Here is a 279,303-nt window from a genome sequence, read left to right on the forward strand (position 1 = left end):
AGATAAACTAACCTTTTCTTGCTGCAGCCAGAATCTCTTCCGTGTGATATTTTTGTGTTGTATTGTACAACTTGCAATACATCCAAACCTTTATATTTTGAAGAAACAATTGATTACAGCAGCCAGGTATATTGTTAAAACTTCAGCAGACAAGTCAGCACTATATGTATATCAGCACTGTAACTATTTGTGCACTTGACCTAGATTATAGAAATCAATTTACCTGTCGACCTTGTAACCATCCGTATTTTGTTGTATCATAAACCTGTCCATTTTTATCCAAACAATTGTGAAATCCCCTTAAAACAGCCATGAATAATGTTTTTATTGTACAATGAATCCACTGAACTTGGAGTAGCAGGGGAGTCAGAAGTGTTCACTTGTACTTAATGCACTTTACGCAGGATATTTTTTTGTGTGTGAAATTACAAATTGTTGACACATTTTAGTGTGACCACTTCAGGCAATTACAAGACCTGCAAATTTAGTTTATCACCAAATTTGTGTTCCTATGCAAAATTCACAGCATTATACTTAGAGTGTGATATCAAGAGCTGTTATATGACACGCCAGATTAGTATTTTGCATAAATTTATGCCTGCAAAATGTAGTTTCTATTTTTGGCTAAAGTACAATATATGTACAGTATATATAGCTGTTAAATAGGAATACAGGGTGTCTCAAAAAAAAACGCAACACTTAAATATGCAGGAACATTAATACAGCTCTAAAGCGCAATAGATAAGCACCTCTGGGAATTGAAAATGGCTCTTAATCCTTCATTTAAAATGCCAAAAGTCGTTTTAGCTGAACTATTGTTCAAACCGGAACAATATTAATATTCTTGCATATTTAAGTGGTTGCGTTTTTTTAGACACCTGTATGATATGTTTATACCCATGAGAAGCATCATGAGAATTTTCCAACCAAAACTTCATTACACCATCCAACTCATTCTCAATTTTTTCTTTGAGCACCTTTAATTTGCAAGTAAGATTACCAGCGTTAGAAATGCCATTACCAGCCATTGAAAGTTTTGAAACCTTCTAAAATATTTCCCTTATTAAATAATTGGTTTTTAAAAAACATGCAATACTTCATGTTGCTCACGGACATAAGTGATATATAAGTCGGTATACAGTGAGGTCACAGTTGTGATTTACTTTTTGAACTTTTGCTGCAGTAATTTGCTTATTTAAATAAATAAAATAGTGTAACTGTGTAAAGGTTAAATACGATTTCAAGTGTCGCGTGTATTTTCACTATTTTGGCGAAATAATGCACGTTCAAATGTATGGCCTTGAAAAGTATTTGGTGCAGCATCAAGCGTTGAGCCTTGAGGGTTTTTTAAAAACATTTTTAGGGCTATGAAATCATTGTTATAAATGCCAATGCATTAATCATTACTGAAAGAAATGCAAAAGTAGCTTTTGCTTTTGCTTGAACACTACAACACGTAGTGAAAGTGACGCAATATAATGTGAACATACTCTGGTGCCCTGATTATCATTATATAAGGAGCGTTTTATCTTTTTTGTTATTTGTAACGTTCCGATGAATTATTTAACACTTCGGTCTCGGGTCCACAAAACATAACGTTTCCTTCGTTCGCAGTAAATAAGTTTTTTATTATATACCACTTGTCAAAGAAAAACCAAACTACAAGGTAAACAACGAAATATCTATTGATAAAAGACAATTTCAAATGGATAAAAGTTGTCATTTCCCATGAGATAACACGTTATCTCAGCAGGGGGTCGGCGCTGCGACTCTGCAGGGGGTCGCGCCGGAGGTCGCGCTGGCGACATCAAAATTCGCTCTCGACCAATGAAACGTTACGAACACCAAACTTTGACAAGTGGTAATTATTAACAAAGCTTTTTATTTGCTAGATATTGGTTTCGTGTTTTCATTTTCATCCTTGTATATATTGTATATAGATTAGCATACAGTTTTATTTACAAGTTACAATTGACTGTCACTAGTCCTACGGCGTTCATATCGGGAGAGGTGTTAGAGACAATCTCAAAACTTTCGTACGGTAAAGAAACGAGAGTCAAGATTACTGACAAAAAGCCAAGATAAATTTTAGTTAAAACAAGCGATTTGGCAAATACCAATGGATTCTCTGACGTTCTGAGCAACTCCAATATTATTCGCGCTCGTTTTTATCGCCTGCGCCTCAACGGCCGTGCTCATGAATTTCCTGGTTATGTTCCTGCTGGTAAATCCGAAATTTGCAGAAAAAAAAATAGAATGTAATCGCGTGATGCTGTTCAGTTTGGCTTTGTGCGATCTCCTCTACGAAGCTACGACAACAACCCTGCTCTTTTGGACCAATTCTTGCAAGGATGCCGGGAACTACCAAACACTATATTTCTTTTATCTCGCCTTAAATCTATGCACCATATTTCACATTTTTGTGGACATAACACAAAAGACCGTACTGGAATTCTATCTTCCATCTCACGACACTTTGTCCTGTTGCGTGTGTTGGAGCGTGGCTTCGTGGCTGGCTGCATTCGGACTTGCCTATGTCGACTTGAAGACAGGGAACGGATTGTTGGATTTGGACGTGAGTTACATGACGCTTTTAGGCCGTTTCAAAGCATTCGGATACATTATCCTGATCGTGATATTCGTCTGTAGTATATTAGTTGTCATACTCACGTTATGCGCTGCGAAACCACCAGCAGTCATGAAAAAGTCGCCGCTTGAGAAGTTTCACTGCCCGGAGATGAACATTCAGGAGTCTTTTGCTGTCTTCGAGTCGCCACAGGGTTGCGACTTGGTTTTCACCTGTATTCTCTTGGCTATTTTTGTCGCTTGGTGTGGATGGGTGATACTTGCGGTGGACAGCAGAGCGTTGAAAACCGTTGAAGTCATGAAGAGTTTCGAATTCATCAGGCTGGCTGCGCGTATCATGAGCCCGATGACGATACTGTACCACATATACCCAGTGAACGTAGTTAGATTGTGATCTGTCGCACAGACTGAGTTTAGTTAAGTTGCGTTTGAAAAACATATTTGAATCAAAGCAGTTTTCGCATGCAACACGTCTGAAACGCCTGGTCAGGCTCTAACAGAAATAGAATGTATAACTGTTGGAGAACAAGGTGGTCCGCTGTTTTTTTAAGATAGCAAAAAGATGAAAACCGAGTGACTCGTTGAAAATAATTCTTTGTTGTAGAATAGAAATGGTTTCAAACTGGAACCAAGGTAATATTCCTCTAAAAAAGGCGCTCTCAAGTGAAAACAATAAACTGCGATAATTATGAAATATAAATTTACTTAAAAACTGTAAAACTCTTTTATATTGTTATACATTTATACATAGTTAGTTCACGTGATGACGTACAATACAATAGTATTTATAGCTTATGATAGTCTGATAATCTTTGCTCTTCTCAGGTTTTCAAGATCCGATAATATTTGATTGCATTCGAGGATTCAAAAGTTGAAGATATTTCGACACTCAAGGTTTCAAAAACTAATGATCTTCGACTCTTCTTATACATCTTCAAAAGCGCTTCTTATATATATATATAGACTCTCTTTTCGAAGCTGTAAACTAAGCGACAAACTTCGTGGTTCCTGGGTAAACTAATTGATATTTTAACTGGAATTTTGCCTTTTAAGGCATTTTTCTCGTGATTTCAATGTTCTAGTAACTCTTCTGAGGACTGAGGCCGTTAGGTCGGGATATCGAGGAAGATTTCGTCTTGCTGTAACTGATATACGAGAGTTGTAAGATTACACTTATAAAAATCTATCGAGAATAAAAGAAATACACAGCAAAATCCAAAAATTCTTATAACAACACAAATCCACTTGTTTCAAGATAGATATATAGTTTGCTTGAAATAGGATATCCATGGAAGAACACAGGCACAGCTTTACTGAAAAGAAGCTCACTTATATTTACGAAGAGCTAGTGTGTTACTGTCTAGCTTGAAGTGCACTACAACAGTTGGGTAGTGAAAGTGATGCAATAATTTTTAATGTAAATATACTCTGCCATGATTATATAAGGAGTAACGTTCCGATGAATTATAGCCGTTTATTTGCCAGACATTAGTCTCTTGTTATCATTTTCATCTTTCAGTATATATTGTATAGATTAGCAGGCAGTTTTATTTACAAGTTTCAATACACTGTCACTGATCGTACGGAAAGATAATCGAGACGGTGTCAAAATTACAAAAGCAAAGATATAATTTTAGTTTAAGACAAGCGATTTCGCAAATGCATGCCAATGGATTTCTCCGACGTTCTGAGCAACTTCCAAGATTATTCGCGCTCGTTTTTTATCGCCTGCGCCTCAACGGCCGTGCTCATGAATTTCCTGGTTATGTTCCTGCTGGTAAATCCGAAATTCTCAAAAAAGATAGAATGTGATAGCGTGATGCTGTTCAGTTTGGCTTTGTGCGATCTCCTCTACGAAGCTACGACAACAACCCTTCTCTTTTGGACCAATTCTTGCAAGAATGCCGGGAACTACCAATTGCTATATTTCTTTTATCTCGCCTTCAATCTATGCACCATATTTCACATTTTCGTGGACATAACACAAAAGACCGTGCTGGAATTCTATCTTCCATCTCAAGACACTTTGTCCTGTTGCGTGTGTTGGAGCGTGGCTTCGTGGCTGGCTGCATTCGGACTTGCCTATGTCGACTTGAAGACAGGGAACGGATTGTTGGATTTGGATGTGAGTTACATGACGCTTTTAGGCCGTTTCAAAGCATTCGGATACATTATCCTGATCGTGATATTCGTCTGTGGTATATTAGTTGTCATACTCACGTTATGCGCTGCGAAACCACCAGCAGTCATGAAGTCGCCGCTTGAGAAGTTTCACTGCTCGGAGGAGATGAACATTCAGGAGTCTTTTGCTGTCTTCGAGTCGCCAGAGGGTTGCGACTTGGTTTTCACCTGTATTCTCTTGGCTATTTTTGTCGCTTGGTGTGGATGGGTGATGCTTGCGGTGGACAGCAGAGCGTTGAAAACCGTTGAAGTCATGAAGAGCTTCGAATTCATCAGGCTGGCTGCGCGCATCATGAGCCCGATGACGATACTGTACCACATATACCCAGTGAACGTACTGAAATTGGGACCAGTCGCACAGACTGAGTTGAATTAATTAAGTTGCGTTTGAAAAACACATTTGAATCAAAACAGTTTTCGCATGCAACGCGTCTGAAACGCCTGGTCAGACGCTAACAGAAATAGAATGTATAACTGTCGGAGAACAAGGTGGTCCACTGTTTTTTAAGATAGCAAAAAGATAAAAACCGAGTGACTCGTTGAAAATAATTCTTTGTTGTAGAATAAAAATGGTTTCAAACTGGAACCAAGGTAATATTCCTCTTAAAAAGGCGCTCTAAGTGAAAACAATAAAGCCGAAATGACGACATGAAATGGTGATATTCGTCTGTGGTATCAACAGGACAAACAAGTATAGCAGTTTTATTCCTGTGAAACTTAATTGTATACATAGTTGTAAATACTGATGTTTTTATCCTGTATAAAGATTTTTAATAATAATAATAATAATAATAATAATAATAATAATAATAATAATAATCCTCTCCATTTAAGCTTGATTGTTAGATCTAAATTTACTTCAAAACTATATGTAAGACTCTTTTATATTGTTATACATTTATATATAGTTGGCTCACATAACGACATACATATACAATAAAAAAATATATAGCTTATGATGGTTGATAATCTTTGCTCTTCTCGGGTTTTCAAGATCCGATAATATTTGATTGCATTCGAGGATTCAAAAGTTGAAGATATTTCGACACTCAAGGTTTCAAAAACTAATGATCTTCGACTCTTCTTATACATCTTCAAAAGCGCTTCTTAGACTCTCTTTTCGAAGCTGTAAACTAAACGACAAACTTCGTGGTTCCTGGGTAAACTAATTGATATTTTAACTGCAATTTTGCCTTTTAAGGCATTTTTCTCGTGATTTCAATGTTCTAGTAACTCTTCTGAGGACTGAGGCCGTTAGGTCGGGATATCGAGGAAGATTTCGTCTTGCTGTAACTGATATACGAGAGTTGTAAGATTACACTTATAAAAATCTATCGAGAATAAAAGAAATACACAGCAAAATCCAAAAATTCTTATAACAACACAAATCCACTTGTTTCAAGATAGATATATAGTTTGCTTGAAATAGGATATCCATGGAAGAACACAGGCACAGCTTTACTGAAAAGAAGCTCACTTATATTTACGAAGAGCTAGTGTGTTTAGTCTAGCTTGAAGTGCACTAACAGTTAGGTAGTGAAAGTGATGCAATATAATGTAAATATACTCTGCCATGATTATATAAGGAGCGTTTTACCTTTTTCGTTATTCGTATAACGTTGCGATAAATTATAGCCCTTTATTTGCCAGACATTAGTCTCGTGTTATCATTTTCATCTTTGTATATATATTGTATAGATTAGCAGACAGTTTTATTTACAAGTTTCAATTGACTGTCACTGATCGTACGGAAAGATAATCGAGAGTGTCAAAATTACAAAAGCAAAGATATAATTTTAGTTTAAGACAAGCGATTTCGCAAATGCCAATGGATTTCTCCGACGTTCTGAGCAACTTCCAATATTATTCGCGCTCGTTTTTTATCGCCTGCGCCTCAACGGCCGTGCTCATGAATTTCCTGGTTATGTTCCTGCTGGTAAATCCGAAATTCTCAAAAAAGATAGAATGTGATAGCGTGATGCTGTTCAGTTTGGCTTTGTGCGATCTCCTCTACGAAGCTACGACAACAACCCTTCTCTTTTGGACCAATTCTTGCAAGGAGGCCGGGAACTACCAAATGCTCCAAATGCTATATTTCTTTTATCTCGCCTTTAATCTATGCACCATATTTCACATTTTCGTGGACATAACACAAAAGACCGTATTGGAATTCTATCTTCCATCTCAAGACACTTTGCCCTGTTGCGTGTGTTGGAGCGTGGCTTCGTGGCTGGCCGCATTCGGACTTGGCTATGTCGATTTGAAGACAGGGAACGGATTGTTGGACTTGGACGTGAGTTACATGACCTTTTTAAGCCGTTTCAAAGCATTCGGATACATTATCCTGATGGTGATATTCGTCTGTGGTATATTAGTTGTCATACTCACGTTATGCGTTGCGAAACCACCAGCAGTCATGAAAAAGTCGCCGCTTGAGAAGTTTCACTGCTCGGAGATGAACATTCAGGAGTCTTTTGCTGTCTTCGGGTCGCCACTGGGTTGCGACTTGGTTTTCACTTGTATCCTCTTGGCTATTTTTGTCGCTTGGTGTGGATGGGTGATGCTTGCGGTGGACAGCAGAGCGTTAAAAACCGTTGAAGTCATGAAGAGTTTCGAATTCATCAGGCTGGCTGCGCGTATTATGAGTCCGATGACGATACTGTACCACATATACCCAGTCAACGTACTTAAATTGGGACCAGTCGCACAGGCTGAGTTTAGTTAAGTTGCGTTTGAAAAACACATTTGAATTAAAACAGTTTTCGCATGCAACACGTTTTAAACGTTTGGTCAGGCCCTAACAGAAATAGAATGTATATATAGCTGTAGGAAGGAGAGCAAGGTGGTCTACCGTTTTTTTTAAGATAGCAAAATGTATGAAAATCGAGCGACTCGTTGAAAAAATTCTTTGTTGTAGAATAGACATGGTTTCACACTGAAACCAAGGTATAATATTCCTCTCAAAAAGTCGAAATGACGATATGAAATACATTTTAAGCTTGATAGCCAAATTTTTACTTTAAAAGTGAAAGACAATTTTATATTGTTCTACATTTATATATAATTGATTCACATGATGACATATAAAATACATTAATATATAGCTGATGATTTTAAGGCTTCAAAAAGCTGATAATCTTCTCAAGTTTTCAAGATGATGCATGATATTAGCTAATTTTGACTCCATTCGAGGGTTCGAAAGTTGAAGATACTTCAAATACTCAAAGCCGGGTTTCAAAAGCTAATGATCTTCGACTCTTCTCAAGCTTCAAAAGCTGATCTTGACTCTTCTTTCGTGACTTAAAACTAATTTACAAACTTCATGGTTCTCGGGTGAACTAATTGATCTTTGAACTAAAATTTTGCGTTGTTTACCACACAGTGTTCTGGGAATTGAACCCAGAGGCCAGTAAATTTCTCAAGTATTAACAACGAAGGTATAATTTACGATCTAATGCCCCTCATCATGATATTTCTTGAGGTATAAATGTAGCTTTTCAGTACTATTTTCCAAGCTTCGTCTATGCATCGAAATAAACCCGTTATTCAACGTTTTCATGAAATCGAAAGAACGCCATGGGACAAGTGAAAACAATTCGGTCATATTGCAATGGTTGCTTTGTCTCATAAATTTGGCCCCATACATGGACACTGTTTTTTTTTAAGGAGGGAAACCGGAGTACCCGGAGAAAAACCCTCCACCGAAATCGAAATGCCGGAGTTCCGAAGCCGAAATAGCCGAAGGGGACCCCCCACAATAAAGCTATATTTACATGTTTTATTACATTATATCTAATTAGATATCTATTTACAAACTACAGCCTGAAAAAAAGAACAACACAATTAATGAACACATATTGAAAAAAAAAGCCGTTGCATTAAAGATTTTAAACGCCATATTTGAAGGTTGAAATGGGAATTAGCGCGCGCAATGTCCGTCGTGTCAGATAAACCCAAATGTGGATTCTCAATCATGCGCTTAACCTAACTTAACCTATGGTGCATCCTATATCGCACCCTGGTGATCCTCCACAAACTGGGTTGCATGCCCTTATATGATTGTACAAGTCAAACTCCCATCCAACCTTCGTAGAACCAACATTTTAAGTGTAAAAATGCTGTTCTTTTATATACAGTGCGTGGCATACTTTCATCGAATTTTCATTCCGACGTTAACACGATCTTATGTTTCCGCAGAATTACGATTCGCTGAAGTATTCAAGTACCAAGTATCAACCGGAACCGCCATTTCATTTTTGCATTTTTGCCGCGAGCGCTGCATTTTAACGGTCTGATCTGGATCATGCACTGATGTCACTGTCGGCCGAAACAGATTACGACTATACGGTCAGTTGTTTTAATCGTCTCGTCAGTAGTTCCTAAGTCAGACCGTGCGAACTCCACTTACTCCGGCGAAGATTTAAAGACATAAAATCTTCGTCCGAAAGTGCGCAGCGTGCAGCTGAAAACACTCCGTTCCATAAAGAAAACATTATAGAACAGGTGCTCCAGCGCGAAGGATCATTTACTGCTTGGTACTTAGCGCCACAACAATTTTTCAAATAGAAAAACGCTGCTAACGACGCATAACGTTTACCCCCGTCAGACAGTTTTCAGTTTAGATGTCTCTAAGTGAAAAATATCTCCGAGCATGAACGTTAACCGAACGCGCGCACTACGATACCGCTTCGGCTGACTGAAGATCAAGAACAACCATGCAAGCTGGATGTTTGCAAACCAGTTTTTAGATGAATTTTGCAGCTGTGCTTGGTCTTCCTCAGACGTTCCTGGTGGTTTAAAAGACTGCGCCGCGCGCTGCTTTTAAAAAGTCGTCGTCGATTACCAACTTGGAATCTGAATCCGCCAACTCTTTTTGCGCGGCCGAAATTAAGAGATTGCATCTCTGCCATTTTGCATACTGTTGTTTTTTTAATTTTGTGAAAAGCGCCATCATTACGACGGCCATATATATTGAATGCATGCGCCTATCTTTTTTCCTTTAAAATCAATATGCCAAACAGTTGAGGTATTATGAACTAAGTTAAAACCTCGCACATGCGACCGAGGAACCATGCACCCTAACCATTAAACCTCAACTCTGTGTTGTGTGAATTTCATTTAAGAGTTTTAACTTGAAAAACCATGCAAAAAGTTTCGAAATTTCACGATAGCCATTATTGGACTATCCCTTAGCAAAGACGTCAAATGCATATACACACGAGTGATAAATTTTCACGAAGGAACAACACACCCACGAGTTACAACTTTCAAACGGCCAGTTCAAACTTCAAAATTTAACATGCAATGCCAAAAGGTAGGGACTAGGGACCGGTCCGACCAAGTGTGGAAAATACATTTGACTAAAACCACCAGGAGACCTCGAACCCAGACTTAGCAAAAGCCTAATTGATTGCAATGTAAAACTTAACTGGAAGGTCTGGATTCGAGATTGAACTACAGGACCTATAGTATATAATTATATAATGTGAACCTGAAAGTAGTCATCATCTTTGTCTGTCATCGCAAGCAACTTTGGCGTCGTCGTATCGGTGGTCATCGTCATCGGTTGTCGTCGTATATTTGTGGTCATCGTCATCGGTTGTCGTCGTATATTTGTGGTCATCGTCATCGGTGGACGGCGATCGGTTGTCGCATTTGTCGTCGGTGGTTGCCGTCGAAGTCGTCGCCGGTCGTCTTCAAAGCATCAATCTTCATTTGTCTCATCTTTACCAATCCAATGAACGTTTGAACTTAAAGCGTGGAAAAATCGTTCACAGTTCGTTATTCTCGTTTCACAACTTGGTTCACTCGCTTGCATGATTCCAGTTCGTGTAGTTCAGACTTCAGTTCGTCTTTTAGAACAGCATGTAGTTTGTAGTATATGATTGATGTAAATAAACGTCAACGGTCTCTTTGGCGTAGGAAGATCAATCAAGTTTGGTGCCGTTTGCTGCTGGATCAGTTATCTTTAAAATGCTCAGTTTTAACCAATGGAAACGTCAAATCAGAAACAGAGTTGATTTCATTTCGTTCAATATCTTGACCTCGGCGCAGTTAATAACACGTTGTTCCATTGGCGCGATGATTTCTTTTACTTTGTATCATTTATAATGACTTGATACTTCATGTTAAGATTGGATGTAAACGCAATCCCAATTCGCACGCATAATTTTTGTCCTACATTTTTGTCGAAAATTCTAACCGAAATATCGTACTAAAATTCAATTCATTTCAACTTATTCAGGATTGTTGAAATAACATTTTTTAGACACAAGTATCCCCGCATATAGTCAGGGAAGCAGATTTTAACGTTTTTAACGTTTTTTAGCATTTTAACGCAAGCTGTTTCATGTACACTTGCGCGTATTTTTTTTTCATTTGAAACCGATGCAGACTAAAGCATTATATACTGTAAACCCCTTGCAAAGATCTTTTGACATGCGGATAGTTTTGCCTATAGCTTCAACACAGAAATACAAATGAGGGGCCCCTTTCACCCGTATTTCACACGTAGAAGCGACCAGTTAAAACTGGTTAGAAGCCTGTACTGAAGTTCGAAAATTGAAACTCAAGGAAGGTAGACAGAATATTACGCAATAGTCTAGCATCACAATGCATGCATCATGAATAGTCGGTTGGTATCAGATGCCAAACAAAAAGTGAAAAATGTTCCCCTTAGAAACGACTCGCGTTTTGAGTTCCAACCTAAGCATATAGCAAGATCTGGAAACAACTGTTTGAAATGACCGCGAGCATATAGCAAGGTCTGGAAACAAGTGTATGAGATGACCGCGAGCATATAGCAAGGTCTGGAAACAAGTGTATAACATGACCGTGAGCATATAGCAAGGTCTGGAAACGAGTGTATGAGATGACCGGGAGCATATAGCAAGGTCTGGAAACAAGTGTATAACACGACCGTGAGCATATAGCAAGGTCTGGAAACAAGTCCATGCGATAAATAAAAGCAAGTCTGTAGCTTGATCATAACCATATAGCTTTGTCTTATAGCGAGTCTAAAACATGACCGTGAGCATATAGCAAGGTCTGAAAACAAGTGTATAACATGACCGTGAGCATATAGCAAGGTCTGAAAACAAGTGTATAACATGACCGTGAGCATATAGCAAAGGTCTGGGAACGAATACAAATGCCACTGGATTAGGACTTCAATTTGGCAAGTTTATGAAAATCATTTCATCGGTGTACACTGAAGACCTTCTGCTCAAATAACAAATACTTTCAAGGTTCCAGATGCGCTCCTGAAGTACGAACCTTCGTAAACACTCCAGTGACTTCGCAGTTCAGTTGCTTGCACCGAAACACGCTCCGGACGCTCGGCTGAGCTGCCGACCCTCCCCAAATTCCAATCGGGCCCGCAGGCCTCCCCCGAGAGATGCGCATATGAAGGGTGGCGCCTCCCCCCACATGCACACAACTGACACCCGGGGAAAATCAACATCACAGTCGGACATTCGAAGCAGGCTCTGGTGCAGGCGACTGAACTGTGAAGTCATTGGAGTGTCCACAAACATTCCTACTTCAAGAGCACAAATGAAACCTCAAACGCATTTAGAATTTGCACAAAAGGTCAACAATGCACACAAGTAAAATAATCCCCATGCCCTTACCCCACTGAAGTCCCACGTGCAATCATGAATTATTTGCCCTTTACGGTTTTAATAAGTGGCATGTACCGGCAAATTTTGAATAGAAAACATTTTCGAATTTGCGCGCACTTAGGAATTGCATTCAGTCACCTTTCTTAGTTGCTTTCAGTATTCTTACATTTCCTTTCCTTTGGCTTTGAATGATTGCGAACGTTTCTTTCTAAAAATTGAAAAAAAGGAGTCTTGATGAGTACGCGGTGAAATTTGAAGAAGCAATAGCTAAAAATCTACACAAACATCGAGTAAGGCCAGCGTGTCGAGACATTTGAAATTTTTTAACTGATATAAACTGCCAAATATTTCGATGACACCCGCCCTCTACATTGGCTTTGTCGAGATACCACGCATAGGTGATATAAGCAAATCAGTAAATTCGTGCGCCTGGCCCTATCGCTTCGTGTCTTTACCAGGTCAACATTTGTCAAAGCGTTAAAATATACGAATTAAAGACAGGATTGTTTCTCTTAAATCGAAATAAATATTTATAAACGATCTCATATCTTGCGCTAATAAGTCTATATATTATGAACATAGCAATGAAAGTTTTAAATAACGCACAAAGAGTTAAGACGATCAATTATAGCCCGAGTTCCGAAACAACTCACATAGTTAAAAAAAATTTTACAAGTTCAAAATGAAAAAAGAAAGTTTTGTAAGTACTCATTACCTATAGTTTCGAATACAAACTGTTATGAAGTAAACTAATTCACGAAGGATTTACATGCCCACGGAGAGCAATAAAAAATCGAGTTTCGCATGAACTAACCTTGCACGAGGTCAAATCTCTTCGAAATTTTGCGTTTTTTTCCCAAGGATTTTCGCTCTAAAATGATAAGGAATGAAAGTATGAGTTAAAGGAGACTTTTGATTGCAAAACTGATCCAATACTGAGAAGATTTGCCGCAAAAATCGAACAAAATTGAGGCACATGGTATAGCAACCGGCAATGCAAATTTGGGCGTTTAAATTCAACCAAATGCGTTGATCCGTAGCGGGAAAGATTTAGATAAATAAATACCTGTAAACACGTAGCCATCAGCAGCGCTAACAAGATAAGACGACTTGTTAGTTGATCATGAAACGTTCGCTTCTTCTTCTCGAGTCAGTGTGGTTTTTACTTTTCTTTTTAGAACTTGAGGCAAAACGTCTAGCCCCGACAAGGAAATGCTCAAGAATGGCCGTGTGAAAGCAGGCTTCTCCATGCATGCTTCAAGAATTCAAATTTTCCTGCTCTCGTCATCAAAATTCCCGGCTCTGATTGGTCAGAGAGAACAAAGGATGCATACTATTGTTTTCAACCGGAAGAAAACCCGAGTGATTTACTACCATTTGCGTTCAAGCTTGCGGCGTGCGATTTTAAAACGTACGTTTCACGTTTCAAAACGTACGTTTAACGTTTCAAAACGTATGTTTTGTCACGCCCCCTTTCATGTTTGGGTTATTTTTAAATACGGTTTTAAAATACTGAATGCAGCTATTTGAAAAAAGAAAATTGCACCTATATAAGTTTACTGTTCTCACAGAGTAAGGTTCCATTTGTAATTCTTATAAAACACTTCCGCAAACGTTACAAATGTAATAAACCTATTTTTGGATATTAGCTAAGTTCGTTTGAACTTCAAAAACATGTCAATTTCATTGTCTAAACATGACAGGGGGCGTAACAAAACGTACGTTTTGAAATGGCAAACGTACGTTTTGAAACGTGAAACGTACGTTTTAAAATCGCACGCCGCAAGCTTGAACGCAAATGGTAGTATTATGTTTGGCAAAATTATTCATATCTCCCTTGGATCGGAACGGACAGGAAAATTTCCTTTGTCGGTGAGTTCCCAGGCGGCGTTTATACAAAGGAAACTTTCCTGTCCTGTCCGATCCAAAGGAGAGTTTTCCTGAGTGGAAATTAGCCTTAAGGCTGAAGAAGTGTCCCAAGAAAGTTAACCGCGGTTAGCAAATAAATGACGTTTCTGCATGTTGGAATTTAAAGGCTAATTTCCACTCCGGAAAACGAGCAGCGGATCGGATCGGAACGAAAGATAATCCGCGCGTGCGCCGTCTGTTGAAATTTTTGGCTTATATTGATCCGAAAGCGTCCGAGAACGGATAAAAAAAAGTTCAAATAATTTTAACTTTTTTTATCCGATCCGAAATCACTTCATGGATCGGACCAGGCTCGGAAAAAAATCCGATCCGATCCGCTGCTCGTTTTCCGAAATGGAAATTAGCCTTTAATGTCTATTTCCTGTCTATTCTGTTTCTGTTTACGCGAGTCAGCCGAGTCTGTAGGCCTAGTTATTCACAAAATCACAGCCACTGACACTGATCAAATTCAAGGCGCTGTTATACACTATATGCAATTTTCATTGCAACTTGCAATGCAATTATAATTGTTAATCTGCGAAGAGTTTTAGAAATGCTAAGACTGAAACATTTTAATAGCAGATCGTAAGAATGTTCGTGTTTGACAACTTTAGATGCCTCAGGAGTAGAAATGCATCGCAAGGAAAGTTGCATAGTGTAAACCGCCTTCACATTCATAGTTTCTACTTCTTTTCTGTTTTCGTCCTAAAATATGTTGTTGTTAAACTTGCTAACAGTTTGCAATAGTGATAAATATATAATATAAAATGTAATTTACAACTAGGTTTACAAAGTTAAAGTCTCAAATAGTTACCGGCAGTCGGATCAAGGATGTGAAATTATACCTGTCCTATTTAACAAAATTTCACCTGCAAGTTGACTTTACTCTTTGTCTTCGAACGGCGCTGTACAAGAAAGCAAAAATAAACAACTTGAAGCTCTTGATAAACATTTCCATGTTGAGGAAAGACAATTTTGTGTTTTAATTTTACTTCGTGTACTTCATAATCAAAATTGGGAAACCTCGACGAGTAAGATTAGCAGTATTATTTTACGAACCAATTAAGAAACACGGTAAGATATACACGAATCATTAATAAAAGTAGACCGGAGATTATAATGGCAGTCAAGTTGACTTTTAGACGATTACATGTTTTTACCGAGTCAGTAAATGATGAACTAAAAAATCTAACATTTGAAATATCTCCCGCGATCCGACAGAAAGTGCATTCATTGTCAAAGAACTAATGTACGGTGTCGTATTAACGTTAGATATAATTATATAGATTAGTCCGAACAAAAAGTGTTTCATGTTTATACTAGGAGCTTTATAATTGTTTTTATTTTGATATGAAAATATATAGTTTTTAGGTAAATAAATAAGCAATTCTATATAATGCAGGTTAATAAAAAATATGATAATTAGAAATTTAACGCGCACACGAGATCTTGAGGCGGTTTAGGCGTTTAGCTTAGGCGTAAAACTTCCCAAAGACGAGGAATCTTTGCTTGCACGGTAGACTCGACCCTGGTCGATTACGCCAGAAAACAGTAAACTCGACCATGCTCGTATTCGCCGCAAAATGGCATATGCGACCATGATCGAGTTCGCCGGAAAACGACTAACTCGACCATGGTCGAGTTCGCCGGAAAACAGTAAACTCGACCATGGTCGAGTTCGCCGGAAAACAGTAAACTCGACCATGGTCGAGTTCGCCGGGAAACAGTAAACTCGACCATGGTCGTATTCGCAAGAAAATGGCAAATACGACCATGCTCGTATTCGCCGCAAAATGGCATATACGACCATGGTCGAGTTCGCCGGAAAACGACTAACTCGACCACAGTCGAGTTCGCCGGAAAACGACTAAATCGACCATGGTCGAGTTCGCCGGAAAACGACTAACTCGACCATGGTCGAGTTCGCCGGAAAACGACTAATTCGACCATGGTCGAGTTCGCCGGAAAACGACTAACTCGACCATGGTCGAGTTCGCCGGAAAACGACTAATTCGACCATGGTCGAGTTCCCCGGAAAACGACTAACTCGACCATGGTCGAGTTCGCCGGCGACAACTCGACCATGGTCGAGTTCGCCGGAAAACGACTAATTCGACCATGGTCGAGTTCGCCAGAAAACGACTAACTCGACAATGGTCGAGTTCGCCGGAAAACGACTAACTCGACCATGGTCGAATTTGCCGGAAAACGGTTAACTCGACCATGGTCGAGTTCGCCGGAAAACGACTAATTCGACCATGGTCGAGTTCGCCGGAAAACGACTAACTCGACCATGGCCGAGTTCGCCGGAAAACGACTAACTCGACCATGGTCGAGTTCGCCGGAAAACGACTAACTCGACCATGGTCGAGTTCGCCGGAAAACGACTAACTCGACCATGGTCGAGTTCGCCGGAAAACGACTAACTCGACCATGGTCGAGTTCGCCGGAAAACGACTAATTCGACCATGGTCGAGTTCCCCGGAAAACGACTAACTCGACCATGGTCGAGTTCGCCGGAAAACGACTAACTCGACCATGGTCGAGTTCGCCGGAAAACGACTAATTCGACCATGGTCGAGTTCGCCAGAAAACGACTAACTCGACGATGGTCGAGTTCGCCGGAAAACGACTAACTCGACCATGGTCGAGTTCGCCGGAAAACGACTAACTCGACCATGGTCGAATTTGCCGGAAAACGGTTAACTCGACCATGGTCGAGTTCGCCGGGAAACGACTAATTCGACCATGGTCGAGTTCGCCGGAAAACGACTAACTCGACCATGGCCGAGTTCGCCGGAAAACGACTAACTCGACCATGGTCGAGTTCGCCGGAAAACGACTAACTCGACCATGGTCGAGTTCACAAAAAAACGACTAACTCGACCATGGTCGAGTTCGCCGGAAAACGACTAACTCGACCATGGTCGAGTTCGCCGGAAAACGACTAACTCGACCATGGTCGAGTTCGCCGGAAAACAACTAACTCGACCATGGTCGAGTTCGCCGGAAAATGACTAACTCGACCATGGTCGAGTTCGCCGGAAAACGACTAACTCGACCATGGTCGAGTTCGCCGGAAAACGACTAACTCGACCATGGTCGAGTTCGCCGGAAAATGACTAACTCGACCATGGTCGAGTTCGCCGGAAAACGACTAACTCGACCATGGTCGAGTTCGCCGGAAAACGACTAACTCGACCATGGTCGAGTTCGCCGGAAAACGACTAACTCGACCATGGTCGAGTTCGCCGGAAAACGACTAACTCGACCATGGTCGAGTTCGCCGGAAAACGACTAACTCGACCATGGTCGAGTTCGCCGGAAAACGACTAACTCGACCATGGTCGAGTTCGCCGGAAAACGACTAACTCGACCATGGTCGAGTTCGCCGGAAAACGACTAACTCGACCATGGTCGAGTTCGCCGGAAAACGACTAACTCGACCATGGTCGAATTCGCCGGAAAACGGTTAACTCGACCATGGTCGAATTTGCCGGAAAACGGTTAACTCGACCATTGTCGAATTTGCCGGAAAACGGTTAACTCGACCATTGTCGAATTCGCCGGAAAACGGTTAACTCGACCATGGTCGAATTCGCCGGAAAACGGTTAACTCGACCATGGTCGAATTCGCCGGAAAACGGTTAACTCGACCATGGTCGAATTTGCCGGAAAACGGTTAACTCGACCATGGTAAAATTTACCGGAAAACAGTATACTCGACCATGGTCGAATCGAACTTCGCATCAATCAACCAAAATGCTGGGTTCGCTCCTGCTGTGAACCCTCACAAGAACCATCAGAACACGAAAAAACCGTGCTGAAGGACTGCATTGCGATTTCGTCACCACAGCCAGAGGCCAGAAGTTTGAAAACGAAAGAAGGAGTTTGAAATTAAAACCGTGTAGAGAGTGACATTTAACAACGAAGAAATCAATGGTGTTGGAAGACCCATGCAAAACTTGCAATATATAATTATTTAACAACATCTGCTATTATTTTTTTCTAGCTGAAATGAAATAAAATAGAATATCATCTGAAAAGAAGAAAAATGTCGGGAAAGCGAGTGAAATTAGATAAAATATTTGCTCGATCCTTCGCAATATCCTGTGTGGTAATTCTTGCTGTGGCCAGTCTTATTATCCTGAGTAACCAACACTTGCCTAGCCAAGTAGTTGCATTCGTACGGTCGCTGGCGTCCGGGGAAGATCGACTTGGCATTAACCAATCAGAAAGCGACATAGACTCCGATCTCGAAGACGACGGTCCTCGACTTCCCACCGACGTCGTACCGAAAGCCTACGACATCAACATAGCGGTGAACTTATCGACGATGACGTTTTCGGGCGAAGTGAAAATTATCGTTTTGTGCAAAGTGCCGACAGACAAAATAGTTCTTCATGCAAAACATATGGCGATCACTAAAACCAATGTCACCAAAGCTAAGTCAGGGAAATTACTGGAGATAAAGAGCAAGTATATGAAACCAAAATACGATCATTATGTTATAGAACTTGAACAGGAGTTACAGAAACACAAAAAATACGTAATCATTATGAAATATTCGGCAAACATATCAAAGTCCTTGGATGGTTTCTATAAAAGTTATTACACGACAGAACTTGGAGAGAGAAGGTAAGTAAGGAAAGCCAAAAGAACTCATCCATTCTGCGGCTAATACAAATGATAAACTTTTCAATAATTCTGCTGTTCTTAGACCGTTGGTTGCGACAAAGTTTGAGGCGAATAACGCACGCAGAGCACTTCCATGTTTCGACGAACCAGCCCTGAAGGCAAAGTTTACGATGCACATCTCCCGTGATCCGACTCACCAATCTTTATCCAACATGCCCAGGAATAGAGAAGAGCGAAAACGCGTCGATCTGGTGATAGACCACTACGACACCAGCCCGCCCATGAGCACCTACACCCTGGCCTTCCTGGTGCATGATTTAAAATACCAAGAGACGACAACTGCATCGGGAGTAAAGGTAATTAAACTGAACATGATTTTCAGTTGCAGTTATAAAATATAATTCAAAACAATAGCAAGCCTTGCAGCCATTTTAATTAATAACATACCATCACATGCGACAATGTCAGGCCTGGTATCCTGAAGAGTTTGTAACAAATGTATCAGGTGAAGATAACTTGTGTTGATATTTATTGGTAGTAACGATACGTCTTTTAATTTCCTTAAAAATTCCCACAGATTCTTCACGACTTACGAACAACGCTTTACTAAGATTATAACGATTATAAACACTACACAGCTTCATTCCACAGTAGTTCATTGGGCTGTACTTGTAAGTCAACCGAAAAAGGAGCAGATAATTTGATGTTTATTACTAACTTTAACCCAAATACCTCTATCCCGTCAGATGCGTGTGTATGCTCCTCCAAAAGACAAAGATAAACTTGGCTTCGCATTGAATATTTCATCCCTGACTTTGACATTTTACGAAAAGTTGCTCGGATCAAAATTTCCGTTGAAGAAACTTGGTGAGTGTTGCCCTTTCATTCATTTATCATACCTTCTACGCATTGTATTTCTTCCCCAAATATCGTTAGCCTGCCGAGACCAGGCTTTCATTTGATTCCCTGTTCAAACTATTTCACTTTCTTTTGAAGACTTGGTAGCGATGCCAGACTTTGCTATGGGAGGAATGGAGAATTGGGGCCTGATCACTTTTCGTCGTGAATTTCTTGTTTACCATGATAACTTCATATCAGTTTTCACTAAGGAGAAAATGATGAATGTGATTTCCCACGAGCTGGCACATATGGTAGGTACCCTTATAGAAAGGTATTAGCCTCAAAGGGTTCTAATTAATGGTAGACTTTTTGAGTGAATGACTTTTTGAGTGCATCCTGAGTGAATACGAATCAAAGTATTTTTATTAATTGCAGTGGTTTGGTAATTTGGTAACGATGAAATGGTGGGATGATTTATGGTTGAACGAAGGATTTGCGACGTTCTTTGCATATTTGGCATGTTATAACATTGACAAGGAGACTGACCAGGTAGCATAATCCGATCATCCTTGGATTTGTGGATTAATGTTGGGAGTGAAGTTAGAATTGGGACTGAGGATTATTATGAGAAGTAAAGTTAGATTAGGAATAAGACTGTGGTAGGGGTCAGGATCATGGTAAAAGTGAAAAATGAGTTTAGGATGAGAGTTAAGTTTGACTGAGATTACAGTCGAGATTAAGATTGGAATTGAGATCAGGAGATTGTTGTGGAGATTCAAGTTGAGATAAGGATAGGAGTTAAGATTAGATGAGATTATCGTTGAGACTAAGAGTAATATTAAAACCTGATCTTCAAACCCATAATGAACAGCAAATATTTGCTTTTATAGTTGGCCTTGTCAACAATGAGATGGGAAAATGCACTGGAGGAGGATGGGAAACAAAGTACAATTCCTCTAGTTCACGCGATATCACAACCAAAATACAGAGAAACCGTTTTTTCTAGTATTTATGGCAAGGTAAAATGACTGGTTGTGTGAAAGTGAATAACTGGTTATTGTGCGTACCAAAAGCGAAAAACAGAAACTTAGTAAAAATTCTTATAAATCCGTTTTAGGCACCAATGATTTTAAAGATGTTGATGAACACGCTTGGTAATTCTGCCTTCTTAGAGGGTTTGAAGGTGAGTTTCCTACGAGAGACTAGTCTTCCTTCCTAGAAAATGAGATGGTCGTCGATGTACGGGAGGTGGGAAGGGCCGAGGGGCGGGGGAGGGCAGAACCATCAGAAGTCGTTCCATATCAATTTCTGAAAAAGAAACAAGTATGCCGCCAGAATGGTGAAATCTAATGTGTGAAAAGACTTTGCTGTTATTTATAGATATATCTTCGTGAAAACAAATATGGAAATGTTGAATCTGCAGATCTATGGACGGCTCTGAGCAAGGTAAGAGTCATTTGAGGCGTATCATTTGATGCGTAAAACTTAGACGTGATTGTCGAGTCTCATTGACTGACTCGGATTTAATTCTCGGTAATGATAAGAGAGGTCTGTCTAGTTCGGATTTAGGTCTTTTAAAGACGTTGATATTTCAGAACGAAATTCAAGTTCATATCGACATCTGGCATAGCACATTTTAAGCTGATATCGACAGAACTTGATTCTGCACCGAATTCATCTAGACTACCCTCACAGCAGCATCAATGAGCCAGTAACCACTAAGTATTTGCAATAATCACCTTAACCTAAATACGTTGAACTGTCTCTGCATGTCGTGAAGGTTGGCAAACGCCTTGATTTATCGCGATTGATGAAATCATGGATGGAAGAGAAAAGTTTTCCTATTGTCACACTGAAGCGTTTAAAAGGACCCGAAAAAGATTTGATATTGGCCAAGCAAGAAAGCTTTCTAGAACACAAACTACGGCCATTATTCAACGATAAGCCAGATAGTAAGACGATTGGAAACAAATCTTCAGAACAAAGCGACTACAAAGAATGGCAAAAAATATCAGGAAGGTATTATACCCGTTATTAATGCGAACACTGATATCATTTAACTGGCAGGTTTTACATACTTCAGACATTTTTAAAATAACTAAAATCCATCTTTTTTGTGAAAAACGTCGAACGAGCAAACGATGATATCAGTTAATCTTTTTGTTTTGAAGTCACTCACGTAGTTATCTCCTTGATCATTTTTTTATGTAAAAATATTTGCGAAATTTCCGAAGACTTCATGCGTACTTTATCCACTTACAATAAACCTAATTGAGTAAATTCACTAATTCCATCCGTTCTTTGGTGACAAGGACAAATTTGAGCATACCTGTGCTGATCGTATTAAACGCTGTAGTAGAGAGAGTAATCTCAGATAAGACTGCACTGACAAAGACACGAACTCAGAAAGGCGCCATCACTATGGGAGAAGTCCCACCCCGGCACCTCCCATTCCTTCCAAGGCGAAATTAAGAAAATGAAAAGTGCTTTGTTTACAAGTGAACTCTCCCGATATTTGCCTTGTTTGAAATATACGCTGAAATTCCCTCCCCTGAGTTTCAACCGGCTCCTACACCCTCAGAATTAGTATCGTCAGAAATTCGTTGGGTCATGAGTAAAGGAATACTGTAAGAAAACTGGATTCGCGTTTGTTGAAGATGGACTCATGATTTTTTTAATTCCAGCTTGTGGCATATTCCCCTGACCTACACTGTGCAATCAACGGCATTTAAAGAATACACTGTTTGGTTGGATAAAAAATGGGGTAAGAATTAGCCTGTGCTGTCGGTTTCCGATTTCATAGTTCGCTGTATATCTTTCAATTTACCGTACTACTTAGTTCTGTCGTTTGCCTAAAGACTTAGGCTACGTTCACACAAGACTGGACGAATTTGGAACACTGCTCGAATTGTCTGTCCATCAGGTAAAAATGGACAAAAATTTGACCGATTCTACGTATTAACACAAAAAAAACGTACCAAATTCGTCGAATCCCGAGTGAACGTACAGTATCTCACACAGTTCAATTGAGGTCTTCCTCCACAACCGTTGAAGAATCAGTGCATGTTTACGTTTCAAATTACTTTCGTATCATCATTATTCCACAGAAATGCATGGCTCCGGAAATGGCTCTTTGTCCTTCAAAAAGTCTTTATATATAATGACACAAAGCATATGCACTTTACTACTGTAAAAAATTAATCTTTTTGTTTACGACGCCTTACTGTGTGACACATATACGTGGGTGTCCTACAGTATGTGTAAGAAGACTAGTTTCGTGTACGGTGTATCCATGCATGACCACAGAATTGCCTAATATGCTTTGTATTTTAGAAAAGCTGAGTGTTTTAGATCCAGTGGGCTGGATCAAGGCAAACGTACGTGCAAATGGATATTACATCGTCAATTACGACAAAGCGAACTGGATAAAACTCATCAAACAATTAAAAAATTACCATGTGGTATGTCCGCATATGAACCTATGATATCTCTCATATCTTTTTTCACTTTGCACGTTACGCTTGAAAACTGTCTGACATGTTCAACTAATCTTTCAAAGGTGTTTTCACCATCAGATAGAGCCGGTCTCATCCACGACGCTTTTGTCTTAGCATGGTAAGTTGATAGTGAACGAGATAATTTGACCAGGTGTGTTTGCGGTTGGAATGCGGACATTAATTCAATTGTTTAAAAAAACTAAATGGCTCCATGATGGACAGACATAAAACAGGAGGTTGCCTTTTCTTTGAAGTTGGGTTCAAAAACTAGCTCCAATACTTTAATTCCTAAGTATTTCTGCCTGCATGACATTATTGGATTTGCATATTGCTCCTATATAAATATTTCTATAATACATTCTAGTGAAGGTATACTGGAGGCAACCATTCCTCTGAAACTTATCATTTACATGCCAAAAGAAGATCATTTTGTTCCGATGAAAATGCTCCGACAAAAATCAAAGTGTTTAGAAAAGCACTTTAAAACTGCTAGTTTAAGAAAACTCTACAAGGAATACATATGGTATTTACAAGAGCATTTATTGGAAAAACTTGGCTTGGAGGACAAAGGAGGAACATTAGACCAGTAAGAAATGGAATACATATACAGTTTCATCTATTCTAAAGAGCTGTTAAGAGTTTCGTTATATCCACTCAGCATCATTTAAAAGCCATAAGGTTAAAAAAACTGATCGGTTCATCTGCATGCTCTGGTTAAAACGTTTAGCTGTTAAAACGGAAACAATTGTGCAACTGTGAAATCCTCTTATCGCGGTCAATTCATTGAACTCCATAAGTGACGACCTGTTATAATTGTTGTACAGGACATGGAAGATTTTTGCACTATTACATATTGTTAAGAAACTTCATGCATGCATTTTGTATGGTAATCAGGCATATAATATGAAACATCAATCTTTTGGTGCATGCCATATTTGCAGGATGAATCGTTACTATGCTATACAACAAGCAATACATCACAGACCTCGCGTCAAGAAGAAGTTCGAGAAAATATTCAGGAATATGAAAAAAAGCAAAGATTTTGGGTAAGAAAATCTCGACGGATTTTAGCGGTGAATTCAAGCTATTCGCCAGCCTCAGTGGATATATGTATATGTGGTTCTTGGATAGGCCTGAATGGTTTATGCTTTTCGCACTTCAGGAAACTATGGATCCTGATTTGTCCACCCATGTGAAGGATTTGTTTAGGATACTGGATTATATCTTTCAGTTGAAATCCTTTTTTATATAGGGCAACACCAAAGAATGCGAGTCCGAATATTCGACGCTTGGCTTTGGAACATGGTTTTAATAAACAGGACCCAGACGACTGGGAGTATTTGTGGAATTTGTACCAGAGATCACCTTGCGATGCAGATAGAAGATTCTTGAGAAGTTCCTTGGTTTCGTTTGACAAACCTGATCTATTTACGAAGTAAGCTGGATAGCGCTGCTGAGAGATGTTCCATGCTTTCGAAAAACAAGTGCAATAAATATCCATCCATTTAATAATTATCGATCAGCATGCACTCAATTAGTCAGACAGACCAAATAATTACTGGTGAATCAAACAAAGGCATATCAGAGCTGATAAAAAACGAGGAATTTTGCATCAAAGATAAACGACTGCATTGCGACACATTCAACAACCTGACCGACCAATTAGCATCATTAGCATCCTAGCTTTCAAAAATTTTGCCATAATTATCAACAAGCTTTCAAGATTACACCAAAATATAAGATTTTTGTTGTTTTGTTGTTATAGGAAGTAGTCTCCTTATTCAAGCCCGAAATTCACAATCCCCCGAATATTTTCCCAACCCATTGAATTCGAATAAGCCAAAAATTACGGCACGCTTTTGAGCGTATAGAACATATGTCGCCATTACTAACCGTGGATCATTAAACTTCCAGGAACTTACACAACACTTTGGAGATGACAAAGATTCGCTCTCAAGACAGTCTTTCTTGGTTAAAGGAGCTTGAGTCTAACTCGACAAAAGACAAAGTTTGGAATTTTGTCAAAAGCAATTGGAAAATCATAAAGGAAAGGTACGTTTAGCGAAGGATAATGCTGCTTTTGTTCATTCTTCATCGAATTCGGCCGGCGTGCGATTCTTCAGAGTAAAACATCAAATCGTGATGGAAAAATTGGACGTTGATCTCGCAAAGTTTGATGTGACATTGTTGAGTTTTAACTTCTAGGTTCGAGAATGCTCCAATGCTGGATGAACTCTTGAAGAGCATTGTAAGAAACTTTCAAACAGATGACAAGCTGACTGAGGTATGAGATTAGATGGATTAATATTATCGACAGGATTAATGATATCCTCTACTATAAAAAAATGCGAGGCTGCGCTATATAAGCGATCGCTTTAAAACCGCATATATACTTAACCTCGAAGGAACGAAAATTCAAAGATCAAATTTCCATCTCATGAGAACATGCACGGTTGATTTCGAATCAGCAGCGAATGCAAACGTCCCACGTTAAACTTTAGTTCCTGAAGACTGGTATATCTGTGAAATTGGTATTTATTTTAATATTAATTTTATTTGTAAATTATTCTGCAGGTTAAAGAACTTATCCGGTCAATCGACGACAAGGATTTGTTGGAAGAAGTACTGAAAGATAGCGGCAACAGAAAAAGTCAAACTAACAATGATCATGACGTGGAAATTAAGAAAACTACAAAACACATTAATACGGAAAAGGCAGCGAAGTGGCTAAAAAGATATATGAAAAAGATAAGAAAACTAAGACATTAACACTAAATATAGTTCAAAAATCTTTTGATATTTTTAGACACTTAATATTCATATAGTATGTTTTATCTGATTAGTTTATAACCCCGTGTTACCCCTAACGAGAAAAAAACTAAAATTTATCACCAAAAATTCTAGAAATATATGATTCATTCTAAGTAAGGGTTCCTGAATTTATCCGTTAATCTTGTTGATTGATCTTTTCATACATCATGATCTTGGAAATCAATGCTATGAGACATGTTCATTCTCGTCACCTCACAGCTCAACAACCGACGATATGTCCCTTGTTTAATCAGACATTCCTCGGTCAAAAAAAACTATATGACATACAAAAGTGGCAATGGAGCCGATAACATGCGTTGCGAAAGCAAATACGATGCATGGAAACCAGAATGTTTTGAACTTCGCAAACAGCAACTATCTTCACATTCTTCGAGTCTACTTGTCCTATCTGCTGGGAACGCATACTCAGTATTTTACGGATGTCTTTCTACAGATGTTGTACTCAAATATCGAAACTGAAAAGATGCTAGCGCTAGTCGCTTTGGCCTAGCATTTCATCGCAAAACTATTTGTAGGATCTGATTTATATTCTGATTGACGTGATGGTTCACTGTATGTATTTCAATCAGCGATTCTTTCATCAACCTACCGGGTGTCCCAAAAAAAACTTTACCTGTTTGTCTTAATATAACTCAAAAACGATAAAAGCTATTGAGTTGAAATAAACTCCACTGTATACAAGCAGGGCTAACTTAGATTTTGATATATAACATTAAATTATTGATGTGATATTTACGGAGATACAAGCATTTGATGTCGCAAGGTACTTTCAAAATCCGTGAAAAATTGACAAAAATCGGCTATTAAATTAATTCGAAAATACTTGCATGCCACTTCCCGTGGTAAGTTTTTAACTTCAGCGATTTTAACTTTAATTGTTCGCTCTTATATAAGAGTAAGTTTGCAATGGAAAAGCGTACATTTAAAGTTAAAATCACTAAAGTTAAAAACGTAAAAGTTAAAGTATTAGTTTCGAATTAATTTAATAGCCGATTTTTGTCAATTTTGCACAGATTTTGAAAGTACCTTGCGACATCAAATGCTTGTATCTCCGTAAATATCGCATCAACAATTTAGTGTTATATATCAAAATCTAAGTTAGCCCTGCTTGCATGCAGTGGAGTTTATTTCAATTTAATGACTTTTATTCGTTTTTGAGTTATATTAAGACAAAGAGGTAAAGTTTTTTTTGGGACACCCGGTATTTTACTGTCATGCGATCTTCGTTTGGAAATACAGAGAGAGACGATTACGACACCGCTAAAAATATGATTTTACATACAACCACGAATGTATGCAATGAAAAATCAATGGTAAATCAAGGCAGTAGGTCTGTTTTAGAATCAAAATGTCGACCAAGCTCGATCCATTGAGACATTGACTCGTTGAGGTTAGTTGGTGCCCCTAAATTTTAGAAGTAAACGCTTGAATCATGAGCGAACCAAACCCTGGCTCTCCCGGCATTATTTAATTAGCTACCACCGACCAAAAGCGGGCTCCTAGAAACTCTAATATTTTTGTTATGTAAAAAAATGTCTAAAAAACTGTTAATGAGATAAGGAAAGGGTTTTACATACACACAATCACGGAAATCATGCGAGGTAAGAGTCGCTCCAGTTTGGCAGAACTGATTACTGCGTATATAACCTTTTCATTTAGGTCAAGATTAGCAACGTTGAGCGTTGAGAGATAGCTAATTTGCCCTTATCTTTCGAAAATTACTTGCCAGAGATTGCCACGACGATAAAGCATTCGTGAAATTCTACTGAGCAGGTATTTTCGGCGCAGAGCAGTCATGTGCCCCGGTGTAGGCGGTGAGTCAATGCCCTGAGTGAGATCGAATGAAATAAACTACGTTTGACTGATTCTATGACAATGAACCTCTTTAGTGAATAAAACTGAGGAAGAATACTGGGAAAAAGTCATTGGAGCTGTCGAGTGTCGATATATCTTTCCCCTCTATTTTGTCTACATGCCGGTGTTTACAGCTAACGTATAGTTCGACCTCAGATTGCACAAGCTTTCGTGTGGCATGAATTAAACAAATCATCTTATATTTTCACAAATCTTATTATGCTTCCAGAGCATGCCATTAACTGAATGACCATCAGATCGTGTTACTAATCTCTATGGATTGTGAATGCATGCATGGGTTCAATTGATGTACGAAAGCGTCTTAAAAAGGTGCCACAGGAGTTCATTCCAAACCGCATACGACGAATGGTACAGATGGTGTACTTTTGTCCTCGCTTTTGAGCTGGGGTTTAAACCCTGCATAGAAAACTGACTATAGTCTATAGTATAGGTTTCAGTCCACACAGAATGAGGACCGTTTAGTCAGAGTTTTCAACCCAATGGCAATAAGGAATACGAAAATTGATATTTTGAAAAAAAAACATTTGACTAAATACTATATGCGGCTAATGAATTGACAAATTTGGGCAAGATAAAATTTGAACATGTATCAATATATATATGCCCAGAATTCAAAAAAGATATACTCTAGAACTTTCCAAGCGCGGCATTCACTCTTGAGAAGCAAATTGAGAAGCTACTTCGCTACTTAAAAAGCTCGTGACCCATAAGCATTTCTAAATCTTTAGTTTGATCTTATAATCCTCGTTTAAAAAGTTTAATGGTTTAATCCTGAACAAGAAATGGGAATTAAAAACGGCAAATTAAGACACACTTTGATACAATAACAAGCTTTAATAATTATAAATAACATCTTTTACCACTATGTACAAATCTTTCCAACAGTTCTATCGTTTAAATAAATCTCAGTTTGCAGTCGTCGAACTGAGTGTATACATGTGTTTTCACCGTCGGCTAGACAGACAAGCAAAAGAATGCTTACAAATCGGCAATAACAGAGTCTGACGTTCGTATACTGTTCTAGATTATTCTAATATCCCAAATACAAATGTAAATTCGCGGGAATAAGGTTTAGTGTCTATACGTATAAAACAGTCTTATCGTTCTCCAACAAGTTCGTCATCAATCAACTCTGCAATTACGGACCCCCACTTGCGATGCACAGTTGTGAACGCGTTAAAAACAACTTTCTAACAGGTCCAATGCTAATCGCATGCCGTCTAGCAAGGCTGTGTGCGAAAGGACAGTTTTGCCAAAACATGGAATGCGCGTGAAAAGCGATTGGTGGTGCATAATTCAATTCGTCAGACACCGTGAAAATCCGCAAATCTTTGCGTGCTATACTATCGTTTTAATCGCAATGAAATCAAGAGTAGATCTCAGCGAAAGATCACAACTTGATTAAAAAGCATAAAACCACGAAGCTTTTAATGGATGAAACGAAATATGGTTCGTTCATGCGCTTAGAAATAGGCCTATTGCACAAAGCTTTTCACAAAGACAAAGCCATGCTATAGACAAGCAGTCTACGATCACAAAATGGTTTATTGTTCAGCTAATTCAGACGCGTATGCGTCTTTTTGTGTCGGTGCAGATAACGCTTTTAAAGAAAAAAAAAGCCATAAAGTGTAGCCAGTTGGCTTGAAAATTGTCTGTTGTAAATACCACCCGAAATCGCAGGAACCACGCAAACGATTTTGGGATTTAAAAAACAAACAAAATTCAGTTAATACAACGCACTGTCCTCGCTTATCAGCCCTGCCAACGTCATGATATAAGTGGTGTTTAAATTAATCTAAATGATTGGTATGTGCGATAACAATTCATACAATTTTCACCTCAATTGCCGAAGACAGAAACAATTTCACCTAAATACGCGTATGGTATCATATGACACAGATGTTGAAAGTGTTGTCTGTCTGCGTTTACGTTAAGTGGGCGAACAAGAAGAATCAAATTTTGCGCAATGGACTAATGACTTCATATCAAGTTAATCCTGTTTCAGAAATCAGCAATGCTGCACACTTTAAAACATTACAAAGACCGAAGCAGTTTTAAAGTGAACCCGAAAGTTTTTCTTCAGATCGAGAGTCAGTCCGGATTTAAGATTTTCCGATAGCGGACTCACCCTCTTTGACCTCATTTTTGGGTTACGTAATGCTGCATCCCGAAAGAGATTGAAAACAATCTTTATATGGTTATTAGTGCAAGATTAATCCTTTAATTCTTCAAGTAAGGCCGGATCATTGCACGATAAATGCATCGAGGATTATATAATCACCTGAACATGAAAAAACAAATAAACAGCTAATAATAAACTCATGCAAATAGGCACGTTGGGTTGAAAAAAATAACAAGACGATAAATAAAATGTTGGTCGAAAAATTAAGATAATTTCACGAATAATTCAAACAATAATTTTAAATAATTCGACGAATCACCCCAAACAGCCAGAACTACTTAATTAAACCGAGTTCATTTTGTTTATGAGAAAAATCGCTACAGAAGGGCCATGAGTGTAGGCCAGCTACTTGAGATGTTTTTGCGTGAAAACAATTTCAAGTTAAAAAAAAGGCCTAAATATAAATGCTAATCCTTCCTTTTTTAAGTGATTATATAATCCAAGATGATTATATAATCCAAGATGATCTAACTAAACAAGATGCCATCTCCATATATACTGGTGGCGCAAATTTAACAGTAATCGCCTCGCTTCGAAACGTAAACAAGCAGATATGGAATTGTATTCATTTTAAAGTTCTAGCGGTAATTATGACGCAATTATCGCATTAGGACTTGTCGGTGGTGAACCGGAGAATTTAGCGCGTGTGACTATGCTGGAGAATTTAGCGCGTATGACTATGCTACCTCTGAGGGTTCGGCCGAAACTCTTCCCAAAGCTTCGACATGCTTGCTCTGACCACCGTGAGCGAAGGACCTCCGTGTATCCTGTTTACGCTGACACCGAATTACCGCCGACGAAATTGCAAAAACTTCGGTCAACAAATCCATCTTTGATGCTGTCAACGGGCGCACCGTTTTTTATCAGGATTTCTGCGCATTCGAAGTTGCCTGCGCAAACGGCTGCCTCGAGTGCGGTGAATCCCTCGGGAGTTGTAATGTTCAAATCCGCACCGTTTTCGACCAAAATCTCTGTGACTTCTTCCATTCCCGAGAACGCAGCGTGATGCAGCGAAAATAGTCCCAGCTGAGCGCCTCGGTTCACGTCAACACCTTCAACCTTGACAAGTTTTAAAATGTCCTCAACGTTGTTATCCAGAACGGCAGAGTGTAGTAAAATCTCGGGCATAAGCGAGACGGCTCGTTTTTCCTGCCTCTGTAAGTTGATGCTCTCGTTCAGAGCGTCTGAAAAGGTCCTGCTCGGCTTTCCACTTGGTGAGCAAGCCGACAATGGAAACGAATAGCGGTTGAAGTCAGAAAGGGTCGGATTAAGCGGCGTCGTATTCTCTTTAAACACCAACGGACGCTTCTTTGTGTTCTTGCTTTGCTCTGACGACACGCCATCAGGAAAATGCCTTGCATGTCTTTTCGAGTTCAAATTTTCTCCTCTCGCGTTGCGACTGACCGGGTCGTGCATGATGTGGTCTATATTCTGTACAATGCTACGACTTCTTCAAAATATTGCTGGAATAAAGGTCGCTTTACTTGTGGTTGAACGTGTTATTCCAACAGATTTAAATTTCGCGTGTCGTCGTTCGCTGTAGGTCTTAAAAGGTTTGCAGTGCCCTTTACGGTTTTTGAACCTGCTGCGTTCGAATTCTGAGCAAATTTAACTCCCAATGAGCGTACACAAAAGCTTTTTTCTTTTTATACAATGCGACGCAATTTGATAGGTCGAATGCTGCATCAGCTGGTGTATGATTGGTTGGGCGTTCGACAAAAACGTTTCTGATTGGGCACGCGTAAACAGCGATGACAGGCAATTGGTCATAACCAAAGACAGGGGGCGGAAGGATCGATCTGGCGAACAAACAATGTCGGAAAACAGTTCAAAGTTGCTTATCAATTTGACAACAACCAAGTCCGGTTTCCGACAGTGTTATACAGCCCTAATTCAATGGGTGGTATTGAAAAGGCCTTCTGCTTAAATCGAATGACTATAAAGGCCAACTCACACAGTTACATTTGCAGTTGTAGAGTCGATAGTGTCGATTTTCCTCTTTTCAGATCATTGATGAAAACTAGCGAGTAGTTATGAAGGCACTGATATATAAATGGTCTTATGTAAGCATCCGTAACTTATCCACCCGTTCACATCTATCAAAAGAAGTGTGTTAAATGTACAATTCAACAAGAATTCACTTTGGACAATCAGTACAAAAAATACAATTGGTCAACTTCATGCATTACAAGTAACATTTTCCGCAAACTACTTTTGTTTGTGTATCAAAATCGTATATTCATGAATTAGGTGCTCGAAATACTTTCCCCTGTAGAGTTGTTAAAGTTGTTTTTGAGTTCGTTCAATCACAGACCTTAAAAGTTACATTTATTTAACTCGTTTAACAATGGCGGCAAGTCTTTGAAGAGGACGTGTTTGTAGACACACTCGGGGGCCTTGATAGTAGGGTGTATCAGGCAGTGCACTGGTGGCGCAGGTTATAGCTTATGCTTATTCGTGGCTTGAGAAAAAGATACCACGCTGTCTGCCCGACGTTGTTTTAGTATGAGCTGTTAGGCATGAACAGTTGCAGACGGGACATTTCATATGGATGAGTGGGCAAAATATCTGATGAATACTACAGATAGGATGAATAAACAAATTTGGACAGTTCAGTCAGTCAGTCATTCAACTAAACAGTCGAAGTGGAGTGTGCATATGTTTCCCCCCCTAACATTGCTGTGTGATTACTCACGTCCATTTCAACATTTGAACATGTGCAGTTCAGTTTGTCGTTTGGCAATGATTCAAAATCGCACGGCTACAAATTTTTATTAAAACCACGACTCGTAATAAACCATGCATATACAATTATTAATTTATCCACATTATCAGGACACTTCAACTTAAACAAACACTGCTGAGTCCTGACATCGTGATAACAGGATGAAATGTGTGTATAATGTATATCACATCAATCTAATGGCATCGGTTCGTATCAAAATGAATAGAAAAACACAAGAATGCAGAAACGACACATTTTATTCATATCTACGGAATTCAAGCGATGCTGGACTTGTGAAGAAGTGCACGAAAGTCATGAACAGGTATGCACGCATTGAGACCATCCTTCGGACTCTTATTATTATTGAAAGTTATTGAAAGTGAAATTAGCATCAGGAAAGCGGTTGTACAAAAATTCGTTCAAGAAAGGTCAATACTTGTAATGTTTAAGTTGGAAAGAGTCTTTTGATTGTCTATTGATAGAGTTTAAAGCGCGCGCAGTATATGCTAAAATCTGCGTGTCCATTCGAGGTGACCTTGCGCTGACGCAGGAACTCACGCCATCGGCAGCGTACAAAAGGGAGCGTCGGCGTCTAGTTCTGGGTGCAGGTGTGAAACAAAGAAACACCGTTTGTCGACGCGAACGATTTGAAAAATCCCATGACTAGGGCGAGGCAACTGTACCACAAACTATCCAGAACATTTTAGAAGGTGTTGCATTCAAATATTCTTGGCAAAAGTTTGCTAAACATTGTTTTTCGCGATAGGATACGATTTTTGCTTATTAAAGCCCGCCGCACACGAGAGCTAACAGCTGAGCTAATGACCTTGCAAGGCAGTTGCCTCTCAAGGCGAATTGCTCACGAAAACTATCCGCACACGAGAGTAACTTGCTGAGCTAACAGCCACGCGTGGTCTTTAGCTCAGTTTGGCTCACGTGTGCGGCGGGCTTAATGCTTGGTTTCCATGCAGTCAAAATTGTCGTGAACACGTCAAGGTGACTGATGTAAAAGAATTCATCTACGTGTGCGTCACTGCATGGTGTGTGCAAGCCAACAATAACCGATTTGAATACAGAAAATAAAGACAAATGTATATCAGGACTATTTCTCATCGGTAAAATGGCTGTTTCACGACAATATGGAAACCAGGTTTAACGCGTTACTGAATGAAAGGTTGGATTTCCTAGATGCATATATGCTATATCATTACGTGTCTCTTATCGTCTTCAGATCAGATTATTGCCGGGTGAATGGGGAGAAAAAACTGATGCCTATATTCATGTGAAAATTTGCCGCTGAAATCTGATAGAAGCTACCTAAAGTGAATCATCAATTAATCTATATCATATATATTGCTAGACATATCGTATATTTTATTCTATTCAAGAATAACATGTATTTCTATATTCTTACTATAAAAAACATTCAAACTGGGGCATTAATTGCATACAAATCCAATAGTTATCATAGTTTTAATCAGTATCTAAGGATTTTAAAAAAGCCTTGTGTTGTGGTTTCCAGTGGCTTCCAAGCATTCATTTTTTATACAGAAAGCATTTTTTATATAGAAAGCATATCGTTTTCAAATGTTATCATATTTAGAAGACAGTTAAAAAAAATCAGTACATATCAACACCGAACTTCTGGTTAATTCCAATTATGATTAAATTTCACCTCAAGGAGCACTGACTATATTGCTCTATTTAGATAAAATTTACGAGTTAATTCCGCATATTGCCAATCTGTAATAGTGTTGCGCACGAATTTGCCAGAATGCATGCATTGAACTATAGGAAGGCTGAAGATGAAACAAAAACATTGCAAATTAGCAATGAGACTAGCGTAACAATGCTATTATTCTTATCTTTATTAGTCGTTTAAACATTATATCAAATAATCACAGAATAGTTTATTGTTAATGTCTACTCACAATAGATTAGAAATATCTCATTCTAAATGTGAATGTCTATATTTAAAGTACATGTAAAACAACTGAAGTTATCAATTAGGAATAGAAATATAAACTTAAATTAGGTTTTGCTGCATGGCTATACAGTGAGCAGCGAAATACATCAATATTTTCCATGTTAAAACATAGTGTAGTCTAAAAAATCGTTTCGTCTCTAAATTAGACCTGCTGGATCAATATACTACAGATTCATGTCAAGTTACAATTTAAGAATACGTGATGTGAAATATGATGATTGATAGTTTGCTACGAGAACTATATTAAGCTGATACAAACAAAGCAAACTTTAGTTGTACCCCATCTGTTCGATACATGCATATCCCTTGATGTCATCCCCGTCACAAATACTGGCAGCTGCCTCAAAGAAATAGCTTACTTTTGCACACACTTCTGCTTGTTGATTCAAAGCTTTCATTGTGTACGTTTTATCTCTGATCTTGAGACGCCAAGCGGTGCAGTAGGTTTGCTGTGATTTGGGATTACTGGATTGCCAATGGGGGGAACTTGAAGGATCGTTCGGTTTCAATATGTTTAAATCGAAGTCGTCCTGTCCTAACACGTTCACGCCAACCACCGCGGAAGTCTTGTCCCAACTTTGCAACGAGGGGTACTCAACCCCCATCTTAGCCCCGGGGTCGACAGGGGGCTTAAGCTCACTCCCTACAATCCACTGTGGGTTTCTTTTAGGCCAAAAGAATGCAAATGAGTAGCATGTATGATCATTCATGACCACTCCCAACCAGTTTCCAACATAGAGTGGCTTGGATGGGGTAAGTGCATCGTTTATGGCCTGTCGGTCGAGCCAGATGTTTCCCTCAGCAAGCTCTGTTTTTACGTTTGCCAATGTAACAGTGCTCCCTTTCTGAATGGCTAAGGATGGCATAGCATACTCATATGAAGATTCATCTTTGCCGTGGAAGGCCCCAGAAGCCATTTCAAACACCAGACCAACATTATCGCAAAGTTTCAGCGACAATTCGACACCTTTGGTTAGGTCAGCCATATCAAGCTGATACGTGGCACCTCGCAAACCCAGCACCCCAGATGTCAGCTTGCAGCTCATCCATTGCCTTCTTCCATAGCCCTTAGTTTTTGGCACAGTCGTTGACCAACTGTTGTCTGTAGGAGACGGGAAATGGCCAGACAATGGATATATCATACTTGTGTGGAATGTACCATCATCACTGCCGATACCATAAAGGATTGAACAAGTGTTTTCCAGACGTACTGTTTGTGCGAAGATTGTAAATTTCTTCGAATCATTCTCGGCTACAGCCCAGCCAGCGTAATACCACCATTCTAACTTAAAATCCCACAGGGCTCCCATTGCACCAGGCAATGAAGGAGTGTATGGTACATAGCCAAAAGGTACTGGGTAGGCTGTTTTACTAGGAGAACTTTGAGTGCACCCCATATTACCTCGCTTGACATATATCTGTTTGTCGTTTGATCTGTGTAAATTGTTTTGTATGATTATAAAAATTCCTTAGAATAAGGCTATGTGGAAGACCAGGACGCAGGGTCGTGAATGCGAGTGCCAATGTAAAACCAAGACCGGAATCAAATTTTATATGCAGGGAAAAGATTGGAAATAGAAGACGATTACATGAAGATATTTCTCTGAAGGTACGATCTGCGCCCTCAACGGGACATTAGATCAGGAAAAATCAGAGAGAATATCAAAGTTGCATGAAGGCCGAGGAAAAACGTTGGGATGTCCGTGAAGGCCATGTTACACGGTGCAATTTTTCTTGCAACTTGCAATGCAATTCTACTTTTTGGACATGTAAATTAGTGAAGAGGCTTCAAAATGTAAGTGTAAGAAACGCCATGGAGTGTAATAAACATAAAGGTTTCGTAGTTGCCAAATTTACATCTCTTAGAAAAGGAATTGCATTGCAAGTTGCAAGTAAAATTGCACTGTGAACAGGGCCTCACTTCCGCGAAACCATACCGAATTATATTCAAAAGGCAAAAAACTACTTCTAATTATATTCTTTGTACGAGCACAGAGCGTATTTCAAATATGTTAGATTTCTTTTGGATTTTGAAACGAAATGAAGTTGTTTCCCACTGATTTAAGAACTTCCGCTTCAACCATTTCATATTATGACCAATTTTTCAATAACCAATTTTTGAGAGATCGTATTTCATCACATTCCACAAATAACCAAATCTTTATGCTTCAAATGACTCTCCCTTTCGCTGCCATCTATAGGTGACTTTAGTCGAGCTAACTTATTCAAACTATTTCAAGTATTTGCTTGGTTGGCTAAAATAATGACATCCCTCAGACCCAGACTTTCATTGTGTACGTTTTGTCTCTGATCTTGAGACGCCAAGCCGAACAATAGGTGTGTTTTGGCCAGTCATTAGTGGATTTCCAATGGGGGGAACTTGGAGGATCGTTTGGTTCCAATATGAGACGGGGGCTATATACGTTTATATGATATTGTGATGTTCGATCATTAAAAAGCAAAGTATGACGAACTTGCATGCATGACTGATGAAAGACGTTTAGATTTCCAGGATGATTTAGCATTAATTTTCGGTTCCTGGTTCCAGGTTCCGGTTTTTCAATATGCTGGAATCATGAATGTAGTCTTTAATCTCTATGAAGTGAGATATCGACTCGTTTTACTTCCGCGAGACCACTCAAAACGCAGGAAGTTACATCGAATTATATTCTTTGTCCGGGCACGTTCAGCGTATTTCAAATATGTTAGATTTCTTTTGGCTCTTGAAACAAGATGAAGATGTTTCACTAATTTAACATCCGCTTCATCCATTTCGTATTATTAATTTCCCATAACCAATTTTTGAGATTACGTTTTATCACATATCCACAAAGAACCAAATCTTTACGCCTTCAAATGATGCATGCTTTACATTCTATAACCCTTTCGCAGACAATGGCTTCTACGTATATATAGTAGAGCTATAACTTATTCAAAACTATTTCAAATATTTGTTTTGTATTGACTAGAATAGTGACATTCCTCACACCCGGATAAAAAAGTCACTGCTAGATTTAAGCACGCTGCAGGTGTGAAATATTCATATGGAAAGGACTGTGAAAAAATTTATCACAAATTAACCGTTCCAGCCATTAAAAGCGTCTGTTGTTTCATAACAAATAAACAATCTCAGACATTTTGTAAGGTATTTTTAAACTTGAGATTGACTCCGATTGTTATTCGATAAGAATTAGGAAGCACTGACACCGAGCTGGTAGCAAATCGCAAAAAAGCCGTCAAAATTATGCTATACCTGTATTAGCATGTGCACAGACCTATAGGTATAGCCTTTATATATAAAGCATATGGTTTTCAAATCTTATCATATTTAGAAGATGTTAAAAAAAATTATATCAGCACAGAACTTCTGTATAATGCTAATCGGATATTCTGATTAAAATTTCACCTCAAAGAGCACTAACTATAGTACTCTATTTAGATCAAATTTACTAGCATGCATTGAGCTATAGGAAGGCTGAAGATGATGCACTGAACAAAATATTGGGAATTAGCAATGAGACTAGATTATCTTTATTAGTCGTTTAAACATTATATCAAACAATAACAGAAATAACAGAATAGTTTATTATTAATGTCTATTCACCATAGTTTAGAATGTTTCTTTCTAAATGTGAGTGTCTATATTTAAAGTACATGTAAAACAAGTTATCAATTAGGAATAGAAATTTAAATTTAAATTAGGTTTTGCTGCATGGCTATACAGTGAGCAGCGAAATACATCAATAGTTTCCATGTTAAAACACAGTGTAGTCTAAAAAATCATTTTGTCTCTAAATTAGACCTGCTCACGGCTGGATTAATATACTACAGATTCGTGTCAAGCTACAATTTAAGAATACGTGATGCGAAATGTGATGACTGATAGTTTGCTACGAGAACTATATTAAGCTGATACAAACAAAGCAAACCTTAGTTGTACCCCATCTGTTCGATAAATGCATATCCCTTGACGTCATCCCCGTCACAAATACTGGCAGCTCCCTCAAAGAAATAGCTTATTTTTGCACACACTTCTGCTTGTTCATTCAAAGCTTTCACTGTGTACGTTTTATCTTTGATCCTGAGACGCCAAGCGGTGCAGTAGGTTTGCTGTGATTCACTGGATTTCCAGTGGGGGGAACTTGAAGGATCGTTCGGTTTCAATATGTTTAAATCGAAGTCGTCCTGCCCTAACACGTTCACGCCAACCACCGGGGAAATCTTGTCCCAACTTTGCAACGAGGGGTACTCAAGCCCCATCTTACCCTGGGGGTCGACAGGGGGCTTAAGTTCACTCCCTACAATCCACTGTGGGGTTTTTTTAGGCCAAAAGAATGAAAATGAGTAGCATGTATGATCATTCATCACCACTGCCAACCAGTTTCCAGTATAGAGTGGCTTCGATGGGGCAGGTGCACTGCTTACGGCCTGTCGGTCGAGCCAGATGCTTCCCTCAGCAAGCTCTGTTTTTACGTCTCCGAATGTAACAGTGCTCCCTTTCTGAATGGCTAAGGATGGCATAGCATACTCATATGAAGAGCTATCTTTGACTTTGTCGTCGAAGAAGGCCCCAGAAGCCATTTCAAACACCAGGCCAACATTATCGCACAGCTTTAGCGACAGTTTGACACCTTTGGTTGGGTCAGCCATATCAAGCTGGTACGTGGCATCGCGCAGACCCAGCACCCCAGATGTCAGCTTGCAGCTCATCCATTGCCTTCCTCCATAGCATTTAGTTTTTGACACAGTCGTTGACCAACACTGGTCTGTAGGAGACGGGAAATGGCCAGGCATTGGAAATATCATACTTGTGTGGAATGTACCATCCTTACTGCCGATACCATAAAGGATTGAACAAGTGTTTTCCAGACGTACTGTTTGTGCGAAGATTGTAAATTTCTTCGAATCATTCTCGGCTACAGCCCAGCCAGCGTAATACCACCATTCTAACTTAAAATCCCACAGGGCTCCCATTGCACCAGGCAATGAAGGGGTGTATGGTACATAGCCAAAAGGTACTGGGTAGGCTGTTTTACTAGGAGAACTTTGACAGCATAGAGAACTTTGACAGCATAGAGAACTTTGACAGCACCCCATATTACCTCGCTTGACATATATCTGTTTGTCGTTTGATCTGTGTAAATTGTTTTGTATGATTATAAGAATTCCTTAGAATAAGGCTATGTGGAAGACCAGGACGCAGGGTCGTGAATGCGAGTGCCAATGTAAAGCCAAGACCGGAATCAAATTTTATATTCAGGGAAAAGATTGGAAATAGAAGACGATTACATGAAGATATTTCTCTGAAGGTACGATCTACGCCTTCAACGGGACATTAGATCAGGAAAAATCAGAGAGAATATCAAAGTTGCATAAAGGCCGAAGAAAAACGTTGAGATGTCTAAGATATATTAGCATCAATTTTTAGCTCCTGTTCCAGGTTCCGGCTTTGGTATACGCTGATCATGAATTCAGTCTCTATAAAGTGAGAAATCGACTCGTTAGGAAGTGGTCCTCGAAACCATACCGAATTATATTCAAAAGGCAGAAAATTACCTCTAATTATATTCTCTGTCCGGGCACGTACAGCGTATTTCAACTATGCTTGATTTCTATTGGCTCTTAAAACACGATGAAGTTGTCTCACACTAATTTAACATCCGCTTCAACCATTTCGTATTATGATCTACTTAATTTCCCATAACCATTTTTTGAGATTACGTTTTATCAGATATCCACAAAGAACCAAATCTTTACGTCTTCAAAAGATGCATGCTTCACATTCTATAACCCTTTCGCAGACAATGGCTTCTACAGTAGAGCTATAACTTATTCAAAACTATTTCAAATATTTGCTTTGTATTGACTAGAATAGTGACATCCCTCAAACTCGGATAAAAAAGTCACTGCTAGATTTAGCACGCTGCAATTGTGAAATATTTACATGGAAAGAACTGTGAAAAAATTTATCACAAATTAACCGTTCTAGCCATTAAAAGCGCCTGTTGTTTCATAACAAATAAACAATCTCAGACATTTTGTAAGGTATTTTTAAACTTGAGATTGACTCCGATTGTTATTCGATAAGAATTAGGAAGCACTGACACCGAGCTGGTAGCAAATTGCAAAAAAAAGCCGCCAAAAATTTGCTATACCTATACTAGGCTGTCCACAGACGTATAATATATACAGGCTATGCCTATATATATATACAAGTTCATTTTTTCGCGGATTTTATTTCAAGGAAGTTTTACATTACATTTTATTTACAATTTGCTGTCGAAATCTTGTTTTTCTTGATTACAAAGTTCAAGTGTTGAAGTGGTCGTCTGGAAACGATGATCCGTCGTCCTGCCCTTGTACGAGCAAAGTCCGAAGAAGCGAAGAATCGCCAGTAGAGGGATCCAAATTAGCGCGAAACAGACAAATATGATGACCATGGCCTCACCCCATGCCGGAAAATCGATCCTCTCCGTTTTACCCTAAAAGATGGGCAAGAACGAGGTTACCGATGAACTGAGAAAACAGCATTCAGTTCAATTAAATGTACTGTGATGACAAATTGGCATGAAAAAGGTTGGAAAATCTCCACTGAATATAATACTTTAGAAATGACTTTGAAAAGCTTTCATCATAATAATCATTATGGTCAGAAAATAACAACGAAAATGGGGCAAAATAGGCGAAAACCTTTTCAACGTATCCGTTAGTAGGATAGTAAAAAAGTGAGTGATAATAATCTATGTTTAATGGCAGTTGTTTATTTTCAAACCATAGTTTGCATAACTAATATATAAAAACCGGTTTCGAAGTCGGCTACCTTATCTTTCAACCAAACGGAGTACCCAATTCCATCTTTACCCATGTCATAAAGGCCAGCAAAGAAGAGAAGAGCGCCAAGTACTGGACCCAGGTACCGCCAAGTGATCAACCAATACAGTCCAGGTCTTGTACCAGTCATAAACTCAATATCACCCATAAACCTAACAAGACATATCGTGAAATCTGATAACATCACCTGTTCAACACTTGCCTATCCAAAATCTTCATTGATAATCCCCCTTTCATAACAACGTATAATATAAGTATAATATAAGTATAATATAAGTATAATATAAGTATAATATAAGCCCTGTCTGATCGGAAAATATTGTCAAAATTGTCAAAATTTGTAATAAAAAAACTTGCATTAGGTCACTGTGCAATGATAATAACACATTGGTAATAATAGCCTAATTATCCCCTAAATGACCCCAAAAGCTCCTCATCTTTCCTAAATGACCCCCCAAAAAAGAGGGATTTCATTGAACATAACATGAATTCACAGTGAAAAAAAAAGTAAAAAAAAGTTTTATATAAATACCTTTCTGTACCGTAAAAAAAGTTCATGCCGATGAGGTGAAAAAAGGCGACCCACAATAGCGCGAGGTTTAAGGAGTAAGAATCGAAAAGTTGCAGCCAATACTCCCCTGAATTCTGGCACAACAGCAGGCCAATTAAAAATAAAACTGCAGACATAATTGCTAAAAATGAGTTGAAAAAAGCGTAAATCATTAGAAACGAACGTTTCACAGGCTGGCATTGCTGCCAATCCACTCAGCTTTAGTAATGGTCTAGTCAGGCCCTTATACTAGTTCTTTCCACGAATCAGGTTTAGTAATAGGTTATACTATGGATCAGGGTTTGGTTTTAATAGGTCGCGTATTCTGTTAGGCCGGTTTTCCATGCAGTAGCGATATTATTCGCGCGATGCGACTTCCTTCTTTTTTATTTGAGTAATTTTGTTCCAGTTGGTTGCAGTTGAGAGATCGGAAACAAATGAAAAACATCGCTTGCCCAAATTATCGCCAGTGGAAAACCGGCCTAAGACCTTTGCGATTATTACATCTTTTATGAACAGCAAACATACCATCCAGTCATTGCAACGAGTTCAGTGGCATACATACCAGTGAGGAATTCCTTTCTGATCTTCAGTAAACCCAAGTCATGGATTGGCGAGACAACACCAGCAATATTACCGAACATGCTGCCCATTCCCAACGTTATTAACATAAGGAAGAACAGCACAGACCAAACTTGTGGGGCTGGCATTTTCGTAATTGCTTCAGTGAATGCGATGAATGACAATCCAGTTCCTTGGGCCACCTGTACAGGATCATTAAACACAGAGGTTTATGATAACCAAGACTTTAAGTATTTGATAAACAACTCTCTGCTTAGATACGTACGTCACTCAAGTACTCGTCAAGGCTTTTACAAGTAGAGTTGGCTGTTAGATTTTTTGCTTTTTCTTCATCCAAACATTCCCCAAGCGCAGTCTTGGCCTGGAAAAAGAAATTACCTTACCTTACCTTAAGAAATTACATTTTAGGAATTACTTTCTTCACAAAGCGTGTACGGGGACCACTCCACTCAACTCCCTCATTTCCAGTGGTGTGCCCTCAGAAAATGGTCTGTCCTGAAATGACCCCCACCCCGCATTAACAAAACTATAGACTGTATGTATAAAACTAAAGCTAATTAAAAGATTCCAATGTTGAGGGTATTCCCTCATTCACCCCCATGCCCACCTCACGCACCCCCCCCCCATGCCCACCTCACGCACCCCCCCTGCCCAACTCACCCCCTCTGTCACTCTCCTCCCCCCCCCGCCAATTCACTTCCCTAGCCACCTCACCCCCCTGCCCACCTTGCTATATTTTACCCCTTACCTTGAATCCAAGAACGCTGAAAACGACGATACTGGCGAACACGGAGGTCCCACAGTTGATGAGCGACACCATGATGGCGTCTTTCTTGCAGTTATTTTTCACTGGATTGAAACTCGCCATCGCGATCAGACCACCAAATGATAAACTTAGAGAGAAGAAAATCTGCGTCGCAGCCTCCAGCCAAACTCTTGCCTTACCCAGTTCCTCGAACTAATGACAAACATATTGATGTTGGAGGAGTGCTTATGATTTTTTAAAAGACAGGGTGGTTCGCGCGCTAAGAGAAAGATTTCGCCCAACCAAAAGTCTCTACTATTTTTCTGAGGAAAAGAGGAGCCGTATCATGCGGTAAAATGAAATATAAAATGTTGTTCAAATTAAAAGATCAAATATATTCGTTGTTAGAAATACATTTTGAATACCTATTATATATACTATAGCCAATTACCATGCAATCAAGCATTTTTGAAGTGCTGAAGATCGTGTCAAGAGGTACATTTATACTTAATAGAATACAATACAATACAAATAAGCTCTAATCAACGACGATGACACAAATTACAAGTGCTTCATCTTATTGGGCCTCTTAAAGAATTGCTCTGGTTGGTATTAGTTGACAACGACTGTTTGGTTACTAGCTGATGACGTAGCTATGCTGACGTTTGCTTCAGATATTTTAAAAACAATTAACGTACGTACATCTGAATGGATGTTGTTGTTGTTGTTGTTGTTGTTGTTGTTGTTGTTGTTGTTGTTGTTGTTGTTGTTAGGGGGTGACGCTCTTTAAAAAAGCCTAAGGCTCCGTCAATTCGCATCAGATCGCAATAAAACTTCGCACAACTATTCTTAGCGATATTCCCCATCGATTGACGGAGTTATAATTTTGATTTTTTTATTTTAAAGAAATTTAGAAGCAACTCAAAATTGTAGCGTAGTAATGCGTATAGATTATATTCAATATTAGTATGCATAACTGAAGCAAGTTCGAATGGCTAAGGCTCCGTCATTTCGCACCAGATCGTGATAAAACTTCACACAACTATCTTAAAGGTTATTCTCTATCGACTTACGGAGTTAAATTGTTTGTGCTTGTATTCTGCAGAAGATTTGCAAGCCATGTCAGATTGTAGCGGGAGGCAAATTTTGATATTATTAATATTCATATCCTATGAGTTCAAGCTAGAAGGTCGTGTATTTTCGTTGTTTTGTACACAATATATATTCATGACTATAGGACCATTGCGTTAAATGCGTTTCTCTCTAGGCCATTTTATTTTTTATTTATTTGTTTAGGGTTTGCCCAGCATACATATACATAAAAAACGACTATAATGACAGTGGCACGGTGCACGCAACGCTAGCTTCTCGCCAGCTACAGCGGCATAGATTAGGACATAGATGTGCAACTCGGCATATTTTAAATGTCTTTGAAAAGGCAGATGAAAACTGTAGAAAAGCGATAATTTTAACATAACCGCAAGATTGCCTAGGTTCATAGATATTTGAAATTTCATCCTGGAGAGAAAGATTGAATCTATACTTCACCAGTTCCTGGTCCAATAGTACGATCGTACTTGTTTATCAGCTAAAGGCGAACGATTAGATCTGGTTTGATCTAATCTGACGCATGCAAGCCAAGGAGACTAGCGAACGTCTGTAGTCGGGCAGCCTCCATGCATAATAAAAAGGATTGAGTCCAAAATGGCCAGCATATACGATGGGATAAAGAACGAGTAGTTCCAGGAATGCCGGGGCCAAAAGACAGCCAATACAATCAATCCAGACAAACACGCTTAGGATGATATGGGACTGTGAATATTACCATGGTAACGGTTATTAAAAGAACTGTACACGTCAGATGACGTTTCCGTGTGAGTCTCTCTGCGCGCCATGACTTGCTAGGCGACATAACTTTTGTCCTGCGGGCTTCACCCCGGAGAAACTTCATGAGCGTAATAGGATAGACAATCAGACTGATGAGACAAAGGCAGAGAATTTCAGCGGCGTATAATTGAAACCACGCGACGCGAAACATGACCTGCCTATAGAGGATTGGATCGAGTGAGATCGACACGCACCAAATCGCGAGATTCGCAAAACACGCGCGACGCTTGGTCACGAGAGATTTGTGGCGAAACGGAAACGCGACGCCTACCAGGCGATCGAGAGTGATACAGGTCACGACCAGAAACGATGACTGTGTCCCGGAAACGAGAGCGCTGCCGAGCACTGCTTCGGCGACGGCCGGAAGCGGGTATGTCACGAGCGGAAGAACTTTGGACAGAAGTAAGGATGTAACGGTCAATGTGTTTGCAAACGTTAAACTTGTTAAAAATATATTAAACGAATCCCGAAATCGTTTGAGCGGATCTTTGTACAAAACAAACAGAAGAGTAGAATTAAACAATAGTGCCAGCGACGCCAAGGTTATTTCACAAATGATGTACACATTAGCAGTCACCTTGCCAAAATCAGTTGGGTAAAAACTTGAATTGAACAAGGAATGGTTAAATTGATCCATCATTATGGTCGCACAATCTTGATTTTCTTACATCAAACGCGACCACTCCACTTTACATTCAAAGCCTCGGCAAAGCTGATTTTAACTCGTTGCAGTCGAAATTTCCTTCTTGGATGATTCCCAAAGCACTCGGTAGTTCTAGTCAATTACATATAGCAATGAATCACAATCTCTTCAGCGCAATCTGGAACGCTAACTTCTTCGTGGTGAGCGCACATTCGGACGTTTCCCTCGTCTTTCTGTTCATGAGCGTGAACCAATATATATGTAGCTACTTGTTTTCGCTCTCAATACGACGTTTGTAAATATTTTCGAGTTTAACGTGGGTAAGTCAACATATGATTGGGACAGATGTTCATCTATTCAGCGAACGGTAATGGAGAATAGCCTTTAAAACTTCCGGACGCGAGAAGGTCGGGCGATCCGGAAAAGGATTTTATTGTATCGATGGTTTTATAGTGCAAATTTTGAAGTAGAAAGAATTGCCCCAAATCCAAATCTCCGCAGATGTCTTTAGTCGCGTTGTTTGTTTTCCAGCTATCGTGAAAACGTTTGTCTGACGAGTTCTGACGTTTTGTTTAATCAATTACAATAGAAGCCTTAAGCAATATTTTGTGAGATGATTTACGAATTAATTCATCATTTTCCAATAACGTTTCTTAAAGTCATTATATACTACCATAGGCAAACGTAAACATCGCAGGATATTAAATAAAAATACGATAGATTTTTTTAACGTTTGCAAGGAAAGATTATCGCGCCTTTCCGTTGATGAATAACTTTGAAAACCTACGCACATTTCGAGACGCTTTCGAGGGCCTGAGCGTTAAAATGAAAAATGGAAACGGTCGGCGATAAAATTTTCATGACAAATGCATGAAAAGTCGAGTACTCTCTCGGGAATCATAGATGCAAAATACATGCTCTTGTGAATTGCTCATTGCTTCACATAGAAATAACAATTTCAGGTGTTTTCCAATGTTTAAAAGGAGATTTATGTACCGAAAATGCATGCACAATTGACCATTCTAAAACTTGAAGGATGAAGGAAGGAGCAGTTAAGATCGGCTATCTTGGTCTGATTTGGTGAAGGAATCAATTGAATATTAAGCACTATATGTTTTTATGTTATCTCCCATTTGTAAACACTCAACGTGCATGCAGGAATCACGTGAATATTTTTACCTTTGGCGTGAACATTCGTTTCAGGCCTTCCCCAGCCCCATCCAGAGTCACAGCGCGGAAGAAAAAAATGATGAGGACAACATAGGGAAAAAGCGCGGTTACGTAGACGGCCTGGAAAAAGAAAATAAACCAAAACGTTTTGAGAATACAAGTGAGCTGTGAGACCTCGTATTTGTTTCCAAAAGCTTCGATTTTCTTCTTTTGATTGATGTGAACGAGTAATTATAGCTACGAAAGCTCTGATGTATGAGTGCTCTTACTTTTGAACAACTCTAAAGGCCCGTTTACACTTGCGATTTTCGCTGCAATTTTACGTGTCATTTTCTCCTTTTAATAGATGTGAACGAGTGAATTAGTTACGAATGCTCTGGGGCCGGTTGTATCAAGCCCGTTTAGCTTAAACGGTGGTTAAGTTCAAAATAGAAAGCAAGTCTGCCGACTGCCGTTTTATTCAACAAGCGAACTAAATGTTTTTGACGTTAATACAAAGATACTGTTTACAACTACATATTCAATGCATAATATTCAAGTTGACTCATTCAAGAGAGATGTAAGAGTGTTATATATAATATATTTTTGACTTATCCACCGTTTAAGCTAAACGGGCCTGCTACAACCGGCCCCTGATGTATAAGAGCTCTTATTTGACATCAATTAATTCACTCCTTCACATCTACCAAAAGAAGAAAATCGCAAACAAATTTGCAGTAAGAATCGCAAGTTTAAACGGGCTCTTTTTTTGCATACGAAAACTGAGTTTACCTTGCCGGTGGATTTAACGCCTTTCATTGTGCACAAGAAAACAATCAGCCAAGCCAGGAGTAAGACCAACGCCAAATGCCATTGAACTTCGCCAGGTTCGGTTATGGAAGGCGAGAGATTCAAGGCTTTCCTGTACCAGTAGTACGAGGTCTCTCCTGCAACGTGGCACTCTGGGTCGGTCGCATTACCCCAGTCATTGGTAGGGCAATCCTGGAACGGCAGGGGATCTTGGAAGGATATGAAGAGATAGTAGAAGCACCAGGCAACGATCATGTTGTAGTAAATGGAGATGAAACAGGACGCGACTAACGACGTCACACCTATTCCACCCAAATATGGACTGACCTCGTTCCAGACCCCGATCGACGCTTGACGTAACCGTTGTCCCATCCCAAGTTCAATGAGAAACAAAGGGATACCCAGGACGATCAGGGATATGAAATATGGAATGAGGAAGGCACCTAAAATACAATGGTCAAGGTTTGGAACAAAATAACAAAATTGATAATCTTAGTAATTTGCATGCTCAATTATGTAAAAAAATTGATCAGAACAGAAGTTAAACATGAATACGACTTTTGAATGCAGGAAACGTGCCCTATTCGTGACAAGTGCGTGGGTTTTGTGTGGGCTACACGCGCTCTGTGTCATGCACAATTATTCAGCAAAGTGGTCAAACAAGTCTAAAATTTCTTTTCTGGTTTCCAATTATTTCGCCCACCTCAATTCGTGAATTAATGACAAATGTCGCCAGAATATCAAATGAACATACTGTACATATAAGGTGAGCAACTTCAGATTTTCTGGGCGGTCAGTGGGCGTCGAAAGCAGACAGGAAAGAAAGCAAACGTGTTTAGTTTAAAGATGAACCAGGAATGTTTGCGATACAAACATAAAATGCTTCATCTTTCTGCTTTGAATTGCATTGTTGTTTAGAGCGACTTGAAGAAAAATGTGCAAACAATTAAAACAGTTCCACATATTTTAGTAATAATGTGGATTAGGTGGATTCTTGGCAACCACCACACACATGCAGTCGAACAAATGTAAAAGAGGCAGAAAAAAAAACGATTCGAGGAACAGAGAACGGACAAGAATGTCTTCCAAAGGTGGATACAACACAACAGAATTTGGCGAATATTACACAATATTTGCCATCACGTTTAGAGATAGAAAATGCCTTCAAACGTGACACATATTCTTGAAATGTCAAGTTATGTGTTGACATGGGACGGTGAATATGATATACGAAACATTGAAGAATGTCATTGTTACGGCTGGTTTTCATTCAATGGCGATTTTCCATGACAACAGCAGTAAACAAAGAAACTGATTGCCTACAAAGTATAATGCTTTTCAGAATTAAAAGCAATCGCAAACATAGTTTCACAGCTGGACATAAACCTAACTCTATAGTCTCTTTTTTTAAAGTCAGCTTGACACACCAGATAACCCCAGAGAATGGGGATTGTGTGTCGCAGGTAAACTAAATTCAGTTGATGTTTTCCTCTTCCGCATTCTTTCTCCCACCTTTGTGGCCTTAGGTCTTGTTTTGTTGATAGAATAACATCAAAACGGAATATGTAAGTTACGAAATATAAACATGTGCTATGCGTTCAACCCCATGATGAAGGTTTATAGAAATATTATCTTATTCCATTGAGGTTGTAATGAAAAGCACACCTGCGCCAGCGTTTTTTTTAGCTCACAGGAGATTTTGTAACCAAAACATTGAGTGCTAATTAGATTAGCTACAATTAAAGGCAATACTCAACCCGAGGTGATGAACGAGAACTCTCTGACTCCGGACATAAGGACGTCCGTCCTTAACTTGATTAACCATCCCTTTCTAAAACTAAATCTAAAACTGAGAGAATTTTTCGACACTGGGGTTCACAGTCAAAAAGAGCACTCCAAAATAAGTAAAATCGGGAAGTTTGATTGAGAAATATTGAAAATGTGGAAAATATAGGTCTTTGAAATCTAGCACTTTTGGTGACGATAGGTTTTCATTCTAAATTTAGTTCATAAAATCAACGCTCGCCGAGGGCATTTATAAAAAGCCTTATTCACAATGGTTTACAGTAGCTATTGATCCGCTAAATACCATGCAAACGAGATGTATAAAAATGAATATTGAAGTCGTGCAAATGATTTTCCTTTACACGAATTGTGCAGCTTCTAAATTTGAATCAACGAAAGCCGGTTTTTGTATGAAAGTTATGTAAATGTCAACTTTTGTATTCACTTTGGTAAAATGATTACAGTTCCCGCCTTGATCTGAAACCATTGTCTTAATTCCTTAAATCATTATCTAACAATATTCAATTTAAGATTGCAATTCTGTGAAGCTGGATTTTGTTTCGAAACATGTCTTCGAGTGATACAATCTTTATTCCACTCATATACATGCAGGATGATCGATTGAAATTGTAAATTAGTAACTAAGTCGATGAGTTCTAGATAGATCCCTCAACAAATCACAAATCAACAAATAGGTCTATACCCACACCAGACGCATAGCAACGAATGCCCCCTCAACACTATATTAGGTGAGAAGTACTTTAAATCTACTATACACGTGCTGGCTTTGCAAGTATTGAAGATAGAAGCGCTCGGAGGAAGCGATACGCAGGAGAGAAGATTGCTGTATTCATTCTATCCAATCCATCAGCTACCCTGATAAAAAGGAAAATTGGTTTGCATTCCTGTATGATTTGTTCTATAAACATTGTCTAAACATTGAAACGCAGGACCCTTAGATGATGACATTTCATTTTCTTTGCATCTTCATACCGTCTTCACCAATAGCCACCAGGCAATGTACTTAAACTTACTCGGGTTACAGAAGGCGAAATTAGGTTTAGAGTTTAGACCAAACTACAAAGATTTGCTTGGTATCACGCCGAACGTTCGCATCGTCAGGGTTATCAGCAACTCATCGAAGAACGATGAAGATGGCTGAATAAACCTACGTAGTAACGCCAACTCGTAATGTAAATATTAGGAGATTACTTTAACGTATGCTCCGGCTTAGCACAAGACCACGCATGTAAACAAAATCGCTGTTGCGTCAACATAAATCAGGATGAAGGTCGTTCACCTTGCAACAACGACTGACCTTTATATATTTGAGAAAAGTAAACTAATTTTTGTTATTACGTTTGGCGGGAAAATTGTAGGGAAGCTCAGCAGGGAGACGGTATTTACTTTATTTGTTTAGTGAAAATGGACGGCCCTAGTGTTAAGTATGGGGCAATGAATGTTATTTCCTACCACTTGTAATCACAACTTATACCGTAGATGTTGCATTTTTACCACCAGCACATTTCAAAGATTTCACACGTTGAAGACATCGTATTTTCTCCTTGGGGAAAGCAACGCTCCTTCCCCTCCCCTCCCTCACACGCTGCCGAAAGAGGTGGGTCTACACCCAAGAACTCCTATCGTCCCACGAAAACATGTTTATCGGGAAACGAAAGCATAGCAAACATCTTTCAAAGTGTATAAAATATGGGAGATTTTGAAATCATACCTGAATCTTTTAAATAATGTTTGTAGCTAATGTTTTACATGTGGTAATGTTTGCATGCAAGCTCTTTATGGCGGGAGGGTTTGTGGGAATATGGACGAACAAAGGAAATTCATCTTAGACAAAAATACATAGTCTTAATCGTATTAACACGTTGCGGATATTTCGCAATGTAAGGTTAAGTGCTCTCATTGTACACATCTATTATTATTATCATTATTATTATTATTATTATTAAGACAGGTAAGCCACAAAAATGTTGACATTCTTAGCAGTCTTGACGTCTTTGATCTTACTCAACACCGTTCATCGACGTCGCTGCCGTTCATTCACTCGCGGTTCGATCCTGGGCAAACAGCGCTAGCCGCCATTACACTTGAAAGCCCGCGCTGTTGTTGAGAATCGAAATTTTCCTGAAAATACGATGATAAAAACAATGAGGCTATCAGATGCGACTCGGAACTTCGCGGTTTATCCTCGTGTCTTGTAAGGGACGATTGCTTGCTTGAAGCTCGTGTCTGCAAACGATTTCTGAAACAGTTTTTTTACGTTTTTACAACGATTGAGGAAGCAAAACTTAAAAGAAGCTCGTGAGAAATCAGACTCATAGGCGTCAGCTCAAAGCGTCAGCTCAAAACATAGGGGTGATAATAGCTTACATAATATCCTGAGGCGATTTTATCAGAACGTCTTACAACAGAAGCATGAATTCATTTGCTAACTGCGAGCAGTTTGACCTGTTATTATTATCAGAAAAGAACGTTTGTATCCTTTTATCAGTGAATATGATCTGTACGAAAACAGTTCGAATATCTGAAATAAAGGACACTTTTCGGAACAGGAACTCGAAGAGACATTGAAAGAGAACGGGACAACAGTCGTTGAAAGAGAACTTCGAAATGTCCCACGCTTGCAAGCACGAAGTCCATCAGGATTTACACATATGATCTCTTTCGAGCGGAGTTTTGGCTCTTGCTGGATGTTAATGAAAAATGTTGGTAGTTAATGATATCGTTCCTGAACATTTGCCACGTAAATTCCAAACATTAACATTCGTCTGGACCCGGTCAACTACCACAGGAACCGGCTGCACAGTTATTGTGTCTAACGTTGCGTTTAAAACAAGCAGAAACTACACATACAACGCCTTCTTTGTTTTGATTCGTATCTTGAAAATAAAGATGACTCTGCTTGGTGGAATTCCCTGCTCTTTAATGAAAAGCAGGATTAATTGTTTTGAAGATTACAGTCTACCATAGAACACCTTTTATGGCAAAAGGGTTTTTTGAAATGTACTCGTGGCATAGCAATGCCACACTAGACCAGTGTAGCTAACTTTAGGTCATTAACAAACGTCGTACGTGTTACGTAGAGAATTCAATCAATGGAGGTAGTTGACTTAGTTTATCGCTTAAAAAGCACATGTGGGCACGCAAGAATTCGCCATTATAGTCTCGTTCAACAACACATCATAGATCTGTTCTTTTTCGTCTTTGAGGTCGCTGGGCAATGCGTCAATCGACAACGAAGGACATCGATTTGAAGAGGTCTCCCAAGGACTCGCGGTATCAGTTACACTGCACTGATATATTCGTGACATTTGTGTTGAAGAGAGAGATATTGCGTAAAGCGCGCGTAGGTCAGAAATTGAATGGCTTAAGCCGTGATTATAACCGTAAAAAAGAACATTCTGAAAACCTAAGCTGTGCACAAATACGAGCCGTAAATGTTTAAACAGTTTGATTTTCTTCAATTAGACTTAAGACTCGCCATGTTGCGTCAGACCAAAATATACAGAGTTTCACGTGAAGCCACGTTCTCTGTGTTTTGATGGGGGTATAAACAGTTTTATTTATTTCATGTTCATTCAATGCACTGAACTTCGATCCATTGAGTCGGCATGCTTGACCCTTTAAGATAACAATGTCGATTCATAACAAACTCTTGTATTTACCATATTACTATATTCGCAGATCCGCTAACACATTCACTAGAATACTATTTATTAAACTACACAGCGCCTTTTTTACTTCTTAATGTGAAAAGCCCGTGGTGGATGTTGTGTACTATATAAAAACATGACAGAATAGCTCTATCAGACGTGTACATACAGACACGCTTAAATATTTTGATCTGCCGGAAAGTATGCGGTAAATATGTTTAATACGCATTACTTGTGCCACAACGTTTTTTTACAAGTCCCATGCACACACCGCCGGCTGTTCTCGTTCGAAACTGATACCAAAAAAATATGCGCTGGGCTTTCACTTAGGAGAAAATTCAATGTCAAAACATTGTTGATGAAAACGTCAAAAGCTTTATAACAGAAAGGTCAGCTTAGCGTAAGGAAACTAAGTGTATACGGACTTTGGATTATCGAGTGCCTCCTTTGAATTGCGAAAGCGGTACTTTCGGTGTGTTTTTTTTTCTGATGTGAATTAATCCTTCTGTCTTCGCCAGACTAATTGTAGTTTCATATTGTGAAATACGTACAACGGCCGCTTATATACTGTAACATACTACGAATACCAACAACACACGATATGAAATAGATTAGAAACATATATAGAGCAATACCTCCTCCGTTTTTCTGACAGAGATACGGGAAGCGCCAAACATTTCCGAGACCGACGGCGAACCCAATGGTCGCTAAAAGAAATTCAAGTTTATTTCCCCAAGATTCACGTTCTTCGGGCTTCTCATTGATCTCCAGCGAGACCGACGTGTTTTCTATTCCTGGCCTTTCGTCTGTTCTCGTGCCGTTTAGGACCGATTCGTTTTTGTCCAGGCCTTCGTTTACGACTCCATTGGCGTGTCTGCTCATCGCTAGGCTTACACACTACCGGCTAAGACTAGGTCGTTTTTTTTCCCTAAATGCGCGAAGGGTTTTGTTACCGCTTAGCGTACGTTTGGTTTACAATGATGACTGCGCACATGCTTCAGCGCGGGTGTATGTTTACATCTGAGTAATACGAGCCACAAGATAGACAGGAATAAAACAGGTTTGTTTAAGCATGAAATACGAAACCTTCAACTGCTTCAAGCAATCGTTGCATAGAAACAAGACAAATACGAGACCGTCGGGACGCAGCATTCTTCCTCACTGCTTTCTATAAACTCCTGATACAAGTCATTTTTGGAGGAAGAAGACACTAGTCTAGAGTGGTAGCACGGCATGAATGAAAAACGATTTTCACCATTCGGTGTTGCACAAAATTAACTAATTTTTTTTATTAGAAAACAATAAAATTATAAAAATAAAATTCGTAAACAAAACCGCCCAGTCCGCCTTAATATCAAAGAAATACTGCGCATACTGGTTGGGTACTCGACTACTCGAAGCATTTTTCTTACCGGGGGAATAATGGGATGCAGCATTGCCCAGTTTTGTACATTTAGACAAATTTAAACATTTATCAAAGTAATCAATGTTCTTAGCCTTCTAGTCTGTGCAGTGCGATGAAGACGTAATGTAAACAAAATGTTTTGCTATATTTCGTCATTATTAATTGCATTTTTTTCCCGCTATACGTCTTAATGACTACGAATATAGAGTTGATTTCAGACATAATTTATGTCACTCACATAATATTGTACAAAGATTCGAAATTTGAGCAATTTTTAAGTCAAGTAACCTCCCATTGTTATGAGCAGAACCAATTCGTTGAATAGGTTACTTCAACGCTGCTACATCGCTCATTTGAGTAACTGATTTGAGATTTAACTCACATAAATTACGACTTCAACTAGTTGGAAAGTTGTAAGATTTAACAACTTATACAACTTATACATTACTGATTGTTATATAGGTTCTGTGTATTTTAAATGTGATTGGTTCATTCGTAGTCACATGACTTTAAATAAATGTACACTACCTCGGGAAATAGTGAGTTTTGTTTTCCCTCGAGTCTCAATGTTTCCCTCGACTTCGTCTCGGGAAACATTCAGACTCTTGGGAAAACAAAACTCACTATTTTCCTCGGGAGCATACATTAAGTGTATATTGTTATCTTCATTTATCAATATCGATATAGTACATTACACATACATATTGATCGACACAAATATCGATCGATATGCGTTGACAAATATCTTCTGTCGATTACTCTCTGCCTTGACCAAAGTCGATCGATTGATCGCTTATCGATTCAAAACGTGTAAAGATGTGTAAATAGATTATGAAAATGCATTTCTCAGTCTACAATAGTTTTAAAAGAATTAAAATCGAGATTAGCTATATAAAACTACTATTCAATAAATTGAAGCTAAATAAACAAGAAGCATCCATAATTTACACACATCTTACTGTTCTTTATTAATAAAATCTCAGTGCAACATGGTTTTACTGCAAACATGCACGGTGACGGTGCAACTGAATACCAAAATAACTAACGAAATATTAAAAAGTATTTCTGAAAATCGATCGGTCCTACCTTGACCTTTACCAGGAAGGAGTTTAGTCTCGAATGATCCCAATCGTCGTGCTTAAACATTTTAGCAAACATTAGGAATAAACCACCGTTCTTTGTCAATATTTTGGTAGACAAGAATTTTTTTCAAATTTTTAAATTTTCCGCCATTGGTGCCACCAGTGTGAATGAACAGCAGCATATGTATACTTTTTGGAGGAACGTCAAGTAGATAATAATGTAACTGAACCACTGAGCGTCAGTAAACCACTGGAGTAACCTTTTCCCTTTTTTTTCAACGGATTTTAAAAAAATAGAACAATACGAAAAGCGTTTTTAGAATGGACTAACCAGGGGCGGATCTAGGATTTTTTTTACGTTAGTCAAAATTTTCGTAGGCAAATTTTCGTCGCCAATCGTCCTCCCCCCACCAGATTTATGAAATTTGTGAGGCTTTCCAAGCTTAATGCCAGGTTATAGTCTGCTAAATTCCTAGGGCACAGCTATTGAATGCCACAAAACATTGTGTAGGCGCTGAAATGGAAGGTTTAAAAAGGGACGTTTTGTGGGTATAAAATGCATGTTTTTATAGCAATAGTCAAATCTCAATAATGGTAGAAATTTACTCCTTCGAACAGACCTCTCAAGAAATTTTCAGCTCAAAATGTTATTGTCTAGTGAAATGTAAGAACACATGCAGGTTTATTACATTATCATTGAATTTGGTCAAAGCGAAATTGCTTTATATTTATATATTATAATGATTTCGGAAATATCCATAGCTTTCTAAATCTTTCGAACTGCAAAGTACAGATTATTACACTAGCTCACAATCTATACAATGCCAGCAAGAAGAATCTGGGTAATGCAAATAATCAATACAACAAATCACAAATGAGAATATGAATAGGCTCGAAATTCTAAATCGATTTGACGGGCGACGGGCGAATGCAAATATATGCTAATAACAGCAGCCTCAAAACCTAGGTAAAATATATAAGCTAACAATAACATAGTTAAATTATCGGACCATTGTTTATATGAGCTTATAGTATTATCAGAGTATAGTTTACATAAACATCAACATTGGATAATTTACCTTATAACAGTGCACTTCTCAATTCGTCGAACACATGCGAGTATATTTAATACGAAAACATCAATCTCTCGACGACATGTTATTTAATAGTGTCATGAATATAGCGCCCGCATAACTGCTCTATACCGGTTTTTCTTTTGAATTCCCTTACAAAGAACGATACATTCGACTGCAAAACACGGGCTCTGATCGGTCGTGATCGGTGATATCACTCACGGTCAAATATAAATGCATAATATAAATACATAAGAGATGCCTGCGGAGGAGGCTAGTCTCTGACTCTGATCGCTTGATCGGTCGTGATCGGTCAGGAATTAAACAGCCAATAAGAAATGAAGATCAGACCAACCTCCAAAACGATCACACTTTGTGTCGCCATGGAAACTATCGATCTGACCAATCAGATTGATGAAAAACGCCCATAACCAACCTCTAAAACGATCACACCACACCTCCAGAACGATCACCATTTTTGTCTCCTTGGAAACCACCGAGTGGGCCAATCAGATTGACCAGAAACGATCAGGCCAAACCTCCAGAACGATCACGATTGTGCAGTTTGAAATTTGAATTCAGAGCGGGGATATCAAGAGAGATCAGTGTTAATTTAATTCATTCGGCCAGAAAATTAATTATGCCGCTGCAAATTTACAACTGGACTGCGTTCGGAAAAATAAATATTATTTCACTTTCATTGAATTAAATTAGTGCGGAATTTTTACGTTAGTCGCGTGATTGGTGTGACTACCCCTAGATCCGCCCCTGGGACTAACCATATTTGACATCGCGGAAAAGGTTAATTCAGTAATTAATCCTCAATGTGCAGTCATATCACATTAAATTGCGCAAGTTACAATTCGTCAATCCACAAATGTTTTTTTTTTAAATCATAAAGTAACTACAGCGGCATGTAATTACCTTTCCTGTCTCAATCCAGCTCAATTTCAAAGTCAGCCGATACAGTGCTGCACATACTCGTGTCTACGGTGTTTTACTGACATTATTATATATAAAAAGAATGAAATTCGATAACCGATACAGTTTAGTTTGCTTGAGTTCACAGGTGACAGGATCAAACAAGTCTTGCTTACAGTTACAGACTTGCTTTAAGGCAGACTTGTAGCAAGTACAGTTTTGGTTACTTAAAAGGAGCTATTTAACAGTTAATACTTCGCTTAAAGCTGGTAAAAACTACTAGGAAAGCATTAGTAATGCATGCATATTTCGGGACAATTTAAATATTAGACACAGATAAAATACAGCCAGATTCATGTCTTCAAAATGCACTGATATTAATAACCAAACGCTGATGTAATAGAGATTTCCATATATTACTTTCTGGCACTAAAGTTTTGATTAAATTTTAAAAAATACCATCTGCCGCGGAAAAGCGCTTCAAACACCTACGTCAGATGGAGACTCGCGTATTTTGTGATGTTTCACATATTGAGAGAAAGTTAAGCCCAGTTACTTAACATTCACTAAACTATGAAATCAAATATTTTGTTTACATCGGATACGTGTCAGTACGGCTGTTTTGAAAGGAAAACTGAAAGATGACTTAACTATGATTATTCTTATTATTTGCACGAGTATAAACAACATTTGGAAGTAGGTCACGTAGCATCTTGACATTGTCTCATCGCCATTGGCTGAGATAAATATATCGTACGTTACGTGTTTATCATAATATAAAAAACATCGTGTATGAAACCTTGAAATCAGTCGTATTCTTTTGAATACAGTCGTACTCTAAGAGCAGTCCATTTAAAATTACATTAATTACGGCCAATGAAAACAATAATGAATATGAATGTTATCCACAGTATCTTGTAACACACATCCCTGCTTCAATATAGCTATATACTAATTCAGCTACGTGTTATTTTATAATGAATCCTATAAATATCCGCGCTTTTGAACAGAACCCGGCTACCATTACTTCTAACATTAATGGTATAAAATATCCGCAAGCAACCAATGTGCTGAGGATTTGTTGAGATTTAGTACTTGTTTTTATTATGAAGTTTTAGTGGGCGATTCCATCTGGCTGTTAATGAGGATATGTTCCAAGGGCCACCTCATTTGCTCGTCCCACTCCTCGCCCGTGATGACCGTTGATAAAATGGCTGTTCACCGCTTTCGCGTAATAGTCATCAATCGGGTTATCGTAACTGATCTGAAACAAAACAAGATCACCGCTGTAGTGAGATGCAGACAAAATACAGCCTCTTGAAACTTTTAAAGCTAGCTTGAAGCAAGTCTAATTGGTTAATCCTGGGTCATATTGTCAATGTAAATGAGTAGATTAAGGTTGAGATCCTTGAATCAACTTACATGTAACATCCATCCCAAGATTCTGAAGTAAATGAAGGCGCAAAAAAGACAAAACGGAATAGCGAGCACAGAGAAACCCACCATAACAGAATAGATAACAGCACGGAACTTTATCTCATCGCACGAAATCGAGGGAATCGCCAAACCAAGAACGATCGAGGAATCCTTGTCATCTGTAAAAGTGAAATATGCAGCTGTTATTATGCTGTATAACGTTGAATTGTTCATGGGTATATGCTATGACGAGACATTCATATGGTGATCTGGATGAACTTGAGCATTAAACAAAATCCTAATTCCCGAAGGCTATGGTTAGATAAGCCAAAAACCAAGTCGTTGTAGTGGAGTATTACCTTGACGACAAACACATCTTTTATCCTCCGTGCTGCACTTCAAATCATTTATTACAGCTGTGTCCTTAAGAGTCCTTCGCCACTGAGGACCTTCCAAAACCACGGCAAACATTGCTAATATCAACGCCATCGATGCTGCCATTAAACCGAAGACTTTCTGTAACAAAAACAGTCGACTTGCAATGATCATGAGAAAGACTTGAATATTTCCAAGCCGAATGCAATATGAGTGATATGAGTATAGCCATTAATGACAAACAACCACTCCATGTCAGCATTGGTTGACGAAAGGATTAAAGGAAATGGTTGAATAAAGGAAAGAAGACAAATCAAAGAAAACAGAGGACAGTTGTCATAGCGTAGAAATATGAACAAATCATGCAGTATCTTACCAGGCAACTAATTTTAGAACATGATGTAGTAGTTACGAAGACTCCCAGCAGAAATAGCTGAAATATGGGGAAATAAATTAGTGTTATAATTATCGGACAATTAAATATAATTAAAAATGACACGTATGGAAAAAGGATTATATCATCAGTTGTATTTATTAGTCATCTGCATGCGTTTGACGTCTTTTTTTTCAGTTTTACTATAAACCGTTATTCCTTCTAACTGGTCTTACGTTGTGCAAATTTCGTGAACGAACCCAGCAGTTTTCAGTCATATATTCATTCGGTGTACAAGCAAGTCAGATATACACTTTGGTATTGTTCTATTTTTATGACAAAAGACTTTGAAGATGATATATATTCCGGTACACTTCCTTAGTAACCAAACATTCATTTTCACTCCCGAATAAAAGAACCTTTGTTAAAAATCAAAACAGCTACTGTTTATTTTGAGGCGCTTCAATGCTACCAAGATATCTTCAGAATATTTCAAATTCTTGACAAGCATAAAAATCAAGCCGAATATAATTGCTTCCGAAAAAGTAAATGTTAAACCTGACTAACAAGTTGTTTCAAGTGTAAAAGTAACTTAAATGGTGGTCACTCAAATATATACTATGAATGAACACAGTAAAGACAGCCGACGAAGTCTCGGTCATTACATTCAATCTATTGTTTTCATTTATGGTTGGAAATTACTCCGCTACCAGCTGTTAATGTTGGTCTGATTTCCGGCACTGATATACGTTGTATTCGGTGTAAAACACTTTATCATGTTAATCATTCGTGCTGTAAATCTGAGGCCAGTTTTTTTCAAACGTTGAAGAAAGATTCATACACTGTCTGAAGAAAGATTCATAGCCTAAAAGTCAATTGAATTCTGTTCATATAGCTCTTTGGCAGGTCAAGGTTGGCAAATATTAGTATCTTAGAGATGTAATAACATGATGTGTATTACCAAATGAAATCAATAATGAAATTTGAAGATATATAAGTCATATAAGTATAATAATCATATTTTGACTTACTGGAATTCCGAGCCAATATTGCGTGTGGGTAAAATAGATTCTAGTGGGTTTCGATAGCTCATCGTAGGGATCCAAGAAATCGTTTAAAAATCCCGTAATCGTAATCCCAGAACCTAAGATCAGCATCGTAATACCACAAAATATAAGACCGCATTTATGTTGTCCAGATGATCGGGCCATTGCGACGATTAATTGTAGATTATCTTGCTAGATTCTCGCCAGTGTATTGTTCTGTTTTCACCAAAGTCTCCCCTTGTTATGTGAAGCCGTCTTTCACGGCCTTTGAGAGCGTATGACGTACAGCCTTTACGAGTTCAATTAAAGAAAAGACTATATATATTTACATCATTAACACTGATAATTGCGAGATATAGCTTCTCCATCAGTACAAAACAATGTAACGCCGGAAAACTCGGGGGTGGCTTGAAATATATTCACATTCCTCAATTAATGCTCATATATGCCAGCATGCGTTGTATGTTTCTGCTGTAACTGCACGAAATAGGACCGGGCTAGCTTGGTATGCTTTATTGAAAAGGTCTTTCATTAGCCGAACTTAAGAAATTGAAAAACTAAAAACATTTTTTAGTTACAGCGTCTCGTTCACGTGCACGGATATATGTTTACGTTTCATTCAGTTGTGTTTACACTCATTGGAAAACTGCTATCTGAGGAAAAGCCATTTGAGAAACGTCAGCAAGACTACCTTGTGTACAGCTTCTTCGACGTCACGATAAAAAGGAAGGGTCGATGACGTAAATTTTCAAACTCAATCCATCAAGCTTCTCGCGCTCGTCGAGGCTTGACGGACCGAGGCGTACCGAGACGAGAGGCCGGAGGCAACGCTCTAATCAAGAGCCCAGTTTAGTATCTTGGTTCGTAAGCCGATTAACCTTTCAGGTTTTATTTACTATTAATCATGATTGAAAACTATGATTGGAAGCTGAGAAAATACAGCATAATCCAGCTGAGAGCATATCGGAATAAAGAATTAAACCTGTTGGTCTTTAATTTTATTTTTATCATTGAAAAACATATAATCGGAAGCTGAAAAATACGATGAAATGAAGCTGAGAAAATATCAATACTGGTTGCCTTTCACCTGAACGTCATCCGCAAAGTTTTAAATGAAATAAAGCCTCTGGGTATAATATATAAAAAACAAAATTAAACTCACCGAATCTAGCTGTAAATTACGCGGCAATTTGCTCAACAGATATTTAGAAATTCTTCTTCGAATTTGTAATCATTTGTAATCGCTCAATTCACCGACATATTCTTTTCAAATATGTACAGACACGCCGCATGTATGCACAAATATGCGTTGAAAGTGGTCAGAGTTGTTATTCATCCGAAATTAAAGGAATTACTTTAAGACCGCATGAAAGCCAATATTTTTACATGGGAATTTTGACACACTCAAGAGTCTTGGAGGCAGACCGCTGCAAAAATATAACAGTATGTTATCAAGTTAACTATAGTGACACTTCCATAAATAAACTAAAGAAATATGCGCTGGAATTTGTTGCTCACTATAATGCAGTAAACATATATTAAGACACGTCGTATTGAGTTTAAGACACTCAATATATGTTTCTTTACACGGTTGGTATATAGCTACAACTCTTACCATGCCAAACGATAAAGTTTATACATAATGAGGTAATGAAGAATAACATTAAATTGTCCAGTTACAATAATTCTGGTCGTGGTTATATTTTGGTACGGTCTCTACAATCATAGAAAGATATTGCAAGCAGGATATTTCAAAGCCTTGTGCATGACGCTAGGGTAGTGCAAATACATTAATAAACGATACATTATATTGGATGCTCATTGAGCAAAACCTGTTGACTTGTGGTCTCGTGAAAAATGTTCTCATCGTCTTTAGCCTGGAATAAACAAAAACTTATCATCTAAAGCAGGGAGGATGGACGGGGGGGATATTTTAAATGAGAGAGGTGTTTAGAGAATGATTGATTGAGACGGTGGGGGCTCTTATTGGAGAGGAGCGTTTATTAGAGACGAACAGATCATAGGGGGGACCATGTCTGTATATGGTGTATTAGAGAGAAAACCCCATTTTTTGATGCAAAATGTGGTGTTATAGTCTTTGGCGAATGCTACTGACTTTTTTAAGTCGGTGCTTGTATTCATACCCAGTAAAAAAGCTGTGTTTTGCGGTAACGCTCTGGTGAACCTACCGTATTCAAAGATCCCCATAATTTAGCAGCATACACAAAGCATGTCGCCTGACATACGAGATAAGCAATGGCTGATAGGATGGCCATTGCGCTCACTATTGCCGGGAAATGCTTTGTTTCTGAACACGACATAAGACTGAGCACTGTGCCATATGGAAAAAAAAGGAAAAATACAAGTCATTACATAACATTACAAGTTAGAAAACATTATAGAGGGAAAGAGGGAGGGACATGTGACCTCAGTGTCTTAATCCTTGCCCCCCCCCCTTTCTGGCTGCAAAAGTTGACATTATCATAATTATATCCAAGGCAAAGCATTCAAAAACTCTTGCTCAGTGGATAGGACAGATAAAAAAATGAATCGAAAGCATGCAGTTTAAATGTAATCTACGTACGTGTTTCGTCATCATCCAGATCGTCAGTATCGCTGTAGTGGAGTTGTCGATAGCAGTTGCAGCGTGGATTGGAACCAACCGCATTGTAAGCGTCCGTACATTGAGCACTGTTCACTATATTAGCGAGATCAAGTGCAATGTACCATACAGAGCTTTGTAAACCAATGGCACATATTGCAGCAACCATAAGAACACCACACAATACCGAACCAATGATGTGCTTAAATAGAAAATGAATCCGTCAAAAAAGGGAAGCATGATTTTCTTCTTTATTTACTGATATGGACAGTCACCTCTATCTCTTACCACATTATAAAGAGTTCTACAATAATATTTTTTACCCTTTTTCTAAATTTTACAACCAAATGAGATCACAATAATATGATAGTCAAACAGTCACTAAACGACACTATATATACAGTACTATTTATAGCACAGGGGCCGGTTGTATCAAGCCCGTTTAGCTTAAACGGTGGTTAAGTTCAAAATAGAAAGCAAGTCTATCGTTTTATTCAACAAGCAAAACTAAATGCTTTTAACCATAATACAAAGATACTGTTTATAACTACATATTTAGTGCATAATATTCAAGTTGACTCATTCAAGAGAGATGAAAGAGTGTTATTTAATTTTGACTTATCCACCGTTTAAGCTAAACGGGCTTGATACAACTGGCCCCAGTACAGTACTATTCGTATAAGAGAGACGGCGTAGAAAAGAGAGAATGGAAGTAGTACTAGTCGGCCCCCCTGTCATTTGAATCCTGATCGAAAATTAAGCAGGCGTTACTAAATAATAATTTATCTGGAAGATATGGTGCTCTACCCCCCCCCCCCTAATCACGCTCGCCCTCCTAAAGGCGGCCACGCCTCTGACACTTACCAGAATGGTTGACGAATAAAAACTGGTCATCAGCACATACAACGCGAGGAGAAAAAGCTAAAAAATAGACAATAAAATTAGCGTGACAAAGATACAAAAATTCCCTAATATACGTTATCATCGTTGCTTTTCCTGATCTTGCCATAAGTGGCAATGCTTTGCAATTACGGTGAATGGCATAAAAACTCAAGGGGTTGGAATCACAAGTGTTCCCCCATGCCCATTGGTATAATCTCACTTTGAAAACAATTTTAATAGGGCTCAATGTTGACAATGCTTCTTATAACATAAGAGCTAGTCTTAAGCCCTCGCTAAAACAATATCCCTTTTAGCCCCCCGTTACGATATTATACCACAAATATTATGGCTAAAAGCTTTGCAATGCGAGCGTATATTTATACAATGATTATACACAGGGGGTATTTCATGGCATTTCATCAATACAAGGCACTTATTCGTTACGCCCTTGCAAGTATTTTCACAAGAACGAAGAACGTTTTGACTAATAAGCATTCCCACACTTCAATGCTGCTGTATTCGAGCTCAGCAATTAAGATTTCCCTCACTAGGAATATGTGTTCAAAATGCTTTCCACAAGTTTGTTGACAGTTCGCAAAGAGGCTGTTGACTCAACAGACCTGCGTGTGGTGAGCACTTAGAAATAATTATCAGATTATGATTGCAACATCTGATAACATGCTACAACATGATGACAGCCGCACGCGAGAATATCCAGATTTATTCACAGACGGGATGGTACAGGTTATCACATGATAGATAAATCAGATCGCAGAGTATTTCATTTTCCCATCTTGAAACTTTCAAGCAGGCATAAAGCTGCTTTCCGCAGCGGGCGTGTAAAATTTCAACAAATATTTACAAGTAGAAATTTACAAGTAGAATTTATGGAACTCTAGCATGTTGCAAATATGCTCGATTAAACATTCTAAATCCCACATGCATTTACAATTACGATGCGATGAAATGTTTTATACTCACCGGCAACCCGAGCCAATATTGAGTGTGTGGGTACATTATATGGTAAATATTCGATGGTCTAGCGTCAGCTATTTTGCTGAAGTCCCCGTGAAATTCCAAAATGAATCCGATGATCATTATTGCGGCAGCAAGAACGATCATTACCGCACCACAGGATTTAAGAGCTTTCTTTTGCAGAGATTTCAATTCCATTTTCTATCCGTCAGAGAATAGACACACTGAAATAAAAAATACAATTTAGTGGGAGCTTGTCGCCCAACTTGTCCAAGTGATGCAAGCGACAAGGTTCCAAGTGATCTTATAGTTAACTGTTTTTACTTTTAGTAAAAATTAGCTTTTTCCTGTATGTCGAGTTTTTAATCTCTCCAAACATTACTTCTATTTGAGCGAAATGCCACCAAATCCAGCTAAAATTTACACCCATGTATTGCTCTGGAACCTCCCAAAAATACCCTCCTCTATGGACTACCATGTAGTATTTAGATAAAATGCGTCAACAGCGTCTGCAACTAATGTTTTCCCTTGAGTGTTTTAGCTGTTAAACATTCATTGATTGTGATAACTGTGAGCAAGCTAAGCTAGCTGTGAGACCAGCGAGTTTTGATTATATTTCTTGCTGTGAAAACTGGCTTGACATATATACATCATATATACAGACCTTCGAGCCTTACCGTTTCAAAACTTTGAGATTGGCTAAGTTTTCTACTACAAATTTCTGCCGAAGGTATACTTGTTGAAACGCAGGAGAAAAATACTTGCGATGTTGAACCTATTCAAAGGTGTTCTTTGGTGATCCGGGGAACGGCACCTGCATGTATTTACGTTTATCCCGTGGAGCAAATGGACCGATGATGTCGAGTAGACAGCGTGAAAAACAGCAGGCCAAATTCCCGTTATTATAGGAGTTGGCAATGCAATGTGAATTTTCAGACAATCCTAGCATGTGTGATCTATAATGTGTCTGACTGCGATTTACATGAGAGATTACAGCATCATTAAAAACATGCATGTATAACAGAATTTTGCCATGCAGTCATAGGACCAGACGAATATGCTTGCCAACCGATCTCTTTTTGAAGCCAAGTTAAGAGTAAAACTGTATGTGAAATGGTACATGCATGGTGTCGTAACTTGCGCTGCCAAATATACCATTCACTGACTGAGCACATGCAAACACTAGACATACTATAGTATATAAAAACGTGACAGCCCCTGGCTCGACTCCAGAAAGAATAATCACAATACGATAAAGTATACTATGATATAACAGCCTATAGTCTACTCCCACACAAGTAAGGCTCTCGCAAATGGTTAGAGGCTGCCCAGAATCGATTCTCATGCCGTGGGTGGACCTGAGTTGCATTTGCGTCAAAGGCGAGCTACGTTTTCCAAGGTTAAAAACAAGGTTTTTCGAATCGTAAACACTTGCAGAAAATGGAGACCTATTTGAAACCCAAAATATTCTACAATTCACGATGAAGTAATCTTAAAAAATACAAAATCTGCACGCAAAGCAAATTGCATGATTCATATATAAGCTTATAAAAGTTACGAACTTACCCAAAAGATCTAGACTTGTTCCTTTGCTTCTTATGAAAAAAGCAAAATAAGACTCACTTTGCGCAATGTATATCTCAAGCAGATTTAGTTTTTGCACTTGTTATGTTATTTAGAAATCAAGCCTGCATGTTATTTATATAACGATAATCTGAGGGAAAAATCTTCTCTGGAATAAAAACAAATTTTTTTGCACGCAAAGGACAAGGTCAGCAAGAACTATTACGTACATATGATGAATATTCAGTGATGATTTCGTGGGACAAATTTAATAAGGATCATGAAAAGTGATCTCACACAAAAAATGCTTTTAAGTACCATTGGCGTGGATTGGTTGGGCAATGTTACATTGAGATTTACTGTAAACAGCCCGTAATAACGACACTATCTTCCAGAAAAATGGTTTAGCCCACAGATTTAAAAACGTTTTCGATAAAATTGATAAAAAATTGATAAAAATGAAATCGCTAGATTTATGCGTATAATTTTCTTATCATGCAGATAAAAATTGGGATATTTTTAGGTAGTTGTAGCGCGCGAAAATAAATCTTTAGAAGAGGCCAGATTTAACCTCCACAATCAAATTCACATTTCCCATGCAGGATTAAAACCCCGATCGCAGATTTTGGAAGATCATGCAACTTAACCATGCAGAAATTTTATACGTGCAATCGCTTGCAATTAAAACTAATTTAAATGCTTGTTAATTATGTTTATACCAGATTCCTACCGACCCTTAAATCTATGTATCTCGCCTGAAATACTAAATGAGATGAAAAGAAGGAAAACATTTTAAAGTGCGCCAAACGTTTCAGCAAAATTAGGCCAGGTTCAATCAGCGTTTGGAGGAAATGCATCATCATTTGCAAAATATATACATTATTAAAGAATTACAGAACATTCTGCCGAGATTTTGTTGCTGATGATTTCACATAATCTTCAGACTGCGTTTCTGCAGAAAATTTCCTAGCTTCAGGGTAAGATTGCAGATAAGAAAAAAAATTATTGTTGGGTTTAATATTTGAAGATTTTGTTCAGTGAATTTACACAGATTTCATTCCTGTCCCTCAAGAGGCCTCCCGTTATAGCAATTTTAAAAAAACGCTCCAAAAATAAAGGTCTCGAAGAAAAAAATCAACAGTGACTACTGTAGTGTATTTATTTACGATTTTATTCCACCGATATATATTATTATTACTTGGGATAGACACGATGGCGTGAGATAGCCAGACTGATATCAATACCGAGCCCCGGGTAAAAGACAATTAAATCAATCCCGTTATCACATGCATATATAATTATTGTGAATCTATCTAACTATTTACATGAAGTATGTATAAGCACCTCCTCAAACAAAATATAAAATTGTGTAAAAATCGTTTGCTGTTTGTAAGCAAAATGAAGATATCATTTCGCTTGTTTTACACCACGAAAGGTATATAGTATTAGGATTTCTCGTCCGACTTTCGCCGTCTATAAAAAAGAAAATTGTGTCAGTTTTGTTGCATGTACAATTCTAGCCTAAAATCATGTAACAACATACACAAGTCTGCTTGCTTTTAGTTAAGGACGAAATTCAAAACCTATTCACGAAGAACTTTTCAGTGAAATGCGAAATCAAGCACTTTAACATGACTAAGTATTATGTTCATTTATTGAACGGATCCCAGCCCCAGGTACCGTTATCAAAAAGCTGGATCTTTGTCAATTTTCAGAGGACTAGTCAGTCGTATCCTGAGACCTCTGGAAAATTGTATTTAAATTTATAAAACTTGTATATCTTTTAATAAACCAGTGGGACTGAGAACCCCCAAAGTCAATTGATTATATCTATGTCACTATAGCTCTAGATGCGAGTTATGTTCAAAGCTTAAAATAGACAAAAAAGCAAATAAAAACTTATAATGAAACTTGCTTTGCACTGTGGTGAATACTTGGATTTGTCTGGCCAGGTCTTCCTTCAATACCAAAAGCGCACTAGAAATTTACCAAAAAAGATCAACTTTAAACTCAATCTTGGCAGGGGGATTGGATTATACTTGTTATGGTCATACACCAATCAATCTATCGTAATTTCTCACCCTTGTCTCAACATCCGTCCAACTAGCCGTGGTGTCGTCTTCCATAGCTTCACCCTTCGCTTCATCAAAATCCTCTTCAGGATAACTTCGTTTTCTTACAGAGAATACAGTAAAAACTCCAAAATGAGAACCAGGTTTTTTAAATAAGACTTAACAGGTTTCTTAGCAATAGTTGTTATATTTTTATTGTTCACGTGCTTTGCAACACTGGTTGCACGTGATCTTTTAAATTTTTACCATTAATATAAAATTTGGTGGCAAGAAAATGGAGAGAATTCTCAGGTAATAATAGTTGAGTATATCTCTTCCTCGAATACCCAACCGGAATTAGATCTCAGTAATCTGACAAGGATTTTTAAAAAATCAAGTTGAAATGAACCTTCTTTTGAATGGATCCAAAATGTTTCCTTAGCTAACAATTCGTCGGAAAAAGACCCAAAACGCCAAACTAAGATTTTCGTTCAAAACCGAACGACGTATTATGCTAACCTTTCTGGACTGCGGGCGACATCGAAGTTCGTTTTCAGTGTTTCAACGTCCGTGAATTGTACGCAACGTCCTCCACCAGTTGTTTTGTAAATATCACCCTGATTGAAGCAAAAAAACAAGTTGTTTGAAAGGTGAATTGATTAAGCACGCGATAAGGCTTCACTTATGTTCTATATGCCGAATACAACTGCTTAAAGTTTGGCTTAAGCTCTTTATGCGAATGGCTGAACGCACTTCTCACCTTAATCAATTTTGTTTCTAACTCTCCCTGAGAGTCGGCCTCCTGGTGTTCGAGTACGTAGTTGGTAGCCTGGAGGAAAGATTGAATATGATACACATCGATGAGGTGATTTTATCAATACAAGGAAGGATAATGAAGTTGCGTAAGCAGAAAAATGGCATTATGCATCACGATACTGCAACAAAACAGAACAACTTGTGAGGGGAGAAGGAAACATCTCCAATCAAAAATACCTGGGATTCTTTGAAGTGCTTCTCTTCTGGAACATTCACAGTCTTCTTGTTTTTCAACACCGGGCGAAGAATCGTTTCTATACACAAATAAACATGGTTAAATATAAATATATATTTCTACTCACGTGGACCTAATCAGAACCGCTCGTGACGAAATAAAGACGCAAATATTCACTCATTCAAAGTGTTTCGAATTGAGGTGTTGGAATAAACAAAAGACACAAACAGTCGTGTATTTTCTACCTGTTTCAAAGTTCTCGGCAGGTTTGTGTTCGAGCCAACAATCAGACGATTTTGAACGACGGTGACGAAGCTTCACGGGCGGCTGAAAAGTATCGATAAAAAAGCGATAATAAGTAACAACTACCAAGGTCGGTGCACTGGAACGGTGAACTTTATGTGAACTGGAACGTTAATTTTCAAAAATGATTGATATGTACCTTTTTAGCGACTGGTGGCGGAGATCGAGATCTGAAAAATCCTTTTCCACGACTTGAAGGACGAACATTTTTCTTTTCACCCTTGGAATAAATAAAACGATTTGGATGAATTGGCGAAATTGAAAGTCTCAAAGTAAACCGGAAGTGTTCGAACCATTTACAAAACGTCGAGCGAAAAATGAAGTAATGGACAGCCCCTAACCTAAGCACATCGTTTAATACATTTAATATAGCTAGACCAACTTCATGATTAAAACATGCATCCAGGAACAGAGGAACGTACTTTATAGACAATTTCCTTGAGCTGGCGTAATTTTTCCTCGCTTTTTATGATCTTGGTCTCCATCTCCAGTTCTTTATCTTTCACACGTTTGTTCTACACAAAGACAAGTAAGTTTCATCTCAACTCTAATTCTCATCTGTTCATTCCATCGTTAAAATCTATCGCAACTTACGCATTCCTTTTGCCATTTATCCCGTTCTTGTGTAACAACGCCCTTCAGAGTCTGGTAAAACAAAAACGGCACAATGAACTTCACTGACATTCCAATTAAAATGTACTGCTCGTCAACGCTTGAGTATATAACTCGATTTCGGTTCCTGGTTTGTACAACTCCTGTCTCAACCACAATAAGTAAAGCATACAGAGATATTAACCTATTTTAACCATTCCAGTTGTACACCTCAGAACCAAACGTTTTTTTTCTAGTCCAGGATTTAGTTTAATAGGAGAATGGTCTATTGCAATGAAAAATTCTTTACCTGTTTTAGTTTTATTCGGTCCTGTTTCTCCTTTGATATCGTCTTGCGTTGTTCATCCAGCTATCAACAAGAGACAATACGCTTGTAAGACTTATAGCCTGAGCACACTCTTCATTGGACCCGGTTTCAACCTTGCACCGATTGATTATTTAAAGAAAACCATTTCCCTTGATCAGTGGACGACTGAGACGAAGGGAAGATCGATAAATACCTCAGTCTGCAATCCCTTTTCGTTCTCTTGATGTTGTTGATTGGTTTTGACCAATGCATCGTTCTGTAAAGGAATTACACGGACATAAAGGGACTACACGGGCATTAAGGGGTCACACAGGGTGTCAGGATTAAGGAATAGCTTGGAAATAAACTGAGAGCGAAATATAAGAGTCGTTTTTAAACCTTTTGCGAGAACATCTTTAACTTTCTTTCCAGTTTCTGAATCTCTCTACGGAGAAAGAGCAGCGAAATTTAGAACAGAATACTACAAGAACCAGATGAACCATTCTCACAGTACTAAAGATTTCTGAGGAGTAAACACTCAGAAACTCTGGAGTTTAACCTACCTCTCCTTTTCGAGATTCGATGCTTGAAGCTCGGTTATTATCTGAAAATAGAAAATTATTGTAGTAAAGACTCTTTTTTAACAACTAGCAAAGGCTAATATATGATTGAATTCCTTGGTATTTTTGGATGTAAATTTGGAGTCAACTTACCTTGTCCTTGTCAGATGTTTGACTGTCAAGCTTTGCGAGTTCTTGTCTAAAGGTCGCTCCTAATTAAAAAACAAGCGGTAGAGATGATGCTTTCGATTGATGTAATGAAGCATGTTCTCTTAAGTTTCACTGCCGAATTCTGGAGTTTCATTAGGGAATGCTCCGCTCTACTTCTCAAAAGTACATCTCCACACGAGGTGAACATAAGGTTTTCATGCAGGTATACTCACGTTTTCTCTGCAAATCTTTCTCAAGCGTGGCCCTTCTCTGCTCACGCTCCTGAAGATATTTCAGCAGGTTCACCAACGTTATGCAATCCTCAGAGTTCGTCATCTTCAACGATAAAACAAACATGCATGACGGCTCACTTTAAAATTCTGAGATTGAAAATGAACATGAAAAAAATTTGAAACATCGGTTACCTCCATCAGTGGGAACGGAGGAAATGTCGTGATGGGTTTCAAAAGCAAAGGATTGTCGATTCCATCTGAAATAATGAAAATACTGAGCAAACTCCACATGGGAAAAACAGAGAACGGCATAAAAAACATACCTGATCCATCCACTTTGATATTTTGTAATGCTTGTTTAAACATTTGGTTTGCTAAAAAGAAGGTGTAACCAAGTTAAACAGTTTCTCTATCGGAATACCATAACACATGTACATGTAAATAGCGCAAAAGAATGCTTTAGTTTATCAACCAACCAACCTTTTCTCCTGCCAGGAGCAAGCCCAGTGTTTGAACTGCAAAAAGAAATGAAAGCCAATTTATAGCGTGGACAAGTTTCGACAACCTCAAAATATTCTCGAGATGCAAGCCCACAACGACATTGTGATCGTGTACGAGTAAGGGGGTTGTTAAGTTGTTCTTAACCATGTGGACATGTCTCTTTCAGAACTGGCTGTAAAGCAGCGAGTATCCTCTGTACTAAATGACATCTCAAATGGATCTCAAACTTACTTGATTCCGGTTGGCCGTGCGACAACAACTTCCTGCGTGATTTCTGCAAATCGCATAACATGCTGTGGAAATACAATGATTGGTAATGAAGAAGATATTTGCGATATTCATTCATCTCAAATACAGCATGGATCTAATCGTGATCGTAACGTGGGGATACTTCGTATAACTTACCACGCTCTCGTCATATTCTTTGGCACTAGGGTTCAAACACACCACCATTCGGACCTTGGAGTTGCAGAAAAAGGGTGAACAAGGAAAAAAAAGAAAAAATAGATTCATGATATAGCAACGCATCGAGTACCTTTCCTTCACCGTCAAAGAAATTCTTGAAAAGATGCGTCAGTCTGCTCTCTCTGTAAGGGACCATCTGAAATGCACGAATATTTTTAGCGAAGGTAAAAAGATAGTACGGGGACGCAAGCTACATATATAATATTCTCACCTTTCCCGTTTGCGAGCCGTCCGCGCTAGCTTGATTTTCGCGTAGGATTTCCAGGCAAGAACGCAAATTCATCAGATCTTTGTTGATATTGCCTGAAACATACGTACGATAGAATATGAATAACTAATAGGATAGAATGAATGAATAGAATCGATAGTTCGACTTGTCCCAAACTCAGATGTCAATCCTAGACACAATGGTACAGTGTACGTACCATTTACCATGGGGTATCGTAAATTCTGATCAGAGAAGCAATGAGCGCAAGGTCAAAGGGTAGAGAGTTGCCACAGATGTCAACTACGTAAGTACCTGCTTCTTTTAACCTGTCACCATCAGCTTTTGTTCTGTTTGTCCTCTCTGATCCAGCAAGATCACACATCGACAACGTGCTGACACGTACTTCCTCCTTGTCCTACCGAAGTAAATCCAAATGATTGTTTATGGGAATATGTGTGATTCACTTCTCTTGATGTGCACCATTGGATTAGTTCTGTGTGTTAAATAAGGGCACTTATGTGCGCACCAGTGCAATGATATTTACTCGCTCATATCTAGAGAACAACATCATACTTACCAAAAGAACGCTTTCTCCATCAGGGTCCAGAGGTGCTTGCACTAGTTTCAATGTAAACACGCTGTGACTACGGCTCGACTGAAGGTTTAATTGAGTGTTCGCAACACGACGTTTCTTTTGACCTTTCCAGAACATGGCATAAGCTTCTTCTGTGCTCTTCACTTCCACTTCAGTAACCCCCTGCACGTACATATTCCTGTTGTTATCCTCTCGAAGCTGCTTGGAGACCGGAGCCCTGAAACACGATGGAATACATTGAGCCATTATCAGAATTTTTCGTGGGTGAGTTAAGCTGGTGGTTCATGTCGATCAAGAGAGAGGGGGGAGCTAGGGCTTGAAGACAGGATGACTCTAGCCTTCACTATTCAGGTAAAGGTTGAGATTTTTCAGAAGGGAGGCGAGGGGGAGGGGAGGTTGCCCTGCACCATTTCACACATTCACAAATTCTATTCCACCATTTCACTATACGGTATGCCTTGGATCACCAAAAGCTTGTTAACTCTGAGGCCTTATTCTGTATCTGAGGTTTTGGTATGGGGTGCTGAAATTTTTAGGGAACTTCTGCTCCTGTGTGCATCACTACAGAATAAGGCATTGAAGGGACTATACTTTTGTAAATTTCCGTTGAACTTAGTTCTGAACTTTTAGTTTCATGGACTTCACTGGATACTGTATGTTCATAGTATACCAATAAGTCCTGAACACACAAATTAATCTAATGTAAGACCTAACCCTAATTTCAAGCATTAAATTTGTGTATTTAGAATTTACAGGACATGTAATCATTGCCCATTCAATGTTTAATTAAGTAAATACAACAACATACTTTGGGCAAATGAGGTCTTGTTTGTTGTCCTCGAGAAGATCATAGATGAAATTATTGTAAATTTCCACGTAAGAAACAAACACAGCATATCCGTTATCTTCGTCAACCTAAAGCGATTATAAATTGCAATTGAATTTTTGAGATGAACATGGACCAAGTTTAATACCCTGTATACTGTGTTGGTAAATACTGTAGCTGAAATATTTCTCGCGTTAAAATTATCACGCAAATTTGGGTTGCCAATGATAATAAAACAATACGTCATGTGTCGTACGTCATGTAACGAACAATATATTTGGTCATCACGAAGAGAGACTTATGTAATAATAAAATATGAGGGGCCTTGTCATGTCAAAAATGCTGGCACATGGGAATACACCAATCTTCCACCGCCAGAGTCATTGTTTGTTAAAAACTGTTCCGACCAACACGTTGAATGCGCTCAACCCCTGGACTTCGAAATAATAAATGGAATAATCTATTTTGAATGTTATCACGGGATTTAGTCACAATAAACGAAAGTAATAATCACGAGACCAAGTGACGACTGTTTAAATATTCATCTTCGCTAAACCAATCACAAAAAATGATCGAAGGACGTCGCCCAAACAGAGAAGAACAACAACTTTCAACGAGTATGGAGCATCAGACTTCGTATGGTTTATCGTATGGTTTAGTGCCTGCGAACACCGCGGATATTTGTATCAGACCTTGCTACTATCTCCTGCAGGCGCTGGGCATGTGGTTACCTCGTGACCGCAGACATCACGACGGCGCTCGACTTGGGAAGACCGTACGCGAAATTTACTACGTTCTTATACATTTGTTATTTGCCGTATCGCTTGCGGCTGTAATGTTATTAGACTTTATACACTACGGTTTCACTTTTAGCCCGAAGGGAGTCCATATTGCCGATCTCATGAACAGCGTTCCAACTTGCCTCAACCTGCTTTGTCCATATGTGTTCACGCGACTGTATTTCAGTCGCGGTCAGTACACGGAGCTCGTCCTCAGCATTCAAAATCAATCCACGCATTACGCGTCGAAATTGCGCGCAAAAGCACGACTGTATACTCTGATTTCCGTCACGGCCTGGTGTCTATCTGCGGCGTTTTTTATATTTCACTGGAAGCCATTCTTCTCGAGGCCTTGGCATTACGTTTTGTACATTGTTGTGATCATATACACGACGGGTTGGTGGGCCGTATGGCTGAGTATTTACGCTTTCGTTTGCTACGCGCATTCCCTGCAGATCCATTCACTCGTCGAGTGCATGCGCTCGGAACAGACCAGCCCCGTGCAGGTGCTGTACATGCATCAGCAATTGAGAAATTCTATCGACAGAACGCAAAGGGACTTCAATTTTATCATATCGTTCGCGATAAGCTACCACGCTTTGGATATTATCATATTTAGCTTCGCCTACTATGACGACGCATTCGGAAGGCACTACGCGCTGTGGCAGTACGCTGGTGGGGTGATATTCGATTTGGGAACGATACTGGTGAAGCTCTTTCCCCCCGCCGTTTTAGCGGCTGCGGTCCACCGTTCGCTCACCGCGGGGGCCAGACGATGTGAAGTCACCCCAGGGTCCGAGAGACTGCCCAAAGAAAATTTGCTTCTATTCCAATACATGGTTAGCTGCGAGCGTGACATGGGTCTGAAAATTCTCGGAATTCGTATCACTGTGGAAATAGTCGGGACCATTCTCATGACGATAGTTACTGCAGCAGTCTCTTTTGTGGCCTTTGTTATTCCTCGGTTAAAATAGACCAACATGTACTGTCTGTATGGTACAATATCTGCTGTCAAGATTCTTGCAGCCTTTATGGTGTGTTTCTTCAATTCCAGATATGTCAATTTATGGAAGTTATGTCTATGCAGCCCCACTGTATTTGTTTAATATTTGTATAATTTATAAGCGAGAAATGTAATGTTTACCCACCATTTTGGATTTTTGGCTGTCAGTGTTGTAGCATTTCTAAAACATGCATATACACTGTAATGTTATATAGCAAACTATGCCAGTGTACTTACATCATCAAATTTGAAGCAATCTGGAACTCTGACCATGTCAGTGATATCATCATCATTACCTCTGAAAGTGATATTAAAAAAGATTAACCAATTGATGGGTCAGGTTAGTCTACAGTGCAGGTGTGCTATAGTTTATCTATATTTGGAATTGTTGAACCAAGGGGAATTAAAATGGCAAACAAGATAAACCAATGGATCAGGTTTGTGTACAGTGCAGGAGGTGTGCTACAAACTCTGATTTTTATTCACAATTGTTGAACCAAAGGGAATTGTAATGGCAAATAAATAGGCACTAAAAATGGTATGTTTCATGATTCATTAAAAGGGATCTGGATGAATGGGTGGTGCAGGTTTGATTTTTGCACTTGGTTTAACACGTAATTTTGTCAGCAAAAAGAAACCTGTGATTGGCTATGAGTGAATCACAAACATGCATATGCAAGGTTACACTCATTTTAGTTTGTGCTGCTGAGCTATTGTGTTAAATATAGTACAATTACTACAGCTTGCATTGACGGACTTCAAAAAATGTGCGAGAAATCACTTTTAACAAGCAGCATACCTGTTCTTGCCCAGAGCCAGAAGAGCCATCTCTTTTTGTTTTCTGTCATGATCAAGTTTTGCATCTGATTCACTTTGAACGTCCATTCCATTGCTTTTGTCAGGAGTAAACACCTGGTAAAATACATTTATAAAGATATGTGTTAAAGATAAATATATATTTGAGACCTTGATGTTTGCTTTTAATGCCACCATGCATTCAGAACTTCAATCCAACTCTCACAAACTTACACAGGGTTTGGTTTGAAAACCTCCAATACTGTTGAAGAGAACATCCAGTCCTCTTGGTAATAAACCTCCATCGCTTTGACTTCCAGTCATTGTGTACGTCTTTCCAGACCCGGTGATACCATAGGCAAAAATAAGACCTGGAAATTGTTTAATAAACAACCATTTAAGGTGGAATAATATTTTTAACAGGACCTTTAACAAGACTTGTCCTTATTTTATCCTAACAAGGTCATGAAATAGTTTCACTGTAAACATGCAGTGATCCCAATTGCCATCTTAGCAAGATATAGCTGGTCATCTCATTGGATTTATACGGGATGTACATGATTGTGCAGAACAGAGTACAATTGTACCATTATTTTACATTTCTACCAAGTAAATTATGTCCAAGAGATTTCAAGATGCACACTCATATTTATTAAAGCATCCTACTGAAGTGTGAGATTTGTGTGACTTAATGGTGTCAGACACCTATAGCACCAGGCTTTTAAAAAAATCCTATGTACACTAAAAACATTCCTATTTGGTATGGGAATTCATTACAAGGTAACTTCATAAGCTCTATGAACTGCTTTAAGTAAAACCCTAAGATTCTAAAATTTAGTCACACTACATAGCACTTGTGCAGTAACTGAAACTTGTCAGGTATTATAATATACAAATTGATTTTGTATGAAATACTGTACAAACCATTTTTTCCGTGAATCAGATCATGGACAATATCAAGGGCAACAGTGTCAAATACATTCTTCTGAATGCTATCCTCATCAAACACTTGTTTAAATGAATGTTGGGTCTAGTTTCAAAATAATAGCAAAATGAAATTGAATAATAGCTCTATTCATATTTAAAAAACAATCATTTGACTTCTCACAAGGGGAGGTAAACAACATTATAGAAGCAGAAATACAAATTAACAATTCCAGAGAAGATGCGCATATGCTAGCCTACACACCTCCCCTGATAATCTGGGATATGAATACATACCGCTGTTACTCTGTGTCCAGATTTGAACCCCTGGGAATTCTAAAGGGATTAATATGATATTGTATAAGTTTCTGAAGTGCAATGATTATTAAATACAAGATCAATTGCCCTTAATTGCTCTGAAGGATTCAGATTACCTGTGGTGGATTAAGTTGAATGGTATTTTTGCTAACAACTTCGACACAGAGTTCCTCTTCGTTGTCGTGGAGAGGTCGTATGCGACAGAATACCTGGGTAATACAGAGTAGTGGTTTTGTGAAAGATGAATGGTCACTGGTCACAATTTGTTGTCAATTTTCATTAAAAATTTCAATGTTTGTTAAAAGACTAACTACCACAAAACTACAAATGCATGTCAATCAGTCAATGATCTACACCATGCAAACCAATTACATCTTCTGCAATAATATATAGTGAAATCCTAATCTATATTATCTTATGGTTTGAATTTGCTTTGGTTGGTAAAGTGGTAGTTGCTCACTGAACTATAGAATTGGACTAAAGAATTGGACAATTTGATAGTGTACAGATGTGTGAACTGGAAAGGCTATTCATCAAAGTCTATATATATTTTAGACCCACCATTGAGTACTGAATGAATGAAAATGTTTTAATTTAGTTGAGTAAAACGTTTTTATTTAGCCAAAAACGTTTTTGATTATTGCTGAATTCGAAAGGGGAAGAGAATTCAGTATTTCAAACTTCAGATAGGAAGGGACGCAAATATAAAAAGAACAATACGATAAGGTGTAAAGTACCCGAACATATGGGCAACTGATTGAATTGGGGTATATCCCACAAGGTTTCTCAAACAGATTAAACCATGTTTGCATGTGTTGGTTAGATTTTTTATATTGGGCATACTTTTATACCTCGACTGGGTCAGTAGGCTTCGATTTTGACGGTTTACGTGGCGTTTTTCTTGGCGTCTTTCGTGGATACGGCGAAGCAGTGCTAAATGGAAACCAATGGTTTTATATTAACGTGTTGAGAAAACAAAATCTACGAAAATATACGCCTTACCTTGAAGGTTTCATCTTAAACACAGAATACTTCGAGAAAATAAAAATAATGGACAAAGCTCTTCAACTTCGAGCTAACCGCGTTCTCTTCGAACTAACCAATCAGAGGCTTTCCCTTCGTGTAGAACCTAGTGCCCGCGCGGTTTGAATAATAGACCCTCTTCTATCCCTCAAGTTTCCCTCAAGTACAGTGGACGAATTTCAAAAGGGGGGAGGGAAGGGGGAGAGAGGGTTAGGGGGGAAATTTGGGTCAGTAGGTAGCTAATTGGAGAGATTACAGTGTGGTTTCCTCAACAAGGAACATTTTTGCGCAACACATTGTTATTTGTTTTGAATAATGTGAAGCTTTATTAAAACAAGTTACAACAGACCTGGCTGTAACTTTACAAGATGAAAAAAATAACTTCACGATATTATTTTCATCGACGTGGGTCAATCCTTCATATCACTTGATAATTCTTCATATCATGTGAAAACCGAATTCAATAATTGTCTTATTATCTATTTAAAAGAATGAACATTACAACTTGAATTGTTCGCTTGAATTTGTGTCGATTACACATTCCCGCTCTTTTGGGACCTTCGGCTTCGCCATTGGTGTGAGTGTGACGTCAAACGTGGGATTCACACGTTAAAAATCGTATCACACGTTATGACGTCACACGTTGGACATGACGATTTCACATATGGCTATTACCGTATTAAATAGATTTAGAGATACATTTATAATATCTAGTGTAATAAAATTATAAGTTGATATTTAAAATTGTATGTATACTAATTGTTACTGAAAAACTTATGGGCTATACCGTTTAATATGTAATCTTGTAAATAGTTGTTAAAACGTTTTTTTGTATACATAATAAATTTATTTATTTAACGCTTCATAAAAACACTCATGTTCGTGTAATTCCTGCAATTAATATGCATAAGAGGTTTACTTTGTTATTAGGCAGGACAAACATCATGTCAAAAAGATATTTCAGCCTTTTTAGGATGTATAAAAAACCGCAAGAAGCTTAATATCTATATATTCAAATATTCATGTTCGTTCGAAAGGCGAAACAATAGCTAACAAACCAAATCAGTTGGGCATATAAAAGAAGAATATATGGCCTTACTTGGCTCAATAGCAATATTATATACTGACTATCTTTCATGAACGTTTATATACATTTCACGTGTAAAAGGTTTCTTTCATATCCTTAACAAACCGGTGTTGCATTGTTGGTATGTTTAAAGGAAATATATTCTTGTGCCCTTTCAGTTTTTAAGTTAGGAAATGGCATCTTTTAAATTGTGGAAGCGAAGATATTTTCTTTTATTGATATCGTTGATTTGTATCGCTTTCACTGTCATGACGTTATGGACACGGTCGTTGCGACAACGAATATCCAGACAGAGTGCACAAATTCCGATAAATAAAATCCCCGACTCAGGGATCGAATCTGACGCAAGGTTTGTACATGTTTCGCATAGGCACTGATTTTCTTTGATTTTAATATCCTATAAGCTAAGGCTATATCCTATATGAACGTTTGTGTGTTTTTAAGTATTGTAATTGAAAACAATTAATTGCAGCAAATGCTTTCAAACAAACTCAAAAAACGTCATATTTCGAACTCTGCATTTGAGCTACTAAACGTTCAAACAAAAGCGGAATAATTCTGGTGATATTTCGGGCCGCAGGCTTTATCTCAGTCAAAATCGCTTTCAAACCAATTTATCACTAGAATCCTGCATTTTGTGTGCTTTATAACTCACATCATGCATGAGTTTGCAAATGATGTTAGGCGGATTTTGTTTCGTTCTATATGTTTCCAGTTCGACACAATGTAAAGAACCCAATTTCTGCAATAATTTACATAAACTACAGGTGGGGCGGGTTGTTCAAAGCTAGATTATCGCTAACCGTGGTTTAAATTTTAATCCACTGTTTTAGTTTATGAACCACTGTTCCTTTTAAAACGTTATAAAATATCACTTCTATTGAACCAGATAATACTAATGGAAAAGATATTCAACTTTTATAAACAAACGATGAAAAAAATTGATGTAAAGATTTGCGTTAACCCTGGGTTAAGTTAAACATCTTTTGAACAACTGGCCCCTGCATGACCTTTCCTCGTTGAAACAAACAGAATTACGGGTAGAAATTGCCCGCAACATCTTTGAAGACTTAGCTATTGTTCCAAAATTAACATATATATTTCTGAATCAAAATCTTAGAACAACGATCGAGAAATTACTTGCAGCAAAATTAAGGGAACTGTCAAAAGATCTACTGGAGACGCAGAGAGCCGTGGTATCGTCTGCCTACAGTTACACAAGGCTCGCAAAGCACCTTGATAAAACCTTTGAAATGTTGAAGGTGCTCGACCAAAATTTCCGTGGCGATAACGTCTCTAACCAGGTCGCCAAAAGCGTTGCCGGGGAGATAGTCGAAGGGGAAGTGTGTCCGGACAAGTTTATGGGAACTAAACTTGATTACGGTCATCCGTTCTTTCGCAAAGGATTCGACCGTGTTCCGTGTAGTAATTTCATTCCAATTGAACGACTGGTGACCGTCTTAATTACCATGCCAGACGAGTTACCGAAGCCAGCACAAACATACCTCGAGGTTATGCAAGGCATCGCCACGTATTTTCCGGGAATTCGCGTTGTTCTTGCAACACAAAGGGAGTTGGCTCCTTCCGTGAAAGATGCTATCTCGAAATTAAATGTTACTTTCGAGAACGACATAATTCACGGTGGTAAACTCGGTGTGATATGGCAAAGGTTGGTCGATAAGGTGTCCACCCGTTATGTTTTGCTGGCTCAGAATCTCACCCATTTTGACGATGATGTTGGTTTGGAGCGAATGGTCAGGGTACTGAGCTACGAGCCATTGGTGGCGTTCGTCGGTGGAGCTCATCGTAATCTGACGGGACATTGGGATAACGGTTGTCAACAGGTGTCGTTTAGGAACATGACGGCCAAGTACATGGGTGGATACTACAGGTCTTTTAACGAATGCTTGATGTGCGACTTCCTCTCGGGACCGATTATGACCAAAACAGAAACGATAAAAAAATTGAAGATTGATACGAGGTAAGACAAAAGACTTTGTGACTGACACGAGCATAGCGTCGTAGCGATGATAATCGAGGTTAAATTGTTCTCATTTTTGCAATGAGAGTTTCTCTGTACTCAAATTTCTATTTTATTTCCATTCCTAAAGGTTAGTTTTAAAATATCGTAATTCATCGGCGACGGCTATTGCCGGTGCAAAAATAAATGCATTGTCTATTGTCATCGATAGAAATTATCGACTTCACTGGTCACCGGCAATGGATCGAATTTTACAATCTAGGAATTGTAAAACAATCATTTGCTAACTTTTATAAAAATTGAACGAGAGACAAGTCAAAAACTCAGTTTTTTGCTTCAATCTTTGGCTTCAACCAATCATCACGCTGAACTGTAGGAGTTAGCGTTCCAGATTTCAGTACAGTCAGTCCACCGCGTTGTCCCCTCATAATTTTTTATTCCCGATGTTTCCAGTATGGGAAAAGGTGTTTTCCGAGATCTTTTTTGGCGCCTGAAAAAGGAAATGCCGGAGAAGGTCACGGCAGCTTGTCCAGACGTTATGTTCAATACAGATCCGGGCGAGGTGGAGGATGTGGAACTCGTCGAATTTGCAGATAAGCACATGATCCATAGGATCGTTGAGTCAAGTGGCCGAGTACGCTGGTATGGATGTCGACACGGTCTACCCTATACGAAGCCAAAGCTGTGCAAGAGGGACAAAGGCCTTGGACTTTCTCCAGCTGATATGGAGAACCTGGCGGATGTGATCAAGTTCTTTCTAGCTGCATGTGAAGACGCTGGTGCGTTCTGTGAACTGTACGCTGGAACATTGATAGGTCAGTTTTGAAGTATCTTTAAAGTTGCTTATTATATATTACACGCGTAAAAATCATCATGCTGATGCAAGTTGTTAAAAACAGGAGTGAACAATGTTGTGCTGCACCTTGTGAACAGTATTGTTAATAATGTTGTTGAAGCTTGTTGAATCATCCATGTTGTTACAACTTGTTACAACAACATTGCATCGTGATTGCAACAACATTGATGATTCAACAAGCTTTAACAACATTGTTAACAATACTGTTCCCAGGGTGCAGCAGAACATTGTTCATCCCTGATGCGACAATCAATTTTTGGCCGTGTAGTTATCTTTGATGTTGCTGTCTTTGATACCAGTTTCATTGTTCGCAGTCAGCGACGCACCCTCGCAAGTTTAAGAAGTGCGGTCAGCGCGTCACTGACCGCAACATGAGACTGGACACACATATTTCATCGGTACCAAGGCACTAATGTTACCATTCCCAACAGGTGCGGTCAAATTTAACGGCATTCTTCCTTGGGACATCGATGGGGACACCGCCTTTGTATCCGCGAACTTCACAGTCATCAAAAATCTTCAGGAAAAAATTAAAAATGCTGGTTACAGTCTTTCGGTTGGTTACGGTACCAAGGTTGAAGATGGACGGATATCAAGAGGTTACTTTGCTCTGGGAACCACAAACTGGAAGGTAGACGTTTGGGGCTACCCGGACCGTTCGAGTCAGATTGATGTTGCAAATGGAAAGGTTCGAACGAAGGTCCTTCTCGCCGGTCAGTGGGTCAACGTTCCACACAATCCCGGAATGGTTGTGAGGAATCGGTACGGAGCCGAACCTTACAAGCATCAAGAACACTGGCGTCGTCATGGACGCGAAACTTCGTGGAAATTTTACGACCCAGGATGGTTCTTGAAATGTCCCGAACCCGAGCATTCTTCTTGTCTTGAGCAATACCCAGCCGACGGTAATATGCAGTTTAGAGACTACTGCCCGAACTGAATTGGACTCCATTGTAGATTCCCTGTTTTTGCGCCGCCTGGACCTTCGGCTTCAACTCGTACGGCGCACGTTTTTGGGACCCTGTAAGACAGTGCCTGCTGGGAAATGTTGCGAGGTTGATGCTATTTTTCGTTACATATTTTTGTAATTAGTTAGTTCTATAGGTTTTTTTATGTGATCACGGGAAGCTCAATGGCATTGATTGGGTAATGAAATGCACTCTGGTAGGATATTTTGGAAGTTAAACTGAGAGACTTTCATGTTAATACAAACTTTATTTGAATCGAGCCTTCGAAAATCACTTCATCGTCGTTTGAAATTTGTACTATATTATTTTCCGCCCTTCTATTGATTTATCTAAAGGCCAGTTTCAGACCACAAACTTTACTTTTTCATGTGCCGAACCGAATGAAAATCAACTAAAAGACTTCAGAACATTATAACTTTATAGCTTCAGCTTTCGGCACATGAAAATTTGACTTTTGAAACGGGCTAATTAGATCTATGGTCTAACAAATCTAGCCTGATTATAAATCAAAGAGCTTTAGTGATTTCATTCTAAACGGCTGTGCAGATTGATTTGTGCAAACATATTTAATATGTATTCGGTCAATCTCAATTTTCCTTTGTCCGGGGATATTAAAATTTGAAATGGCTTTCATCGTTGAATGGATACTCCATCAAAAATACGAAAACATCTGTTCAAAATAAACAGACAATGGTAAATAGTTAATTAAAACTGTAATAACAAGTATTTAAATACCGTGTCGAATACACTGGAACTGATCTTGTGGTCGTTCAGCGAAAAGTATCGAATAGGAAAAATAAGTTTTCACTCTGGTAACATAGTTATGGGGAAAACTGAAATATTTTTGAAATATTTCGCTGTCTTTATTACCTCTTTGACAGTGATTTTAGGGATGCAAGCCCAGCTTTCCCTGTTCTCAAAGAAAGGTATCGATACTGTAGTATATTATTATTATACATCTTTGTCTTTGATATCTGGTGCGTATGATCTCACTGCGTATACGTGATATTATCAAATCATATAGTTCTTATGAACAAGCTAGGGTATATAGTAGGGGATACTCTCCATCTTCTTAAACGGGTTTAAGAGTTCGACGTTAATTCACCAGATTTCGACGTATTTTTTTGAATAATTTTTCAGGTCAAATATATAGTTCACAAACCATGTAAATAATTGTATAGGCTTTCGGCTGGAAGGAAGAACAATCAAGTCGTTTCACGTCTCGTCTTTGACAGAATGTGGTCAATGGTGCTTGAGGGACCCTGGTTGTTTATCGATGAACTATGGGTTAGCGAACAGCGATTCGCAATTGAGCATTTGCGAGCTGAATAACTCTACAAGAGGAGGTCTGAAACACGATACACATTTTGCGTACTACGAGGCTATCGAACGGGTACGAATGTTATGTATTATTTCAGGCAAATATCAGGGAAAACTGTCGCCATCACCTAACGCGCATGGGATGGTGGGAAACCATGCATGCAGTATACTATAAGATTAGCTGGATTCTAGGCAGACATATACCAAATGATCAATAAAAAAACTGTAAAAATGCTCTAGAACTTGACAGATCCACACATCCAAGTAAAAAACTTGCCTTCAACTTTATTTTAGAAACCCAAGGAACCCGTGAAATCAAAAAGTATTTCGAAGAATGCGACAAGCTGCTCCTACTACATGGTCCATGGTGCACCGGGGGTTTACACGATATACAACACCGCAGGAAACAAGACGTACAACGTTCACTGCCATTTCGACCAGAAAAATCAAAAGAGTTGGACGATGGTTACGTCATTCGCGTTTTCAAACAATCAACACTTGTCGAGCAGTCCATTTTGGGTGGACAAACCGTACAACGAGGAGGCACCAAACTTTAAACTCTATCGTATGTCCTTGAAAAGGATGATGAAGGTACGAAAACTAGCTACTGAGTGGAGATCAATTTGCGCATACAACGGAAAGATGTCTGATCGGTTGGACTCAGTCAGAGGAGAGTTTAAAGACCTCGATCCATTGAAGAACGTTAGGATAGGCAGTTGTAAGCGAGTCAAGTACGTTAACATCAGGGGAACTACGTGCATTGATTGTACTGCTAAAGTTTTTCAAACGGAGACACAGTTTTTTCATATTGACAGCGACAAGACATGCACGCTTCCATTTCCTCCTGATGCTTCGACAATCAGCGAGGATAACTTTGGTTACTACCGAAATGTCAACCCAAACTTTACTTGCACCAGTGACGGAGAATCTACGACAAGCTGGTGGTTTGGGAATTAAGTAATACAAGTCTCACGGATAGCATAGCCGTACCTACGGGGAGTGGGAGGGTGTTTTTTATTCATATACTCATGCTCGCACAGAGAACTCTAATATACTTTCTTGTTTTATTTCTGTCTCAAACATGTTAACGTGCATGGGGCTGTTTCCGCTTCCTTATAGTGGTATAGACTCTGTCTTTTTTCATTTTTATTATGATTCGTCTTTTCTAACTCTACATCACAGGTAAAGGCTGGCATTTTATGAAATTAAAATAACTTTAAATAAGTATAATAATAATAAAGTTTATTGGTCAGGGACTCACAGGCTTAGAATGAAACGACAATCAGTCCAAAGGACACCGCGGAAATTGGTAGACTTAGCCGTAATTCTCAATACTTAGACTTTAAATTCGGCAAGCTAAAAGATTTATAAATACTCAACAAAATATCTCTTGCACAAAAGATTTGAAGCTTGCACACGGCAAAAACAAATCATCTGAAAATGTCTCAAAATGGCCATTTTACGGTGGCAGATGCATACGAAGAGCCTTCAAAAGTTTCCAAAACCGATATTGGAAGAAAAATTGAACTTGTTTTCAACTTATTTGATAGTATTTTCTTTGACAGCAGTTTCTGAATACTAGGATTCAAATGTGAGCAACTGATGAGATATTTGACTTCCAACACCAATTTCTGCGGTGTCAGTCCAAAGCAAGTATAAAACATGCAAAAAGTCTCGTCTTATGTAATTGATTACTGTAATTCAATTGTTAGTTATCTAATCTGCTCTGTGTACCTACCACGAAAAGAATTGTTGTTGAATCATCAATGTGGTTATGATTCGTCACCGTTAACTTTGCATTCGTTTCCAAACCGCAGTAATGATATTCATTGAAGTAACCGCGTGTCATTCCGAGGGAAACTAAGCCGTAAACTTGTGCTGCGTGCCGTCAGCCAATAGCAACACGACTGATTTCTGGCTCACCCAGACTAACTTGGTTTGCTTCAGATTCACCGGAGTGATTTTCACCTCACGCGAAACATTCGAGGAACGAGTGCATTTGATTCCGGAGCCCAGGACACCGAACAGCGAGGAACTCGTCTGCGGATGGAAAAACAAAGGAATAGGCTGGATAAAAGGAGTTTGTTTAAATTAACCGAAAGATAGAGAAAGGGGGTGGTGAAAGGGGGGCATAAGGGTAAAGAGGGGCTAAAGAGTAAAAAAGGGCCAAAGGGTCAAAAAGGCGCCAAGGGTTAAAACGGGGCTAAGGGGTGAATGAAAAGAGTGAAGAGGGTGAAAGGGGATGAAGGAGGTGAAGGGGGTAAACGGAGGTAGGGGGTTTAAATTATAAAGCTGAAAATACTCACCTGCCAAAAGTTAATTTTTGCTTCTTCGTAAGAATAGGTGGCGAGTAATTTGCTGTCTTTTGAGAATCTAACGGCGGTGATTGCAGATGAATGTGCTGGAATGATCTGTGAAGGACATAAACGTCTCTATGAGACCTTTTTATCCGGTCGTAACAGATAAACTTAACATGCATGCTAAGTGTATCATGATAAGTTAATTTTTAATTCAGGTACACAGCGTATGCAGTACCTGTTCCTTGGACGAGCGAAGTTCATAAATTGTGAGTTGACCTGATTTCGAACCGACTGCAAGACGACGTGTATTGGGACAATAACTGACCATGTGAAATCTAAAAGTAAATACATCCAGTGAAACGTAAGTCGGTTGCCTTGGACACTTCAACAGACCGTCTTAAACAAACACAACTTCAACACCCGTAAAACAATTAAATTCAGTCAAAATTCTAATCTTGTATCAATTTGATTTAACAGTGAACAAACCATGTACGCACTTGAAAAGGGCAGAGAAAATCTCTTCTAAGCTTCGTTCTTTTAGTTGTTTTGGCTCAATGCAGTGGACAATGATCTGTACTACCTAAAATTATTTAAAAAAGGTCATGCTTCATTCGCTTTACATGGTTTAACAAATATATTAGCTTGTAGGTACACCATGTAAGTACTGCAAAGCTTTCGGTCCGTTAACTCAGGCCTTCATCAGTGCAAATACTTCAAAAACTCGTTTACCGAAAGCTTTGCAGTAATTAAATACTTACGTGGTGTACCTACAAGCTAATTTACTTGGTAAATGGTCTTTATTACACATATCAACAGCAGTTACGCTAAATTATTGATGTGTTCACACTTTTTAAGAATTATGTTTGCATGTCACCATACAAACTTACAAGAATATTCCTCTCGCTTTATGTGGAATATGATATTACCTCTGGTAACAGTTTAATGACTTCTTGCTGTGTTTTGTCAATCATCAATTCAAGAACTCGCAGAATTTCTTTCTTAGAGCGATGCAGGGTGGACGAGTGTTGCACGTCCGCGGACGAGGGCTGATGACGAACATGGCTGTAGACCGCTATGGCTGCTGGGGAGGCTTGATTGAAAGAGAGCGAGGCTTGCGCCGAGGAACTGCGCGCCACCTGAAAATGTAATTGTGGTGTAAGTTTGTCAACCTTGAAAGGTCTCTCATAACTTTTAACAAGTATGGAACAGTTTGAGACAAACTTGTTAAGTCATTCATCTTGTATAGAAAGTTTCAAATAAGTATTTGAGTCGGGAGAAGCGGATTAATCAAGATTTTTTATCAGAAGTATACACGGTGGCAGTATTTGAAAGATGAGTTTTAAGATTCTGCGAGACTTGAGCGAGAAACGTTACTACAAACCTCTTTCGCTAATGTTGTTATGAAGACCAGCGGACGGGCAGTGGAAATCAAGGTGAGTGCATGTCGCGCTGATCTTTGTGAGTCCGCAGCACTGGAGAGAGGCAATCCTTTGGAGAACGAAGCCACGTGACCCCTGTTGTCAGGACAGAGTTCCAGCAGGGCCATAAGTACCGCTGACACGTCCATATAAGGCTCCCACAAGGGGAAACCACGGCCTATCAGGTCGATGGCGGCTCGTCGCATCGATGTATAGGATAACGTACGGGAGGATTGACTTTGGGACTTGAGCAAAATAAACATGAGCGCTCGACTGGTGAGGTACACGACCCGAGAGGGAAGCAACATTTCACCTGAGTTGAAATGAAAACAGAGGCTAATTTTATCTCTTTTTGAATTGGAACTATGCGGGAACTAAAATATGACATATGGTTTGCACTGTCCTGGAAGAAGACAAGTATTGTAAAAAAGTTCGCCAGTACAACATATTACCTTGAAACCCGACTTTCTTCTGCGAATCGTTCGACGATTTCTCTCCCTTGTTATTGGTCCCCGACAGCGCCCCGAGATCTTTCTGGAACTCGGAACCAATCACGGCCAACATTATGATCGAGGTTGCCTGGCGACGGCTGGCGTCATATTGGAAGAGCTTTTTCGCGCCATCGAGAACGTTGAGTACGTCTTCGGAAAAATCATCTTCGCCCACGGACACATCGCTGGAATCTGAGTTTTCTAGGGAAATTGAAAAGTCGTTCTAGCGACAAAGTTGCAAAGCTATTGCCACAGCCTGGTGAAAAGAGTTGGGGTTAACTTAAGGTCCATTTTAAGCTAGAAAGACTTTATTATGAGAGATTGGTTAAAGTGTACAAAAGTTGAACCAAGATACCAATTTTATAGCTGTACTGTTTCAAAAGGCGAAAACAATAACTGAGATGATTCTCATTTCGTTATCTCAACAAACATCAAATTTGCTTCCATCAAGTGTAAGCCATTATGGTTGAAGAACATAATCTATACTTTTTTCTTATTCATAAAATGGGGGAATCTAATATAAGCAAGGAGTCAAGCACGAATCTGGCAACGATAATTTTAGATTCAATTCTTTTCGTCTCCTGTGTTCGCAATGTACTAATATATCGACACACATACCAAAATCGGAATCGCTGGATTCCAGTAGAACGCTAGAGCCTTCAATTTCCTGGGGCAAATATTGTACCCAGGTTTCCACAACTTTAGCTCGGCCTTCCATATTTATTCGCCGCAACTCGGTCACGAGAATAGCTTGGGCTGCTTCACGAATCTTCACATGAAACATAGGATAATTTGAGTATAGAATAATCATTAAACCCACCTCTTGCAACAGAAACTTTCACTACTAAATTTTCAGTGCCTGCAGGGAACTCACCTCCAGACAGCGGTCTTGCCATCTCCTTGCTAATACGTGAAGTAATGGCGGCCTATATTGAGCCATGTCCAATTTATCGGGTAGAAGACAGCAGTACAATGTTGCCAGTCGACTCCAGCCCGCTTTGATGTTTGCGCGGATCATAGAACTGATTGCAAGGTTCGCTTCCTCATCGCGTGACGGCGACTCGACTTCGGGACCCTTCGTGGCGTCCTCGCTCCGCCGAGGAGGAGGAATAGAAGGTTTCTCGTGACGAGGCAGAAAGCTGACTTGAGACATGCTCATGAGGGTGTTTGTAAGAGCAACGATACTTAGCGAATGTTGAGTTGTCAGCGCAGAACAAAATTCCCAACGGGATTCGAAGAACTTCTTGTGACCAGTTTCCTTAGAAGAACCATCGGTCGGATCAGAGTTCGAATACCATCCGGGCACGATCAGGCTAAGCTTCCGGTGGGTTAAAAGACCGAAAGAAATGGGTTTGATGGGTTTGAGAAGCCCGAGTCTGTTCGTACAGGTTTCGTCGATCTCCGGATCCAGTCCCCAAGAGTGTAAACACGAGACGAGCAGCTGAGCACCATCGTGAATCTCCTCCAGGAACTTTAGATTTGGACTGACTTGATTTGCCGAGGTGAACGAAACATGTTTTGAATGGTCTTTGTTTGCTTTTCGTGTGTTCAAGCCAACTAACATGAAAAAAGGTTACGAAGTTTAGCTATTTGGACGGTTTTTCTTGTCAGGAGAAGTCAAAACTTAGTGTTGTGTGTGAAATATTACACTCAGTGTGAGAAAAATCATCGCTTTCTTCTTCACAAGAATCTCTCTCTACATTGTACCAGAGTAGTTGGTGATCATTTAAGGCATGTTTACACTTCTAAATTCAATGTGATTTTGGACGAGATTTTATTCTTTTGACAGATGTGAACGAGATCAAAAGTTACGGGTGTTGAAATAAGGGCACTGATATATCAAAACATTCATAACTAATTGCTCGTTTGCATCTTTCAAAAGAAGAAATAGCAGCAAAACCTGCAAGTGTAAACGGACTTTGAACTGACTATGGTTAAACCTTTCAAGGATACATAAGTTAAGGCATGTTTTGAAGATTAAAGGGCAGAACTCAAGCAGTAATACAACACCTCCGCCACTATAAAACAGTTCAACCAAGCTTGGCTACTCACGTTTTTGCGTTTTCACTTCCTCCACGAGAAGATGGCAGATCAACGCCTCCATATCAAACAGCATGACGTGAATCTCCGGTTCATCCGCCCCCGTCTTCAAAGATGTCACACGTACTGGGACACTTTTACTCATCTCCTAACGTACTACAAGGAAAGTAATGAGCAATTAGTGAAAGGGGGGGGGGTTGGCTCAGTTCTTAGCATAGCTTAGTATAGTCCTTCCCATCGTACCTGGGGATCGCGTAGCGCCGTTCCTTTGCCTGACGACACGCGAGTTCTCTTGACTTTCCTCAACGACATTTTGACGCATTTTAGATTTGTCGCAAATGCGACAATTTTCGTGAAACACTGTCCTCGTCTTAAACTCCCATGCTTAAACTTTCCCGACTCTTCGTCGCAGGCAGGATTTCCACGGCAGCATCGCCAGTAACATACCGGTCTAGGGTTCCTGAAAGATAAAACGAGAGGAAACACATATACCATTATACCATGAATCATGATGTGGCTTGAAATGGGTAGTGTCGCAGCTCGTCGCAAGAATGATTTTCATTGGCTGAACTTTACAATACATTTCTGTTTCAACCAATAGCATAGCTTCGTTCATTAGAAAGCATAGAAAAGCATTATCCAATTGGACGAAAGTTTCCGAGAGCTGCGACATGTTCCCTTGAAATGAGTTGCTGCTTACTCATTTCATCAGTTGTTGAAAATAGTTTAGTACAAGTTCAATATAGTATACATAAGGAATCTCAAGCATTTTGACGAGTTGACAGATCAATAAATATGAAGCATTATTTATTAACTGGACTATAACTGAATGCAATGGAGTAATACAATAACAATTACTAGCCTTAAGGCCGTGCATTTTTTTTGCAACTTGCAATGCAATTCTACTTCTAAGAGATGTAAATGTACATTAGTGAAGAATCTTGCAGAAGAAAAGTGCATGAAGTGTAATAAACACAAAAGTTTCGTTGTTCCCAAATATACATCACTCAAACGTAGAACTGCATTGCAAATTGCAAGAAAAATTGCATCGTGTAACAGGGCGTTAGACTCGGTGATGATGGTGAAATTCGTTTTACAAAATGGAATTTTACAACAGAACAAAAAATGACCAAAAATTCAGAGCTAAAATCATCTCGCAAAAACTAAGCAGTCGCGGTGCAGGTTTCCCACTGTTCAGGAGCCAGGCAAAATGCTCCATAACTTCATAAATTCTACTCTACACAGAATCTTAGCTCACCAGTTTCAATTTGCCATACGTATACGCTTCCATCAGACAGGCCAATAATCAGAAAATCCTCGGCGGGTTTCCATCTCACAGTCTGCACGGGGAACCTGTGGCATGACGCAAGCAAAAGGCATCGATGATCACGCAAGTTTAGCAAAGCCACAGAATGATCTTGGGCTATCGAACACACACAGTGTTGAATGCGGACCTGGAAAAGAGCGAAACATCTCAAGGGCCTTATTCCATGATAGTGGCTCAACATTAAGATCCTACTGGTGGGTAAGCCTGTTCTACACAACTGGGCGAAGACATCGTTGGCATTCGCTTGAGTTCGCTGAACTGTAAATAAACTGGAAGTATAACTAGTGGTTAACATGCCACTACTCGGCTGAGGCCAAAATGGTGTTTGGAGCTGAGATACTTGATCTGAAACTACTTACGCTGCTTTCTGGAGGTGTACACGTCAACCTGAGTATCTCTCCGCCATTGGCTGAAAACGACGCCAGCAGTGCACCGGAAGTAAGGCTCCATAACTTGACCGTGAAATCTGCTGACCCAGACACGAACTGCTCGGGGGCATATCGGTCATACTCTCCGTATGGATACAGAAGGCACGTGACCTTACTTCGATGACCAATCAGCTTCTGATATTTCGGCCATGCTAAATGGAAAATCCATAGAATAGGGCGGGAAAGGACTGGGACTAATTGTTAAATAAAAATCCATTTCTCGGATGAAACAACTTAATATCTCTTGAAATATACTTTATTTCTGTTTCAAATTTACGTCAGGGCTATAGTTCTTATAACGGAACATAATACCCCCCACCCCCCTCTTTGTCAGATGAACATGGGAAACGTCAACCCTGTCACACTCACCAGCTGGATCAGTGTTGTTTTCCATCATGAACTGCGTTTTGGCGGCTTTGGTGGCGGAGATTATGATAATGGACCCATCTTGACGACCGCACGCGATTCTTCCTTGAGCCGCCAAAAACAAGCTTGACGTGATCTTCACGGGTTTTCGTCGGCCGTCCTGTAAACGTAAACAAAATGCTTAAGAATGCAGATAAATTTCTGACAGAATCACCACCAACCCATGCTAGAATTCTCTAAGCTCAAGGCATAGAGAACACTAGAAAATGACTTAAACTACAAACCCTACCGTACCACTATGACCTATGCTAATCACAGTAAAGTTCAATCATGTTACAAAAACACTGTGAGTATATTTTCAAGAACATACCAATGAATCGAGCAAGCCACAAGGCTTGTTTGAGGATAGCCAGACATCGATGAAACTACCCGTTTCACTACAAGGAATTGCTAAAAAATAAAATTTAGGATTTAGTGTTTTTACAGCCGTCATAAACAGCCGCCACTATGAAGTTGTAAAACGAATTTGTTCACATTTCTTTTGTGAAATTTTGACCATTTTGTGAATGATTAAATTTGTGATTAAATATGTTGCAGCGAACTTAATTATTCTACTCCAGGTAAACGGCTCAGTTGTTCTTTGAATGTACAAACTATCGATATATTCAATTGCCACTTTAAGCAGACTTCGGACACAGTCCAGAAGGCCAAATGCGTCTAATACTATATTGCGGCCCGTGATCAAAATAATCTGCAATAACATGCGCGCTGCAGACCGCAATAAGAATCTGGACACAAACACCCGCGGCTGTCACAGAGATACATGAAAAAACTGTTTGTATACGTCATTTTCAGCTGAACACAAAAGCAAAACTTGCTAATTATTGTCTAATTACGACGTACAGCAAATTGGATGATGTAACAAACATCTAATTAATGAAATACAATTAATTAGCAACGTAACAAAGCATGCGCGAGCGAGCCCAGTCATAATTGAATTGCTTTCAGACAGTGCGGAGTTACATTGTTACAGAGAGAATCTAAATTGAGTTTATCGTCGTTTATTAAGGAATTTTGAAAAGCGAAATGAGTGAGGAACGCGAAATATGTTCGCCTAACGATGGCGAAGACGCTCCGAGTAATTCCGAAGATAATTCGGAGATTTATTCCGAAATGAAGGAAATGTTGAAAAGGGATTGTCTCTTTCCGAGACCAAGCGATCATCTTGCGACCGTATTGCGTTCGGGGGCACGTCGTCCTTTGTCGCCGATCGTGAAAGTACACTCGTTAGCATACCTGTTTCCCGCTATCGTCATTATTCGGGAAAAACTTGACGACATGCAAGCGATGAAGAAGACGATCGAGTTCATTGGTTTCATGGCAAAAAAGAAAAAGTTGTTCAGCGATCACCACCACTGGGACATGCGCACGAAGTTCTTGGATGTGCGTTTGAGAGGTATGCAAAAGATCGTCGAAGATCCACGCAGAGCAAGCCGCAAACCGAAGGGAGAGTTTCTTGTGCGAATTCCGATCAAAGCGCTTCAAAAAGACGCGGAAAAAACAAAGAATGGTTGGGACAACGAATACCCGAACGTGTTCATCGGCTCCAGTGGTAAGTACAATCGGCCAATGAATGAACTCGTCAGCGCGGTTCGAAGCGAAGCGAAAATCCAACACTTGAAAGGAAAAGCTAATGGGGATGCGATTGCGCCCGAACGAGGAGACTTTGGATCGGCGAAAAATACAAGAATGACAACCGAAAGAAATCGGGAGGAAACTGACGCCGGGGATTCAAACGAACGGAGCTGCATCGAAGAAGCATCTGCGTGTACAACGGACAGTTTACCTGCGTGTGAAATGGATGGTTTACCTGCGTGTAAAACGGACAGTTCGTCTGCGTGTACAACGGACAGTTCGCCTGCGTGTGAAATGGATGGTTTACCTGCGTGTAAAACGGACAGTTCGTCTGCGTGTACAACGGACAGTTCACCTGCGTGTGAAATGGATGGTTTACCTGCGTGTAAAACGGACAGTTCGTCTGCGTGTAAAACGGACAGTTCAACTGCGTGTGAAATGGACAGTTCACCTGCGTTGAAAACGGACAGCTCGTCTGTAGGTGAAACGGAAAGTTTACCTGCGTGTGAAACGGAGAAAAGATCGGCCATTGAAAATGGCGAAAGACCGAAAGTAACTCTTGAGATGCTACGAGAACAGTATCATCGGAAAAAACAAAGAAACACGGCAAACGTTGAAAGTACCGTGGACGAGAAACGTCGACGAAAGGGCTCTTCGAAAGGGCTCTCCGAAAAAACTCTTGAAGAGTTGCGGAAACAACATCGTCTTCAGAAAGAAAAGGAGGCAAAGAACAGTGAATCGTTAGAACAAACTCTTGAACAGTTGAGAGAACAATATCGTCTTCAGAAAGAAAAAGACGCAAAGAACAGTGGATCGTTGGAACAAACTCTTGAACAGTTGCGACAACAACATCGCCTTCAGAAAGAAAAAGACGCAAAGAACAGTGGATCGTTGGAACAAACTCTTGAACAGTTGCGACAACAACATCGCCTTCAGAAAGAAAAGGAGGCAAAGAACAGTGGATCGTTGGAACAAACTCTTGAACAGTTGCGAGAACAACATCGTCTTCAGAAAGAAAAGGAGGCAAGGAACAGTGGATCGTTGGAACAAACTCTTGAACAGTTGCGAGAAAAACATCGCCATAAGAAAGAAAAGGAGGCAAAGAACAGTGAATCGTTGGAACAAACTCTTGAACAGTTGCGAGAACAACATCATCTTCAGAAAGAAAAGGATGCAAAGAACAATGAATCGTTGGAACAAACTCTTGAACAGTTGCGAGAACAATATTGGCTTCAGAAAGAAAAGGATGCAAGAAATGTACAGAATACCCAGGACGAAAAACTTAAACAAGAGAGTCTTCAAAGAGGATTGGACGGCCATTCATCACGCACGATGGATATGCCTTCGACAAGCACAGATTACGAACATTTTTCTCCGAGCTACGAAAGCTCACAGGATCTTATTGTGAACGGAAAATCGATCCAGCAAAGTTTTGCCGCCGAGTTGGACAGCAGAGCGGAAATGCCGACTTGTAAAGTTCAAGACGAGCTGGTGTTGGAAGACATCAATGATAACGATATCGTTGGGGGTTTGTTGATCGTCCGTACATCCTGCACATTGGAGATCTCTGAGGATGACGAAGATGCGGGCATGCGGGCCACGACGGGTGCAAACCTTCTGAAGAGCGAGGGTCGTGGAAAATTGATTCAACAAAATACGGTCGAGCAAAAAGAAGGACAAGAAAGAACTCTGTCAAGATTGCAGAGATTCCGAAATAGGATGAGTTCTTTGGTGTCCTGTTTCAGACGAAATCGAGTGATGCCCATTAACATTTGATGACTGACGTGGTAACTGGATGGACGTTGATGCGTGCAAATTCATGAAACATTATGGGACTAAAGTTAGGGCAAGAGTTGTGGCAAGATGAAAATTAGAGCGAGAGTTACAACAAAGCTGTAGCGAGGTTTGCGTCCGGAAAATTCGAGTTAGGGTTGTGTTGGACAATGGGATAGGTGTTGGAACTTTGGGCTTCGATTTTGGGGGTATTTGTCTGTTGTTTGCGCATGAGAGTTTATAGATTAATATATATTCATGTAAATATTCAAAGATGATATTTTTGTACAGTATAATACGACTTAATATTAAAATATTGAAAAAATACAACACCGCCTACTCGTTATTTCTGGCTTCGAAATGTAACTTTTATCGATCTGAATAAACGTGAAAATTAGGAAAATATTACTAACCAGAAAACCTATATATTCATTTCAGAATGAAGATGCCGAAAATTATTACAACCTAATCCTCTTGGCGGTGGCGTCTTGCGTCTTAGATTTATCAAGATGTTTATCATCGGATTGAGATGCGATTCACCTCCGCAAATGGATTTGCCAACGATAAGTAATCACATATTTCAAGAGGGTCATGCATTGAAGTAACGATTCAAATATATGTCAATCGATACATGTATCCTTATGTACAGAATTGCACTGTCGAGAAACGCACAAAAGTAGACCTTTGGTACAGTTGAATCTCCTCTACAGACTATACACACCTTCATGAGGTTTCCCAAAATTTTGACCTCCATTGTTCTCAAGTTCTTTAACGATTTGATCGATGCGCCAAATGTTCACTCTTAAAACAAAACGGTTAAATTCGATTTTAGAGGCTTGCCTAGAATTTCTGCGGAACACACGATCGTCACAAAAAGTCTTGACTTGCCTTCCACTTGCATTTCCTTCCACGATTAATTTGTGAAACGGTTCTCGTCGGCCAAAAGAAAACATCATTCTTGAACCGTTAAATGTTTTCTAAAACATATCAAAAACGGGATATTTTTAACGGTTAATTAATTGTTATCTTTGGTCAACAATAGGTAGGTAAAAAAGATATAAAATTATATAATTTTCTATATTAATTTGACTCCAGTTTAAATGAATTACACAACACTTATTTAACAAAACATTTATGTTTTTGCAATTGGGGCATTGTATCACGCACCTTTTGACCTTGATTTTGAAATGTGTAAATCAATTCAGGTTGACCATCTCTGTCTTGTTGTCGGATTGAAACTTGCCCTGCTGAAAAACAAATAAAAATTAGATTTAAACCTTTTAATATGGCTGGAAAGAGCATCTTAAAATGAATAATTGTCAACTGCATTGTAGACAAAAAGTGCCAAGTATCAATTTCACCTGGAATAACTTGTTTTTCTGGGCAACATCTAGTTAAACAAAATGCAAGTGTTCCTTGTTATTATTACTGCATTTTATAAATTATGTATAAAAAATAATTTAAAATGAAATGTGATATGCTTTAACTGTTCATACCTCTGAGGCAGTCTGTACATATAGGCTTTTCCTATCTAAAATGTGTAAGAATATTAATATAGATACCAATTTTGAGTTAACTCAAACTCTGAAATATTTATGTATATAATCATCTCAAAAAAAGGAGAAAGATTAACAATTACCTTTGACCAAACAAGAACACAATTGCTTTGAACAAAGTCAGCTGCAGACCAGGTCTCAGCAGATCCCGCTGACATGGCCGTTAAGAACTGGAAGTTACTGACATCGTACATCTGAGCAAAAATTTAGTGACAATTTTAGTAAAAAAAATCATTTTGCTATCTTCTTGGTGGTGGTTGCATAAATGAAGGTGTACCTGCCATTGTTTTGCTGAGACAATGAGTATAGTTCTCTGTGAGAATGGATTGCAAACAACATGAAGTGCTTTCATTCCAGCCATCTGAGATAAACTTTGATCATACATTGCTTCTATTGCCTAAAATAGTAATATTTTTTCAAAACGTGCAGTGCAGTTATTTGTTCTATATATAAAGCATGTTAGCCCTGACCAACCAAGTGCCAATTAAATAACCACCTTATTTTCTGGATTTCTTTTTAATGGCCATATTTTCACTGTTCCCGAAAGCGTTATTCCAACAAGAACATCCTCTGAAGAAAAAGATTTATGCAATCCAGATTAATGAAACTAGTTGTAGATAAGATTACATATGACATTCATGTGGTGTAAATTCTACTATTAAGGTGATAATAGAGATTGAAAAAAATCTAATCAGAGAAACTCTGTGAGATTGCACTGCACACCTTGACGGCGCGGTGGTCTAACCACACAAGCTGCGGCTAACCAATTTGAGGATGCACTGGATGATAGCGTATACAGCACCTGTAAAAAGATATAACAAGATATATCAAAATATAGAACTTGAGAGAAAAATGTATATTGAAAAGATACCTGAAAGTGTTTGACAGACCAAGTGATTGTAGTGGCTCAGTTTCATACATGAAAGCTGCAAATGTCTGATATTTTACATTTACCTCTAAAGTAAGAACATCCACAACATAGACATCAAGATAATATCCATGGCAAACAACCCTCCACTCCTTATTACCCCCAGTGGAAACATGGAATGGCTGAATTAAACCAAGTGAATATGTTAGACATTGCAGTGTACAATTACTGTATACGCAGAATATATACACTCAAACCCAATTATTACATCAAAGTTCCGCTACCCAGGGAAACTTGGTCAATTTGAACTGATAAAGCTTTTGTACTCACCAATAAACTTGTGTGTGCTCCTGCAATGGTATTTGTTTGTATGCAAAGTCCATCATCCACATCCCAAAGACACAATTCCCTTATGAAAAGAGATAACATTATGAGTTTGGAGAACCAACTGGAATATGTATTAAAGCAAATTTTTATTCTATTTGATCCACAACTGCAATATATAGCATCAAAATGTGAGATATAGAGTTTTTTCTAATCTTATTGAGCTATCAATGATATGGAAGGTATACATATTGCAAGGGGCTCTAAGGGAGGGTGCATACTGTTAGATTGTGAGGTGAAAGTTATAGATCCAGAATGTGGGTGGATCATGAAAAGGAGATGGAAGTCAGTGCATACAGATGGCTATTCTGTGATATTCTCCAGGCAGCTGGCTTGTTCAGATATCAATTTTGCATTTGACTTATCAATGATAAGAAATTACCCATTTTCAGCAGCACTGATTACAGCAGACTGATTTTCCAAGCCAACACAAGCACAGGCTAATGCACTGACCAGATCACTGTGACCAAATATTAAACTCTTTGCAACCACCTACAAAATTAGCCAAAATACATTCAACAGGATAATACTAACTATTTTCTACTATGCTGCAAGATAAATTAGCACCTATCAATGCCCAGACTGGGTGAGAAAGATGCAAGGTGGTACTGGGATACCAGCAAGTGACGGTGGTAGGTGGGGGTAGGCCCGATCGTCTCACCTCAACTTTGCCCCCCTCCAAATGCCTAACATCCCAAACGCCTAACTGGCCTGACTTTGAACCTGTTATGACAGTTTTCTGATCATAAGTCACTAGTATACAGGTCACCACGTGCTTCGGAGGAGTGCTGCCCCAAAATACCAACGGAACAACGGCAGATGTTGACATTATAATGAAACTAAAAGCCTGAAACTTTGAGAACTTCAGGTCACATCCATTGTTGTTCCTTTCGAATTTGTTTTCACTTGGATATCCGCTGAACAAGAAGCGGCGCTTTCCTCTCCATGTATTTTTCCCCGGTAATGACTTTTTTTAGTATCTTTCTAATTCGTTTAACCCCGAAGTTTACAATAGATAATTATATCTTATAGGCAATTTTTTGTGAAAATTACTATAAAGCACGTCAACTATAATAAAATCTGCGAACATATATAACTTATTTTGTGATTTGCATATTCTTCTAGGGTACAATGTCCGGTACTATTTGAATATACGGTAAAAATGCCACTTATTATTAATTATCGCAATTTTTCGAGAAGAGATAGAATTTTCGTTTTGTAAATATGGCTTTTATATTATATTTTATCATCGCGATCGTTCTGGCAATCCAACAGGTGAGTTTGCTGTAAAACGCATCGATATTTATTCACGCATGGCTTTAGATATCATTATATTTATCGCGTGAGTGGTTTATAATACAAGAGACGCTGAAGGCATTTTATTAAAATGCCAAAAAACTAACTTTCACTTTTCATAGGCGAACGGAGAGTATGCCATTTTGCGAGCGAGTTCTGAGTCGGGATCGAAGGATTTTTGTGTGGCATACTGGCCATTGTGGCACGATTTGCCTACGAAATTAAGATATACAGTACGTATCTACCCAGATGTCATTTGTCGACTTTTTAATGTTCTCATTTTTTAATCTACACTTGAAATTTGAAAAGTCATGGATACAATGACTATATTGTTTTCTAACCAATCGCCATCTAATATCTTACTTTGTTACACCTTTACGTATTTCGTTGTCCAATAGTTATAATTGCCTGCATTTGTTATGATTGCTTATGAAAAGCTAGGAGACAAAAAGATCTAAGTGACGCAGTCTGCATCAAGAAAACATGATTCGTCACAGTGAATTATAAATCAACTACTCTGAAAAAACGGAAATTTTTTCTAGCTAGTTTATCTATAATATCAAAATTATATATAATTTTAAAAATTAGTTTAGAAATTCATTGTTTTCACTGTCAATGAACACCAAAATATTAGCATATGTAGCATGACTAATTGTCAGGCTGGCTAGGCCACTGTAGATTTTTAGTTTAGATTTTTAGTCGTATATGTCATGAGTTGCCCATGTGTGCTGTTTTGCAACAAATCCATAACATTATCAAAATCTATAACAGCCAACCACTTAACAGCATATATCGCAGACTTTTTGCTTAATTTAGCACTTGGGTAATATCTTTTTTAGCCAAAATATGAATACCAACTGGTGCATCTTGAAGATCTATGTAACGAAGACAAACAATTCTCTTTTGGGAATAAAGCTGTATTTTCACCAGAGAATAAACATGTGCCTAATTGCACATTCACGAAGCGATATATGAATGCTCAAAGACAAAATGCTACAGAGTTGGTCGTTGTGAGCACAAATGATCAATTGGTATGATCAAGTTCCTATGACAAATAGAATTGCATTGACCAATTTATAGCCTGGTTGTTTCATGAAATGGTTGCCCCCATCAGTGGTTGAAATAAAATTCTTCATATTTTCTATAGTTTTTTGCAGTGGCAAACTCTCATTCAGACTATAATATATCAGAAATCCCTTTGGCCGTTATGAAGAAATCTGATTTCTCCACCATGCAGGTAGATGCATATGGTCAATACAGCACTGACCATATAACAGTAACGGATTGTTACAGTAAATAAAACAAAAATATTAGCACTGGAGACAAAGCTGACTGGCTACTATGTTTCACCTCAATCTTCTTTAGGCACTTGGTGAAAATGCAGTTGTTCAATTATATGTACCACCAATCTCTGCAATTGATACAAATATGATTGTGATATGGTTCCTAGCTGTTGGTACAGTTGTTATTGGTGCTTACTGGAGTGGTGTTGTTGCCACGGAACAAAGGTTGGTTTGGTTTAAGTTTAAAAAATGCATGTGGGTACAAAATTTGGAACTAAAACTTTCCCACAATACCTCTTCCAAGATAGTTTTAAATATCATATCTAACCATCTTTTCCTCCATTTTCTTGTTTATGTATGTAAAGAGAAACGAAAACAGGGAGTAATGAAGCTTCAAGCAGCAGCTCTGATGAAGATGAACAAATGCAGATCACCCCTTTGATGGTTGTCATCTTTGTCATATTCATCTGCCTGTTTCTGCTGTTGGTCTATTATCTCTATAAATATGTGGTTTATGTTATAATTGCTATATTTGCTATCGCCTCGGCATCTGGAACATTCGAGTGCCTTAATGCCTTTGCTCTTAAAATACCACTTTGTAAGTACCGCATTGTTTAAGAAGCTCGGTTCACATTATACACAAACTAGTGTTTTCAGTTGTTAAACATACTTGCCACCCCTAACCAACCATCCACATATACCTGAATGGTGAAGTCTATTGAAACATATTCCTGAATGGTGAAGTCTATTGAAACTTCTCTACAGCAATGTGTTGCCCTGGCTGTAATTTTACCCAGCTTCACAATGAGAATAACTTTAGAACTTGTTATTCAATGGCAGCAGAACTTGTTGTTTAAAGTATGGAGAAAGTCTCTTAGGTCTTTTGAAAGTCTCTTGAGAATCAAGGTTCATGAAAAACTGTGTGCCATCCTATTTGTTTTCCTCACAGGTACATGCAGAATACATGTGCCTTTCACTTCTGGTCCTGAAAAACATGTCCTTGTCAGGACAATGATTGTTTGCGGGATTTCGCTTGGTTTAGCCACCTGGTGGGTTATTGTACGCAACGAAAGGTAATTTGAGAAAATGCCGCTTGTTTCAACGACTAGAGATTTTATTATCCTCGCTCATTCGCAATGCAAATGTGAACACCGCACTTTACGTTTTCCAATAGCTACGGTTGGATCTTACAAGACATTCTTGGCGTGTTATTTTGTATATCGATATTGAAGAATCTACGGTTGCCAAGCATGAAGATTTGTACCTTACTGCTGGTGTTACTTCTGATCTATGACGTTTTCTTCGTCTTCATCACCCCACTTTTTTCTGCTGGTCATAACAGCGTTATGGTCGACGTCGCTACAGGTAGATAAGTAAATGATGTAGCTATAGCAATACGCGTTTTAATTTTAGCAGCGGGGTTATGTCTATGAATTCAACGGTGGAAGTTAAAGTATTAACCTTTAAAATGGCCTTATGAAAAAAGCTGGTCCAAATCAGAAGTTTTTCCAAAAGCTGGTCCAAATCAGAAGTCCAAAAACTCGGTTTTGTGGCAACCATCTATTTGATTGAAAAACTAGTCAATAGTATATCGATTGTTTTTATTGTATGTTCAGGTGAAGGACACAAAGAACAGCTTCCGATGGTTCTCAAAGTTCCACGTATCATCCGCTCTGCTCTGTTGATATGTGAAAGAAGGGATTACTCATTGCTAGGTTTTGGAGATGTTTTAGTGCCTGGTATGTTGGATTCATTCAACACAATAGTTGCGATTACTTTAGCTAGGAACTAGCGCTGGTCTGAAATGGTGGACATTGAAGAAAACAAAATCAGTAAAGCGCAGTAAAGAATAACGAATGCCCCCAATAAAGTCATATTTCTCTGTGTTTATCAAGGTCTTTTCGTTTCATTTTGTCATTCTTTCGACCGAATGGCAAAGACGCCATATCGAATATACTACATTGCCAGTTCGATTGGTAAGTTTTCCGAAAATGCAGCATCTTATTCAATCAACTGAATACTTATGATAATGATGGTATTTTTTACATTTAGCGTATGGCATCGGTCTTCTTATCACATTTGCTGCTTTGTATTTTATGAAAGAAGGTCAGCCTGCTCTGGTCTACCTCGTGCCGTCGACGTTACTAACAGTTATGATTATTAGTTTAATACGAAAAGAGTTTTGGGATCTATGGAATGGATCGTGTGTAAGTGGATAGACCGTCCTCATAGTGGCGTCAAACGCAGGATGAAAGTGTCACACGAAATTTGATTGGCTCCGCAAAACTGACGAGCCAATCAGTAACATTAGGCTTTTTGCGTTTGACGTCATTATGAGAAAGGTCTATTATATACAGTTACATTTTTGTCTGGTGAAATAAGTGATAATGGTAAAGTTCAAAGTTGAGATTTAAGAAAAACACGCCAGCGGCAACTCACGACTTACTTTATCACCTCAGCAATGAAAACCATCTGACATCTTCAGATTTCTTCAATTCATAATGTCCCTTCATTCCATAATGTCCCTTCATTCTATAATGTCCCTTCATTCCATAATGTCCCTTCATTCCATAATGTCCTTCATCCATAATGTCTCTTCATCCATAATGTCCCTTCATTCCATAATGTCCTTCATCTATAATGTCTCATCCATAATGTCCTTCATTCCATAATGTCCTTCATCTAATGTCCTTCATTCCATAATGTCCTTCATCCCATAATGTCTCTTCATCCATAATGTCCCTTCATTCCATAATGTCCCTTCATTCTATAATGTCCCTTCATTCCATAATGTCCCTTCATTCCATAATGTCTCTTCATCCCATAATGTCTCTTCATTCCATAATGTCCCTTCATTCCATAATGTCCCTTCATTCCATAATGTCCCTTCATTCCATAATGTCCCTTCATTCCATAATGTCCCTTCATTCCATAATGTCCCTTCTTTCCATAATGTCCCTTCATTCCATAATGTCTCTTCATCCCATAATGTCCCTTCATCCCATAATGTCCCTTCATTCCATAATGTCCCTTCTTTCCATAATGTCCCTTCATTCCATAATGTCCCTTCTTTCCATAATGTCCCTTCATCCCATAATGTCCCTTCATCCCATAATGTCTCTTCATCCCATAATGTCCCTTCATTCCATAATGTCCCTTCGCACCATCAATGACAATGTCTACCGTGTTCTATTTCAGAAATCCACCAACCCTATCACTCAACCGTTAGTACAAAGCGACAATGAAGACGACTGTGTTTATGACAGAGAAACGGACACACGTCGGTCGAGCACGTCTAGTAACGTAAACAATGAAAGTCAAAATAGTGAAAAACAACATTTAATTAACTAACCAATTTAACTAACCATTAAAGCTATGAAGAAATTCTAGTATATTGTTTAAAATAATTGTGCGCTGAATATGAACTTTATTCAGTAATTTTGGGGGACGTTGTATAAAGAATATTGTAAAATTGTTGACGTTGAGTTACGTTGTATAGTCCTTAATTTTATCACCGAATAATTTCAGCGGTCTGTTGTATAGCGTCTCTGCTATAGCTAGATATGCATCTATTAAAGTGTGGTTTCCATAACTTCTTATTTTTCACAAAGTTTACATCGTATATGAAGTAGAAAAATATTGCTTATATGCAAGAAGTACTTTTCTATACTGATATGAAATACTAATTAAATTTGTAAGAATACGTCTTTCACTGGAGTCAGAATAACAATTTTATATACGTTTATGATCGTGATTTGGCAAGTGTTTTGGTTCATGATAAGATTGTCTCAGTGCTTGGAAAATTGAAGTGCTGCATCATTGAATGGTTTTCCTTGAAACGTCGAAATTTGTAATATAAAATACTGCGAATCTTCCAAGGATGTTACTATGCTGTAGGTAACGTACAAACGGCTTTTTCATGGTAAATTATCGGTTAAAAACTCATGGCATTGGTCTTCTTATCACATTCGCTGCTTTGTATTTTATGAAAGAAGGTCAGCCTGCTCTGGTCTACCTCGTGCCGTCGACGTTACTAACAGTTATGATTATTAGTTTAATACGAAAAGAGTTTTCGGATCTATGGAATGGATCGTATGTAAGTGATAGACCGTCCTCATAGTGGCGTCAAACGCAGGATGCCAGTGTCACACGAAATTTGATTGGCTCGGCAAAACTGATGAGCCAATCAGCAACATTAGGCTTTTTGCGTTTGACGTCATTATGAGAAAGCTCTATTATGTAGTTACATTTTTTTCTGGTGAAATAAGTGATAATGGTAAAGTTCAAAGTTGAGATTTAAGAAAAACACGCCAGCGGCAACTCACCACGTACTTTATCACCTCAGCAATGAAAACCATCTGACATCTTCAGATTTCTTCAATCCAGAATGTCCCTTCATCCCAGAATGTCCCTTCATCCCATAATGTCCCTTCATCCCATAATGTCCCTTCATCCCATAATGTCTCTTCATCCCATAATGTCCCTTCATTCCATAATGTCCCTTCATTCTATAATGTCCCTTCTTTCCATAATGTCCCTTCATTCCATAATGTCCCTTCTTTCCATAATGTCCCTTCATTCCATAATGTCTCTTCATCCCATAATGTCCCTTCATTCCATAATGTCCCTTCATTCTATAATGTCCTTCATTCCATAATGTCCCTTCATTCTATAATGTCCCTTCATTCCATAATGTCCCTTCATTCCATAATATCCCTTCGCACCATCAATCACAATGTCTACCGTGTTCTATTTCAGAAATCCACCAACCCTATCACTCAACCGTTAGTACAAAGCGACAATGAAGACGACTGTGTTTATGACAGAGAAACGGACACACGTCGGTCGAGCACGTCTAGTAACGTAAACAATGAAAGTCAAAATAGTGAAAAACAACATTTAATTAACTAACCAATTTAACTAACCATTAAGGGGGTCCTCTACCAAAAATTTTTTTAACCTTGCTATTCATAGTACCAAACTGATACTTTAGTATGTTGTTAGGCTATGGTCACTGACAAAAAGTACATACAATTGCAAAGTTGTGTTGCCTCGGTTACCAGAAAATGCCACGCTTAATAGCAAAATGGATGCCATTTTGCAAACATGATAACTACACAACCATTAGCCATAAAATGATGAAATAACTTTTATTTACTCAAAAATAACATGGTCTAGGAGTTGAACTAAAACTTTTTAGGTTGGTGGGGTTTTAGCAGTTTTACAGGCAAAACAATTGAAAAGGTTACAATACATTCCATTGAATTAGATACCACTTGATATCAATGCATCAGAATTAAATTTCTTTAGTTCATCTCCTAGAGCTACTCATACTGAGGCTATCCTGAAAATTTCAGCAAGATAGCTCCAAAACTTCTTCAGATATCTTGCATACAATCTCGGAAATTGCTGAATTTCGGCATTTTGAGAAAAATGCATTTAAAGTGTAATATTAAGTTCATAACACAAACAGGTCTAAATAACAAGGCTCTATTGCTATTTTATTGCTACTGTACATTGTTACCACATTAGAAAGCTCCTGCTTCATAAGTGGTGCCCTCTCTTCCTTTATTTTTATCTTCTTTCTTCTTTTTCTGCCAGCGGAGGATTTTTCGTCGTTTCCTAACTTCAGGAGTGTTCCTATGTTCAGCCTTCCTTACTCGCAAACGATCACCTTTTTCTATTCCTTCTTCATAGAAATGTCCTGGAACTAAGTCCATCTCTTCAAAATGTTCAATGCTGCTTTATTGGCAAGATTCAAATGAGCTACAGCATCATATGTTCCAAAATTCAGGACATCCGCTCCAACAAAAATGGTTTTCGGCAACCGGTTCCAAATCATGCCATTTAGTGACTCATTCTGGTTTTGGGTTTTTCCATCTAAGCACTTGCTCAATAGTTCATCATTGCTAAGCCTGGTATAAATAGATTTGAGCAATGCAATAATATCATCAGGAAGACCTTCACCGGGTTTGTACAGCTTTGTATTGTTTGCTTTATCTTGTGCAGAATTACTGGCACTGTAGGCATTTGAATGGAATGGAGGTGGCATGTTCATCAAGCCACAGAAACGTTTCAGTGATGAGTGTCCTTAATGCGTGTATCTAAGGGCCATTCGTTTTTCACTGAAACAAAAATCGAATTGCGATCATAAAACTTCGTTTTTTCTTTTTTATGTTTGAGAAAAACGGAAATTGAATTGAATTCCGTTTTCTTCGTCTGAGAAATGGAACGAAATAAAGATTTTCCTTCGTTACTTTCAAACTATTTTCTGAACATGGGAAAACGGATTTTCAAACTGAATTTCAATTTCCATCAAAGGGCTGATGCGGGCTGATGCTCTTCAATACGCACCCCCCGTCACAAACCAGAAATTTCCAATATGGCGGCTTTAGAAGAACACGAACAATTTATAAGAAGCTTCTTATCTCAAAAAGAAAAAACATTAGAAGATTTGTCGGATGCCCTTATAGCAGCGTATCCGGAACAAAGAGGTTTTTCTGTTCGAAGTATAAAACGCTTTTGCAAGGAAAATGGAATTAGAAAGAGAGGCATTATTTCTGACGAACATCTTGATGATGCTGTAAAAAATGCTGTTTCCGAGGTACTTTTTCATCTATTTGAGAAAGATAGACAGAAAAAAGTGTTGCTCAAGCTAATACATAATACTAATACATGATGTTAAGCATATTCTACAACTTAATAGTCATCCAAAATGTTGGTTTCCTCTCGTTTCATTTTATAGTAGCTTTTATGTATCACACTGTTTAATATTTTTTACAGGTTGGTCCAGTTTATGGGCGGAAGATGATGAAGGGTTATTTGGATAGCAAATGTGGATTTTCACTTGCCTCTGAGCAACGTGTTCGAAATTCCTTGGCCAGGGTTTCACCATTATACCAGCAACAGCGTAACGCACGAACCGAAAGACTTACAAATCCACATCCATACATCGCAGAATATTTTGGCCACAAGTTGCACTTAGACCAGAATGAAAAAATAGCTATGTTTGGTGTCACACATGTTTGTGCAATTGATGGATATTCCAGGTTTATTACTGCATTTTCATGTATGCCAGTAAAAAACAATGTCGTGATTTATGACATGTTCAGGTATTTAATTTTTATTGAATTATGAGTCACATGAAAATCACATTAGAAATGTGAAAATATTGAAATATATCAATGAGCCATAAGCAAGGGTGACTGGGGGTGCAAATTTCGGTATTAATTGAAATTTAAAAAAATTATGCATGGAATTATTGCTAAATTACAAGAATCTGGCTCTAACAATCAAAGTTACACCTCATTGTCTTTCATATTTTTATGAACAAACATACATTCTAATATCCCCATGCTGCTGTTTTCTGGAATATTATAAACCACACTTGATCCATCCCTGGCTATAGGTGATATTTCCTTTTATAATGTTGAATGTCATTCACAGGAATATCATACTAAATGAAGGATTATTTGATCAGATCAGAGTTGATCATGGGATGGAGTTTGTCCTCTTACTGTATGTCCAAGAAATGTTGGCTGAGTTCAGAACAAATCAAGGTAGAGATCCCCATCGTCAAACAGAATCAAAAAAGGTATGCATCATAAAACCAAATAGTAGAAGATAGTTCATACCAATAACTCAGGGGGGTTGGCTATTGCTTCCTAGGTTTTCCGAATAACGAGACAGAAGTACTTACCCTTAATGTCTATCCACTTAAAAATTAAGCTTATGAAAAACTCTGCCTGTGTAGAATTTCAGGACCATACCATTTATTTTTATATTTTATAGAATCTTGTGATTGAAAGATTCTGGGTGGAAGTAAATGCAAGAGTTAATTACCCGATTAAATCAGCTTTGCGTCAAATGGAGGAAAGAAATTTAATTGACATGGAACTTGAGAATGTCAAACATTCTGTTTCATCAGTCAGTTTGAAAGTAGCTTTTGTGGGAATGGAGAAAGCAGTTCGGTCATGGAATCATCATGCTATACCAGGTAATATCCTTCTCTTAATTGGCACAATTTTTTCTCATTTACTTTAATTAATAATCAATTTCAATTATTTAGTTTAATTTATATCTTCGTAATGAAATCCTTCATTGCCAATTTATTTTATGACATCATCAGAGTTTATTTGCACTAGCTTTAATTTTTAACTTTGAGAAAGCTTCTCTTCAATTTTTATTTTCTTTAATTTTCACTTTGTTTTTCTTTTTTCACTTTTTTTTCATATCTCAAACTTTTTTACAATGTTCCTTTTATAATTTCTTATTATCACAGGAGTTGGAAGGCCAATTGATCTCAGAAACAACAACAATAGAGTGGCAAAAGTGCCGTTGAACATGATTCCAACATGCGAGGAGGCGGTTGCAAGGTATGAAAACGATGGTGGAAAGATAACACGTTTTCCTGCATTTGGCCAAGATCCATTATTCACAAATCCACATTTACAAAATGAAAGAGAGGAACAATTTAATCATATTAACTGGGAACTGGTATATGGCAAGCTAGTTAACATGATAATACACATTTTTGCAATGCTATCATGATGCACTTGAACATAACACAACAATTAATGTCTAGATGATATCAATCATTAATCTCAAAAGGCGTTTAACAGTCTTGTGTCCATTGCTATCGCTGTATATACTGTATGATATTCAATGCAACTTTTTGATAAAATCATCAAAACTATTAAGAGAAATTGTGGCAGTGTTGAAGCCATCCTCTCTGCACTTTGGGCATGTTGTTTTTCCAGTGTCTGTCCATGTTTTTACACATTCAAAACAACCAATGACTGACTCACAACAACTGGAAACTATAATAGGTGATGTTGATGTATCTTTACAAATTATGCACTGAAAACAATCTGTTATTTCTTTCAAAAATGAATTTTGCAGTGCTTTCTCAACAAATGCTTTATTGCTCACATGACTTTTCAAAGCTTTTTCAAAATTTTCTTGCAATGATTGCATTGCTTTTGGTAATACTTCATTGACAGCATCCATCACAGCAGATTTTATATTGCTTTTCATATTCTTACTAGTCACCTAGCAAAGGATATAAAAACCATACTTTTTGTTATGAATATACATCTATTATTATAGATAGAATAACATTGCATGGTATCAGGTTGATGCAATATTACCTGATTTTTCACCAAAAGTAATTGTTTCAGGGTCATCATCATCATCAAGATCATCATCTAGACATATGATACCACGCTCATTCTTTACTGTTTGCGGTACCGCAAATGTTTTTCTTGAGTTTGCCTTCCAAAATGCTAATCCTGTCATGACATCATCAAAGACAATTACTTAGTTCAACTTAAAAATGCTTGCTTAAAAGTGTATTTTCGTTGAAATTTTGCGGTTGTCTGAGAGTGAATTATGTACGTTGTTAACATAAAAATTTGTGACCTGGTTTGTTCAATATATGGGAAGTGAGAAATAACATTATTTATTTGATATAATTCACAGACACAGTCATTTATTGGCGAAATAGCCATGTGTAAAATTGTCATAAAATTGTGATGTGGTGTACTAGATGACATACCTTTAGTTGCATCACTATCTTCAATGGGTAAACAATTAGAAGACACGAGAATTAGTGTGTGTTGTTCTGAAACTCTTCCCTGCATTGGGCAGTTATGTACGGGACAGTCGCTGTAACATCATTTATGGTAACATAGGTCTGCCTTGTTTGATTTGTCACTTTATTCCCATTCTTCTTAGCCAGTGTAACTTTCAGACAGTAGCTGTTACTCTTTTTTTTGGAAGGCACAACAGATCTACAGAAGGAAATTGAAGAAAAAGGCCGCTTGACTTCCCAGGTTGAAAAACATGTATCAAATTCTCTACGCGTAGCTGCGAGGAAATAAAATTGAACAGCTGCGAGCTGCGAGTGGACCCATTAAAGTGAGATGCGCGACTTATATTTCCGATAAAAGCTGCAAGTGAGGCTTCGACAAAGTTAGAAAAGACTCAAATATTTTGTTCATACTTTAAACTTTTACTTTACACTTCAATATGCCACTGACACTGCATACTGCTGAAACATTACATTGACTTCGACTAGTCTAATCCGCTTGACTCTATACTTTAACACGATTAGCCGCCCAAGGCTAATATTCGAAATGGATGATGATTGTGAATAAAACATGAAATAACTGAGGAGTCCTCTCTGTCCTAACGTAAATTGAACTGGGTTTTTTACTTACCTGAACATAGGAGAATATCCACTGAAATTAGAACTTGAAGCAAATGAGCTTGAAGGAGACTGCAGCGAGTGCAATCCTCCAAATGAGGTTGACGCACTAGCTCTTCCTTTTCTTTCACCTTCGACTTTTACAAAGGATTCCTTTCGAAAATCACTTAAGTCAAACCGACCTTCCTTGTTTGGCCACTCTGTGTTGCCCGAAAATTCGTCAACAATGTGTATTCCTATTAGTTCCAACTGCAAAGTGCAACGTAACCATTCAGTTTGTAAACTTCGAAAATTTTAGACTAAAAATCACAAACGAAAACAGGTCATTTATCCCATCCACTTACCCCAAACATACAGGCTAACCTTTCTACGTTAACTTGACTCTTTTTTAATTTTCGATCTTTTCTTTCATCTCCTTCACCGAAGGAAAAATTTAAGTTTTCGTCTTCCATATCTCGCGTCGTGTTGATATCCAGTATGTCGTACGGAAAATGCACGAAAATAACAAAAAGGCGCGAAAATCCAGGGGGGGGGGGCGTAGCATGAGAAAACTTCTAATCAGCCCTTTGATGGAAATTGAAATTCAGTTTGAAAATCCGTTTTCCCATGTTCAGAAAATAGTTTGAAAGTAACGAAGGAAAATCTTTATTTCGTTCCATTTCTCAGACGAAGAAAACGGAATTCAATTCAATTTCCGTTTTTCTCAAACATAAAAAAGAAAAAACGAAGTTTTATGATCGCAATTCGATTTTTGTTTCAGTGAAAAACGAATGGCCCTTAGATACACGCATTGTCCTTGTCCCATACTTCGCATAGCATACACAAATCGCTTGTTGATATAAAACGAGTGCTGAACTTTATTTCATGTATAAAAGGTATACACCCAACCACATGTTTGGCAACGAACACGAAGATGAGACGCACTGCCTTTTCGTTCACGTGGGTCTTCTTCCAAAACAAGACAAGACGATGAACCACATTCACTCCAAATCATTTGCTTAAAAACATAGTTCAGGATCTCCATATCAATAAATCGATACCCTGTCACGGTAGCTGAAACTGGGGGAGCATTTCGTGGACATGGATTACCAATCTTACGAGCGGAAGCAGAAATATTTGGAGACGAATTGACTTCGATCATTAGTTGAAGTTGATGGCACAACAGAATCATTCTCAAGACGCGCTTTCCTTAAAGAGTCCGTGAATCTATTGCCATGAAATTTCCATTTCCTTACTCTTGAACCTTTCCTTAGCATCGTGAATATATGAATATATAATATCGGAATATGCAAATAACGCAAATTACGCTTGACGAACGCTTGAGAGTTGAGAACACGAGAACAACACAATGAGTTAATTTAGCTCAAAAGACGCCTTCAGATCGTTAAAAGAGCTTTCAGCGGGTGTGTTAAGAAAGCAGAAGGACTACTTCATATAATATACAGAAAAACGTTCTCATTGGATAAAAAGAAGGGCTTTCAGGCGGGATTTTCAAACAAAAACAGCTGTTGCTAAGGGCGTTGCTAAGGCAGAAAATAGCCAAACGTTCAGGAATTTGCTTTTTTTTAGTGTGTTGTAGTATTCTATGCGCACTGAAAATTTCTGAGGCCATAGAGGAAGGTTGAAAGTACATATAATGACTGTCTTTGAAAATTCAAAAATTTCGAAGTCAAAGTGAAAATTTTAGTAGAGGACCCCCTTAAAGCTATGAAGAAATTCTAGTATATTGTTTAAAATAATTGTGCGCTGAATATGAACTTTATTCAGTAATTTTGGGGGACGTTGTATAAAGAATATTGTAAAATTGTTGACGTTGAGTTACGTTGTATAGTCCTTAATTTTATCACCGAATAATTTCAGCGGTCTGTTCTATAGCGTCTCTACTATAGCTAGACATGCATCTAAAGTGTGGTTTCCATAACTTCTTATTTTTCACAATGTTTACATCGTATATGAAGTAGAAAAATATTGCTTATATGCAAGAAGTACTTTTCTATACTGATATGAAATACTAATTAAATTTGTAAGAATACGTCTTTCACTGGAGTCAGAATAACAATTTTATATACGTTTATGATCGTGATTTGGCAAGTGTTTTGGTTCATGATAAGATTGTCTCAGTGCTTGGAAAATTGAAGTGCTGCATCATTGAATGGTTTTCCTTGAAACGTCGGAATTTGTAATATAAAATACTGCGAATCTTCCAAGGATGTTACTATACTGTAGGTAACGTACAAACGGCTTTTTTATGGTTAATTATCGGTTAAAAACTCCAGGGGCCGGTTGTATCAAGCCCGTTTAGCTTCAACGGTGGATAAGTCAAAATTAAATAACACTCTTACATTTGTCTTGAATGAGTTAACTTGAATATTATGCACTGAATATGTAGTTGTAAACAGTATCTTTGTATTAAGGTTAAAAGCATTTAGTTTGCTTGTTGAGTAAAACGATAGACTTGCTTTTCGGCCCCAGGACGGAATTCACATACATGACTAGAATAGTCCATAGTAATAAAACTGTCGCATGGAAAAAGCGCTGATTATAGACGTTTTCAAAACTGGCAACGTAGGATGAAATTTTAGGGTTTCCTATACCACGTTCACCGTGTACATAATAATTCTTTGTCTTACACAAAGAATGGTTTAACACGCGGCTATTTTAGTCACACACATCATTTGTCCATGTGCACATCAAACATGCATGCATGTCATTGCTTTTGGAAAAGCGCCAGTTTTAAACGGTCGCAACTAAAATGAGACAGTATTGCCTTGGCAAGTATTTTGCTATCTTTCATGCGAAACGCTCCCGTCCTATAATCCTATAATAACCCATGATGAACTTTTTTCGTCTTGTCTCCTCGTAGCTGTTATTAAATATGTTTGTTGTATTTATATTTTCAATATTTCATATTTGCTCTGCCTCTGCCTGTGGTTTTATTTTATATCGTGTTTTATTTAGAAGTTGAGTGCATTTTCCTTGCGTTTCTACCCACCAACTCTGCCACAAAGTCTAGAAATATACTGAAAAGCATCCTTCGTATCAATAATCTTATCAAGAGGTAATTCCTGTCGACCAACCCCCGCCTTGGGGAAGGAAAACACACAATTGTTAATTGCCAATAATGGCGTTCAAAACGGACTGGTTGGTGTTAACGGAGGCGAATTAATTGAGGCTACCATTTCAATTACACAAATCCCACAATCTTTGAAAAAATCAAAAATCTTTGTGCTCATCAATTGCCGAGGTACTCTTCCTGCGAACCCCATTTTTTTTCGTTTAAAGAAACTGTACGCCTCTGCCCAGCTCGTTAGATTTCCCTTTTTCGAGGCTTCCGCAAGTCATCCACATTTATAGCTTAAAGATTTCAGTGAATGGCAAACATTAAAGATTAAAAAAAATTGCCTCACATGACTATCCTACGATATATACAAGGCATTTCTATAGGGTAAACATCTGACACCTCTGTCGGGGGTCAAGAGGTTTTTCGTGCCTTTAAAATAAACTTTGGAGTTTGTACCCAGAAAGTGCATGATCATGACGTAGCGTGAAAATTGAAACGAACAATTTACAGAAAGATCAGTTGAAAGCGCAGAGTAGTTAGTTTCACTTTGCCGATATTTTCACAATATCCGATCATGTCCATGGGCAACAAAAACCTGATTGAAATTTGAAATTATTTAAAGACAATTTATCGGTCATTTTGCAAAAAGATTGTATTGAAAGGGGTGTTGCAACTTAATTAGACTAGCGTTCTTCGTTAACTTTATAATTGGAGCGAATTAATAGCTGTCAGCAAAACGTAAATCGTTGTTCATGACTTTCATCAGTAGTAAAAGCAATCCAATTTCGTCATTCCTGCATTTAAGGGCCGTTCCGGCATAAACTGAGAAGTTTGCCTGCGATTTTCGTCTTCTGATATATGTGAACGAGTGGCTGAGTTACGGATGTGAACATAAGTGCACTTATACATCACAGGATACAGAACTATTCGCTCGTTGGCATCTATCAAAGGAAGAAAATTGCGACGGGAATTGCAAAGAAACTGATAAGCGTATTAAAATCACAGTTATTATTGGCAAAGTAAGCGCTAACATATGATCCTTATTCAGCTTTGTTACATCAAGTATCCCCGAGAACAATAAAATGACGTAATCGCAGGTGAATATTTATCTTTCCATGCGGGAAAGGAAGTAAACAAAGACTCTCATATAAAGAGTGCCACAGAACGCAGCCACAAGAAGGAAGCCGCATATTATAAGTCGGGCACAACTGTTTGCCTGTAGTCGTTGCTTGATCTCACCCTCCTATGGCTTTGGAAAGAGAAGAAAGACGTAGCTTTTTAACAAGAGTGCTAATATGGATGCATTTTCGCGAGGCCCGAACTAGACAGGTAAGGAACATGAAGTGATATTTCGAAACTTCGTTCCATATTCGCATTCGCTTTCATAAAAGAAATATCAATTTTAACCGTCCCAATTATCTTGTACTGGCTAACCGCTGGGAGTTCTAATAAAAGCAGAAATAGTAAACAAGATTTTTCTGACAATCATAGCCGTTTTTATCGTGAAATCATAATATTAGGCGAAGGAAAGGCATAACTTTTTTAAACTTCTGTTCGCTAATAATAATTCAAAATCGTATTTGATATCAATCAAAATGTCTTGTTTGTCGTTCAACCTGTTATCTCGTCTGGCTTATTAGAAAGGTCAAAGTTAAGCGTGTCAAAATGATTTTCGTCCGGCTAACATAAACTTAGTTTTAATAACTCTGAAATTCGCTATTATCTATGTTAAGAGAAAACATGTATTATGCTATATCCACATACGCGAAATATCGGGAAAATATGACAACAATTTATACAATATCTTTACGAATATACTTTCTGGCAATTTAAATCATGGCTGGAATTTCTCACAGAGAATCCACGGGGGTTGTTATGAAAAGAGCAGGGTTCAAGATGCACTTAATAGCATCATTGAATCCGATAACTTTTAAAGTATAAATAGAAATTGTATCGATGTATTCGTACACACCGCCAAATTTTGACCTTATATATAAAACATTCCTGATTCTAGAGGAATATTTCTGTGAGGAATATCTCCTTGTGAAGGCTTTTTTTCTATGATAAAGAAAATGAGTAGGTTTCTGTCACCAGCTGGTGCTCTGCAATGCTTGCAGACACTTCATTGAATGACAATGGAGTATAACTATTGTGTGAATTATCTATGTAAATGACGTGATTGATGCGCTAATGGCATTGAATGTAGACAGCCTATCAGGCAACACACTATTTTGGCAACCCTTTGGTGTTTTAATAGGTCTGTTCATTCCAAAAAGTTGTTCACCAGGATACTGAGCGAAGAACTCAGGGAAAAACTCTGGGAGAAAACTAAAGAGCCAGTTCTTGCTTGGTTTGAAGTGAATCCGAATATGCTGGTACTTTTGCGACCACCATCATATATTTAAAATTACTAAACCTATAATCAGTTCAATGAAGAGTTTTGCTTTGCTATTGAGCAAGTCTTCAATTTTACAAGCTAACCTGTCAAATAGTGCTCCTGCTGTTGCTTGAGGGTTTCACTGCATTTTCAAGAGAACTGGTCTAGGTCAGAATGTTGGCATGGCTACAAGCCTGCTAGACATAAACCCTCACTCAAGACATTTAAATTGGTGTGATATATGGCTCAGGAAGCTCAGATCTTGGAAAATACAACCTCTCAACAATATCAATCTGTGCATTACAATTAAAAAACTCATGCAATTTTCAAAAATGACATTTATCTGATACACCATCAGCAGTTTTGAACATATGCTATTTCCAAATATTTGGGCCAAATTGATCGAAACAATTCTTCGATAATAATATATTTTTGCACCCTCGTGGTTGATTTATAAGACAAAATGATTAATGCAAGGTCAATATATTTACAAGGAGTATAACACACTTTGCCTGTTTGTTACGGTAAAATCGAATTTACTGCGCGAAAAAGTAAAACAAAGCACTTACCAGGAGTAACAAATTACGATTTGGAACGGTTTCGATGTCACAATTTTCATGTTCGATTCTGGATGACCTTCATCTTCGTTCGTTTGCTTCGCCATTCGATAAAATTGTCCCGCAAATTTACCGTTACGTGGCGTAAAATTTGTCGCCGCGCCTCCCATATCGCATTCTTTGCACCACTCCTCTCATAGTCGCAATATTTGACATAGAGAAGAGAAATTTTGGGATGAAATCTTGAGATAATATGCTGTCATAGGGCAACGATTTTCAGCGTTATACAAACAGGGATTACACTTCGATATACCGTTTAAAATTGGCATGGTTATGAGTCCGAGTTGGCTATGTTTCTGCTGTATAACAGAGCAGCCTCCGCCGGTAGGCAATGGCGACCGATATATTCCTGTTCGTGTTGAAATACTCCATAATATCGTTGTTTTGTTCCTCTAGAGACGGCCAAGGATTGACAGAAGTATGATAGGGGAGCCAATGAATTTCCAGGTGTGTTGTGGTGTAGTTTTGACGCCAATTAGACACGCAAGGTCTAATAAACAATCTGAATGTTTAGTGGACATTTAATAATGCAGAATTGGGTTCGTGTGTGCGAACTTTAAAAAATAAATGTCTTGTTTTTCACAGCACACGGGCCATATTGGGTCAGGAGAAGTACAAGTATCGGTCGATGTAAGTAGGACAAGTGTTGATTTTTTGTGATTTAAATTGTATCGGCCGTGCATCAAAGCTATCCATGTCTAGTTGTTTACAACAGAGAAATTAGAAGTGAAGGTTTCTTTAAATGTTTGTTTTCTACACCAAAGTTGCATCGCATTTCCTCGGGGTTCGGGCGAAAGAATAAGTGCGAATATCCGCCTGGCACTCGATTATTTTGTAGCCAGTACGGTTGCCGAGAATTGGACAAAAAATTAAAGAAACAAAACAATTATTCCTGCTCGTTGTTGCGCTGTGTTAGCGGGCTGAGACGAAAACATTGGGCGATCGCAAAGAAACCAGCTCCAAGTGTGGCCAATATTGATTTAGACATTAGCAAAGAAATATATGAATAATTTTAGGGGCCGGTGATGCCTAATCCAAATGACTGTCGATGCAATTGCGAATGTATGTTGAATTCCTGGGGGATTATTTGGCAATTCTCGAGCTCATTATAGATGGCATGTTTAGATTAGCGTCTCATGTCAAACACGTTTTATACCCTGACAAATACTCATTTCCCCTTTTTTTGGAAAGTCGAAGATTCATGTGACACAAACGTGACTCATGGCCATCCAAAATTACTGTTGTGGAGACATTGTTTCCTAGCCATGTTTCCTGAAGGTGGGCAGAGCGAGAAAACACGAGCAACTAATTTGGAGAAATCTTATATGCTTATGAACGTGATGATTCTGCTTCACCGTAAACTGTTTTTGGTTTTACCAACAATATCGTCGAGGGTGGGTGGGAGAATGTTGGTAAACTCAAGTGAATGTCAGAATTTTAAAATATCACAGCAATATAAGACTTTGGCCATCCTTGTTTCACAGCCAAATGCTTGTGTATGCCCCAAGAAAACTGCTTCATAAATTCATAGAATACCTTTCATACGAACTTCCAGATGGCATCAGGGATTAATCCCCCCCACTTGAACTTTGTATGTTCCTATTTATAATCCTTAAATTAGTGTGCTTTTCCCCACAAGAAAATTGAAACTGAAAGCTGAGAATGGGTTCACAAGCAGACTAATAACTTTGTTTTGTTTTTAACTTCCATCCAGCTTGTGCCAGTATATTTATTTATGTTTTGAATTTTCCTATGATTGCTCCTAAAAATAAATTGATATGGTTAGGTGTTTACACTAGGAAATTGTCATATCAGGTATTCAAGAGTTTAAAAATATCAAGCAAATATAACTCATGTGAGCCATAAATTTAAACAATTGTTGTCTTGGACACAAGTCTTTATATCTCTGAGTTATTTTTCTTTAATGAGAAAAAATCTTAACAATGTTCAGACAGCCATGTCTATAGTGTAATGATTAAGTCTGCATGTGTATTCAATTCTGTGCTGTCAAATCCTGTTTGACTGAGAAAGAGTTGATAAGATGTATGGAAATGTGCTTTCTATTTTGTGTTCGAACCTCGCACAGCTTTATTCAGATTTAGTTTTATGATTTGAAATGATTTAATCTGATTATTTAGCTCAATGATGTTACATACAGAATGAAAAGCAAAGGTGGATATCAGGATCATAGTGTAGATAGTAGACTAACACCAAATGGCGTAGAAATTAAAGAAGGCAGCAATGTAGCTCAAGAGTAATAATCAGGTATGTGCAATCAATCCGAAATTTCAACTCAACAATATTTTGGACATGCTCTAAAGTAATTTAGCAAAAGTTGAATAAACTGTGTTGTAAATGCAATTCATTATGTTCTATTCCTTTTGCAGATTTTCTAAACTTTTTTGTAAATACAATGAAGACATATTGTGAATATTTTTGATGTCAAATCAATTGGAACTTATTCTGATGTCAATGTTGACATAACCATGTCCAGGAAACCCAACAAGTTATGCAAATCTTTATATTTCTGGGGATTTTTTGGAGCAAGAGGACAAATCAACTGTCAGACTTTGATACACTATAAACATTGTATGAAATAAATGAAATGTGAGGAAAGACAATCTAAGACATGTATTCATCCAAAATACAAGCTTCTTTAGATGAGTTCATTTTAATGGCTAGAGTAAATTCTAGAATCTCTATGGCATTAAACAATTGCAAGAGTCAATTCTAGAATCTCTATGGAGTGAAACAACTGCATAGTTTGTTTGCATATGAAATCATGATCTAGTGTGGTGACATAAGGCAGTACATTTTTGTTGATTCTATGAAGTAAATCTTGTTTATTTTTGAACTAAATACTATGCCCACCTATTTTTCGACAATTTCAAATAACCAAATTGCATGCTTAGAACAATGGAAATACCATTTGTACATTTGAAAATGAAGAACAACCAAGATGGCTGCCACATCAACCTGCCTAATAAAACTAGTTACAGTCAAAATACAAAAGCCTCTCAATTAGTTGCGGGGTTTTTTACTGTTTTCTGGCAAATAATTCTGCCTAGAATGAGGTGGGAAGGTTTTTGTATTTTGACTAAATAGTCGATCACTGCAAGAACTTGAATTTTTCAGCAATTCTGGTCAACTAAATGTGTTTATAATGTTTATAAGAGAGAACGAATGTGTCGTAATATATATGAACCTTGCAAGACCTAACATTGCAACAAAAATCGCAGGTGACTATAGTGGGAAGGGCTCTAAAGTAAAAATAAATGCATTTGTTTATATTAAAGGTGTTTGTTGGTAAAAAATGTGAACATAGTAAAGTATTTTGTAACATCAAAGGGACACAAAGTTAGCCAGAAGGAATGTATCAATTTTCTGAGAACAATATAAAAATGTGATCAAGACGAGTGTGCGTTTCTTAAGTTTTTATATGTACCCTATTTTCTACTTCTGATGGATGAGAACGAGTGGACAAGATACAGGGCAGGGGTCGCTGTTTAAAAACTGACTGTTCACGAAGTCGAATTTACAAATCACACACGTCATCAAATCCCCGGCTATCTCGCCCACATTTGGATCTTTCAAAACACATATGACGATGCCCCGATATTTCCTGATAGTACTTGCAAAGAGATGCATAACTCCATAGAGACGTTTTGTCCCTAATGCCCATCAACGGAAGCTAGTGTAAGGGAATTAAAAGTGATACCGCAATTCATTTAGCAGCTAAAAATTTCTCACATATATTGACATCACCTCTTGAAAACAATACCGCATGCTACTAATTTGTTGAGCTTCGAGAGGGAAAATTATGCATGCATGACACTGTTGCACCTCTAGATTAGATTGAAAACGATCACATCTTTTCCAATAGAAAGGCTACATAAAAACGCGTTGGAGCAAACGTATGTACTTCTTTATTTTATTCAGATATATTATCTTAGGTGAGTTTTAAGTACAAAAGAGTCCAGGAAACGTGCATGCAGAAAATATCTTAACGTTTTGAATTTTGACTTCGATGTTCCGTATAGCTTCTTCGAAGTCTTTGATGGTTACTCTGCAGCAACACAACACCTGCAGCTGTTCGCCTTCTTTAAAGTTAAATTGGACTTTTTTCCCCAGTTTTCTCTCTAGCAAAATGGCTCATGAAGGCATTGTCCTCATTATATCCATCATCTCTGCGACCGCGTTTTTGGGCAACACTTTCGTCATATATGTTCTCATTCGCCGTCGAAGGACGTTTCTCACAAAACCTTACAGTATCTTCATTTTGAACTTGGCTATCGTCGACTGCCTCACCGCAATATTTTTAGTCTTCAGGTAAACATTTTTCACAGGTAAATATATACTAATCGCCGGTCAATTCCAATGGCAATACAATCTTCTATTTCAATTTCAACTGATATTAAATTCATTGTCATTTTTGATTTGATGAATACCTTTCCTTTCCTCCAAAGGTATTCGGATTCTTTTTGTTTATTTTATGTTTTTTGGTGCTGAAATTCTTCTTAAGGTGTCGACTCACACTTGTCACCTCAAAAACCAAATTTTTCTTTCAAACTTTCAGTCGTTTTGCGTACCTTCCTCCAATGCCTGTAACCAGCAAAGTTGCCTCGGAATTATATTGCAAAATAATCTGGCCTCCCATGATGCCCTTCACCCTCGGCTACATTTCAGTCTACACGTGCCTTTTCCTATCTTTTGAACGATGGTTGGCAGTCGTGAAACCGCAAGTGTACCGTTCCTTGAATCGCCGCCACGCGATCCCCGCCGTTATTCTCGTTTGGCTCTGGGGAGTGGCAATGAGCAGCTCAACGGTGTCCCGACTAAAGTTCGATGCGGAAACAAAGAAATGCAAATGGTCTCGTCTTCCTACAGGTCACGTCGAACTGATTTGGATAGATTTCACTACCCAGACACTCCTACCAATGTCCACAATGGTGGCGCTCTACTCTCATATGTACCACACCTTGAAGAAGCTCCCAAATCACACTTGTGAACGTGGGTACAGATTGAGAAGAGTGACCTTCGTTGCTCTGGCGGCCTGCACTGCCCTTATTGCGGGCTGGTTACCGAGACGTATCACGTTCATGATGTCAAAGTACGAATTAATCTCAGCGCACAGCCCCCTTATCCTCACATGCGCGACAATCGCTTTTCTAAACAGCTGTGTCAACCCCTTTCTTTACGGCATATACAGCTCAAAGTTCAGACAAGAATACAAAATGGCTTTCGGAAGGTTGGCTTGTGGTTCGCTTCCACCGCGTCGGCGCATTTTTGTGGTAGCGAATGCGACCAACGAGACTGCATAAAGGATGCAGTTTCAATTCGTGGGATTATGGGGAGGACGCGAAGGATGCCTAAACTGATTTATGTAAAAGTTTGTAGAGTGCCTAAATAGATTATAGTTACTTCTATTTGTGTCCTTTGTGACAAAACTTCTAGTCTAGCGTTTGAGAAAAACACTTGTTTTTGTACCTGTCTGGCAGTAAACTTATCAAGAAGCAAAAGCGGACTTTAAAACCGTCCCATATGTGTCAGGTTTTTGTGTTAACGGGTACGAAGTTGTGTTATTGGTGCCAACCACGTGTATATAAGACGGCAATTGATATGTTCATTAATTATATTGGGTGCTGAAGTAACCAAGTCATTTTTCATCTTAATTAGTTTATAAGTAAAAAAAACGAATTGTAATTATGTAAGATTGAGTTAGAGGACGAAGCCCAGCAGCAGGAAATTATTTCCAAAATGGCAAATGCATACGTTGAATTTTGTGAGAACGAGTCCGGCCCAATTACTCAGATATAAACAAAAAATACATTCTCATGTAGAAATGTTTTCTGCACCTCAGTCTACATAAGTTTTATTTCCTAAGTTTTCCAAGTTTCGATCAGTTGATTGTATGGGGAAAAATGGGCACATTTGGCTACATCTAACTTTCAATTCTTTTTGTTTAAAGTTCTTGTTACAATTCACAAATAATATCTTTTTAAAGAGCGCCGCCCCCGATTGAGCGCCGACCTCGATTAAGCGTCGCATCTGAAGTTCTAAAAATCTAAAAAGCGCAGTGGCGCTCAAACGAGTAAATACGACATGCAGAAGTGATTATCCTGTTCCATGAATGACGCTAAACTTCGAGTCACCTTTTTGATATTCGGAAATAAAAAAAATTACCAAAGACAATTATCGTCACTACCGTACGTCATTGCCGCAACAATCTAGCGCCCACGTCACCAAAACATGCGCGAAGTTAAGCGTAATTGCAAAAGCATACCGGCGGCGGCGTGAAAAAGTGCTAAGTTGATTTTAAATGGAACATAAGTATTTTTTAAGCATGCTACTAATTTGTTGAGCTTCAAGAGGGAAAATTATGTATGCATGACATTATAGCACCTCTAGACTAGATTGAAACGATCACATCTTTTCCAATAGAAAGCCTACATAAAGACACGTTGGAGCAAACGTAAGTATCTCTTTATTCTATTAGATATATTAGCTTAGGTAAGTTTTATGTACAAAATAGTCCAGGTAACGTACACTGAGAAAATATCTTAACGTTTTGAATTTTGACTTCGATGTTCCGTATAGCTTGTTCGAAGTCTTTGATGGTTACTATGCAGCAACACAACACCTGCAGCTGTTCGCCTTCTTTAAAGTTAAATTGGACTTTTTTCCCCAGTTTGAAGTCTCTCTAGCAAAATGGCTCATGAAGGCATTGTCCTCATTATATCCATCATCTCTGCGACCGCGTTTTTGGGCAACACTTTCGTCATATATGTTCTCATTCGCCGTCGAAGGACGTTTCTCACAAAACCTTACAGTATCTTCATTTTGAACTTGGCTATCGTTGACTGCCTCACCGCGATATTTCTAGTCTTCAGGTAAACATTTTTCATAATAGCTAAATAGATACTAATCGTCGGTCAGGGCCAAAATTCATTGTCATTTTAGATTTTATGAATACCTTTCCTCGAAAGGTATTCGGAATCTTTTTGTTTATTTTATGTTTTTGTGGTGCTGAAATTCTTCTTAAGGTGTCGACTCAAAACTTGTTCACCTTCCAAACCAAAACTTTTCTTTCAAACTTTCAGTCGTTTTGTGTACCTTCCTCCAATGCCCGTAACCAGCCAAGTTGCCTCGGAATTATATTGCAAAATAATCTGGCCTCCCTCGATGCCCTTCGCGCTCGGCTTCATTTCAGTCTACACGTGCCTTTTCCTATCTTTTGAACGATGGTTGGCAGTCGTGAAACCGCAAGTGTACCGTTCCTTGAATCGCCGCCACGCGATCCTCGCCGTTATCCTCGTTTGGCTCTGGGGAGCGGCATTGAGCAGCTCGACGGTGTCCCGAGTGAAGTTCGATGAGGAAACAAAGAAATGCAAATGGTCTCGTCTTCCTATAGGTCATGCCGAAATGACTTGGATAGATTTCACTACCCAGACACTCCTACCAATGTCCACAATAGTGGCGCTCTACTCTCATATGTACTACACCTTGAAGAAGCTCCCAAATCACACTTGTGAACGTGAGAGCAGATTGAGAAGGGTGACCTTCGTTGCTCTGGCGGCCTGCACTGCCCTCATTGCGGGCTGGCTCCCCTCACGTATCACGTTCATGATGTCAAAGTACGATGTAATCTCAGCGCACAGCCCCATTACCCTCACATGTGCGACATTCGCTTTTCTAAACAGCTGTGTCAACCCCTTTCTTTACGGCATATACAGCTCAAAGTTCAGACAAGAATACAAAATGGCTTTCGGAAGGTTGGCTTGTGGTTCGCTTCCACCGCCTCGGCGCATTTTAGTAGTAGGGAATGCGACCAACGAGATTTCATGAAGGATGTAGTTTCAATTCGTTTGATCATTGCACGATAAGCAAGCGATGGTATTACTAAGCCAACCTCAAACCCAAGGTATATATAGGCACACTACAAGTTCTACATAGATCAGTGGCTAAGCTGAGCGAGCGCGCATGGGATTATGGGGAGGACACGAAGGAGGCCTAAACTGATCTATGTAGAAGTTTTTAGTGTGCCCATATATATTATACTTACTTCAATTTGTGTCCTCTAAATTTTGAAGGATTGATAAAACTGCTAGTCTAGCGTTTGAGAAAAACACTTGTTTTTGTACCTGTCTTGAAACTTATCAAGAAGCAAAAACTTTAAACTTTAACGGACTTTAAAACCGTCCCATATATGTGTCAGGAACTTTGTGTTAAGGGGTACGAAGCACGGGTGGATCCAGCAGTAGTGCACTCCTGGTACGAAGTTGTATTATTGTTACCAACCACGTGTATATAAGACGTCAATTGATATGTTCATTAATTATATTGGGTGCTAAAGTGACCAAATCATTTTTCATCTTAATTAGTTTATAAGTAAAACAACGAATTGTAATCATGTAAGATTGAGTAAGAGGACGAAGCCCAGCAGCAGGATATTATTTCCAAAATGGCAAATGCATACGTTGGATTTTTTGAGAACGAGTTACCCCAATTACTCAGATATAAACAAAAAATACATTCTCATCTAGAAATGTTTTCTGCACCTAGCTAGCCTACATAAGTTTTATTTCCTAAGTTTTCCAAGTTTCAATCAGTTAATTGTAGCCTTTGTCATTCAGTATTGTACACGATGGAAAGAAGCATTAAAAGAACAGCACTGAACATCAAAGCGAGATGGGTACTATTCCTGCTTCGAAAAACTAAAGCCAAATGGTACCGCAAGGTTTTTTAAAAGATAACGAAGCGAAGACTCTCTGTTCGGAACTGTTTCTATTTACGAGAAGTTTCAAAACACCAAAAAGCAAATCTCGCTAGATTCAAGATTCGGGTTCGTTAGGTTCAACGAGAAGGGAGGTGCCACTCAAACTTTCAAATACCAAATATTAAATCCTAGCAGTGCCCGCCTTATAACTACCAGACTACCCTACTAAAAAAATCAACAGCAATGGCACGAACCATCCTCGATTACCAGAAATTTATTGTCTAAATAACATATTTACAAAATACGCATTATATACAAACACAACAGCGCAATAAAACATAAGCGATAGCGACGTACTATCAGAGTCAAGGCCCGTTAACACTCGCAATTTAAGTTGCGATTTTCTGTGCGACTTCCTTCTTTTGGTAGATGTGAACGAACGTAGTTATGAATGATCATCAGTATAAGAGCTCTTATTTGAACATCCATAACTAATCACTCGTTCACATCTATCAAAAGAAGAAACTCGCACATAAATCGCCAGTGTAAGCCAATGTAGGCCCCATATAGTAAAGCATTATAGGTTTCTATCTGTTTAATCATTGAGTTTAATCATCATCACCTCATACCACCAAACTGAAAGTGAAACTGTGTTAACGGAATTACGATGAAAGAAAGCCTTTGTATTTTACAAGATATTTCCTGGAATAAATTTGCAAACAGATTTGTTATTTTGAGAAAAAGCCAGGAGAAAAGACAGCCAATTACGGAATCTATCGCAAACTTTTGAACAATCTCTAGAAGTTAGAAGTCTTTAGACCTCAAAGGTATAGAAAGCCTGCAAAATATCGGTAAAATATCAACTCTTTGGTCAAATGAAATCACCGTAGGCATACATAATTACGGACATTGCAAAGATAGATATTATCCAGGATATTGTGCGGAGCTTACAATGTCTGTTAATGTTGAAAATATTCAGTAAAACTTCCGGAGAATACTTTGTGACGCGATTTTTCTTTTAACGTTCATATCGACAATGACAATGTTTTACGATAATGAAAATAATGAAGTACTTATTTTGCGCATAATATCAACACGAAATAAAAATTGCTGATACTTAATTATCACAAAAGCCCACGCAATTGATAGAATTTAAGGCAAAAACAACGCGTTGTTTTCTGAAGATTTAAAGCTCGTAGCGTCACAGCATCTCGGATTTTGTGAGAAATTTACTCGTCAGTTTCAAGACAAAAATAGCTATACATTCTCGTACAGGCAAAAATAATCGGACAGTACAGTTTTAATAGAATATTCAGTTCAGTGGCATCGGTCACGTTTCGTTCTTGTTTTCAGAGAATTTATCTTCACGGGATTACAAATAAACCCGCCAAAGATTTCTAAAACCAACTATTAATTCGTGTAGACTTCGTGCAATTAGTGGATTGATAACAAGAAACAAGGTTTATCTTTCTTCTCCCTTTGTGTATATTTTAAGCTGGAGTTTTTTCTATGTCGTCATACAGCACTATAAATACCATGAATACTTTATTTTGCCTCCCACTAAATTGAAGTGTCGAAATCTAATAAGCGCCGCTGTGCTAAATCGAGTATTCATGGTACCGTATATAATTTCGAGAACGAAGTGAAATTAATCCGACTCAATGATTATTTTAACGGTTCTGGGCTGTTTTGAAACACTCAATAAGCTAGCGTTATGTGACAGGGAAGGCTGTTACTAAGAAGCTATTTCCATCAATATATATACCATTATTGCATACACAAGAAAGTTCTCTTGCAGATAAACATTGCAGAAAAAATCTTAAATTGTAAGGAACAGTTTGTATTGGTTAAATAACTTTGGGTGTCATGGTAAAACGCATATATAACTGGCATCCCACTCCCACAATGACAAGGAATACAGATGCAGACCACATTTATTATACAGATAGAATTAATAACCCTGTTCAATGCTAAGCAAGCCTTATATGCCTATGGACTGGAATTAACACACTATCTACAACCCAAAATTAAGCATCTGTAGCCCCTATCAGTTAGCAAAATCCTAAGACATCACATTTGATTTCTATCAGCATTAGTACCATAGTTTTATGATGTGAATGCATTTTACCATGACAACTGGAACGGTATACACTAGTTATGTATTTGCATAATCTATCTATCCCAAAATACTGGAACCCAATTAATTTTACTCATATACACTAAGATTATATATATTTTACACAAAATTAAATCACCGGTTTTTGCCTGTTATGAAATTGAATTCCTTTAATTTTTTTGTAGACTTATGAAAACTATTTGAGCTCTTTCTGCCAGACACTCCTATACGTTTAGGGGAAACCATGCCATACAAACATTCTGACATTTCTTTGAAAGAATAATATGGTTTGCTTTTTGCAGGGTTTCTCAGTGACCCATTACATAAATTTTCTACAAACCACAGCTCTGAGTGTGTCACAGCTTGATAATTTTGATTTCCATTGTCTAAGCATTGTCATTGCGGAGGGTTTAGATCTTTTGGACTTTGTCCCGAACAATAACCGGATTATTTTTTCTGATTTCTGCTTGCCCCTCCGCCTTGTAGTCAAAAGAGCATCCATGTTTATCCGAATATCGATGTAAACTGCAAAATAATCCCCCACATCTGCATTGAAAGCCTGCAATGTAAATATGGAATAGGGATTTAGAGTCTGTTAGGTATTCAGACAATGATTTTGTCACCAGAAATTAAAAAATATAGAAGTATATTAATTAATGCACAAAATACTTAATGCTTCTTTAAATTAATTGTAGGGAAATTACAGGATAAAGAATGCTGAGTTGGGCATTTGAACTTCTAGTCCAAATTTTCTCCCAACAACAGCAGAAACAACAGTCAAACATTCTGCTGGTGTTTAATTTATCAAAATTCATTAAAAACTGTTGCCCCACGTATACTGTGAAATAAGGTTCTGATCCCATAGTGCAGGTGATGTGAATTGGTGATATCTCTACATAAATGTTATGTAATAAAACTGCCAAACATCTTACCTGTTAGGCCAACCTTTTTTCGGCAGGTTGTACATCTATTTTTCCTTTTAGTTTTAGATGGGGAATCCTGTTGATCTTCACCTTCAACAACTGCCGCCACCTCAGGGGCAGGTCCAGTTGATTCGGCAATAGGTTGCTCTCTCTCCACGCTAGCTGGTGATATTGTGGGTGGGGGGGTTGTTTCTTGGATACCCGATGTACTTGGTTCATCTGAAGTCGCTGAACCTAACATAATTTTGGATGAAAAATGTCAACACAAGTGTAAACCAAATTCACCTCAAAAAAACAAACAATTTAATGAACAACACCCACCTGTTATAGTCGCAGGACTTATGCATCCTGTGGGGGAAGTGGATTGCGTTCTTCTTAGAGCATCCTTAAAACATTTCGAACACATGCCATCGAAAGATGAATTACCATAAAAACCACATCCGGCACGGCATAGAGAAGGTTGTTGTGTATTCTGATTCTCCATCCTAAAATTTCCAATTGATTATTACAATGCACTTTAAACTTATAATTCCTCATTATGTAAGGTAGCAATATGCCAATGTAAACAAAAATACTGGTTTGTGAAGAATGCCAATAGTTTCTGTGGTATACATGTTTTATTACCTTCACATAATTTTTTTTACTCATTTTCTTCCTTGTACACTGTTTCTAATTACTATTATACATGTCCTTCAAATTCATATATTTCTTATTAAGTCCCTGAAGTAAATATTTGCACTCAATTTTAGAAAGGCTTCTTACATTCCTTATGTAAAACCCTGTAACCTATGGGGACAATGCCTTCTCAATTGTTATGACAAACAGTCAAGCTTTGAGATGTTTTCCCAGCTGTAATATTAGAAAAGTTGCATACAAAGATTTTAGAAAGGTTCGTCAGAGTCAAAGCTTTCAGCCATAATTGAGTTGATAACCAGATACGTCCACAAGGCACATGGCTCTTTCAGGCTGCTAAAACTGAGGAATTCTACTGAGTGTTTTCTTAATTTGTATCAAGAGCAATGCTAAACAGTTTAAGATGAAAATTAATCACATCCCCAAACACAGAGAGGATGCAACTCATGCTATCAAATGCCTAAACAACAAAATTCAATTATTTTGACTGTGAAAGAGCTTTTGGCTTCATAATTTTGTTGTTGTGAAGTATTCTTTCTGAGAAAGTCACTGAAACTTCACCAACTCAAAAGCTTACCGAGTTTCTCTTTTATATTAGATTAGATGCTTTACATTGTCCAACTTACTTGTAAGTAGAAAAGATACAAAATTATGGTTGTAACTCCAGAATGCTTTGATGTTTTAAAGAGTATATACAACATCAAAGGATTTGCTTTCATTTTAGGTCTAGATATTTATGATTTGACCGGATGAATACTTTAATTGCGAGCGAAATTTTGGTGATACTAATATTAAAACAGCTTTACAATGTCTTGTATGTTATGCCACAAATATTCGTAATGTACAGAACTGGTTTATATATAATTATTATACAATGACTACATAAGCCATAAAGCCAATACTACAATTGAGATTTAAAATCATTTTATTTTCAACTGAAAAGCTTTCAAATTCTAGAGAATGTATTAGGGAATATAACCTACATGTTTTTAAAACGAAATATAGCTTTTATTGCTGACGAATGATTAAACAGTATAACCATATTATCTATCTCGAATAACAAGAGTATTATCCAAGACTTATAAAAGCACTATTCCCCACAAGTTTAGGTCGCTTTTGGGCGAAGAGAGAAACCCGTTTTGATGCGATGGTACGTTTACAATCCTAGACGCCTTTGAATGAAGAAAAATGTAAAACAATAGGTTCCATATTTGCCACATTATGAAATATTATCTTTGCTCTCACTTACATCTCTTTTGTTGCCAACAAAAACAGCTAAGAAATTTTATAAACTTAAACAAGGTTTAGGATTCTTGCCTCTACCGATATTCTTTTATCGAGAGAACATTTAAAAAAGCAAAGACGAACAACAATTTATAAAGATTTCGTGACCGAATCTAAAACAAAGGACAAAGCCGACGCTGAAAAATTTTTATGTTTGCCCAAGATTTGCTCTCAAAAAACCTAGTAAAACTCGTACTATAAACAGCGTTCTCGGACAGAAAACATCGAGAGAAACTTACTGATCGTTAAAACGTTCGTCGAAGTGTTATATGTAAGCTGAAAGGCAAGAAGACATTGATATATGCAGATTTTATATTTCGAGTCCTCGTAGTTGGACTACAACTTCCCTTTGAGTTGATATAATATTAGACGTGGACACAATCACGGATACATTATCTCAATATTCTCTTTCCCTTCAAGCTCACGGCGTTTTAAACCGTTCAGAAAACTTATACAATCGTTGAACCACTGTATAAGGTTCAGAAAAGCTAAAGATATATTTCAAAAGTTGACCTTTATCGAAACGCTTTCCGAGGAAGGGCCGAATAATGAAAGGCAAACGATATGTGGTCACACACAAACGCACGCCGATTTCGACCACGAAGTCGCGTTAGAGCGCTTTATTTCCCTTGATCTTAACACATACAACCCAAAGTATACTCACAGAACAGTATTCCTTCGTTTAAGCGACGCAAAAGCTTCTCCTTGTACAAAAAGCAGGCCAGTATCTTGAGAAATATGACTTCGATATGTGAGTTCGAGAGCTCTTTGTTTGATCCCCAATGACTGGCACTAGTGAGTGACGTCATGAATTCTCTTTCGTCATTGGTCAATCAGGAATGAGTCATGTCGTTTGGTCGCTTGACAACACCCACAAGTGTTGTCTGGTAATAAACACCGTAAAACGTGCCAACAAAACTATCATTGCGGTTAAGTGAGGCTTAGCACAAATTAAAGACAAAACGCCCATGCCCGGAACACAAAAAGACCAGTTTTTATAGCAAAACGTGCCAAGAAAGTCAGGTGGTTTCAACCGCGTTTCCTTAGTACAAACCGGTAAAACCACCTATGTGCTTTGTTTGACAACAGTTTAATAGTAAGGCCAAAACGACGCTGGAATGCCATTACTGTAAAACCGACTATGAACAAACCAAAAATAGCCGGAATGCGTAAATTCTAAAGTGGATGTGACGCTCACGGCTTTAGTTTGCTGAGTGAATACAGCCAATCCAATAATGCTAGGTATGGTTTTTTTTTGTCGGTATAGTACTAGCACTTTTTTTTCGTTCGTACGCCGACATTTCTTATAGCACGCTTATAGTGACGAAAACCCAAGACTATTTTTAAAATCTGATTGTTTGATCATGACTGGTTTATTTAGGGCTATCACAGGTTTGACCAATTATTGATAATTGAGTTATCGTATCATTGCATTGGTGGATTTCAGTGGATTTAGAGATATGAGATCTTCACTAAACCCCTATTTAGAGTAAGTATGAGATTTAGCAACTTGGTAACAACTTTTCATAGTGTTAATTTTTTTACCAACACGACGCTCGTTCGTACAACCATGGTACAACTAACACTTGTTCACAGGAGCTCACATTTGATTTGTAAAGCCAAAGCCATATTAAGTTATTAACTCTGTTGTTAAAACTACACCTAAATTATATAACCAAGATGCAGTGATGCGTATACTACGGCGATCCTAACAGTTAGCGAGAACACGGTGCGTCAGCCCGGCGAGATTAGATTTGCGTGCTCAGGAGTAAGGCGACGTCAGACGTGATGTACTGAACGCGTCTTGAATCATACAAAAAACACTCATGACGTCGTAATCTTAAAAAATGCGCCCAACACTCACGATAACGTAATCAAAGGTTAGCCCACAAAACACGCGTTAAATGCGGGGTCATATGCTCGGTCCATAGTATATTCTGGAATATATAAGACTGATTTTCATTGGCTGAACTTTACAATACATTTCTGTTTCAACAAATAGCATAGCTTCCTTCTTTTGAAAACATAGAAAAGCATTATCCAATTGGACGAAAGCTTCCGAGAGCTGCCCGAATATATTCTAGAAGATCACCTCCGTGATTCTGCACTTTGCGAGTTTCCATGGAGTGGAAGTATGTATATTAAGATAAGTGGAAGGAAGTATATTAAGATAAGAGGAAGGAACTTCTTGCGAAAGGTTTCAATGCTTTTCTACGGGGAAATAATAGAATATTTAAGAATCTTTAAATAGCTAAAGTTTATCGAAATTTCTTCAGTAACCTGCACTTTGGTATTTCAGATAGCACTAACAACAGGTGTTGCCATTGTTACCATTTACCGTGTGTGCCAAGTCTATGCGAGAATGCAAAGACAAATATTTAATCTTTAATATTAATTCCTCGTAAAATGCGGTATACACCTGCCTTAAATAGACTCTCGATGTTTAGGGCCTTTAGGCCTTTGACGTTGTCAGGACAATTGGTATGTTCTCGACGTTTCGACCCGGCTCGACTCGACCTGAGTGCCTTTGCCGGTATGATAAAGATAATTTGTCTATTTTTGGAAACTGTTATACCACGTTTGATAAGAGATTATTCGAAGGCGCTGTCATGCTGTTTCTTGGCTATTTTGAAACGGGATTTCTTCTATTCATAGCTTTAATTACAACTCTTTTGATAGCGCATGTCAACCTCGGAATATTAAAACAGAGAAGAACAAAAGATCCATCGTGATTTTCTCAACGTCATCGACTTTGTATTAAATAAATACAAGATCGCAAATTAAATGCAACGCATGCACTTAGTTAGAAGTATTCTGTATTTGTACCGTATATAAAGTCTGTTCAACATTTCTAGAAATTAGAAAATTGCAAGTTCGATCAAAATATTTAAAAATTACAAACCATATGCATTATATTAATTAAAGTCCTGCTATTAGGCTATACACTTTAGATTTTTTACATTTTTATATTCTGATGATATAATTCCGTGAAATCCACGGAGACTGAAAATCTACTGAACATGTTAAAAAGTGAACTGCTGTTTAGAGAACAAATTAATAAAACAAAACGCGTCAAAATTACTACCAAAACTATTAAACTAATCACCAAACGATTGGAATTCATTGGAATTAGCTCGTACTAAAAATTTCTAGAGTGGCAAATTGAATTTTGCTGAGTGGACATTTTTCAAATATAAACAACCCTTCGTGATTTTCCCGCCAAAATTTTATTCTGTTTGCTGACGCCATTACCAGAACGTTTTTGTCAATGCTTTGAAGTACTAAATAAAAAAACTCATTCTCAAAAGCCCAGGGTAATGCATTTTCTCGCACGTCGTAGTCGCTGTGAATTTGTGAACGGGTCATACAGCAGTCCAGTTTTGTACAGAATTCAAAATCGAAGTGTCAAATCTATCTTCGTCCTTGATGTGGTCTTTGGTTCCGTCCTCCCCGCTGCATTTCAATATCATAAGCGGGTGGTGGTTCGCCTTGATTGCTATAACCAGGATTGGCGCGAGGGCGACGACGAAGGGACATCGTCTTGGCTGGGGGTTTGTTAGGGTTACTGCTCGGGGTCGCCACGCTACACACACGGATAAAACCTATATGGAAACATACAGGTCTAAAATGTATATTGGAAAAATCACATGTATATTGGAGTGGAAAGGCATTAATGTGGCTCTCAAAAGCATCACCCAAAAGGCTAACTATGTTTACGAGTGGAACCGAGATACATTCAAATCCGTCAACAGTACTTACCAGCCATGAATATGATCAAACCAATACCAATCAATAAGGCCGCCCACCAATACTCTTTGACCCAGTCTACTAAATTGTCAATCGCGCCACCTCCAAACAGCAGGTTTTTTATCCTTTCCAGAGGTCCCTCCGAGTCGACACCCCGGCATTTGTGTAAAATATCGCAGTACCCCTGGAAGTTGTTACACGGTGCGCCCGCGAGCAACTCCATGTATTTTCCAGTTTCGTTATGCGGTGAGCATGCGCCATTTGTATCTTTACAACAGAGTAAGCATTGGTCATCGGTTTTTGTGCATTGGCACTCTTTTTTACCGAATTTCAGGCAACGCGAGCCTTTGCACTCCTGTGAATTTTAAACAATTTAAATCATTCGTATAAGTGTCTATTTATTAGGAGGAGCTACGCCTCGGTTGAAAACATATATTTTAGTTTAAAACGACAACTTACTCCATCAATGCAAACCCCTTTTGCATCGTTGCAATCTGTTTCATTATCCGGCTTGTGAAGAGGATTGGGGCACACGGCACTCGTACCGCTTTTTTCGTGAATTAAGGAAATATATTGACTCTGACGTATGTAATCGATTATAACTTTTGTTATTCTTTATGAAATTAGTCGCTAATCTGTAATTTTAGTTATGAGTACTATATCTCTAAAAAAAATTTGAAACAGGAATAAATAATATACCAAGAAATAAAGTATATTCCGATAGATATTGTTTAACAATTAACTGAATTTCCCGCGTTTTCGGATCACCTGCATGGATATATTTAGACCATACCGAATTTCGTTTCTTAAAAACTAATCGGCATATTTGTTTACATTTTTCAGTTTACATTTTTCAAGCAAAGCCAATGAGAGTGCCTAATTTAAATACTCAATCTAAAATGGTAAATGGATAAATTTTAAATACTTAATCTAAAATAGTAATGCTATACCTTTTTACGAGAAGCAGCCTTGCTGATACCGTAAATGTGTATTTTCGACCACAGTTTGTTGATCCATTCTCCGATTACCCGAATCTGGGATTACCCGAATCTAGGATTACCCGAATCTGGGATAACCCGAATTTAGGATTACCCGAATCGCATGAGGAAAAAACATTCGCCTGGAAGCTGGTTCACTTCAATAAAAGGATACTTGCAATAGGTATTGTTAACACAATCGCCTTCCTCGCATAGCAATGTGGTATTATGAAATTCACAAGTTGTTCCGTTACAACATAGGCCTTGACTTGGACTAAAACAGGACAAGTAATACGGACCAAACATTAACTCTAGCAATGGACTGGTGGTAAAAATTGCTTTGTTAGACTAATCTCAACGTATTGGTAATCCAACCTGCATTTTACACCCGTCTTCAGTCTGCAGCGCTCGTTAATGCCACTGTCAGCGTCATAACAGCATTCATCATCCAAACAGTCTTCCTTGAAACCACAGTCGCATTCTTCGTCTCCTTCAATTACCTGATTACCACAAATTGCCGCACCCGACTCTGGAAAGAAGAGGCATATAATAAAAAAATACTTATCATTATCATGACCACCATCACCAGTGCAACTACCACCATCAACCTCATCAACATCGTCACATCACCATCACCATAATCAACATCATCACATCACCATCACCATCGCCATCACCATCACATCGCCATCACCATCACAATCACCATCACCATCACCATCACCATCACCATCACCATCACCATCACCATCACCATCATCATCACCATCATCATCGCCATCACATTACCATCACATCACCATCACAATCACCATCACATCGCCATCACCATCACCATCACATCGCCATCACCATCACCATCACCATCACATCAATCAACATCACCATCACCATCACATCACCCTCATCACCCTTATCACCATGATCCTCACCATAATTCCTTACCTTCAAAGCAACCACTTTTCTTTTGAAGCACGTCCGAGATGTAGTCTCTGCTGCACTCAGAAAATTTCCTGTTGTTGCTCTCTGTCCCTGAAGTAGCTTTGGGAAACATGATGTAGTTTCCACCACTTCCACCACTGCAGCTACTGGGATCGTGCTTTAATACGAACAATATATGTAAAAAGCATATACATTTTTAAAGTCATAATAAATTTCTTCAAATGCTGTATTTTGGAAGCGGAAATTAAAAATGTACTGGGTTTAAATATATTGTAATGAAATGACCAGTCTAAAATGAATTTTTATATACATGTTTATAACAGATTATTTCTTACCTTTGCTCCAAAATTATGACCCAGCTCATGAGCAAATGTGACTTCAGAAACGCGGGAAGGCACTTGCTTCTTGTAGTTAATGAATGTCACAACTCCTGTGTTTAAGGTCTTAATTTGACCGCCTTGAAATTTCTTTGATGTCTCACAAATTCCACCGGCTGCCCCTTCTTTTAGCAAAGAAACATATTTATAAAGGTGTATAAGGAAAATTGATTTTCAACATTTAGAAAGTTGTAACACATTCAGTTTGAACAAAAATTGTAACACTTTCTGAGGAAGATTAGTTTAGTTTTTCAAGCGAAACTTATTTTCACTATATAGCTATAAGTTTGTTTGCAGACTACAGTTTGGTGTCTATTTTTCATGTACTGTAGTCTTTGTAACCACACCAAGGTTTGTTGAAGAAACTACCTTGATATTTCACGATAATTGACATATTTACAACAAGTCTACACAATAAATGTCTACAATAGCAAACTTTAAAACAGCTTACCAGGCTCAGCCACCCATGCTAAACCAAGAACACCGTCTTCAAAATCACGGTATGTAAACACGTGCGACAAACAGAATTGCTTATCCTTATGTGTTGTTTCAAGTGAAATAATATCCAGAAACTTTTCCACCCCGATGTACTCTTGACCGTAGGGATTATCCTTTTTATCTTTATCACTAGTGTCATTTGCTCTCATCTTTTTTATTGCAAACCCATATCCTATGTGAGAAGATAAACAAGATTTTTGATATTCATATTCAGGGGGAAGGTGTGATGGAATTAAGTGGTGCTGTATTGTAGGGTTTGGAGATCACAGGTTTGGCCATCCGCTCGCTAGCACAACGGGCGGGGTGTAAGCACGAATAAGAAGTGATTTTAAAAGGCATGTTTCTTTTGAAGATTTCAAAACTGAAATGATACAATTGCTATAACATTCTCAGATAAGGGTTGACATCCCCATGTTGCAGGATATTCCCACAAAACAGAAGTCAGTAGTGGACGACAGGGAATAATCATCAATGATCTAGTGGACAAAAACCAAAAACACTTTGCCCACATGAAGATCTGCAAAATCCAGGGTAAGTCAGAATAAATTACTGCCACTCAAACTTTAATATTGGTAGAACTTTACGTAAAAATGTTCTTTAGAAATGAATAACAAATAGCACTGTTATTATGGTATTTTGAATTTTAAATTAGGCTGTATAATTTATTCTGACTTACCCTACATCCGACACTGGCAAAATCTACCTACATATAACTATGCAAAGTTCAATGAAGTTAAAAAGATATCATAAAAAACAGCACTGTATCTGCAAATTGTTAGCAACATACCTAGTTGTGAAGCACCATTAATTTTAAACTTAGTTTCCTTATAAATATCATGAACAGCCTGGACATGTTTTGTCATCAGTAAGAGTGCCCGTTCTTTGCTGCGACCAGCTCTTTTTTCTGTGAAAAGATGATCAGCCTATAGAAGAAACATCAAGTAACAAATAAAAATAATTTATCAATACAAAGCCAGATACAAAAGCAGAACTTCAAGACTGACTGGAAAAATTCACATGATAGTGTTGGATTCATATATAGAAGGATGGGCCAGGGAGGATGAACAGCCAGGGTGCTCACTCTGGTCACAAAGGATCAAGGACAAGGAGAGGCGTAAACGCCCAGCCTCCCTGTTATTAGGTTTTATCATGGTACTATACCAAATTGTGTCATTGCAATGTAAACCTAAAAATAGCATGTGGTTTTACCCATTAAAGTGGAGTGAACTGGGCATATTGCCAACAAAATAATAATTATACTCATGTGATTTGCACATGAACAACAAGGCGCGACTCCATAATTTTTCTACATGGCGAGCTTTTGGTCCACTAACCCAGTCTTCAATAAGGGCTACTGAGCATAAAATTGTTCACCACCATCCCAAGAAAGCAAAAAACACACGAAAGAAGGCAAACAATGCCATGTGACAATTTATTCACTTACCCGCAAATGAATTTGGCAGATGAGCTTAGTCACCTGACCAGGAGTATTGCGTCTATACCGGTTACGACCATCTTGCTTCGGGCTTTCAAGAACATCTTCAGACAATTGCCGAGCCTCCTCCATCCATCTTTTTGTTTTTTCATTCAGATCCACATTCCCATATGGATATGGATATTCCAGATCATCAGCTTTGTAAATGACTGAATGGAATTCCTTTTGGGTGTCGAAGTGGTCTGAGCTTGGTTCAATGTGAAATTCATCTTCCAACTTGTCGGATAGTTTCACCTTGCCCTCAAATTTCCCATCATGAACAAATCCATGGACGAAAGAGTTTTCGTAGCCTAAAGAACATTAAAAAAAGAAGTTTATGTGTGCACTGCAATGTTAAGAAGCATGTTTCTATAACTGCATAGAAACAGGGAAATTTATTATAAAGAGAATTCATTGAATTAAAAAATATTTCCTTAATATTAACCCAAAACTGGCATCATATAAGCCAATTGTCATTGTGAGTGTCATGGGGGAAAATGAGATGTTGATGACAAAGTAAATGTAATATGTTGTCTTCCTGAACACATTTAAACTAAATAAATAATGGCCTCATAATAATGACAGGTGTTGTGAGTTATGCACTTGCATTTAGAAAATGAACCATTGTGTTGTCTGAATGGCTGTGGATTTCAATTACTAGTCTTCTAATGGACATATTATGAATTTCATTTCAAAATGTGACACTGATAAAATAACTATTATTGTTATTTCACATATAACCCTTTTTCACACAAATTCCAAGTACATATGCATGATCTACAGTATGTGATCAGTCAAATGCATTCAATAAACTAAACTGAGCCTTTATCAGTGTGCAATCGACTGATGAAGGCCAAGGTTGACAGTATAAATACAAGTATATAAATACATATGTTATACCTATATATATATATATATACAAACTTATAGGTAGTACAATATTATACAGTTACAGGTTTTAGCCCAGCAAAATTTGGTCAAGCAAGCAAACATTAACTGCATTTAGTAAAGGATAAGAATCAAAGATACAATACCTTCTGCATGTCCTTTATACACTTTGTTCGGATCAAATTCTGGATCAACATCCAAGTTTGGAGCAAATACTGTTGTATCCCTTTTTAATCTTAACTTAAATGACCTAAAATAACAGAGAATGTAAAATTAAACATTTACATTTGATGCATGCATGCACCTTTCTTAGTATTTTAAATAAAATAATATCTAATTAACACAGATATATATTCCATATAGATGTATTTGCTCCAAGATGTACGCCCTTACAGACCTTTGTCTATGGATATTCTTTAAGTGGAGTGATAAAACTGTTTTGTTTAATTAACATTGAAAAAACTAACTCAGTTTGGATTCATCCATCTTCCCAAGTCTAAAATCTTTCTAACCAAGCTTAGGAAACCCGAATTGATTAGAGTCGTGGGTTGTTCACAAGATGCAATTGTGTGGGATCCAATTCAGTGAATTCATTACTGATGTATGGAATGTAGTCTGTTAGCAACAAAGCAGTACTGCATTAGTCTCAGTTGCTTTGTTGCTTATATACTTCACGAATCAAAACACTACAAGGCATCCATCACAAGTGAATTGGATTCAACAAAATTTGATCTTGTGAACAGATCTTTATAGAGTATGGTAAAGTCTTTTGGATAAGTTAGTTGAAATTGATACGGTTTTATTAAACTGCCTTATCTTAATTCGTGCTCTAGCTGTATATAAAGTTAATATTATTGAAGAAACGCTTTCAATGGAACGGTTGTTTAAAATTTCACGGTAGTATTTGTAAAACTAAAATATTGCTTTATATTAGACTGCTCGGCAAAACATAAAGTGAGGGACAATGCTCTTTGGCTACCAAGCAACCCGAATAGAAACAAAATAATTGCATAATCACCATTGGACACAAAGAAAATATATTTATTATATGTTGACTCACGCAGGATGGGCAACGAACGGGAAACGTATTCAATTGAGTTGATTTCTAGTCAAAGACCTTCACGGGCTTGCACGTACATGTCTGATAAAATCAGTATCACAATTTAGATCTTATTTTTGAGCCATATCTAGACATATATTATAAAACCGGTGACTTAAATATTATATATACCTGGCATGTGATAGCGCCTCGCAATTTCATTAACACCTAAATTTCAATCGTTTTAGCTTTCAAACTCACCTTCCATGTGCCTTAAAGTCAAGATGAAGTGTGCTATCTTCATTTAGCGATCGACGAACTCTCTGATGGCGGTTTTCTAACAAATTTCTATCGTAGTTTAGCGGTTCAAAATGAGACACAAAGTCGTTCAAACGCTCGCCTATAATAAAGCCACAAAGTACAAAAACACGGTAAAGGAAATGTTGTTTTGAACTAAATTTATAAAGAATACAGAACAACGATCGAAACTTACCGGAAACTAAGGCGAAAGCCAGAACGAGAAGTTTTGAAACCAGCTCGAAAGCTGACATTCTTGCCGTATTAAACGCTGCTTCAGCGATCTTGTCAAGTGATCGTCGGAAAGATGCCGAATGTATTTATGCTATTTTGTAATAATCAGAGCCCTAGAGAGATTCTCACATCAAACTCGATCGATGTTAAAATAAATGCTATATGCTGAGATCCCGTGATGTATTATTGTATTTTGTCACTCGACTGTGAAATTTCGGCGAGAAAATACAGCAAAATTAAAAAATATTTTAAAGAATGTCAATACACGGAAACATACGAAAGTAAATCTACTGCATCCTCTCATTGGTCATCCATACTCAACGCACCAGCCAATCAACATAACTTATCTATCAGGTATATCTTAATTATGGAAATGTAATTGGAAATGTTAGCATTTCATGCACAGCGAAATTAATATTCTATACTTTTAGACTTGATTAAATTAAAATTAAGCACTCCCTTTTGGTTTTATTATGTGTTCAGCCAGACTAGAAAAGATTACTTCTTATATTTATAGACGAAGATTTAACTTAAGCCGAAATTATGCCTTATCAGCATTTTCTGTTCTTTCTAATCTTTCTATCAATAATCGAGCTTCACAGTTTTTCTAAGCCCACGCATACTGGGTGCGATTCGCCAACGCGTCGCGAATTATCAGTTTTTAGGAGCAAATAAATTCAATTCTAGAAGTAAATTTTAAGCACATGCATCCTATACATGTGGAAATTAAATGTGCTATCCTTCAGTAATTGTCAAGAATATTATAAAAAGATAAAACAATTGATTTTGAGAACTGAAAAATTCACAAAAATCGCCTTGCGTTGCCGGACGCCGGTCAGGTGTTATCACATAACCATATTTAAAATATCCGGATCTTTTTATCGCCGCCTTTCTCTCGGTGTTTTTTAAACGCATTATCTTAAGGATTTCTCATTATATTAAGTATTTTTTCTCCAACAGACTACTTTTCGCTATCGTCGTCTCTCGGATCCCTCGAGATACCAGATCCGATCCTTTCCGGCTTTTAACGATAGCAAAGAATGGCGTACGCCTTTTCATCCGTCATGTGATAAAGACCTAAGTTATATTAAACGTCCATAGTACAGAACAGCTGCAGCTGGTATCTGATTTCGATACGAGGCTATGGGATCATTTGCATGACAAGAAACAAGAATGGATAAAATCTTTCTTCCTCGTTGCAATACAAATAAACTTCATTGCCTCGTTTTTAATGCATTTACCGCTGACCTGACGTATTTCGAGTTTCGACACTTTGACTTCGTGCGAAATATTGCGAGCAATCGTCTTGGAAGAAGGGTTTGCCCAAGATTGCATGTAGCACACAGAAATATTCATGACCTACTTACTATAGTATAAAATAAACGGCATTTGAATAGATTACGTCCGACACCGAGATCGCCCGAGGTGACCCGAAAAAAAGGTTCCAGTTTATTTTTATTTAGCAATATAAATTTAAATTGATCTACTTTTCCATTTCTATTTTACAGCTAATTCAATAAAGGTTGACCGATCGGTACAGTGAGCCCCGGCTAAACTTTGAGCGTGAAAGAAATCAGATAGTACCTCATACCTTATGCTCTATTTAGGTCAGAAAATAACATTTGAAGCCGGTTGATTTTATAATGCGGGACGTCATCTCCTTTCAGTTTGTCGTGGGTCTTATAAAGCAGATTTCAGTTAACAAATCTGAGAGAACAAAATGCATCATCTCTCACGCGCTCAGAGTTTAAATAACTTGTTTGATGTTTTGGTTGGACAACATTTTGTTGAATCAGGGCCTCCACAGACTAGGAATTTAGTTGTGATCAACTATTCAGTTGTGATCGAAAACTAAAACGTATCGACAACTAAAAAACGTAGTCTGTCGCGCAAGTTGTCGGCAACTAAACAGTTTCCCTTTTCGAACTGCGAGACTATACGTAGTTGTCGACAACTAATAGTTGTCAACGGCCTCATTTTTTGGCGTTTTTCTAGTGTAAAAACTTTTATTTTAGTTGTTTAATCTCCGCGCTATTTCGGTTGCTAAATCAGTATTTTAACGCCAGTGCCGTGTGGAATCCTTTATCGGACTTGTTTACTGTTGTCGATAACTTAATCCCTAGTCTGTGGAGGCCCACACGCGAAGTACAATATCGTTCAACCGCCAATGTCAACTCTGTTTGGTTTACAGCCTAATAATTTTCTATACCCTTGCCTGACCGCCTTGTTCGTAGCATTATATACAAAAACATTTAAAAAACTGTTCATATAGCCGAGCACAAGCGAAATGAAGTCAGCCCATCGCGGCACATCGACGGAGAAAAACACTTGCAAGATCATGATTATCGCAAAAGGTGACCAGCACAATGCGAATACGACGATTAGCGTCATGATCGTTCGACTGAGCTTGCGATCGTTTCGAGATGAAGCGTTGGAGACCAGCTCTCCACTAGCATACGTCCCAGTTACCGTATGCATTTCGTTTGAATTCGAGTCGCTCGCAGTCCCAGCCGCCAGAACACGAATGCCACTCTGCTTTTTAAACCTATAAATCTTTGCGTAACAATAGGACATGACACTGATTGGTCCAAACAGGCAAGCAGCGATCATAAACAACGTATAAGACTTGCTCATGCCCCATTCAGCAAAACAATAACTCTGCCCTTCATCGTAAGCGAATTTCGCCCAGCCAAAAAACGGCGGCAGGGAGAGTCCTATCGTAACTCCCCATACAATGCCAATGTATATCACGCACTTTCCATGCGTGTACTTCTCGTGGTAAGAGGTCCAATGACATATCGCGTGGTAACGATTCACGCTAATCATAGTCAATGCCATGCACGATGCCACGAACGTTAGTAGTGTAAAAAATCCAGAAGCCAGACATACGTTTTCCCCTAGGATCCAATCGTCCGCTATAACTGTCACTATGGTTACAGGCATGTTGACGACAGCAACCAGTAAATCAGCAAAGGCTAGATTCAGGATAAATACATTTCCTTTGGTTTGAAGCGGTGGGTTTTTTGCAATAAGCACAAAAAGCATAACATTTCCAGTCAATGCACCGGCGCATATCAGAATGAGAAAGATGGTTTCAACAACTATTACTCCCACTGTGGTCATTAGTGTCACTGATCGTCCCAGTTTATCCCCACGGTTCGCCGAAACGCGTGGATTTTTATCAAACCCTAGAAAAGAATAAGACGTTTTGAAGTTAACGCATTTTAATCGATTTACACGTTACAAAGGGTGGCATTGTACCGAAGAAGTCACAAAATTATAGCCAATATCCACTAAAAATCACCCGTTTCGCGACAAGACCATTCTTCCCTTTGGTCAAAACTCTTGCGTACGAACATGAATGACATCAAACCCGAGAAGTTGTCAGTTGTGTTCCCGAATTCATCAGGATTTCGAACAGGATTTCGAACGGCGCGATTTCAATAGATCTCTGCTAGTTTTAAAACTTTATAATTATACTAGTATATAGTTTACGATGGGACAAGCCACAGTAATTCGTATTGTTTCCAACGCCTTCTTAATTAACAAGAGAAACACGACCCGTTGGGAATTTGCAGGCCATGGCAAAAAAGGTAAAATAAGGATGTTCGATAGTAAAGCAGGTGTATTTGTTGCCTAGGTTTGAAAAAGAAATCATCTCACTAGCTCACTTGCGTATATTACCTTGCATGAGTATTTAAGTTTTTTACCAAGGCGAATGCAAGAACTGTCTGTATTGTTTGCGGTTTTCAATAACGGATTACGCCATTAAAAGATTTGTTTTACTGAAAGTACTACAAAATAAGCATACAAACCTTCCTGGTAATGAAATACAATCTATTTTCTTTGATTTAACGATGCTTTGAAAGGCTCCATGTTATATAATATACTGCATTCTGCAATCGTCATATCAAATTCACACATTCATTTGCGTTACACGATATTTGTGGACAAGTATTATATGTGATATCTATATATTTGCATGTCAGTACCTGTTGATATTAGGAATCTATTCTAATGCCGAATCGTTGTTCTGTATAATGGATGTTTGTTTTGGGCAAATAATTTTGAAATATACCAATGAATACAATTTTATCATCAATCAGTTCCTATAGCGACTGGAAGCATCGTCATATTAGAAAGCAAACGATAGGAAATGAGGGTTAAAATTTAAATGAAATTGAACGAAGTTTATTGGAAACCTGGGTGATATTGTAAAGATATTGGAATCATGCACCTAAACTTTCATTATATGCATGCATGATAAAGTTATTTTAACTAAATTGACCAAATGTATAGCCGGCTCAGTTTCCGTTCAAAATTTGATTTCAGCCTCGGGCTCTGGTGCATGCAGGAAAAAGGACACGAGAGTGAAAAATGACCCCTATATCAGGGTGGGGTGAACGTCCTTTAAGGGTTTTCATCTCAAGTTGGAAATCATAAACACATTTTAAGTCCAAGCTAGAAATTAACAGTTGAGAAAAATGGGGTGCGTGAACTATCGCGTCCTCTGGCTTTAGACTTTGTACATGAACGCTATTATTTGCCACGATGCGAAGCTGTGTTCAGACATGAGCGCCGAACACTGCATGGTGCCTGCCAATATTCAAACCATTTTCCTAAACATGTTCAACACATCGCCGTTGATGTGTAACTATTAAGTATTTATCATCGGCTTATATACTTAACCCGAATTATCTGTGGATAAAATACGACAAAAATTAAGCAGTATCGGATATAGGTCTTTAGTTTGTGGCGAAGAGTACAAAATGTTTGACATCTTTAAACAGTCGTCGAAATCCCGACTGTTTAGTTCTCTTTATCAGTGAGTAATTAAAGATGCTTCGAAGATCGTTTTCGTCAAATAATTCGCCGTAATTCGCATGTTGTATAATACGTTGTCATTTGCTGTTACGACGTGTATAATTTGGGATACCGAAACTGAATTACTGCAAATTACGACGAATATAACGAATTTTGACGGCTTAGGATATATTAAAACAAGCCTTTATTAAATACAAACATCGGATGCCCAACTGAGTCACAGTTTCAGTATTGTGCCGAACTTAGCGCGTCAACAACACAGATTTATTAATCAGCTACCTCGATCAATGGAGGACGGTTTTTGTGAAATCTTTCGCCTCGCGATAAACGAGTTAAAACACAGTTGTGACTGCACCGCTGACTATATCCTCACATCAACGATCAATTTAGCCTTGCTGACTGCTTATCACAACTTGTAAATCGTTTAAGATTAAGTGTTTTAGCGCTTTTTCTTCCCGATTTTGAGAAAGATTTGAGCCGCTTTGAATGATCGGTTTGATAGCGCCATTGATTCGTCGATGAACAGCAAATTTTACTGATTTTGCAACACTAATTGGAGAGTTAAAATCTCGATTAACATATCCCATTTAAATCACCTATTCAGCTAAATATGTTTTGAAAAACACACGGTCAACATACTGGGAAAAGACATGCTTGTTTAGACTTGGGTTATATTAAATGAAAAATCTAGAATTGGCTGATGATAGAACTTTTAAAGTTCACTAACAATGTGCATCAGTACACGTTGCTCTTCCCTGTGATGTAGGTACAGATATTTCGGGACCGAGTTTCAACATCGTATACATAAATAAGGCCAGCAAGCTCAGTGACTATAACTTTTATGAACATGATTTATACAGTTTAGCTCATCAAGGGAGGCCAAACTGCCCAATCACATATACGAATATATATAAATATAATAATTTTCATGTACAGAAAATAATACACCCTGATAATTACATTCATTGTTCATTATTTCGTTACATGTAACGGGTGTCCATAAAACCGCTATAGTTCCATTTTTACGTCTCGAAACTGTGAAACCAGTCGCTCCATGTTATAACATTCAGCCTCGTCATATCACGACAGGTATAATATAATTATGTGTTACCATGAAAGCAACGTTTTCTCTAACAACGCTAAAATTTCGCTTGGAAATACAGCAAGCTTCTATACTCCCTTACCTCGCTTGAAAATCCCAGCAAACCATTTGAAATATCGAATTATTTTCGTAAATAAATCAGAGAATATCCGCAGCAGTTGGACTTGGTTATTTCAACCTTGCTTTCTTTCCGACACAGCTGGATTGCCGCTTGGTGCGATTTCTATATATACATTGAATTTGCAATTGTTCACAAAATATTTCTCCGCGAAGTCTTGCTGCGCGTAAAATAGGTTTCTTCTCAAAGCGCGTAGTATTTGCATAAACATTCGCTAGAGCAATTAAGCTTTATTTTTCCACAATACCCTCGGTATCATGCCTTATCGATAATTGCTGCAGCTGCTGGCTCTACGTCTAGTTGCGAATATGTATATACATGGCCATGACGGTTTTTCTGAAAAATCTTTTTTTCTATTTTTCTCCGTTATCAGTAGATGATATTCATGCACGTATATAGCAGCCAAGATTAATTTATATAACTATAAGATTACTTTAATTTGTTTGCAGGTTGAGAATTCGATTGCTATGATTGATAAGAGGAACACGGAGGATATAGTTTCGTACTTTAAAATGAATGGCCCATTTTATAGGTCCTAAATATTCAGACATTGATTATATTCTTTCACGTCTGATAAAAGCAAATCATTACTCTTCGTATATATATATAAACGATTTCATGCATGTATGTTATCTTAACCTATTTGATGGAAACTAGACTATAAACACAATATAATGGCGGTTTTAAACAGGCTGATATACCCTTTACCCTTATATAGTTTTGTATCAGTTTATCAACCCTAAGTTCTACCGCTGATATTATAATTGTCCTTTGCCGTAGGGCAAAGATATACTGATATAATCCACGCTCTCTTATATGCCTACGCAAGACGGAGTAAAGAATATTATACATACAAGAGGGAACAAATCAGTGCATGCGGTAAGATATATATATTATGCATGGGACATCCGGCAAAGACTTCCTATATGCATGACATGCAAATACATGAGGAAAAACTCCTATCATTAAAATCATCAATAAATGAAAGTCTGTCCCGAGGTATAGTTGCATGGAATATATGCTGATTGTAGGATTATGCAAGATTCTAGAGGAGAATACAAGATTTAAATAAAGATAAAAAAACTCGTGAGAATCCACTGTGAAAGTCATGATTGCACTGTGATGCATGTAGAGATATTAAATATTCTGCACAGTCGATAACTATATACATGCAGCTATAAAGTCCTGTCTTTTTATTGCTTTTGCAACAGTTTTTTTTCACTGGCATATTCACTGGCTAATGTAACTATATTTGAAAGTCAGCGATATACTGATATATAATATATTGTCGTTTGTCTGTACAGTTGATTACTCAGCTATAAACACACTTTTATAGCTATAAACACTTTCACGTCATCTTTTTCAGTGTTACTTATACTTGCAGATATCAAGAACTTATATATAGTAGCTATATAAACATTTTGACATGTACACTTTTATTGTTTTACAACTGTCACTGCGTGCACAAGTTGAGCTATTATATATATATATACACGCAGCGTTATGTTTTTTCCCTTTTCCCTGGAAACTGGAAAGGCATGTACATGCACGCACAAGCAGAATTTTACTCGGAGTTCAGTGAGTCTCATGATTTATAAATGAATTTTCATTTTATTTCGAGCCATATCCTGCTAACGGTCAGAAGTATTGTTAACTTGGGGAATATAAGTGATTTACAGTTTTTAACACTCTATATTTCACGCGCCGTCGAAAATGTGAATTAAGACATTTCGGATACAGGAATGGAAATAATCTTTCAAAGTTTGAAGACGACGCCTGCATGTCAGTTTATTTTAATAATTTACATTCATTATTAAAGTTAGTTTTAGGTGATGTATAACATTGAATTAGATTTTGACACGATGTTAAAAGTAATCATCGTCTTAACAAAATGTTTCATGCAACACGACTTACCACAGCCAGTTCCTGATTATTCTCTTTCAGTCTATATAGAAGATATCTGTTGCATGAACACCGTTTTAGCGACGTTATAACTACGGCTGAAATTCGTGGATTTAAAAAGCGATTTTCCCCGAACGTGGGCACAATAAATTATGAAACATGTGCATTTAACAGTTTTCTGGATAATTATATTTCTTTTCATGCATTGTCGCACATGGGAGACAATCAGTCTAAATGGCCCATCCACTGACGCAAGTATATACTTTAATGAATATTTCACACCATATATTAAAGTGACCTGATCTGTGAATATATTCTATACAGTTACTTATATTATATAGTTTATGAGATGTGAAATTAGCGTATGGCTAAGCTATATGTATAATATATACAAACTAAAATTATGCCTTGGTATATACCCTATAGCCCTTCCTGATATTTCCTGTTAGTTTCACGCTATCCATCTGATAGTTTCCATGCAATCGCTCTATAATTGACAGTCGTTCGATATAACTTTGATGATGAAACCGCGATATTCTTAAACTGGACATCAACCTCAGGGCCGTAGCTAGACCGCTTAATTGGGGGGGTGTATATTCATATATTCATGTTTATATACCATAGGAACAATAGCATACAAAAGAAATCATTCGGGCATAAGACGAATATATGAATATGCACCCCCCCAATTAAGCTTCTAGCTACGGCCCTGATCAACCTTATGGATTTTTCGCTTCAAAACTGCAATTTTATTGCTACTCAAGCATTTTTACGATAATTTATAACAAAATTACTATCCATTGAGTAACTTTCGTAAGTTGCCATGCAGCCTTCGTAAGTGCACATTATACTGATGCCTGGAGCACCAATGGACTGACGAGTGCGTCATATATTGCAGGTGCAACATGCAGCGGTGAACACTACAAAACGCCGGACAAAAACGTTCATTATTGCAGTTGATTGTAATTATCTATAATTATGTAAATCATCTTTATGTCAAAAGATCCAATATATAGCGATAGACAAAATATATATTCCAGTGTGGCAACACTATATATATACATGGAAAATATGATTATTTCATTACAAATTTACATATTTAGCTTTGTATATTAAGACGTGCCTCGACTTTCCCTCACTCAGAATTATGTATATTTACAGATTCTTATTTCTTTACATGCATTGATCTATTTTTTCCAAGACTCATCAGTGAAGACTATGAATCTTCTTTTCTCAATGAATATTTTTGCATTAATTGTTATCCAACATGAAAATATCAAGGAGCGTTAACGATTCATCAAATCTACGATGCAGACCCGTCAAGGAGAATCCATTTTACTCCGTCCCTAAGTTTAGATACGATACAATTCCTATTCTTGTGGTGAAACTTTGCCGTGAAACTTGGTTTTATGTCTAGCTCAAAGCGAGTTTAAGATGCATCAAATCTACGACGCGGACGTGACGTTAATTAAAGCAGCCTCAAGTGCCAGGAGCCCAGTTTTGAGATGTTTACATACAGCTGTGAATTTGTTTCCCAAAAGGAGTCTATAATTTCTATCCCTGTGGAGAAAAACAGGTATTACTTGATTTGACGCATCAACTCACTGATGAATCTTGAGCTCACTCTTCCATACATGCAACAACAAAACCGTCCAGTAATTCCATCGTAAAATCCGCAGTTCTGTCGCTAATTCGGTCCAATGTCAGTGATAATTTCTTACATATTTGCCAGTTCGTGGTAGCTTCGTCTTTTTTGTCTCGCTAAACAAACGGATGTAACGAGAAAGAAAACAGTCATATGTTAGTTACTAACTCATTTCGAGTGAATTGATTATTAATCTTCTTGTATAGATGTTCCATGATTACGACAGATTTGGAAAATAGAAAAAATATAGCTTCATGCATGTAAAAGCCCACGAACAATAAATTGACGTATAGATAGAAAGATTCAATTGCAAACTTGCCTATTCTGTCAATCAAGAACTGTTGAAAAAGTGTTTCTTATTAATTTGACAGCTAACTATAATATCTTCGAGGTTTTAGAATGTTATTGAACGTATATAATATAGAGTTTAACTATAATAAGAGTTTAAATTAACTTGTCACTAGCTAACCCTAAAAAGCAGAAGGATTTTTCTCCTAATTCAAATTATGATTTATGCATGTATCTCGTTCTTCATATAGCATTCCTCACTGAAATATCAACTATAATTTCATTAACCTTTGGATAGCCGACATTTTTCAACAACGTGCTACCTTCCTAGAATGTTATACGAACCTTCGTCGTTATTTCTGAGAAGAGATTTTGCAACAGACATCATAGGACCTCTGGTTTCGAAGAAATAACCAAACCTCTTCAAAGCGTGATTTGCGTCGAGAGATTTTGCGATTGCTTGCTCGGCTTTCGAACCACTTGTGCAAGCCTACATATATAAAGAATCAAAATAAGCAATCTCACCCAGGCTGTACTAACGCAAACCTTATTGTGCTGTTAATGCTACAGTAACGATAATAAACACAATCACACAACAGGGGAAAGTGGCAGGGATTTTCATTTAGCATCTATTGATATGCTATGCATGGTTTACAAAAAAAATCGGTTTCTTGATGCATGCATGCATCAAAATTACTTGCCTGATTTGCAAGCCTCAGTTCTTTAAGTGTTGTATTTTCTTCTAAAACACGCATCAACTTCTGATTTAGAAAATAATACGATGAATCTTTAGCCACTTAAAATTTAATTTACGATCCATGCACGATATTGAAAGATAACGATGAGTATAGATTACAAGCATGCACTAAACATGCATGACCTAGATCAAAACCAACACGTAATAATTTTAGCACAACGACAAAGAAAGAACCATTTTGTAACTTGAACAGGACAGGACAGGAATGTTTCTTTTGTATACACGCCGCCTGAGAACTCGCCGACAAAGGAAATTTTCCTGTCCGTTCCGATCCAAAAGAGATTTTTCCTGAGTGGAAATTAGCCTTTAAAGATCCTAGCTCAGACCTAACGACTTTGCTGGTTGCTTAGTCATTAGTTTACCTTCAGGTCGTGTATCACATTTCATGGGACGTAGATTAAAAAGTCGCGTTAATTCTTCCCCAATGGGATTACTTAGGATTTAGAATGGGAATCATTCATCTTGAAATTATTTACAGCTTACCGCAATGACATCGCCTGTTAAATAATTTGATTCCATGTTGATAGTTTCCAGTGTTTTGTTCACTTTCATTGTTTCTATGAAATGCTGCATGGGAAATTATTATACTTAGGATACACGTTCATGCACGCGGGACCGCGCGGACGTATTTGGGACCGTGCTATAGAATTCATTCAGCCAGGTGTTTACACGGTAAAAATGGATGAACTTTTGCATAGGGAATACGTATTTACATAAGGAAACAGGACGAATTCAAGCACAGTACCAAATACGTCCGGCCTTCGTGAACGTAGCCTTAATGCATAATGCATTTTCATAAATATTTTCATCAGCTAGATCATGAGTTACATACGCATGTGGCTGCATGTTTGTTGCTGCAAGTGAGATTTAAAACGTGTTTGTGTGCCGGATTTGAACAGTCAGGAAAACTGATACTGAGAATATCATATACGAATTGAGAACGAAGCTCTGAGACCTGATTTCAGTCACATCAATGCAAAATGATACGGAATGTATAGCAGGTTTCCATATTATCATGCATTAGATGGCTATAGGAATAAAATAACTTCGGACGTTGCAATCCACAGTGCATCACAACTTGATTGTTATTCGTAGTAGAATGTCGACTCACCAGACAAACTGCGGGTTTCATTTGCGTATTTGCAACGGACAGTTTCTTGACATGAGTATTCTTCCTAAGAAATCTTGCAATATCAATCAGCACACTCTCAACATCCTTGTAGTTGTTCATCGCAATTTCAGTCAAAGTTGGGTCAGTCTTCTTCAATCTTTTGAGGATCTCTGATATCTGCACGGTGTCTGGTGTCTGCAACATGTCCGGCATTGATTTCGGCCTCTTCCCTTCAACGACGCCTACAAGAAATCAAATCACAGTTAAATGTCGTCGAGAATAAAAATGACTATTTGCAAAAGTACCTGCAGTACACTAAGTATCGTACTTGTACTAATGCCTTGTACACCATGGTGTCTTACTTTCCCCGACTAGTTTTGAAAGGAAAATTCACTTCTGACGTATGGAATATAGTCGGTTATTGATGAAGCAATAGTGCATTGGCTTCAGTGGATTTGTTGCTCATATACATCACAAGACAACAGACTATAAAACATCCATCAGAAGTGAATTGGATCCAACAAAATTGGATCGTGTGAACAGACCTTAAGCTTGTCTGCAATTTGTGCGGTATTCTAGTGCTTTGCTGCACTCATTGTCTTCCTATTCTCATGCATTCGCTTTTCAAAAGCCAAATTTCTTGATGGATTCTCCCATGCATACATGCAGTTTCCATCCTCCCACTTTAGAGCCTTTGCTGTTGGTTAAACTGACTCATACATGCAAGCTTGTCTGTAAGTAAGCTGTGCGATTTTCTAGTGTTGTGCTGAACCGGCTGAACTATACACTTTTCTACTTCCCCTCACCTGGTTTTCGGAGGCCAAATTTCTTGATAGCTTCCCCCAGTTTTTCGCTTTCTACTTTGAAACTTTGCTGTTGCGTCAAAAGACTGTGTAGGCCAAGCACGGCTGAAGTAGAAATGCCAAAGTTTGTCAAACTCCTCGGAGCTGAAAACATGCTGATGGCTTACATGGCAACTGATTTTGCATGAGAAAGACCTTCGAGAAGTTTCAGTCTTAAGCCCAGGTTCCCAGCATGTAGTAAATTGTAAAAATAAACACAACTTAGCAAGCTTGCTAACGATGTTTTGTTTATCATCAACGGTAATTTTAAAACTTGTGGATGATACTGGATGTATGGATGCATCTGTAATTTTGTATAAAACTCTTAGTTACGTTTTAGGTGGGTAAATCGTAGCTTAACTCCAAAATTCTGATTCCCCAATCTTTTCACTAACTATAAATAACGGTTAACTAACGGTTATTACGGTTAAATGTGTCGAATGACACAAGTTACGACAACATAATTGCTACAACATCGCCGAAGAAACCTTGTTGACAGGATATTGAACCATTCTTACGTGTGTACATTTGATATCAAGCTTAAAAGCCATTAGAATTAGCAATAAAATAACACATCTCTCACCTGCAATCTCACTGATATCCTCATCGTCCATATCTTTCATCATCGCCTCAAGTTCATCCGGGAGTTTCACTTCTTCTTCTTTTTTAACTTCCTTCTCCCGCTTCGCCTTTGTCTTTCCCGTCTTCTTCCATTCCCTGTATTTGCGAGGCAGATAGTTGTCCCCGACTATGGAATCTTGAGATTTCTTCTCCATGGTGCATATCATGGATTTGATGTCATATCTGTTCTTGGCCGCTCTCGGTCGATCGAAGTAGCTGATGGTGGTCTTGGAAACATCTGAAGATTGACCTTGCTGAACATGAAGGGATGAGAATCATGAGATAAGCTATCAGGAGTTGCCATGGTGTGTTTATACTAAACAGTGGACGGTCTTAGGCTTATCTCTACTGATCAGTGGAGTCATTTAACTGGTTTCCAGAATGTGACATTACATGTTTTACTAACGTTTAGGATACCTAAAGCTGTGAAACTCATGACCTCAAATCCAACCAAAAAGTATTCTCCCAGTAGCTCTTTTCTTATCAAGCGGTTATGAACAGCACAAGGAACGGTATAGGTTTGAGGAAAACTTTATTTGCTAATTTAGTTCTCTGTGACGAAATGTAGATTTTGATCTAATATGTTCTGCTTGCTTTCTGGGGCGGGCGAGTCCAGCATATCGATTTTCTAGATCTAATAATATATCCTTACCTGAGATGGGTCAATGTCTCCGGACAATTCTTTCAACTCCTCGGCTGAAAGACCTTCCAATAAATCGTCTATGGAAACTGAAGCCATGTCTGTGACTCCGTGAAAAAGCTGCGTCACTTTATTCTGCTTTCACCTTCACTAGAAGTTCTAAACTGTGAAATTATCACCCATATTACACTGAGGTAAAATTACACATCGCAAACTCGTGATATTACACTATAACAGATTAGCGCGGTTCGTAGCGCAGTAATCAGGAACACGCAAATGGTATGCTCTGACCCTGCTCTGACGTACAAGCGGCATTACCTGGTGATAAGACTACTTTTCGCTATGTCAAGATAACCATCAGTAGAAGGAAATTTAACCTCAAAAGATAACATTCAGAATCCAGAACAAAAGATCTCACTTCTGCCAAAGTTTTGAGTTAAAGCATAGTAAACAAAGTATGCATATTTACTTAATTATGCCATCTTTTTATCCTCATTCGCACTTTTCGGTGCAGTGTTTGACTATAATAATCAACGCATGCTTCGACTCGCTTGCTGTAGTGATGTGATATGTGAATATTGTGATTAGTGTCCTTTAATGCGATTCTGAAAGTCGTGTGGTCCGGCATACCTCAGTCATACCTGCAGGGAATATTGTACGGGTTCTCCCGACACAGTCGCTTGGGCTTTTCTCTCCCCCCCCTGTCCCTCATAGATGCGCAGGAGTTGGTTTGACTGAATATGAACAGCCCGAACATTCAGCAATGTGAGAGATCAGGGAGAAAAATTGAAGATTATGGGGCAGCCCCTCGCATTGCTAGTAGTCTTTCCTCTTTACCAAATTGTCTTTGACTCTATCAAGTCGACATTGAATGATGGGCGTTCCAACACGTGCTCCACTGATCTGCTAAAGGTCGCACAGTCGACATGAAAAGAAACAACGGCGCCCCCTTACAACGATTTTCAGCACAATTAAAGTTCTAAAGGCCCACACACGCCGGACGCAATTTTGGCAAAGACGCTCGATGTTTTTGAGTTCGTACAGCACAGCACAGCACAGTCAAGTATAACCTTTTGAACGGAACTTACACGGAATTACGTGGAATATTACAGACTAGATGAGTTAATGCACCATCATTTAGTAATTTGAAAAATATCCCAACAATTTTAGTTAGAATGAAAATTTATCGCACGCGTTGTTAAATATCACTTCAGGTCATGTAGTGAGCTATATTGATAGGACTAACTTTCACTCTTTCATATTCTGCGTTCTGGTCCATTTATTTATCTCTTTATTTATATATCGCACCGACGAGGCGGTGGTCAAATTATAATCTCCAATATACGATATAGGGCAACTTTTGTTACACTTAATTAATCACTATGGAAAATATCGTTACATAACCCACCTTAATTGAGACGTGGGATTCGTCAGCAATGGCTACATTAACGAGATATACAGCACAGATATAGACGAGCAACGAATGCCTCGAACCGCAACTGTTAAGCCAAACTTAATACCCTTGTAGAATAGTCTAGAACACTGTTGCATGTCATTATGCATTAGCAGGGAAACTGTGCGTTTTGATATCCATCTTTTGTTTTCAACAATTAATAACTCGATACGACACACTCGAAAGAAACGCAATCAGCAACACAAACAGCAAGTGCCAATTAGGTCAAATTTTCAATCATTGTATCGCGAGCTGTGAGGCGAAGTTCTGAGCAATAACATGAACCCAATCACCTCGTGGGAAAACATGTATGATTTTGCGCCATTGTTGTTTTTGTACAGTATTTACTGTTATTTCGTTCCTCAAAGCGACTGTAGCCTGCAGGATTAACTTGAGATAAACGACTTGTTGAAAAGCAGCATAATTCATTACCCTTTCCCCTATCAATCTGTTGGGATTTTACTTCGTTTTTTAAGAATCTTTTCTGGATTAACAGAAGTTATATTTTACAAAGTTTAAAAGCGAACAGCAACGCAGAACGTACAATTGAATGTAAATTTAGAAAAGCGGGTGAAACTTTTACCTAAAGATGAGCTACTTGACCTCAATCGAAGAGTTTTGAAGTGCCAGACACAATAGCGCAAAGACAGCGAGGTTTCTAGCGGAATCACAGTGCCAGTGGTTTAAAAGCACCTCACGATTTAAGGAACTTTTGAACCTTCATTATGCTCGTGGTTTTGAACTGAAAACTGTATCGCTTTGAGTGAAACATTAAATTAAGTTACGGTTGCATTGTACAGCTTGTGCAACACCTAATACGCAGTTTTTCAAGCATTGCTCTTCAAAACCAGATGATATATTTCAAGGCTGTTATCGATTTGCAGAGCCAGAGAATTTATCGTCGACAAATTGTAATGAATATAATGTTTCCAAAATGTACAAAGGCGCATTATCACTTAGAGATAGAATTGCGGGTAATTGGAAGGAAATCTTGCACGAGGAGTTTTTGACGAAATAATAAAACAGCAATCAAAGAACACAAGTTCGAAGGTCATCACCCGGCGAATTTTAATGTTGTTGACGTTGTCACAACCGATGGCCAAAAGTCATAACTAACGCGCTTACACGTACGAGGGAAAAAAGCGTTATTTTTTTGAAAAAATCCTCACGTTTTAAACAGTTGTGTATTTCCAATCTTCAGACTTACCTGAAATACAGAGACCTATCGACTTCAGAATTTCTGGTCCATGAATTCTACAGAACATTCTCTTATCATCTCAAAGCTGTTGTCATTCGCTTGCGCGACGTTATTTAAAAGCGGCTCTAGGGTATAATCGTTTTAGTTTTACATTAAAACGCTGTCAGCATGAAAACTGTGTTTATAGCCACTTTTAAACGCTGCAGGTAACGCTTTTTTGAATATTCACCTATCGTCGTTTGTCCGTCACATAAAAACAGGATATTCCACACTGTTTTGAAGGCAAATTCCTCATTGTTTGACGTCTTTGAAAATTTTCATCTCTACAGACCAAGGACAAGGTCACCTCTTATGCATCCGGAATTTTGACCCATAATCTGGTCGCGAACAAGGATTATCGGTAAAATCCTCCGTTACGGTGGTGTCCATTTGAGACTGGTATCGGTCTTTGTCAAACGTCAGTTTTCACGTTGTTTAATTATGTAAAAGGTTCATTTTTTAGAACACAAATAGGGAAAATTTTCCCTCATAAGGAATCCTTCAGGGGGGCACCACATTTTTGTGTCTCTCGATTTCCATAAGCTTAGCAAAATCTGTGATCTATTTTGCAGCGATATTAACACTAGAATAGATGAATTGTTCACGAGTGATCTGTAAATTATCACAACTGAATGCACGGCTTGAAAAATGTGATGGAAAAGCGAAATCGTGCATGTTGCATCATGCACGATTTCAATGCAGACAAAGGGAAGATTCTTGACTTTGAGCAGACCTTTGCAAACTTAATAAGAGCTTTCACGGCTTAGCTTTGCACAGACTTCCCGTGGTCTATATTTATATGCGACAGTTTGGAACAGACCTCTGTGCACATTTCGTGCTGCCTTGCGGACTTTTGCAAAATTTTGCATGCGCAATGTATTGGCGCTTATTTTAGTACAGTCTTGGCATGTATGCATAGCGGTATGTACACTTTTGCGTAGAATTTTGCTTGCACGACTTTATTGATGCTCATTCTGGCGGAACTTGGCACAATGTCTATGCAATTTTCTATAAATGCTCACTTTGCACATTCACAGATCTTTGCAAAGTCTGCCTGTATGCGCAATTATTGCAAACTGAATTTTGCACGCGCAATCTTTATGCATGGATGCTCATTTTCGGAGACCTTGCATAATGTGTTTTTTATAAAATTTGCATGCATCTTTTATCCATGCTCGTTTTGCACAGACCTTTGCGCAAACTGTATGCACACTTATAAAGATCGGGGAAAACCGTTCAATGATATACCGACTTTCGACATTGCATGAAATTCTAATTCTGGCGAGTACTTTTCCATCATGGCCGGCATTCCCGAAAAAATTATTGTCTCCAGGATTATTTTTTAATCAATGTAATTAATCAATATACAACCGTGATTTTACATATTATGCTGCACGTGGTATACAATATATAGTATATAGCTATATTGTGCAAAGATATATGATGCACTTCATTTCTACGTTATAATTATACATTATTATATGTTGCATGCATTTCTTTAATCTAAAATATATTCGAGAACTTACTAACATTTTCCGCCATATGTTTTCAAATCTGGTTAAAATGAACATGCTTTCACCGGCGCAAGCAAGCGTTTTTAGCAATGATAAAAAATTGACTTCATCCCTTGTTTCAAAAAACCAAGGTGCCGTTATATCAAGCAGCACGTTGCTGATAATGTTTAATAACTCTCACTGCTTTAGTTTCCATGGAAAATTTTTACTCCACTACAGAAACTGTTACAGTGCATGCATGTTAACCATTCATTAGGACAAGCATGGACCATGGTGGATCCCGTGTGAACCATGCAGGGAACATAAATTGGTCAAAGTCGGGAAAGGCAAAAACGTTAGTAAGCAGTCGTCGATACATAAATCACAACCTATGGCGTGACATTATGACTCTATCTAATTACGTTTATACCAAAACTATAGCTATTCAATACAAATTACAAATACACATATATAGACCCAACAGAAAAACGTTCATATATGTATATATATACTCTGTTTTTCATGTTACCAAAATGCTACGATCTTTAAGAAAGTAGACTATACTGCGTGTGTTTACATACTTATGTGGTATCGAGGGAAATGTATAATGAGAATATCATTTTCATTATTTTCAGTCTAATCTTTACCAAAATTTTTGAGCAATATTACTGGCATATTTGCAAGCATTAAGGCGTGTTTATATTCTGTGGTCAGAAAAATCTTGGATTTGGAAATAATTCTGCTGAGGCCAATCAGATTGCATGCAGGTAACACCATTGATTTCACCATTAGAAAATCAATGTCATCAATCAAACCTTTTTCTTAACCAATTTTTTAATTGAAAAGATTTTGGGAAAACGTCTACAAACATTACAGTTAACAATTATCATGCACTATTCTTTCCCCCTTAAAAGTGTGCCAAACAAGATATGCTTATCGTTATTTTCCCGCTGTTTTTAAACGATGGAGCACTAATTAAACAATAATGAAACATTGAGTTACTTCCAAGCGTTTTAACTTGAAGATATTTGCTGCGGAACAAAAGCCCTCGCAGAAAACTCTCAGTGGCTATTAGACTTTTGGTTCAATTGATGGTTGAACTATGACAAACGCGTTTGAGATTTCATTGCAAAAACATTCAGTTTAGTATCAATTGTGAAATATTCCGGATTTCATTTTAACGAGATCCAGTCTAGTGTGCATGGTGAAGCATTTAGAATTTCATTCTATATAAGGACATGCAGTTTAGTGTCTATTGTGAAACATTTGGGATTGCATTTAAAAACGTTTAGTTTAGTGTCTCTTGTGACTATGAAAAAGAAAGCTGTTGGCTTGGCCAACACGTTGCAGAAACATCATTGAAAATCTCACACAAGATATGAAAATTTTTCTACTGATAAATGATTTCGATTTTCTGCAGTTTAACTACGCGTATATATTATACCCAAGTTAATATTCCCTTGAATATGTTGTCTTACAACCTACTCTCTCTCTCTCTCTATATATATGCTCACTACAGTAACGTGCATACAACGGTGAGACTCCCCACCGTGGAAAACTACAAAATGTTTAATCAAAAACTACACAATCTATGTTCATGCACTCAATGTGTGATCGGTAATCGATAACTTCAAACTAGACTAATCATTAAAGATCTATTCAGTCGTATTTAAGATCTCACTCAAATATTCTTTCTTGCAAAATAAAAGTTCAAATCAATCGACTTGAATGTTATGACAAATTGCAATTCTCAAGGTAACAATCTATCAAAGAATTTAATGAAGTACAGAATCTGGTTAGTCCAAAATCAAAATGCTCATATTGAGCGTTGCAGATAACCCATGTAAAAAGACGTGATAAGGGAATGCAAACCGTCGAGATAAATATCTAAGACAGGTACGACTAAATGGAGACTACTAAATTTACCCCGCAACATCCCTACTAGTACCTCGCTATCCACATTTAGGTTGAAACACTGTCATCATTCGGTGTCTTCGCGGTCTTCATGAAATCGATGCTGGCATACTCAGTTGGTGCAATTTTAGGTTGGTTTTCCGCTGGTTTCTTCTGTGACGGTCTTTTCAGCGCCTCAGAGTCCAGAGATGCATACAACTGAAAAATAGGACGCTCTTGAGAAAAGGCAAAACTGGTTGTCCGAGAATTAGGAAGGTGATGATATTATTTATACTCATAGTTAAAAGATCACCTCGCTGATCAATAATTCTGTTATATCTATAAATTCATGCTGCTTGTCATGCCAATCCCATATTTTTTGACCAAAACCTTTACAAGGGATAATTGTGCATTATAGTTACTGTATTAACTGTGATTATCGATCAATCTTTACAACAAATTTTATGACGCCCTCTGTTTAGCACCTCCCAGTCATATCTGCCAGTAGTAAACTAAACTAGATTACCCTATAGTGTGTATTACCCTACATTACCCAGTCTATCGACTATAGCGTGTTTATCAATCAGACTATCACGAAAAGGAAGAAGATATATATATACTCGACGTATTAATTCTATTGAGCCTGGAACTGAGGGTTATTTGGCCACCTTCTTCGGAGACAATTTGAAGCGGAATCGAGGACTAAGATTAGTTCCAGTCCTTTTCTATTGTTTTCTTCGGGCGGGTGATCGGAAACTGTGACGACATAATATTATATGATTCGGTGAAATTTTGAATCATTTTTTTCTGGTCATGCATACTGGCAGAAAGCACATGGCCATCTTTTTCGCGATTGACGTTTCCCCCTTCACATACCGTGTTGCCTTGTCTGTTTTCTCTATCCACAGAGGCATAGACGGGGGGGAGAGAGTCTCCGGGCAGCTTCTGTTCTGCATTGTTCTGCGACCCTTCACCCTTATCGGGTGGTTTTGCCGTATCGTATGTGTTTCCACCTCCTTCCAACTGATCTTCCTCCAGTTCATAGTGGTTTGTGATCACTTTTGAGCCATTTGGATTCACATCACTAAAATGGAACACAGACATTATAAAAACAGTGAACACTTACGGGTACAATGGTGAGAATAACTGCATGAAACAAAGAAAGCTTTATAAATTGCCAAAGCCAAAATCTTAATATACTTCCAGTTCGTGGTTCATTGGATGCGCGCAAGACCTCGGGTTGAGTGCGATAAAATGTCGACTACGAATTCTTTCTGTTTAAAAACGTGTTCAAAGCTTTTAAAATTAAAAAAATGCCTACCATTCGTTGCCACCTAAAAATAAAAAAAAAATAATTGTGAAAACATTGCAAACATAGAGGAATGAGTTTTTACATACGAGCGGTATAACATAAGATTGGTACGCAAACATTAACCATCGAGATAAATATTAGGACGTAAATACATTAGTAAATAAATGTATATCAAAAGATATGTTAAATATCGAGCAAACATTTCAAACGTGTCGGGTATAACTTGTGCGATAATTTCACAGATTATATCCACTACATACAACTCTCATATCGTCAGTGAGCTGTTTACGTGATACTATACATGCATGAAAAAAGTAGAAAGTTCATGCATGGACGAGATACAACTGTACGGCAACTAAGCGTAAAAATGAAAAGCAAATAGATACAGAATTTAGTCCACAAAATGGAGCACGGTACTGTGCAAAAGTTTTAGGCAACCAATAGACATAGACGGCACCCGGCATATCTGACATAAAATGCAATCAAATTGAATGGAAATAATTTAAAATATAAGATGTGTAAGATATATCAATAACTCATCCACAATGGACCTTTTGCATAACAGACCAACTTATAATCTAGGTAACAAGAAAGAAATAAATCACCACAGCTTTTTAAAAAGAGCATACCGAAATTAGTATAATCGTTAAGTTTGGCCGCAAAATATCACGTATTAATTTCCTTACTTCGCATGTATGGCTATATTTTCCGTACTTTAAAGTATTTTAAATATTTAAACACTTTTCGCAGTATTTCGTACTTTATAATTTTGTATGCATGAGAAGTATAATTTTTAAATTGTATCTATATATTAATATATATTTCCCTTAATAAAATGGTAAGTTTCAGGTTCTTCATTATTTCTTTTTCAGTGGCTATATTACCGAGTTGTGAGGTTTTTTTTACCAAGCTGTCTTTTCCCGTTGGATGTTAATTATTTATTCAAATGGTAGAATTATAACTACAGTCTATATAATATATAGCTTAACAAATAGAACAACTTACTTCCATTGCATTTAATGTAAATCACCCGACCACCAACAATCACTATGATCGTTACTCCACAACAAGTTACTACCACAATGATCACAATTGTTTTATCACTATCATCATCATCAGGCGAGGTTCCTAGAATTAATACCAGCATTATTATGGAGCTCACTGTGCATTTTCGAGGGAAGGTAAACGATATAGAATTTTCAAGTCGTTATCATGCGAGCTATTTTATAACACATCAATGCCGGCCAAGGTAACGTAACTGCAATTTGTCTGCGCATGCGCTAGATTGTCGAAAGTAAGATGGCGGCACTGAGAAAAGCTTGGATAACAATGGACTTGTGGAGCAAAGTGTTGAAAATCCTACATCATGTTATATATGTTATATATATCGTTGTTTAATTGAGGGCAGATCTTGGTGTTCCTGGTATAAAAATAACACTGTCATATTCTCCTTTCTTGTATTGTACATAGTGTCGAAAGTTAACAATATATGTAATGAGATATTATTATGAGTTTGAGCAAAACTTTCTTGGCTGCAGCAACAGATATATTTAGACATTGTGGAAATCCTGAGAGGGTTCTAGCAGCCATGAGACACACTATGAAACAGACCACCAAACTTTTGAACGCTTATCATGTAGCAGATTTATTTGGAGACTTGTTGAAGAAGAAGTTACCTACAACTGCAGTTGAATCTTTATGTAACAAATTGTGTATGAGACTACCAAGTAATCGGAAAACAACCCTTATCAACATCGTTATGAAATGGAAACGGAATGATGCATGGAAAGTTGTGAGAACAGAGAGATACAACAACACCAAGATATGAAGGGAGAACAGACCGGTATTAGAAAGAGAGAACGTGGCTCACAAACTTAATATAATATAGGAGAAAGAAAAGAACAAGTGTAGAACTTCCCTGTGGCAGAGCAGAAAAAGGAAAGTAGATTTCCTGCAACGGAAATTTGGCTATGAAGAAAAAGTTGTTATGACAGAGGTAGCTGTGGTATAACTGTGGCAGATCAAATAATACCACCAAATTTTTCGTCAAGTCCACGTTGTTATGGTAATGCAACAATAACTAGTAACGAGGAAACGTTGCTGAGCTTACCACAAATTTGCTGTGTTTGATCGAGTAGATTTAGTGAAGTGTGAGGCACAAGTAGAAAAAGGCTTACGAAGCTAAGATGGACAACCCAGAGAATTACGCAGTTAATAAATTAACGAATCGATCCAAAAACCATAGAAACCACTACAATGCAAGAGCAAAGTGAAGAAATCAGAGTATTTAATGAAGAGACTAAAGCATTAGATCTACGCCTGCTTAAACCTACAGATCTACCCTTCAACAAACGAGTAGTGTTGCCAGCGCCCTTGGACGACGAAAAAGAGGTGGCTTTACAACATTTAAGAGACAGGTTGTCGGAAACGACCAAAGAGTATGTTAAGAGCAAATGGAATTATGTGAAAATTCCCCGTCCTACATGAAGTTTCAACAGTAGATGGATAATATATTTGTATTACATTAAGTTTTTAACGTTTTTAACATTTATTTACTATATGGCGATTTGTTGAAAAGGTCCGAAGGACGAAACTAGTACTTTTAATCGCCTTACCTTTTACCTTTTTATCTTTTTATTGTACATAGTGTCGAAAGTTAACAATATATGTATTGAGATATTATTATGAGTCTGAGTACTTTTGATATACAAAAAACACGGCAACAACGAAAATTGACAAAATGACACATTCCCGTTGCATTTTATACCGATTATTTCTCATTAGTCATGCAGGATTCTGTTGTGGTATTGTGCAGCAAAGCTATTCATATATTGTAGCTCGGTACCAGAGAGGTACCATGAGCTAGGAGGCCCTTCGAGCTCATCGATAACTCCGGACTGGATAACATCCTTGTCGTTTTTGTCGGTATGACAGTGAATAGTTCGCGCGCGATTGGGCTAAAGCCACAAATAATGAGATTTTTCAATTTGTCAAAAATTGCCATTCCCGTGTGTACTGCAGTACATTTTATATCTTCTCAAGGGAAAAGCTCACCGTTTGTTCCGTTTTGAATGCTCGAGCTTGGTATTGCTGTTGTTGTTGTGTTAGATGGTTTGATTGTTGTTGAAGATTTTGTAGGTTTTGTTACTATAACATATCATAAATTGAACAACTTCAGTAAAACCATAATTAAATCATCATCCGAATGCATGGGGATTCAGTGTGGTGTGATTAGATTGACTATCTAAAGAATGTAACTTCGACGTTCGCAGTCTTTCGTCTGGATGTTAATAGTGAAATCTACATTTGCTACGGCTAGGGAATCATTCGAAATTTTTCGCTTGATTTTCTTTTAAATCGAGGGAATTTGACCGTAGCTGCTTCCCTTGACCGGGACAAGAGCATTACGATCTACTTTAAGGGGCTGTTTACATGAGCCCGGTTACCCGAGATTCAACGAAGCGTGAGAGGACTTTGGGGTATTGAAATAAGTCTTTATGACACCAAACAAGCACATGCTATTGCTGTGTGATTATTGACTGCCAAATCATGTTATCTGCTTATTTTAACACCTCAAAATCATCTCACGCTTCGTTGAATCTCAGGTAACCGGGCTCATGTAAACAGCCCTTAAGTATATCGATTTATATTACTTAGATTTCTCCCGTGAAGTTTATAAGGACTCAATGACTGAAGGTTTCACGAGAACTTGATGGAAAGGGTAAATAATTCACGATTTCTATAGAAAGAGCAAGGACTGCATGCAGGCAGTGTTTTAATTCTTATTCTGCCATGCATATGTGTTTTGCCCGGTGATAAAATGCGATAAGACCAATTGCGAAACTTAGTAACCGCGCCTTCGCATAACATGGAAGCGAGGCTTATTATGCAAAAAACAATATTTGTATTTTTTGCCGTACAAAGCTATCCGCCGAGTTATATCCCGGTTTTCGCCTTTGGTTTACATATTTTTCGATACCTTTAAAGCTCGGTTTCATCGTTGTTATCATAGTTTTAAGGTGAGGGAGTTTTGCCTTTCATTTGAGGCGTTTTTGTGATGTTTTCATTAATTTTTTCGGCTGCTTTCGTCGGGGAAATATGGAAAAGACCGACACAAACTCAGGTAAAAATTCAGTTTTTTCCAAACTTTTTCGTCTCAAGTCTTGAAAATTTATTTCATTTTTCTTCCTCTTATTTGTGCAAAATTTGGCGATATATATTTGGTGCAAAATCTATGTTTTTGTGACAAAAATTGTTGAAAACTAAATGAAAAGTGACAGTTTATAATTTCACACCTAATGACTGAAATGGTTCAAATTTATTCACAAATATCACTATATTTTTTATCTTTATACCAGAGTAATACTGTGAAAATGGCAAAAAGTAACCAACTGAAATGTTTTTGTTTATTTCGCTTTAAAAAAGTACAGACGATGCATGGCTTGCATACCGACATGAAGGCCGAATTTTATTTAAAAGTCGAATTCGAACGCATCTGACGTTCTGTATATTTTGTGTCACTACAAAACACTATCACTAAACACTATCTACTACCATGCAATAGATGTTTTAAATAAGGATTAACCAGGAATACTTTAAAAGGAAAGGATTCCGTTCACCATCGCATTATAAAACGGAAAACACTTCCGAACTTCGGGGTTGTATATTTTTTTCGCCTTCGGCTTTGCCATCATGTAAAGGCATATCTTAAAAAACGCTGCTGCTCGCATTGTGGCTACCTTTATAGTATGATATTGTGGGAAAAGAAATATTAAATGGTAATTCAAAATAGAGAATGATATTATGTCTTGGTAATAAGTATTCTACTATCCATGTCATGCATGTGTGCCAAGTTGAAGAGTTGTTTTGCTTTTCAGTCGGCATCACGTCACATGTATTGTAGTCTATATACACAGGGAAAATAAACCAAAAAACTCCGGTTTTTTTTTATCTCCGATTGTTTCTGTCAACAGAGTTCTGCTAATTTTTTCCTGAGCTGTAAAATTGCTGTGAAATTACAGCTTATCGATCGATAAAATTGGTGTAAAATAATTTTAAATGAGAAATGTAAACATGTTGGTTGTTCGACCGTGACTTTTCAATAATCCTTGTCACAAAAACATAGATTTTGCACCAAATATATATATCGCCAAATTTTGCACAAATAAGAGGAAGAAAAATGAAATAAATTTTCAAGACTTGAGACGAAAAAGTTTGGAAAAAAGTGAATTTTTACCTGAGTTTGTGTCGGTCTTTTCCATATTTCCCCGACGAAAGCAGCCGAAAAAATTAATGAAAACATCACAAAAACGCCTCAAATGAAAGGCAAAACTCCCTCACCTTAAAACTATGATAACAACGATGAAACCGAGCTTTAAAGGTATCGAAAAATATGTAAACCAAAGGCGAAAGCCGGGATATAACTCGGCGGATAGCTTTGTACGGCAAAAAATACAAATATTGTTTTTTGCATAATAAGCCTCGCTTCCATGTTATGCGAAGGCGCGGTTACTAAGTTTCGCAATTGGTCTATAGAAAATAGAAAATAAATTATACTTACCATTTAAATATGAGGAAGCAGAATCATTTTTCAAAGCATTATTTGCAACGCATTTGTAGGTTCCTGCATGAGTCCAGTTTACTCGAGATATGGTGTACGTCATATTACTTGCGACGACTCTACTATCGTTATAGTATATCACGTATCTTGGTGCCGGAAGCCCATGTGATGAACAAGTCATGTTTACAGATTCATCAAATATCGCTGGATTCTCTGAGAACTTAATCGTTGTATCTACGAAGAGTAGAAGGTATCTTTTATACTAATCTGAAAAATTACATGCACAAAAGCAAAAAAATAAGCTCTATAGGCTAAGTTTTTAAGTAACTGATTTTATCATAACATAACACATCAATAAATCATCCACAGAATTCAAACAACACATCGATTCATTCGATGAACAAAATAGAGTTTAGTAGGCTCAGGTTATTATAGAATTTAGTTTAGGGACACAGTCATTTTTAAGAAAACAGGCGCTACAGTCTACGGTTCATGAATCTATTTTAGATTATAAAATTACTATAATATATATAAAGTGGTACAAGGTACTTCGTGTCGTGAAATTTTTGTGTGAAATCAGACATGTAATTAAACATCCGAACTTCTGTTTCGCGCTTACGCATGCGCGATTTCGTAATCACGAATTTGTTTTATTTCAGACGTAATTGCATTCTACTCTGTGTAAATACTTACAGTAAACAGATACATTGACTGATTTTTTATCCTGTGCTCTAGCGTGACTTCGACCAACGCATGTGTAATTTCCACCATCCTCTCTATATATACGGTGGACTAACGTGTTCTTTTCCATTTCCGTTTCATCAATCGGGGCGCCATTTTTAAGCCAAGTACAATTTGCTGGAGGAATGCCATCTTTACACAAACATTGACATATAAAATAATCGCCTTCTCTTACATTGATAGGACTGGAGCAATTTATTGTCACATTTGGCTTCACTAAAATAAAGTAAAATCGTGTTGTCAGTATGTTTAAAGTCTGTTCTGTATACACATAAATTGAAACAGAGCTTATTTCATAACAAAAAATGTATTCAAAGATGCATACAATATTTGTGTACTTCCATAAGACAACTGAGGTCTATGGATTATTTAAGGAAATACTGATGTAAATTAAAGTAAAAATTTATTGTCAAACTTAAGTCAACTTTTTCTTTCTCCGCACCCGATTTCTCGTCAATGCTTAGTTTAAAAAAGGTTTATCCTAGAAGTTGAAAGCATACCCATGCCATGAAGTCAAACACGAGGGCGTTTAGATGCCCACGTCTGCAAGGAAAACAGCAGCAATATAGTGTCAAATATAAACTCAACATAGAATCGCTGACATAAAATTTCTAAAAATATTATAAAGATTGTCGAAGTGGATATTGAATTGTTCTGTAGATGTTGGCGATGGAAATTTATTTGAGGAGATTTAAATGTTTATTCTACAAACCTCCAGAACTCAGACGTAAAATATATAATACCCGATTTTTTGTCTTTATTGGACCTGTAGAGCTACAACGACCGACGCTACAAAGTCGGTGTCTCATTAGGGAGATTTAGCATGAAGACGTGGACGACAAAGACGACGTGAAAATGGCTAGTAAATGGCGTGGCATGTCCATATTTGAGCGCATCACGCCATTTATTCGCCATTTTCACGTAGTCTTTGACGTTCACGTCCTGATGCTAAATCGCCCTATTATCTTACCAAGGACGTGTAGAAAGCGGGAAGCAGAATCGTATCCCAAAAAGTTTCTTGCAACGCACTTGTATGTTCCAGAATGATTTTTGTTCACTCGAGGTATTGTATACGTCATGCCACTTGCAACTTTTGTATCGTTGTGGGATATGATGAAATTAGGTTTAGGAAGCCCATTCGAAGCACAGGTTATGGTTACGGATTCGTTAATTAGAACTGAAAACTGCGTGAACTGAATGGTTGTACCCACAGGTTTATCTAGGAAAAAAATTGTATTATACACTGGCGGTCAAAAAGAACTGCTCAAATGTTGCTATTATCGTATGTAACAGGAATCGTGACAATCTATCTTTTATTGTACACTAGCGGTAAAAAAGAACTGTTTAGATACAAATTCTTAAACAAAAAGCGAATATAGGAGAGAGATTCATAGGCATTTTGTATTATTCTCTTATTCCAAAAAATATTTCAATAATGTAGTGCAACCTGCCACACTTCCAAGATATAGTCAAACAATGGTTTCAGGAAGAGGGAGTGACAGAAATGGATTGGCCTGCACAGTCAAAAGACCTTAACCCTATTGAAAATCTGTGGGACAATGTCAAGGGGATAGTGCAAGAAAGGAATTCATTCATAAAGCGTCTATGATTTATGCGTTGCTGTGAAGACTTTCCATAGGATGAATTTCTTTTGACCGTGAAGATTACCACCTTAACTGAAAGTATGCCACGCCTGTGTAAAGCCGTCATCAATTATAAGGCCAAAGGAGGGTCAACAAAATATTAATATTTCATATACCTTAGCATGTAATCTAGTCTATATTTACTCGTATGAGGGACAGTTACGTTCATTTGAGAGCATTTTGACTTGTTTTGAGCAGTTCGTTTTGACCGCCATTGTACCAAATGCATTTTTTGGGACACGTTTCAAAAAAGAAGTACTCCGATTTGATTGAAAAAACTTTCGAACGAGTCAAAGCCATTACACTGAAATAAATTTCATTAGATAGAGGGAACGTGAACTTAAATTTTGGTACCTTACAAATATATAGAGGATGTTTTTATTTAATTTATATTGTGCGAAAAACGCTATACATTGAAAGGCAAATAATAATCAAGCATTGCCTGCCTTAAAGAAATAATTGTACATCTAGCCTAGCCTAGTTTATACTTACAATTGACATTTAAGATAATTTCTGTTTCATTTTTTGCCTCTTCGTGACTTTTGGCTTCGCACGTGTAGTTTCCATAGTTGTCTTTAGTGACATTTCTAAGACGTAATGTTGCTTCTTCAACTCCAGTGGCCATTGTTTTGTTTCCTTTATACCAAGTAACTTCAGCAGGGGGGTTGCCACCCTCCCCTTTACATACACATGTAAAATCATCGCTTGTATTCACTGTGGTCACACGGGAACAATTGATCCACACTGATGGCGTAACTGAATTTAGATAACATGTGTAAAGGTTAACTAAAAATGTCAGCTTGTTATTGACATTGTTAACATGCTATATACATCGAATACCTCGTCGACACAATATCTCACAACAGCTTGTCGACCTTTTGATGAGTAAAATCCTGTCACGTTTAATCTTAAAATCGTTAAACAAGGAATATTTCGGCAGGAGAACTGTGGTGAGTAACCAACATTTTTGTTAAGGGATATGATGATGCTGACTAATCTTTTGTGTAGCGAGATGTGAGTAATGAATATCTGCGCATAGTTGGTTAAGCCCGCCCGAAACGAGAGCTATTAGCTGAGTTAAAGACCTCGCGTGGCTTAACGCTCAGCAAATTACTCTCGTGTGCGGATAGTTTTTCGTGTGGAATAAAATACAACTATATAAGCCCGATTTCAGGACCAAATGTCTCTTGTATTTTCATGAAACAGATATTGATAAAAAAAAATTATCAAAACAATAAATGGCTTAGTTTTGGCATACAAAAAATTGTACCATAAGAACATGTTTTGCTTTGCCAGTGCAATTACGATCAAGTCAGACAATACACTTAATTTGCAGTTAAAAAAATTTTCCACCGAAACTTGCCTGCAATATAAACCACAACTTCAGAACTCCCGCTGCCTGATCTTGCTGCAAGGGTAAGTTTATATGTTCCATTGTATTTCTCCGTGACATTGTGTAAAATCAGGGTTGCTGGAGTTTTTACTGACACTCGAGGTAAACTGCTGTTTAGTATGAGAGGGGGGTCATTTACAATGATTTCCGCAATTCCTTCCTCAGCTGACCCGTCACTACTTTTAAAATTCCAAGTCCGAAATCTAATGCCAGATACACCATCTAATGACCACTGTAACGTCGCTGTTGATCCGTTTAAAAATGTCAACCTGGTTCCTCCTGGTGGTGGATTCACCTCTCCTAAGAAAAACAATAAACTACCGCTTTCAACGGTTCCCATAGTAATTTAAATAAATAGATTGGTATTGCATGAACTATTAATATAAAACCCAAATCCATATATAAGGTATAAATGTTTTTTTTAAAGCACGATGTTCGTGTCCGGTTCGCCAAGCTCATTCCTACAAGATTTCCCTATAAAAAAAACGCTAATGTCCAAGCAACGAGATTGAGGTTTCTTTGGACGTGTAGAGAACCATCTGGAGTAGCATCAATAGCAATTCTAAAGCATTAAATTTTTCTGAACAAGCTCAATGTCAATGATTTTCCGTGATTCACAAGTGCATCAGCAGAAATATTTGGATATTAAAGACTTACCACTACACAAGAACAGCATGCAACTAAGAAAAAACAAAATAAGAACGCCAGACATTTTTACAAAAACTTGGAAGTTTTACACCTGAAATAAAAGGAATACAACATTAATAACAAAAAGTTAAGAAAACAAGACTTTTTTATAGGATACAAATATAAAAACCATCTTTAGAATACGCTATACGATATAGTATTTTTTTAAATTAAATCCATCTGATTTGTTTATATTTTCTTACTACCTAAATTGGCGCCTCCATATTTGCTGCTGTAGTGCTGGTATTTGGGAATAATCATGGAAAAGTCTTTTCAGACCTGTCACAAAAATAAGTAACTAAACATTGAAAATACCGTCCCTCGCACCGGCAAATTCGTTTTTTGTACACGAAATGGTCTCTCGCCCTCCTTGGCATTGTGCTGCCAGCTATCCATCATCATTCCGACATTTGACATCGAGCGACTCTGTAGTTCTCTTGTATAGTAGTTAGTGTTATCATTTATGTCAGAGCTAGTGAAGCGGAGACTATTGTTCATCCCTGAGAGTGTGATTGATGAGAGAGTTTAGAAAATACCTCACCAAGAAAATACCTAGGTTGGAGGCCGTGACTTAACGTTACAGTAACAATCAACCCACATGGCCAAGAGTTTAAAACGACACATGCCATATTAAGATTTGGTTTATATTGACTTTTCGCTGTTTTGAGTTTGGGAAGAAAGTTGAAAAGCTGAAATTTTGACTTTAAAACAAGTAAAGCAAGTAATAAAATTAATCATAACAATCAAGTTACGTAATAAAGACACCTCCTGAATAGTATTTGTACCTAATATCCGTAATAAATGTGGAATCATGTATTCATGGAGTGTTTATAAGATCTCCATATTGGTTGTGAAATCAGTTACTGATTTGTTACAAGTGCTGTAGTGGAATTGATTTTGATTGAATACTGCATAGTAAAGTACTGATGTTTGTAATGGTACATCTGTATCAGTAGTACAAACGAAATTCACACAACTTGCTAAATTTGCTAAAACAAATTAGCAAGTTTCTTTATTAGAAGCAAAATTGCTAAATTAGAAGTGAAACAGAATATCCAATTGCCAAAATTGGTATCAGTATTGATATTGTTCATGAATACCCATTACCAGAATTTTCATATTGCATTACTAATAACTACAGTCTACAGTGCTAGCAAACAATCTCTAATGCATCTCTTGCCCTTGGGAGCTTGTAACAAATACACTCAGATTTGACCTCCAATAGATATTAATCAATTATTGGACAAGGTCACAACAAATCACAATATTTTGCGAGAAACAAGTTCAATAATTGTTTTATCATTCACTTATATATTATTAATTTTTTGTATTTTCCACATTTTTTTCTTAGAGTAAGCAATACAACTCATTTTCCAAAAGTTCAGCAAAGCAAGTCGCCATTATTCAGACATTCCAACCTTAAAACCCTCAAAACCAAGACAATTGAATCCCCAATTTTCCTTAGCTGCTAAAATGCTTGTAGAACCTTAAAGGGCCCACAAATATTGCATCTGCTTTGGTCATGGTCCTTTACTTCATGTAACACTAGTAAATTCATTTAAACAGAAACTACCAAAAAATACACACATTTCACAAAAACTAAATTGTTCCATTATGACTGAATAAAACTTCCATTGGATAAATATGTATTCAATACTATTGAAGCAAAAAAAATTCATTAATGTTTATCATATAAGTACTATTAGGCATATCAAAATTGAAAACATAACAACCTTCAACATATTACAGAAAACTGGATAATTAGAATAAAAGCAGGACAGAGGGGCAACACAGTCAAAATTGGGACAGTCCCAGGTGAAACGGGGCAGTTGGAATGTTTGTATTGTTTACAAAATTGATATCAATGCTCATGCTCAGAGTATTATTTGCACGCTGTTAACTGCAGGTAAATTAACCAATCAAAATTGAGAATACAATAAAGTGAATGATAAATTCAAATAAGCAACATCCAATGCCTTAAAAAATCTGGCTATATTTAAAACGTATGGATATGTAATTTATCACTTGAAATATTTGAGATATAAGAAACATTTAATGACCTTTTAGTCATTTAGTCTAGCTTGATTGATGTTTTCAGCTATTTATGTACACATTATACACTGTTGCTATAGCATGGGGCAGTTCTTGTCTACTAAATACACAACCATCTGCTATTCTTATAAAATATGCGGTGGTAAAAGCCTAACAGGGGAATTACATAAGCTTTTTCGCGAAGAACCCCTAAAAAACAAACGCACGAAAAATAGTGTGGATATGTATTTCCCTTTCGAGTTTCAATACTAACCTACTTAGGCAATTGCAATACAACAAATTGCAGATTACGAAACATTTCGTTTAGTTTTCAAGTTGCCATTAAACTTCTAGTTAAAAGTATCTGCACTGTAACGTAAAATGATATTAGGTATGATATATTCGTACAGGATAATTCGTATTTCTCGTTAGTAAAAACTTAGACGGAGTCATGTTGACGCTCCTCAGCAAACGATCGATATAATTTTGGCAGTATTTGCAGAGACTTAGAAATGCGATGAAATTACATGGTTTTTGAAATATAGGCTTATATAAAGTCACATGAGTAATACAATAACGCTACTTACAACGAGGTTTCTTGATCTATAATCAGCGAGTTTTTCTGAGTTCTGTTTTACTTCCTGGTTTATTCTCACAAAGTGCAAAACATTCTTCATTTCTATATCCACCGATTGTTTTGGAAACGGAGAAAGGTGTGTTTCCATCCTCGTCCCCAGGTTCCCCAGGGTCTTCTCCAGTTCTCGAGTAAAGGCCACTGAGCTATATAATAATTCCTGGAGGATCGGCTCCTGTCAAAAAAGTGAAGCAAGAAACATGGCGGATTTTTTCGTGCTGACGCCAGATATGCCTACTATACTTGGCAGTGCTGACCCCTCATAAAAAGACCCCAATTACACGAGAGAGCCCCTGCCATATATGGTGTATATAGCCTTATTTGTCACTTGCGTTTCTCCTGCGGTAATGCGGTTATCGGACGCGACAAACAGCCGTGTTAGTTCGTTTACAATTATAGACCAAAGATGTTTGGCACGTTTAATAACTGGAGTTAGAAAGTTGAAATAGGACTAAGATGCTCTGTTTAATTTTAGCTAATATAAACGTCAATGTGAATATTACCGCGTTAGTAATCCAACAGAATGCGTTTTATTATTGTCTTGTGTCGTCGTCTTGTAGACATCTTAGACTTAGTTGATGTTGGCATTTTATTATTGCTATTACTATTTTACTGGAACCGTATCAGGATATTCACATATACTTCCAATGCATGTTCTCTCATCATAGAAGTATTTATTTAGTGGCCTAAACTGAACAATACCTGCAAACCTTCGCATGGCTCTCAGTCTCAGTGTCTACGGTCTACCTATCTGAAATACTGCTTTACAAGTCAAAGACTAGGGCGCTGTTTATCTGATCTCGTATATCGGGGACATCATACTCCCAAGACAACTATACCAAGCCAACCCTTTATATGATAAAATTGCAAACAAATAGCAAGCGATAGTGTCTTTTTAATCAATGTTCTATTCGCTATTGCGCACGCACCGGTAGGAAAAGTTAACCCTGGAGGCCGAGACAGTGTAAGGCTACATGGTTCTCCCTACCACTAGGGTTACTCTTTTTCGTAAACAGCGTGTCACACCCACGTTGACCCAACCAGCCGAGACGAGTTTAAAACTTCCTAATACACTGGCGGTCAAAAAGAACTGCTCAAAACAAGTTAAAATGCTCTGAAATGAACGTAACTGTCCCTCTAACAATATATAAGAGTAAATATAGACTAGATACATGCTAAGCTATATGAAATATTAATATTTTGTTGACCCTCCTTCGGCCTTATAATTGATGACGGCCTTACACCGGCGTGGCATACTTTCTGTTAAGGTGGTAATCTTAATGCTCAAAAGAAATTCATCCTATATGGACAGTCTTTACAGCTACGCATAAATCATGGACGCTTTATGAATTAATTCCTTTCTTGCACTATCGCTTTCACATTGTCCCACAGATGTTCGATATGGTTAAGGTCTTTTGACCGTGCAGTCGAATCCATTTCTGTCACTCCCTCTTCCTGACACCATTGTTTGACTATATCTTGGAAGTGTGGCAGGTTGCATTACATTATTGAAATATTGCTTGGAATAAGAGAATTATCCAAAATTCCTATGAAGCTCTCTCCTATATTCGCTTCTTCTTTATGAATTTGTATCTAAACAGTTCTTTTTGACCGCTAGTGTACAATAAAAGATTGGTTGTTACGATTCTTGTTACATACGACAATAGCAACATTTGAGCAGTTCTTTTTGACCGCCAGTGTATAAACACTTGCGTTTCAGCTGCTACAACTGATTATGATCACAAGTTTACCTGGATAACCGAGATCATATAAACAGCGCCTATATAAAGGCCTGATTCAACTACTCATGCCCTAGTTCGGGACCTATTCATAATTCATATTAGAGCCTGGAAACTCGTCTGATGTGAATTCGGTCACAGATAAGTTTCTCGTCCTAAATTTCCAGTCTAAAGGCTCAAAACACGGGTTGAAGGATCGCTGATTCGCACGCTCGACTATCTTGTCTTCTGTTATCCTTTTGTAACTACCTCCTTGCATACCTTTGATTTCAAACATCGCCAACAATAATACACAACCTATTACTACACACGTATCTACATATTTCCTTAACCCTATTTGTACCGGGGTTTATTTGATGTTGATATGACCGGGGGTTTGCTGATAGGGCACACCCCTCAGATATTCTGTCGATTACCTGAAATTATCCTTTTAGTTATATTTTTAGGAAGTTTTATCTCTCTTTAACCTAAAATAACAAAAAAGTTTAATTCACATCCAAAATGCTGCGTTTTGGCCCCATTCGATACGACCACCTATCGAAAAATTGCAAAAATCCCTAAATATTCTATGATTTTGGTTCTTTTCTATGCAGACACAAAAACATTTTGGATGTGTTATTTTTTGTTTTTTTAAATTCAAACGACATAGTTTAATGTTATGGCATACCTCTGATGTCCATAAATACTACCATTTTTCTTTTTCATAAATCACCAACCCCCATTTACCCCATTTTCGGCTCGACACCTTGTTTGACAAATGTCGTCAAACGACCCGATAACTTTGAACTTTTAATTCAAACAAAATTTTCACATTTGTGATATTGTAGAGGAAAAATATTAAAAGTCATAAAAGGGCAAGCGAATGGAATCACTTGTTTGCACGCACCCCCGTGCAAACCCCGGTATAAATAGATTAAAGAGTTTCATTCACCACGAATAAAACCCTTTCATTTTCATACGAACCGCATGGTTAGTGGTTGTCCAACAAACTACTAACTACCCCCTCTGTTTATTGGTTACGCCCCTTAATTTACAAAAAATTTTTTACATAAGTTACTCATGACTTTCCCCTTTTTTTCTCCACAAAAACCTAACCTTGTTTCCCAGTTTATTTAATTTATACAATTTATTACAAATTAAACAATGAGAACTAAAATATGGTTCCAATTACCTATATCAAAATATAATATAAAATAAGCATTGTAATTTTATATAGTTTTGTTAATATGTTGGAAATGTAGAGTGATCGCAACGCTATTCACAATTCACTTCACAATTTTGGTTTTCTTTTGATTATATGCCAGGTAATTTCACACCCTGTATCCCTATCAACTCTCGCTACACAACTTCTAAGGTTCTAGATTTACCTGTAACTAAATGATTGTCTTTGGCAAGGAATGTCTCTCTACTTAATTTAATGTCGTCAATGAACTAATTACCTAAATTACCAAATATTCAACAAATTTTCCTCGTAAAACCTTCCTTACAGACTACTAATACAAAATGTGCAATTAACTTGGATTGCTACATGCTTTTTTGACATTCCTCATTCTAAGGAAATCATCGTTCTCCGATCTGTTAAGTGAGTAAGTAGTCCCCTTCATAACTTAACACGTCGTTTGAATTTTGAAATAACATTATCTCATTTTTATGTGTGATAGATATACATAAAAATTTATCTTTTTATTTTTTTCATTCATAAAGGGCTTTCATTCGTACGAACTCTCCTGAGTACTGACGAAGGCCCTCAGGTCGAAACGTCAAGTGTTTTGTCTATTTTAGGCAGTTGTTATACCACATTTGATGCTAAGTTATATTATTTTCATATATTAATTGAAATAGGTAGTGACTACCTATCAAGCTGGGTCTACTGAAAATCTCGAGGATTTTCATTAAAAGCAGATTAAAAGCAACTGAAGCAAGAGAGCTGTTAGATATCAGACTTAATATCTTTAAACTAGCTATATTTTCATATTTCCCACCGTATTTTAGAAAATACGAAGGGAATTTTTCATTCATTGTTAACGATCAATTCGCAAGCTCTTCTTGTGTTTTCATCCAGTTAATTAGTTTCGCTGATGGTTGGAAAGGAGCAATTAGGTATGATCTTTCTTATTACGTAATACAGTTATTAAAATACCCGTTCGCAGAGACATGATAAAAGTATAGTACGACTTACTGGTTGTTCCACCGTACGAATTTTAAGCAAAATAAAAATACTATTGTGGTTGGTTGGGTGGATGTACAATACGCACATAACGAGAAAGTAACCAATTTTGAAAAATGTGGTTGTATCCTCGGAGATTCAAAAAAGACAAATTTCTAACTAGAAACAAACTGTCAGATCATTATATTTTGATGAAACAAGAAAATTTTGCTCAGTTTGTGGGACAACTGTTGTTACTGCCATGCTACAATATTTCATGCATTGACAGGATTTTCTGCATATTATAGCTACTAAATTGGATTTGGACGCATGGTATATTAAGTAGACTAAAAACCACTTGTAGTTTGAAATAAATGTCACTAACTGGTGGAATCGTTTGGAATCACGTTCGATAATAATACACAGCTATCATTAATAATATTGATAGTATTAATTTAATGTTAATCTAATTTGAAGTGTGTATAATTCCATTCGAAATTAAGACCCTTCAAAACCCCTGTAATAATTTAATATTATAGCCTGTGATGATTTTCCTTAAAACGAGGAATATTGCGAAATGGCTTGTACCCGTCTAAGTAAACTGTGTGTTTTTAACTTGCACTGAGAAAGGAAATTTTCATAGAATTTTCGCAGTCATGTATCCGATATTGTAAGTATAGGTGTGGCAAAGATTGGAAAATGTGGAATTTCACAAAATGAAAGTACTTATCGTTATGTCAATATTCAATATGCAGTGCATATGAAAGCAGCAATTTTAACTACAAGGGGCTCTCTGCCAGCAGGCTGAAAATTGTAAAAGAGGTAAACATTGCGAAGAGATGATCCTTCTTCAATACACCCCTACTGTTTTGCACAATGTTCACTTTAAAAGAGCCCCTGCAGGATTGCGTCTTTCATCCAATTATATTTCATCCCTGTTTACAAATTTACTATATTTCCACATAAATGAATATATATGAATATATATAATACACCATAACTCTACTGACGAACATGCATGACATTTGACACATTTTCACGACACTGCATGTTATGCCAGGCTCGGATCAGTTACAGGGGTTAGAATAGAGAATATACCATGTCTCACGGTTGTTTTTTGAGAGAAACTAGACGAAAATCATTAAAATTTTAAATTTATATGTATAATAGACAAAGAGCCGTGCCTCACTTCGCGTCGGTGTCTGACTGTATAAATGTAAAAGAAAAAAAATATCTTGGCATGTTATGTGGCGTGCTCAAGCCCCTATGATTTATTTTAAGTAGATACGTACAGATTATACAATTATATATAATGCTATATTTACTATAAACTTTTATATTTATATATATATATCTCGGAAGCATTTGCAATGGTGCATCCGCGGCATCTAGCTGTTCCTTATTCTATTAGTGTTAGTCTATATTTACAGTTAATCCTATAATAATCAATTATCCGATGTCCGTTACACCATCCCCTTATCCAGCATTATCCGATATCCGTTACACCCTTCTCGTCTCGAGGACGATGTCGCCTGTTTTATAAGTCAAATGAGTTTATTAGTTTTGAGTTGTAAGTCAATAAGGTATGGGCTCGTATGCTAATAAAGAAAGAGTCCTTTCATTTTTCGTCTGGTTAGGAGTATTCGTCAATAATCCAGTCTTAATACTTTAGAATTTCAAGCGGTTGTATATATGCATGTGTTCCTATGTACAGAGTGGGACAATACCACCGAAGTAAAGTCCGCCGCACACGAGAGCTATTAGTTGAGCTAACGACCTCGCGGGACAGTTAGCTGATAACTCAGCCTGAAAACCATTCGCACACGGGAGAAACTTGCCGCTCGAGGCGATTTCCTCATAAACCCATCCGCACACGAGAGTAACTTGCTGGGCTAACATGCAGCCTCGCGAGGTCTTAAAACTCAAATGTTCAAAATTTTTAAATTTTCAATTGAAAATTTTGAAAATTTCCTAACGTTTGTTTTATCTCAGTTGTCATAAATGTCCCCTAAATAACTGCTTAATAAGGCAATTTGAAAATTAAAATCAAAATTGTGGTAGGAAGGTTAGAAATTATCCTAATTAGAAGCCTTTGCAGACATACACTGGCACTGGTAGAAATGCAGGAAATTTTTTTAACTCATAACTCATTGACTCTGTTCAACTGAGCTCAATGAGTTATATATTGTATATATAATGTATATATAATGCTGGCTACGCCACATAACCACTGGCGTAGCCAGCATCGATAATTGGGGGGGTCCATATTCATATATTCATGTAAACAGACCGTAAAGACAATTGATTTGAAAAGAAATTAATCCTGCGTATCACGAATATATGAATATGGACCCCCCCAATTATCGTTCTGGCTACGCCGCTGCACATAACAAAACTAACTCGGGGGCTTTTAACACAATACATTAAACCACAGCAACTAATTATGTATTTATAATAGGCAGCATCTATTTATGTTTACTGTACTTTAAACAATATTATTTATTATCACCTTCACTTGTTGTTCTGTGAGCATTGTTTGGTTTGCACATTCTTTTATAACAGCGAGGTTCTGCTTCTTGGTTGAGTCCATATTTCTGCTTGTGAAGAAAGACTTTAAAATGGCAACACTGGCGTAGCCAGCATCGATAATTGGGGGGGTCCATATTCATATATTCATGTAAACAGACCGTAAAGACAATTGATTTGAAAAGAAATTAATCCTGCGTATCACGAATATATGAATATGGACCCCCCCAATTATCGTTCTGGCTACGCCGCTGAATGGCAAGCTTTTCTTCGTCAATGATCAATCGACCTTGACCATTACCATTCCCGCCGTCGCTGCTTCTTTCGTATTCCATAGCTCAATTTGAATATTAAAACTCTTATAAATATTAATGAGATTTCCCAACAACTACCGTATAAAGATCACCTCGAAAGCTGTAGAAAATCGAAGAAGATATCTAATTCAGATCGTTGTTCCCCGACTATTAACACACAAAATGGCGCGAAGTCAGATCAACTCGACAATCGACATAGAGGTAGTCTGGTACCTTGTTACTCAGTATATGCTGTTAGGTGTCTGATACCTACTATCACCGCATATATGCGCCAATTACGTTTCAATTTGATATGTTAATAAGCGTATAATTACGTGTGCATCGGGTGGTATCACTCCATATATGGCCGGGGCTCTCTCGTGTAATTGGGTCTTCTCGTGCGGGTCTTCTCCGGTAATTGACACTGCCAAACCCTGCTCAGATATGGTCCCACTGGGCAATGGTAATGACCACTGACAACCGCGATACAGTGCTTCGGGCGCACTCCTTCGCCCTCCGGCTGCCTTCGAAAAATATTTTTTGTTTTTTGTTTTTTTTTTTCAAACGAATCCGACTATTTTCTACTATTTTTTCGACCTTTAAAAACAATGGACTCTTTTTGCAGTGTGTTGATGCAATTAGTCTCCAGAAGGGATGAATATCGACTCATATACTTGTAAGCCGATTTATATTTACTTCTGAAGTTTCATCGATGGCATTTTTGACAGCTCTCATAGAAAATGAATTGAGATTCACGCTTATAGTTTTATCCGCATAAATTGTTTCTCATATGGAATTTATAAGTAGAGTTGTTTTTGCAATCCTTTGGATTTCTTGTCCTAAATTATATATTTTAAATTTATTTGCCAGATCCTTGCACTTGCCTGGCATTGTTTAATATCATTTTATTATTATTAAACCTTGTATCCATCTGTATCTATGCCATCAAGCTGAATAGTTGTTTATTAATTTAGACATGTCCAAAAGAGGTGTTATAAACTGCTATTCTTTGAGAGTATGAGACTATTTTAACTGAGTCAAACAGTAGAAGAATGCCTGATTTATATGTCAATTGTGGGAAAATAAATTTTTGCCTACCTTCCATCTAGGCAAAAACTGCACACAATACAAAATTACCAATTATGACTATGATAGACCCTATATGGTCTATAATAATACAAAGTAATGTTAATATATCACTATTTTTATTCAGTTCTTTCTCAATTTCTAACATTTCAAAAGCAGATGCAGTCCACATACTAATTGCTTAGGTCAAAAGTAATAGTGTTGTTCCCAAAAATCCTCTACCAGCATACCTATTGTTAAAATATAAAACAAAGCTCTGAGTTATCATAATTTTTATGCAAACCTAGGATTCAAACTATTAAAATTAAAACACAAAAGATGCAAAATCTGCTTGGTGATCCTTGGTCACTAATTAATGTGAAACATAGTTGAACTTACATACATCTGCTCAGTTTTTTATGCTTTATAATTTGATTTTTCATATTGTCAAAGCTTACTGCTAGACTAGTCAGTTATGTTTTAAAAGTTGGCAAAAAGCCAAGGTAAATATAAAGGACAAATGGGGAAAATATTCCTGTGTTTTTTGATCAGCTTATTCAGGTAGTTTGGCAATCTTGGACCTGTTCAAATCAGCTGCCCTTTTTCAATTCAGAATCAGCTGCCCTTTGGCTAAGTGATATTGATTATAATTTTTTTTCCACATATATAGCACTATGATATAGCATGAGATTTTCAACCAGCTAGTGAAATACTGAGTCTGAGCACAATGACAATGAACTGATTCTCACATACAAAGTCAAACTGTAGTTTATAGTTAATACTCTGTCTCATATCATAAATGGTGAATATGTAATACAACTTAAGCCAACCAAGCATACCTATAAAACGTAAATAATTTCCGTTTTCTTAAAATATGATATGAAAACTTCATATTCAAATTCTTTCGAGATTTTAGTTCGCCAATGTTTTCAAATATCACCATTACTTACTGAAAATTTTCAGCATTTAGTAATCGTATGCCACATTTAAAGCACGACAAGTACGTGTCAGTTGTGTAGATCTTAAAATGAAATTAAGAGGAGATTTTTTACAAACTCGCGTATTGAGCGCTCAAAACCAATCAGATTGCTGGAAGTTGATAGAAGCAATTCCATGTAAACATGGCGGCCGGATTTCAAATAGTATGAGTGTTTCAGTGCCGTTTTCACAACCATAACTCTCGGAAAGTTATGCAATTTAACAGAAAATGAAAAGCATGTGATCATCTAAAGATATGAAACTCCTAGACAAAATGGATTCACTGTTTGCCAAATAATTAAGGACGGTGGAATGTTATACAAGAGTTCGCTATGATTGCAGTTCATAGAAGTTAGGATTGTATGATTATCATTTTACTGTTTTTTTAGCTAGGTAACTGCCTGTGATCACAATGAATAAAATATAATGTAATCCTTTGAGATATCAGTGTTCAAAAATTGCAGTTTCGTGGAACTTTTAGTGCCTAATCTTATTAATATACCATCTTATTTTACAAACAATTCAATATTGGAATTGCTATCGGAAAAATGTATTACAATCAGCACTTTTGACCGTATATCTTAAATATTAGACGGAAATACTGTATTGTACGTGATTTTCTTTTGCAATAGATGTATTTTATGTAAAAGCATGCATTAGTTTTAAAATCCAAACATTAGATGTACCTAAAATAATTGCTGAGGTTTTGCTTGATTTAGCATGAACTTAAAACATTAGTCTATTGCTAAAACCTATGTTCAACACTGGTAAATTACCCCAAAACTGTTTCCGATCAAACTAATTCATATTTTGCAATACACCCTGGGTATTGTAGTTTACAAAAAGTATAATTTGATTTAAATTTGGGTGGTAGGTCCATGGTCGTTTTTTGACATTTTCAAAATCAAGTAATTTTCCAATTATCACAGCACATATTTACCTGACATCTCAGAATAGCTATCTACTTCTTGAGTAGAATTTGAATAGAAGGAATTAAATTCCTGGCAATGTCAATCTTTAAGTTTGGTCTATTTTGTTTTCATGATAGCAAACAATAATGTAAATAGGTAAACCTTCCCCCCCAGTGAGTCTATTAGATTCAAGCAATAATTACATGATCTAACTGACAAAAGTGCTGAGTGGGTGCTGATACAAAGTAATAAGATTTTTGCTGCAAACAGTGTAAATTTCAACCTCTGATGACGGTGACTGTTAAAACCTAGTTAATATATTATCTTATCTGCCTTGTCAAATTCAAATCAATTATCATGCCTAATAATTATTTGATTTTTTAACTTCTTGCACCTTGTGAATAAATCTTGATCAGATCTCCTTTTATATTTTTCAGGATGAAGATGCTATGAAATAAAGCAAGCTAGAGATGGCTTGTTAATTGTCATGCAATTTGTTGGAACATTGAACTGAGATGTATTAAGCACATTATACACATTGTTATGAATCTGCAATGTTATCCTTAATTACCATGTTATCTGATTTTGTTGTTGGCTGGTATTTTTATAACCATTGTTATATTTGTAAAAGAAATAAATATAAAATGCACTGTGTGAGCAATGTATCTTCAATCTGCAGCCACTTTTATAAGTTTCTGTTTATGGTATCAAATTTCAAGAGGGCTAAATTCAATGGGCTAATCAGGAGTAATTGAGTCTATGGAGGGATGAATATTATTTATTAATAAGACCAGGGGTGCAATTAGATAATATTGAAAACTTTTATAGCCCATTGAGGTACAATTAAGCTGATGACCTTAATGAGAAGTATATTATGCAAATATGACTCATGGTTGAAACTATACTCTTGCACTTAGTCAGCTGCCAAGCATCTTGCCCCTGAGCTTTGGCCTCTGTTTCTTTGGATTATACCTAGATATATTGTCCTGAAGACATTCAAGAAAACATTATTAATTGCATACTTTCAGTAATTCTGCAGTTTATGCAGGTTTTAAAAAGTCTAATTGATGTCCATAAATATCCAGTTGTCCACAAAATGTCCGACAATAGAGCCAAAAAGTTCAAGCATTTTTTATAGGAATGTATAAATAATGAAAATATAAAAAAAACACCTGTCAGTTCGTGTCAGAATTAAAATCTTCAGTTTTGTCCACAATTTTTTGACGTTTTAATATATATTTGTTCTTGCGTTGGCAATAACAGCGTCTACGACTTGTACTCATTTTAAAAAAACGTTTTATATTTCAAAAAAATGATGTTTTCATGACTTTATATTTCAAAAAAACAAAACAAGTTTTCACGGGAAATTTTTTTTATAAAGGCCAGGGGGGAGAATCTGTTGTTTACTAAATCCAGGGGGGAGAACACCCTTGTAGCGGGCTCACAATTGAGCCTGGTCAGTGGTAACTACCATGGCCAAAAGGAACCATGTGGCGTCAGCAGAGCTTCTGCGGTTGCGCAGAAGGGCGAAGTCCGCCATGTTTTTGGCGACAAAAAGATGGCGGCGAAGTTACTGAAAAATGAAGAGCCGGTCCTCCAGGAATTATTATATAGCTCAGTGGCCGGTCCTATAGCTATATTATTATATAGCTCAGTGGCCGGTCCTATAGCTATATTATTATATAGCTCAGTGGCCGGTCCTATAGCTATATTATTATATAGCTATAATAAGCTATATTATTATATAGCTCAGTGGACCATATCTTCTGGCGTCAGCACGAAAAAATCCGCCATGTTTCTTGCTTCACTTTTTTGACAGGAGCCAGTCCTCCAGGAATTATTATATAGCTCAGTGGGTCCATTGCATAATGGCGGACGACTTTGATTTCGCATTTGCACATCGTGGGTGTAAATATCCGAGCGGATTTAGTACCCTCGCACGGTGCTCCGCACCGGCTCGGGGAAAATCACTATCTATTTTAACTATCCATGATAGCATAGAGATCATTAATGGTAATTGCACTGAGTGGAGTGCAATTTGGTGTGAAATCAAACGCGTGATTACAAAATCGCACGACCGCGAGGCGGGGGTGTGATTTGTAATCACAAGTTTGATTTCACACCAAAATTTCACGACACGAAGTGCAATTTCCACTTTATTATATTCATTTTGAAATCATACAAAAAAGTAAACAAATTCAAAACGATTTACTGGCTGAAAGAACCGAAAACAGTGTAAAATGTGAGTAATTTTCATCTATCTTTGACAAGAAATTTTGCCAGGCATTTAAAAATACAAAATAATAAAATTTTGTGCCATTTTCTCTTATCTGATTGTACACTGAAATACTAAATCTGATTGGTTATCGTGGTGCAGAGCTTCAATCGTATTGGCTTATAAATGATGTGATTAATGCTCACAAATAGTGCGATTTAGGAATTAATCACACTATTTTTAACCAATCAGATTGCAAGAAACACCGTTGATTTCAAAACAAATATAATATAGAGATTAAGAGGAGATTTTTTTATTATGTTGCGTATTTTGGCGGGAAAACGCTCAAAACCTAAAATCTTTTCGGCGTACCGCTCAAAATTAATTTATTTTACCTTTATTCTTAAGATTATGTTGTGAACTAAGTTTTGAGCTGTATTTGGTGAATACAAAACACCAAACAAAGGAGTTATTACAAAATATAATGCGGCGGCTATCAACAATGTTATACTTATAATGTCAACGCCATTATAACTGAAACAAAGACGCCTGTTCTGGCGTTAACTCCGGCGCACGTGCCAGTCTTTAATATAGAGCTTCTGAACATAAACAATACAAGTTCATATTCGCATTTAGATGCCTTGCGAACCTAAATTTTCGATCGCGAAATTCCGAAGCACATCATACGAGAGGTACGCATAGCGTACAGGTGGGTAGCCTCGAAAACAGCGATTACAGTAAAGCAAAGCACTGTAATTTATATAGTCTATTTTATATTATATAGACAATTGTCGAGTTAATTTAGATATTACTGAAGATTTTTATTTGTCAGTATATTCGTCAGTAATGTACCTGCAAGTCAGCAAGCAGTCAGCAGTGTTATTTTGTTTGAATATAGCAGCAGTTGCGGCTGTTAATTATTTTATATACCCGCACAATGGCTGGGTTCAAATTTCAATACCCCCACAATGGCTGGGTTCAAATTTCAATACCCGCACAATGGCTGGGTTCAAATTTCAATACCCGCACAATGGCTGGGTTCAATTTCAATACCCCCACAATGGCTAGGTTCACTTTCGATACGTGGCCTTTCGTGTAAATAGTACCCTGGTCTATAATGACGACCACTGCGAGCAACAATGGCTCCGGTTTTTTGTGGGTAGCCCGTTCGCGGGCTAATCACTATGCGATACGCAAAAAACGATGAGCGATGATGAATGTCTGTCCGCCGAGTTTGTTTATCTACGAAAGAGACTGGGCAGAGCCGAAATTTTGTCAGTCTGATCGGTGTAAACTGGCCTAAACTTTCAGATAAATGAATCGCAGAAATGGTATTTCATTGGTATTTCATTGATTATTCTTATGTCTACTTTGTTATAATTGTACCCAACTAGCAAACTAGCCCATTTTTTCCTTTGCCCTTTGCCTATGGCATTAGAACGTAAAACTAAGCATCATGCAGTTGATTTCCCCGCCATTATTGCGGCCGGTCATTTGACATTGAACAAAACTTGAAAATCTTTGCCAATGCTTTGGAGGCTACCCACATGTATGCATTGCATACCTATTTTTTGAGTTTTTTGATACGTGCACTCTGACACGTGGAGCGCCTGACAAGATGATGTCAGTGCAGGCAAGATTGCCCCGTATACAATGAAATGTACGCTTGTAAAATCTGATTGTAGTCGAAATTGCTCGACCACAGTAGATAAATAAGCAATCAAAATAACAAAAACCCACAAAAAGCAATACAGCTTAACTTAACTTTGCTAAAAATCTGAAACAACGCAGTCCACGCCTCCACAGAATCACAGTAGTGCCAAGTTAATCTTGGCAAAATAACAACTTACGATATTTTCCGAACTAGTTACGATATTTTCCGGAAGTCACAACGAACGGGATTATCGTCATCTGTTCGTTTATCCGACCATCGCCGAAGATCTGCTAAGACATTTTTCAACTCTCAAATAGTGGTTAGCCGCGCATGCGCAGCGGCTACCCACAAAAAGTATAGAAGTTCAATTGTTCAAAAATGTAAATAAACCGCATGATACATTCGCTTTGTCTTACACTTTGCCTTTGGAATTCGCGCTTATATAGTTATATTAAATCTTCAATCCTGTGCAAACTACGACGTGTCAACGCGCGCCCATACACGACCACATCATCTTGTCAGTAAATGGCGAAATAGCAGCGATATTATTAAAATAGGACCAGAATCTACAAGTATTAAATATATTCTTACCCCAATTCAATTTAAACTAAATCGAACAGCATCAAAAGAAGGGTTTATTTGTTCCTCTTGGAGGAATTGCCGTGTCAAGCAAGCGAAATTAAATCGAATCGCGCATCGGAAAATTGACCAAAGCTGTGCACCACAACTCTTGGGAGAAGCTTCGATTCAAGTGTCATTTTCTTCTCGGCGTATCCCGAGAAATCTTTTCATTTTTTTAATATTTTGAGGCTATTCAGTAAACATACTTTAAGGATGCTTTTCAGGTTTGCAAAACATTTTTAATGTTGAAGATTTTAGTGCTGTTGCATGAAGATATAACTGAGGTTTTGCATATATCACGCGACATAGAAAAATATTATACACTTAATGTATGCTCCCGAGGGGCGAGGGAAATAGTGAGTTTTGTTTTCCCGAGAGTCTGAATGTCGATCGAGACGAAGTCGAGGGAAACATTGAGACTCGAGGGAAAACAAACTCACTATTTTCCGAGGTAGTGTACATTAAGTGTTTTGTTATATAGGAACGAAATGTTACACAACAATTTCATTTAAAAAAGAAACCCACTTTACTTTGTTATGACAAGAAGCGGGCAACAATTTATCACTTCTTTCCCTGGCGGGAAACATTGCATTTATTTAAAGTCATGTGACTACGAATGAACCAATCACATTTAAAATACAAAGCACCTATATAACAATTCCTCTTAATAGACCCTTTTGATAATTACGTCACAACATTACCGTTTTCAATTTAGAACCACTTTAAATAAGACGAATTTCTAGTTTTACTCTTACAAGCTGTGTGCAATGATGCCTAACATCCTTCTTTCAACACATGCATGAAAATAATTTTTCATTTTGACAAACAAGTGTGAAAATAAGCAATAACAGAAGTGGCCTCATTTTAGTGTTACGATCTTATTTCCACATTTATTGGTCAAAATGAAAAATTCTTTTTTATGCATGTGTTGAAAAAAGACTGAAGGATGTTTTGAATCTTTCCACATGCCTTGTGAGAGTAAGACTTTTCAGTTAAGGTGGTTTAAAATTTAAAACGGTAATGTTGTGACATATGAATAATTCCAGGACAATGGATGTATGTACGAATTTCGTAAAAATAGATCAGCTCGTATAAAATGTAATTAATATAAAATTTCGCTTTTTTACAAAAATATTCGTCTATCGTAAACATATAGACAACAAATTTCATGGTGGGAACTGACTGTACCAACTATACCAAATATTTTATACCAACTGTACCAAAATACCTCAGGGCTCTACCTCTGCACTCACAATTATAATCGGATAGCTATAGAGTCTTCGGAAATTGCCATTTCAGAGCGCACGTACTTGTGTCACTACAGCCTATTCTTATGGGGCCCCCTCCTGGTCTCACTTTTTGTAACTCAAATGTTTCAGTTTTAACTTTTAAGTTACTAGAGATTGATAATTGTTATCGACATCTCTTGTCTGGTTCAACTTAGCCTGCGCCGCAGACCCATGCCCGAAATAGAAAGGCGGGGAAAAAGAGGGTCTGCGTATCAGAGCCAAATTTCGTGTACTGTAATTTATGCAAAATGTGACGTAAATTGAAATTAGTAATTAATTTTCGCATTTTATGCACGAAACATTTATGATCAAATTTCACAATTCACATGTTCGTCGATCTTCCTTTGAGTCTGCAACAAAAACCTTATTGTCTTTTTGATCTTCATTAACAATTTGCAATGTAAATGCCAATGTCGAGTACTCACGAGTGTATCCTTTGTAAAGAGATTATCGGGAGAGCGAAGGACAAATACCTAGTTCAAGGACGGAGCAAAGAAGACTTTGTGTTTGAGCTTACTGCTATTTGAAATCAAACGCGCCGCGAGCCGAATTTTTACCGTTGTTTATTAGCAGTCAACGTTACTTTAACCTCTACTAAACGTTACGTTCACCCACACTCAACGTTACGTTGGGGCTATTGTCAACGCAACGATTCACGAGTGATTATCAACGTAAGATGTTGTATATTCCTACATTTATATAAGATTCACTGCACACTTTCGCCAGTAGAGTGTTTACATCTACATCTACATCTACAAACGTTAGGTCGGTAAAGTCCATATCCGGGTATCACACCAACCAATACTGAATACTGAATAAAATTAGCCAACAATAAAATGCGTATGTTTTGATTAGCCAGTTCTAATGAGTTGACGGTTGAAATATTTTTTAAACTGTCACTCAAATCATCGTGTATATTGAATCAGAACATAAAGTTGATCAGGGCAGAACTTAACGTTGAGTAGGGGTGAACGTCACGTTGGCTGCTAGCAAACAGCGATAAAAATTCGGCGCACGACGCGTTTGAATTTTAATTGCAAATAGCAGTAACAGCTTGCCATTTGTTGTTGACTCCCACGAAAAATATTTTTATTATTCCACTCTAAACCAATCAAAGCTTTGTTGATCGTGAGTAACCAATTAGGCTTCGTAATTAAATATGTAGCCAATCACACAGCGTCCCCCAGATTCTGGGGATAAATAATTATAGAACACGGAATTTGGCGCTGTTACATAGACGGTATTTCCGCCATATTCCGTCTATGCGTAGACTAGGTTCAACTCGGCATAATTTGACTCATCGTCATTCACACCGTCATTTCTTACAGCATTTACTCTCAATGTTTGATAATTGTCTTCCTTGTTCATTTTCTTAAGGTCCAGTTCTTGATAAGTTGAATCAACTTGAGATGTTGGAGGTTCAGGTTTTGAGTTGGATTTCCTACTTTTGAATTTACGACGAGAATATGAGACAATGTAAGGAAAAATAATTCCGGCGATAAATCCAGACGCTAATGACACTACGATGATATACCATTCAGCTTTACTGTTACATTCTCCTGAAATTTTCCCTAAAAATAGATCAGTAATGGCCAATTTAATCACAGTTCTATCAAGCAGTTAGATATATAATATTAGGGACCTTAAGCATGTAGGATGGGAACACGACGACGGCAACTATCAATACAATGCCTCATTGAAAAGAAATTATTAAATACCTTTATTATATGGCACGCGGTCTTGTGACTAAAATGGCGTGTGCTGATTGGTTCTTTGCCGGTCTGGAATCCCCCAGTAACGGCCAACTCTTATATTTTTGAACAAAAACAAGCCTGCACTTTTATTTTTGACACGAAAAATTTCGACGGAGAATGGACGAAGAAGAGCATTATTGGGTACATGTGAATATTATATATTTATTCATCTTTGATTTTTGTTTATATTACTGTATCATTCTTATTTAACAAGTAAAAAACAAAGTTTTGGAAGCCACTGAACAGTGCTTGGCTTGGCGACTGGCTGGCGAAAGAGCCGGCAAGAATACTGCAGCGCATTGTATAAATAAATAAACTAAATACTGTATGCCATATAATAAATCCCTTATTAACCGAATACGTTCGGTCCGTACTGGAAAAATATCAGACCTCGGTCTTTTATGTACGGACCTCGCTATCGCTCGATCCGTACTGTCAAGACCTCGGTCTGATATTTTTCTAGTACGGACCTCAAATTCGGTTAATAAGTGGTATATATGGGAGTTTTAGGTCCTTTGTAGAACAATGTTTTCAACGTCTTATATCTCATTAAATTAGTACAGTTGATAATATAGAACAACGCTTTACAATAACATTGATTTAAAGGCAAATTCCAGCCGCGTCGTTGTCGGGTTGCCGCCCTACATGCTTAAGGTCCCTATTAAGGCAGCTGAATACAATATAGCTTAGGTTTGTTTATATCCGCGGGAAGTCAACCACTTGCACCAGTACTTTCACTAGCTTTTAGCCTTCTAACAGTAACGAGTGATCACAGAATGCTATACTGTGTCAAGACATCAAAGTGATTTCAAATGTTATTAAAAACTTTTTAGATGTATTATCCGGTGTGCTATATCTGTACCTAAAATCTCTAGAAATTTTAACAACATCCACCTAGCATCATCAAGCAAATACCGAAGTCAATCAACAAACGTCTATCCTCTATCCTTCAACGAAAAATCTTTTAAAGAGAGTCTACCGGTTTACGAAGAATCACTCAAACGTTGTAATTATAATGTCAGGCTCACCTATATATTCAAAATTTTGTAATATTTCATTGATTTTATTTTAATCGCTCTATTAAATTTTGATATCGAGCACTCTTTCTTCTTGGATACTTTACTTAATTGTATATATATATATATATATATATATATATATATATATATATATATATATATATATATATATATATATATATATATATAGTATTGTAAGACCGAAAATCCGTTTACTATGTTTATTATTCACTATATCCCCGTTTTGATTATTGCCTTATTTTCTGTTCGTGTCGAACTTAATCAAACCTTGGCGAACTTAACTGATTTAGACGGTGTTCTACTGCCGCACCTAATCAGCATTTTAGGTTCGGCGCATGAAAAGTCCGCCGTCTAAACCGGGCCTTAGCCACCTACATTTACAAACAATTCTTGGTATAATTATCATGGTACAAATAATTCGTGGTTTCTACATTATTGTTGACGCTAGCATATCATTTAATAAACAATTATTGGATGAGGTTTTTGTGATATGCAGAGTTATCAAGGTCGAGGTAAGCGTTATCAGCCGAGCCGAAGGCGAGGCGAATAACGCTTACCGAGACCTTGATAACTCTGCATATAACAAAAACCGAATTCAATAACTGTTTTATTACACATTTGAAGAATAGTAAACATAGTATTAACGAATGAAAAACCTTATTTAATATCAACATTCAAAAATATATCAATCATTAATACACAAATACATCCAAATGAATACCGCTTGTTAACCACCGCAGGCTCACTTGCAGATAACTCAGTTATCTGCTAGCAGCTAACTGAATTTTGCGTGATTGCGCGATTTATCTGTCAACTATTAGCCAATCAAATTGCTTTTACTACTATAATGTATAATAACATATAATAATAAAAATTATTTGTTTTTTACATAAATACCTGATCCATAATTTGTCGAAGGTGTGGTACGGTCGCTTTTTATCGGTTTAGGCTTCATGCTTGTGCTCAATACCGTTGCATTTTTTTCTTCTCTCGCATGGGTCGTAGGGTTTATTGTTAGAAACTTTGTTGCTGGTGTTGTTTTCAGTGCAGCTGCTAGTGAAGACACCGTTATGGGAATTGGTCCTTAAATTTTATAAAATTTATAATTTCTCCTATTTTTATTACCAATTCAAAATAATTGTATATATATATATAGCCCTTTTATAGGCTATAGCTATTATAGTCCCTAGCTGCAGTACTTGCATGACAACAGGACAAACCACAATATATAACGAAGTACTTATAGTACTATGAGTATGCAGTCTACTTAAATAAGAAAAAGAAGAAAAAGAAAAAAAAGACGCCTGTCTGGCGGTAACTCCGTGCCAGTCTTCAATAAACCTTCGGAACATAAACAATACAGTTCAAACTGATTTAGATGCCTTGCCAACCTGAATGTTGTTCGATCGAAAAAAGTATAGAAGTTCAATTGTTCAAAAAAGTAAATAAACCGCATGTTACGCGTATATAGTATATATAGTTATATTAAATCCTGTGACAACTGCGACGTGTCAACGCGCCGATACACGACCACATCTTGTTAAACGGCGAAATAGCAGCGATATTATTAAAATATGACCATAATCTACATGTATTAAATATATTCTGACCCCAATTAAATCTAAACTTAATCGAACAGCATCAAATTGCCGCACACTTAAAGATAGTGGAGTTAAAACACAAACTTTATTAGTGGTTTGGCGTTTGCCGCAAACTAGAGCATTCGTGTTATTGAATGCTGGTAGCCGCTTTCTTAAAGAAAGCTGGTAAGCTCATTGAAAACAGGCTGGAAAATTACCACAAAGTCAAAGAAAATATCGATATCAAATATGTCAACTAGGTCTAGGAGTGTTTATACGTGAAACGAGACGCTATTGCAATGACAAAACGCTGAGGTAAATGAGCTACGTGCATGGGAAAAACCTCCAGCGGTAGAAAACGTGTACCGCAAACGTCAAACGGCAAAATTTCAACGTCAATTAAACCGCGGTTTGCGGTTCGCAGTTGAAGAAAAAACGTCAATGTAAAACTCTCTAATATAACTATATAAGCGCGAATTCCAAAGGCAAAGGAAACTGAGTGTAAGACAAAGTGAACGTATCATGCGGTTTATTTACATTTTTTAACAATTGAACTTCTACACTTTTTAAAGTACGATGTGCTTCTGAATTTTGCGATCGAACACCATTTAGGTTCGCAAGGCATCTAAATGAGTATGAACTGTATTGTTTATGTTCAGAAGCTTTATATTGAAGACTGGCACGTGCGCGGCACGCCGGAGTTAACGCCAGAACATGCATGCAGGCGTCTTGTTTTAAAAATTTATTTTGTACATATATATAGGCTTATTTCTCATCGCTACCTCATTTTTTCTCAGACTAGAACAAATTTTGATTTAAATGTTTCTTGGTCGAAAGATTTATAACCTTACTTTTGATGGATAAGAAACGGGTCATTGAATAACTTCGTCCAAGAAAATTCTCTGCAACGCACGTATAATTTCCAACAGAGCTGTTGGTCACATTATGTGTTTTAAATATCTTGCCGGTTGCAATCACAGTTCCGTTGCGGAGTATTTCATATGTTGGTGGAGGAAGAGCGTCAGCATCGCATGTTATGATAAATGAATTACCAGCATAAGTAACTTTCAAACTTGTCCCTCCAGGTGGATCTGTCAATGAAATAATTCTAATTTGGGTGAAAATAATCTCCATACCGTAAAATAATTTACTCTATCGTAAAGTTTACTACATATGATTGCGTTTCAGTTATAATTAACCCGATTTAGAACAACTATTTTGAAATTTTTATTGGGACTGTTTTAATTACATGGGCCTGCGGTAATTGAAAATACATATAAAACTATTTACAGTATTTACCTGCATCATACGAATGTTCCTGGCCCCAGATGTCATATTTATCATACTTACAATTAACATTGAAGATAATTTCTGTTTCATTTTTGGCCTCTTCGTGGCCGCTTTTGGCTTCGCACGTGTAGCTTCCATTGTCGTCTTTAGTGACATTTCTAAGACGTAATGTTGCTTCTTCAACACCAGTGGCCATTGTTTTGTTTTCTTTATACCAAGTAACTTCAGCAGGGGGGTTGCCACCCTCCCCTTTACATACACATGTAAAATCATCGCTTGTATTCACTGTGGTCACACGGGAACAATTGATCCACACCGATGGTGTAACTGAAGAATTAGACAAAAAAATTGTCGCATAGGCAAATAGCTGCTATAATTTGACAGAATTAGTCGCCTAAATAAATCAGTAACATTTAAAACATAAATCTGGGAATTTGAAATGGGTTCTAATCGTAAAGTTTATATGATATTGGTCATAGATAAGACGCTCGTCTTTGGTTTCCGCAACCCGGCTTTTTTCAGACAATTGTGCCGCTAAGATACAACTATATAAGCCTGATTTCAGGACCAAATGTCTCTTGTATTTTCATAAAACGGATATTGATAAAAAAATTTTATCAAAACAATAAATGGCTTAGCTTTGGCATACAAAAAATTGTACCATAAGAACATGTTTTGCTTTGCCACTTAATGCGCGGTTATAAAAATTTTCCACCGAAACTTGCCTGCAATATAAACCACAACTTCAGAACTCCCGCTGCCTGATCTTGCTGCAAGGCTAAGTTTATATGTTCCATTGTATTTCTCCGTGACATTGTGTAAAATCAGGGTTGCTGGAGTTTTTACTGACACTCGAGGTAAACTGCTGTTTAGTATGAGAGGGGGGTCATTTACAATGATTTCCGCAATTCCTTCCTCAGCTGACCCGTCACTACTTTTAAAATTCCAAGTCCGAAATCTAATGCCAGATACACCATCTAATGACCACTGTAACGTCGCTGTTGATCCGTTTAAAAATGTCAACCTGGTTCCTCCTGGTGGAGGATTCACCTCTCCTAAGAAAAACAATAAACTACCGCTTTCAACGGTTCCCATAGTAATTTAAATAAATAGATTGGTATTGCATGAACTATTAATATAAAACCCAAATCCATATATAAGGTATAAATGTTTTTTTTAAAGCACGATGTTCGTGTCCGGTTTGCCAAACTCATTCCTACAAGATTTCCCTATAAAAAAACGCTAATGTCCAAGCAACGAGATTGAGGTTTTTTAGGTAATTTTTTACTCATGCACCTTGTATTAACTATTTTTAATCTTGTAGGATTAAAATGAAATCGAGTTGTTTAGGAGAAATGCATTTTCTACTTTGTAGGGAAAGAAATAAACCTCGCGTTCATTAAGTAATAGTTGGACGCAGTACACATGCAGTATACACAGACAAAAAGTATAAATCCATATCGACTAGATCACATTACAAGATACGCAGTCTATAACATTCGAAGTCCTGGGTCGAGCGTCTTTATACATCCGATGCATGCTAGAATTCCTGAGAATAGCATTTCGTTAATCATTACACGAAATATGATAAGGACAAGCTTGGAACATTGTTAAAAATCATCTTTATACAACGGGGCTATTTCAGCTGGGACTCTCTTTGGGTGATTTACCAACTGTACGATTTTCTAAGTCTGTCTTAATTTATTCCTTCCCATCATGCCTCTATAATATCCACGTATCAGGGACTGTCTTACTTTAAAGAAGTTTCAAATAGCTCACATTGACAAGTATATATAGTTGCAGTATAGCAAGGAGAACGTTAAAGCAGACTTACCACTACACGGAAACAAGATGCAACCGAATATAAAAATAATAACACTAAAGCCAGACATGTTTTTGAATATTCGATCTAAAAGAAAACCAAAACAATGTTTGCTTATAATTTCCCCTAGAAGGCTACAGTTCAGTACGCTTACAATCAGTACGCTTATGTGCGACTATATTATTGTGATTCATTGCAATATTGGAACAAAAAAGGCCCAATAGACAATAAATAAATGTTATATATATTATCTGAAAAGTTCATTGCAAAGGCTTATACCTTGACATTGTTGATCTACAAAGGTTTTCGGTTTATAAAAACATTAATTTGCATAGCCGAGGAAGTTGCCCAAAATATACGTCGAAACTCTAATTCTATAGTTCTATAGTATGGACACTGTTTAAAAATTAATCGATGATATAAGGGTGAGATACATGCACCAAATGAACAACGGTGGGTTCAACAAGGGTTCCCATTCCATAATTTCCAAGAGCTATATTTCACTTTAAATTGGATATAAAAATTACATGATATACATATCACATATTATGTATCAAATATTCGTCAATGTAAGGGCTGTTTTCAACTTCAACCGTACCGTAGCGACACGTAGCGTGTATCATTCTTTCCTGGCCACTCATATATAGAACTAATGACTTTGAAACAAATAAATACACTACGGTTCGCTACGATTGAAAAGGAAACAGGCTTAAAAGACACACTAAAGACTTGGTATCATATTTCATCAATCTTAAACGTTGAAGACTGAAGACTGCTAATTCCATAACCCAAAAGACTCTTAAAAGAGCGATATGTATAAGTAAATGTATTTATTTTTATTTGTCCTTAAATTCTGTATTTTATTGTTTAACTCCTGCGATCTATAACTCGGAACTGTTGCAGGAAATTTTAGTAAACATTACAGGGAACAGATCATGAGTTATATCACTTGGGTCCTCAATACTACAGCAAGCCGAAGTTTTAATATTTTGAGGTGGTTTAGATTTTGAAGGTACATCGATATATATCATACATAACTATACATTGGAGAATTATCTCCTAGCAATCTAATGCACAAAAGTACTGTCTATACATATCAAATAATGCTTACATTGGATCCAACAATTAGGCTAAGGCAATGTTACCTTTGGCGATGATTTCCTTGGCTATTACTATAATGAAAATTCTCTTCGAGTCCAAATTACTTCCTGGTACATTGACGGTGTTTTCATCGACAGCACATTATGCGCAGCTTCTTCAACATAAAACTGTTTAGGGAATTCCTCAGGAGGTGTTTAAAATTCCTTATGGTAGTTACAATTCCTCTAATTCATAATTCACTTCCGCTTCATGCATACCATCTGCATTGCTATTATTGATGAATAAACCAAACTCCTGTAAACGGAGTATTACCAATACCATACGGCATCATCTTATTTTTCATCTTATTTGCCACCTCAAATTTTCTCGAAATGCAATGCCAATGACAGAGAGCAGAAAAACTAAAAAATTACTTTGCACGTTATTTACCAGATTCAGGTGGTCCGTATATAGGGAAATATTTCCCAAGGTCTCAAAAACAGCCCGAGGCCGAAGGACGAGGGACGTTTTTGAGACCGAGGGAAATATTTCCCTATACGGACTGACTAAACTGGTAAATAATAGATTTCATTTTTTTCTTGCGGTCCGAATTTATATTTTAGCGTCAGCTCTGTGCTTTTGAATCTCGCGCAATCCGTACGGCCTCATACGGACCGCTCACGTAGCCAATCAGATTGCAGGAAACGCTAAAATATGAATTCGGACCCAAAAAAAAAATTATATTGGATGGGCATTTATGATATCATGAGATATCAGTTTTATATATGTTTTTATATGTTTTTATGATATAGTTTGTATGATCAGTTTTTATATATGTTTTTATATGTTTTTTTTTATGATATATGTTTTTATACGTCCCAAAGTACTTTCATTGTTATTCTTTCCAGTTACTCCATATTTTTACTTGTGATAATAAAAAAATTAGCAGTATAATGCCTGTGATAATAAAAAAATTAGCAGTATAATGCCAGTCACTGGTCGTACATTTTGTAACTCAGATGCTCCAGTTTTAAGTTAAAGATTGATAATTGTCATCGACATCCCTGACTTTGTTCAACTCGGTATAATTTGACTCATCGTCATTCACACCGTCATTTCTTACAGCATTTACTCTCAATGTTTGATAATTGTCTTCCTTGTTCATTTTCTTAAGGACCAGTTCTTGATAAGTTGAATCAACTTGAGGTGTTGGAGGTTCAGGTTTTGATTTGGATTTCCTACTTTTGAATTTACGACGAGAATATGAGACAATGTAAGAAAAAAGAATTCCAGCGATAAATCCAGACGCTAATATTACCAGAATAATATACCATTCAGTTTTACAGTTACAATCTCCGTTTCGAAATTTTTCTAAAAATTAAAATGGATATGGCCAATTTAATCACAGTTCCTATATTATATTATTAATTAAATTTTTTTCATATTTATAAGACCGAGAAGGAATATATTTGCACATGTATATATTTTGCAGAAATACCAGCACTTGTCGAAGGGGTGGTAGGATCACTATTAGGCTCCTTCCTTACGCTCATAATACAACGTGGTTTCGTGACTTTGTTGTTGCTGTCGTTTTTGTTTTAGTGATGCCATCGTTATGGGAATCGGTCATAAATTTTGATGAAATTTTGATGAAATTTATAGTTTCTCCCAAATATAGATGTATATTACACAGAAGTCGTAGTCTCTATGAGTTATTTCCAGATGATTCCTTGACTTGTTAAAAAGTAACTGTTTTGCGAGCGGTAAGGGTTTATATGACGGAAAAAAATTAAGTTAAGGCTGAGTTTCATTCGTACATACTATTTTTGAATTTTACAAAAAATTTACGATATTTGCACATTTTTGCTAGTTTATTTGTCTACTATTGCCAAATTAAATAATTGTATTAATGTCCCTTATTTCATGCAGAGTTTGGTAATTTTGTAGTTTTTGCGGATATTATGTATTGTATAAGTTTTACACAATCATGATACTTTTTTATTTGTATTGTTGCTACAGTTCTTCTGTAGTGATCCAAAAAAAACCACAAACGCCTTTATATGAATATATTTAAATCCCAATATACCTTAAGAACCTTTTGGTTCTTCTACGGTAAAAAAAACCTAAAATGCAATATGGCGGCCTTATTTTCCCGTTATTTGATTAGTTACCGCGCATGCGCATGGGTATGGTGGGAAAATTACGTACGGTAGCTACATGTATATTTGTATAAATACCTAATCCATCACTTGTCGATAGCGTCGTAGGACTACCAGTAAGCTCATTTCTTGTGTTCAATACCGTTGCTTTTCCCTTCCTCGTAAAGGTGCTAAGGTTTTGTCTTAATGACTTAATTGTCGGGGTTGTCGTTAGTGTCAGTGACGCCATTGTTATGGGAATTGGTCCTAAAATTTTGTCGAAATTTATGCATGGTAGTTTCTTGGTAATTGATAGTATCTAAAACTAATTGTTAAATAAGAGTTTATATAGTGGACAAAAACAATTTACGAGACTAGATAATATCTTTGTATTTTACCAAAAAATAATGCATTCCTCTTCCTCTGAAATGTTCTGGGTAGAACAAATTTTGATATAACGTTTCTTAATTCAAGAATTTTATAACCTTACTTTTGATTGTTAGGAAACGGGTAATTGAACAACTTCGTCCAAGAAAATTCTCTGCACAGCACGTATAATTTCCAACAGAACTATTCGTTATTTCATGTATTGTAAATATCTTGCCAGTTGCAATCACAGTTCCGTTGCGAAGTATTTTGTATGTTGGTAGAGGAAGAGCGTCAGCATTGCATGTTAATGTGGCTGATGCATTAACATAACTAAATTTTAAACCTGTCCCTTCAGGTGGGTCTGTCAAACAAATTAGCAAAATGAGAAAAGTATCTTCAATTTTTTTTAGAATGTGCTCTACCTATGGGTAATCATATGCGTCCCAGTCATTTCTTAGGTATATATTTTTTGTTTCAAAGAGATTACAAGCAAGTGGGGATGGCCTGTATAAAAAATCCGTAAGAACTAAAAAAGATTACTGAGTAGATTGTTGACCTGCAGGAATTGGTATGAAAGTAGAAAAACAACGTTTTTAAACTTGGATATTTGATGAATCAATAGACCATGTGTGAAATAATAAATAGCCCCATCATCCGGATGTGGGTAGGGCTACACTAATAGAAATAAGGAATAAAAGTATGACTGCATGCAGTTCAATAAACGTTATATATCCTTTCAAAATTTCAACTTGAACTCTGAGAGCACAAAGGATTATTACTTGGACAGGTAATCTCAGGAATTTGGCTTTGCAATAATTCCTAGCAAGGTGAAAGATTTAAAAAAGAAAATTTACTATTTGGTGAATTTACTGGGATTACGCACATCCCTGACCCCAGTGGTCGTATTTATCATACTTACAATTAACATTTAAGAAAATTTCTGTTTTATTTTTTGCCTCTTCGTGGCTTTTGGCTTCGCACGTGTAGTTTCCACTGTCGTCTTTAGTGACATTTCTAAGACGTAATGTTGCTTCTTCAACGCCAGTGGCCATTGTTTTGTTTTCTTTATACCAAGTAACTTGTGCAGGGGGGTTGCCACCTTTCCCTTTACATACACATGTAAAATCATCGCTTGTATTCACTGTGGTCACACGGGAACAATTGATCGACACTGATGGTGTAACTGAGCAGTGACATAAGTAATATGACATAATTATCCTTATCATTTAGTTAAAAAGTAAAAATATTTTGAATATATGTTCCTATTAAAGGTTATAAGCCATAGAATGACTGAATCGCGTCTCCGGGTAAATCGCGGTGTAGGCCGGTATAAATTGCAAACAGCAATATACGTTATTTTGAATCGAAACTTGCCTGCAATATAAACCACAACTTCAGAACTCCCGCTGCCTACTCTTGCGGAAAGGGTAAATTTGTATGTTCCATTGTATTTCTCCGTGACGTTGTGTAAAATCAGGGTTGCTGGCTTTTTCACTGACACTCGAGGTAAGCTGCTGCTTATTATGATAGGGGGGTCATTTACAATAATTTCCGCAATTCCTTCTTCAGCTGACCCGTCACTGCTTTCAAAATTCCAAGTCCGAAATCTAATGACAGATACACCATCTAATGACCACTGTAACGTCGCTGTTGATCCGTTTAAAAATGTCAACCTGGTTCCTCCTGGTGGAGGATTCACCTCTCCTAAACAAAAATCTTTACAGTTTAAACGGTTTCGGGAATTATTCTTGTATTTCGGTACAGGGTCCTGGAAGCAGTTTTGGGGGGGGGGGGGGGGCGGGGGAGGGTTTTAGAAAAGGGCACTTATCTTAGCAACATGCGGGTTTGCAAATCCATGGGAGAACGCATTCCAATAATATTATCGGTTAGTTTAATTGCGTCGTAATTATAGCATATCCTTCAGCTAAAAATTAAGATCAAATTACCGGGTATTGTAAAAAGGGCACGGGCCTGCCCCTCTCATCTCCGTAAGGAAAGAGCAGTGGAGACAGCTGTCCCCGAGGTTCCAGTGCCGCGGTGTGGGAGCGTATAAAAGATCAGCTGCGAAAAGCTAAGCAAAGTCATTAATAGTTTATTATTAGTCAGATTTACCACTACATGGAAACAGCAAGAAACTGAAACCAAATGAAATAACAATACAAAAGCCAGGCATTGTTTTGAATGTTCAATCTAAAAGAAAAAAGTGAAAATGTAACTTTTAACATGGGCATCTGTTTTTTTTTGTACAGACCAAAACGACGGTAAACGAACCCTTTCCTCGCAATAGGATCGTAATACTAATAGAATTGAACATGTGGACATTGAATGTTATGTGATCCAAGTTCATTAATTCATGCATGATAAGTAACGTGCATGATAAGCTATTACTTGACAGTTCCTTAACGAAAGATAGTCAATAGACAATAGGCAATATGGCGACCGGACGCTCCCATTTTTACTCTTCAAGTTTTTGCTTTTTATTTTTTTTTAAAGTCATCCTTACTAGCTTGACTAATCGCATAAGTGGTTGGAAGAAGACATACTTTAACGATGGGGATGTTTATTTTGTGGCTCATTTAAACAACCTAAAATAGATCATCTAAACAACTGTAGTTTACGTAACAAGATTCGACACGCTTCGCTTGGAGCTCCGAGATAATGTTATAGATGTATTGACATTGTCGGAAACCTGGCTGAACTCGACGGTTCAAGATGGAGAAATATAGCTTCCTGCTTATACATGTGTAAAGACCGTTTTCCACTTCAACCGTATCGTAGCGAAACGTAGCGTATCTCATTGTTTTAAAGTCATTAATTCTCGTCGAATGCTTCGGAAACAAAGAAATACGCTACGTTACGCTACGATTGAAGTGGAAAACAGGCATAGGGATGGGCAAACTGGTGGAGAGGTTATAATTTATATACGAGACGGTTTACCATTTGTTGTACGAAACGACCTCTGCAATGACAGAAATGAGTTTTTGTGGATCGAGCTAATTCGCAAAGTTTTGCAAGCCCACTATACAGGGTGAGTAAAAAAAACTGACACCTTTGAAATTCAAATTAGCCGCATATAACAGCTTGCATGTAATGTGACAGAAGTTGCCTAAAATATCTCATGGGTATACGAAGCATATCCAATAAGTGAATCATTATATAATTAAGACATGCAAGAAATGAAAGGCGATGAAACATTGTGAAATTCTGTTACATTGAACACATCTCTTGAAGGAAACATCAAAATACCAAGCTCATCCTTCAATCATGTAGTTTATAGTGCATAGGATGATTAAATCTTGAAACTTCAAAGTTAAACCATTCACAGGAGGTGTATAGGGCTGTTACAAAATGTCGAAAAGTTTATTGCACCGATGAATTCCAAGGTTAATGGCCCGAAAGTGGTGCATATAATAAATACATGCACGTAGCTACATGGCAAATTAAGGCCTTTAATACCTATTTTGCTTCAGTCGGAAAAGTGCTTGCTGAGAAATTTACCTATTGTCTCACCTTAAGTACTAACAAGAATAACAACCATACTATCGAGAATGCAGGGGGTTTTCAGCTGAGTGAAGTGCGTGAAACATTAAGATTAAGATCGACTTCCACTACGATTACCGATACCAATAATCAGTCACGCGCATGCGCAGACGTAACAATCGTCCAAAATTCGACAACAATGGAAGTAGCGAGTACCTTTTGGGGGCTGAAAATGGAAGTGGATAGGTAGGCGAAGTACCGAACTCTCGAACGAAGAACTCTCCTGACGAAGGCCCTCAGGTCGAAACGTAGAGAAGTATTTTGTCTATTTTGTGTATATGCAGTTGTTATACCACATTTGATGCTAGTTTATGGCTTAATTAGCAATATCACTTACGTAAGCAGAAACAAAATTCTAGTTAAATATTTAAATGCTATATCTATATATTGCATTCCCAATAATACAAAACGCCAAACTATATATATGGTTAAACTGAAGGTAAATATTTGGAGGTGGTTAATATTTGACTATTATTCTCTAGTCAAACGAGAATGACAGTGGACGAGAGTTGCAACTCTCGCTAGCGTTTGACCGTGAACTCTCATGCATATCGTGCACTCTCATCAACTCTCATTGACCTGTCTGTGATTGTGGGCTGGTTCAAATTTTGATGAGAGTTCGGGCGCATTTGATCGATCATGAGAGTTGATGAGAGTTGCAAAACAGCTAGTGCAACATTAATACAAAATAGTATAAAATAGTCCCTGCTACGCGCGCGGTAACATCTGGTCAACTCTTGCTTCTCAACTTTCATCAACTCTAATCCTCGTTTGACCATCTCGTTTCTCAACCCTCAATATATTGCCTGGCAAGCTATATATACAACTCAACCTATAGCGAATAATGCTTACCTTGGATCCAAGAACTAGGCTAAGAAAATGTTGATTTCAGCGATGTCTTTCTTGTGTATTATTATAATGAAAATTCTGTTTAGGTTCAAACCACTTCCTGGTATATTAGCGGTGTTTATCAAAAGCACATTATTTCGTACGCAGCTTCAACCAGTGGCGTCAACAAAAAATCATTAAATTCCTTCGGAATTTTTTAAAATTCCTTATAGTAGTTCCACTAATTTCCTCGGGTCGCAAAACACGAGTTATAATTTCGTCTTGGTGGGTCGCGTCTCGTGTGGAGCTTTTTGTCACGTAACATAGACCTAGTACGTCACTGGTACATCACCATGCACTATTCTACTAATCGAATTTCTTTCTCGTTAAGTAACTTGGGATAACAATAAACTTTTATTATCTTTCGGAGCAATTATTTAAAGGAAAATAGATAACATTCATATCAGTAAACATGCATGATAACTAACCATGCACTAGAACGATAAAGTGTTTTTATTTCGTTGTAAATATTTTACCTAGTCCTAGGAGCTGAACTTGAAGTAGCTAATAAAAGTTTTGACTGCCTGTACTGAATATAAAACTTCCACGATTTTTTAAAAAAAACAGTCATATTACTTGCCATATGCATTTACTTTATTACGAAACTAAAGTAAAGGGATGGCAATTTTAGTTCACTAAAATGTTTTGCATATACTGTATATTCATATATTAAGGCTATGTGCACACGAGCGTCGTTTTCGAAATCGTTTTTACCTGTTTTAATGCTTTGACGCATTCTCCATACGATTCAAGGGACTATATGCTCAATATGTTAAATTAGCTTCAACTGCTTGGCCATTGCTGAGTCTGACTACACAATGATAATACGACCGAACGCCACTAATACGTTATTTACCGCGTTGGTCGGTCCAGAAAGAAAAAAATATTTCCCCTCGGTCTCAAAAACGTATTTTTCTATATCTGGACCCGGCAGCCAGTAAATAACATAATATATATCTTCCTGCAGTAAGTAAGATTTGCAGACAACCCATTTTTGCCATCCATAAATAGGTTTATGCATTTTCTGCATTTGGTGTCCGGTCTGCTCGCATGTTGGCCGATGCTCAGTAGGTGCGTTGCGAGTTTCCGGTTGTTTTTCCTTCGACCCAGGCTTCTTCAGCGCCTCAGAGTCCATTGATACATAACGCAAAATAGAACGCCCTTGAGATAAGAGAATAACTGATTGTGAAAGATTGTAATAGTAGTGATCTATATTGACGGTATATATTAATAGATGCCTGCTCGTAAAATAATGTCCATTTTGAATGGAACACACAACTCTTTGCCTTATGGTTATACATCGTATAAACAAAATCAATGATAAGATATTGGCACTGGACATATAATTTATAAGTGAACCAGTGATGATTTTTATACATGGGATTGTACGTATGTCCCTCCCATGCATGTTGCTAGCAAAAGTTGATTCAGAAAGGGTGCAAATTTCAACATCAAATTCAAATAACAGATGTAGGCAGGAAACTTCTCAATCAATCAAGGAAGGTTTTGTAGTGTTCGGAATCTACTAGACTGTCTATATTGCCAAATTTTTTAAACTGTTCCTGATTATAGCCCTTCCCGTGCATAGTTGTTAGTGATGATGTATTCTATTGGTTGATTAATGATCACATCCAATTTGTTAAATATGCCTAGACCCATTGCAAGATTACATATTATGATATGATTTCAATAAAGGTAGAAACTGAAGTGAATACCTCCAACCTTCATTGTGACAAACCTCATCTTACAACGTTCAGCACAATAGATTATCTGGTTCATTCTGTTTTTAGATCAGGATTGCAAACAAAACTGTGGATACTGACTGTGGTTATGACACAGCTGAATTCATATTGTTATGGTGCTACAATGAGTTATCGAATGGGGAAACTGAAAATTAGTCCCACCATGATCAAGCAAATTTTTCACTTTTATCACAATATGACAGCGGATATGTATACAATGCAGGATCTTTTAAAATTCAAAAACTACTTATAAAAGCAATCAATGCAAAACAATTTTCTTTGTTGTGATAAAATTTCCCATCATTAGGCGAAGTTTTCCGAGACATTCGCATTTCCACAAAATGTACACCCGCCACTTCTTTTTGAAATCATGAATCTCCTCTTCACCTGCCGTGTTTCCTTGTCTGTTGTCCTTATTTACCGAAGTATTAACAGGGGGGAGTGAGTCTCCAGGAGACTTCTTCTTATCCTGTGAGCCTTCGCCATTATCGGGTTGTTTAAAAAACCTTTATCCCTGATTCCTTCATGCAGGCTCTAGTAAACGATTTTCCGATTGACTTCTTTTATTTAATTGTTTACTAATCTTTTTAAAAATTGCTAATTTGAGGGGAGGCGGGGAGAAGTTGCTCGACTATATATCTCGCAGAAATTTCAGTCACTGCCTTTGTCTATTTCGTACTTCAAGAAATTATTCACTCATTTGAAGAAAAATTTTTCCAACGTTGGGAAAAATAATTCTCATTAGTTGTATCAAAATATGTGATTCTCAGTGCTAAATATTTCTTATTTTAAGAAATTAAGTTCTAAGCGAGATTTTGTTTCCTATAGTTTGCACAAAAACATTTTTCTTTGCAAAGAAAAAAATTCTTGATACATATTTTTCACTTTCTTCTGCGCGCATCTTTTCAAATAATATGCACCTCACGGATGGACGAGAACGATTTTAAGACACCAATCATGCATTATAAATCACAAGCCAATGATTTTGATATTCATCAAAAACTTGACTCCGTCTCCGTTCTTCATAGCGCGTTATCCGAACAAAAACATCCATTTTTGAATTAGCAATAAAGATCGCTGTGATTCGGTTTGTTCATGTGTATAAGACATCGTCGTCGCAAGTGTGTTTTGGCGCGAAATATACTAGTAATTAAAAAGTGTATGTAACCGTATTTATCTACGTCACAGTTTTGTCTGCCAAGAGTTGTGGTGCACACAGCGTTGGCTAATTTTCCGACGCGCGATTCGATTTCACTCGCATGATACGGCAATTCCTCCAAGAGGAACAAATAAACCGTTCTTTTGATGCTATTCGATTAAGTTTAAATCTAATTGGGGTAAGAATATATTTAGTACATGTAGATTCTGGTCCTATTTTAATAATATCGCTGCTTTTTCGCCGTTTAACAAGATGATGTGGTCGTGTATGGGCGCGTTGACACGTCGCGTAGTTTGCACAGGATTGAAGATTTAATATAACTATATAAGCGCGAATTCCAAAGGCAAAGTGTAAGACAAAGTGAACGTATCATGCGGTTTATTTTCATTTTTGAACGATTGAACTTTTCAGTTAAAGTACGATGTGCTTCTGAATTTCGCGATCGAATAACATTTAGGTTGGCAAGGCATCTAAATGAGGCGAACTGTAGTGTTTATGTTCAGAAGCTTTATATTGAAGACTGTCACGTGCACGGCACGCCGGAGTCTTGTTTTTTAATCAATGTAATTAATCAATATACAACATTTTACATATGTTTTACATATTCTGTACGTGATATACAGTATATATATAGTTATATTGTGCAAATTATGATGCACTTAATTTCTACGTTATAATTATACATTATTATATCTTGCAGGCATTTCTTTAATCTAAAATATATTCGATAACTTACTAACATTTTCCGCCATATTTCTTCTATAATCATGCTTTCACCGGCTCAAGCAAGCGTTTTCAGCAATGATAAAAAATTGACTTTATCCCGTGTTTCAAAAAACCAAGGTGCCGTTATATCAAGCAACACGTTGCAGATAATGTTTAATAACTCTCACTGCTTTAGCTTCTATGGAATATTTTTACTCCACCATAGAAACTGTTACAGTGGCTGAATGTTAGCTGCAGCCATTAGGACAAACATGGACCATGGTGGATCACGTGTGAACCAGGGAACATAAATTGGTCGAAGTCAGGAAAGGCAAAAACGTTAGTAAGTAATCGTCGACACATAAATCACAACCTATGGCGTGACATTATGACTCTATCTAATTACGTTTATACCAAAACTATAGCTATTCAATACAAATTACAAATACACATATTACATATATAGACCTAACAGAAAAACGTTCATATATAGCAACTGTTTTTCATATTACCAAAATGCTACGATCTTTAAGAAAGTAGACTACCGCATGCGCGTGTTTTCATATACTTATGAGTTATGTGATATCGAGGGAAGTACATAATGACAATATCGTTCTCATTATTTTCAGTCTAATCTTTACCAAAATTTTTGAGCAATATTACTGGCATATTTGCAGGCAACAAGGCGTGTTTGTATTCTGGTACCATTGATTTCACCATTCTAGCTAGGGAATCAATGTCATTAATCAAACCTTTTTCTGGGCCAATTTTTAATTGACAAGATTTTGGGAAAGCGTCTACAAACAATTAGGGCTATATTTAAATAACAATTATCATGCACCATTCGAAATGTGCCCCATTAAAAATGTACCAAACAAGATATTTTAATCGTTATTTTTCGCTGTTTTTAAACAACGCAGCACTTGAAGAAATTGAAAACATTGAGTTCCAAGTGTTTTAACTTAAGATATTTGCGGAACAAAAGCCCTCGCAGAAAACTCTCAGTGGCTATTAGTCTTTTGGCTCAATTGATGGTTGAACTATGACAAACGCGTTTGGGATTTTATTGCGAAAACATTCAGTTTAGTAGCTATCTATGTCGTGAAATATTCCGGATTTCATTTTAATGAGATCCAGTTTAGTGTACATGGTAAAGCATTTAGGAGTTCATTCTATGGACATCCACGCAGTTTAGTGTTTATTGTGAAACATTTGGGATTGCATTTAAAGACGTTTAGTTTAGTGTCTCTTGTGACTATGAAAATGAAAGCTGTTGGCTTGGCCAATTTTGCAGAAACATCATTGAAAATCTCACACAAGGTATGAAAATGTAAGACTTTCTACTTATAAATGATTTCTATATTTTCTGCAGTTAAACTACGCGTATATTTTATTCCCACTGATATTTCCTTGAATATGTTGTCTTACAACCTACTCTCTATATATATGCTTACTACAGGAACGTGCATCAACGGCGAGGCTCCCCACCGTGGAAAACTACAAAATGTTTAATCAAAAACTACAAAATCAAAATGCTCATATTGAGTGTTGCAGATAACTCACGTAAAATGCAAATCGTCGAGACAATTATTTAAGACAAGTATATGACTAAATGGAGACTACTAAATTTACCCCGCAACATCCCTACTAGTACCTCGCTACCACATTTAGGTTGAAACACTGTCGTCATTTGGTGTCTTCGCAGTCTTCATGAAGTCGATGCTCGCATACTCAGTTGGTACATTTTTAGGTAGGCTTTCCGCTGGTTTCTTCTGTGACGGTCTTTTCAGCGCCTCAGAGTCCAGAGATAAATACAACTGAAAAATAGGACGCTCTTGTTGAGATGAGTGGAAAACTGATTGTTGCAGGAATATGATGGACTTGTCAGGAAATTTCGTAAAAAGTATTTTGCCACTACGCAATTTATGGATATATTTGTCTGTGGTATAAACCAATCTCCCAAACATTAGTAGTTATTACGACCATAAGGTCCCTGGCATAAAGCATCTTTTTTGTCGTAAAATAAAATAGTACATTACCAGGTAAAATGTGTATGTGAAATTTACATGCATGGTATGTGAGCCCGGCAGAATGTATATCCATTATCTTTTTTGTAATTGTGGATTCCAACCTTACATACCGTGTTTCCTTTTCTGTTTTCTTTATCGACAGCTGCATAGACGTGGGAGTCTGCAGCAGGCTTCTCCGTTTTCTGAGACCCTTCACTCTTATCGGGTGTATCGTAGGCGTTTCCATCTATGGCCTCCATTCCGTGGTTTGAGATCACTCTAGAGCCATTTGGATTAACGTTACTGAAATACCAGTGACGAAAATTAAGATATATTGTGAGAGTAATTGTACGAAACAAAAGCTGTATGTATTATATGTTTATAAAGTTATATGTCTGAGAGCATTTTGAAGCTATTCGCCGCCAGTTTGATGTGTCCTTGAAAGTGGCTTTCTCTCAATGATGTTGCTTTACTCTACGATAAGGTCATCGTTCTTTTAGATTTTAGATAAAACCGCCTTAATTGCTTATAGCACATTAAATTTGTCCTATGTTGTTTAATATCATGCACTTATTTGTCAGTCAGTCGTGATTATAAGCCACGAAATATAGCTACAGTATAAACTGTCTGCAATACGCATAGAAATAAAAATTACATATAGGGAAGTAGAAATCTTTTGCAATTAAATTTCAAATTAAGAAATTACACCTACCTTTTGTTGCCTCCTAAAATAACAAAAGATGACAATTGTGAAAACATTGCACAAGAAGATTTATATAAATATAGCCTGCTGCGGTCGGTCGTAGAAAACTCTTCTTAACTACTCCAAAATCCACAATTTTGATCGACCAATTGATTCTCTATTCCGCATGCAGTATAGAAGGAGAAAGAAAACCTGCAGGGTTTAATGTATGGTACCGACCATATATTAAAAAATTGAAAATCAATGAGATACAATTGATAGAGGTCGGACTTCGGAGTCAAATAAATTGTTTTAAAATAGCTTGAAAAAGCATCTCTTACACGAAATCAGTGAACTTGCAATGTTCAGTTTCTATTTGACAATAAGTTCCAGTCCTCTTTCGATGTTTTTCAATCACCTGGAGACCTACTGGTGTTAAATTTCAAATGGTGGAAACCAGCTGGCTCAACACCTTAAATAGCTTACCTTTTTTTGATTTATAATAGAGAGCGGCCATGCCAGCCAACGCGGCCCCACCAGCAGCAGCTCCTGCAGCAATGGCAGGAATGTTTGATCCCTTACTACCATTATCGTTAGTACCATTACCTAAGAAGAGAAGAAAAACTCCTAGAATTATGACCACAATTACTGCCTTCCTAATGCTCGCGGGTCCTACTTTTTTATTTTATTCACTGTCGAAGCAGGGGTTATGCATGAGTAGCGATACTAGCAGATTAACAAAAAATATAAAAATATCCATAGCCCTATGCACGGAAACCACTAAGATCATTTGATATTATATTTTACAACAACGAGAAGTGAAAAAATAATTTTGTTTTGGCGAATGGCAGTGGTTGCGTTAACGCCACGGTTACGAAAACAACAATATTTGAAAACAACAATACCTAGCCATTACACAGGATGTAATGAATATTCTGTCTAATTTCTAATCTATTGCCGCACTCTACAGAATGTAAAAAAATTGCGTAGATTTACGAGGATTTGCCCGATTTTCAAACTTGCTCCTATTTTATACACCACAATCAATGTGCTACAATGTCAAGGTTCAATCTTTGTATACGTAGACGTATTTTAGCCTTTCGTGTAAAATAGTACCCTGACCAAAAAAGGTTGGAACTTTATTGAACGTGGTCCACGAATAAAATCTTTACTGCAGTGTAAAAAACTTATAACATCTTTCGCTAGAGCAGACGAAAATAATCAATAGTTGAAGTAAAATATATCAGTTAGGCCACTTTTAGTCACAAATATATATAGGGAAATATCAAAATTAACTTACCTTACGTTATGTATTCATTTCTCCGAAATAAAGCAATATGTCAAAATATATGGCATGCACATAATCCAAAAATATATACAGTATGTTTACCTGTCATTTGCTCTAGTACATAGTATAGCAGAAGCAATCTTCGATATATTCGAAACAATAGATTGCCTCACCTCGAGCAGATACATCACCGAAACGAAAGATCGTGAAACTTTGGAAACACTTAATCGAGTTAACCGACAATTATTTAGAACTGGACTGGACATTGTCCTCGTCGTTTTTGTCAGTGTGATAGTGGATAGTCTACGATATAGACTATAGCCAAAACATGATATTTTTGTAGTTCCCAAAAATTGCCTATTTCGCGCGTGTATTTCGTCTCATTTATATAGCTTCCCAAAGGAAGGGTTCCCGTTTGTTAACTAAAATTTATTTCGCTTTTTCTCTGGCCTAAAAATGCAAGTATGGCCCTATTTGCTGCGTTACCTTTTGGTGTCGATGACGAAGTGGTCGTGTTTGTTGGTACTGGTGTTTTTAATGATGGCATGACAGTTGGTGATGGCATGATTGTTGATGATGCCATTATTGCTGATGATGATTTTAATTCTATAATTTAAAGAGAAAAGAGTTTTAGTAAAACCCTATAGATCAACAAAACTTTATATAGACGCTAGATTATAGGCTAATGGAAACTATTTACGTTTTTACATTGCCTATACATCATAAGCATGTAGGGCGATTGCTGATTGGTCTAAAACGAAATTCCTCCTTGTTAATCCTTTCTACTATTACTAACGTCTTGACGTTCCTTTGCTTAAAATCACCTATATGCATGACGTTTAGCTTTCACCCTATTCTTTTGTTATTCTTCAACAGATCCGTTTTACTAGCTAACAACGAGAATGTTAATACAATAACATATCTGAAGGTATAATACTTACCTGGGACAACTGTTAATATTTTGGAATCAGAATCGTTTCCCAGTGTATTATTTGCAGTGCATTTGTATGTTCCAGCATCCTTCCACGCCACTTTGTGTATGACATACACGTTGCCGGTAATATTGAGATCAGTATTATTATGGGTAAAAGCATAATTGAGTCCAGGAAACCCATCAGATGCACACGTTACGTTTACTGATCCATTGATCACAGCTGGGTTCATTGAGAACTCAATGCGTGTATTCTTAGGTTTGACTAAAAAAAATTGTATATTCTGATATTAAATACTAAATGGCGTGACAGCTTGATCTGGTATTAAAAGAGTTCTGTAAAACAGTGGCAGATTCAGGGTAATTCAAAATAAATTACATAACCAAATTTCGAAAATGATTGCAAGTTAGACCTGTAGAAATTTATTCTCACTTATCCTGTATCCGCCCGCTACTGCGGTAAAACTCAGTGATAGCGCAGGCTAAATAGGGCTTTAAGGCCAACGCACACTGGGCGCGATTTGTCAACGCGACGTAAATTTTCAATTTTTTCAAAGAATATCACAACAAGATGAAACATAGTGATTTTGTAAACTGAAAAATTCGCAAAAATCGTGTCAGGTCGCGTCGCCGGATCGCATCCGGTGTGTCATTTAGGAGTTCAGTAAGGAGGTTCGTTAAGGAGTTCACATAACGTTAAGATCGTAGATCACAAATTTACGTAGCACGAGACCAAAATTCAATTTACCGAGAAAGGGGGAAATTTGATCGGGGTATCACACATAGCTACGTCATTACTTTTAAGCCATATACTAACAATAACAGATCGACTGTCGTTATATATAGCGACATAAATGTATACTTGTACCAGATTTACCCCAAAATAACCTCGTATAGTTACGGTCAATACGTGGAAGACCAACTTCAGCTACTGTGGGGCCAAGGTATTCTATACGAATATGGCCTGTACATAATTAACAATTATTCAAAGGAGGTCGAGCAAAATATCGTGATTTGTGGTGAGATCAATTATTTGCCGAGTTTTATCATTCACTTAATTAAAAGTTTGAATGCTTAAAAGTTTTTTGTGTTTTCAACATATTTTCCTTTCAGTAAATCAGACAACTCAGCTTCACTCAACTGCAAGTCGCCATTGTTTACAGCGATTGATGGCAATGCGCATGCTCAGAGTATCACCTGCGGCTGGGCAACGTTTTCACCAAATGCGCATAATCATACTATTACCTGTACACAATTATTTGCAGGTAAATTAACCAATCAAAATTTAGAATGCTATAAAGTGAATGATAATTCATCTTACCTGGATGGATAATTCATATACTTACATTTAACTTTTACATTTATAGACGTTTCATTCCGTGCAGTATGACTTAAACCAACACACTTGTATTTTCCACTATCTTGTTCACTAACATTACGCCGTGTTAATAATGCGTTAAGCTTCAATCCTTCCTTCACAATCTTGCCGTCATTGCCATACCAAGTACACTTTGCTGGAGGGTTGCCATCTTTACATTTACACTCACATATGACATCATCGCCTTCGTCGACGATGAGTGGACTGGAACAATTTGTTGTCACATTTGGTTTCACTAAAAGAAAGGAGTTATTCTGCGAACTCGAGTCGTATATTTAACAATTAGACAACGAGTCCGAGTTGTCTATGAGCGAATAGTCAACGAAGGCGAAGCCTGAGTTGACTATTCGCTCATAGACAACGAAGGCGAGTTGTCTAATTGTTTTAGTATACACTGAGTAAACAAAATGGCTGAAAGATTTGGGAAGTTGAGTGATAGCCGGGAGGGCACATTGGAGTTCTTTTTGACCGCCAGTGTATTATATATATATACACTGGCGGTCAAAAAGAACTGCTCAAAACATGTTAAAATGCTCTCAAATGAATGTAACTGTCCCTTTAACAATATATACGAGTAAATATAGGCTAGATTATACCTGCTAAGCTGTATGAAATCTTAATATTTTATTGACCCTCCTTTGGCCTTATAATTGATGACGGCCTTACACCGGCGTGGTATATACTTTTTTTTAAGGTGGTAATCTTAATGTTCAAAAGAAATTCATCCAATGGACAGTCTTTACAGCAACCCATAAATCATGGACCCTTTATGAATTAATTTCTTTCTTGCACTATCCCCGATTGACATTGTCCCACAGATTTTCAATAGGGTGAAGGTCTTTTGACTGTACAGGCAAATCCATTTCTGTCACTCCCTGTTCTCATGAAACCATTGTTTGAATATCTTGGAAGTGTGGCAGGTTGCATAACATTATTGAAATATTGCTTGGAATAAAAGAATTATCCAAAATGCCTATAAAGCTCTCTCCTATATTCGCTTCTTATTTATGAATTTGTATCTAAACAATTTTTTTTGACAGCCAGTGTACAATAAAAGATTGATTGCTAAGATTCCAGTTACATACGATATTAGCAACATTTGAGCAGTTCTTTTTGACCGCCAGTGTATATATATATATAATATATATACAGCCGCTGTCATTAATGTTGTCCAAATCAAGTATATCAATATACCTGTTATGTGACTTATTGGTATGCACCAACTCGAGTGTGCTTGCTATGTAAATGTATGAAGCACCCGCATAGCTGATACATTTACATAGCAAGCACACTCGAGTTGGTGCATACCAATAAGTCACATGACAGGTATATTGATATACCTGATTTGGACAACATTAATGACAGCGGCTGTATATATATATATAGATATATATATATATATATATATATATATATATATATATATATATATATATATATATATATAACAATTATAAATACAATTCTTTCAATTAGTTGCTACTTTAAGTTTCATGCACTTAAGCAATCATCAGGCAACGTACTAATGAAAACACGGTTAAATTGCGCGAGCTATTAGCACAGTTTAGAGATATATATATCCTTAAACTGTGCTATTAGTTTGTTGACGCGTTTCAACGTTTGAAATATCCCGCGAGGAATTTGCGTGCGTGCACGCATTTTGTGAGCTCGCGCAATTTAACCGTGTTTTCATTAGTACGTTGCCTGATGATTGCTTAAGTGCATGAAACTTAAAGTAGCAACTAATTGAAAGAATTGTATTTATAATTGTTATATAACACGCTCTGCATTCTATGTATTGAGCACTCTGTGTTCTACAAAAGTCTATTTGGAATAGATTTATATATATATATATATATATATATATATAATATATATATAATATTATATTATATATATACAGTAGGAGGCAAAAGTTTGAGTCCAGTCGTTGTAGAATTCCAGTATTAAATCCTGGCAGCGTATTGGAGTTAAGACATGCGTGCTAGTGTTTCAGTACTGTAAACTATATTAATTGCACACTGTTTTGGTCCTAATGATCTAAATTATAACAAAATAAAGTTCTCATTCCTTTACACTGCCCAAGATGGGTAGGAAAAAGGGCAAAGTGATGGTGCACAAGGACAAATAGTTCCATTAAGTATTGAAGGATTCTTTCCTCGTAAGATCGCAGAAGTGAGAATTTAAAAAGGTGGTATGCAACTAACCTTGGAGAGGTTCGAAGAAACTAAATCCTACTCAAGCAAACTTTTAGCTGCTTTGGTCATGCTCGGTTTGGCAATATTGAAAGATATAATAGGATCCTAATTAAAGAAAAGTATCATCCAATTCTTCAAGGACATGGAATTTCATCTGGTACAAAGATGATCGCACGTCTAACTACATGATAATCACCCTAAGCACATGCACATCTTCTATGTGCCAGAAATCGTTTAGAAGCAAACTCATTCTGGTGATCTCGTTGTCATGGCTTTCCACCTCATATTCCAGATCTAAAACCTATGGAGCACTTGTAGAACCGTTTTAACCGGAAGAGGGCGAGGCACAGACCCGCCAGCCAGGCTGACTTGAGGCAAGTGGTCAACGAATGCTGGCAAGGTATTGAACGTGTGACATTAAAAAACCTATGGAATCTATGCGAGCAAGAATAAAGGTCATTTCAAGAGCAAAAAAGAGGGAACTAAGCAATGACATGCATGTAAATGCATGTTTGCACATTAAAATACGTAAAAATGAATATCATAACATCTCATAGTTGTTGTACAGCATGTATTTTTCTGTTTACTTGTTTACTTTTTTCTAGTTCACTTATCGGTAAGGTTTTCTGTAGAATATTAATATATGCTGCTGAAACAAAGAAATACAGTCACTGGACTCAAACTTTTGCCTCCTACTGTATATATATATATATTCGAAGTATAAATATTAAAGCCCAACATAGTGCTTTCAGTAAAGCCATAAGAGACAATCAAACCATTTGAGAATAATAAAAATATATTTGGTAGTAACGTTTCGTCTTAACTTAAGACATCTTCAGACTAAATGATAAATTACATGATAATTTGAATATGTAGACTAGTAATATATTTACAAGGTATCAATTTACAAAAGGCGATAACAAGGACAACGTAAGAACAAGCGGTACATGAGAGGACAAGGGACAGAGACGTCACGACACGATGACAATACGAAGTAAGGACTAAAATAAATTGAGAGGGATAGAGTTGCCTTGAACATTAAGAGAAGGCTTAAGTTTGGTGATGAGGAGACTCTCATGTATCATTAGCTCATAAGAGTCAGATGAGGAAGAGAGGATTCTAAATTCGTCAAAGCTAGCCGGGTGTCCGCAAGCCTTTAGATGCGAATGTATACTGGACATAACAGGGCTTGAGGTCTGTTTACCAGTGATGGGTGATATTCCCAAGCGCTCTGATATTCTGGTGTGTAAATGACGCGTGGTTTGGCCCACATATACGACGCGGAACAGCATCGACACTTAAATAAATAAACTACACCAGATCTCAGGTACTTAGGGACTTTATCTTTGAACGGAAAAAGTGAGGAAAGCCTTCCAGTGGAACGAAAAACAAATCTAACATCCAAATGCGGAAAAGCGGCGCTACAAAGACGGTTGATTTGAGTGCGAATCTGAATGGAGTGTAACCCAGTAAAAGGGAGACAAAAATAGATGATTTTCCTAGGTGCTGTTAGGATAGGCAGTTTTGGAACGAACGTATTATCGAGAAATTTTCGGACCAGACGGTCGAATAAATGCGAAGGAAACCCGTTGACCTGGAATAACTCTCTAACAATTTCGAGTTGGACGTGAAAGTTTTCATAAGTCGAGCAGAGATTGAAAATGCGATGGAGTAAACATGATTTTAAGCAGCGTTTATAACTGAGTGGTATAAAGCTATGGAAATTCGTGAAGAGACCAGTAAACGTAGGTTTACGATACACCGAAGTCGTAAACTTCCCGTTAGAGCGTAATATCTCAACATCAAGAAAAGGAAGCTTGCCATTGTCTTCCTTGTCAGATGTGAAGGATATATTGGGATGTTGTCGGTTGAGATAATCACGAATTTAGAATCCTCTCTTCCTCATCTGACTCTTATGAGCTAATGATACATGAGAGTCTCCTCATCACCAAACTTAAGCCTTCTCTTAATGTTCAAGGCAACTCTATCCCTCTCAATTTATTTTAGTCCTTACTTCGTATTGTCATCGTGTCGTGACGTCTCTGTCCCTTGTCCTCTCATGTACCGCTTGTTCTTACGTTGTCCTTGTTATCACCTTTTGTAAATTGATACCTTGTAAATATATTACTAGTCTACATATTCAAATTATCATGTAATTTATCATTTAGTCTGAAGATGTCTTAAGTTAAGACGAAACGTTACTACCAAATATATTTTTATTATTCTCAAATGGTTTGATTGTCTCTTATGGCTTTACTGAAAGCACTATGTTGGGCTTTAATATTTATACTTCGAATATATATATATATATATATATATATATATATATATATATATATATATATATATATTTATATATATCTTTGCCAAACAAGTGGAATTAGTTCAGATAACAAGATGACGATGAAGGTATCTCAGTTGGTACTATCTCAGAAGGTACTATCTCAGTTGCATTCAGGAAACGAAAATTCGTCATCTAAACTTGGCCTTATATCAATCTTAAAACAATACTGGCTGTTAAACTATCCCTTTATTCTAGGGTGCGCAATTTAGGACCAAAATAATTCTATGCTAGATAACGAGTAAGCAAATATTAAACAAATTGCCATTTCCCTTGCAATTGTGTAGAAACATGCAAAAAATCACCTTACCCACATACTAACGCCGTATGGGGCATGACCAATTATTTTAGTCCATATATTTTTCCAAATGCATCTTTGAAAGTCAAAATGGCTCGCTCAGCATTCCCTTTTACTTTGTAGTAAATCTAGTTATTATATTATATACTTACAAAGGACAATCAACTCAATTTCTGTTAATTTTTTGCCTTCTCGTGGCTTTCAGCAACACACGTGTAGTTTCCGCTGTCGTCTTTATCAACGTTTGAGAATTTTAATTTTGCTTCTACAATTCCTGTGGCCATAATTTTGTTTCCTTTATACCACGTGACGTTTGCAGGGGGGTTCCCACCCTCCCCTCTGCATACACATGAAAATTCATCGCTTGTATTCACTGTGTTCACACGGGAACAACTGATTGACACCGATGGGGTAACTAAAATGCAAAAAAATTGTAAGGGGCAACACAAACTTTACACTGTTGTTGATATTTTCAAAATGTTATATTCACAAACCGTTTCTACAAAGGCTGATCGACCCTTTTAGGGACGTGAAAGGCAAATAAATTACATCCACAACATTGACAACAATAACATTCATGCACAAATAATAAAGCCGGTTTTCCACTAGGAATTTTTCGATCAAAGGAAATTTTTCTCGTGATATTCGTTTCAATTGCGAGAATTCGACCGTAGCGGATTCCCTTCACCTGTCACAATTGAAGAGAAAATCGAGCGAAAAATTTCGTTCGGTTAAGGCCTGCATGGTTCACACCAGCTCCTAAGAATCGGGGATCCATTGTATTACTTTCCGATAGACAAAGCATTTTGCGCACCCGCGACCTCATGCGGACAAAGGGAGTCCCAGATTCTTAGGAGCTATGTGAATCAGGCCTAAATAACGCCATTGTAAGGAGATGTGAAATTTTGTACAAATAATATTAAGGGTTATTATAATATAATACTTATAGTACGCGCGTGCTGGTTGGTCGAGAAGCGTGTTTCTATAACTGTATAAAAACACGGACTTTTCCCGTCGAAGTGTCGAACTTGACAAGCGAAGTAATGTAATGAGAATTTGTAATTGAATCGACTTATAACATTTGTAAAAAATATTTTTATCGAGGAAAATGTTTTATATTTCTTAATTAGTATTCTGTGGGGGGAGAAACAAGAAGAATAAAGCTTTGCAAATATTATGCTCCACTTCAATATATATTTGCGACATCCTGACATGCTTTGCCGTAAACAACTGCAAATTCTAGAACCAGGCCTCAGCCAGGTTTAATCTGGGATCCCCTTTGTCAGAGGTCGCTGGTTCGCAAAATCCTTTGTCTGTCGGAAAATAATGCAATGGATCCCCGATTCTTAGGACAAGTGTGAACCAGGCCCTAGCCAAACTACATTGTGTGCTTAATTATCGTCATCTCATACCTCGGGTAAAAGCGTTTTCGTACAGGCAAGCTTTTCTCAAGCTCAACTGCTAGTCCGAACTTACCCAGTGAATTCGAGATTTTCTAGATGGCCGCCGAAAATTGTTCGGGAAAATCGATAAAGATTGGCAATGTTTCCGCAGAATGTGTGCACTTTCTCTCTCTTAAAAAAGTCAAGTATTCTAAGCTTTCAGCCTAAGTTTGTTTGTTTACGTTATGTTGTGCGATCTAAATGCTCGTTTTCAGGAAACTCCCAAACCCCTTCGGTGCGTAAAAACCTCCATGCAAGTATGTTTATTATATATATAGTAAAATAGTAGAGCTAATAAATTAATTACTCTACTGATTTTTTATAGCAAATTATTGCATATTCAGAAAAGATCAGGAGGCGTGTTTACGATTTTCGTGAGGCTTTTCTTCTATCGAATTTCAAATCATTTACATATGATCATTTACATAATCATTGAAATAAATAAATGATTTTGAAAGTTTGGCAGTCGAAAATCTGGCTAGCATTGTTTTCGATTAACTTGCACCACGCCTATTGTCCTTTTCCGAATACGTCTAAGTTATCCGGGCCCTGGGGTCGAAAAGTTCTCTTGGGTTTATGTGAACAGGGACTATCACAACTAGCAGTGGCGTAACACACGGAGGTGGGGTCCTGAGTTACATTTTCTCTCGGATTAAAGTTTCATCATCATCATCTTTATTAAGTCAGTGAAACCTACGTGGCATCACACTAACTATAAAATAATAAATATTTACATACAGTTACAGTATTATCCTAAAACATCTATTTAAAATGTTTAATTAGCTCCTTTTTAAAATTGTCGAAAGTGTCACTCAGTGCTATGTGTGCTGGTAAACTATTCCAGTCACTCGCAGTTCGGATAAAAAACAATTTTGATTAAAATTCCCAATACGCGGCATGCATTAATTAATCCCGGGTTGAAAAAATGAAACAAACCACAAATATCTATGATTGTACCCCAGAAAATGTAATATATTTGCATTAATATAATTTCGGAACAACTATACCTGATCAGCAAATCTCATGCAAAAAATATTCTGCAAAAAAAATCTGCAAATATAAACTTTTTCGGGGATTGCTATGGAAGTGCAATACTGAATAAAGTAAAAATATTTAGTGTGAAAACTTGCCTGCAATATAAACCACGATGCTAGAATCGCCTCCACCAGCTGCTGCAAGTTCAAACCTGTACGTTCCATTATATTTCTCAGTTAAGTTTTGTAAAATCAGAGTTGCTGGTTTCTCTACATTTACACGAGGTAAGCTGCTTTTTGGTATATCAGAGACATTGTTTCGAGGAAGTAATGCAATTGTTTCTTCTCGTGACGCGTCAATACTTTGAAAATACCAAGATCGAGCATTAATTGTCCCTACACCATCAAATCTCCAGGATATTCTCGCAGTTGATCCTTTTAAAAGAGTCAATCTCGTCCCGTTTGTTGGTGGATATACTGTTCCTATAGGAAAATTGTTTACAGTTTTTTACAGTTTAAAACAACGAAATAACTTTTAGTTTCAAAACAATCAAATAATTATATGCATCAAATACATTATATTATTATATGACTAGAATAGTTCATCGGTCCATCAACTAAAATCAAGCATTCTGATTGGTTCCTGAGCGGTTGGTAACCAACAGTACGGACCGGCCAGATTCGGCGGGAATTTTTTAGTTGGGAATTTTAATTGTTTTTAGTCATATAATAAATAGTTTATTGACTGAGCTTGTTTGGTCCGTACAGGAGGATACTGGTCTCGTTCTTTTTTTCGCTTGTATGGACCTCGCCTATTAAGGCTCGGTCCATACAAGCGAAAAAAGAACTCGACCAGTATCCTCTTGTACAGACCTCTCGCTCAGTCAATAACAGATATATAATTTTGAAAACAATATTTAATATTGTCACACAAAATTAAAATATTTTAAACTTTTCAACAGATACATACAGCTTGTATAAAGGAAAAAAATGGACTAATTAGCAAAATTTCTTAGGACAAAAGCAATGATCTTGAACAATACTATAAGTTCTTACAATTGGTCACGGGTATGTAGTATGAGTTTGTTAGAGGGGTATATGCATAATGATACAAAAACGAGTTGCAGATTACAGCAGGTACATGTATAAAGGCAGATTCTATGTGGACACTGCTTGACATTTGGACATTAGGACAATTTGTCAAGAAATATATTATGAACCTGAAAGTGTTTTGTACAAGGTTGTTTTGTAGTTATTTTAAAAATATTGTGGGTATATGGCATTTTCAGTACAATAAGAGCATGTTTCACAAGGTTGTATATACTAGCTTAATTGCCATGACCAAACAGAATTATAGTAACTTTCATAAGAGCACTGGAAATTACAGAGGGCAAAAATTACAGAGCTAGCAAAAACTTGCTAGCTGGAATATACAGAGCAAAACTCACCACAACATGCTGATAGCAAGCAACTGAGACCAAATAAAATAAGAACACTATTACCAGACATATTTTTTCAAAACTTTGAACCTAAAATGAAAAATGATGACCAGCTTGGCAAAGCAAGACAATTTTTAAACAACTAACTAATTATAGGGGAATACATGTACATTATTATTTATCATTATTACATACTTGTATTTTTATGGTTATCCTCAAAACAGGCTTATTTACTATTCACTATTCAAATTTGGTTCCTAAAAGTGTCACATAAACACAGACATCTAATGACAAGTGTTGAACATATGATTTTTATCATTTGTTATTAAATCATTGCTTCCATTGTTTCTTTCTGGTGACCTATTTTGCTAATGTCTCTGCATTCGCAAAGATAATAGTTTACATATTTGTACTAAAATGGCAGAAATGAAAGAAAAATGGCAACAGGCAACCATCATTCCAGCAAGTGTGATGGCTGCATGTGCATGATGTGCACATTTTGGGAAAATTTGAGGACACAAAAACAATCTCTAGTTGCACTTCTGGTATTATACATATTCTGCAGGACTTGAGTAAATTCATTATTAATTTTAAAGAAGACCAAACCTTCACTGGGGGATTACTTTTTATATATTATACAGTGTCATTACATCATCTAGTTCTAACAAAAAAAATTATTTCTTAGCTTTGATCAAATTTTCACACACATTGCTTGCACAAGTACTATGAATCTATGATATACATATTAAAATAACAGCTCAAATACACAATTAACGTATGCGAATAAACATCACAAAGCTGCCCTTTGTAATCATCCATAGACTAGTATAATTATTATTCATTGTGACGTTACGTTATTTTTTAGAACTTCATGTTCGTAATTTTGCAATTCGAAATATTCGAAATGTAGGAAACAATAAATAGGCCTTAAATATCTGTCTTACTCGATTGGTGTTTTTATGTATTTATGTACTGTTGCTATAGCATGGCCAGTTCCTGTCAACTTTGTAAAACATGCCGTGGCAACAGGGGTATTACTTGGGTCTATTATTTTTCCAATTCTTCATAGAGCTTCTTCAAAAATAACTCATGCGCATAAAATACGGTGTTGCAGTTAATTCCGCTTTCTATTTCGATACTACGCCTAGTATTTGGCAATACACAAATTATTACAAAACATATTGTTCAGCTAGTTCTCAATGTTATACTGAATTGTTATTAAACCTCGAAAAGTGGCTAAGCTTTACATTAAAGAATTTGAATTATCTACATTATCAATGCGTCCAAATTTTCAGGCTAGCTCCAAAGCAAACCGTCACAGAACATCAGCCCTATCATTGCTAATATAATACCAAATATAAATATAAAACATGCCCTTCGCACATAGTCCAAGATGGCCGCAAATGCTTGCAATTGGCATTGTTTTTTATTTCTTTCATGTAGAAGCAGAGGAATAATATTAAATGTTCTGTATATAATATATGTTGCTGTAAGAAATTTGGTACAATATCTCTTATTAGCGAAAACGTGGCGGCTTTGTTGCTGGTTGATGTTGTTGGTGCTTATAATTTAAACTAAAACGATACTCACTTTATAATACGATAGCTATTCCCGAAGTTCTCAGAAACTTCGAATGGGATGATCTATATGGTTCACATCAAATATAGGCTCTGTAAGAACCAGAAACAAAGAAAAAACACACAAATATTTTACCTACAACGATGTTTCTTGATCTATTACAAGCAATAATTCGCTAAGTTTCTTTCACTTCCTGGTTCATACGGTGCAATACATCCTCCCTTCTGGCGCTACTAGTCAGGCCTGTCAGGGCCACCCGGTCAAGCCTCCTCTGTGTTAGGGCACAGTTTAATGATATAGTACTCTGTGGTTAGGGCCAGCCCAGTGGGCCAGCCTCGTACCCAGGCGCTTTATTGGAAAACATAAAGGCTGCATTCAGCGTAATATAGAGATCTGTGGCTAAGATGTGCGAGCCCGCAGGGGTGTTTGGGGAGGACGCGACGGGAGAGCGAAGCCCCTGGCAGAATATGCAGATTTCCGGCTCCTTTTTTGAAAAAGTGGGAAATGTGTGAAGGTTAAATATGTAGATATATTTTGAAAAAGTATTGAACCTGTGATCAAAATTGTGGATGATTTGGAACGATCGTTTCAAGAACTATCATTTGAAGGTAGCTTTATACTGTATTTTTTTATTTTACGACAATTTTGACAAATCTCGTTTCGTATTAAACACTGTAACACTGTAATGGGTATACTCCTCGGTGTTACTATGCAGTCGCGCAGTTATTTACCACTGTTTAAATTCGTCTTAATTTCCTTACAAAAGTATCATCAAGCTCGGAGGAGGCAAGATATGCGTTTGGTATAGAAGAATTGAGTGTTAGAGGTGAGTGCGTAGTTGCCTTGAGCCTTTTAAATATTTCCTCTATTGATATTAATTTAAACAATAATACATTTTTATTTTCATTCTATATCAAATATGCTATCAACTTGCAATTTATATGCGTGTTACTAGTAATACACAATAACAAACTCCAGGTCAGATTGTTACCAGCACCCCACAGAAAGAGGAGGGAAAAGAATCATTTCAGCAGGGAAACATGCTTTAACCCCAATGCTTGGAGTTTGTGTGAATTTAACAATAAACGAGGGATTAGTACCCTCGCACGGCGCTTCGCGCCGGCTCGGGGACTAGCTTACCTGCAAGGTAGGGATTGCTGCGAGCATTTTAGGGTCCAAGTGAATTGTTATATGAAATGTTAGTAAACTAAATCCGTTTTAACTAATAGCAATAGCAGGTTTAAAAACGTAAAGTGAACCTCTATTGAGCGTTAACTCGCTGGGGCTGTACATGAATTAATACCTATTAGCGAGAACACTGTCAATGACGTCAATATGTAGGTCAATATATGCTATATCAAGTTCTAACTTTTATCTCAAAATTGTTTTGAAATAGGCTGATTTATGATTATGATTTCGCGAGTAAATTTGCAATAAAGAAAAAAGATTTATAAATGTTCAATTGCCCAAAGGATTTGTAGATTGCACTCGGCAAAAACGAATCGTCTAAAAATAGCTATTTTACAGTGTCATGAACACCAATTTCCCCGGTGTTGGATAGACCCGGGTCCCGGGAGTGTTTTTCCCGCTGTCGAAGGGTAAAGTGATGTTTTGTTAGTCTTCACATGAAGCCAAACATTTACATGGACTCTTACAACAAAGACAAATAGCATATTTCAAAAACAAATATCCATGTTACCAAAAAATGTTCTATTTTGTTAAACATGTGCTACTGCTCAGGGCCCGTATTTTCGCTAGGCGGAATTTTGCGCCCAAACAATGTTTTCCGCGCGGAAACTGAAAGTACAATACTTTCAACTTTGTTGCGGGGAAAATGTCGCTACGCGCGCAAAATTCTAGCTACCTAATATTACTATTATTGTTAATACTCCTGTTGTGATTCGTATGTTAAAATATTTTTAAAACTAGCTGCTTCTAAAGACTTTGACTTCAACGAGCTGCAACTCGCAAGACAGCGTTCTCTCCTTAATACTTTGCGCTCGAGAAGACGTGTAATCAGAAACCACACGAAGATCCGGTAAAAAACCTGAATAACAAAAACATTTAGCTCATTGTAAAATAGGAATAAAAACATATGCCTATGCTTACAGTAACCTAATATAAAATAAGTCAAACATTGCACGAATCTGAGTGATTCAGTCAGGCAATTTAGACGATCAATTGCATATTTTATCTGCGACTGTGTCATGTTATTGAACGCGACTCGCTAGCGTCAAGCATCATTTGATGCAAAATATGGAAATCAGCAAAAGAATACAAATGTCAATGGATAAAAAGACTTTAAGGCATCTGTATGTAAGACTTGATTTGCTGCACAGCACTGACAGCTCAACTGCTCAAGCAAAGCGAATCAGCATAAGTTCGTATATAAACAGCATGAATCTAGCTGTGATCGATTGTTTTTCGCGTTTCATAAATATATACAAGTTAAAATTGTAAACGTAACATGTGAACGAAAGATGAAAATATCTTACCTTGAATTGTCAAAATAGAACAGAAGCTTCAAAGTTTAACAAAAATTTGAAGATCCTGTCCATCGAAATCGAAAAGCACATAGATATGAGCGAGTTTAAAATTTGTGTTCTACGCATAAAAAACGCACACGACCACAATTCCTTGCGCTAAATAAAATTTAGTTCAGAACCCCCTCTCTGCACAAATTAAACTGCTGCTACGCTTGCTCGCTTCAGGCTTGCTCGTTCCGCAGCAATTAAATACCAGAAGTTACTATCGCAAGGGGAGTGCTCTGCTGCCATGCGCAAAACGTCCTTTGTACAAGGTTGGCAGCAACCTCGCAGTTCGCACCCAGGGTCTTTACGGTTGGCAGCTACTGGTGCAAATCAGTAAAGTTGAGCTGACCAAAGTATTACATATAATCATAATGTACATAGGTCAATGACTGATAACCTGCATGCTGACAAATATGTTACCTACGGTAACTAATATGGCCATTTGGCCTCGAATTATTAATACTATTGTTGGACGGTGTTTTCGCGCGTATTCTGCGGTTCGCGTCTCGTTTAATGGCTGCTAAAAGCGACACCGGAGGGGGGGGGGGGGATGAGCCCGTTGTTGTTTCGGGAAGCCTTGGTTCGCTAGCAAGCATTCTGTTTATACCATGTATTTAACACATAAAACTCAATAAATTCAAAACATAGAACAAAACAATTTTAATAATGAACAATTTATGTTTATTTAAAATATGAAACCCAAAAATAGCATTATTTTTATGGCAACGCTCGGTACGAACTGGGTTCTAGTTGGCGTTAACTATTAAGTTTAAGTTCTATTTTACATATAAAGTAGAAAAAGGAGTGACATGTAAACCGCTGAAATTCCAGGCCAAAGTCAGGATGTCAAAGTGTAAGTGTAAACGCTCCTTACTAAAAGATCTAGGCTAAAGTCAGGCCTAGGCTAGGCTCAGGCTTGTAGTGTAAACACGGCTCCCAGACCTGGGGCCGGTTGTATCAAGCCCGTTTAGCTTAAACGGTGGTTAAGTTCAAAACAGAAAGCAAGTCTATCGTTTTACTCAACAAGCAAACTAAATGTTTTTGACCTTAATACAAAGATACTGTTTACAAATACATATTTAGTGCATAATATTCAAGTTCACTCATTCAAGACAGATGTAAGAGTGTTATTTAATTTTGACTTATCCACCGTTTAAGCTAAACGGGCTTGATACAACCGGCCCCTGGTCCAGGTCATGTCTGGGCCTGGGCCGGTTGTATGAAAGGCGTTTAGTTTAAACGGTGGATAGGCTAAAGTTTAAAAATACTCTCATACATTTTGTGAATGACTGAAACTACATCTTTTGGATTAAATATGCACTTCCATTGAAAATTGAAACTATTTACATCGAAATTTTTCAGTTTAGTTATTCGATAAATAAATCATTTTGTTTTCCATTTTGAACTTATCCACCGTTTAAGCTAAACGGGCTTGATACAACCGGCCCCTGAAGCGTAAACGCGGCTTTTAAGGCTGCCTGAAAATCTTCGAAGAGGTTGGCCAAAGACCACAGTCTCTTACCATATAGTCACTTCACAATAAAGAATGTTGCACTATTTGTACAGTATAAAAGATCGTTTTATAAGGATTCGTATGCATTGGTTGGCACGTTTTGTAAATCAAACGTCCAATTTTAAGTTAAAGATTGATAGTTATTTTCCACTTCTCTCGTTTTGTTCAACTCTGCATAATTCGACTCATCGTCAACACCGTCATTTCTTGCAGCATTCACTCTCAATGACTGGTAATTCTTCGTTCATTTTGGTAAGATCAAGTTCTTGATAAGTTAAATCAACTTGGGATTTTGGTGGTTTAGGTTTTGATTGTTGAGATTTACTATTTCTGAATTTACGACGTTGGCATGAAACAATGTAAGAAAAAGTAATTCCAATGATTATTCCAGACACCAATGATACAACGACGATATACCATTCAGTTTTACCATTACATTCTTCTGAAATCTTACCTGAATTAAAATCAGAACGGATAAACCTATAAGTGATGGTTCTTATTAGTACTCTGGTATATTTACAATAATATATACACTATATTCTATACACTCATCGTGTACTCTAGGTATATCCTTGTACATAACTGTACATATATTAAACATTAAGGCCAAACCTATCACACAATTGTACACATTCTTTTAACACAAATACCTGTTCCATCGTCTGTCGCAGTCGTGGTTAAAGCAGGCTTAGTCTCGTTGCTTGTGGACGATACCGTTGGTTGATATCTGTTTCTCGTACGACTTTCCGTTAGTGAAGTTGTTGGTGCTGTTGTTATAGCATTTGGTTCTTAAAATATAAAATAATTTACTAAAAGTTTTTTATACCTTTTTTAAAATTCTTTAGTAATTCTTTTATGGCCGCTCAAGTCGATTTTCAACTCACGGATATAGTGAAACAAAAGTGCATGGAGGTCCAGTGTAAAGGCTGTTTCCATTACATTGAATAGCTTCGCCCGCGTGGTTGGAGAGACCTTCAAAAATCTGCTCATGCGACCGTGACGGGCCAAAGAAGTGTAATGAAGAATCGCATTAAGGCAGAATGAATGATTTAAGCCCTAATTTGCAATCGTATTGGTATCGCTACGCTCGGTGAGTTCGGAAAACGTCCACCCTCCCGAGGTGCGTAGATCCAGAAACGTACTGAATGAACTTGATTGTTATGCAACCAAATGGCCAATGAACTCAATACACTAGTCAAATAGACTATGGATCCGCGGCAAAAACTGACTTGGGTCTTGGAGTATCAACATCTGAGAAACCTCCGCATTATGTGAAAAAAAATGTGCAGCAAGGCTGCAAGCGAATATAATATGGCAAAGGTGGTATATAAAAGCGCATTGATCGGTCATTAGGTTTTTTAGTACGTAGTTTGAATATTTCTTTAAACAAGACCTTATTCAATTTGTTTTCACATTTCTCGCTTCTCTTCTCTTCTCCCTTCTAAAATGATCCGGAAATTGTTTAATTCGATTTATTAGTTTAAGGTTTATAATCTTACTTTGGACAGGTAAAAAACGGGAAGATGAAAAACTTCGTCCAAGCAAGTTCCATGCGACACACGTATACTTTCCAACAAAATTACTCGTCACTTTATCAATCTTATACGTCTTTTTCCCACGAAGCCGAGTAGTTCCGTTGAAATATATTTCATACTTTGGTGGAGGAAGAGCATCAGCCTCGCATATTATGGTAACTGATGTTTCATTATCAAAATCAAATTTTAAACGTGTACCTTTAGGTGGATCTAAGAAGAAATTAGAATTGCAAAATCACCTTAAATGATGTCGTAATTTGCGTCATATCTCATGTTTTGAACCGGGTATTCAGTAATCATATTGATTTTTTGATTTTAACATCTTGATCAGCCATTAAGACGCGAGGAAAAAATACCAAACGAGTATCATTATAACCTATTTAGAGTTATTTTAGCGAATACGAAAACGACATATGGCAAATATCCTAGTGCAAAATCAATGAAGCATGATAAACAATTTAGGAATATGTATACGGAAGGTTGCGTTGCATAATAATTATATATACTTCCGAAAACTTTCAAAAAAGTGGTAGAGGGGATAGTAAAGGTCGCTTATTCATATAAACATAATTTGAAAGTTCAACCCGTTGTTCAACCTAAGTCGTATGTTATAATGTAGGCAATAGTATTGAGTGATTAGTAACATTTTGTATCTATATTTTTTATACTTACAATTGACAATCAACTCAATTTCTGTTTCATTTTTTGCCTTCTCATGGCTTTCAGCAACACACGTGTAGTTTCCGCTGTCGTCTTTATCAACGTTTGAGAGTTTTAATTTTGCTTCTACAATTCCTGTGGCCATAATTTTGTTTCCTTTATACCACGTGATCTTTGCAGGGGGGTTCCCACCTTCCCCTCTGCATACACACGAAAATTCATCGCTTGTGTTCACTGTGTTCACACGGGAACAATTGATTGACACTGATGGCGTAACTAAAATGTGGCATAATTTGCGAAGGTCAACCAGGGCCTTATCATAATTGTGGTAGGATGTGGATTGTGGTAGGATGTGGAAACTGTCAACTCTGGAATAAGTACACAATGTGACTGATGTTACTATATACAAGTGGGTAGGCAACCTCGTACCAGGGGATTTTGTATGGGAAGTAAAGGATATTAATGAGGTGTATAGAATAATATACATGATAGAATAAATACACAATTACTGAATGACTGTTATAAAATGAACAGTAAAACAAAAAAAGAACTAAATAACAGAATAGTAACCTTGGGCGTTGACGTTAAGACAGACGGGTATGAGTTTTGAAATAAAAAAGCTTTCCGAAACATTAATTCAGAGGAGTTATCACCCGAAGATACAATTTTTAAAATATCAAGATGTATATATAGGAATGAAGTAATATACGCAATTTTCAATCAGTACTGATTTGTAAAATTAGTAACATTTTGCATCTATATTTTTTTATACTTACAAACGACAATCAACTCAATTTCTGTTTCATTTTTTGCCTTCTCGTGGCTTTCAGCAACACACGTGTAGTTTCCGCTGTCGTCTTTATCAACGTTTGGGAGTTTTAATTTTGCTTCTACAATTCCTGTGGCCATAATTTTGTTTCCTTTATACCACGTGACGTTTGCAGGGGGGTTCCCACCTTCCCCTCGGCATACACACGAAAATTCATCCCTTGTGTTCACTGTGTTCACACGGGAACAATTGATTGACACTGATGGCGTAACTAAAATGTGGCATAATTTGCGAAGTTTATTGTATTCACTGTGTTGTAATGAAAACAACCGACTGACACTGATGCCGTAACTAAAATTTGACATTGTCGAACGTTTGTTGTTGACATTTTCATAATATGATATTTAAAAATGCGTTCACACAAAGCTAAGGCTGATTTCCCCTTCTAGGGTCGTCGAAGAAAAGAGAGGCGAAGAAGGATGTTAAAATGAGGATTATAGCGGCATTGCAAAGCTGACCGTTTACTAAGAATAGTGCGAATCTAAAAGGAGTGTGTGTATGTCCTTTAGATTCTATTTTGAATTCAAAGAAGCATATAAATTTTGGCACATTAAATAACAATTAGTTAAATACATTTGAAACACACTCACACACTGGATATATCATTATTTATTCACACATGCATGCATGTGCGTCTGTGATGATTAATGAAAGAACAGAATCAATAACTTTTCCGGGGATTGCTATGGAAGTGCAATACTGAATAAAGTAAAAATATTTAGTGTGAAAACTTGCCTGCAATATAAACCACGATGCTAGAATCGCCTCCACCAGCGGCGGAAAGTTCAAACCTGTACGTTCCATTATATTTCTCAGTTACGTTTTGTAAAATCAGAGTTGCTGGTGCCTCTACATTTACACGAGGTAAGCTGCTGTGTGGTATATCAGAGACATTGTTTCGAGGAAGTAATGCAATTGTTTCTTCTCGTGACGCGTCAATACTTTGAAAATACCAAGATCGAGCATTAATTGTCCCTACACCATCAAATCTCCATGATATTCTCGCAGTTGATCCTTTTAAAAGAGTGAACCTCGCCCCGTTTGCTGGTGGATATACTGTTCCTATAGGAAAATAAACCACTGCTTTTAAAAGGCTTTTATACGGTTCACAAAATAATTACTCGAGCTAAAGCGAGAGTCAGTCAGTTTTTTTCGCGCAAGACTAAAAGACTATACAGATAGCGCATGAGCACTGCCACTAGTACTTGAAACTTTGCCGTGTTGGCGAAATATGAAAGAGGCACGTAGATGTTTATATGCACATGACTATATATGCATGGGTCATGCACTATATACGGTTGACCGACTGATAACGTTTCGGGCCTCGGTCTTGATCAAACTTAAAGTATAAAAACTACAAATATATAGCTTTACTTACTTTTTATGCTTTACATTTTACAATGTAAATTAAAAATAAATAAAACATACGAAAAGTTGTGATGCAAGCATAAAGATTGTTTATATATGACATGCATATATACTAAGGTCTGTTTAACGTCGAAAATTTCATGCGCCGAATCGAATGCAAATAAATTCACAAAGACTCATTAACATGAGGTTCGGCACGCCGAACGTTTGGGGGACTATGTCTGTATGTCAAACATGGCGGCAGTCGACTTATTCATTTATGTTCCATGAGACCCCGAATATAAAAATGCTCGCGGTTCCTGACAAGACAACAGACTATAAAACATCTATCAGAAGTGAATTGGATCGTGTGAACAAACCTTAAAGCCCCGTTTACACTACACTCGATTTATTGGCACGGCATGGCTAAAATGGGTACCCGTGCCCATTTCATCTGTGCTCGGCCTTTGTTTTGGTTGCCTGAGTACTAATAAAATTGGGTACGGGTACCAATTTTAGCCGTGCCGTGCCGATAAATTGAGTGTAGTGTAAACGGGGCTTAAGCCTGGCCTAAAGGCCCGTTTAAACTACACTTAACTGGCACATTGGCACGGCACGGCTAAAATGTATGGTATATTACCCATATACCTAATTTTATTAGTGTCGAGACTACCAATAGAAATGGAATAGAATGGATAAAATTAGTTCGGCCTAACGGGCCTATACGGGTACCAATTTATTTGTGAGCTGTACCGATAAATTGCATGTGTGCATGTAAACGAAGCTTAAATAACCGACTCCTAGCTGTTGTCATTTTGCTGACACGTATAGATGCCGATTCGAATAGAAATTATTAAACAAAGAATTTAGCTCATCAACATTAAGTTCGGCACATATACAAGTAACCCTTAACAAGAAGAACTATAAACCGGGTAAAGAGAAGACTTACCACTACATGGTAACAGCAGGCCGCTGAGGCCGAATAAGATAAAAACACCATGGGCGAAGCGAAACATTTTGTTTTAAATGTATAACCTGAAACTGAAAGAAATAAACTCCATACTTTAAATAAAATAAGAGGTTATATTCTGTCAAGATAAAACGATTTCATGAAAGTGTCGTCCCAGGAAAGCGAGCTAGTCCGGCTTTCATGTAAAACTTGTATTTTAGTTATTTAGTATGTTCACCGTTCACGTACGACAGTACAAACTGATCGAAGATATATATATTATAGGCTGAAATACATGCATCAAATGGATAACGGTAGATTCAACAAGGTTGCGATATCATTCCAAGAGTTAGTTCTCACTATAAATATTATACTTATATTATATTTATAGATATGTAATTAGGGATTTCGAGGTGCTTAATTTAAAAATTTTAATATCGTTCTTACATAGATCGATGAATATAGATAGCTACGTGGACCAACAATCACTTGGCAAGCTAAAGCATGATATTTGTATTAAATACATACCAAAATCACTCACATTGGACCCAAGAATTAGGCTAGGAAAGTGCTACTTTCAGGGATGTTTTCTTGTTAATCTACTTCCTGGTACATTGTCAGTACAAAAAAATCGGTTTAGGGAATTCCTTAGGAAGTTTTTGAGAATTCCCAATGGTAGTTATTCCAGTAATTCACAATTCACTTCCGCTTCATGTATACATCTGCATTGCTATAATGGCATTTTTCTCAACCTAGTACCCAGGGTCTCATCTTTCTTTGATTGTTCAGTAAAATTTTATGTGTACCCGAAGTCTCCATATACTCACTTTTTCGGTTTCATATATATGTAGATCGTAATTCATCGTAAGTCACAACACGTCACTCGTTGTAATTCGTTACTTGTGATTGTATATTGATGTTACGTTGGTTTTCTTTCCTGACTCGACCTGTAAGAAGTCATGATCATCATAAATTGCATTTTTTGAGATGTGTTCATGGACGAATTTCTTGGGTGGTGCGCAAATGTCGACCTAAGAACGATGATAATTGATAAATACCAATGTCAAAGAAGAAGAGATGTTTCTCGTACAATTAGAGAAATTTTTTTGCCAAATTGGACTCGGTGCGGTATTCTATAGGTAGTATTATATAGACAAAAGTAGTGAAAACATACCTTTACACGATATTGAAAAAGCAGGATAAGCGGTACAACTGAAGTATTCAGTCTAATACTAAACTTTTGCAACGATATGGAAATTTGTACGGCCAATAGAGTATATATAACGACTCGCGAAATAGCGATAGAAACTGACACGTGTGTCATTGAGACAAACATGCCTGCCCGGTAGTATTTATTCTGCCGTTCCTGCAATTGCTCGATGGCATGTTCACAGCATGGAAAGGTACGAAATGGCAGGGAAACTTTCTTCTCCAAGATTAGGGTAAAATATTTAAATGCACTCGCTATATATTACTTTAATTACGAATCTTTCATTATAAAGAAAGTACTTTTCATATTTTGAGGTATAGTTTATGCAGCTGAAACACAAGTAGTTCCAAAGGCAGCCCAGAAATGTTTTTGTTCTCGTGACGCGAGTCTACTCGATCTATTAGACCGAGCTAGTTCCGAGTATTTCCTGCTAAGTTTTTGCAATAATCCTAATAATGACTCCTGATATGACATCAACAGATTTTCACATTGTTGCATGAAAAGCCTAAAAGTTTCAGCAGTCTCTTAAAATTTAATTAGGGAAAATATCGGGACATGTGTTTATTTACAAATGTTTATAAAGAATTTTTGTTTCATACAAGATCGATTGCAAACGGCGCTTCCATCATGATGTCAGGCTTAGGCCAGGCCAAAGTGTGTTTACACCACGAAGATCTAGGCCAAAGCCAGGCTCACGCTTGTGGTGTAAACACGGCTCTAGAACACGTCTATAGGTAATATGAGCTGCGTTCACACTGTCTTCCTCGTTGATAATATCAGATAGCCAAAGTAATTGACAAAATACTTGCGGCTTTACAGTTGAAATAGCTTGGCTTTGTAAACTTGTATATAGTAATACATGCATGAGATGACGAAAATCTTCGAAGATGTTGGCCAAAGTTTCTTACCATATAGTCACTTCACAATAAAGAATGTTGCACTATTTGTACAGTATAAAAGATCGTTTTATAAGGATTCGTATGCATTGGTTGGCACGTTTTGTAAATCAAACGTCCAATTTTAAGTTAAAGATTGATAGTTATTTTCCACTTCTCTCGTTTTGTTCAACTCTGCATAATTCGACTCATCGTCAACACCGTCATTTCTTGCAGCATTCACTCTCAATGACTGGTAATTATCTTCTCGGTTCATTTTGATAAGATCAAGTTCTTGATAAGTTGAATCAACTTGGGATTTTGGTGGTTTAGGTTTTGATTGTTGAGATTTACTATTTCTGAATTTACGACGTTGGCATGAAACAATGTAAGAAAAAGTAATTCCAATGATTATTCCAGACACCAATGATACAACGACGATATACCATTCAGTTTTACCATTACATTCTTCTGAAATCTTACCTGAATTAAAATCAGAACGGATAAACCTATAAGTGATGGTTCTTATTAGTACTCTGGTATATTTACAATAATATATACACTATATTCTATACACTCATCGTGTACTCTAGGTATATCCTTGTACATAATTGTACATATATTAAATATTAAGGCAGAACCTATCACACAATTGTACACATTCTTTTAACACAAACACCTGTTCCATCGTCTGTCGGAGTCGTGGTTAAAGCAGGCTTAGTCTCGTTGCTTGTGGTCGATACCGTTGGTTGATATCTGTTTCTCGTACGACTTTCCGTTAGTGAAGTTGTTGGTGCTGTTGTTATAGCATTTGGTTCTTAAAATATTAAAATAATTTACTAAAAGTTTTTTTATACCTTTTTTTAAAATTCTTTTAGTAATTCTTTTATGGCCGCTCAAGTCGATTTTCAACTCACGGATATAGTGAAACAAAAGTCCATGGAGGTTCAGTGTAAAGGCTGTTTCCATTACATTGAATAGCTTCGCCCGCGTGGTTGGAGAGACCTTCAAAAATCTGCTCATGCGACCGTGACGGGCCAAAGAAGTGTAATGAAGAATCGCATTAAGGCAGAATGAATGATTTAAGCCCTAATTTGCAATCGTATTGGTATCGCTACGCTCGGTGAGTTTGGAAAACGTCCACCCTCCCGAGGTGCGTAGATCCCAGAAACACGTACTGAATGAACTTGATTGTTATGCAACCAAATGGCCAATGAACTCAATACACTAGTCAACTATAGACTATGGATCCGCGGCAAAAACTGACTTGGGTCTTGGGAGTATCAACATCTGAGAAACCTCCGCATTATGTGAAAAAAAATGTGCAGCAAGGCTGCAAGCGAATATAATATGGCAAAGGTGGTATATAAAAGCGCATTGATCGGTCATTAGGTTTTTTTAGTACGTAGTTTGAATATTTCTTTAAACAAGACCTTATTCAATTTGTTTTCACATTTCTCGCTTCTCTTCTCTTCTCCCTTCTAAAATGATCCGGAAATTGTTTAATTCGATTTATTAGTTTAAGGTTTATAATCTTACTTTGGACAGGTAAAAAACGGGAAGATGAAAAACTTCGTCCAAGCAAGTTCCATGCGACACACGTATACTTTCCAACAAAATTACTCGTCACTTTATCAATCTTATACGTCTTTTTCCCACGAAGCCGAGTAGTTCCGTTGAAATATATTTCATACTTTGGTGGAGGAAGAGCATCAGCCTCGCATATTATGGTAACTGATGTTTCATTATCAAAATCAAATTTTAAACGTGTACCTTTAGGTGGATCTAAGAAGAAATTAGAATTGCAAAATCACCTTAAATGATGTCGTAATTTGCGTCATATCTCATGTTTTGAACCGGGTATTCAGTAATCATATTGATTTTTTGATTTTAACATCTTGATCAGCCATTAAGACGCGAGGAATAAAATACCAAACGAGTATCATTATAACCTATTTAGAGTTATTTTAGCGAATACGAAAACGACATATGGCAAATATCCTAGTGCAAAATCAATGAAGCATGATAAACAATTTAGGAATATGTATACGGAAGGTTGCGTTGCATAATAATTATATATACTTCCGAAAACTTTCAAAAAAGTGGTAGAGGGGATAGTAAAGGTCGCTTATTCATATAAACATAATTTGAAAGTTCAACCCGTAGTTCAACCTAAGTCGTATGTCATAATGTAGGCAATAGTATTGAGTGATTAGTAACATTTTGCATCTATATTTTTTATACTTACAATTGACAATCAACTCAATTTCTGTTTCATTTTTTGCCTTCTCATGGCTTTCAGCAACACACGTGTAGTTTCCGCTGTCGTCTTTATCAACGTTTGAGAGTTTTAATTTTGCTTCTACAATTCCTGTGGCCATAATTTTGTTTCCTTTATACCACGTGATCTTTGCAGGGGGGTTCCCACCTTCCCCTCTGCATACACACGAAAATTCATCGCTTGTGTTCACTGTGTTCACACGGGAACAATTGATTGACACTGATGGCGTAACTAAAATGTGGCATAATTTGCGAAGGTCAACCAGGGCCTTATCATAATTGTGGTAGGATGTGGATTGTGGTAGGATGTGGAAACTGTCAACTCTGGAATAAGTACACAATGTGACTGATGTTATTATATACAAGTGGGTAGGCAACCTCGTACCAGGGGATTTTGTATGGGAAGTAAAGGATATTAATGAGGTGTATAGAATAATATACATGATAGAATAAATACACAATTACTGAATGACTGTTATACCAGAGAGGTGCTGAAATCACCTAACGCTCGCCTGCACTGTTTGTCTAGAATAAGGCTAAACTCTGTATGAAAGGTATCTGTATGAAGCACAAATTACCGATCTTTTTATTACAAATTACAAGGCTAAAATCCGCTTTGGAAGGTAATATTAAGCACAAACTTCAGATATTAGTTGTGACCTCAGAATTACTGGCCAAAACTGGCCTCGGAATTACATTAGTTTTATTTGTGACCAATATAGTCCGTAGCACGGAATCCGTACGCGCTTATTGAAGTCCTCACTCGTTCGGATTATGAAAACTGTTTTAATATATCACGTTTAAATAGTTATTTTTCGTAATCCACAATGTTTTCTATCGCAACGCATCGCTAAACACCAAAAAAAGACAAATATTCTACAAACGTTTTTCACTCGCTCTCGACATTTAATTCCCGCAAAAAAATAATCTCGCAAAATAATTCCGGTAATTCGGCGGACACAACCACTGGACACAACAATGAAAACAATGACAACATGGCGAACAATAATACAATATGCTTTTTGCAATGTGCTTTTATTTAAAAAAATATGGAGTGTTGTGTACATTCGGACAAAGGTAGTGATGCAAACGACAAAGTTGTTCAAGTAAGTACGAAATCCGGCGAAACTATTCTATATTATGCCCAAGAATGGATGAAAACACAAGACGAATATGGACGATCATATGGTGATATTGCATCTAAGCTGCTTAATGAAATTTTGGGGGGTGAACAAGTATTTCCTGCATCGTGTGGTTACCACAGGAAGTGCTACCAGCTTTTCACAAATAAGAAAAATCTAAAATCCTCAAAGAAGAGAAGTAGTCAGTTTGTCGATGAAAGTAATGAAAGTATTCCCAGGTATTTCTCAATTGTTACCAGCTGAATATTATATAATGCAATGCTTTTTCTGTATATACTAAAATAATAATTAAGCAATTGATCCATACACGGTAATTAAATTGTTTGCGAATTTAATATTTTCTCATTTTTCTGCATAGCAAAACTATTGCCAAGTTGGTCTCTATAATTTTATGACTAAATTACATACAATTACAACTCATGTGGGACATACAACTACAAATCTTCATTCAATGTATTTAGATGGGAATTAATTAAAGATGGGAATTATATGTAGGAAACCACAGCAACAAGGTTCAATTCTGGGGTTCAATTCTGGAAATCCCAGTGTCAGTTAAGGCTTCCCATGTTCACCACCTGATGCTGGGTTTCCTTTCCTTGCAGCCCCTTCATGCCCCACTTTAAATTCTTAAAAAAGGCTCTGGTATTTCAGAAAGAAGACAAGACTAAGTCAAGATACCACAAGCCAGATTGTTAAAGGAACAGTGCCATTATTTGGAAAAAAATGCATTATCTGCCAAAAGGAAAAATACAAAAAAGATAGTAGAACAGGTATTATAGGTATTATTATAAAGTCTGAAAAGCAATTGTTATTTGCTGTACTTTTATTGTCTATTAAAAAAAAACAAATAAAAAACTTTTATTGTCTATTTGAATAAACTTTTTTTCACTGATGTAGTCATATACCTAATTATAGAACATTTTATTGCTGCACTATATGTCCATTGTACATGTTTGTCTAATGCCCATTTGTCAACATATAGGCATGGTCATATGGGCATGATCAGCTAGCGTGATTCCTAAATTTTCTGAGAGAATGTTAAATATGCGTCCTATAGTTATGCCATTGTTTCTGTCATATCCACTGAGCATTGCTTCTGTCATCTGTTCAATAGTTACTTTTGTCTTAGGGGCTTATAAGCCAGAACCATTGACCAAGTGCATGTCCCCAAGTGCAGAAAATGCTGTCAAAGTTGCTGCTCAGAAGAAACAGGATGAGAATGTGCTGCTTATTGTTGAAGGGGAAGATTTAATAGCAAAGGAAGCCCAGTATCACCATTCCTGCTTTCGAACGTTCACATATATTCCAGTAGAATCCAAAATATCAACTGGAGATGCTTATTTGAAATTCTGTAGTGAAATCATTCAAGAACGTATTATTGGTGGTGGTGAAATAATAAAGATCTCGAAATTGGCAGAAATTTACAGCAGATATTTGCAGCCAGACACAGATGCATCTTATTTTCAAATTGGAACTTGAAGCGGAAGTTGAAGAAATCATTCCCATCTTTGGTTTATATCAAAGTCAAAGAAATTGCAAACTGTGAGCTGGTTTGCAGTTGTGAACAAAATACTATGTTTGTTGCCCCTGAATCGACAGAGGAATCTAGTGACGAAGATGAAGTACGTGCTATGGGAAATTTAGAACCCAACGACCAGCGACAATTATTCCTCTCGTCCCAAATTGTGAAGAAAGCTATTGAGATGTCTCCACGATTAAATGTTCCAAACCCCCCGTTAGCTTCCGATCTCACAGAAGATGCTGCACAAAAAATTGTGCCAATTGAACTGTTCAATTTCTTGGCTTGGATAACTGGTGTATGCTGTGAACCAGTTTCTGCTAGTGAAAAAAAATTGGTAGAGCTTGACAACGACACCGAACGTCAAAAGATTTTGTCCATCTGTCAGGACATTATCTACCTTAAGTCCAAAGGAAGAAGAATCGTACCGAAGCATCTTATTCTTGGCCTTACAATTCGACATCTTACGGGCAGTTCAAAGTTAATTGACATTGTATCAGGACTGGGGCATTGTATATCCCCAAAGGCAGTCATTGATTACGACTCAGATCTTGCCAGATACCGTGCACAGCAAAGCAGTGTTATACCACGTGGTTTTAGTGGGTCATTTACGACATGTGTATTTGACAACAATGACATAAACGAAGAAACACTGAGTGGAAAAGGAACAACACATTGCACCACTGGTATAGTTATTCAACGGATGTCCGAAGCTTCTGTACTAGATGATGAAAATCGTCACGGAATTTCCAAGTCAAGAGGGAAACGAGTAGAGGTGTCAAGTACAGAAATAGAGCCATTCGTCTTAAAGAAAAAGCTGAGTCTGTCTACAAGATTTGAAGTTACTGACATAGATGAGAGTAGACCTGTTGGTTTTGATAACATTTGCTACGTTCTAGCAAAATTTCGCTGTGATGAAGAGGAAGAAACACCTTTACCGTCATGGAGTGGATTTTTTACACAGCTCACAACGCAGGTTCCTGAGAAAAGTCGTATTGGCTATCTTCCAATTATTGATGGCAGTCCCACGGATCTTGGCGTCGTCAACGCTGTCCTCTCCCAAAGCATAGACATAGCAGACAAACTGAACCAAAATTCCATGGTTGTTGTCATGGATGAAGCTGTTTATGCTAAAGCACAGTGGATCCGTTGGACCAAAGGCATGTTTCAGAGTCGAATAGTACTACGCCTTGGTGAATTCCATGTCATTATGAGCTTTCTCGGAGTGATTGGCAAACGATTTCAAGACGGTGGTTTACGCGATATTCTCATTGAAAGCAATATCATCGCAAAAGGATCTGTCAACGGTGTATTGTCAGGAAAACACTACAACCGTAGTATCAGATCAATGAAAATCATCTATGAGGCAATATACCGTCTCGTTATCACTGCCTTTTTAGATTCCATGTCCGTTGATGAGAGAAATTGTTTGGAACATGTAGTACACGATATGAAGGCAGCTTTTAGTAATGGAACATTTACTGAATTTGTAAAGAGTGATGATGTCCAAAATTTCGTGAGAAAGTTACATGAATTTACCAGTGAAAGAGGGGGGTCAAATCCAACCTTTGGTTATTGGTTAAGTTTCCTTGAAATGGTAGATATACTACTGGAATTCGTAAGGGCAACTAGGTTAGTGGACTAAATAGTAATCATGCTTTCTTTCATGCATTTTATTGATTAATAGTCCTTTTTAATTATACAAGTCATGTAGTTCGAACCGATTGCAAAACTATACGCTGCAAAATATAATTCTGTTTCTATTTGTATCTCCAGAGTGGGTGATTGGTCCTTGCATCTCAGCTCGGTTCGACGCATGTTACCCTGGATATTTGCGTACGACCGCGTTCACTATTCTCGTTACCTACCAATATACTGGTTAGAAATGCTAAACCTGCCAACCAGTAATCCAGATATTCATGAGCAAATGGTTGCTGGAAATTTTGCAACCCAACGCACGTCTCAGCCATTCAGTCAGACTCCAATGGATCAAACTCTCGAGCAGACACTAAATAAGAATTCCAAAACTAAAGGCGGTGTTATTGGATTCTCAATTAACAAATCTGCTGTCCACCGATGGATTAAAAGTTTTTCTGATAGAGCAGAGATTCAATCTGTATGTGAGAGTATGGCTGGTCGCGGTAATTGTACACGTCAGAGAAAGGAAATGGATATCACACGGAGGCTAAAGGATGAGAAAGCTGTAAAGAGTGTGATCAATACCATAGAAGCAATGACAAACCCAGTTTCCATCGAGGATGACGAGTTGGTCAACATTGTTTCTGGCGCAATTGCATCACCGGAGGTCAAACACGATATTGCACGAGCCAAAACTGCTGGAGAGGAACAATGCGCTGAGTACATAGATCTACGTCTGAAGAAAAAGGAGCTGGATGTTTTTAACACAATCAAAGCACTCAAACTAAAAACGTTCTCATTAACGAGTAAGACGGTTAAGGCAAAATCGGAAAAGGCGGTGTTACAAACCACAGCGAGGGATCTTGCTCGAGTTCTGATAGTCGCGAAGTTTAATAACTTGGACTTCAAGTACGTGCTTTCTTATCCTTTGTGTCCAGTACCATTGTCGCTTGCCAACTATGACGGAACGTTAGCCAAGACTGACAAGTCTGCTATTGGTCGTCACCTAGAGAGCAATGTTGAAGACGTAAGCAATTCGAATCGTTCTACTGCGTGGATAATTGATGCCATGGCTCTAATTCAACGTCTGAAGAACATTCCCAACACATTCGATGCATTATCCGCGGAAGTACTGAAGAGTGTGATAGCTACAGCTACTCGACATCGTTGCACCAGGGTCGATTTTGTTACTGACCAATATCCAGATTCAAGTATTAAGGGTGCTGAGAGAGAGAGGCGAAAGGGAAAGGATGCTTCTGTTATCCGTTTAAATGTTGACCATGGTTCAAAGAAGACCCCAAAGCAATTCAAGAAATTCCTCTCGGTGGGGAAAAACAAGGAAAGCTTAATCGAATTTTTCTTTGAACATTGGAAGACAGTCGATCCAAGTTTTCTTCAAGGGGTTGAGTTGTACTTCGCCCATGCCTGTCAGTGTCACAAGTTTAAGGCGTCAGCAACGGTCTTGACGGTTGAATCCGTAGATGCCTTGTTTTCCGATCACGAAGAAGCTGACACGAGGATGGGATTGCATGCTTTGCACGCCTTTCAACAACACAAAGAAGTTACGATCCAGTCAGATGACACAGATGTACTTATCATTTGCATAGGTCTCTATAAACTTTTTCCTGGTAAACTGTTTATTCAACGCGGTCCAGCAGCAAAGTTGAGAACAGTGGATATCGAATCGGTAGTCAGCACTTTAAAAGATGGGGTGGCAGAAGCTCTGCTGGGATTACATCCATTCACTGGTTGTGACAGCGTCAGCTGCTGGAAAGGAAAGGGAAAAGTTACCCCATATGAACTTATGATCAGCAACCCGTCATACATCTCCGCTTTTACCAAGCTTGGACAGGAATGGTCTATTTCAAATCTTCAAATGGATGTTCTAGAGCAGTTTCTCTGCCAGCTGTACAACCGTCAGAGTGTTCTACCTTCGTTGCTAGAAGTTCGACTTAGAATTTTCATGGAAAAATTCTGTTTGGACTCCAGGCTACCCCCGATCATGGATGAAGTCACCCAGCATACAAAGAGGGCAAATTACCAGGCTGCCATACTACGGAGATCATTGGAAGCGGTGATAAATGCTCCAAGTCCTATTGGCCATGGCTGGAGTGCCTCTGACGGTGAATCCCAACTAACAGTTCAGTGGATGACCGTTGCCGTAGCTCCCCCAGAGCTACTTGAGCAAATTTACTGCTCATGTCGCAAGACAAAATGCTCTACCCGATTGTGTTCGTGTTTTTCTCGAAACATGCGATGTGGGCCTCTTTGTAAATGCACTGGGTGCGAGAATGGTGAAGAAGTCCCTTCGGACCTTGTGACAGATGTTGTCGACGACATTCTAAATGGTGATGACAGTGATTCCGACTTTGACGCTTGAATTTCTTTTTAATAAAAGGTTTTGCCGATTGGCTTTGACGCTTGCGTTTCTTTTTATAAAACTAAAAATCACATTATGATTGCATGCAATTGCATAATTTATCGCCACGTCCGTGAGTTTGTAATTTTGAAATATACCGTTAAAATGTGCATCTTTTGGTGGTCATATGACAAATAGCTTATAAGCGGCATGGACTCATGGCGGCCATGTTGGTGTGCCAAAGTGTAATTCGTATGTAAACTGTTCTCATTGTTTTGATTGAAACACACGCATAAGCTAATAATTTGGGGAAAAGGGTCTATTTTCTTGAACAGAGAAGCTCAGATAACGTTAATTAATTCCTAATTAATACTAATTAATAGAGAGACAATAACACCGAAAACATTGTATTTTCTGATTGCACTAATACATATGTATAAGTGTCTGTAATCAATTCTTAGTCCAATCTTTGAGGACTTCATGTCAAAATCTAAGCGCCCTACAAATTCCGTGCTACGGACTAATATTTCTTCCGTTTCTCGCAATCCGCGCACGTGATATCAACAGGTAAGTTAACGGACCAGGCAAAAGTCCCTGCTTTAAGCCGGGCGCACACACAACGATTTTACGGTAGTTGGTCCATTCAGGTTTAGACATATAGGCAGCCCTTGCCCAGACATGTTTTCCTTCTCGCGGCGCTCGCGCCTCGCGCGTGTACGCGAGTCTACTTGGTCTAATCTGACCAAGTATAGATTGCCAGTCGCCACATTTTGATGAAAACATCCATGTAGACAATCTAGACAGGAATCGGCCGACTAAAATCGTCGTGTGTGCGCCTAGCTTTATGAAAAAGACAAGATTGGATTTTTATATCTACACAAAAAAGGATTATGCATCAAACAACGAAAAGGTATGTACATAAATCTTATAGGGCCCTGTCTACAATTTAACTGGCTTTAATAATATATTTGCATGTGTATCTACATAAATAATATGCAAATATATGTCACATGCGTTGCCATTTGCCTTTGCATTCCGAGCCTATCGGCTTTCTACTTATAAATACTTATGTGCTAAAGCTTGTAATTGCGAATTATCTGACAATATTCTTTAAACTTTAACGTTGGACTATGTTTTATATATATTCACTCCCTGAATGATTTCTATATTAAGCGATTGAATTTTGATACGGCATGTCACAACACAATCTCATAATTTATAATTGTACATGTACAATACAAACATATGGTAGCATACAGGTGAAAATATTTGAAAGTTTCTCATTTGGCTTAGGGTTGTACAAATACTTTCGTTAAATATGATTCAGCTACAACTTTGAACTAAAAAAGACAGGGCTACACAATAGCCCTGAAAATCGTAATGAGCGTGATAACTCTGGATAACTCTAACATTGACCTTATCATGATGCTAATAAGCTTAACATTTGCCTTATCATTTGATAATTTTGAGCAAAGCTCTCTTTATTATTGTAAAATGTGTACCAAATGGCACTGAATAGTCACAATGCATATCGATGACTTATATTTATGATGATTCCTCTGATGCAAAGCCATAATATTTAAAAAATATAGCATCTTAACATTGACCTTATCATTATGCTAATTAGCTTAACATTCACCTTATCATTTGATAATTTTGAACAAAATTCCCATTATTTTGTGTAAATGTGTACTAAATGTCACCATATAGTCACAAGACATATTGATGAGCTATATTTATAAAGAATCTTCCAATGCAAAGCCATAATATTTAAAAAATATAACATCTTAACATTGACCTTATCATTATGCTAATTAGCTTAACATTCACCTTATCATTTGATAATTTTGAGCAAAACTCTCTTTATTATTGTATAAATGCGTACCAAATGGCACTAAATAGTCACAATGCATATTGATGACTTATATTGATAATGATTCCTCTGATGTAAAGCCAAAGTATAGAAAAAATATAGCATGTTAACATTGACCTTATCATTATATTTTGTTGTATAATGTTCACTCCCCCCTGGTAAATGGTTCTTTTGCAACAAATAAACTCCTTAAGTAGATAAGTTGAAAATAATGGGAAAATAAAAGTGGCATCTTAACATTCTACTTATCATGTAGTGTGGACGCGGACGGGGACGAGGACGGGGACGGGGACGGGGACGGGGACGCCAAGACTATAGCAATAGCTCTCTTGCACTAAGGTGCAGGCAAGCTAAAAATGCGTTCACACAAAGCTAAGGCTGATTTCCCCTTCTTGGGTCGTCGAAGAAAAGAGAGGCGAAGAAGGATGTTAAAATGAGGATTATAGCGGCATTGCAAAGCTGACCGTTTACTAAGAATAGTGCGAATCTAAAAGAAGTGTGAGCCAATGCAATCTAATGTCCCTTAGATTCTATTTTGAATTCAGAGAAGCATATAAATTTTGGCACATTAAATAATTAAATAACAATTAGTTAAATACATTGGAAACATACTCTGGATACATTAATTTTTATTCACACACGCATGCATGCATGTGCGTCTGCGATGATTGATGAAACAACAGAATCAATAACTTTTCCGGAGATTGCTAAGGTCGTACAATACTGAATAAAGTAAATATATTTAGTGTGAAAACTTGCCTGCGATATAAACTACGATGCCAGAAGTGCCTCCGCCAGCTGCTGCAAGTTCAAACCTGTACGATCCATTATATTTCTCAGTTACATTTTGTAAAATCAGAGTTGCTGGTTTCTCTACATTTACATGAGGTAAGCTGCTGTTTGGTATATCAGGGACATTGTTTCGAGGAAGTAATGCGATTGTTTCTTCTCGTGACGCGTCAATACTTTGAAAATACCAAGATCGAGCATTAATTGTCCCTACACCATCAAATCTCCAGGATATTTTCGCAGTTGATCCTTTTAAAAGAGTCAACCTCGTCCCGTTTGCTGGTGGATATACTGTTCCTATAGGAAAATAAACCACTGCTTTTAAAAGGTTTTTATATAGCTATATATATAGTTCGCAGAATAATTACTCGTCGAGCAAAAGCGAGAGTCAGTCAGTTTTTTCGCGTAAGACTAAAGGACCAAATGCATGTAAACATGCAGATAGGACGCCATTTGGCAACGCGGCGTGATTTTTCAATTTTTTTAAAGCAAAAAAAAGCAAATAAATTTTATCATTATATTCTCAGTTGTAGATTCACTTAACGATAATACATTTTGACTGCTCTGGCGTCCATGCATTGATTCCAACTTTTGCTTCCAGAATATAATTTATATATTCTCCAATCGAAATAAATCTTCCTTTTCCCCTCTTAAAATATAGATAACCCCAGTTTTAACTTTAATAATCTGCGATATTTTTGCAGTGCCTGGCTGCCAATCTTCTGCTTATATTTATAAACTCCGGCTAAAAGCACAAGCAAAAACACTCCTTTATGGCTTTAGCTCGAGGAAACGCGAGCGTCTTGTAGTTTTTATTTTTTGAATATTCCGGATTTCGCAAATATATGCGTCTTCTGCAAGTTTTTCAGAACTAATAACAAAACTTAATCAGGATCTATAGATAATATAGTCAAATGGCTCTCCCAAAAGAAATTAAATTACAGCATCATACAAAAAAGACAAAAGCAATGTTTATAGGATCTTTTTATAATTTGAAACACAAATGGAAATAACTGGAAAACCGTCATCTAGTCCAGTTTTATCCAGCATCTTCTCCCACATAACCACTGCAGGGCACTGTGCCGACTTTGATGATTTTAAAATTCTTTCTTCATGTTCTGACAAACATGAACTCATGATTCATGAAAGCCTCCTCATCTCCAAACTCAAACCCTCACTTAACATCCAGGGCAGTTCAATCCCACTTAGTCTTCTGTAACGTGTTTTCATAGTTTTTGTATTGTGTTTACGTCCCTTCGTCTGTGCGGCTTTGTCATGTACTATCTTATACCTTCCTATCTGTCATTAATTTACATATGTAAATAGATTATATATATATTCAAATCTCATGTAATTTTATATCACTTGTCTGAAGATGTCTTAGGTTAAAGACGAAATACATTTACAAATACATTTACAAATATATTTACTTTTAAACTTTAAATTGTTTTGATGGCTTTCTTAAACGTTATATGTTGGGCTCTCATATTTATAATAAGAATCCGTTTTCCGCCTGGCAAATCTCTAGCTACGATATTGAAACACAAAGTTGGGAATGATCAAGTAATCATTAATGGTAAACATGTTACTCGCTACTCCTCTTTTCGTCGTTTGGGAGTAGAACTAGACGAAAAAATGGGCTGGGATAAGCATATAGATGCAACATGCAGAAAAGTTGCCTCCGGCATTGGAATTATTTAAAGAGTAAAACAATTTGTACCGTACGAAACTTACCAAAGCAAGCAAAGGAAACAAAAATACAAAATCTTTAGGCATCTTTAGAAATATGATAAAATAATGTAACTACTGAGCCAGACATCGATTATTCTTATTTTTTATCTTCTTTAATACTTACATGCTTATTTGTTTATATTATAATACTATATTTAATACATGTACATATGTATTTTTAATCTTGTAATTGTGTGACGCCCCTCACGAAAACCATCGACGATGATGAGGGTAGCGTGGTTAAATAAAGTTTAATTGATTGATTGATTGATTGATTATTTGATTGATTGATTGATTGGTTGAAATGATTCGCTAGCGAAATATTTGCATATTTTCTTTAGAATTTCAGTAAAAGCATAAACAACTTAATTCAACAGGGCTGTTCTCATTTTAAAAGAAAATATGCAAATATTTCGCTAGAGAAATATTTCTCAGACGTCGAACTTTTCATGTGCCGATTCGAATAGAAATTAACTTAAACAAAGACTTTAGGTTGAAAAGTTTGACGTCTGAAACAGGCCAAATAATATACTGAATACCTTACATACAAGTAACCCCTGACAAGAAGAGCTACATATAAGTCAGGAAAAGCAGACTTACCACTACATGGTAACAGCATGCCGCTGAGCCTGAGGCCGAATAAAATAAAAACACCATGGGCAAAGCGAAACATTTTGTTTTAAATGTACAACCTGAAAGAAATAAAAATTCATACTTTAAATAAAATGAGAGGTTATATACGTCTGCCAAGATTTCATGGAAATGTCGTCCCAGCAATGCGAGTTAGTCCGGCTTTCATGTAAATAGCTGGGGTAGCTCGCTAGATCTATATTGTTTTGCAATCTTATTTGTTCGGTATAATTCCGTATTATGTATGCAATTTTACAAACGAACAAACTTTGGCCGAGCTTAGTCTTAGCTTCGACCGAGACGGAGCTGCCTAAAGTTAGAGTTTTAAGTGACCATTCTTTATGGAACCTAAGGAAGAGTATAATGTTTTGATGACGTATGCAAGTGGACACGACAGGGCACTTATATATATATATATATCGAAATGCATTTAGCTTAAACGGCGGATAAGTTCAAAATGGAAAACAAAATTACCTCTTTATTGGGCAAATGAGCTGAAATATTTCGATGTAAATAGCTTAATTTGCAATTGAAGTACATATTTAATGCATAAAATGAAGGTTTAGGCATTCACAAGATGTATGTATGATGTATATTTTTAAATTTTGGCTTATCCACCAGCCGGCTCCTGGGACACGCACGATAAACATAATAAACAATCATAACAAAAATATGGTTACGGCGATGGAAGTTACTAAGGAAAGCAAATGCGAGGATGAAATTCTAGAGCAATCGTTTTATTGAACCGTATTCAAACGAACCGCTTGCTAGTAATTTGATGAAAGTACAACAGACGACGAGGATGCCTGGATGGCATTTCTTCCGAGACGCTCGGGAAATCATGGTGAGTGATAAGTATCGTGTTATATATGTTATACATGTTAAGTATCGACTTTCAATGTAAATGTAGCCTGACTGAGGCCGTTTCATATAGCTACCGTTCTTTACAAGTGCCAAAGTGCAAACTCACATATTACCATAAAATAACGATTGGAACCAAGAGCAAGGTCAAGTCCTTATTACATATAAAAGTAATACATAAGACAGATTATTTGTCCTGACGCTGCTTCACAATATTCGATCTGCGGCTTGGAATATCGCAAAAAGCAAAAACCTATATTCCCATTCAACCTTTCGATCAAGTGCTTTTTATTTTGAGGTGGTTGAAGCTTTGACGACCGCTCTTAGTCAGACTGCCTTCTAACACTCAATTATCCGTACGTCTGCGTTATAATTTGTGGTTTAAAACCCAGATCTATAAAAATTACCTTGTTAGTTCCACAATTAAACTACAAAATGTTGCTTACAGTAATAATTTCTTTGGCAGATACTTACCAAATATCTATCCAAATTTTTCTACTTCCTGGTTCGCAGCAGTATTTACAAAGAATGAAGCTGACTGATGGTATTTTGAGAATTCCTTAGTAACGTTGTAAAATTCCTTATGTTGCAACTGGCAACCCCCCCAAATTACGAATCATTACCAGGCTAGCGCGACCGGTTTCCATATGTGTACGGCGAGTGTTTCTTTGAATAATACTTATAATAGTATTGACCAGCGTTTTGCTTCTTCCGGATGATGGAGGTTTTGAAAAGGAATAGTGTTAGATGAAACAGTCCGCAAGTATCAGAATCGACAGAATGTTGATGTTAGGTTAATTATAATTGCATTGCAAGTTGCAAGGAAAATTGAATAGTGTAACAGGAGGCCATAATCTCAACAATGTAACGGAACTTATTCTCCAACAAATTGAACAAAATATGCAAGTAAAAAATTTTGCAGACATAAATTCCGATACTTTTAGTAAAACAAGGTGTGGGGGAACGAGTGAAAGAATGACGGGGGGGGGGAAACTTGCGTTGCACCATACAATGTCTTATGGACTTCTTTTTCTAAATTCTCTAAAATTCTTCTCTCTCTAAATCAACGAGTTATCCCTTTAATTATTTCATAATTTAACTTATGTTCGGCATAATCTGATTCAGTTAAATATTTATATAATGTATTCCAGATGCATTACTTTATGTTAAAGATTGATAGTTGTTATCAACATCTCTTGTTTTGTTCAACTCAGTATAGGTTGACTCATCGTTGTTCACACCGTCATTTCTTGTACCTTCCCCTCTCAATGATTGATATTTTTCTTCTTCGTTTACTTTTGTAAGATCTAATTGTTGATAAGTTGAATCAACTGCTGTTATTTGTACCTCTGGGGTTCGTTCGGGTCGTGTAAACCACTTACGACGAGTGAATAAAACGATGTAGCAAAGAAGAATTCCGATAATAATACCAGATACCAATGATACGACAATGATATACCATTCAGTAGCACATTTAAGACTTTTTGAAGCTGTTTTTCCTGGAAATCGGAATTATAACATAGCAATTTTTAAACAAATTTTACGAAGACACAACTCTATTGTTGTTTACTAGTCATAGTTACAAAGATGTTTTTTGAAATAGTGGCGAGTAGTTTTTGTCAACGCAAAATGAGTACTTTATTTTTCGAAAAAGAGGAAGAGACTTCATAGACCAGTTGCGAGTTACACGAAAACGAAGCTAGTAATGTTTTCTACTCCCAAAATTCGAAAATAAACGAAAATAAACATAATTTTGATGGAATTCAGTCAAAAGAATCAGACTTGCCTCGCTTTCGTGTAACTCGCCACAGGCCTCTTGCTCATTTTTGAATAGGTCTATTATACTAAAACAACAATTCTTCTCCGGCTCGGTGAATATTGATGAACAAAAATCTCGTCAAGACTTCCTCCTGGCTTCTATATTAGCGATCACCTTGCCTTGCTAAGAAATATATATTAGTTTCTATCATGACACTCAAGATATACTCGATATACTATCTCAAGATATACTCGATATACTACAAGATATACTATCAAAATTTCACCACTTTTACTAATATAGTTTTGTGGAAATAAACTAATAAAGGACAGATGAATGTATATTTGATAATTGTTATATTCGTGTTCGTTACCTGGTCCATCACTCGTCGTAAGCTTAACCGTAGAGTTCTTGATATTCGTTTTTACCGATGACTGTGTTGGCAACGTTGTTGGAATTGACTCTTTATAATAATAATGATAATGTCAGCGAAATCATTATAAAAAAGATGTAAATCCAACAAATGCTTATCTAGACTAGAAGCTATAACATGCTTAGCAAAATCTATATCTTCTACCTTACTAAATGCTATCAAACGAAATATCTATACATTATAGACCATTAAACATATAGCGTTCTAACATTTCCAGCGAACATGCCGAATGGGAAAAATGTGTGTCAACATGAAATAAACGAATGTATAACATCAACCTTACTTTCAATAGTAAAACGGGCGAAAGCAGAACGTCCCAGCATCATTTGACTTCACCTGAAATACGGTATATGTACTCGCAGTACTGACAATTTTGGTATGATTATGGAATATGGTAAAACGTGGTGTAGGAAACCCTTCAGACGAACACGTTATGGTTACTGTGCCACCAATTTCAACTTTCATTCTTTTTGTTGAAAACATAATGATTGTATTCACAGGTTTAACTAAAAAAAGCGAATTAATTTTTTTTACTGTTATCTGCTTCATTTTGTGTAACGGTATATACCTTATTATTATTTGTAACATTGTAAATATGAACTAATTTTATAACTTCTTGGTCAGAACCAATATAATTCTTTCTGGCATTTAAAGTATTCTCCACGTGGAAAGGTCCACGGAGATATATTGGTTAAAAAAATAGAAAGAAGCTATATAGATCTTTGTCGACTCATATGAGACGTATGGGTTATTATAGGGTTATATAGGGTTAGGGTGGGTTTAACCATATACATTTGGAAAACATCGTGACTTTATTGTTGGCAAAAATAGAGTTACCTACTTTTTTATAACATCTGATAACGAACTTCCTGGTTGGCAACCTTCACTGAGTATTTACAGGGCAAAACCGCAGTCGAAAATTCCTTGACGATTTTTTGAAATTCCTTTATAGAAATTTATAGGGCATATTACGTAATATATAGACTGGTTTACATTGACACAGTCCTGATCTTTCAGGATTGCTAAATAAGAGTCTGTAAATAAAGTTGGATCCGTTTTCGGTAAGTTTTCACTCTACCTGACTCCAGCCAGTTTCTATTTGACCTGCCTGACCATAATTATTAATGGCGAGAGTAATTATTACACTAAAATCGGTCGATCGTGAGGTAAGAAAAGCTTCAGTACCCTCTTACTGGATATAGGCCTGCTAAATAAATATTAGAATCAATGTTTCAGTTTCCAGATCACCACGTTTCATACGCCGTATTTCACATGTGTCGAACACATTATAAAGATGAGCTGGAATGCCTCAGGTTTTCTTTAATGTTTCGGAACATATATAAAATACGGCGTATGAAACTGGCCTTACATGGCAGACATTTCGGTCCGAACTGAGGAATCTTTTTCACTCGGAACTCATGGAGCCAATGGAACAGAGTTACTCAATGTGTACATTATTTAGCCTAAACCAGGGAGTATTCCAGTGTTATTTATTAAGAGAGGATGTTCGACTTCTTTTTATAAAAACCAGATGTTGTCTCTGTAATTATGAAGTAAGGCAACAATCTGTTTCTAACATCTTCTAGCATCATTAACTATATCTTCTGCATAGTCTTCAGTCCCACTTGTATCCTGTATTCCAGCTTTATGATTTTAGGTTAAAGACTGATAATTGCTCTCGATATCCTTGACTTTGTTCAACTCGGTATAATTTGACTCATTGTTATTTACAGCATCATTTCTTTCAGCATTCCCACTCAATGATTGATAATTGTCTTCTTGGTTCATTTTCTTAAGATCTAGCTCCTGATAAGTTGAATCTGCTGTCGTTTTTTGCACCTCTTGGGTTCGTTCTAGTTGCGTAAACAACTTACGACGTGAATATGAAACAATGTTGGACAGAAGAATTCCAATAACAATACCAGACACCAAGGTTATGACAATGATATACCATTCAGTTGTACCGGATTTAACATCTTCTGAAAAATCGAAAATCATAACACAGACTTAAACCTAAACCAATTGTTTTACATTTTTCCGAATTATATCAACTGGACATGACGATTTCACTCAATTCTATTAGCCAATGAAAGGTTGTGAAATCAACATTCATACATGCATTCTATTCTTCATATCATGCTTAACGGTTAATATATTCTTCTTATAACACCTATACTCGATATTCTTTTATCAAAATATTACTACTACTTTTACAGATACGTTTGGTTACCTGATCTACTTGTTGTAAGATTAATAGACGTCGGGATTATATTCGTGTTCGCCGATGACCGTGTTGGCAACATCGTTGCAACTTGCTCTTGCATTTCTGGAATTATTTGAGATTTTTACTCAATCGTCATGAAAATGACAAGGCGGCTTGATACAACAGATCTTAATCTAGAGACTTGCTTACTACATTACTTATTAAGTCGCATAAGCTGGTCCTAACAGGAATAATATGTCTATATCAGATGTAGTGTATCTAATATACATTGGATACCCAAAGGTTTTTTTAACCAAGATTATTTTCGGTGATACAGAATCTGAAGGAGAAAAGTTAACTGATGCGTTGACATAAAATAAACGAATGCATAGGCTATATAATCCTCACCTTCAACAGCAAAAATGGCAAAGGCAGCATCATTTCCCAATTCATTTTTTGCAAAACATTTGTACGTTCCAGCATCATCCCACTTCACCTGACATATGGTATATGTTCTCTCGTTACCGACAACTTTGGTATCATTATGAAATATGGTAAAACGTGGTTCAGGAAACCCTTCTGACGCATGCACACGTTATGGTTACTGATTTACCAATTTCAACTGATTTTTGGGAAAACTTGATGGCTGTATTCACAGGTTTAACTGAAAGAATGAACAGAGTCAGCAAACTGAAGTTTTTTACTGCATGTGACTAAATGGCGAAAACTTTAGCGAACAAGCAAATAGCTGCTTTTCATTTGTTTATCGGTGTAGAAATTATTACATTATATTTAAAAGCAGTAAATTTTTAATATATGCACCATTTTTAAGAGTTTCTGCAGCTATATAGCTATACATTTCAGTAGTCATATCTAATTTCGAATTCAAAAATTTCCAGATGTACTTGAGATGTTGTCTATGTCAACTGAATAAAAAAATATGACAACTTACAAAATGTCTGTTATTCTGATGGACTCTTCATCCCGTGCTTTAACGTGGTTTTGGCCGACACAAGTGTATCTTCCACTATCCTTCCCGTTAAAATTACCAAGGAATAGTGTTTTAACTTTTACACCTTTTTCACTAATCTGGGTGCCATTTTTATACCAAGTACACTCTGCTGGAGGATTGCCACCTTCACATTTACATTCACATATGACATCACCACCTTCCTTAACGATGAGTGGACTGGAACAATTTACTGTAACATTTGGTTTTGCTAAAAATAAATAAAACGATGTTTATCTAGACTGCGAGTTTTCATGCTCATCAAAATTGAAAAGGATGATTTCTTGTATACATATCAGTAGCTAACTTTTTTTCATAAATATATGAATTAAACCTTTTTCAGGGTAGTCCCTTCAGCGACCACTCATTTCATTACATTGGAAACACACTCTGGATATATCAATTTTTATTCACACATGCATGCATGTGCGTCTGTGATGATTAATGATCATGAAAGAACAGAATCAATAACTTTTCCGGGGATTGCTATGGTAGTGCAATACTGAATAAAGTAAATATATTTAGTGTGAAAACTTGCCTGCAATATAAACCACGATGCCAGAACTGCCTCCGCCAGCTGCTGCAAGTTCAAACCTGTACGTTCCATTATATTTCTCAGTTACGTTTTGTAAAATCAGAGATGCTGGTACCTCTACATTTACTCGAGGTTAGCTGCTGTTTGGTATATCAGAGACACCATTTCGAGGAAGTAAAGCAATTGTTTCTTCTATTAACGCATCACTACTTTGAAAATACCAAGCTCGACCATTAATTGTCCCTACACCATCAAATCTCCATGATATTCTTGCAGTTGATCCTTTTAAAAGTGTCAACCTCGTCCCGTTTGCTGGTGGATATACTGTTCCTATAGGAAAATAAACCACTGCTTTTAAAAGGTTTTTATATAGCTAGTTCGCAGAATAATTACTCGTCGAGCAAAAGCGAGAGTCAGTCAGTTTTTTCGCGTAAGACTAAAGGACCACATGTAAACATGCAGATAGGACGCCATTTGGCAACGCGGCGCAATTTTTTAATTTTTTTATATTCCAAAAGCAAATAAATTTTATCATTATATTCTCAGTTGTAGATTCACTTAACGATAATACCTTCTGACTGCTCTGGCGTCCATGCATTGATTCCAACTTTTGCTTCCAGAATTTAATTTATATATTCTCGAATCGAAATAAATCTTCCATTTCCCCTCTTAAAATAGATAGCCCTTCTCTTAACTTTAATAACTTGCGATGTTTTTGCAGTGACTGGCTGCCAATCTTCTGTTTATATTTATAAACTCCGGCAAAAAGCATAAGCAAAAACACTCCTTTACGGCTTTAGCTCGAGGAAACGCGAGCGTCTTGTAGTTTTTATTTTTTGAATATTCCAGATTTCTATCTGACTTGATGGCAGGGCATGAGCACTGCCACTAGTATTTGACCCTTTGCCGTGTGGGCAGAATATGAAAGAGTGAAAGTTTCGGGCCTCGCTGGCTCGCTCGTGCTTAAAGTATAAAAATTACAAATAATATAGCGTTGCTTCCAATTTATGCTTTACAATGTAAATTTAAAAAAATAAACATGTTGTGATGCGAGGATAAAGATTGTTTATATATATGCATATATATATATACGAGGGTCCGTCTAAACGTCGAAATTTTCATGCGTATTAGGTGAATATATTTTGTCGTTGTCGCTGCACTTCCCATGAGGCTGATATATTTGCCGATGATTCACAAATAGGAACTGCAGCTAGGTAGAGACATAAAATCAATTACAGAAAGCTTAAACATTGACCTGGCCTAAAAAGTGTGCTTCCCATTTACTGATTGAAATTGAAAACACGCGTATTAAGCGAGTTAGCACCACTAAATCACTGCGTCTGATGCTCGATGAGACTTTGACTTGGCATTCTCAAGTAGAACTCATTACGAAGAAAGTGAACAGGAATTTTTATGTTCTGAGACGACTGCGAGAGTTCTCAGACTTGAAAAGCTTGTTACAGCTTATAAAAACTTGATCCAACCATGCACACTTTGACTATTGCTCACAAATATGGCCGGGATGCCTTGGAATTACGTTGCAAAATAAACTGCAACGCTTACAAAACAGGGCAGTCCGTATCATTACAAAGCGTAGGTCTGTGGACATACTTAATGAACTTGAGATACCAAATTTGAGTGTTAAAAGAAATAACCAATTATGCACTACATGCAGTTAGTTCCTGACTATCTTATTGACCTTTTTACGAAAACAAACGCGGTGCATGACTATCAAACTAGACAGGCTGAGCATAATCTTTTACCACCTAAGCCAAATACAAATTTTGGTAAAAAATCTTTTTCATACAGAGGTGCAGTGGCTTGGAACAATTTAACATCCAATCAAAAAAACTCTGAATCTATAAAGTGTTTCAAAAGTAACTTGATAATTAGTAATATGTATTAGTGTGATAATTGTAATTTTCATTTTCTACTATATTCTATTATTTAATACTTGTATATAACTTAACCCTATTTTTTAACTATAGACGTAAATGCACGGCCTATTGGAAGATCACTTTTGTAAATATTTTTTTCTTAAACCATTCAATGTGAAATAGTACCGTGGGTAAATAATTTAATAATAATAACTTATATAAAAGTAACCCCTGACCGAAGAACTATAAGTCAGGAAAAGCAGACTTACCACTACATGGTAACAGCATACCGCTGAGCCTGAGGCCGAATAAAATAAAAACTCCATGGGCAAAGCGAAACATTTTGTTTTAAATGTACAACCTGAAAGAAATAAAAATTCATACTTTAAATTAAATGAGAGGCTATATACGTCGGCCAAGATTTCATGGAAATGTCGTCCCAGCAATGCGAGTTAGTCCGGCTTTCATGTAAATAGCTGGGGTAGCTCGCTATAAATGAACCCTGTTCTTGTATAATCAGCACTTCAAAAGCGCCAGTGCAAATGATGAATAACTGCATTCTTGAGGTTACGACTGTAAGAATATTGGATATTGGTTTATGGAAATAATATACATGTATATATAGGATATTACTTGAGATAATATGAAAATATCTTCCTGTATATATAATACCCATGTTTTCTTGCATATTTAGTGGCCTAATTTATACATCGCCTTACCATCAACTGTTTGAATTTCAATCGACGCAACCAAAGTGCGACGTATCATGTATAATATAGGACTGTGTACCAGTGCTGTGTACTGAGAAATACGTTTTATGTGCAAAATCCCCGCACCGTGCGAGAGTACTAATTCCGCCCGGAGATTAGGAATTACACCCGAGTATTTTGACAGAACATAGCGGAATCCAAAGTTGTCAAAATTTAGCCTCCTCCGCGGGCAACTCTATATTGTTTTGCAATCTTATTTGTTCGGTATAATTCCGTACAATTCCGCAATTTTATAAACAAACAAACTTCGGCCGAGCTTAGCCTTAGCTTCGACCGAGATAGAGCTTCCTAAAGTTAGAGTTTTAGGTGACCATTTTTTATGGAACCTAAGGAAGAGTATAATGTTTTGATGACGTATGCAAGTGGACACGACAGGGCGACGGCGGATAATTATAAGTTCAAAATGAAAAACAAAATTATCTCTTTATTGGGCAAATGAGCTGAAATATTTCGATGTAAATAGCTTAATTTGCAATTGAAGTACATATTTAATGCGTAAAATGAAGGTTTAGGCATTCACAAGATGTATGAGAGTATTTTTAAATTTTGGCTTATCCACCAGCCGGCTCCTGGGACACGCACGATAAACATAATAAACAATCATAACAAAAATATGGTTACGGCGATGGAAGTTACTAAGGAAAGCAAATGCGAGGATGAAATTCTAGAGCAATCGTTTTATTGAACCGTATTCAAACGAGCCGCTTGCCAGTAATTTGATGAAAGTACAACAGACGACGAGGATGCCTGGATGGCATTTCTTCCGAGACGCTCGGGAAATCATGGTGAGTGATAAGTATCGTGTTATATATGTTATACATGTTAAGTATCGTCTTTCAATGTAAATGTAGCCTGACTGAGGCCGTTTCATATAGCTACCGCTCTTTACAAGTGCCAAAGTGCAAACTCACATATTACCATAAAATAACGATTGGAACCAAGAGCAAGGTCAAGTTCTTATTACATATAAAAGTAATTCATAAGACAGATTATTTGTCCTTACGCTGCTTCACAATATTCGATCTGCGGCTTGGAATATCGCAAAAAGCAAAAACCTATATTCCCATTCAACCTTTCGATCAAGTGCTTTTTATTTTGAGGTGGTTGAAGCTTTGACGACCGCTCTTAGTCAGACTGCCTTCTAACACTCAATTATCTGTACGTCTGCGTTATAATTCGTGGTTTAAGACGCAGATCTATAAAAATTACCTTGTTGGGTGCATCGAAAGTTACAAGGACAAAATGCCGACAATAAATTCCACAATTAAACTACAAAATGTTGCTTACAATAATAATTTCTTTGGCAGATACTTACCAAATATCTCTCCAAATTTTTCTACTTCCTGGTTCGCAGCAGTATTTACAAAGAATGAAGCTGACTGATGGTATTTTGAGAATTCCTTAGTAACGTCTTAAAATTCCTTATGTTGCTACTGGCAACCCCGCAAAATTACGAATCATTATCAGGCTAGCGCTACCGATTTCCATTTGTGTACGGCGAGTGCTTCTTTGAATAATACATATAATAGTATTGTCCAACGTTTTGCTTCTCCCGGATGATGCATGGAGGTTTTGAAAAGGAATAGTGTTAGGTCAAACAGTCTGCAAGTATCAGATCGACAGAATGATGATGTTAGGCTTAATAAACAATTATTGGATGAGGTTTTTGTGATATACAGCGTTATCAAGGTCGAGGTAAGCGTTATCAGCCCATAACGCTTATATACCGAGACTTTAATAGCAACATCCAAAAATACATCAATTGTTAATACATAAACACATTCAAATGAATACCGCTTGTTAACCACCGCAGGCTCATTTGCAGATAACTCAGTTATCCGCTAGCAGATTAACTGCTAGCAGTATTACTTTAAGTTAAAGATTGATAGTTGTTATCGACATCTCTTGTTTTGTTTAACTCAGTATAGGTTGGCTCATCGTTATTCACACCGTCATTTCTCGTATCCTTCCTTCGCAATGATTGATATTTTTCTTCTTCGTTTACTTTTGTAAGACCTAATTCTTGATAAGTTGAATCAACTGCTGTTATTTGTACCTCTGGGGTTCGTTCGGGTCGTGTAAACCACTTACGACGAGTGTATAAAACGATGTAGCAAAGAAGAATTCCGATAATAATACCAGATACCAATGATACGACAATGATATACCATTCAGTAGCACATTTAAGACTTTTTGAAGCTGTTTTTCCTGGAAATCGGAATTATAACAGCAATTTTTAAACAAATCAGTTTACGAAGACACAACTCCATTGTTGTTTACAAGTGTAGTTACAAAGATTTCTTTTAAAATAGTGGCGAGTAATTTTTGTCAACGCGAAAAATGAAGAAATTAGTGGTTATGAAGAAAATGCCGTATCTAAAAACACGAAAAAAGAAAAAAAAAGAGAAAGAGACCTGTTGCGAGTTACACGAAAGTGAGGCTAGTCATAAGTGAAAAAGTGAAAAATCGTAAGTGAAAATAAACATCTTTTCGCCGGAATTTCAAAAGAATCAGACTTGCCTCTCTTTCGTGTAACTCACCACAGGCCTCTTGCTCATTTTCGAATAGGTCTATTATACAAAAACAACTATTCTTCTCCGACTCGGTGAATATTAATGAATAAAAGTCTAGTCAAGCTAGATTTTCTACTGGCTTCTATATTAGCGATCACATTGTCTTCGACGAAAATTTACTCATGAATATATAATGGTTTCAATGATGAAACTTAAACTCAAGATTTATTACTCAAATTTTTACTGCTTTTACTAATATAGTTTTGTGGAAATAAACTAATAAAGGACGGATGAATGTATATTTGATAATTGATATGCTTGTGTTCGTTACCTGATCCATCACTCGTCGCAAACCTAAACGTAGAGCTCTTGATATTCGTTTTTACCGATGACTGTGTTGGCAACGTTGTTGGAATTGGCTCTTGTAATTCTAGAATTATTTAACATAGTGTCAGCAAAATCGATGCTAATCCAACAAATGCTAATCTAGACTAGAAGTTATAATATGATTAGCAAAACCTATATTATCTTCTACCTTACCAAACACTACCCAACCAAATAGCGTTCTAACATTCCAAGCGAACATGGCGCATGGGAAAAATGTGTGTCGACATGAAATAAACGAATCTAAGATCAACCTTACTTTTAATAGTAAAACTGGCGAAAGCAGAATCATTTCCCAATTCATTTTTTGCAAGACATTCGTACGTCCCAGCATCATTCGACTTCACCTGACATACGGTATATGTACTCGCAGTACTGACAATTTTGGTATGATTATGGAATATGGTAAAACGTGGTGTAGGAAACCCTTCAGACAAACACGTTATGGTTACTGTGCCACCAATTTCAACTTTCATTCTTTTTGTTCAAAACCTAATGATTGTATTCACAGGTTTAACTAAAAAAAAAGGCAAATTAAAGATTTTTATTGTTATCTGCTTCATTTTGTGTAATGGTGTACTTTTGATGATCATTAGTATAACATTCTAAATATGAATACTTTTATAACCTCTTGGCCAGAACCTATAATTCTTTCTGGCATTTAAAGTACTACGTGGAATGGTGCACGGAAATATTGGTTGAAAAAAAATAGAAAGAAGCTATATATATCTTTATAGTTGATGATCATCATCTCAACAATTCAAAATGAAAGATTTACTCACAAATATCTGTTATTGTGATTGCCCTTTCATCTCGTGCTTTAACGTGACTTTGGCCAACACACGTGTAACTTCCACTGTCTTGTTCATCAAAATTACGAAGGAATAATATTTTAACTTCCGTACCACTTTCACCAATCTGGGTGCCATTCTTAAACCAAGTACATTTTGCTGGAGGGTTACCACCTTCACATTTGCACTGACATATGACATCATCGCCTTTGTTTACGATGAGTGGACTGGAACAATTTATTGTCACGCTTGGTTTCGCTACAATGAAATGAGAGCAAAAAGTGAAAGTGGAGCTCACCACCACTATACTATAGTCCATTCACTTAACCAATCAAAATGTAGAATTATTTACTGTCTGGATCGACATAGTGAGTCTATTAGAAAAAACAGTGGCAACCAGTTGATTTGAGATCATGAGTGATTATGGAGTCATTGTCCCCGTTATTCCTATTAATAGTATAAATGGCACGAAACGAAAATGATAATTTACAATAAAATGAAACACCAACCCGTCTCTGAGTAGAAAATAATATAAATACTCAAAATTATATAAAATTAGTCAAATGATATTTCAGTTTAAGCGCGAGGATCTGGCTTTTTATTGCACAGTTTATTTTCGTACTCAGATCAGCTGGAGAGGGATTATCATGTAAAGAAAGCGCCATATTTTCATTGGCAGTATGATTAAACGAGGGTCACATTCATTTTTTTTCAATATTATTTAGAAGCATAGGGCGAAGTAGCAGTATCTTTATAGGAAGACCTTAAACTTAATAAAATTAAAAAGCTTGCGATTGTGAAAGGTTGCAAATGTGGAAAATACCAGCGTGGGAAGTTGGCAAATTTTGTATAAATTCGTATTACGCCCGAAAAAGCGCGTTCCTATTTTTCGAAACAAGCTCGCACAGCTATATTTTTCTCGTATATTTCAACATTTTGCTACCATACACTTTCAAATTTTTCTAATTTTGTGATACTCTTTTGCGTGGGTCAGAATTTACATCAAAACTTGCCTGCAATATAAACCACGACGGAAGATTCGCCTCCGCCTGGTGCTGCAAGATTAAACTGGTACGTTCCATTATATTTCTCAGTTACGTTTTGTAAAATCAGAGTTGCTGGTTCCTCTACATTCACTCGAGGTAAGCTGCTGTTTACTGGTTGAGGAGGAAGTGTTGCAATTAGTTCTTCTCGTGACCCGTAACTACTTTGAAAATACCAAGATCGAGCAAGAATAGTAGTTACACCTTCATATCTCCAGGATATTCTTGCAGTTGATCCTTTCAAAAATGTCAACCTCGTCCCGTTTGCTGGTGGATATAACGATCCTGAAACAAAAATAAACCCAATTTTTCAGATTTCAAGATTTTATACAGTTCGCAAAGTTCACAATTTTTTTTTAATTTTCCATCACAAGTTTGCTAGATTGCACAGATTTGGATAAATTAGAGCAAAATAAACTCCCTAATAATGCAAAACTTCACGCTGGGCTCTTGCCTCTGTTTTTTCAAAGCAAAGAGCCGCCTTACTCCGCATTTCCATAAAAAAGTAAAAAAAAGCAAACCAATAACATCACGAATGTCTCAACGGTCTAAAACAAGAAGTTTTCGTCAGATTTGCGGATTTGCGTGTAAAGACTGGGGATGACTTGCATGATTTAGCTTTAACTTCTGATTATAAAGTAACGTTCCAGTCATTTTTATTTTACTGGTTCAGCCCATGAAAAGTTCGACATCTAAACCTGGCCTAAAGCCCCGTTTACACTACACTTGATCATTGGCACGGCAGAGCTAAAATGCATGATATACTCATGCATATATCTAATTTTATTAGTGTTGAGGCAACTAATACAAATCCCGAGAATTGATAAAATTAGTAGCCACGGCCCACGGGTACCCACTTTGGTCGTGCACCGTAGCAATAAATTTAATGCAGTGTAAACGAGGCTTAAATAACCGAATCCTCAGCTGTGGTCATTTTGCTGACACGTGGTTCCTTCATGTACAAGATAAGTAAGGCCCGTTTCAGACGTCGTACTTTTCATGCGCATTAACATTAGGTTCGGCAAATGAAAAATTCGACGTTTAAAACAGGGGGTAGTGTCGCAGCTCCTCGCAAGAATTATTTTCATTGGCTGAACTTTACAATACATTTCTGTTTCAACCAATAGCATAGCTTCGTTCTTTAGAAAGCATAGAAAAGCGTTATCCAATTGGACGAAAGCTTCCGAGAGCTGCGACATGTCCCAAAACAGATCTTATGCTTAAATGCCTTGCGAACCTAAATGTTTTTCGACATTCAGAAGCAACTCGTACTTTTAAAAGTATAGAAGTTCAAAAATGTAAATAAATTGCATGATATGCATATTTACATATACATATCCTTGGCAAGAAGAACTATAAACTGGGTAATGCGAAGACTTACCACTACATGCAGGTAAGAGCAGGCCGCTGAGGCGGAATAAAATAAAAACTCCATGGGCAAAGCCAAACATTTTGTTTTAAATATATAACCTGAAAGAAATATAAATTCATACTTTAAATAAAATAAGAGGTTATATGAAAACAGTTTCATTGAAATATCGTCCAAGCAAAGCGAGCTAACCCGGCCCTCGCGTAAATATCTGCGCTGGTTCGCAGTAAATGAACCCTTGGCATGTTCTGGTAATCAGCACCCAAACAAGAATATAACTGCATCAGGTTTACAACAGGGGCGGATTCAGCCGTTGAATCTGACAGTAGCATTCTAAGATGTTACGCAATCTAGGTGGGTCCGGGGGCATGCTCCCCCGGAAAATTTGAAGCCCGGAAATGACATTTCCTGGGTTCTGAGCATCAGACTCTGTTCTGAAATATGGCCTTAACCAAGTCAGATTTTAGACAATAAGTAAAAAAAATATCATAAACAATAGCAGAAAAATATTGAAACATACTTTGTTCTCTACTGAATAGCAGAACATCAGAGGACAATCACCTCATTTACATATATACACGCGACCACAATTCCAAACCACAGACAACGGCAGGACACGTATGGCAATATCACGCGCTGTTCCATGCTGTAGTGTAGCATTACAGATTCTGCTGCAGAAATCATAAAGCGCTTTGACGTAGAAAAATCTCTGACAACATTGAACTCATTTAGGCGTTTCAGTTGCTCCATAGGTCTTTTATGGGAAAAGGTTTCGGACCCATTGACCAACCCTCCTCCTTTTTCATCCGGGCTTGGGACCGGCAATGGCGGAGTTAGGGAGCATCTTGCAATCATAATCTGTACATCAGTAGAATAGCGGAAGTATAATAGGAACGTTGTTCACTTCAAATCATCTTGAAACCGCAACCCGAAGCAAGTTACGTAAATGTTCAATGATAAATCACATCGAAACAGCAGCACGAATGTAGTTAAGTAAATGTTCACTGAAAAATCATCTTGAAACAGCAGCCTGAAGATAGTTAAGTAAATGTTCACTGAGAAATCATCTTGAAATAGCAGCACGACGATAGTTAAGTAAATGCTCAAAGATAAAATATTGAAACAGCAGCACAAAGGTAGTTTAGTAAATGTTCAACGATAAAATATTGAAACAGCAGCACAAAGGCAGTTTAGTAAATGTTCACTGATAAATCATATTGAAACAGCAGCAAGGAGATAGTTAAGTAAATGTTCATTGATAAATCATCTTGAAATGAAGGAGAAAGGCAGCCAAAATATCCACTGGTGAATCATCTGGAGACAGCAGCAAGGAGATAGTTAAGTAAATGTTCATTGATAAATCATCTTGAAATGAAGGAGAAAGACAGCCAAAATATCCACTGGTGAATCATCTGGAGACAGCAGCAAGGAGATAGTTAAGTAAATGTTCATTGATAAATCATCTTGAAATGAAGGAGAAAGGCAACCAAAATATCCACTGGTGAATCATCTGGAGACAGCAGCAAGGAGATAGTTAAGTAAATGTTCATTGATAAATCATCTTGAAATGAAGGAGAAAGGCAACCAAAATATCCACTGGTGAATCATCTGGAGACAGCAGCAAGGAGATAGTTAAGTAAATGTTCATTGATAAATCATCTTGAAATGAAGGAGAAAGGCAACCAAAATATCCACTGGTGAATCATCTGGAAATAGTAAATGTTAGGGCAAATGTTGTTTTTCTGGAATGCGCAGTTATAAAATACGATTCAGAAGAGTTTAAGCATCATTCTTCTTGGGTTTTTCTGGGCAAATTGATCAATTATCTCTTCAGTATCCAGATGAATTTTGCGATGGACATTTAACAAGGCTAGGCCTTTAATCTGGATTCTGACATGGTGCTGCGAAGATAAGTCTTCAATCGGCGTAAAACGGAAATGGACCTTTCGCAGGTGCAAGTGGTAACAGGAATTGTTGCAAAAATTTGAAAAGCGGTGAATATATTGGGAAAACTTATTTTGTCGACAAACGGTAAAACATCAGCCAGTTTAGAAGGCAGAGGACCCTTTTCCATTTGGCAACGTTCAGCCCACATTTCCAATTCAGTGTCGAGAAAGCGAGGGTAAGGCAAGTCGTCCATATACATGTTGAGGAACTTAGAAAATTTGGTTTTCCAGTCAGGGTAGATAAGAACATTTTTTGGCAAACCATACACTGCATCCATAAGGTCAAGGTTTGTCTCCGAGAATCGTGTTTGGATTTCCGATTTAAGATGATCCAAAAAGGGCACACTAATTACTCTACGGTAATATTGTGACGGTGTATCAGCTGGTGTGTTAGCGCGGTGTTGTTGCCTCCCTGTCGTTCTTGGCTGATCTGGTTGAGTTCCAACACTGGTTCCCATGGATTCAGCTTCTTTGTACCACGAGTCGTGTTCTGCGTCCACGTCATTTCTCATTTTCTCTAGATGAACGTAAAGAGCGGATACTTTTTCTCTAGCTGCTCCAGCATCAATAGCGGATTCCTGCAGTTGAACCGTGAGCGGTTGAGTCACCAGAAGACATTTTGAAACCACAACTAACGCGACAATGAATGGAAAGGACACGGTTGCTGAATATAAAGAAACAGCTTTTCGGACAGAATCTGGATTCCAATTGTCGCCGACATTGTCACGAATGATTTCCAAGCATCTAATAATTGCAGGGAAAACCTCGATAAAAACACATAAACCATCGATTCTGGCCACCCATCTTGTTTTGCAAACATTTATCAGCCGTTTATGATTCGCTGTAGGAAGCATTTCGTGGATGGTCTTGACCAACAAATCAAAACGCTTCGGAGAAAAATTAAAGAACTCCGAGCAACACGAACATGTTCCATCATATTCCTTACCAGTTGTTCTTTGCAGCAAGTGGCGACACAAAGGTTTAAACGGTGAGAGTTACAGTGAACATACAGAGCCTTCTTGTTGGTTTCTTGTATTCTAGCTGCTACTCCAGATAATCGCCCTGCCATGTTCCCGGCTCCATCATAACCCTGACCACGACAATCATCAATCGGCAAATTTTGGTCCCGAAGGAATTCTTCAATTGTAGCGGCAACAGCTTCACCAGACACACCCTTTTTGCACGGGACAAAGCCAAGAAACTCTTCTCTTATTTGACACTGCTTGTCTACAAACCGGATAACGATACTAAGCTGTTCTATGTTGCTACAATCTGATGCTTCGTCGGCGAGAATGGAGTAAAACCTTGCTTCGCGGATCTCATCAGTAAGTTTTTTGGTTATCATATCGCCACATATATCAATTATTTCATTCTGAGTGGTTTTTGATTTGTAGGTCATGTTCTTAGGAGTGCTTTTGAAAAGTTCCTCAAGAGTCTTACCAGCACACATTGCACCGTACTTTAGGATTTCAATGAAATTACCACAGTTAACCTCATCTGACAGATAGTTCGAAGAATCATCTCTATGTCCACGCAAGGGAATATTTTGCCTGCCACAAAGAACGATTGCTCCGATAATGGGTCTCAGAAGTTTTCTGTTTTCCTCTATCTGCTGCCTTTTCATATCATCCAACATAACATCAATGGGTGCAGACCTTTGCTCCATATGAGATCTTAGTACTGCTGCACGCGCTGTGGCTGCTTTGTGAAGTGGTGACTTCTCGGAATGCTCCCTGAATTTAGCGGGTGCGACCTGCCATGTGGTGAATGGGGTTTTAAAAAGCCTTTGCAACTTACTCGTATTGTGCATCCCAGTACATTCTGAACCAAACAGCACGCAGTTTATGCAGAAAGCTCCATTCAACTTTTGCGAGTACGTCAGCCACGGAAACAACTTCCTGCCGTTTACCAAAGGAAATGGAAAGTTTGTAGATGGTACCCAAACGTTGCAAAGAACCTCGTACTTCTGCGTATCAGTTAAGGAGTTGCTGTTGACAAAGTTAGCTATATCATTTGGGGAACACGATGTTTCGGATCTTGAACATTCAGGTACGTGTTCTGAAACCAATGAACTAGGTACACGTTTTTTAGACAAAAGATTCGGCTTTGGAATATCTTCGTCGTCACTTTCCTCGGCAAACTTTCTTTTTTTAGGGAATAGCTTGTCAAGAATGGTCTGCTTCTTTTTAACTGGTTGCGATGAAGAAGAGTTTTTTGCGGGTACAAAGGCAGAGGAAGTTGCCACAGGCACAGTACTACATAACGGTGGCGGCGTTTGCTTGGTAGGCGGCGTAACATTTCGTACTTGTGTCGAACTGATATTAATACCTGGTGAAACTTTCTTCATAACAAAGTGTCGAACACCTACCTTACTGCTGCTTTCTTTTGCTTCACAAAGAGCAACATAGTGATTTTTGGTCGCAGGAACTTTACCAAGCTTGGAATAATCCATAGGCATTAATGCACAACGAAATAAATGGATTTTCTGATCTGAAATTGATGTTGCTATTTCTCGCGGATATATAGTGCAGTTAAACATTGTAGACAGGGAGTCAATTTTTTCTTCATTAGGTGTAATTGGAAAATACGACTCGATTGGACGTTTAACAACACTTGATAGGGAAAGAAGACAAATAAAAGAACTCCATTGATGATTCATTGCGTTGCTGTATGCTTCAGTGAGTATTGGTGCGCAAGGATCTTCTTTTGTTACAGAACCAAGAGCAATATCAGACAAACACATTGCAAAAGTATTTGCAATGGAACTAAACGCACCTTTTTTGTGCTGCTGCTCAATAATGGGATGTTTAGCATAAAACGAAGAATTTAAAAAAAGTTCAATGTACGACTGTAAGCTTTAAAAGAATCACTTTCTGCGATGAAATCATGTTATACTGGATATTGATTTATTACCCATGAATACAATGAAAAGTTTTTCTTCCAAGTATATTCGAATACTTTCATTAACAACCGGAGTTAGTGTACGAAAACAATTTACCTGACCATATGGCCTAATCTATACATCGCTTTTTGGTCGCCAGTGGCGTAACCGCGTAACGCAACCGCTGGGGCCTCCGTGAACCAGCCATTTGAGGCTCCCCTTTGCTCAACTAGATGTAGCCTGAATGATGGTAGTTATATATCTAGGGGCACCTAAAGCTTGGCCCCCTTTGTCCCCCGTCACTTGACACCCTGACATCCCCTAGTTACACAACTGTTGGTCGCATCAAAAAGCAATTCACACAATATAAATGAGACGATGAATTTCATTTAGCCTGACTATCAGCTGTTTGAATTTCAATCGACGCGAGTAAAGTGCATGCGACGTATAATATATAGGACTATGTACTGAGACATACGTTTCATGTACATAAATATAAAAACATAATTTGCATAGGAATTTCTTCATGACCACATAAATAGACCGAAGTATATTATGTCAAAACTTGTATTTTAGTTAGTATGTTCACCGTTCACGGCAGTGCAAAATGATCGAATAGAGTGAAATATGTATGCATCCAATGGACTCAACAAGGTTGCGATTTCATAAATTCCAAGAGTTAGTTTTCACTGTAAGTATAATATTATAGATATATATAATTAGGAGCTGTCAATGTGAGAATCACAATTGTCTTAAATATCAGTATTTCTACAGTATTTCATCGACCTTATATTATAAAAGGCAGCGTTGGATTTGTGAAGACAGCTAATCTTACAAAGTAATACATAAGAATTACCTTCCTAATTCCTATATAAGTAAATATATTTGTCGAATTTTTATATTTCAAGTTTCCTCCTCCGCGGTCTGCAACGCCCAACTGTTAGCTGTTGTCAGTGACAGTGTTGCAGGAAATGTCATAATACACATGAATTACAGCATGCCATCTGATGCACGATATATGCGAGTGAAATCTGGACAGGAAATTTGTGACCGGTCACACGGGTCACACGTCACACGCATATCGAGGTTGCCGAACAGCTATCATCTGACTATTCAGTTGTGTTTTCTGTTGGGTTTAAATAACAATTAGGCAGGAGTGAAAGGACGTCTGCCTACTCGGGTAATAACAATGGATTAAAATATAACGCAAGGTTAGCGCTAATCTAGCTCCGGATTGGACGACTTGCGCTTTAGACTAAATTTTTAAGGAGATAAATCACCACAGCTTGAAAGATCTTACTTAAATTAGTGCAAATGCAAAGTTTGGCTGCGGAATTTCGTAAAATACGGAAAATATAGCCATGCGAAGTTGGCATATTTAGTATACTTTTGTATTACGTGCGGAAATGTGTAACTAAATTAGTTACAAACTTCCGGTCGTGATACAAAAGTATACAAAATATGCCAACTTCCCATGGCTATATTTTTCGTACTTTGCATTTGCACTAATTTGATCTTTTTAGCTGTGGTGATTTATTTCCTTAAAAATTTAGTCCAAAGCGCAAGTCGTCTATTGCCCCTAACGAAGACCTAGACAAGTGCCAATTGTGTAGAGGATTCTATATTGTAGGATTCCGCATGTGATATTTGAAGCCGCTACTGCGCTGCTCCCTATTTATATCGATACGGGTATGTGAGCTGTTTGTAGTTTATTTATTTTTAACTAAGCATATCGAGAATTGTTAATGTTTGTATGCCATTGTAGAGGTTTGGGTAAGTATTAATACTATTTGTTATAGTATTAATACTAATAATACACATCGGGCAGCCTTTAATTTACCAAAATTACTAAAGGCTTTACAATGGACGACCTAATTTCCAATTCAAAATACCTTAAATAACCACTCTATTGGGTATTAATTTCTAAAGATATAAAAATATAAAAATTTACCAATATGATTGCAAGCTAGAGCTGCATGTGTTTTAATTTATTCTGACTTGTTGTTAGAGGCTTAGAGCTGTTTGAATTTATTCTGCACTGCCAAAAAGCATATTATTCGCGCTGTCTATCTTCTCATTTCAAAATATTCAGATGCCTCACAGATGCTTAAGCCTAGGGGATATTTTGTTACGTTTCGCCTAAAAAAGGCATGCATGAGGTAGAATCTGGATAATGCATTTCAGACCACCTGGTCCATTTAGGACTCAAGCTGTTCAAAATTCTACAATCATCCACATAACATAATATCTGAGATAAACATCCCCTCCCGCTATGTATTGGGAATCAATAGCTACGACATGCCCACGTCATTTCAGGGCAAATTTACACTTTGTTATTGTTAGCACAAGCCCTAAAATATTGAAATAGGGGGAAGGGGGGCATAATTTGAAAAGTCTCAACTCATTTTGTGAAAAGTGGCTGAACACAAAATTGTATAAACATCATGTAGAATGTGACATAGAACCGTCACTATCAGCTGTGGTGACTGTTACCTAGACACTCTAACTCTTTGAGTATGTGAAGGAACATTAGTGATTACGTGCCCGGGCGGGGGGGGGAGGGGGGCATGTCAATGTTATATGTTACACAGTGGCTTCCATATATTTTTATCAATATTTTAAGATATTGCCAAAAAAGTTGGGTATTTGTGTGTGTTACAATTTTACTCTCAATTATATTAATCATTCTCAAATTGGTCCTCTGAGGGGAGTTTAATGATGTCGAATTCCAAGGGGTGTAAATGCATTAATTGTGTCCATAGGTGCTCAGGCCCTTAAGTTAAAATAAGCCTGGGTTCCTGTGAGCTCATGATATGTTATTTTTAAAGCAGCACAATGTGCATCATCCAGAATAAGTGAATTTTCTATTCTCTAAAACAAATTCTAATATAAGAATTAAACTAAATTCGACTTGTGCCTTCACACATTTGTTTTGCAATCGACTCTTTGGCAATAACGGATTTTCCCTCTTTTATAACAACGAACAGTACACTTGACTATCCTATGTTTTACTATCCTATGTAGATAGAACAAATGATGCACTTATATAGCACTTTTTAAATGAAGCACATATATAGCACTTTTTTAATGAAGCGTTGTTAAGTCAAAGACGCCACAGAAATTATAATACACTAAAATGGTCTTGAATATATTGTTTTGTTTCACTAACAAATGGTAGTGTCAGGATGGATTGACGGGGTCAAGGAAAAATCAAATAAGTCTGCAAAAGTCTGTTGACCTTTTGTTAGCATGTTGCCTAGCATATTGTCTGTTGCATATTCACAATATGATGTTTATCAAGTATAATTATACCGCATTATGAAGTCATTGAACTGTAAGACAAACATGCATGAATCATCAATGATGAATCAATACGTGCTTCTGGACAATTTATTGGTTAAGTGAAAAATCTATTTTTCTCTGAGAGACAAGTTTGTATTAACATACAGGAACAAATGAAGACAAAAATTTTGCTGTTTTTTCAGGTTATTGAACTACAACTTTTCTCGCCTGCAAGCCTTCCATTACAAATTATGTATTGTAACGCGTTCAGAGCTTTTTATGTGTGTGTGACCGTATCTGACTATGTGTGACCATGTGTGATTGTGTGTGACTATGTGTGACCATGTGTGACTATGTGTGACCATGTGTGACCATGTGTGATTGTGTGTGACTATGTGTGACCATGTGTGACTATGTGTGACCATGTGTGACCATCTGTGACTATGTGTGATCGAGTGTGACTATGTGTGACCATGTGTGATTGTGTGTGACTATGTGTGACCATGTGTGACTATGTGTGACTATGTGTGACTATGTGTGACCATCTGTGACCATCTGTGACTATGTGTGATCGAGTGTGACTATGTGTGACCATGTGTGATTGTGTGTGACTATGTGTGACCATGTGTGACTATGTGTGACTATGTGTGACCATGTGTGACCATGTGTGACCATGTGTGACCATGTGTGACCATGTGTGACCATGTGTAATTGTGTGTGACTATGTGTGACCATGTGTGACTATGTGTGACCATGTGTGACCATCTGTGACTATGTGTGATCGAGTGTGACTATGTGTGACCATGTGTGACTATGTGTGACCATGTGTGACCATGTGTGACCATATGTGACCATCTGTGACTATGTGTGATCGAGTGTGACTATGTGTGACCATGTGTGACTATGTGTGACCATGTGTGATCATCTGTGACTATGTGTGATCGAGTGTGACTATGTGTGACCATGTGTGACTATGTGTGACCATGTGTGACCATCTGTGACTATGTGTGATCGAGTGTGACCATGTGTGACTATGTGTGACTATGTGTGACCATGTGTGATCTTGTGTGATCGTGTGTGACTGGATATGACCATCTGTGACCTTGTGTGAACGAATGCTAATGTGGTCGTGTGCGTTCCCTGCAGCATATTATATACTGAACTGGCTTTTCTTTGTAGCGCGGACGTGTGACGTTGTGACGTGTGTGACCAGTCACAATTTCACACTCCAGATGAGCAAAAAATATATCGTGCATGGTATACAGCATGCAGATAATGTTTTTTATCATTTGGTTTCTCAATACTACAATTAAAACGTTAGGCTGAAGTTTATTATTTCGATGTGCTCCATTTAAAAATTTTAATATCGTTCTTACATAAAACGATGATATATAAAAATATAGCTACGTTGGTCAACAATTGCTTGGCAAGCTAATGCATGATATTTGTATTAGATACATACCGAAATCACCAACATTGGAAGTCAAGAATTAGGCTAGGAAAGTGCTACTTTCAGGGATGCTTTCTTGTTAATCTACTTCCTGGTACATTGACGATGTTTT

The 279,303-nt window shown here is 37.4% G+C and overlaps 29 protein-coding genes and 1 long non-coding RNA gene across 35 annotated transcripts in view; 9 read left to right on the plus strand and 21 right to left on the minus strand.

Annotated features, from left to right (window-relative positions):
- LOC114536549 (N-acylglucosamine 2-epimerase-like) overlaps positions 1–1,047 on the minus strand; it is a 3,637-nt gene extending 2,590 nt beyond the window's left edge. For both annotated transcript variants that reach the window (XR_003688465.1, XM_028557893.1), the window contains exons 1-3: positions 898–1,047; positions 224–299; positions 13–88 (exon numbers count right to left, since the gene is read on the minus strand). Coding sequence is in view for 1 of the 2 variants with exons in the window: in XM_028557893.1 (XP_028413694.1) it covers positions 13–88; positions 224–299; positions 898–1,028 (283 nt within the window). In the remaining variant the exon portion in view is untranslated. The remainder of the gene's footprint in view (positions 1–12; positions 89–223; positions 300–897) is intronic.
- Positions 1,048–15,234: 14,187 nt separating this feature from the next.
- On the plus strand, positions 15,235–26,137 carry LOC114536548 (endoplasmic reticulum aminopeptidase 1-like). The gene is made up of 19 exons (XM_028557892.1): positions 15,235–15,371; positions 18,310–18,935; positions 19,018–19,291; positions 19,682–19,802; positions 19,932–20,086; positions 20,211–20,324; positions 20,666–20,794; positions 20,893–20,958; positions 21,156–21,221; positions 21,556–21,794; positions 22,460–22,539; positions 23,109–23,236; positions 23,335–23,390; positions 23,637–23,858; positions 24,214–24,318; positions 24,525–24,707; positions 25,187–25,324; positions 25,478–25,556; positions 25,847–26,137. Exons 2-19 carry the CDS (start codon positions 18,352–18,354, stop codon positions 26,039–26,041), a joined length of 2,934 nt encoding a protein of 977 aa, XP_028413693.1. The 5' UTR covers positions 15,235–15,371; positions 18,310–18,351; the 3' UTR covers positions 26,042–26,137.
- A 2,661-nt stretch (positions 26,138–28,798) lies between these two features.
- Positions 28,799–31,764, minus strand: LOC114536584 (putative ankyrin repeat protein RF_0580). The gene has a single exon (XM_028557932.1). The coding sequence runs from the start codon at positions 31,575–31,577 to the stop codon at positions 30,933–30,935; it is 645 nt and encodes a 214-aa protein (XP_028413733.1). The 5' UTR covers positions 31,578–31,764; the 3' UTR covers positions 28,799–30,932.
- Positions 31,765–40,744: 8,980 nt separating this feature from the next.
- Positions 40,745–54,518, minus strand: LOC114536540 (sodium- and chloride-dependent transporter XTRP3-like). Its single transcript, XM_028557882.1, has 9 exons — positions 54,162–54,518; positions 48,053–48,513; positions 47,291–47,401; positions 43,585–43,794; positions 43,102–43,197; positions 42,820–43,018; positions 42,237–42,396; positions 41,694–41,856; positions 40,745–41,355 (listed from the first exon to the last, which is right to left on the minus strand). The coding sequence occupies exons 1-9, from the start codon at positions 54,406–54,408 to the stop codon at positions 41,140–41,142; spliced, it is 1,863 nt and encodes a 620-aa protein (XP_028413683.1). The 5' UTR covers positions 54,409–54,518; the 3' UTR covers positions 40,745–41,139.
- A 3,517-nt stretch (positions 54,519–58,035) lies between these two features.
- LOC114536550 lies at positions 58,036–61,929 on the minus strand. The gene is made up of 6 exons (XM_028557894.1): positions 61,909–61,929; positions 61,203–61,506; positions 60,175–60,231; positions 59,783–59,939; positions 59,430–59,602; positions 58,036–59,271 (listed from the first exon to the last, which is right to left on the minus strand). The coding sequence occupies exons 2-6, from the start codon at positions 61,380–61,382 to the stop codon at positions 59,146–59,148; spliced, it is 693 nt and encodes a 230-aa protein (XP_028413695.1). The 5' UTR covers positions 61,383–61,506; positions 61,909–61,929; the 3' UTR covers positions 58,036–59,145.
- An 838-nt stretch (positions 61,930–62,767) lies between these two features.
- LOC114536600 lies at positions 62,768–65,699 on the minus strand. The gene is made up of 5 exons (XM_028557956.1): positions 65,683–65,699; positions 64,684–64,740; positions 63,802–64,021; positions 63,407–63,549; positions 62,768–63,094 (listed from the first exon to the last, which is right to left on the minus strand). The coding sequence occupies exons 2-5, from the start codon at positions 64,711–64,713 to the stop codon at positions 63,023–63,025; spliced, it is 465 nt and encodes a 154-aa protein (XP_028413757.1). The 5' UTR covers positions 64,714–64,740; positions 65,683–65,699; the 3' UTR covers positions 62,768–63,022.
- A 2,693-nt stretch (positions 65,700–68,392) lies between these two features.
- On the minus strand, positions 68,393–79,926 carry LOC114536578 (kinesin-like protein KIF23). Its single transcript, XM_028557924.1, has 34 exons — positions 79,842–79,926; positions 79,691–79,772; positions 78,956–79,048; positions 78,819–78,857; positions 78,522–78,627; positions 77,832–77,968; positions 77,602–77,714; positions 77,040–77,100; positions 75,003–75,109; positions 74,177–74,411; positions 73,912–74,014; positions 73,603–73,694; positions 73,462–73,527; positions 73,332–73,385; positions 73,158–73,219; positions 72,906–72,940; positions 72,749–72,799; positions 72,618–72,682; positions 72,426–72,528; positions 72,196–72,254; positions 72,046–72,086; positions 71,882–71,927; positions 71,697–71,759; positions 71,486–71,545; positions 71,179–71,229; positions 71,007–71,099; positions 70,724–70,804; positions 70,527–70,608; positions 70,284–70,360; positions 70,051–70,119; positions 69,810–69,907; positions 69,321–69,414; positions 69,155–69,216; positions 68,393–68,712 (listed from the first exon to the last, which is right to left on the minus strand). Exons 1-34 carry the CDS (start codon positions 79,853–79,855, stop codon positions 68,685–68,687), a joined length of 2,622 nt encoding a protein of 873 aa, XP_028413725.1. The 5' UTR covers positions 79,856–79,926; the 3' UTR covers positions 68,393–68,684.
- Positions 75,314–77,587, plus strand: LOC114536579. Its single transcript, XM_028557925.1, has one exon. The coding sequence runs from the start codon at positions 75,589–75,591 to the stop codon at positions 76,771–76,773; it is 1,185 nt and encodes a 394-aa protein (XP_028413726.1). The 5' UTR covers positions 75,314–75,588; the 3' UTR covers positions 76,774–77,587.
- A 6,448-nt stretch (positions 79,927–86,374) lies between the features above and the next one.
- LOC114536587 lies at positions 86,375–87,123 on the plus strand. Its single transcript, XM_028557935.1, has one exon. It carries the CDS (start codon positions 86,432–86,434, stop codon positions 87,029–87,031), a length of 600 nt encoding a protein of 199 aa, XP_028413736.1. The 5' UTR covers positions 86,375–86,431; the 3' UTR covers positions 87,032–87,123.
- A 339-nt stretch (positions 87,124–87,462) lies between these two features.
- LOC114536585 (WD repeat-containing protein 7-like) lies at positions 87,463–92,465 on the minus strand. The gene is made up of 10 exons (XM_028557933.1): positions 92,336–92,465; positions 91,158–91,840; positions 90,902–91,052; positions 90,245–90,484; positions 89,756–90,105; positions 89,301–89,510; positions 88,872–88,954; positions 88,610–88,709; positions 88,381–88,485; positions 87,463–88,114 (listed from the first exon to the last, which is right to left on the minus strand). Exons 1-10 carry the CDS (start codon positions 92,397–92,399, stop codon positions 87,935–87,937), a joined length of 2,166 nt encoding a protein of 721 aa, XP_028413734.1. The 5' UTR covers positions 92,400–92,465; the 3' UTR covers positions 87,463–87,934.
- Positions 92,466–92,694: 229 nt separating this feature from the next.
- Positions 92,695–103,621, minus strand: LOC114536554 (WD repeat-containing protein 7-like). Its single transcript, XM_028557899.1, has 18 exons — positions 103,534–103,621; positions 101,043–101,152; positions 100,607–100,685; positions 100,363–100,458; positions 100,132–100,210; positions 99,905–99,978; positions 99,686–99,805; positions 99,492–99,602; positions 99,349–99,383; positions 99,214–99,242; positions 99,020–99,099; positions 98,741–98,829; positions 98,574–98,653; positions 94,815–94,894; positions 94,448–94,604; positions 94,010–94,230; positions 93,582–93,777; positions 92,695–92,783 (listed from the first exon to the last, which is right to left on the minus strand). Exons 1-18 carry the CDS (start codon positions 103,558–103,560, stop codon positions 92,695–92,697), a joined length of 1,752 nt encoding a protein of 583 aa, XP_028413700.1. The 5' UTR covers positions 103,561–103,621.
- Positions 103,622–103,642: 21 nt separating this feature from the next.
- On the plus strand, positions 103,643–107,003 carry LOC114536586 (signal peptide peptidase-like 2B). The gene is made up of 7 exons (XM_028557934.1): positions 103,643–103,837; positions 104,189–104,312; positions 104,414–104,604; positions 104,856–104,978; positions 105,135–105,215; positions 105,292–105,446; positions 106,438–107,003. Exons 1-7 carry the CDS (start codon positions 103,663–103,665, stop codon positions 106,588–106,590), a joined length of 1,002 nt encoding a protein of 333 aa, XP_028413735.1. The 5' UTR covers positions 103,643–103,662; the 3' UTR covers positions 106,591–107,003.
- A 2,618-nt stretch (positions 107,004–109,621) lies between these two features.
- LOC114536555 lies at positions 109,622–112,356 on the plus strand. The gene is made up of 6 exons (XM_028557900.1): positions 109,622–109,843; positions 110,023–110,351; positions 110,686–110,833; positions 111,031–111,235; positions 111,521–111,735; positions 112,348–112,356. Exons 1-6 carry the CDS (start codon positions 109,622–109,624, stop codon positions 112,354–112,356), a joined length of 1,128 nt encoding a protein of 375 aa, XP_028413701.1.
- An 11,043-nt stretch (positions 112,357–123,399) lies between these two features.
- On the plus strand, positions 123,400–125,446 carry LOC114536556 (galanin receptor type 1-like). Its single transcript, XM_028557901.1, has 4 exons — positions 123,400–123,415; positions 123,542–123,830; positions 124,078–124,611; positions 125,386–125,446. Exons 2-4 carry the CDS (start codon positions 123,559–123,561, stop codon positions 125,444–125,446), a joined length of 867 nt encoding a protein of 288 aa, XP_028413702.1. The 5' UTR covers positions 123,400–123,415; positions 123,542–123,558.
- A 507-nt stretch (positions 125,447–125,953) lies between these two features.
- On the plus strand, positions 125,954–127,346 carry LOC114536557 (galanin receptor type 1-like). Its single transcript, XM_028557902.1, has 2 exons — positions 125,954–126,391; positions 126,602–127,346. The coding sequence occupies exons 1-2, from the start codon at positions 126,210–126,212 to the stop codon at positions 127,344–127,346; spliced, it is 927 nt and encodes a 308-aa protein (XP_028413703.1). The 5' UTR covers positions 125,954–126,209.
- A 1,390-nt stretch (positions 127,347–128,736) lies between these two features.
- LOC114536547 (AN1-type zinc finger protein 5-like) lies at positions 128,737–133,953 on the minus strand. The gene is made up of 4 exons (XM_028557891.1): positions 133,838–133,953; positions 131,578–131,741; positions 131,266–131,490; positions 128,737–130,892 (listed from the first exon to the last, which is right to left on the minus strand). The coding sequence occupies exons 2-4, from the start codon at positions 131,738–131,740 to the stop codon at positions 130,744–130,746; spliced, it is 537 nt and encodes a 178-aa protein (XP_028413692.1). The 5' UTR covers position 131,741; positions 133,838–133,953; the 3' UTR covers positions 128,737–130,743.
- A 1,972-nt stretch (positions 133,954–135,925) lies between these two features.
- Positions 135,926–143,911, minus strand: LOC114536582 (disintegrin and metalloproteinase domain-containing protein 10-like). Its single transcript, XM_028557928.1, has 13 exons — positions 143,609–143,911; positions 143,377–143,515; positions 142,223–142,326; positions 141,159–141,499; positions 140,502–140,637; positions 139,668–139,886; positions 139,175–139,341; positions 138,843–138,996; positions 138,273–138,426; positions 138,073–138,171; positions 137,380–137,467; positions 136,933–137,275; positions 135,926–136,775 (listed from the first exon to the last, which is right to left on the minus strand). The coding sequence occupies exons 1-13, from the start codon at positions 143,664–143,666 to the stop codon at positions 136,585–136,587; spliced, it is 2,193 nt and encodes a 730-aa protein (XP_028413729.1). The 5' UTR covers positions 143,667–143,911; the 3' UTR covers positions 135,926–136,584.
- A 1,847-nt stretch (positions 143,912–145,758) lies between these two features.
- On the minus strand, positions 145,759–151,653 carry LOC114536541 (melatonin receptor type 1B-B-like). Its single transcript, XM_028557883.1, has 2 exons — positions 151,605–151,653; positions 145,759–146,834 (listed from the first exon to the last, which is right to left on the minus strand). Exon 2 carries the CDS (start codon positions 146,767–146,769, stop codon positions 145,804–145,806), a length of 966 nt encoding a protein of 321 aa, XP_028413684.1. The 5' UTR covers positions 146,770–146,834; positions 151,605–151,653; the 3' UTR covers positions 145,759–145,803.
- Positions 151,654–153,249: 1,596 nt separating this feature from the next.
- Positions 153,250–160,431, minus strand: LOC114536577 (tropomodulin-2-like). Of its 2 annotated transcripts, none has more exons than XM_028557922.1 (9): positions 160,157–160,431; positions 157,509–157,660; positions 156,819–157,110; positions 156,200–156,301; positions 155,394–155,635; positions 154,766–154,849; positions 154,227–154,286; positions 153,871–154,015; positions 153,250–153,353 (listed from the first exon to the last, which is right to left on the minus strand). In XM_028557922.1, exons 2-9 carry the CDS (start codon positions 157,593–157,595, stop codon positions 153,310–153,312), a joined length of 1,056 nt encoding a protein of 351 aa, XP_028413723.1. In that variant the 5' UTR covers positions 157,596–157,660; positions 160,157–160,431; the 3' UTR covers positions 153,250–153,309. The 2 variants fall into 2 exon arrangements, with proteins under 2 accessions (XP_028413723.1, XP_028413724.1); XM_028557923.1 differs by lacking the exon at positions 160,157–160,431 and adding an exon at positions 158,905–159,021.
- Positions 160,432–161,954: 1,523 nt separating this feature from the next.
- Positions 161,955–175,590, minus strand: LOC114536591 (hemicentin-1-like). 4 transcript variants are annotated; one of them, XM_028557938.1, is made up of 13 exons: positions 175,115–175,590; positions 174,879–174,960; positions 174,192–174,521; positions 173,321–173,584; positions 172,156–172,404; positions 171,138–171,401; positions 170,445–170,678; positions 167,939–168,031; positions 165,890–166,012; positions 164,894–164,906; positions 164,449–164,656; positions 163,628–163,791; positions 161,955–163,374 (listed from the first exon to the last, which is right to left on the minus strand). In XM_028557938.1, exons 2-12 carry the CDS (start codon positions 174,931–174,933, stop codon positions 163,642–163,644), a joined length of 1,983 nt encoding a protein of 660 aa, XP_028413739.1. In that variant the 5' UTR covers positions 174,934–174,960; positions 175,115–175,590; the 3' UTR covers positions 161,955–163,374; positions 163,628–163,641. The 4 variants fall into 4 exon arrangements, with proteins under 4 accessions (XP_028413739.1, XP_028413743.1, XP_028413740.1 ...); XM_028557942.1 differs by having other exon boundaries at positions 161,955–163,442; XM_028557939.1 differs by lacking the exon at positions 175,115–175,590 and having other exon boundaries at positions 174,879–175,055.
- A 27,016-nt stretch (positions 175,591–202,606) lies between these two features.
- LOC114536559 (inactive tyrosine-protein kinase 7-like) lies at positions 202,607–205,135 on the minus strand. Its single transcript, XM_028557903.1, has 3 exons — positions 205,003–205,135; positions 204,205–204,444; positions 202,607–202,947 (listed from the first exon to the last, which is right to left on the minus strand). The coding sequence occupies exons 1-3, from the start codon at positions 205,133–205,135 to the stop codon at positions 202,607–202,609; spliced, it is 714 nt and encodes a 237-aa protein (XP_028413704.1).
- Positions 205,136–213,292: 8,157 nt separating this feature from the next.
- LOC114536560 (peroxidasin homolog) lies at positions 213,293–222,630 on the minus strand. The gene is made up of 8 exons (XM_028557904.1): positions 222,618–222,630; positions 218,374–218,640; positions 217,038–217,292; positions 216,583–216,702; positions 215,295–215,414; positions 214,839–214,851; positions 214,258–214,429; positions 213,293–213,934 (listed from the first exon to the last, which is right to left on the minus strand). The coding sequence occupies exons 1-8, from the start codon at positions 222,628–222,630 to the stop codon at positions 213,785–213,787; spliced, it is 1,110 nt and encodes a 369-aa protein (XP_028413705.1). The 3' UTR covers positions 213,293–213,784.
- Positions 222,631–223,418: 788 nt separating this feature from the next.
- On the minus strand, positions 223,419–228,921 carry LOC114536561 (titin-like). The gene is made up of 4 exons (XM_028557905.1): positions 228,811–228,921; positions 227,107–227,187; positions 225,815–226,141; positions 223,419–223,657 (listed from the first exon to the last, which is right to left on the minus strand). Exons 2-4 carry the CDS (start codon positions 227,165–227,167, stop codon positions 223,419–223,421), a joined length of 627 nt encoding a protein of 208 aa, XP_028413706.1. The 5' UTR covers positions 227,168–227,187; positions 228,811–228,921.
- A 3,811-nt stretch (positions 228,922–232,732) lies between these two features.
- On the minus strand, positions 232,733–242,669 carry LOC114536597 (interference hedgehog-like). The gene is made up of 5 exons (XM_028557953.1): positions 242,373–242,669; positions 241,664–241,909; positions 240,804–240,941; positions 240,353–240,607; positions 232,733–232,923 (listed from the first exon to the last, which is right to left on the minus strand). The coding sequence occupies exons 1-5, from the start codon at positions 242,503–242,505 to the stop codon at positions 232,841–232,843; spliced, it is 855 nt and encodes a 284-aa protein (XP_028413754.1). The 5' UTR covers positions 242,506–242,669; the 3' UTR covers positions 232,733–232,840.
- Positions 234,105–238,652, minus strand: LOC114536594 (limbic system-associated membrane protein-like). Its single transcript, XM_028557949.1, has 6 exons — positions 238,568–238,652; positions 238,040–238,131; positions 236,479–236,805; positions 235,988–236,034; positions 234,927–235,143; positions 234,105–234,464 (listed from the first exon to the last, which is right to left on the minus strand). The coding sequence occupies exons 2-6, from the start codon at positions 238,104–238,106 to the stop codon at positions 234,118–234,120; spliced, it is 1,005 nt and encodes a 334-aa protein (XP_028413750.1). The 5' UTR covers positions 238,107–238,131; positions 238,568–238,652; the 3' UTR covers positions 234,105–234,117.
- Positions 242,670–243,142: 473 nt separating the features above from the next.
- LOC114536562 lies at positions 243,143–245,025 on the plus strand. Its single transcript, XM_028557907.1, has 3 exons — positions 243,143–243,764; positions 244,198–244,316; positions 244,676–245,025. The coding sequence occupies exons 1-3, from the start codon at positions 243,454–243,456 to the stop codon at positions 245,023–245,025; spliced, it is 780 nt and encodes a 259-aa protein (XP_028413708.1). The 5' UTR covers positions 243,143–243,453.
- A 1-nt stretch (position 245,026) lies between these two features.
- Positions 245,027–249,567, plus strand: LOC114536588. The gene is made up of 2 exons (XM_028557936.1): positions 245,027–246,697; positions 246,842–249,567. Exons 1-2 carry the CDS (start codon positions 245,121–245,123, stop codon positions 249,081–249,083), a joined length of 3,819 nt encoding a protein of 1,272 aa, XP_028413737.1. The 5' UTR covers positions 245,027–245,120; the 3' UTR covers positions 249,084–249,567.
- An 8,556-nt stretch (positions 249,568–258,123) lies between these two features.
- On the minus strand, positions 258,124–259,936 carry LOC114536563 (the record flags this gene model as incomplete). Its single annotated transcript, XM_028557908.1, has 3 exons — positions 258,124–259,117; positions 259,369–259,464; positions 259,750–259,936. Coding segments are annotated over 3 exons (609 nt in total), but the record flags the coding sequence as incomplete, so codon positions are not given.
- Positions 259,937–268,465: 8,529 nt separating this feature from the next.
- On the minus strand, positions 268,466–270,476 carry LOC114536599. The gene is made up of 3 exons (XR_003688466.1): positions 270,153–270,476; positions 269,645–269,733; positions 268,466–268,548 (listed from the first exon to the last, which is right to left on the minus strand). It is a non-coding gene; the product is annotated as an uncharacterized LOC114536599 (long non-coding RNA).
- Positions 270,477–271,502: 1,026 nt separating this feature from the next.
- On the minus strand, positions 271,503–274,321 carry LOC114536564 (52 kDa repressor of the inhibitor of the protein kinase-like). The gene is made up of 2 exons (XM_028557909.1): positions 272,525–274,321; positions 271,503–272,465 (listed from the first exon to the last, which is right to left on the minus strand). Exons 1-2 carry the CDS (start codon positions 274,319–274,321, stop codon positions 271,503–271,505), a joined length of 2,760 nt encoding a protein of 919 aa, XP_028413710.1.
- Between the last annotated feature and the right edge of the window lie 4,982 nt (positions 274,322–279,303).

This window comes from Dendronephthya gigantea, unplaced genomic scaffold (genome assembly GCF_004324835.1).
Source record: "Dendronephthya gigantea isolate DGI-Jeju-01 unplaced genomic scaffold, DenGig_1.0 000140F, whole genome shotgun sequence".
Taxonomy (NCBI): Eukaryota; Metazoa; Cnidaria; class Anthozoa; order Malacalcyonacea; family Nephtheidae; genus Dendronephthya; species Dendronephthya gigantea.

What these genes read in the sequence shown, in the direction of transcription:
- LOC114536548 (XM_028557892.1), top strand. Translation starts at nt 18,352, where the DNA reads ATGTCGGGAAAGCGAGTGAAATTAGATAAAATATTTGCTCGATCCTTC. An exon ending in TTGACAAGGAGACTGACCAG is followed by an intron (nt 20,325 to 20,665) that starts GTAGCATAATCC and finishes TTGCTTTTATAG; the next exon opens with TTGGCCTTGTCAACAATGAG. An exon ending in AAACCTGATCTATTTACGAA is followed by an intron (nt 24,708 to 25,186) that starts GTAAGCTGGATA and finishes TTAAACTTCCAG; the next exon opens with GAACTTACACAACACTTTGG.
- LOC114536584 (XM_028557932.1), bottom strand. Translation starts at nt 31,577, where the DNA reads ATGCACGACCCGGTCAGTCGCAACGCGAGAGGAGAAAATTTGAACTCG.
- LOC114536540 (XM_028557882.1), bottom strand. Translation starts at nt 54,408, where the DNA reads ATGAGCAGACACGCCAATGGAGTCGTAAACGAAGGCCTGGACAAAAAC. An exon ending in AACGAATGTTCACGCCAAAG is followed by an intron (nt 43,795 to 47,290) that starts GTAAAAATATTC and finishes GTTTGTCATTAG; the next exon opens with TTCGAGGAACTGGGTAAGGC. An exon ending in CCGTTTGGTTGAAAGATAAG is followed by an intron (nt 41,356 to 41,693) that starts GTAGCCGACTTC and finishes CCCATCTTTTAG; the next exon opens with GGTAAAACGGAGAGGATCGA.
- LOC114536550 (XM_028557894.1), bottom strand. Translation starts at nt 61,382, where the DNA reads ATGGCCCGATCATCTGGACAACATAAATGCGGTCTTATATTTTGTGGT. An exon ending in AATATTGGCTCGGAATTCCA is followed by an intron (nt 60,232 to 61,202) that starts GTAAGTCAAAAT and finishes CCCATATTTCAG; the next exon opens with CTATTTCTGCTGGGAGTCTT. An exon ending in GTTCTAAAATTAGTTGCCTG is followed by an intron (nt 59,940 to 60,174) that starts GTAAGATACTGC and finishes TTTTTGTTACAG; the next exon opens with AAAGTCTTCGGTTTAATGGC.
- LOC114536600 (XM_028557956.1), bottom strand. Translation starts at nt 64,713, where the DNA reads ATGACCAGTTTTTATTCGTCAACCATTCTG. An exon ending in TTTATTCGTCAACCATTCTG is followed by an intron (nt 64,022 to 64,683) that starts GTAAGTGTCAGA and finishes TTTCTATTTAAG; the next exon opens with CACATCATTGGTTCGGTATT. An exon ending in TCTGGATGATGACGAAACAC is followed by an intron (nt 63,550 to 63,801) that starts GTACGTAGATTA and finishes CATATGGCACAG; the next exon opens with TGCTCAGTCTTATGTCGTGT.
- LOC114536579 (XM_028557925.1), top strand. Translation starts at nt 75,589, where the DNA reads ATGATCGAAGGACGTCGCCCAAACAGAGAAGAACAACAACTTTCAACG.
- LOC114536578 (XM_028557924.1), bottom strand. An exon ending in CTCCGTTCCCACTGATGGAG is followed by an intron (nt 72,529 to 72,617) that starts GTAACCGATGTT and finishes TTATCGTTGAAG; the next exon opens with ATGACGAACTCTGAGGATTG. An exon ending in AGTATTCACCACAGTGCAAA is followed by an intron (nt 68,713 to 69,154) that starts GCAAGTTTCATT and finishes TCTTTTTTATAG; the next exon opens with ACGGCGAAAGTCGGACGAGA.
- LOC114536587 (XM_028557935.1), top strand. Translation starts at nt 86,432, where the DNA reads ATGGTCCATGGTGCACCGGGGGTTTACACGATATACAACACCGCAGGA.
- LOC114536585 (XM_028557933.1), bottom strand. Translation starts at nt 92,399, where the DNA reads ATGCTGTTTGATATGGAGGCGTTGATCTGCCATCTTCTCGTGGAGGAA. An exon ending in ATTTTCTCTGCCCTTTTCAA is followed by an intron (nt 88,710 to 88,871) that starts GTGCGTACATGG and finishes ATTTACTTTTAG; the next exon opens with ATTTCACATGGTCAGTTATT. An exon ending in CAAAAATTAACTTTTGGCAG is followed by an intron (nt 88,115 to 88,380) that starts GTGAGTATTTTC and finishes TTCCATCCGCAG; the next exon opens with ACGAGTTCCTCGCTGTTCGG.
- LOC114536554 (XM_028557899.1), bottom strand. Translation starts at nt 103,560, where the DNA reads ATGATATTTAAAACTATCTTGGAAGAG. An exon ending in ATGTACAGACTGCCTCAGAG is followed by an intron (nt 99,243 to 99,348) that starts GTATGAACAGTT and finishes TTGTTTAACTAG; the next exon opens with ATGTTGCCCAGAAAAACAAG. An exon ending in GTACACCTCCAGAAAGCAGC is followed by an intron (nt 93,778 to 94,009) that starts GTAAGTAGTTTC and finishes GCTCTTTTCCAG; the next exon opens with GTCCGCATTCAACACTGTGT.
- LOC114536586 (XM_028557934.1), top strand. Translation starts at nt 103,663, where the DNA reads ATGCAGATCACCCCTTTGATGGTTGTCATCTTTGTCATATTCATCTGC. An exon ending in CTACATTGCCAGTTCGATTG is followed by an intron (nt 105,216 to 105,291) that starts GTAAGTTTTCCG and finishes TTTTACATTTAG; the next exon opens with CGTATGGCATCGGTCTTCTT. An exon ending in ATCTATGGAATGGATCGTGT is followed by an intron (nt 105,447 to 106,437) that starts GTAAGTGGATAG and finishes GTTCTATTTCAG; the next exon opens with AAATCCACCAACCCTATCAC.
- LOC114536555 (XM_028557900.1), top strand. Translation starts at nt 109,622, where the DNA reads ATGGCGGCTTTAGAAGAACACGAACAATTTATAAGAAGCTTCTTATCT. An exon ending in TAAAAAATGCTGTTTCCGAG is followed by an intron (nt 109,844 to 110,022) that starts GTACTTTTTCAT and finishes TATTTTTTACAG; the next exon opens with GTTGGTCCAGTTTATGGGCG. An exon ending in GTGATTTATGACATGTTCAG is followed by an intron (nt 110,352 to 110,685) that starts GTATTTAATTTT and finishes TGTCATTCACAG; the next exon opens with GAATATCATACTAAATGAAG.
- LOC114536556 (XM_028557901.1), top strand. Translation starts at nt 123,559, where the DNA reads ATGGTTACTCTGCAGCAACACAACACCTGCAGCTGTTCGCCTTCTTTA. An exon ending in GCAATATTTTTAGTCTTCAG is followed by an intron (nt 123,831 to 124,077) that starts GTAAACATTTTT and finishes TCAAACTTTCAG; the next exon opens with TCGTTTTGCGTACCTTCCTC. An exon ending in ATCACGTTCATGATGTCAAA is followed by an intron (nt 124,612 to 125,385) that starts GTACGAATTAAT and finishes TTATTTCCTAAG; the next exon opens with TTTTCCAAGTTTCGATCAGT.
- LOC114536557 (XM_028557902.1), top strand. Translation starts at nt 126,210, where the DNA reads ATGGCTCATGAAGGCATTGTCCTCATTATATCCATCATCTCTGCGACC. An exon ending in GCGATATTTCTAGTCTTCAG is followed by an intron (nt 126,392 to 126,601) that starts GTAAACATTTTT and finishes TCAAACTTTCAG; the next exon opens with TCGTTTTGTGTACCTTCCTC.
- LOC114536547 (XM_028557891.1), bottom strand. Translation starts at nt 131,740, where the DNA reads ATGGAGAATCAGAATACACAACAACCTTCTCTATGCCGTGCCGGATGT. An exon ending in AAGTCCTGCGACTATAACAG is followed by an intron (nt 131,491 to 131,577) that starts GTGGGTGTTGTT and finishes AAATTATGTTAG; the next exon opens with GTTCAGCGACTTCAGATGAA. An exon ending in AAAAAAGGTTGGCCTAACAG is followed by an intron (nt 130,893 to 131,265) that starts GTAAGATGTTTG and finishes TTTACATTGCAG; the next exon opens with GCTTTCAATGCAGATGTGGG.
- LOC114536582 (XM_028557928.1), bottom strand. Translation starts at nt 143,666, where the DNA reads ATGTCAGCTTTCGAGCTGGTTTCAAAACTTCTCGTTCTGGCTTTCGCC. An exon ending in AGCATGGGTGGCTGAGCCTG is followed by an intron (nt 139,342 to 139,667) that starts GTAAGCTGTTTT and finishes CTTTGCTAAAAG; the next exon opens with AAGGGGCAGCCGGTGGAATT. An exon ending in GTCATAATTTTGGAGCAAAG is followed by an intron (nt 138,997 to 139,174) that starts GTAAGAAATAAT and finishes TTCGTATTAAAG; the next exon opens with CACGATCCCAGTAGCTGCAG.
- LOC114536541 (XM_028557883.1), bottom strand. Translation starts at nt 146,769, where the DNA reads ATGACCACAGTGGGAGTAATAGTTGTTGAAACCATCTTTCTCATTCTG.
- LOC114536577 (XM_028557922.1), bottom strand. Translation starts at nt 157,595, where the DNA reads ATGGCTTCAGTTTCCATAGACGATTTATTGGAAGGTCTTTCAGCCGAG. An exon ending in ATTTGGCCTCCGAAAACCAG is followed by an intron (nt 155,636 to 156,199) that starts GTGAGGGGAAGT and finishes GATTTCTTGTAG; the next exon opens with GCGTCGTTGAAGGGAAGAGG. An exon ending in TGAAACCCGCAGTTTGTCTG is followed by an intron (nt 154,850 to 155,393) that starts GTGAGTCGACAT and finishes TTTCCCATGCAG; the next exon opens with CATTTCATAGAAACAATGAA.
- LOC114536591 (XM_028557938.1), bottom strand. Translation starts at nt 174,933, where the DNA reads ATGTCTGGCGTTCTTATTTTGTTTTTTCTTAGTTGCATGCTGTTCTTG. An exon ending in CATGCTGTTCTTGTGTAGTG is followed by an intron (nt 174,522 to 174,878) that starts GTAAGTCTTTAA and finishes TGTTTTTCTTAG; the next exon opens with GAGAGGTGAATCCACCACCA. An exon ending in AGTTGTGGTTTATATTGCAG is followed by an intron (nt 173,585 to 174,191) that starts GCAAGTTTCGGT and finishes ATCTAAATTCAG; the next exon opens with TTACGCCATCAGTGTGGATC.
- LOC114536559 (XM_028557903.1), bottom strand. Translation starts at nt 205,135, where the DNA reads ATGGCCACTGGCGTTGAAGAAGCAACATTACGTCTTAGAAATGTCACT. An exon ending in AATTTTCTTAAATGTTAATT is followed by an intron (nt 204,445 to 205,002) that starts GTAAGTATGATA and finishes TTTGTTTGACAG; the next exon opens with ACCCACCTGAAGGGACAGGT. An exon ending in CCGTTTCCTAACAATCAAAA is followed by an intron (nt 202,948 to 204,204) that starts GTAAGGTTATAA and finishes TTTAATTTTTAG; the next exon opens with AAAAATTTCGAAACGGAGAT.
- LOC114536560 (XM_028557904.1), bottom strand. An exon ending in TATAAATGTAAAAGTTAAAT is followed by an intron (nt 217,293 to 218,373) that starts GTAAGTATATGA and finishes AATTTTTTTTAG; the next exon opens with TCAAACCTAAGAATACACGC. An exon ending in AATATTAACAGTTGTCCCAG is followed by an intron (nt 216,703 to 217,037) that starts GTAAGTATTATA and finishes TTTAAATTATAG; the next exon opens with AATTAAAATCATCATCAGCA.
- LOC114536561 (XM_028557905.1), bottom strand. Translation starts at nt 227,167, where the DNA reads ATGTCTGGTAATAGTGTTCTTATTTTATTTGGTCTCAGTTGCTTGCTA. An exon ending in CTTGCTATCAGCATGTTGTG is followed by an intron (nt 226,142 to 227,106) that starts GTGAGTTTTGCT and finishes ATTTTCCTATAG; the next exon opens with GAACAGTATATCCACCAACA. An exon ending in CATCGTGGTTTATATTGCAG is followed by an intron (nt 223,658 to 225,814) that starts GCAAGTTTTCAC and finishes TTTGCATTTTAG; the next exon opens with TTACCCCATCGGTGTCAATC.
- LOC114536594 (XM_028557949.1), bottom strand. Translation starts at nt 238,106, where the DNA reads ATGTTTCGCTTCGCCCATGGTGTTTTTATCTTATTCGGCCTCAGCGGC. An exon ending in TTCATTACAACACAGTGAAT is followed by an intron (nt 235,144 to 235,987) that starts ACAATAAACTTC and finishes AACACAGTGAAC; the next exon opens with ACAAGCGATGAATTTTCGTG. An exon ending in AATTGAGTTGATTGTCAATT is followed by an intron (nt 234,465 to 234,926) that starts GTAAGTATAAAA and finishes ATTTCTTCTTAG; the next exon opens with ATCCACCTAAAGGTACACGT.
- LOC114536597 (XM_028557953.1), bottom strand. Translation starts at nt 242,505, where the DNA reads ATGGCCACAGGAATTGTAGAAGCAAAATTAAAACTCTCAAACGTTGAT. An exon ending in AATTGAGTTGATTGTCAATT is followed by an intron (nt 241,910 to 242,372) that starts GTAAGTATAAAA and finishes ATTTCTTCTTAG; the next exon opens with ATCCACCTAAAGGTACACGT. An exon ending in TCCGACAGACGATGGAACAG is followed by an intron (nt 240,608 to 240,803) that starts GTGTTTGTGTTA and finishes ATTTTAATTCAG; the next exon opens with GTAAGATTTCAGAAGAATGT.
- LOC114536562 (XM_028557907.1), top strand. Translation starts at nt 243,454, where the DNA reads ATGGAGTGTTGTGTACATTCGGACAAAGGTAGTGATGCAAACGACAAA. An exon ending in AGTAATGAAAGTATTCCCAG is followed by an intron (nt 243,765 to 244,197) that starts GTATTTCTCAAT and finishes CTGGTATTTCAG; the next exon opens with AAAGAAGACAAGACTAAGTC. An exon ending in CAAAAAAGATAGTAGAACAG is followed by an intron (nt 244,317 to 244,675) that starts GTATTATAGGTA and finishes CTTTTGTCTTAG; the next exon opens with GGGCTTATAAGCCAGAACCA.
- LOC114536588 (XM_028557936.1), top strand. Translation starts at nt 245,121, where the DNA reads ATGTTTGTTGCCCCTGAATCGACAGAGGAATCTAGTGACGAAGATGAA. An exon ending in GAATTCGTAAGGGCAACTAG is followed by an intron (nt 246,698 to 246,841) that starts GTTAGTGGACTA and finishes TTGTATCTCCAG; the next exon opens with AGTGGGTGATTGGTCCTTGC.
- LOC114536564 (XM_028557909.1), bottom strand. Translation starts at nt 274,321, where the DNA reads ATGTGTTTGTCTGATATTGCTCTTGGTTCTGTAACAAAAGAAGATCCT. An exon ending in CTTGCTGCAAAGAACAACTG is followed by an intron (nt 272,466 to 272,524) that starts GTAAGGAATATG and finishes TTTTCTCCGAAG; the next exon opens with CGTTTTGATTTGTTGGTCAA.